Here is a 237,179-nt window from a genome sequence, read left to right as displayed (position 1 = left end):
AGTCAGTCAGCATTAAAAAGTCAACATGACCCTCAGCAATTATACATTATTATCATTCCCCATGAATAACTTGTATGAACCTGCACCAGTCTCACCTTTTAGCACTGCAGCATGAACTGTATCTCTGTGTTTATGAAGAGGAGCACTGGCTGTTGCCATGGAGACAGTGGGCCAGTACGACGTGACGGGCTGACGTGCTGACTGGCATCCCGTAGAGGATGGCTGTGAGGTCATGTGTTCCATGGAGAGAGAGACAGAGATGGAGGACCAATAGACGGCTGGACTGCTGACTGCTCTCTGCTTTGGCCAGCACCAGTGACTAGCACACACGTACACAAAGACACACGCACACACACACATACACACACTCCAGACTGGGTGAGGTTTGAAGGAAGTAAATGACTCTTGGTTTTAGATGTTTGTCTAAGATTGGATTCCCAGTAATGAGTAATGATGTCACAGTGCTCAGAGACAGCTGGGACATGGCCCAGGGCTTGGTCCTCAGGACGGGACACTTCAGGTTGGCCGTGTGCACAAGGATGATGCACACACATGCACGCATACACACACACACACACACACACTCAAACACACACAGAAAGAAGATGGGTGGAGACAGAGAGATATGCACAGCCCACAAATACAGGAATACAAACATACCGTACATAGTATGGGATCAAATCAGCCCAACAAGGTTTTTTAGTAGCAGATTGAACAAATATTTGACAGACAATACATTGAAGAAGAGATCCATAGCACTCAGATTGATATACTCATTCACACCCAAATGTCAGCGTCCACCACAGAGCTGAACAAAGCTGCGAATACATTTCATTAGCAATACACAGCCCTGGGGTTTCCATGGATACTGGCAGCACGCTGCTGTTCCAAGTGGGCAGAAATCTGCAGAGGAGGGGAATAAAAGAGCAACATCTGTGTGCCTGTGTGTGTGTGTGTTTATGTATGTGTGTGCGCGCGTGTGTGTGTGCGAGCCAGTGGCCCAAACAACAGTGGTCAGAGGGCGGAGAGGCGGAACAATATGGAAGAAATGATGTAGTTACTTGACTTCCTGCCCACGTATCCTGTTTCCTGCTTCCTTCCTTTGTTTTCCCCACTGTCTGTCCATCTGTTTGTCTGTCCATCTGTTTGTCTGTCTGTCTGTGTGCGTGTGTGTGTGTCTATCAACCTAACGTCTGTCTGTCTATTTACTGCCAGTCAGTTGGCATGTCAGTTGGTCAGTCAAGCAGTCAGGCAGTCAAACACTCAGTTAGTCAACGTGAACAATGTTTGTCCTGGAACCTCTCTCAACCACTGGCTGGGATCCAGACTCCTCAGGCTGTGACTGTACCCTGCCACGCCCCTCCACACGCACTGCACTGACCAGCCACATCACGTCTAGATCTGCCTCTGCTTCCTGCCTGTCATCAGTCCGTACCTGTCTGCTTCTGGCTCTCTCTTTACTCATCTCTGCCTAGGTCTGTCTGCCCCTGAGTCTGTGTCTATGTGTCTATAAAGCAATGAGCCACCACTCAGCCCAGCATGCTGTCGGTCATGAGTCATCATGACTAATAAGGAGAGATGTGGGGGGGGCATCCAAGTAGATACGGACTGAATCCTTTAGCCACTAAACAGCAGAGTACACACATCTAATGGGGTTGGGGTAGATTTTTTCTATGCACTGGACGGAAGCCACAACAGAACACCACACGGGGGTGAGTCAAAACTAGCGCCCTGGGTGTCATACTGGCTAATTACCAAGCTAGCACTACCGCTGCACTCCTGTTCAGGGCTGTGAGAGGCACGATGAATCCTGCTTTCTCTCCTGACTGGGCCTGTGGAGATGGGGATCAGATCAATACTCTCCCTCCTCTCCAAATATGAAAGAAATAGGATGCAGGGAGGGAAAGAGGGCTGATGTCTGATGGGAGAAGCCCAGTCCGAATCAACAGCACATTAGCATTGAGCAGGAAGACACTACGCAACAGGGGTAATCAAAAGGGTAAAATATTCATGAGTGTGTGTGTGTGTGTTTGTGTGTGTGTGTGCCCTCTGATTTCCCCTACCCCTCTTCTCCGCTCTCTCAGTGAAATGAAGGGCAATGAGGAAGCCGTCGACCAGACAAGAGCCTTGCTTTAAACAGTGTGTCTTTCATGAAGACCGACGCATCAGTTGCACCCTGTTACGTATTTCCATACACAAGTGGCCTTAACAGGAGAACTTTGCATACAAATACAAGGGTCAGACCAGGGTTAGTATACATAACACGTTTCGTGTTCTTGTGTTTGTGTGTTTCCGCATGTGTGTCAGTGGGTACGTGTATGTGGGCATGCATGCATGCATGGCTGCTATGCTGTGCTGCTTTACCAATAGGTCATCATCTCACCAATATACTTAAAATGATAAAACATTTACTAACAGTTCTGAAAGAATACACTGCTTAAGTGAATTTGGTTTAGACTGTGTGTGGTGCAGACCCGCAGTGACAGATAAAATGATTCTGTACTGCTCTCTGCTGGTCATAGTAGTGGATTGATATTTGAATTGGGTTGCATCCCATACTCCCATAATATTGATTATGCCAGAAAAGACAGATGTCCAGTACACCAAAAATACCAGGATGTCCTACCACATCCAATAGTATTTTGCAGTATATGAGCCAGCATACTATACTATTCAGACCCACAACCCTTTGTTTAGTTAAAGTATAAAAAGCATTTTAGTCTGGTCGCAGAACTTTGTGTGTTTTAGGCTTATAAGGTGGATCTCTGCTCCCATGAGTGTAACCATGTCAGGGCTCTTGAACGAGGCCCAGATGAGTTACTAGAGTAGAGAGAGGCAGAGAAAGATATTTACCCCTTATCTTTTAAAGAATTGACTCATCTTTTATTATTTTTGTGTCCTCTCTCTCTTCACCTGCCTCATTTGAAGAACTTGAGTGTCACTTGCACAACACATCTTTCCCTCCCTCAAAATAAAAGTTTAGTTTCGGCCTCGAGAGGGGTTTTGCTCACTTTTTTGAGCTTGCATTCCAAGTCTGCTGTGTTCAGATGAGTTATATCTGTTGAGAACCCTATTGAGATCTGGGTTAGTAATTTACCTATCATAAGCTTTGAATATTGACCTGTCTGAGCATTCCACCCAGCTGCTGGTCCAAGCACTGGTCCTCTCCAAGTTGGACTACTGCAACTCGCTGCTCGCTGGTCTCCCAGCATGTGCAACCCGCCCTCTTCAGAGGATTCAGAACGCGGCGGCCCGCCTGGTCTACAATCTACCCAGACGCTCCCATGTTACCCCGCTCCTCATCTCTCTCCACTGGCCACCCATCAACGCCCGTATCAGATTCAAGACCCTGGTACTGACCTTCCAAGCGGTGAACGGGACTGCACCCGACTACATCAAGTCTCTCCTGCAGCCTTACACCCCCACCCGTCACCTGCAGTCTTCTTCAGACAACCGCCTGGTGGTCCCACCGCTCAAGACCGCCCGGTCCCAACACAAGCTCTTCTCCTGTCTGGCCCCCCAATGGTGGAACCAGCTCCCCACCTCCATCAGGGACACTGACTGTCTCCCCACCTTCAAGAAAAGGCTCAAGACGCACTTGTGCCGGGAGTGCAACGGCACTTAGGAATGCTTGCTTGATTGGACATAATGTTAGTTTCCTCTAGGATCACTATGACTCTTATTGAGAGACTTGTTGCTCTTTTAGGTTAGTTATCTCTTGTTAACTCTTGAATTCTTGTACTCGCTGTGAAATATTTTACTGTTGATTGTTCTTCTACAGGTACAGTCTTGCACTTTTTGGGGTTCATGTGGTTTTAATTTGTAACTTGCATAACTGCATGCTCTTATGGGTCTTCCCTTTTTGGCACTTGTTTAGTTTTTCACAATGTATGCTTCATGTTTTGGCTGCTTGCAGTGTTTGGGACTACCTCGTTGTTATGATCAGTGACCTATGCTCTTTTGTAAAGCTCTCTCTTAGAAGTCGCTTTGGATAAAAGCGTCAGCATAAATGTAAATTGAAATCTTGTGTTCCTCTGCAAAGTCTCCCCAATTCAGGGGACAGAAGTCTAATGTGTCTTTCAGTGTCCTCAACTTAAACAAAAACACTGACTATGGCCAATTGGGCATACTTTGTACTCTCCTCAGCGTGGAACAAGATGACAGTTGGATTGATCCTGTGGCCTTGTGGGAAGCAGTGATGTCCGTCAGCTCCACCCAGGCCAGGGCAGTAGAAGATCTGGTATCTCTGGGCTTAGCAAGGGCTGATTTGATTGGTGGAGCTCTGAGAACAAAAGACTCTCAACCAAGAAGTAATTCCTCTGACTTGAGTTGAGTCACAGCAACAGACTTCAGTGTGAGGTGCGTGGATGCCATGGTTGAGGAGAGTGTAACGTAAACAACCAGAAATCAGGTCCAAGCTGTTTTAGCTGCAGAGCGTTCTGCATAAAAGCTACAGTGACAGGAAGAACAGGAGGAAACTGGTTTTGTACCCAGTTTCCAGCATGCCACCAGATGAATTGGAAAACTGAAATCTGTGATTCAATGTCCTAGGCTGTTAGTGTTTGATCCTCATGCACAATCTTTATTGTGAAGAACGAAGCAAGGAAAATTCACCAAGCTGCCTGGAGCATCCAGTGCATAATGGCAGTCATGCCCCTCAGGGCTAAGGCCTTGGCTCAGGTTCAAGTGAAACTCCTCAGGTTCTCTCTGCTTATTAACGTCCCCGGTAGACCTTTGGTTGCCGTGATATCTTCCAGTAAATCTGAGATGAGATGAACTGTAAAGCAGTTGTGCTGGTTGATGTTAAGTTTTCATGGACCACATGACCTGTTAGACCAGAAGACCTACTACTTAGATATGGGCTTAGACCAGAGGACCCACTGGTTAGACATGAGATTAGGCCAGATTGCCAATTGGTTAAGAGAGTGAAAAAGTGTTGAAGTAGAGTGTTGAATGATGGAAAAGAGGAATGATGTTTTCAAGGTTGTTAAAAAGCCGATATTTGAGTAAAATAATGCTCTCATACATTTATTTGACTGGCCTTTCAAGCAAGGAGCATTCTACATCCTATAAACCAGATGTAGAATGGAACTGTAGACTGACATCTATATATATATATATATATATATATATGCACCGTTGCCTGCTTCCTGAAGGGCTTTCACTGATCATGGCAAAACCCAAATGTCCCAGTGTGCTGACACAAGCCAAGGCATGTTGACTAATGTACAGTATATATACAATGCACTGACAGTGCTGTATACACCTGCACTATCCACCTGACAGGACTCAATTTTTCTCCTATGAATCAGGTGACACCTTGACCGCCCTCTGTCTAAGCCTCGCCTTTACGATAGTGGATGAGCGGTTGACTGCTCTTCATAAAAGCTCTTTATGAAATGTGATTTAGCTCTGGGCCTTTCTGACAGTTTCTTTCTTTCCAAGACAACACACCCACTTTCATGGCAAAGTCAGAATGAGAAGGGAAGGAGGAATGATTCCGCAATGGTGACTGTGGTTTTTGTCTATGTTCAGATGACATTCATCTGCCTCCAACAGTCAATTTGGCTGATGTACAACAGAAACTCCAGCTTGTTCCTACTTGCCCAGGGATCTGACTGGCGGGATCAGGGCGAACATAGGCACACACATATAAACACACACAAAACCTTAGTGCGCACGCACGCATACACACAAATGCATGCACACTTGAGCACAGAGCGTCTGTGGTTAATGGGATAACGGGAGATATCGTGGGACAGGGACAGCTAAAATGTCACCCTCCTCTTTCACACCCTCTCAGTGAAATGAATCTAGGGACTGCTGGCAAAACCGAGAGATGTTTTTCCAAAGTCCCTGACAGCTTCTTCCGTTGCTGCCTTTACTTAACCTCAGGCTCAGACTAACATTAGGTGAAGGAACTGCTCAGCACTTTCTCAGTTTAGAGCGACAAGTAAGAATCCAGGAATTACATTGTGGGATGCACACAATGAGGTGTTGACATACAGTAAATCTGCTTTCAGATAGAAGTCCAGATTACAGTTAATGTTAACAAGGGTGGATAGATCTCCCTGAATCAGGGGCGGTTTTAGACACAGGCAGACCGGGCGGCTGCCCGGTGATAAACTCGCCCTGGGCGCACAATGTGCTCGGTCCGCCACTGCTCTGAATGTTCAAAATTCATGTGGTTTCTCCGTTTTCATTCATCCATAGCCAAACACAAACGGAGATCTTCAAATTAGTGTTCTCTACCTTTTTCTTGTATTTATTATGTTCAAATGGTTTCAATGATTCTAAATGTGGTTGCAGAATCTCCCTATCACCTCTCTGAACACAGGGACGTATCTGCTTCTGCAGGTGGCACTGACGCCAACATCACCACCAACAGTACGAAAGAAGAACTGCAGGGCTTCAAATAGCCATGCACTGCTCTAAACAGCAAATAGGCAAACTTCTGACAACAACACGTCACTTGCCAAACAACATCTTTGTCCCCCCAATTAAAGCTTTACTTTACTGTTTAATAAGAGTACATTCACTTTCAGTTACATGTCTCTACTCGCAACTTCCAAGTATTTCAGTTCTGATGACAAATCTGTTCAAAAAGCACTGCTACTTTACTTGTGTGACTTGCGTGTGTGTGAGTGTGTGTGTGTGTGCGGGTGTGTGTGTGTGTGTGAACGTCTGTGTGTGCTGTTAACAATGTACAATGTACAATGAGTGCCATTAATCTGTGCCATGAACAGAACCAGATTGGGCTGAAAGAGAAGCCTAGCCTGATGAGAACAGAACAAGTGTGGTTAGTGTTTGGCGTTGTGTGAACGCCCACGCTTCAACGCTTTCACTTGGTCACCCAGGCTGTCCTCCTCATTATCTATCACCAACCTATCTCTGAACTCCCTCAACCTACATGACAACTCCCTGCTAATTATTGTCATCTGTGAGCAAGGTGTCAATGGCCCCTTTTGTGTCAGCATGCAAGACCGCAAGAGAGTGACTGTTCTTTTTCTCACTATGACAATCCTTACGGTCCAGACCAAAAATCCCCCAAACTAATTAGAGTCAGATTGAGAATGGATATGATTACTGTAGCAAACTGCCTCTCTGTTAGTCAATTTAACTGGTATTGCAAAACCAGAGCAAAACCAGAGCATCTCACAAAAACGGGGTTAACAAAAGACCTGTGTACACGGAGGTCTGAGAAGGGGGCTTTGAGTGTCCCCTCAGCAGAAACTTTAGACCAAGGTGTAAGCCACTGGACTGGCGTCTCACAAACCATGGCCCTTTTTCCGGAGGCCTGGTGTGGAGATCGGAGCTCTCTAAAAGATGAGATCTCATCTCACGTTGCATGTGGTTGGTCCTTTGCTGTGGAGTCTAGGCTATGAAGCCTGTCCCTCACTCAACAGTCTGAGACACTCCCCTGGGTACGCCATTTGAAGGTAGGGAGCACTTGTTTCGTAACACCATGATTCATACTGTACGTACGACAGCCATCAGGGAACAGTGTTGAGTTCGCTGTCAGTGGTCCATAACTGACATTGTAAAGATCGTAAGGATTTTGTTCAGATCATATTCTGATGAATTAGTTAATGCATAATGATCTCTAAATGTTGATTAAATTTAGCAGGCTCTAGTCTGTCATGTCATTCATTTCTAGATTCCCTTTATTCAGATGGATGTGTATTCACACAGTTCCACATAATTAAACGTTTTTGGCAAAGGTACAAAATATTGGAAGATGCACCTGTTACCTAAATTAAAGAGCATGATCATTACTTTAACAACACATCACTGTGCATTTATGTGGGTATTGGTTTTTCAGAAAACATGTTCACACACTCGGAGATGGAACTGGAATGCTGTTTGTTCTGTTTGCCTGCATTCCGAAGGAAGGCATATCCCTGAACATCAAACCTCTTTTAACTCTCAACTCTATTCCTTACTTACCATTGGTGGTAACATTAACTAGTGCTAATATATGAATATAATATACTTAACCATTGTGAATCTTTTCATAAAGTTAACCAGTTAAATTTGAGTGAAAGAACAAGGGAAAAAAAAATGAAAGGAAGGAAAAACCAAAAAAGAACATGCAGCATGTTTTCGGTGCAAACATTTATAAGAAGGCAGCCCATTGTTGTGTTGGTATTCTCCTGGTAATGAGCAGAGCGGAGAGGTGGATTAGGAATGATTGATGAGAGGGAGACTTGGATGTGTTGGGGACACCTCATTTGCTCATGGAAATGTCTGGGCCTGTAGCAGTTTAGCCTACAGGTTACTTAACTGCTGTAAGTTTTTCTGTATCTCACCCAACAGTTCAGATGCCATGCTCTCCTTTCATTGTGAATAAAAATGAAATGAAAACGGTCTCAGCAACAGCAGTGTTAGGGTAGAGAGAGATAAATATGTTTTCCAAGAATAATAAACCCAATATGCATAGCCTGACAGCAAATGTGGACTATATTTTACAGAATAAAAGTTTTCATGTTAGTTCAATACTCAAGTTTTGAGACACAGAGAGAGAGAGAGAGAGAGAGAGAGAGAGAGAGAGAGAGAGAGAGAGAGAGAGAGAGAGAGAGAGAGAGAGAGAGAGAGAGAGAGAGAGAGAGAGAGAGAGAGAGAGAGAGAGAGAGAGAGAGAGAGAGAGAGCGAAGTGGAAGCAGGGGCGCCATATAAGTTAGGACAATTCCAAGGGCCCCTGACTGACAGGCACCCCAAAAAATTGAAAAACGAATAGATATGATCAACTTGTTTTCATTTTTTTTTTTTTTTTTTTATGGGGCCCAAAATTTCTGCCGGCACCCCAGACTGGAAGACAAAGACAGACAGAGAGGCAGAAGACATAGAGAGACTAAGGGGAGCACCATACGGGCCTAACAGCCTTGCCATCGCTGTATCAGGGTGTTTGTAGTGTAAGCATTAAGAGAGCAGCGTGATAACATCTACACCAAGCCTCAGCAAAACACCATCATATCTCTCACCTCTGGTCATCCTGTTGGCGTGTTCCATGACTGCACACATTTCCCCACATGTACAGCTAAGTCTGTGGCCTCGACACAAAAAAAAGCAAAGTCACAGAGCACTTATAATTACATTGTTCACTTCAAATTCAAATCAAGACTTGAAGGGTTTTTCGTACAGATATTTTACATGACTGTTATCTTCATACAACTACCATACGGCTGAAAGCCTTGTTTACCTAACTTCCAGAGGCTCACTGCCAACACTCTGGTATATTTACATAGATCTTCCACTAACAGCAGTCAGGCAACACAAGGCTTGAGACATGACACCATCCTGATCCCAACCTGATGTACACACTCCAACATGAATCACTCATCAACACTATTAGACAAGTGCTCACAAGCCTGGAGAGGAGGGCTGGATTTGCATCTCATTTCCATGGTATCCTGGTTAGACAGACAATACCTGGAGTGAGGTGGAGAGGAACAGGACGACAGCCCCAACTGTCAGTAACTCCAGGATGAGCGGGCTTGGAAAGTGGGAATGGGGATGGGTAAGGGGGGGGGGGGTATTTTTCCCACCTCAGAAAGTAACCGTACACTACTAATCCATGAGAACACAACACACATCCTGGAGGAGCCGTGAACTGTTGGAGTAGCCCAGATAGACAGCTGGAGATTAGAACAGGGTTGCTTACTCATAAATCTTGGAAGACTGGAAGATATCTGTTCTGGTTGAGTTCTGTCCACCAATGTAACTACTAAGGAACTTGACCTGCATCTGAAGTTTGATAAAACATCCCCATTCTCTCACCGCTCCCGGCATCACTGTCTCTTCTCAAAACAAAATGACATCATCTTGACTTTTTGTCTAATGGTATAGAGCAGCAGATATCTTGTTTCATCATGCTGGTGGAACTCTGGTTGTGAGAGTTCTGTTCTGTTGCTGAGAATAGACATCTGTATCACAGTTATACCACTGCCTGGAGCACTTTCTAGCAATTTTCGAGATTCAAGTCTGTTCGTTTTAGCCTACGTGTGAATCGGAAAAATAATGAATATGTTATCATGTCCACTGGATTGGCACTGGACTTAAAAATTGCAAATTTCTCAAGGTCATAATGTCAAATGGATCTGTGTTCAAATACTGTAGTTTGTGTTGACCCCTTGAGTAATCTATGTTAAAATGTGTCTCTCTTCCTCTGTATCTCTGTCTGTCTTGCTCTCTCCCCTCCCTCTTTCTCCGACTGGCCTCTCTCTCTCTCTTTCCTTCAGACTTCCCTCCTCTCTCTTTCTCCTTTATCCCAGATCCATGACTGTATTCCCAGCCCCAGGCTTCATCCCAGTTCCTGCCTGTATCCCTACCTGGTTCTGTCTCATGTCCTTAGTGCAAACACAAACAAGCTCCTAGCAGTCCAGGAGAAGCAGGTGCCCCTTCAGTAGGATAAATAAACAGTTAACTAGGATGCCTGATGAGGGTCGTTTGTTTGCTTCTCCATTGGCCCTGCTGCCGAGTGTTGGGATAAACATGAAATATTGCTGATAGCATCGTCAAAGCCCCCTATCAAGCTCCTGGGGTGACCTGGAGAAGCAGAAACCCCTCCAGTGGGATAAATAAACACTTAGTCAGCACCCGGGATCACTGGCGTTTGTTTGCTGCACAGTACCTCTGTTGTGGCATGTAGGGATACAGTTTGACTTTGAATATCACTGATAGCATCTCTAAAGCTCCCTAACTAAGGAGAACTGCTGTTTGTTTTACCTCAGAGTGTTTCTTTTCAGCCTCTGATCGGCCTACAGCTGTTTGCCGTGGATTTAAGGCTGAGCTTAGAGGGAGATGTGATCACTGTGTGCTACAACAAACTGATGAAATCCTTCTGCTCCTCACCTATTGCTTTTTTTCAAGTCACTACACTCTGTTTTTATTCAATCTATTTTTGTCCAAATTTTTTTCTTATCTTATCTTATACGATCTTTTTCAATTGTTGTCGTTGCAATTCTTTGTAATTCCTCTACTTTCTATTGTACTTCTGTAACTGTGAAAACAAAGTTTGCCTGAACATGTATAGGCCTACACTAGATAGTCTGATACTAAAGCCTATTGCCTATTGTTACCAACTGATAAAGATCCTTAATTGCAGTGGCTTTAAAAAATGATGTCCTTGACTTGATTGTAAACTCTTGTAAAGTACATACTTTACATATCGTACACGTGTATGGGTATGAGTTTGGCTAGAAAAGGTTTGTATCACGGATGACAATTTATTTTAAAATATTGGACTCCAATAACATTGGCGGATCAATTTATTTGCATATTCCAATCAGTTCATTGACTCCTAACCGAGCCTACTGGTGGACCAATGAAAAGTACAAACAAATGTTATTGACTATTAGGCCCCTCCCTTCAGAGCTTTGTAATCCAATCCGATGCCCTGTCACAGGTAAAACCGGCCTCAGATTGTCGGTATATCCCAAAAAGCGAGAAAAGCCGACAAAACCCGTTCTTTCACAGACACTTTTGCCGTAGCCCTCATCCTGCGTCGTGATTGAGTTTTTCAGGGCAAAGAAGACGGATCGGATTTACAGTACCAACTAGAAAGTCCAGTTCGACCAACCGAGATGTCACAGGAGCATGACAAGTAAGTGTTTTCATTCACCTCTGGAAGTCCAGAAGAATCAACGTGTAGCCTATCATAACCAGGTCTGGTGCAAAATGCCCGACTGATTTCTTTTTTTACGGTTTTGAGGGATTTGTCCACGTTCAGGTGGCTTGTTGTCTCACAACCGTGGCAGAGTTTACTTTTACCAGCCTTCCAAAAGGAGTAGGCTTTTGTCTCTCAACATCTTCACACGGTGTTGGGATCTGTTCGTGGGAGAACCGTTTGAGGCTTATCGCAGTTTCACCTGTCATGTTCATGCCTGCATGGCGCACAGGTGTATCCACCTGTCGTGCGAGCCGGAGCGCTAGTTCCAAGTAGCCTAGTCTAACGATTCACCGTCCCGTGAAATTGCTGGGTGGATCATTATTTGATTTCGCTTACAGTTATGTGGTTAGCCTTACTTTTGTTTGTTCAGGAACTGTTAATCGTCACTGCAAGCGTTTGAAAAAAAATGTGGGTTTAAGGTTTTTCTTGTCAGATTAATAAATGCTGGTTTACGTTGGTCTACTTGTTTTTGGATTAATGTTTTTTTTTTTTTGGTTATAGCCTATATAGCCTATCGAATTTTATTATAATAAATGTATCACTGAAACAAATAAAATATTCCAGTATTTATTTAATATTCTTTTAAAGAATGATTATACGTATTTTGTAAATTTGAGGGCATTTGCAAGGAGACTGTTGACACCAGTGAAATCGTACACCTGTTAGGCGTTGGCCCCTATAGTAAGAAAGACAATGTAAGCAAGCTTTCTCTTGTCTGACGAACAAGGATGAAATTTTAACTTCTAATTTCTAAATGTATACTTAAAAAAAATATGTTTAATTGACCTAATTCATTGAGATTGATCTAATTAAAACGTAACAGTAAAAAAATAATAAAAAATAAATAAAGTTTAGTTTAGTTAGATCAGAAAAGAAAAAAATACAAATAGGGGGTAAATGGTTTTGAATAAATACGTGTTGTACTTGGGCAGGCCGATTTTTCCTCAACAATAGGACTATTACATTTATGTGAGGGACATGTATTCTCTTAACCGAGTTTGCATGTCATCAAATTGTTATTGCCAATGAATAACGGATCTATCGGGTTGCAAATCCCTAACACCTCCACACTCGACATTTTGTCAAAGAAACAATTAGATATAGGATTACTAATTGCTAGTTTACATTGACCATTCAGAGAACAAGTATTTGCTTCCTTAGAGACCACAATCTTTGATCGTTTTCTAGTGGCAATCGTAAACTCGATTTGTGTCTTATGGATGGATTAAATGTTTTGGTTGATTGAACATTTTAATTGTTGTAATTTATGTAGAGTAATTCCCAAAACGTTGTCTTAATATGAAAGTAGAAACTTGAAACGTATATATTTTTTACATAGTTGTGTTGTATATCTTACTCTACCCGCTTTTAAAAATCCCTAAATCCTGCTGGCTTTCTCTACGTTATCACTTCAAAAGTACGTTCTGTAAAAAAAAAAAAAAGACAAATAAAGACAGTTCCTCCTGCTCGTCCACCTGACTTTTTGATTTATCTAGAGACATTGGAAAGTTGACCTTAGGAATATTTACAGTTGCGTGTGTTAGGGCTATGCGGAGGTGGAGGAAGAGGAGGATGAAAAGGTAAATAGCACCAGGAAGAGAAAGAGGAGGAAGATGAGCCTTGAGTTAGTTCTTCTACAACAGGTTTCCTTGTGAACAACAATGGTCACACTGACAGGAATGTTCCAGGTAAGATCTCTCTGTGTAGATATGTCAGGTTAACTGATTAAAGCAGTCACACTGGAAGAGCCAGTAGAGCATCTCTCTGAATGCTGTCATTTGTCAGGTGTTGAGATTTCTAGCACAATCACAGTGTCACTACTAGTTAAGCAGGTTCAGAACAGAGAGAACACTGCCTTGTTGATCTCTACAACCCGTTGATCACTTAGAAACAAGGCTTGATTGATTGTACAGGCCTTTGCTCTGTGGATTTTAGATTGAAGTCCTTGCTCAATATTCAGATCGCTTTTTAGACTGAAAAGGTACTGTAGCAAACCAGGGCCATATCCGCCGATACATGTATGATGTCACCCCCCCTACGTTTTGCATTACGATACATAATTCCATTGGTGCTAAAAGTCTATATCGATACCAGGAACACTTCGTTGACCTACCCGACCCCCTTTCTCCTTATCTGCCTCAGTAAGCGTGCAGTCCTGGTACTGCAGAATGAGCCGGGCTATGGTCAGCGCCGGAACTTCACCACCGAGGACGAGGCCTGGAAGTCCTTTCTGGAGAACCCGCTGACCGCCGCCACGAAGGCCATGATGAGCATCAATGGAGATGAGGACAGCGCTGCTGCTCTGGGCCTGCTCTACGACTACTATAAGGTAACGGGACCACCAGAACCCAGAAGGTTGGAATGTAGTTCTAACAAGTTCAAACTTTCGAGTCTTAATGTCCTGGATCTGGCTTTACGTTGGCTTTGGAATTTTGGACTAGAATCTGGAAAGTTAGGACCTGTATTGAGAATGTGTAGGCCATAGGACTACTAACTATGAGAGTATGAAAGAACAGGGCATCAAAATAAGAGCTGAGGGTTCCCCGAGGCCCAATACTTGCATGTGACCCTTCCCCTCCCCTCCCTTTCCTGTTTCTGTCAAAATAAATGAAGCAGAAAAATCCCCCTTTTCAAAATAAGAGATCATAGATTGCATGGTTGAAATACAACAAAATTACGTGTAGTCTGTGCCAGGGCTGCCCAGCTTCAACGCTGAACTGCCCAATTAGACAGCAGGCTTTTGCCACTGCTGCTGTGCTGTGGTCAGACTGACAGTGAACGGCTGTGTTTACCTTCCCCAGGTGCCCCGGGAGAAGAGAACAATATCCCAGACCAAGACCGATGTGATGGGCTCTGATGTGGATCCTAACAAAAGGTAGCATCCCTTTTCAACAACAACCACCATGGTCATAGCAAGGGAGAGGTCTTTCGGGGGCTAGTGTGTGTGTGTGTGTGTGTGTGTGTGTCTGTGTGTGTGTGTGGGGGGGGGGGTTGTAGTGTGTATGTGTTGAGTTTGACAACATCTGAATAAAAAGATTTTTGGTCTGATGTTCAGCTTTCATCTCACCCCCAAACCGTGTGGCCTGAGTTCTCCTGTTGTGGTTGTTTATATTGCCACTGTGTTCCAGACACATGATGCTTCCTCTCCAGGAGTCCCCCATGGCCTCAGACAACAGGATCCAGGTCTTGAAGGGCCCCTTCAACATCCTCCTCCCCAACCAGCTGGCCCAGGACAAGAGGTTATCCTTTGCCCCTCCCGACACCACAGTGACCGTCTCCATAGCAGCCATGCCAAACTACCCAGTGAAGACCGAGGTGCCCTCGAGCGGCTTCTCCGTGACGGTGCCCAACCACTGCGGAGGCGAGCAGGACGGCCATGCTTCCATGTTCGAGCGGCAGCTGGCCCAGAGCGGATCTCACCCCCACAGCCACAGCCAGTTCAGCCCCAACACCCAGCCACGCACGCCCGACTCCACCTTCACCGAGGGCTTCAAGGACGGTTCCCAGGAGGTTGGTTGTACATGGGGGATCTAATACCCCTAACTCCAACCCCCACCAACCCTTCACCCTGCATTACCCCCCCTCAACCCCCACCTCCACCCCCACCACCCCTCTTTCAGATCTCTCCCCCCAAGACAATGGCTCTTTCACCTGATCCCATGGAGCCAGAGGTGGGCTCAGGCTTCCCTGGTTTTATTTGAACATGCCAAAATAGCGGCCAGCATGTTATTATGCCATTGTCTGGCCAACACAATAAAGTGCTGTACTTTTCTCCTACAATAGCCAAAGCCCTTTCTCTCTCCCCTTTCTCTATCTAACCTGGAGGGGGATTACCTTAGAAAGGGATAACCCAACAAAACCCCCTTACACTGGGAGAGGAGGAGGGAGGGACAGAAAGTAGGGATGGTGGGAGGGGAGCGAAGGGAAGTGGTTTGTTTCCTTGTTTCCCCTTCAGTGAGCGAGAGAGAGCCAGTGAGAACTAGAGAAGAGGAAGAAGAGCAGAGAGTGAAGACCATGAAGCACTTCATACCTGTCATCCCATCAATGCTCTGCAATAAGAACATATACTAAAGCTACTGCACAGTACCCGTGTCATTATGTGTAAGAAAGAATCAGAAAGTAAAGGAATTGGCAGGGTTTCCAGACAGACCAAGAGACAGACAGACAGACAGACAGACCCTTAGTCAGTGATAACTCAGGGTGTAGTATGCAGTAGCAGCCATCTGACATTGGTTTCTCTTTCTCTCTCTCTTCCTCTCTTCCCCTCTCTCTCTCTCTCTCTCTCTCTCTCTCTCTCTCTCTCTTTGTGTGTCACAGGTGTTCCCGTTCCCAGGGGATCTCCAGTTACGCATGGCCTCCATGACGCCTGAGGACTACAGTGCGTTTGACACCGTGCAGGGGTAAGCCCACCACCCGCCCGCCGCCTTCTCCCTCGGCCATTCAGACCCTGATACGAGACTCCCGAGAATGGCCTCATTCAGCAGCGCCACTGGGGAGACACCAGATCAGCCCTAGTGTGAAAGTCACAATGCTACCACAATAGCACAACAATGTTATCGTAGCCAATTTGACACTAGTCCGATTTTGGGTCATGATTTAGCGCTATTCAAATGTGTAGCCCCACAAGCAGTGCAATGGCGATTCCTGGTTCAAAGTGGGTGATGCGTGGAAAAAAAAGTGAGGTGTTGAAGGGACAAAGACTTAAAAGGGAACTGTTTTTGGACCAGGGATAACTTTGAGTACACTCTGGAGGCGTCCAAGTCTCTGCGTCAGAAGACGGGTGACGGAACTATGACCTACCTCAACAAGGGACAGTTCTACCCTATCACACTCAGGGAGATTCCAAACAGCAAAGGCCTGCACCACCCCATCACCAAAGTCAGGGTAAGAGAGATGTGCGAGCGTGTCTACCCAACTGTTTCTTTGCATTGCTTGTGTGTGTACTCAAATCAAATCCAATTGTATTCCTATAGCCCTTTTTCCAAGCAACGTCACAGAGGGCTTCACATACGCCCTTAGAACTGCCCCTCAACCAACCTAAACCCTCAAGGGTTAATGTTATTGTATATATTTGAGATTCCTTGTGTGTCTTGGTTTTTCCAGAGTGTGGTGATGGTTGTGTTTGGGGAGGAGAAGTGCAGAGACGACCAGCTCAAACACTGGAAGTACTGGCACTCCCGACAGCACACGGCCAAACAAAGGTGTCTGGACATCGGTAAGAAGCCTTGACAAAGCCGTCATGGACCAACTGAGAATTGGCTCTTTATCGGCTCTGTCGTCTGCCGGCTGCACCTCGCACTCCTCCCTTGTCCCTCATTTGGTTTCGTCCTGGCGTGATTCACTGTTGATTGCTGGCTTGTTGTGCAACCGTCATCCTCCATTTCCTTCTGCCGTGTCACACGCTCCCTCTGTCCCAGCTGAAGCTGCATGCCCCAGCTAGCTACACACCAGGAAAACAGCCAGCAAAAGAGGCTTGCTCGCACATACACACACACACACACACACACACACACACACTCACACATTGCCACATGCATACCTTTTTAGTTAAAGTACATCCACAATTGGTCATACTCTAATAAACTCATGTAGACCCATGTACCTGATTGGATGGTTGAGAGAAGGGTTGAGATAATGACCTTGTTTGTTGACCCTGTGTAAACCAGGCCGGGTGCTGTCTAGAGCCAAGACAATAGAGCAGCTTAAAGCCATGTATGTGGACTGATCAATCTCTCTCTGTGTGCGCTCTAGCTGGAGTGAAAGAAGAGCTTAGTTCTGCTTGGGAGATAAAAGTATATTGTCTGATAGGTATGGTGGACCTGTAGGTGAGAGGGCACTGGTGGTGTGTCTACCTGTTGCTCTGGGAGGAACATCACCCCCTAAGGAGCCCCAGTCGAAATCAATTCTGTCCATAAACCCACTTGTCATTCCTCACGCCACCCAAGCTTTCTTCTGACTGTTTAGACATCTTCGACTCCCTCAGCTAAGGCCGCAGACAGTTCTTGAATTCTTTTTTGGTCTTTGTCATTCTCAGCAGACTACAAGGAGAGCTTCAACACCATCAGCAACATTGAGGAGATCTCCTACAATGCCATCTCCTTCACTTGGGACATGAATGAGGAGGCCAAGGTGAGACTGCAGAACACACACTGCCACTCCCAGACCTGGTCAGATCCCACTGGATGGACATCTAGACAACTAGGACTTCGAAAGAACTTCAAAACCCACAAAACCTTTTGTTAAAGGTTGAGATTTTTGCAATGGATTACCTGGCAGTGAATACTATGAGCAGAAGAGGAGGTTTGGGTTTTCAGTCTAATTATCTTTATTCCAAGAATTTATAGATGGTGAGAATCTCCATATAGTGTTACACATACTGTTAGTCTGGTAACTCCACAACCCAACACAGCTGACGACATTCCAAAAGATAACATTTGTTGTGCAGTAGAAACGGTGTCAGGTGATGTTCCAACCAATTTGTCAGAGATCGCCTGCTCCCTTTCTATTGCTTTGTTTGGAAAGTGGTTTGGAAGGTCGCGAAGGAGTCGTACTAGTCTTTTCTGGGGCTGACCCGTTGCATAGAGACGCGCAGACGTAGGTTTCCAGGCGTACGTGTGTTTGTATACTATCGAGGGACGACGTTCTTAACCCGATACCTGTCACCCCTTTTGTGGCTTAAAGTGATGCGAGTGTGGGGCGTGTTGCAGGCAAGCCGTGTTCAACAATACGAGCTGGAATGAGGAAACCCAGCAGGGGGTAGAGGGCTGGAAGTAACTGCCAGGGATGAAAGCCTGTCCGATAAGAAGAGAGACAAAAAGAAAGACATCATTAATAGTTCATTCAAGAGGAAAAAAAACAGATGAGAAGAGACGTCGTCACTCCAGACCAGTTGGTTGGGTTTTGTTAGTCAGAACCTCGACGGTGCTACTTTCCATGTTTCTCAGCTGTGCTTGGGCTGTTGACGGGTTTATTGTTAAATGTGAACCGTGATGGCTAAGACAAGCAGGCTAGGATAGGCTAACAAAGAGTGGAGCAGACAAGTCGGTGCCACAGGGTGAGCTTGTGTGTGTCCCTAAAAAACACACACACACACACACACACAAGCTCATGTGAAGGACTGTACACGCACACGTACACACACACTACCAGGATGTGGATCTGCTTTACTTGGTGTCTCGTGGCCTGGAGCCTGTGTCTATAGGATGTTCATCCTTGTATTTTTTCATCTGGTGTATGTACACACAGAAACACACACACACATAGGCAGCACCTGTCTATTTGAGCCCCAGTCCCGCCAGGTGTAGGATGACACTGAGAGGGATGTGGGAGACTGATGGGACTACTTTGTCATAGAGCGCGTGCTGCTGAGTGTAAATAGATGCTCTCTCTGCTGTCGTTGGGCCCTCTGGCGATTTGAAACCTAAATGCAGAAGCCGTTTGTTTAACGGACATTCAAAGAGGGAGCAGCCTTTACTAAATGTTTACACTCTTCAGGCCTCTACCTGACTGTAAACACACTTGCAGTTACACAGAAATTTTGTGTGCTTGAGGTGTGTGACCATATGGTTTATATCCAGCTAGTCATATTATTTAATAACAATGTCAAATATCCAAGAAGGCAAAGGGATATGACCTCACTATGTATGAGATGTGTAGATATTTTGGGCTTGTTTGGCCTTCCCTCAATGGGTGAGTCAACATGTGATGACCAGCGTCACCCACAAGAGGGAGACAAACACTGAGGTCTGGGGAGCAAGCTTGACAGGTGCCACAATTGCGCAACACTCAGCCTATTGTAGTGTTGAGTCTTACCAGGGACAGTATTCCCATTGTTCAGTAAAGGATGTCAAAGCCAGCATCAAGTAAACACATATTGATCGAATCAGAATGGTAAAATGTACGTTTTTTTCTACTCTATTGATGAAGCTTGTTATCCCAATGGTATTAAACTCTCTCCTCTCTTCTCTTCCTCAGATCTTCATCTCAGTGAACTGCCTGAGCACAGACTTCTCGTCCCAGAAAGGGGTGAAGGGTTTGCCTCTGAATCTGCAGATTGACACCTACAGCTACAACACCCGCAGTAACAAGCCCATCCACCGGGCCTACTGCCAGATCAAGGTGTTCTGTGACAAGGGAGCCGAGAGGAAGATCAGGGACGAGGAGCGCAAGCAGTCTCGCCGGAAGAGCAAGGTCACGGACCTCAACGCCACCCTCGGCAACTGTGAGTGACCACGGAGTCCTCCGGAAGCACACCCAAGCATACACACACAGACACACACACAGACTTATCGGTTTCTCTTTGGTTCTGATAGTTGTGGACGTCAAAGTGCCCCTCCTTCAGAAGCGCAATGATGTCACCGTCTTCAAGATGATGACGGACTTTGAGACCCAGCCAGTTCTGTTCATCCCAGACATGCACTTCTCCAACTTCCAGCGCCATGTGAGTAGCCCCCAAAACAGGCAGAACCTTCCAGAAGGCACATAGACTTCTCCAACGCCACCCTCATCAGTGTCACAGATGCCACTGTGTCAATATCGGTTCCTCTTTCACTTGCCCTAAGCAAAGGTTGGGTGTTGGTTCCTCTGACACACACACCCAACTGACCTCCCCTCATAAACACCACTTGAGCCAGCTAATGCTAGCCAGGAAATGCTAGCAGTTTGATGGCGCAGGTGGGTGGTGTTTACACCGTGGAACAACTTTAAACTATCAAACTCATTTCACACAAGCCCCTTTCAGCAAATACAAACCCAAGCTATTTGACACATCTTTCCTAGACTCTATTAATTTATATTTGATTGACTCTAACCCTAACCCCAACCCTAACTCTACAGCGAGAGGTGGACTAGCTAGATTGTCAGCTGCAATTGGAGTTCACTGGGATGAGTGATGCTGGACATTGATCACCTGTCTCTTGTGCGAGCGTCTCTGGCGTGTGACCAAGCAGTCAGAACCAGCTGGCAGGGGTCAGGGTGTCAGCCCGAGACCCTGTCCACGGAGAGAGGGAAAGATACTTCAGATAGATTCCCTCTGAATATAGACAGTTTAGCACACAGCTGCTGCCGCTCCTCTCGCCAGTCCCCCTGCCTGGTGTCTGTCGACGATCCACGGATCCCATTCGTTTGATATACATATAGATAGTTACCAATAGGTCCAGTTCGTAGTTTGTTTGGTTTGGTTCGTTATGCTTGTGGGCAACGTCACGTGTAGCTCTGGACTGCAGTTGCACAACCACCTGAGCGAGGAGGAGGAGGAGGGGCGGGCGGGGGGGAGCAAGGAGCAGGTCAAGGCGACCAAACAGTCTCCTCTGCCAGATGGCTGGAACAGTGTGATCCAGAGAAGTGCTCCAGTCCCTGCCTTTATGGCCAGGGTGGGTCCACAAGCTTCCGATAGGAGAGACAGAGATGGCCTTGGCAAGTGTTCCCTGAAGGAAGGATACGACAAGAGGCTGCTGGACTGATTCAATGTAGATTGAATCAAAACTAATGCGGGGATTTGTACCGGCTGCAATTCGTTTTTTTCAAAATCTCAGGGCAGAAGGACTGAGTCGAGTTGGGAGGGAGGGTGGTGGGAGAGAGAAGATAGAGGGGATGAGGGAGAAGGGTGAGGAGGTTGCGGGGGAGCGGGGGGTCAGGGGTGTAGACACCTGCATCTGAGGCATGCTGTGCCTGCATGTCTTGTCAGGTGTCATCATCTCTATGATGACATCATCCCTCCCCCAGGTGCCAACCGCACCTCCACCTCTGGACTCTGAGTCCTTACACTGACCTCTTCCTGGAAAGTTGTGCATACACATTTCTGATATACAAGATGTTTCAGGGTCACCAGGTAGACTGGTTGAGTAAGGCTGTGCAGCACGTCTGTTTGGAAAGCAGTCTGGGGTTGCCCCCTGTTGGTTGAGAGCGGCGCTACGGTTTTGCCCTGGCTCAATGAGTTCACTGACTCCACAGAGCCACAAGGCGTTTGACCTGCAGAAAACAGACTGAGCTCAGCTGAAAATAACCCTATCGACTGTTTACCTTTCTCTGCTTTTTTTCACTGGGTTGAGGCAAAATTGAGGTTGAGGGGGAAATACTGTGTTTTGGTGCATGGTGACAGAAGGCTGAACCCAGAATGACAACCCAGTGAACTCCAGGTTGGCCAACAGCCAGTCAGTTATTATTAGGAGGGTGAACGGGTTTCCTGTGGGAGAGAGCTGTATTGATTCTAGACTGGTTCCTGCATTATAGAAGTAATTTACAGATAAGGGCTGTTACATACCTGCAAAAGTGGCACGTATTGACCAGGACTTGGGGATAAAGGTTGGGAGGTGGATCAGACTGAGAAATCTATGAGATTGACCCTGAAAACTGGGTTCATTGATCTGGGAGAAACCTTTCTCTCTTTTGCACTGCTACAATAAACGTGTAGAGGAAGGGAACGAACAGTGCTAAACATGTCACACAAAACAAACTGACCCATACTGCAGTGTATTTGTGTGTCGTCTGTGGCTACAAGCCTGGATATTTCAGACTCTCCAAAATCTCACTTTTGTTCATAAGATTATAGTGTATTTTTATGAAAATATTAGCGTCTGTTGTGTTTGATGTATTATTTTAATGAGGTGATCATGATGCATAAAGTAGGAAATCATTCATTCATAAGATTGCATGTACCCATCTGTGGGTTTTCCTGCAGCTTAACTTGATCAATAACTTAATAACATAATAACATATGTCATTGTGCCCTTTGTCCCTGCAGCCTTTCTCTTCAGAAGATGGAGAGGACAGGTGAGTTCCTAAAAAACACTGATTCCATGTTCATTTAGCATGTAATGAGATTGTATTGGTACTAGAGAAGCAGGGACTGGGGGAAGTGCATGGGCAATTAAAGAGAGACCAAATCCAGCCCCTCTAGGGAGACCTCCATTCTGCAGGAAGCTTTGAGGAAAGTGCGTGTGTGTGTCACATGGCCTTTTAGCTGGTTGTTTTGGTCTTGGCTACTAGAAATGCTTGGAAAATCATAGCTAACACTGAAAACGGAGAATGAGGGTGCATTCATGTGTATGTGTCTCCATCAAGCTCTGGAATGAAGAGGCCATACACTGAGGAGGAGTTTGGGTCTACTCCTAACAAGCTAGCCAGACTAGATGAGCCAAAGAAAGGTAAGTGTGTGTGTGTGTGTGTGTGTATTGCATCATTCTATATATGTTACTGTTACACGTGCCGATCAGGGGTTTACCCTTCTTGTAGGAGAGGTGTCTTTGTGTGTGTGTGTGTGTGTGTTGGTGATTGACACTAAAAAACATGTCTCACTGCCCCTGGAGGGAAGGCAAGCAACCTGGCCTTCAGGGAGAAAGCCATAACAACCGCCCTAGACAAGCACACACACATACACACACACACACACACACACACACACACACACACAGAGGCATGGTGCCCCCCTCCAATAGCTTCCCTGACACAACTAAATACACATCCACACACACCCTCCTCCTATCTTTCCCTTACACACACACACAAGCCACACACAAGGACATGCTCTTTAGCCTACATCCAAATATGAACACACATTCTATTCTTTGGGACACACAGAATAACACACACGTTATACTTAGTATAGTTTCCTGTGTCACTAATGCAAAAAAACATGAAGTCAGCAATAACACAAAGGCATACTTTTTATGCATTCGTACCTCACTGAAAGGTCACTTTTGCCTCTGCCAAAAATAACTGCAAAGGTCTTGAAAAACATTCTTACAAAACAATGAATGTACTTCTTTTTCAGTCAGTTTTGAGGTTATTTTTCCTTGAAAAATTATCTTTTTCGGGAGTGGTAGATTTGTGTGTGAGTGTAGCTGGCCGTCTCTGTGTTATACAGAGCCTGGCCCTTGTCCCCACATTGGGCCTGTGCTGGACCAGGCCTGCCGCCAGAGACAACACAGTCTGGGTTCAGGTCAGGTGAGGTCCATAAACCCAACCTAGACCTGGACATGTGTATGTTTGTATGCCTGTATATGTGTGTGTGTATGTATATGTGTGTGTATACCGCCCCTCACAGTGTTTCTGCTCTCCCCGTAGTCCTGTTGTACGTGCGTAAGGAGACAGAGGAAGTGTTTGACGCTGTCATGTTGAAGAACCCAACCCTGAAAGGCTTGGTGGAAGCTGTAAGTTCCAGTAGCATCAAACTCCCAACTTGCCTCAGCCACACCAAACCTTGAATACCTCAAGGTTTGGTGGTTGCTTCTTCATGCAGGGTTAGATCTGTGCTCAAGGCTTGCAGGGTTAGATTCAATGGGTGTGGTGTTACTTGAGGACATGGGTGGGAGTCTGACCACATCCTCCAGTGTCTCCACACCAGGGTGGGAGGGCCTGTTTGTGGCAAAACCTTCCTTCGCAAATCCCCCTGCCTGTTGCTTTCTATCTCTGTCTTACTCCCTCCCTCCCCTTGCTTCTCTTCTTCCTCCCTCCCTCCCCTTACACCTCTCCATCTATCCCTTTTCCTACCTCTCTCCCTCAGCCCCTGTACCCCTCGTTTGCTCACAGTCTACGCTCCCTTCTAACCAGGGGGGTCTGTCTGTGTGTCCGGGGAGGGCCTCTTAGACAAAGCGGGGTGCCCTCTGCTCTGGGGGAACTCTCCAGGGTCCCCAACCGCCTTCACCACAAGCCAAATGAGTTGTGACAGGATGAGGCCTGGCCTCTGGGTGTTCTGGGGCGGGAGGAGGGGGTGGCCAGGGGGCTCTGCAGGGTGGACCGGAGAGAGGGGTCAGGAAGGTCACATACAGTAGGACCCTCAGACAGGATGTCCAGCGGAGTCGTCCGGAGCAGAGTAGTGGGGGCCGGGGTGTTGGGCTGGAGGAGACCAGGCTGGATGTGTCCCTCCTCTCGACAGTGATGTAACCGTCAGAGCAACAAGATGTCAACAGCAATTTGCATCATGTCCACTACTCATTACACAACTAAAACAATTTTAAATGGTGTGTCCGAAGAGTGAGAGGGGATGAATGCTTCAATCATTGCACGTCTACTATTTGTTGATAGTGTCCCACTGGTATTGATGGCACTGATCTGCTATAACCTCTTTTTTGTTGAATCTTGCTAAAAGGATTTTGTGTCCTCTAGATTTCAGAAAAATATGAATTGCCATTGGATAAAGTGGGGAAGGTCTACAAGAAATGCAAGAAAGGGTAAATGCGCACACACAGATAAATGTGATTATGAAGAAGATTTATCCAAACAAACAAACACTTAATAACACATGTTACTGAAAGCTCTATCTGTCTCTGTGCCAGGATTCTGGTCAACATGGATGACAACATTATCAGGCACTACTCCAATGAAGACACCTTTCAGATCTCCATGGAGGAACTGGGGGGAATGTTCAAGTTCACCCTCACAGAGATCTAATTGGCCCAGAGGTGAAGACATGTGACTCTCCTTAGTCCAATTAGATGAAGGTATTGGAGAAGTGGGCATCCAATCAGTGAAGACTTGTGGTTTACATACCTAGCTACTATGCCATAAGCCCACACAACACAAATTGACAGGACTTTGTCTAGACAGTTTATAGTCATTAATACAATGTGATTAGTGAATGCTATTCAATAACATAACTCACACCAAGAGCATTTGCTGTGGATACACTATGTACAGGATTGACATTGATTCCTTTTTTTTGTTGTTGGTACTTTTGTAAAGATGTTGTGATAGTTTTGTTTTATAAGTGTAACACATGTTAGTTCTTTTGTTCTGTACAGAATGTTGTGTGGCTATACCTCATGCTATGCAAACACTTTTTCATTGTCTTTGTATTGTAATGGAATATGTCTGATAGAGAGACTGGTGGCACTGGCACTGTTCTGATAGGTGATGCTGCATGTACATATAGCATGCTATCCCCTCTGCTCACCTGCTCTCTCCCCTTCTGAAGCCATAGCACTGACAATCTCATTCTTGTAATTAATGGGATACTTAGCACACAAATTGACACACTACACACAGGTATTGTATTGAACCTTAAGCAGCCTGTGTGAACTCTCTAAGTTCAGTGTATTGATTCTACTATAAACATGAGTGTTTAGTGTGTAAACTGACTGGCTGTTGGGACCATGTACTACATGTTCCATGTTTTTGTTGTGTTAAAACCAAGATTATACTATAGGTGGATTTGGGATTGATGTGGGAGCAGTCATTTTGCTAAGAACTATTTAGAACCATGGCCTTGATGTAAGTATTAAGAGAAAGTTTGTATCTACCACTAACTCACATACTGATAATGTTCTAGAGATCTACTCCTCTTGGTCTGCGATGTAAGTGCAATATGATATTTAAGCTCAGACAATTAGATTGACAGGTTTCTTTTTCATGTTTGAGCCTTTTAAATACATATCAAATGACAAAACATGATACTGACTTTTAGACATCTTGAAAAACATGTTTTTTCACAGGTTTCATTTTGTATTAAAGTACTTAATGTGTTTATATTTATTAAGCCATGGGGGTGGGTTCTTTTTTTATTTTATTTTTTTACAGTATATACAAATATATATTACTATTATTCTTAATATAATGTTTTTATATTACATTTTCCTACAATTCAAGCATAGTATTTACAGGAAGTGCTGAAAGAAAAATGTTACTTGTATGCGTGCATTACTGAACACGTGTTTTTAGTGGAGAAGATGAAAGAGGTGTCTCCTGTATGTAATCTAAAGTGTCCAATAAAAGCTGCAATAGCTTGTCTGGTTGGAAGTGCGTGGCCTTAGCATAGTCTTCAGCTCCAGAGCACACAACGGTAGATGCAGCCTTGCATGATAAACACAACCCCAGATGTCTGGGCAGCAAACACAACCAATCAGGTATGACATCACATCCTGGCCACACACTCGCTAGCTAAAAACCCTCAGACGTGTCCTCACCCCCAGAGTTTTCATCCCAACACGACCAGATATGGTAGCCCTGGACATTTTGGGGGCACGTCCACACCTCTCGTTTTTAAGGAAGAGTACAGATCCACTGAAGAGGCATTTCAAATCGAATTCCACCACAAAGCCACTGCTTTTTCTGTCTCACATTTAACTCGCCCCTTACATAAAGATTATTTTCGTTTGGGAAACTAACCTCCAACCAGGCTTCAAGCTACAGTTGACTGGATGCGCATCAGACTTAAAGTGATACGAGTCAACAACAATCTGAGTACAGCAGATTGTTGCTGTAGTTATCTGCACCACATAGACAGCCCTGAGGAATGCCAGAGTGTCAATGACGCCTGTGGTCATTTTTGGGTTATAGCCCAAGCACATGGATAAATTCCACGAAAGCAATCTAGGTGTGGTGGGTGGGTGGATCGAGGTGTAAAACCATGATTGTCAGAAAGGGTTTCTGGGTAGGGAGATAGACAGAGGTAAAAAAGCCATGCAACTGGCACAGCATTCAAGCACGCAACCATCTGGTGCTTTGGGCCTATCTCTCCTTCTCCCTCATGGCGTGGCCCTCTGTCCTGGCTCGAATGCCGGTTAGGCAAACCAAAGGAGCCAAGATTTCGATAATGTTGTCCCTCTTTTTCCTCAGTATTCTGTCTCTATTCTATCTGTCCTCTTTAGCCCTCTGTATTTCCTCTCAAGGAATCTAAGTAATATAATAGCTTATATAATAGCTTATATAAACAATATGCTATTGTATAATAAGATACGTATATATGTATTTTTTTTTCTTTCTCTCTCACCCTTCTTTTGTTTATCCTTTGTTTGGCTGGATGATGATTAGCTGGATCCAAATGATGTTCCCCATCATAGCTCCAGTTGGCTGCTGTCTAGGTAAGTTGTCTCTGTCAGGTGTCCAAGTGAGCTCTGCTCCAGACCGCTCCGCTCGCCCACTGAGGGGGTTGGGAAGGGGTGTGAGATGGTTGCATGGCAACCCTAATGGCATTTTTTTAATCACCCTCCCTCCACCCCTTCCTATGGCTATATGTCCCTTCAGAAGCCACCGCCCTTCACCTGTGACCAAAGGTTTGCTCACAGCTGTATCTGTTGTGTCTGACGTGAGACCCAGGATAGCTGTGTCATCAGTACAGGTAATCAATTCATTGTTAGGAGTGGTGCATGCACATTTGTTGGTGAACAGGGTGAACAGGACTGTGGAACTAACGCACCCCTGGGGGGCGCCAGTGCTGAGGGTCAAGGGTTCAAACAGGGTGGTGTTTAACCTGGCCTGCTGGGTGCGGTTGGCCCTAGGATTTTCAAGGTGTTAAGTCACTTTTGGCACTGTACTGTTGGTTGCATCATCAGTCCCTCTCTGGTGTTTGTGTGCGAACTGCCTGGAATCAAGATGTGGGCCTACATACAGCTGTAGATTGCTCACCATTGTTGGTTAGTTGTCAGTATGTGAGCTTGTCGAACAAAGGCTTGACAGGATTAACAGCCTGTTACAGTATATTAGCCAATGGTCAGTCCCTCAGAAAACACCTGGTCTTGATCTGGCTGTGGATGGTGTGCAAACCCAGTTCATGTTGCTGGTTGTAATAATATGACCACGTCATAGTATAACTTTGGTCAGTGATACATTATAGTCAATACAGTCATTTTTATCACTTGACACAAACTAATTTTAATGACCCACTTCTAGGACATGCCTTTCATGGGGAATGATAGTAGTTTCCCCTGTGCAGATCCATTACCGGTGCTCAGGCATTGAAAACTGGATGCAGATATATTTATCGTGCGCACGCACACACACACACACACACACACACACACACTCACACACACACACACATACACCCATACACACGCACACACACACAGCTTGATCCATATTTGTGGCCAAAACTAAACTGTAAAAAAGTCACTGCCTGTCAAGTTAAATATATATATGTATATATAGCATACACAGAATATTCTATAGGAGATGTGGATGAATTCCCAGTAGACTAAACGGTCCCTGGGCCCATATCATATCACTTACAGTATGAACACTGCAGACGGCAACCACGAACAAGCTTATACCTACTGAGTAAGCTTGGAATGGGACTGTTGAAATGATCTGCTTATGGGCATGAATTACACACAGACAACAATCACTGCACAAGCAACATAGTGAAATCAGTCTCTCCTCCACAAAAACTGTGATGAATAATATGTTTTGTTTTGGTTCTTCATGAAGCAATAAAACCCTACCCTTAATTTACAGACCAGATAAAACACAAAGGAAGATCCATTAAAAAACAATAACATTCTAGAGATCATCAGCCAGCCTATTGCACATGCTCAGACCGGCTCAACAGTTCTATCAGGAAACCGTTACGAATAGCTCTCAGAAACCTGCCTCCCTTTTCTCCGTTGCCAGGACAACAGACGGCAAATCAGCAGCTTCTCTCACATGCTTGTGTGTCATAGTAACAGATTGGCTTTGGCAAACCAATATCCACCAATCCCCAGGCCTGTAGGGAGGCAACTACTGTTGCCATTGTGATTCATCGCTGTGCTTTAAGGGGGTGTTCTTGTGCTAACATGTCAGGCTACTCAAACAATAGGCAAACAGTTGACTTAAAGACACATATGGGTTTGATTGGGGGCAGAGGGAATGTGAATGGAGGATTGTTTTATTACACATCTACCGGATAAAGCTGCATGCAGCTAATCAACCACACTAAACAAAACCAGATCAGCAGAATGAACACAAGAAATTAAACAAAGTTGTTCAAGAGAAATTCCGGAAATCCAATCTACAAAATGCCTTAACTGTAAACCATACCAATCCTTCAGTAAACTGCTGACATGATTTTGATTGTGGTCCAGATAGAGTAAAGGCTAACCACCTGCTAGAAAGAGACCTGAGAAAAGAGGGAGGCTAATCCTCTATCTATTCCAGTAATGCCAACCTGTCAGAAGTGGGCACAGGCTGCCATGCTGCTGTTTATCAAAGTGTCACTGGAATACGTCAGGGGACATGTGTCACTGTGGGTAAAATGACTACTGTCAGCAGGCACCCAGTATGTATTATGTTGTGTATCCTTTCACCTAAATACCAAACTCCCTGTCATTAGATAGCAACTGCAAGAGTATTTCAGTCTCTTTGAAGTCCTTGCATAACATCTCAGAGTAGTGCCTTCTAAAGGAGAGAGAAAGGCTTTGTCCAATATTCCTAATAACACCCCCAAAAAGCTGGAAGGAAGGAAGGAAGGAAGGAAGGAAGGAAGGAAGGAAGGAAAGGAAGGGACCATGAACATCTCTTTAATGTTGTCTCCTTTCACCCATATGGATCTCATGGATGTTTCCACTGTGGAAACGGTCTAAGACTGTTGTCACCTGACTGAGTAAAAATATGACAATGCAGTGCAGGTAAATGTTCAAACTCAGGCACACATAGAAACAATGCATATCTTAGAATATACTTATATATACTTACTGTAATTTGTTCTGGATAAGAGCGCCTGCTAAATGACTAAATATACTTCAGCAGATATACGAATATCTGCTGTTTTACAAGAACTGCACGTGAGAAACAAGAAAAACTTTCTGGTTCAGTAAGATGTAACATTTAAATAGCATTTTAACAAAATGTTAACAACACTGAAACAGACACAAACCTCAATGGCCACATACGTTTGTTAGTTGTGATTATTATCAAGACTAGAGGAGGCTTCTTTGAACAATGCTTCATGTGACTTTCTCTGCATGTAGGTGAAAGTTCATGTCTCTTTGTGTGCACCTAAAATGTAAAACCTGTTGACAAACGAATGAAACGGTGAGTCATTTGTGATATTTTGATGTTGCAATACAAACAAAATACCAGACAATTGTGCCAAACCAGCTGATTATACTGTTGAACACTGACTTGGGTAGGCCTGGCTTGTGAGGCCTCTAGAAAACCTTTTTTTTTGAGTAAATCTCCAGTCTTATACTTATAGACAGAGACAGAAAGATAGATAAATAGAGAGAGAGAGGGAGAGATTAATATATCACACATACTTTATCAAGACACTCCTCTTGTGGGAGTAACTACTTGACACCCTTTCCTGAAGCCATGTGAGATGTCAGACTGTGGACCCGACAGTGAAATATAGGCTCCGGGGTGGTATATTTAACCCCGCCTGGGCAACTCCCCCTTTCCTGTGTCCTCTCCAGGAGTTTCTGAGGGGGTGGAGTGCGGGGGAGGGTGCAGGATCCGGGAGAGGTGGTTAGAGTGGAGGTCTGGTTAGGACAAGCGTAACCTTTACTCCAGTTCCTCTGGTAGGGTTCATTCTGTCTGCCCCACTTATAACACAAACAGGCTGCTCCAGCTCCTCTTGTCCTGTCCTCCCTCTCTCCTATCCTTCCAAACGCTCTCATTTCTCCCCAGTTGCTGGTTCTGCGCTGCATTGCACAACCCTCCTGTTTTGCTTGGCCTGCTGCTACAGCACCCTGAGGTCATAGTGAGTCACAAAGAAGCAGGGCACTCCCTTACCAGCCCTGCCATGCCATGCCAGGGCATACCTGCCACCCTTCCAACAGCTCCCACCTGCTCACCAAACAACGTGGCCCACTTCAGTCTGGGGACAAACATACCAAGAAGGGGTGGGTGGGGAGTGGCGACAGTGGGTTGGTTGAACAGATTTGACTTAGGTTTACTTAATTAGTTTCAGCTGCATTTTACTTTGCTTCATGTTTGATTTTGTTATTTGAGTTGCACTTTTACAAAGTAGGTCATGTTGACAAGGGACTTTTATTTTATTGGAATAAGTATGGTGATGTAACAGTAAAAATGCTGTCAAAGTAGCCTGGAATAGAACTAATTTGAATTCCCTGATATGCACTGAGAGACACTTGATGTCTTTATTCAATTTGAATTCTTTGACATAGTGTGAATGTGGTACATATATTGTGGTATTGTGGTAAAACATTTACAACACGATGTGTTTTGCCTGTCTTGGGCAAGTCATGTGTGTTTCTATATTTGAACAGATAGCTCTGAAAGAACAAAGAATGGCTGACAGTCTAAGACATCTAAAATTCAGTAGGTGAGGTTATCCAGAAGCTCCACCCTGAAGTTTCTTGAAGGAATTGTTTACAACTTCAGCCCAAAATTCTGGCCCTCCAAGTGGTGATGCAAAATGAGCTACACAAGACAGCTCTACACCCTGACCTGTGCCTAGAAGCACTCAAATGTCATTACAATCCAACAATGTGAATACAAATTATATATGCAATTATAACAACATTTTAGTCATTGTTATATGAGCCAAATAATATACAATAGATGATCGATCTAGCTGTTCAAGATAGAGGCTATGTTTACCTGTTTAACAGGCTCCCAAACGTTTGAGTGTTTAGTGTCACTAATGTAAACATTTTTATACATTTTTTATAACTATGAATATATTATGGTTACAATGTTGAATTTGTTAGACAATTTGCCAATCTGCATGGATACTATCTGCTATCTAATGACTGGTGTAAACGTTTTAGATGTGCAACACATTTTATATCAACAGCATAGTGTTTGATTATTGGAAAACAGATGAACACAAATCAGTAAAATGTCATCAACTAGGTTTAACTTTGCAGTGAAGCAATCACGGGCCAGGCACACGAGGGGAACTCACGGTTCCCCTTATTCTGCACTGGGGCGACCTTTTGCCTAGTTTTCAGACTAGCAGTTCATCGGGTTTACCCTGACACTGCTGACTCCCCCTGCGCGCCCACCAACAGCCACGCACCCTATTTCCTCCAATCGCATGGCTACCATGCACTGTTCACGCGTCGTCTCATTTGCCATTGGATAAGGTCTCACACACATTTGTTTTTCATTGGTGGCATGTTGCCACCCGCTTGTGTGTTGTGAATTTTGTTTTTCTTTTTTTTCCTCATGTTCTACGCTCAGCTGAGAAAGGACCCAGTGAGAAACGACTTCGAGCGCACCCAGGCTACATTGTGAAGGCGGAGCGGAACCGCTTCTTTGTTTCATATTGGCTTGACAATATTGAGTGAACGATTTATTTAGTGATGCCATCACGTACATTTGCAGAGATGGAAGAATCATGTGGGGTAAGTAACATGATAATTACATTCGTTTCATGGTATTTAGAAACATCTCATTTATTGACAATTACGTTTTGTGTCAAGTAGTCTAACATAATGCCTAGCTTTATTTACGCCATGTCTTCTGATGTATTAACATCTTTTTAAATTAAACATTCAACTGACAATGCGGAGGGCTTTTGTCAGCTAATACTTAGGATAAACGTGTATTTCGCCGGCTCATTTGGAATGGACTCACTTTAGTTGAGAAGTTCCGAAAAAAAACAAAACACGTAAACTCAAAGAGTGTGCCTCTGAAGTACTCCATGTAATTTATTTACCTCCAGAAATACTCTAAATTTACCCGGGCCCCAGGTGGTCTACTATGTTTGTGTGTGTAACCAAACATTTACATGCATTAAATATTATACATATTCCGTTGTCTTTGTCTGAACAGTTCACATGTTTTTTTAGGGAGTGGACATAGGGTCACCACTTTCACCTCACCATTAGATAAGGAAAAGGGAGCATTTCCTGATGCAGCCCACTGACTAACCTCTCCTGTGCATGGGGGTTTCACATGGCTAGTCATGGGAGCACGTCACTCTGTGCTCTATATTTGGCAGTGGGAGGTGCCTTGGCTGCTTGCCTGGGGCAAGTCTAGATGGGGTGTTGTCCCTTATATCCCTGCCCCTCAGCCCTGGCCTGGTCACTGTGATGAGCCTTAGCAAGAGACATTGAAACTCAGAGAAAACGACTGGTGAGGAAAGGCACTGTTTAGGGTTCACTCATATCTCATCTTAATGCATCTATAAGTCAGGTCTGGGTGTATTCTCGAGGTTCAGTCCTCCACAACACATTTTCTCAGTTTGAGTGATATGGGCTGGGCTGGTAGTGCTACAGGGTTGTTACCTGTTGTCATCAGTAGCGCCAACTACGTCTGTATGACATAGTCATATGACACGAATCGGTCTAACGTTCCACCTTCCTTTGTCTCTCTCGTCCCCCAGGCAGAACGTATGGACCAGAGTGTCTCCTTCCAGAAGAGGAGGAGGTACGACAGTGAGCTGTGTGGTGCTGCAGCCTCGGCCAGTCTGGAGTACACAGACCTGGAAGCTGCTGAGGCTCTGGTCTGTATGAGCTCTTGGGGCCAGACCTTCAACAGCAGTAAATCCAGCTCCTGCAAGCCCAGGCCCCTCACCCCTGCATCGGACTCCTGCGACTCCCTTCTCCCCCCAGAACCTCCGGAGACTCCCAAGGACTTTGTCTCCCTTTCCTCCCTGGTAAGAGAGTAAACAATGTAATGCCACAGATGGTGTTTTTATGTCTTTATTAGAGGGTGAAATGGCAGTAAATACAGGGAGGCATAACAAGTTACATAAGCAGTGCTTAATGCTGCCAACACGTTCATCTTCATTCAACAACACATTGAACACATTTGTTTTCTGCATGTGAGCCACTGAGATTTGGGGGGGTAGGTTGTGTGGAGGCTGAGCCAGCCTTAGTGATAGGCGAGCGAAACAGTGGGGCAGTGTAAACAAATACGAAGATAAGGATCTGTGTTTGGTTGGTAAACAGATACTTGGGGCCTTGGTTTAGCTGTGTAAACCTCTGGGTCTCGGGCCTCTCGACAGCTGATAACCCCATCCCAAGTCTCCAGGTTATGCATATACTGAAACCTTAGAGATGGGTGGGGGGGGGGTGCCTCCCAGGTGGCACGTAGGTGGGTCAGAGATAAGCACCAGGTGGGTGTTGAACTTCACCCACTTGCTCATCCTCTTGACTGCATGCTGGTCGTAAAAGTCAGTTTACAGCTCTAAATGGTCATTAGACCTTCTGTGTCATGCTTCTTGGGACACGTATCTCTCCTAACAACAGCGGTCCACATCCTACTTGAAAAAGGGGACACCCAGTTCAGTTTCTGCGTCCAGTATTGTTATACTGCCAGCACTTTGCTGCTCCTGTTGTTTTTCTTTACAGCTGTGCTAATATGTTTCTTTTGCCTCTTCCTCTTCTCTCTCTAGTGTATGACTCCCCCTCACAGTCCCAGCTTCACTGAGACCTCCAGTAGCAGCACTGCAATCCACACCAGTACCTCTTCTCTGTCCCGGCCAGGCCCCAGCACCTGTGGGACCAGGCTCCAGGGTCAGGTCAAGGTCCAGGTCCAGGGCATGGCCTCCTTGGCTGTAACTCCCCCAGCACCTGCGCCTTGCAAAGCCATGGCAACCAGCGTGATCCGCCATACGGCAGACAGCTCCCCCTGCCAGCACATTCCATTTCCCTCCTTCTCTGCCACACGTAGACCCTCACAGACACCTGGATGCGTGCAGCTCGCTGTCAAGACTGAGGAGAATAACTCCCCACTTCCACCCCACTCTCCATCTGCCCCCTTCACACCCACACCCTCCCACTGTAAGACAGAGCCACAGGCCATTCACAGAGGACTCTGTAAGGACAACCACACCCCCATGCCAGCAATCTGCCAACCACATGTCAGCCCTCCCACTACTATGCCCCTCTCCCCTCTCCCTGTGACTAGCTCTCCAATCATCTGCCAGATGTTCCCAGTGAGCAACCAACAAGGCATGATCTCTGCTTTTATCAATAGTACGGTCCAGACTTCTAGTTGCGGGATGAGAACCACCACCTCCATCCTCCCTAGCCCCTCTGCTGGCACCCCGTCCCTGCAGCAGCCCCTCCTCATGGGCTCACCCATGCCCCAGGGCACAGTGATGCTGGTCCTGCCCCAGTCCTCCATCTCTCAGGCCCCCAACTGCCCCCAGACTGTCATGACACTGGGCAACACCAAGCTGCTACCTCTGGCCCCGGCCCCCGTCTATGTTCCCGCTGGACCCTGCAGCGCCGCCAAGATGGACTTCTCCCGCCGCCGGAACTACGTCTGCACCTTCCCGGGCTGCAGGAAGACCTACTTCAAGAGCTCCCACCTCAAGGCTCACCTCAGAACACACACAGGTGAGACTGAACACACACACACACACAGAGCCTTTTTCAAGTGAATGAGTCATTAGTGATGCAGTTGAATCGTAGTCATTGTCTATCGGAGATATACCGTCTCTTCCTCTGTCTCCTCTAGCACCCGAAGAGAATGAACTCATTGTATGGACTCAACTTGACTAAATGTGCAAATTAGCTTGTGACTACGTTCTAGCAATGACTCATTCACTTACTCACACCCTAAAACATTTTCTCACATTGTTTTTGTCTGTGCTAGGTGAGAAGCCTTTCAGCTGCAGCTGGGAAGGTTGTGAGAAGAAGTTTGCTCGCTCCGACGAGCTGTCACGTCACCGGCGGACACACACAGGAGAGAAGAAGTTTGTCTGCCCTGTGTGTGACCGGCGCTTCATGCGCAGCGACCACCTGACCAAACATGCCCGCCGTCACATGACCACCAAGAAGATTCCTTCCTGGCAGGCAGAGGTCCGCACCCTCAACAAGATGGCCACATCCAAGACCGCTCCCTCCCTCTCTCCCACCCCCATCGCTACACTTGGTATGCTGGTCCCTTCCTCTAACTAGACTGGTGACCCCTCCCCCCCACCAAAACCCTCCAGCATGACCTATGACCTATAACCCCGTCCCCACCACAGGCATAGGGGGCAGCCAAGAACTCAGGACTGCCAAATATCTCATGGAAAAACTCTCTCAAACATGCACTGGACTTTCTCTCTCTACTGCTCATTTGTACGTTTTCTTTTGCGAAAGGAATTATATTTGTTTACTTTCATATATTCTATAAAACATGTATGCACTCTTTTGCCAAAGCCTATGAAGTTTGTCTTACACATTTCACTCGATTTTTGTATATTTGTAAATGTCTATATCTTTGTATTTGTGTTTGTGTATTAAGAACTACATTTATGTGTCAAATTTGGGAAAATGTTGTTGTAATGTAAAAACAATCTAAGTGGACAGTAATTATCAATACTGGGATTGTTCCTTACTCTGTTAACTTTTTCATATTATTTAATACGCATTTGTAATAAAGGGATAAAAAAGAACAGTCATGTTGCCTCCATCATTTACTCTACTTTCCTCAATCTACTTTCCTATCAGTTATCCTCAATCCTCCTAGCTCATACGAATGTATCAGTCATCTGATTGAGAAAAACATGATTCATCAGCTATTTCCAGGATGCTGATTCAGCCAGCACTCATGTCCAGTCATTCCAGATGGGAAGGAGTATCTATTGCCGCTTCCTGTGTGTGTCATGGTGTGAGACCGCTTGCCCCGCCCTTTCTTCCTTCAACAACCAAATGGAACACACGTCCTGCTGAATGTGCAGACCACCACTCTGGGCCTCTTCCTGTGGGCTTAGCTTAACCACAAGGGACTTTCTGTCCTGTTCTTCTGGTGTAATCCACACTGGCATAATGTGTGGGTGTGGGAGTAACTCAATTAAATCAATCAGTATAATCTTGATTCCAGACATTGTGGTTTGATGTTAAATTCAATATTTATTTTTAATGCGGGTGATTTAAGATTGCATGCTATACTGTTGGGCAACATCCTCACTCCACTGTGAATTTATGATGGGGAAGTACTCTACAAATGTTAAATAACACCATTTTAATTGTCGCATATACTATTTGTTTATGTCTTTTTTTTGTATTTATTAGATGTACACACAATCACAGACACCAACTTAAAGTGTTAAACACTTCATATTTACAGTTGTACCACACCTGGTAACAACTGTCCAATCAGAGTGTAAGAACTGTGAAGGGGTTAGTGGGTGCGACCAATCAACAAGCTTGTTGGACACCCTCCCCTCTGCCTTCCTGACCGACTCACACAAGTTCAACACATCTAACTGTCTGTGTTGAACAGGGACATCTGGTGGACAGCTTGAATGAGTGCAAACATGATAAATAACTAGGTTTAAACAAGAATAACATTTATTATTTGTGTACAATAAAAAAGTACAAAACATTGCTGCACACATTTGCGCTGTACATCTGACCACCTTTAAGTGAACAAATGGAATAGAATACTTGGGACTAGCCAATGGCATAATGGAGTTTGTGTGACAGAATAGATGATTGTCTATGTTACTTGCCTGAACTGGCTAGCGTGATGAGCTTGTAAGTTAATGCGTGTGTGTGTGTGTGTGTGTGTGCTGTTGTGCTTGCATCCATGGGTGGGGTCCACTTTACACCACAGCTGTTCTTTTATTATTTTATTTTTTACAATTACAATATCTCACCTCTAGATGGCAGTCTATGCACATCCTATGCACAGAAACATCTAGAATCAGCAGAATACAAGCGGCCACAGAAGGGGCCACTCTGAGCCCCTTCTAAACCCTCTCCACCAACATACACCAACATCCTTCAATGGAAGGGTGGGGAGACCACAGGGACTGTGGTCAGGAAATGAACCTTAAACACAATCCCTGCACATACCTCTCCAGAGCAGTTGAAGAGAGGGGCGGACTTACAACTTGCTGAAAAACTGATGACCAGTAAAATAAGTGTAGCTCATATATTTATGGTCAGACCATACCAGTTCAACCATCCTACATTTTTAAACGCAAGGAATACTTGATGCTGAAATCATAAACGTATATAAAACATGTAACGGCACACCAAAAGGCTCTGTCTATTATCCATTAACAGATATCCCCCCCTGCTGAGGTGTTAAATAGTCATCACTGTGTTAACCATTAATTATTCCTCGGGGGTAGTGACTTGATTCAGAGGGTGACACCTTATCGTTGTAGGAGGTCTAAGAGCAGAGGCTCATGTAATAAACATCCCTGGGTCTGCTTGAGGAGTGCAGGTTACCCTGCTGCCCCACTTCTTAGCCAACATAGTAATTAAGCCACAGTAACTGCAGGATGTTGGGCCGCAGGATGTTAGGCTGCAGGATGTTGAGCTGCAGGATGTTGAGCTGCAGGATGTTGGGCTGAAGCATCCTGGGTGCCAGCAGGATGTTAGGCTGCAGGATGTTGGGCCGCAGGATGCTGGGCCGCAGGATGTTAGGCTGCAGGATGCTGGGCCGCAGGATGTTGGGCTGCAGGATGCTGGGCTGCAGGATGCTGGGCTAGCAGAAGACTAGCTAAATTCCCTCTCTATAGTGTCCATCAGCTCCTCCTCTGTTCCATCGTACAGCATGACAGGCATCGTCACCGATGGGTTGTGGCAACCTTCAGGGATGCTGAAGGGAAATAGAGATAGGCTATGTGTCAACTTCAACCTGCTAATATGAAACAATAACTGATGGTTCTGTCAACATGCCAAATTGTGTTTTTTTTGTATCAATGTATGTCATGCATTAGGGACCATACAACTACATGAAAAATATTGACCATGATTAGGCCTACCTAATGTCTAAGTAATTTCTCAGTCTCACTGTCAGAAATTCTTCTCCTTTTCATTGGACGTTATACTAATCTGATCTGCCATTACCACAATAGTTTGGTATTTCGATATGCTGAAGGTAAATTCGATCTTGCGCAACAGGCATTTAGGCTACAAACATCGTGTGTGTGCCACATTGAGCAAATCAATTAATTATTTATCAGAGTTGGTTACTTACGAGGCTGTATCTGCGACAGTACCCGACTCAACACAGACAACAGTCAACAAAGCCTGTTGGAAGGTTTGATCATTAAGACAACAATGGCATCATTAAGACTTTCCATACCCTGTTCATCTATATTTTTATCTTATACCCTGTTCATCTATATTTTAATCTTAAAGAAAAGAAATACATTTATAGTTACGTTATTTTAGAAATGTCTTTAACAGGAACAAATCAATCATATGCAATCGGTATGCCGTCTATTTCAGTCGTAACCCTACCATAAACACAATTCGTTATCCGATGTAGGCCTAACACTAGTGTTAACTGTTGTGTTGTGTAAAAATGCTCTTACACTTCTCAAAGCGCTGTCAGGGCAAGGGACTGTCTGGTGTAGTGAGTTTTTCTTGTCGACTCTTTCTGCTCTGATGCTCGGCAGACTTTCCTTCTCAAACTGTTCGGGTCTTGGCAAGTGAGGACTCGAATTAAACTCTCTTTCATGGTTTATCCGTCTACAGAAGCCATATGTTTTAGACCCGATGAATGACTTTTTCGGTGAATTTGTTCTTTTAGAAAATGTTCCTCTTGGACGTTCATATTCAGACAAAACTCGGTCCAGCTCCTCAGCTATGTCATCCTCGTCTGCTGAGAATTCGGAGTGGTGTCCTTCGCTGTGACAGTCGTGCTTTGCCATGTTTTGTGACAGGGTAAAGTTTGAAAACGTTGGTATTTTTACGGGTTGAAGAGGGAGTTTGTCGTCATTCAGGGAATGTACTATATTATCATCTCGGTTTAAGACGGTTATTTCTCTGACATTTGCAGGTGCAACTTTCTTCCCTCTGCTTGTGCCGCTACCCATATTGTTGTCCTCGGAAGTGGCACTAGTCTGTTAAACGTTACAAGGCAAAGTTGAGACACGCTCCCATTTCGAGATTCTCTTGACCCCTACAAAGTTACCCAGAAACTGAAGTTAAAAATTAACTTGTCTCCATACCGTGGTCCATGCATGAACAACGTTGTGACATGCACCTTGAGAATTTGCATTAGGTTGATATTAAACTATTCCCTAAAACAAAAAAGAATTTCGCCCTCTCTTGGGTTATTGACAATCCATTAATAAGCAAGACCGATACCAAAACGTTGCGCTCTTCAGATCCCCATCCCATCTAAGAACACTGTCTAGGAAAAGTAAGCACTGTTTACAATCCAACGTCTCCTAAAGTAGCCGCGACAAGGCCAAAGGTCAGACCTATCACGAATCTAGTCTTCCTCGGAACAAACTTTCAGACAGTTCCCGGGACTCTGCGAGAACAGCTGGAGAGAGGCGCTCAATGTAACCGTTACATAAGGACCACTCAGAACCGCGGTGGGGCGAAGTCTCCGCCTTCTCCATCATGTTTTATTGGGAATTTTAAGAGGCCAGTCCCTTTAAAGTATTCGTTGTTTATCTCCTCCACACACCATCGCGTTTTTTCATATAAGAAAGTCTTGCTCAAGTGAGAAACTGAACAGTTCCACTTCATTGACTTTCAAAAGAGCAAAGAAAGAAATTCGTAAACATTAAATCTGTTTCAGGGGAAATAATGATGATTGAATAGCCAAGCTGAAACCCACATCAACAGGAATTAAACTTCCAGGGGGCCTAGAAAGGGGAAAACAATGCCTAGTTGTAAAGAAAGAAAAGACACAGTAATTACTGTGATATATGTCTGCCAGATCTTGTCAGCAACAATAAGCGGCCCATTGCCTCCCTGTGTTTAGATAATAGCTTTTATTGCCGTGCGTGAGCCAAGAAGGATGTGGGGTCCTGTCAGAGACGAAACCCCAGCCTCACAACCCAGTGTTGAGAGATTAGAACTCAGAGACACACAAGAGAGAGGGGCATTCCAATCCAACAGCATGGGCTTCCTGGAGATCCCTCAGTAGGTCTTTGTTTAGTCCACTTGCGTTAACAAAAGGACCAGCAGGGCATTTCTCTCTGTCAGGTCCTTCTGCTGTCCAGCAGGAGCTGTCCAAAGTTAACCGGCTGGACTTGTTTGCAAACAGTCATTTTCAATCTCTCACTTTCTCTCACTTTCTATCTCTGATGAACACACACAAACACACAGCTAAACAGTACGTGTCCTAGAGCCACAAAGTCAAAGACACCATACTGGCCTTTACTGGCCTGTGTCTATGTATTTCTGACCAGACCGTCTTTGTTATTCACTGTTACATTCTTCAGTCCCAAAGGAGGATTGGAACATCTGGATAAGAACTCAACAGCTCCCAGAGCAGAGGGAGGCTCCACAGCTGGAGAGGGGGAGGGAGGAGGATAGAGGGAGGGAGGGGTGGACAGTGTAGACAGACAAGGGAGAAACAATGAGAAAGAAAGAGAGAGAGAAAGAGAGAGAGAGAGGAACATGAAGGAGAAGTAGAAGACAAATAAAATAGAGAAATGAGATAAAAAGAGGAGAGAGCAGAGAGAAGAGGGAGGATTGAAAGAGCGAGTGAAAGAGAAAGGGAGGAGGGAGGCCACAGCCCAGCTAGTTGGAGGCATTTCTGTGGTTTTCAGTCTTCTTATAGCTTAGAAGAAACCCCTCCATAGAGACTCCAGAGAACAGGATTGTGCTCCCTTGAAAGGAAGCCCTACTTTATTCAACACTTTCAGAAGAACTCTCCAGATATCCCATTTCTCTTTGATGAATGGTGAATGGCTGCTTAGAGGTTACACTCCCTTGTACGTAACCAAAAAATACAAATATTCTCAAGAAGGCTCAATAAGTCAAGTAGGCTTCTTTACCATGGGGACTAGATTTCCAGGGAATGTTTTCACAAGCAAACTGCCCACTGATAGGTATTCCAGTTAAACAGAGCTGCCGGGGACCTCTTCCTCTCTCAGGTATACAAACACCACATGTCAGAAAGTCTAGACAGCCACGGATCTGCTTACATCCCATCATGCTCTCTGGTCTCCATGTGTAGACCTTCTATAGCTTGTCTATGTGCATGGACTTGTATGCACTCTTTTTAGTTATACAACAAGGACTAAACAGAACATTGGAAGTAGTGCTGATAATCATAATATTATGATAGTCGGTGGGTAAAGGTGCTATAAAGCTGCAAGCTAGTCAAATACTATGACATTGTGTTGACTTGTGCTTCATGTGCCACAGGTTGAACATACTGCAGGTGAACAGTGTATCTGGAAAGTCTTTTATTTGGTTCCCAGATAATGGGATTCTTCTGAGAGCTGAGAAGCAGAAGACATGAGCAGAGCCCAGACGGATTTCCACTGCAAACCCCTGACACGGTGACATCATGTTGCCAGGGTAACCACCATTGCACGCATGAGCCGTGCAGCTGTAGTGTAAAAAGGGCTGTCCCATATATCTCCCAACTCCTCTCTCTGTCTGCTAGATTGCTGGAGTGTGAAAAACACGCTTTGATGTCATTGAAAATCAGTTGAAAGTACGTCACTCTGACGCAATTTGACTTTCAGGTCACCTTTAGGAGGATAATATATGTTTCTCATACTGATGAATTTACGTAAAAGAGGACAGAGAAATGATGTTAGGTTTTAGTTGTCATTATGTTCATGAATGGATATTGTTTACATTCTGTGACTAAGCTGTATGATTGTAATGTCCACCCATTAATTAAAACTTACATTTAAATATTTAACTTGTTTTACACTTGATACATTTGTAGGTGCTATTTCCATGGCACTTGAATTGTTAGATTTCTCGCCAGCAGATGGTGCTAGAATGAAAGAAATCCCATACTAGCGACACCTCTTCTTCCTCAGAGGAACAGAGGGCTGTCTGACAAGTAATGAAAATTAATTCAGCAAGAAAAAAGTTAATGTCTCCATCTCCACATTCCATTCCTGCACCAATTGTCCTTATATTTCTGAGATATTTAAAGACCAAAGAACCAGTAAGATCTCTGTTAGAGAGACCTCTCAGAAAAGGTGTTGTCTCCAGTTCTCACATATAAAAACATATCAGAGTAGTCACATCTGTTCAAATATTCAATGTTTATGTTTGTTTATGTTCGCTCTCTTTTTTTTTTACTTTGTTCAATACAAAGGCAATTCCCTTCTCACTTTGTGGTCATTATTGCAGTTCCAGAGACCAAGTTGAAGCTTTCCTGCCAAAGGTCATGCAATCAACCAATAACCATTACTGTGCCCCTGTTTTAAATAAAACAATCAATACTAGCCTGTTCTCTTGCTAATTACCTTCCAGAGAAGAGGAGTTTGTTGAGTACCTGGGAAACACCAGATAATCAATATCAGCCTCTGTACCATTAAATGACTCCCATATTTCTAATTATGTTGAGGTTTGTTTATTTCTATTCCATTCTGTAGTTAAATTATTAGTCATTCTATCGACATGTAGGATGTTTGTTTTTGTTCTGGTGTAGCGTGATTTGAGCTGCCTCATTAGTCATGTTTTGTTTAACCTGTGTGGACCCTTCTGGTATTTAAGGCTGACAGACTGGACTGTTGGGAGAAATATTGCAGCAAGTACAGCTGTAAGAACATCCTCACTTTGCTCTTCCAAGCTTGGCTTTTTATTTCCCCCTGATTGCTTATTAAAGATGTTACTCTAGCCCTAGATTGTCCTTGGATTTATTTAAATTGGATCTTATAATGGAAATGCAATAAAAAAATGCAATTTCTGTATTGTCTGTAAACCTTTTTTGAGTGACCGCCTTCCTTTTTATGGAAATCAACATTATTTAATTTTTGTCCTCAGTGCGTGGCTTGGGAGTGAGGCTCAGATATCAGTTCCCCTCTGTAAACTCATTTCCCAGGCTGCATCCCTAGGCCTCTGTTAACCTATGTTTCAACCTCCAAGAGACACCGTTTTAAATGTTTTTCCTTTATTCTGTGTTGTGTTTACGTTTCCCTAGCTCGCTCTGAATCTTCCCTTGGCAGACAGTGCGTCACGCTGATTAAAGGAAGTTCCAGTGAAACATTGCATCAGTCAAATCCTGGCTCCAACTCTGATGTGGAACTAATATTGACTTTTTCAGCCAGTACCTCGAAGTGAAAAATGAATACACTCTGTGCAGCCCCCAGGTTCTTTTGATTAGCTACTGTCTATGCATATTACCACATGTAACATTTGGGTCAGGATGTTTTCATTTGTTGCACTTACTGAAGTTTAACATATTTTAGAATTTCAACTTATTTTGCTAAGAGTATAAGAGACAGACTTAAGTCTCATTCCTGTTTGAAATGTACTTCTGATTGAACTTTATCATTTTTCTGCTCTTACAAAGTCTGAGCCAGATTGGTCTCTAGGTGGCGCTCCACATTTGCCGCTTAAGGATATAAAAATGAGGTTTTGAAATGATACACTGGGAATTTTGCATGCTGAGTGCTTACGGATCAGCAACTACTGAACACAATGTTACATGTATCAGCACATCAGTCCAATTATCCACTCCATTATTAGATCTTCATGTTTTGTGTTTGTTGTGAGAGGTCAACGTTTTGTAAAACTTTACATTTGCCCATCTCTTCAGAATATTACAAGACAAATGTCAACAAGCATGAACATACAGTGTAACCACGAGAGATCAGAATGCTGTCCACCCTGTAAGCTCAGGAGACAGAGACAGTAATGAGACACAATAACAAATATCATCTCGCAGTAAAAGGCCAAAAACTCTATTGGTCATGCAATTCCATTCTTCCACTTGATGTAATTATCTGGAATGAAAACCTTAGTGTTCTCAGCGGGCCTCCATGAAGCCAGCCGAGAAAGGAAGCCAGGTTAACAGTATAGTGTTCCCTCGGTGCCTCTAATCCGATGTGGCACTTGTGTGTCTCTGTTTAGTATAAAAGCCAGTCTCACTACACACCATTCGTTGTCTCAGAGAGAGGGTGTAGAAAGCAGATCTTAGGGCTGCTACTTCTTAGGAGGCTTCGACAGCCAGCCTCCTGTTTAAGAAGAGAGATGGAGGGTGTGTGTGTGTGTGGGGGGGGGGAAGGGGGGTCCCATATGTGTACCAAACTCCATTGTTATGTAAAGGAACTCTAGTTGACTGGCATCATTATATGTCCTGCCTGTATAAAAATAAGGTGGAGGACTGAAACAGTGTGTGGCATTTATGTAACTGAGGCGAGGAGACGGGTTTCAGGATCCCAAGCTGTTTCCCTGACAGGCAGGAGCAAATGTGACAGGAGAGGGTGGCGAGAATGAGGGCAAGCAGAGATACAGAGACACAGAGATAGTGTGCTATAGGAAAGATAGATATAGAAAGAGAGAGAGAGACATAGAGAAAGAGAGAGAGAGAGAGCAAGATGAAAGGGAGGGTGAAAGAACCAGACCAGATGTTAAAAAAAAAACCATCTTACTCTTTGCTGACCATAACATGTTTATATTAAAATGACTGTATTTATTTCGATTTTTGTCAGCCTCCATAAAAAATCCCAGCTATGCCTCAGTAGAAGCTTGTCTCTCGTCCTACAAGTGCACTGCATTTCCAGTACCCTACAAGTACAAGTGCTCTACACTACAAGTACAGTACACTGTATTTGAAAACTTACAATGGGGAAGTTCACAACAAAAAGTGTTCCACAAGTTCAAGTGCTCTACAACAAATGGCTACAAATTACACAAATGCAGGCTGTTTTGCACAGTCTACATTCTCAACAGAGTAGCCTACAATATGTGTGCATCTATTTATTTCCAAACAAGATTTAATCTCAGAAAATACATTTAATAAAGATGCTTGTACATCTCACTTCCACTCCCCACATTGTATGAAAGCTCCCTCAACAACAACATCTTAAACCACAGTCTTCGGTTTCATCTAATGACCCTCAGGTAATTGCATGGTGCTGTGCTGAGGTAATTACTGAGCCTTCAATGTGCTTGCCTCCATCTCTCCACTCTAGGGATGGAATCAGCTTGAGTGTAATTACAGCAACATTATTGACTAAATGTTTTCCTTTATTAACATGCAGTTAAAGTCCACTGCAAGACCTCGTTTTAATTTGTCGCTTCCATCTGGTTGTCCCTGGTCCAAGTTTCTGTCACAGTTTCAGCATCCTAACGAGGACTCTGTGCCCAGCTGTGTGTGTGTGTTTTTGTGTGTGTGTGTGTGTGTGTCTGCGAGTGTGTGTGTGAGAAAGAGAGGGTGAGAGAGAGAGGGTGAGAAAGAAAATAGAGAGTGTATATGTCTGTGTGTATGTTTCTATACTGTCTGAGAGTATAGGTATGTGCGTCTGGCTTTTTCACCTTCAATAAAACACTGTGCAGCACGAGGAAGTAACAAACCCTAGCCTGAACCAAAGTCATCTGGGGCAAATTATTTATGTGCTTCTCGCTAACTGTAGTACATTAGGCTAATCGCTCAGGTGAATAGGGATGTGTCAGATAAGTGCCTCGTTTAATTGCTTCACCATGATTGAAGCGTGATAGAGTAGGGGGCCATGCTGTTAATGTGTTAACAAGGTGATTACAGCTAGTCTTAGAGTGACCCTTTGAATTAACAGCACGTGAAGCTAATCCTTAGGCCATCTATGAACCAAGACAAGCCTGGACTGGTGGTTCATCATCACCGAGACCCAAGCGGCCACTATGCTGCCAAGCCCTAACCTCATCACACACTGTGCTAGCTGTGTTAATGGCTACAGCTTTAGCACATGATGGACAGAGAGATGTGCTATAAAGCAATACAGCTGACTTGATAAGTACATGCGGTGATTAACCACAAAAACAGATTGGTGAGGCGTTAGAGAGATTTATGCTTGTCTGCACCAATTTTCAATTTGCTTCAATCTGGCATGATAGAAAGGTGTAGGAAAGGTGTGTATTTTATATTTTTTGCTGCACTTATCTTCTTCTGTCAATGGGAGGTGATCATTAAAGTTAACAACCCATGCATGTGACCAGGCAGCCAGCATACTCCAACATATGGCACTTCATGCCAATCTAAGTTTGCCCTCTCAGCATTTTCTGAAATACATTATGTGAAAGTAAGCTATCAAGTCTGAGAATAACGGTTTGGAAAAGAGCAAGTAAACAATCGCTTTAAAGAAGTGGTTTCTAGTGGAACGATAACATTTTTGTTGATTTCTGTTGTTTGATGCTGAGTAGAAAGATGCCCCTATATAGTCTAACTTCTGAGGTTCAATCAGCTGCAAATTTAGTTGCCGATCTCTAAGGAAATACACACTCACCACAAGTGAAATGTGTTCATGTCCCAGATCTCCTAACCCTCTCACCGTCAAAATGATTTTTTCCTACCTTTTAACATTTGTGCAAATTGTATTACCACCCAGATCATTTGTTTCTTGCCTCATGCTGCTTTCTGTCCATGTGAAGTGTCCACTGTCTTCCAGCATGTTCTCAGTCCCATGTTGTTCTCCCTTTCAGCCTGAAGTCAGCCAAGTGACTGAATTATTCAGGCTCACAGCAGCACCTTTCCTTTATCCAGCCCCAAACCTGGCAGGGGATCCAGGAGAGGCAGGGGAGTCGGGAGGCAGGGCAGGCAGGGGAGACATTGGAGGTAGGGCTGGGTGGATGTCTGCCTGGCTTCAGACACACAACCCTGGCACCACTTTCCCAGCAGTGGGAAACACCAAGACACCTAGACATCGCACCAGATAGAATTTGAGTGAATTACAGTATCGGTATCAGTGTAGATGTATTTGATACATTTTGTCAACGGTCCAGGTGTTTTCCTAGACTCCATTCTCCGGCCTCTCAGTCACCATAAGTGTGGCAGGGTTCCAGAACTCAAACTGGGCACAGCACAAAGTTTTTGCCCCTCCCTCCTGCGAGGAGACAAGCTTGTTTAAACGCTCGCCGCTGAGAGAAGGGAACCGTTCCGCCTGTCAAACAGAAGACCAACCTCCCTAGGCTCCTCTGTAGGGCCCTACCATGCTCGGCTCTGCCCTCAACCCACACCTCTCAGACTGCCTGAATTGATCCACAGCTGCCCAGTCTTTATGGATGCTACAGTACATAACTGTAAAAACACCTAGGTGTTTCTGAGAGATACTTGAAGGGCCTCAGTTCTCAAATGTGTCAACATGAGAAAGCTATTTGTGTATTGTATCTCATATGTCTAGCACTGCTTAGTGGTTTCTCCTTTGTCCCAAAACACTTTGATTTGAAATGCCGCATTTGAGCTTCACGTGATTAATTTCAGAGGCCATATGGTAGAAAAATGAGCTAATGAAATCTGTCCCTGATTCCAAGACTAGAAATCCAACCCGGCGAAAACTGAAAATGGCAGTCCGTGGAAACTGGGAGTCAAGGTTAAGGAAATGCAACAAAGCAGCACAGCGCTTTCATAGGAAATCAATAAGACATTCCTCGTTAATGTACTTGTACTGCTGTGTGGATGACAGTCCAGTCACTGGAGAGACAAGGAAACAGCTTTCTCAACATGATATGAAGGGCTGGGGGTGAGGGTGGTGGTGGTGGTGAAGTGGCTAGGGGGGTGGTGAGGGAGCAGAACCTAGAAAATGCTTCCGTTGTCTCTTTCACAATTTGTTTTATGTCAGAATGACTTTCGTTTTTTGAAATCCACCACATCTGTGACTTAACAAAGCAATGGAATCTGCGTTCCTAAGGAAGGTCCTTCCTCCCAGCAGTGGTCTGGTCTGACATGCCGAGGCCACAGCTCTGAGTCTCTCTTCCTGTGACCTCATTATTCTCAATGCTCATGTTCCCAGAAAACCTATCAGACTCTTTGACCTTTGCATGACCCCTAACTAACAGCGTGTACTGAAGGTTGGCGGTGTTGTGTCTCTCAACATTTTTGGTCAGTATTCAAATCATGTCTTAGCCGTGCAAATCATGCCTGGGAAAGGTGTTGGATGCAAAACCGAAAAGGATAAGTAAGACTGAGATATCTGCCAAAAGTTAATTCCTATAATACCTGTAACTGTTGTATTAGTCTGGCTAGTTATAAAGGATATTTTTCTTTATTTAAGAAATACTAGGTTTAGCTGGAGATTCCTGTCTCAAGTTGGAAATATTAACTTATAGTGATCTCCAGAAGGATGTTGCTTATCTACCTAATGTACTTAGTTTTTCAGATGATTTTCTTGTTTGATGTTATGATGTAGATTGTTTAATTTGATGATGACAATAGACTCCAACTAGAAGTTTTTTTTAATGAAAGACAAACCAAAAAATGAAGATTGTAGAGGTTATCGGAAGTGGACTACTTCAAATGCATTTGTGCAGTTAAACAACATTTTATCTCATCAAGATTACCTACGTTTAAAGTGTATCCCTCAAACTCAGAGTCGTCCCTAAGATGACGAGTTTGTAAATTATCTTCCCCCTGTAAACTGCAGAATGACTGGACCTTGATGGTGAATGCCTGCCAAGATACCACCTTTCCCCATTGTCCAGAGCTGTCAGGCAGCCGAATGAACAAGCCTTGGATATGAAAGGCCAGCCTTGCTTAGCTTGCTATCTGTACCATTTGCGCTAATATGAGTGGCTTTATTACCATATAAATGAGATAAGGTCTTCAGTAATTGCGGGATGAACCCTCACCCTGCAGGAATTAAGACCAAGTAGCGTGCATTGCAAAGAGTTGTGATTCAGGAAGGAGCAACAAGCTCCAGAAAAAAATGACAAAGTTTAATGGGTATGTTGTCTGTACATAACCTTGGAGATCTCTCTAGTCAATACTATTGACAAGGATCTTCTAATGAAATAATTAATGTTGTAAACCAAACCAAATGCTGGATTGATTGTCTTTACTCTCCAAATATGTTTTCACAGATTTTCAAAAACGTTTGAATCATATTTTCTTTTTTTTTTACAATTCGGTGACTGCCTCCCCAGTTCCAGGTATCTGATACAACTGCAGGAAATGCCATTTATACTACGACTGAACTGCTACATTACTGTTAGGCTAATTAGATATTGGATAAGTAAGCTAATGACATTTTCTATGATTTGTTTCATTGGGCATTTCTTTTATGAGTGGCATTGTAAAACTTAATGGTGTTTGGGCCATGTAGAAAAAAAAAAAAAACAACGGAGAGAGATAGAAAAGGGAGAGAGAGAGAGGGAAAGAGAGAGGGGCAGAGAGAGATGGGGGAGAATGGCATTTATTAGTTGATGGAATGACCCACCTGGGATAAAAGGAGCGGTGACATTTTAGCTATGGAGCAGTGCAATTACCCCTCGTGTCAGCTGCCACGGAGAACACGTCTGTCACTCTCCCCTCAGCGCGACTCATCCACATCCACAGGAAAACAAGCTCTGATCGGTACATGCTAAAGTCTGGTTGGACTCTTAATGTGAACACGGAGAAAGAAAGATATGGGTGTCCTCTCGTGTGCAGGAGGGGATAACTCGCACATCCTCCGTCAGCCGCACGACGAGCATGTCCGCGTATGCAAGACACTCTTGATTGCGGTGAAGAATCAGATGAAAGCAATCGTGTGCACCACGGACGGGTTCATACGTGCCGGGGTCATTTCAACGATTGCTCTGAAAGAAGGGGTTTTAATCCAACGGATGTGTCAGTCATCTGCCACCCTTCGACATGCCATGAAGATGAGGACTACATGATGGTTTATAGTAGCTACAGAAAGATAGAAGCAAGTGGAAACATCAGCATCCATGTGCTCTCATCTAAAAGGGTCTAGTTGCTTCTTAGCTACATTACATGATGACGATGCCTCAATGAGGCAGATTCATTCATGCCATTACACTGTCAGGACACAGGATAATGATTGAAGCAGGCCATCACCTGACCTTTCCTTGTCATGAAGTAATGACTAAACCCCATCCAAATCACAACACTGGGTGTTTCCATTAACTTTTATATCATAATCTCACAGAACACCACACGCCTGAAGGTCATGGTAGCCTTTAGTAGCATGCTGTCAAGACCTATCGTGTTTGACCTTTCCCCCAAAACTGCCCCTCCATGAGCCGACTTTATAGAGAGATTTGATTGCACGTTAGGTTTCATCATCGGAGTGTGGACGAATATTGCATTATTGATTGAAATAACAACTTCTGAGAAGACATGTTTGGCTCCTGGGGTGTGGGTGTGATAGAACAAATGGTATGGAATAGAAAGGTGGGGGAGGGTGGAGTGAGGAGTGGGGTTGACTGAGTGAGACAGAGGTAGCGTGATGAAAAGAAAAGAAAAAAAGAGAAGAGGAGAGGGATCTTCTCACAATAGCCTGTCTGTCTCTGACGTGACTACGTGACCTGACTTGATTCAGCCTCCATGTAGCCTCTGCGTTAATCTTTCATATCTTGCCTGTAGTTATCATGACTAAGAAAACAGGCAGCTTCTCTTCCTAGTGTCTGACACAAAGCCATGCACTTTCATCTCCAGTGATGAGAAGGAGAAGTTTGATTTGCTTTTGTTTATCGAGTTTTCTCACCTTCCTCTGAAGTCTTCCAATATTTAGCAAGCTCCAGTATTCAGACCTAGACAAGAGGTGGTGGTGATGAAAGGCACTGGCTTTGGCTGGTCTTTGATCAATTACAGTAACTCTGTCATGTGAGTCACTGGTTCTATCAAGAAGCTTTGATTCTGAACTTAACACAAGTCATTAAAACATGTGGAAAAGAGATACAAATAGTTCTTTTTGAGATTTGAAATCTTCTGTCCAACTGTTCTCCTGAGGATTCTTTTTCAGATCAACTTGTCTACACCTGTCAAAGACCAATGTAGTACACATTCGGACTGGCACAACCATTGGACAAAACAGTTACAGCCACACAAGCTGTTTTGAAATCAGTTGTTCTTTTCATGCAATAAGGTTTACTACTGTAACGATGTATGAAGGGATGAATGTACCTAATAAACGGTCCTGAAATGTACAGCATTGAAAGAATGTGTGCTCATCACAATTTAGCTGAGTGGCACATTTGAACAGAAAGGACTAATGGCATTTAGAGCACTTGAGAGAGCGACATCAGATATGCTCTCCATGAACTGATTCTCATACTCTAGACTTCAGCAGCCATTAGCACTTACAGACTGAGAAAAGGGGCTTTTGGGTTACGCTAATGTTTTCTTGCATGAAGGGAATCTGATGTCCCTACAGGGGCATGTTGTAGCCAGGCTTGGGCCAGCTGAGCTTGTCACTGCTTCCAGAGAGTGGTCCAGATGAGGTCAATGGTGGTTACTTTCTTCATCTCCCCTGGGCTGAGTTGGCGCTGGACTGGCTGAACTGGATCTAACCCCAGTGACTATCATGAGGAGTTCAACAGGGAGATATGGGTTGTATTTGAGGGCACATGTATGTTACTAAACTCTCGTCAACAAGCTCAGATGATTTAGGCACCTGATAATTGTACTACTTCAGCATCAGGGCTAGCGACAGCAGCCTTGCTTTATACAGTATCAAGCTGCAGTACCATTTAGACGCTACACTTTCCCACCTGCCAGTGCAACACATCCTCCTTACAGACCTTTTGTCAGTACAGACCACTTATTAGAATAAAACGATTCAACCAACTCACTGCTCATTCACAGACACTGTTACCTCCATTCCCCCACGCCTCCACTATGAAGTAATCAGACGATAAGTCAGTAACAAACAGCTTCATACTAGTAGATGAGCTTCTTGCAGCCCTGTTTGCGTGTGGATTTCCTGGAGTCAGAGAGCGGCAATATTAAATATTAAAACTCTCTTGCTGCCACGGGGCACGGCTACGTTCACAGAACAACATGAATCTTGTTTACATATCCTCATTTGGTAGTCTTACACAAAAGTTTAATTTCTCCATCATTATTTTGTACTCCTGGAGGTCTGGAATAAGTGGGCCACAGAGGATTTGTTTCTCTAATTGAAAATGTGGATAATATCCCTTTCCTCTCTGCGATGACCGCGGGGATTCGGAGCTTTCATCTTCCATCTTAAGCCACTCCACACAGCTGACCCAGGACATACTCTGCTTTAACTCAATATAAAAACAACGTCTGATTATACCTAAAAATACGTTTTGTTTTTCATGGCCAAGTACTCAAGCTACATGATCCAGGTCAGTTAGTTGGAGTCCTTCAATGCCACCAGGGGGAGATGCGTGACGCTTTGATTCCAAAACACCCTCAGCATTAATTAGAAAGACTGAGTAATGACTCCCATGTATTAAATATATCCTTGGTGCTGTTGTGATATCAGGCCTTAATCCTCAGCAGTTTGGCTGTGGAGGAAGCGCCATGCCCCTCAGTGTGAGATGAAGAGAGCTTAGATGCCTAAGACTCACGACACAGATGTTGGAAATAGAGTGGGGCGCTGGTGGCTCAGGGAAGGTCTTAATCAACACTGTTAACACTGAAGGCGCAGCATGAGTTGTTGGTGTTACCATACAACCAAAAAAACAAAGCGGTTTGATAACTTACTTCAGAATGGAACGGCTGACTTTATTTATACGCCTGTCTCTTTACCTCCTCCCCCTTTGTTAAACTTCCAAGCTGCTTCCCTTTCACGTCGTTCTCTTCAGAGATACGTGTGTTCCACCCAGTCTTTTTATAAAGCAATTTTCAATAAAGTCAGCTTTGTTCTGAAGCAGGGCACACCATCTGCTGGGTGTCTAAATAAATGCAAGGGGATATTTAACTGCACCTTGCTCTGCATTTAATGACACTAGGAAAAATGGCGAGCGAGACAAAAAAAACTGACAGTTGTAATTTTGCAGGAACAGGACGTGTATGAGGACACTCACAATCCCTGAGACAATAACATTTGCTTTTATGGAAGAGGCAAAAAAGAAAGGCTAATTAAATTGATTTACGACCTTTCTTCTTTTTTTTACATTTTGGAGAGGGGAAATGGCTGACACATTTTGGCTGTAATGGTTTACATTTTACAGTTAAAAAAATGTATTAATCAAGGGCACTTTTGCCTTTTCCTTTGATATAAAAAATTATAATCTCTCAGCACAATGTCTGTCCGAGGGTAAATTTCCATTGAAACAGCTGAGTTTGAAGGATAAAGAAACTATAGTTCTCAACTCACAGAGATGCCCAGAAGTACCAATGAGGTGAATAGTTATGGCTTTGCCCTATGAGGTATTTGGCTCTCCCTGAGTTCAATGTGTTGGTATTTTTATAGCTCAACGCCACCCTCAATTAGTATCATGTCACTAAGTGCCCTTGACTCCAGTCAAGCAGAGCTGCGTCTGCTGGTGTGCTGTGGGTAGCAGTTGCATGCTGTGCTTCAAAACGGAGTGCAGGCACAGGGGTTTGAACAGGAGAGCAAACTCCTGCTTACTGACTGACCTTCACATTAGTTATTTAGGCTGTCTAGGGAAGACAAAAGGAAGAGATCCTTGAAACAAGTCTGGAAAGAGTCCAATGTATGATTTATGCATCTTGTTTTAGATACAAATAGAACACAGCCCAACAGTTACTTTGTCTGATGTTTAAAATGTATGTATAGAATTTGTGTTGTTTAAGTTCACGATTTTTATCAGAAGTTTGACAGTAAAAAGCCAAAACTTACCAATCCTGCCTTTTATGTAACTACTGACATGTAAGTTATCTGAAACGAGTCATCGGTCAGACCAACATCTAGCAGAAGGAAATCGCTGTGATGTCCAGACACACAACACAGTGTTGTGGTGTCTTCAAGTCTGAGTGGAAACGTCCAATTGTCTGGTCAGCGATCCCCCCCCACCCATCCACCCCCCAAAAAAGAAAGTAAGAAACTGCAGCCAGCAACTCCAGCAAGATTAATGACCATTGATCCCCAACACAAACCACCAGGGCAGCAGACCTTGGCTTTGATACCTCGCTCTCATCAGGTCCAGATGACCAGTACAAACCTCATTACAGACACTCCAAACCCCTGGCACATCCCTCTGGTCTCTGTCTCCACCTCAGCCAAGGACAGGTGTGTGTGTCTGAGCTTCCTTGCTTGTTTCGGTTCATTGAGGTGTGTTAGAAAAGGCAAAGCCTTACTGCTCGATTTAGTTTGTCTGTTAAAATATAAAAAGATCAACAAATACATTTGTGATTGTTTCTAATATGATACATTGATCTGAAATAAACAGAAAGGAGGATTTGATGTCTTCCAGTTTTCAGCAACATATATCCATATATTGTACATGCTTATTCTGTCTGTCCATCTCAACTTCTCTCTTTATTTGATCAAACCACCAGCCCTGTATGATAATCTGAGGGTTTTGAAAACTTTTCACCATCTTCTGGGCAAACACTGTGTATTGTACCATCTTCCTGATCAGAAGAAAACTTCAAAACTGAAGGGGCACAGGGTCACTGCAGATCCGAGGTTGAAATATAGAATTACCATTCTGTAGAAATATCCCTTTTGCAAATCAGCTCTCCCACTTTCATGAAGGCAAGTATTTGATTCCTGCCCCTAACACAGTCTTTGATATTGGAAAAAGGCCTGTCCAAGTGATGATTAGCATTAATAGTATATATCCTCATTATTTCTTGGAAAAAGGCTATTTTCACTTTTCACTGAAATGGGAACAAAAATGCAATAATATGCTCATTATAAATTCAGTAGATTACTGAATGTTTGCATAGCACATCAATGCCTAGACAAATGGGTGACTTACAGTAATATGACATGATGGCAAGGCAAAAAACCTTCACTGATTAAGATATCTTAAATATTCTTGGATCAAAAGCAGACGAGACTTTGATGTTACCAGACTAACTGGGGAATCTGAAATTGATAATAATGGAAGCTTGTTAACTTTAGATTCATACTTTAACAACAGTCTCATACTAAGGAAAAAATCACTAAAATCTAATTAAAGAGGAGCTGATTAAAAATATTTACAAGTTATGTAAAAAAAAAATACAAGACAAGCTGCTCTTTAGCATGTCATTTCAGATAGGAGCATGGGGTAATTATTTCAAGGAATGTTTGAAGTAACACACTGTAAGATAGTAGTAAAAACACTGTACAAGGGGCTATTTTAAATGCTGAAATTATGATGACTATGACTTCACTTGTGGATGATCTGTGTGGTAACAACATGATCATAATAGTTGTGTTAGCAATATCATCCTGACTTGATAATATGATTCCACCCAACCTGAAAGAAGACTTCTCTGTAACCAGTAAAACTGCATTGAACCCAGAGGTCTTCAGGTCCACAGCACAGACACCCATGCTGGGGCACCATTCCTCTCATTAAGATTAAAACAACATGATGGCTCACCGAACATCCTACTCCCTCAAGATCCAAAACATTTCAATCATCCAAAGAGAACCTGGTCACGACTAGATGCATCTGGAGGCCCAGGAACTTGGATTACCAGATGGCATCTGCACACATGAACTTGCTGATGAAGCAAATGAAGACTTCAGTGAATACATTGGAGCCAATGTGTATCCATTAGCATGGATATCACACCCCTGTTAAGATACTTTCATACAACATTGCCCATCAGGGGTGGTGGAGTCATTGCACCATCTCCTTTTGAAAACATCTGGCTAACATGAACTAATCATGGCTGTCAAATCAACAGCAATATTGGGCTTTTACCGTCTGCTTCAACACAAGGATTCCTGATGTCCTACTGAAGAGTTCACCTTGCACATATGGGATGAAGTACCAGAAAAGCTAGAATGAGGACAGTTAGCTTGACTGAACAAACATCCCTTAGATTTTTCAACAGTGCATTTTTTTTCCCAAATGTACAAAGAAACAAATCTAAATCCATGAATTGCAATCATTGTATTTTCTGTCCTTCAGAAAAAGAACGAGAGGATTGGTTCATTTTCAGTTTTATAAGGGTGTGTGTGTGTGTGTGTGTTTAGGTTGGAGGAGGTGGAGGGGGCACAGGGAGTCAGCACATCTAGTATTTTGTGTAACCAAAATAAGCAGGGATCCTGCAAGAAGGACCCTAAGAGGGTTTTCCTCCATAGCTGGACAATTTCATGCCCCTCAGGGATCTTATACATCAATTCAATTTATTTCAGTAAATTGACCAATTCATCAGGGAAATTTAGAATGTGGCCTGTGTTTTCCATCAAGCCGTACCTTGCTCTGCTTTATCAGCTCCACCAATGGATTAAACATGTTTGCAGAAGTTAGAAGAAAAAAGTGTGACAGTCGCCAAGGTGATGTGTTATTAAGATTTTCTTCTACATGTGTAATAAAGCAGGAATATAATGTAAGAAACATGACATCTTACACAGCAACAACCACAGTTCAATGTGTGTTAGCAGAGTTAAAGCAATCGCATCAAACGGACTACATCCGTGTAGTCTGCGAGGGACGACGTTAGGTTTCTGAACGTCGGTCACATCTCTTGACTTCATGTCAAGAACCATCAATTCTATGTTGACATGTTCTTCATGAAAAAACAAGTGTTGTGGTGGAGCCACAACAGCACGGTAACAGAAGCGATAACTCCGCGATAACTCAACGCCTGGGAGATGAGGGAGGCAGTGAGCGTCTGCCAGGCGGGATCCTTCCAGATGTCTGAGTGCGATACGCCCCTCCTCCCGCCCGCCACCCTGTGCTGACGAGCCTGTGTCATCCCCGTGACATTTTCAGAGACATCACATTCCATCAGGACAGTAATTAATCAGAGCCATAACAATGTGATGGTGGCCTAGAACAGTCGCGTTGCCACGGCACCAGGAGGAGAGGGAGAGAGAACACTGCCAGGGACCTCCATGGTGCCCACCAGGGTGCGACAGGAAGTACTTCCATGGCAAGTCCTCAATGACATCATGCCTGTCCCCATAGTGACATGTGTCCTTGCTAGTCCACACAAATCCAGACTGTGCCTTTACAGCAAGGCCATAGCCATGGAGCCAACATTGGGGGGGACTAATTAAAAAGGTTATGATCATTTCGGACAGCGTGCGTGGTTGCCTGTCATAGCGTAGCACTTTAAAATTTTTATATCAATATATTGGGGGGGGGGCATTTTTACCAGATTTGAATATTGGGGGGCATGTGTCAAGAGAAAACACAATCTCATTAACATAATAAAACTTGAGTGGGCCATATCCTCCAAATGGACATGCTGTAAGGCAAAAAAGAAAATGCACCACTTTTATAATCCACTGTCAATTTTGAATCCCATATTTCAACCATTTACATCAAGATCTGGTTTAGCCCATCTCTCATACTGACGAGGTAAGGGTTTAACCCCATACTGTGAGCCATGGGTTGTAGTCCTCACTGCTAACGTGATTGTGTAATCCCATTCACAGTTTTGTTAATCCTGTCACCTACTGGCTAGCCAGGAGGGGTATGTAAACTTGAATCATCAGGGTTAGGGTTAGATGACTAAGTGACACAAGCTGCGGGCAACAATTGAGTTGAATGAGGACCAGATGAGCCCAGGAGTTTCAGGCTATGTAGAATGTACAATATTAGACAACACACATTAGACAGCTGTGGTGATTCTTTGAAAAATCTACAACAATTCAAAATCAACTATTTTACATAATTGCTTTATTCATACCTGAATTTAAGATTGTTGTATTTGAATATCTGAATAAGTGTTCTGGTGACTGTGGATCGTCATACCAATAACAAATACAGTCACTTACCTGTACTTTCATACTTTGTTAGCATTTACAACTAGCCTTGTTTGTTTGGTGTTTTCATAGCACACTGTGACAGGCATTTCCTGGTTTGCTTGTCACCTTGTCACTGTGACCTTTTCATGTGACATAGCAATGATTGTAGTAGTGCTCTTCAGCCAAGTGGATTCTAAATGAAAGGTGCCATTGCATGTCAAACAATTTAGTCATTACTGTCAACACTTCACGTTAGCCTGTAGCTATCTGTGGGATGGAATGGCTTCAATCCAGTAGGAATCTGCTAATCTAGAGGACACAGGGTGACAACAGAACACATGCAACGGGATCATCTCACAAAAGCAATAGTCTTTAAGGGATTGTATGCAGTTTTCTTTATGTGTTTTATTCCACCACTCATTAATCTTCCATAAACAGATGGATCAATGTTAAAAGATTAGAACACTCGATTCCTTGTATCACCTGTTAGCTTGTGTTAATCCTGTGGTTTACCTCACTAGGGTTTAAGGTAATACAGAGTTGCAGAGAAAAAAAAAGAAAAAGGAAAAATGAAAATGAAATAAAAGCTTTACCTTTCAGTACACCAAACCAGGTGAGTTGAAATTATTATGAAAGCTGCTGAAGCAAGAAGGTAAAGGTGCTGTGCTCGGGGGAGGGGGATGGGGGATGGGGGGCCCACGGACAGTCCAAGGCCTTAGAGAGCACGGATGCTGGTGGAAATGCCTCTGTAAGCACTAGAATTATTAACATTTAGGTATGCTTACAAGACAGTATTAAATCAAAGTAAGCAAAAATATCAAAAAAGGCTGCAGTGCTGTAGGAGCGCACATACACACTTTTATTCACTCATTTACATTTCATGTCAAAGTTACCCTCCTCGACACTCCCATCTTTCATTGAGAAAGGAACCGAGCTCAGAAGAAGCCTTGAGGCTGGAGAGCGTATCTTATCACTGACCCCTTTTTGTGTCAGTCTTTGAAAGCTCGATATTTCTTGACTGTTGTATTATTTTTGCAGCCAAGTAAGGGTTTTACTCTGCACTTGTCAGGACTTTTCCCCTTTTTCCCCCAAGTCTGTTGCCAAACAATACTGTAATGAGACCCAAAAATGTCCTTGTCAAAAATTGTAAGTGGGGGAAAATGCGAATGACTAAGGTACATGCATGCAGATTCATTGCTCCAAAATACAGTTGAAGCAGATACTGCTTTAGGTGGAGCTTTGTAATAAACATGTTTGGGGTGTTGTATTCATTACAGTGACGTGTAGATCATTATTGGCAAATTGTTTTGTGTAGCCATTGGCCACATTTAGAATTCACACGTCTTCGCATGCACCCAAAATGTTTTTTTTTAAATTGTATTCATGGATTTCAATATGCTTACCAAAGAAACGCTTACCAAACACACGAAACGTCTCAGAGGCTGCTGATTAGTGGATGTCAGTTTGTTTTAGCAGCCAGAACACTGCCTCAGCTCTGTCTAACCCTCCTACCCTACAAGACAGTCTACTTGTGTGATGGATGAGAATTGATGGGCAAATCAATCGAGATCACAGCTTAAATAAAGAGTGATTTCAATTGACTTAGTGTTATTGACTTGTGATTCCCTCTGGCACTTCCTGACTACACTTGCAACAGAGAGTGAAAATAGGGGATGGAAATGCTAACAGTCAGTTGTTAATCATGTGGAACGGAGTTAAAGGAGGAGTGACAAAAGCAGTTCAGATAAATGTCTACTTGGAAGAACCTGATTCCATGCCTGCAGTCTAGTCTTTAGTGTGTTTTCAAACATCCAAGAACTCACATGTATTCATACAAAATCATTCTGAAGTTTATATGGGTTCGTATGACTCAGCACCAATGATTTAGACTGAAGTATAACAGTCTGAACAGCTGGCTGGCTGGCTGACTGACAAATATGACATACAAAGACATTGAAAAGTTTGGGACAAAACCTTCAGAATATCACCTCAGATTATTCCATTCAGAACGGGAAGCACTTTGGATAACGTGCAATATTAATTAAGCAAGAAGACAGTGGTTGAAAATAGATAAACATTCTAATGGGATTCTTAAGAAACCTAACTGAAGACTATGACAGTAAATGTGACCCAAAGACCTTAATGAATTCAAAAATTCTGCTGATGGAAATGTTTTAGCATACAGAGCAGGAAGCTTCCAAACCTTAAAAACGTAATATGATAGGAGAGACGTGAGGAGAATTTTAAATTTCCATCAGCAAACATTTTGAGATATATTTTAGAAAATCTTGTAGAAGCTAAATGAATGAGTATGTTGACGTGTTTATGCAATGACATCCCACCTGCCAGAATTATGGCACTGTGGTAAATAAACTCTGAAAAATCTGCCAATGTATCATCATTTTCAAATGATTATAAGTGAACAGATTTCCCATTTACAACAAATGTGTTAAGATACACATCTAGATTAACTGCAGTGGGGTCATATAATTTATCAGCATATTATTAATTAAATAACACTACCAATTTAAATTAATGTCTGAACCCCTAAAGCATTGGATCTATCTTTTTTGGAGTTTGGTCAGTAGAGACTCTAATTTCTAGAGAACTATGGCCATTCCATTACAGACGAGGCAGGATGGGAAATGATCAATGTTTTTTCTCACTGAATGAGACAGACAGATACAATATCTGCTGGTATCAGAGCTGAGGTTGGAGAAGCAGGAATCCCTCTCTCTCTGCCTATGAAATATGCAAAGTCTGCATATGATTATGAATCGAAACCTGAAACATAGCCCCTAACCTTTGATACACGCACAGTCAGCACAAGGGAATGCCTGTAAGATTAGCACGATGGAGGGGGGGGGACTTGCTCAATGCTAGGGTTTTTGGTCAAGGACTAGTCAATGGTGATCTCTCATTTTAGACCATTGCGGTTGTGTGAATGTGAGGTAGATTGAAGATGTTAATCAGTGATCAGGGAAAATTATTAGAGCATGCTGAGCCATAGCAAGTCCGTATAAGGCTGAACAATTGTAGTTTGTAGGCTTAAGTGTACTTTGGCGTGGATTCAAAATAATCACTTCTTTGTGAGAAAGTATCTTTTAGCTTTCAATCCCTTAGAATAATAAAAATAAAAATAAAAGAAAATACATCTTAGATATTGCACAAACCAAACACAACTAAAGGAACTAGCGAAAACAATCATAATCAGCACAGCTAAAGATAACAGTAAAAAACTTTTTTACGTAACTCTCCCTCCAGAAAGGCTTCTGGTCTACTCGTACAATCCTCCAACTCTCCCATTTACCTCCAGGCCAGGTACCTACACACAAACAGGCTTCCAGCTGACACTGTTGATACTCCTCCTACTGAGTTATTGATGGATGGATGGAGACCTGGAAGACAATGGGCTGGAGCTCATTTCAACCTCATGCCTAATCCCAAATCTATGTCTTTTTAAGTGAGACCATGAAATAAAAAGAGAGGCAGAAAGGTAGAGACAGACAGAGAGAGAGAGAGAGAGAGAGAGAGAGAGAGAGAGAGAGAGAGAGAGAGAGAGAGAGAGAGAGAGAGAGAGATACAGACCTGAAGACAGAGAAAGGAGTTTTCTTCATTGAGTGAGTAACTGTACAAAGTACAGTTCCAGGTGCTAAACCTTCTAAATCACCTGGAATGAGCACACCACAACAGTCCGGGCAGTACAGACTCAGACATCTCTTCCAATTTCATTTTTAATATTCCTGCATCTCCTGAACCATCCAGGATCTTCCTGCCTTAATCCCTCTGCTACATATTCCCCATGCTCAATATGTTAATATCTCCCACCACATGCATCATTCGTCAGGGACATGGCTGGTGACTCTGCATCTGTTTCCAACGAGACAGATGTGCTAACACGCTCTTCTAAAGCCCTGTGTGCCTTTCTATGGTTGATTCGCCATGTGCGTTACATGATAATAAGATCAGTTCATTTTTCATGTTAAACACACATTGTAAACCCTAGGACAACAGACATATCAGGGTAGTTAGTGCTGTTTTAACAGACCTTATTGTTTACAGCAGTTAAAAGAGGTGTTCCATGGCAGATGGCGATAAGTGCATTGGTGTTACCCAGTAGACCAGATACAGCAAAGAGATTGTGTTCCATTTCGGCTCTGCGCCCAAATCCTTACATTTTCCAGCTTCCCTAAAGCTGCATTTTTATTGCATTTATTCATATAGAAATAACAATTTTCTCAGCTTATAAAGCCCTGACCCTCCACACACAAAATTGCATATTCAAATATTTCTGTAAGTGGGAACAAAACTCTTTGAAGTTGTTTTTTTGATAATTACAAAGCAATTTTAACAGACAGTGCTGTTGTTAGTCTAACGACAAATATTGGTCTTGAAGGACGTCTTTTGCATAAATATGTAGGCAACAGCATTATTGGCTTTGATGAAACTTGCCTTCACAATCGTGAAATGACCCTTGTTCCCACATGAAGGTGTCAAGGGTAAAGGATAATGCAATAATGCTGAAATGCACCTGATTACATGTCTAGGACTCCGTTCAATTAGTGGGATGGAATTACAGTAAGTAAAGTAGTTAGGTAAAAAAAAGAAAAGTGGGCTGTTTCCTGTATCCTTCACTTTTTTGTTGCCTTCAGCGAAGTAACCAAAAGGGGTGACTTTGGAATTCTTAGTCATAGTACCACACAACTTAAAATACACATTTTATACAACCATCCATCTCATACAGACAATTTGTAATTCAGATTTGGACTTACATTTGTACATAAATCTGAGGGGGTTCGCATTTGCGTGTCTGTTTATGAAAAATTATTCACTTATTGTATCTTCCTCACAATTGTACCTTTACCTTGTGTGCATTCAAAGATAACTCTGAAACCCATAAAAGATCAAAATGATAAGAGATGTATTTTGGGGTTGTTTATAACAATTATTTTCCATACCACAAAGGTGTTTTAAGTATTCCAAAGGCTTTTAAGTATTCAACAGCCTTTGAAAGTAGACTCCCACTTGAAGCAACTGACCGTCAAAAGCATCATTGTCTAATTAGTTTAATCAAAGTCACCTCTTCTTGATGCTTGAGTATTGTTTAACGCACAAAAGTCTGTCATTATGGAATGTAATATGTGCTGCTTACAGTACCAAGCAGTACTGAGGGGAATACATTTGAATGCATTTCCATGAGATGAAAACATCTTAAGTGTATATGCGCTGACCCCGGGGACATTTCCGGATGGGCTCCATCCTGTCTCGCGTTTGAAGGCATGTTTGGAGGATAAATATGAAAGCTGCAGCGAGTGTTGCAGTCAGCCAGCGTGCATGCGTGTTTGGATGAGAGAAAGAGACAGAGAGAGAGAGAGAGAGAGAGAGAGAGAGAGAGAGAGAGAGAGAGAGAGAGAGAGAGAGAGAGAGAGAGAGAGAGAAAACGAGACAGAGGGGGAGAGAGAGGCTCTTTGCAAACAGGCTTTCATGTTCTTAGGCTGACAGGCATTTGAAGTAAGTGGTCGAGTCTGAGATTAGGCTTGAGTGTGAGAGGACGGCCTTTCGAGAGAGAGAGAGAGAGAGAGAGAGAGAGAGAGAGAGAGAGAGAGAGAGAGAGAGAGAGAGAGAGAGAGAGAGAGAGAGAGAGAGAGAGAGAGAGAAAGAGAAATACAACCTGATGTATATCCTCCAAGTTTGTGACAACACTTCCACAGCAAATATCCTCGCATAGATCAGTCTAATCTAAGCGCCACAACACTACACAACACTACACTTTTAATTGGTGTACTTTCCAATGCTACTTTTTAATTTGAATTGAATTCCCTCTTGTTTTGACATGAATCTGTTTCCTTTTTCTCCACTAACGCAAGTTTGATGTTTGGCAGTTGGAGAACCAGAGAGCCATAGCTCAGGCACCTGAAATGCTGCCCTCCAGGGACAGAGAACTCCTGGGTGGGACACACTCACTAAGCCTGCCTCTCCCTCTCTTAGTTCATCCAACCAAGGGCCACATTAATGTGTCACTACAGATACGCATCAATTTTTCCAGCTGAGGGATTTTCATATTCACCCACAGACTGACAAACTCTATAGACTCTAACTAGATATACAGTATGTTTGAAGGTTGAAGTGCTTTACATGACAGAAATAGTTTCCTCACAGGTGGAGGCCATAGGTTGAGCTTCCCGTTATCAAAGCTCTGAGGCCTAGTATCACAAAGTAGTCATCTGGGTACCAACACAGAAACCTGGGTTTGATCCCCGGTGCATACAGTACATCAATGAGTTGCACTTCAGTTTGAAATTGCTCTTTAGATGCTCACAACTTTGTGAAACTATTAACTATTTGAACAATATATATATATTTTTTTTAAAGTTAATTGGAGTATATTGAACATTTATAGATAATCTACAAATTAACTCTTCAAAATAGTGTTACCCATGTGTACTACAGTATATTTGCTCAGTACTATTATAGCTCTCTGATATGACACTGATATTTTTTGTTTTAATAACCCAATTCTAAGCCATCAACATAACGATTATTTTAAATATTGATTTTTTTATTGATCCATACAAAGGATTGACTATACAAAGTATAGTATTATTGTAATATTTCAGATATGAACCACATTACAATGAACATTATACAGTAACTAACCTGATCAAAGCTGTAATGGAATTATTGAATAACCATGTGTCTGAGTTATTACATGCCAATAGTCTTAGCCAATAAAGTGGATCCTGGATACCAATGTAAAAGAAGTGCACATAAGAGAATAAGCAAAACTCTTAACCCAAACTAACCCAGACTCCAGACCCATGCTTTGACAGTGCCTTCCCAATCTTCCGACCACATCCATCTTCCAAGATGAATGGAATATAATTTTACAACCCTCATCATCTTTCCCCCAGAATGTGTACTAATGACATGGCACCCTGGGATAGCGCAGAGAGGAGAGAGCTGCTGGCATCTCTCACTCTGCTGGTCTCTCTCTGCATGTCTTCTCTAAGGCGGAGGGATAGTCCATGTTCCTGTCTTGTTCTCCCCTAATGAGGATAAATGGCGGCCATGACAGTGTCTCTCCTGTGGACAGACGACCACACTTAAAGCCCACTCAAATCTGAACCGCCAAACTACCAAAGCAGCTCATGGCCGAGATTTGAGGTTGTTGAGATGTTGGAAGTGCCCAGGTGCAGTATCCCCTCTCCTTGATTGTCAGGTTGCCCTGTTTTTGAGGCAGTTCATGCGGGCTGATTGACACCAGCAGGAAAGTTTCTTCGCCCTGTTTGGGGTTGACTTGTTTGTGTAGGGAAAAACTTTCGCTGTCTCAATAATGGATGAGACTGAGCTGCTGAGCTGTGGCGTCTGAAGGAGGCAGGAGAAGGCCAACGTTAGGAGCGAAAACAAGCGCAAGGAGGTGTAGTCAAAGGAACAAAAAACACAGACTACTTCTGTCATTGTTTTAGGAATAAAAGGATTTCACGTCAACACCATGAGTCATAAAACAGAACACCTGAGCTTTTTAGCAAGACCAAGACCAGGTTCCATCCTTCCTTCTGAATGTAGAGAATCAAAATGCTTTGCCTGCAGCTCAACTAACTTGTAGGTTTTAAAGTCTCAGACTCTGGCAACCAGGATTCAAGACATTGGTGCTGCCCTTTACAACACACTGAGTGAAGGGGATATTCCCCAACACTGCAGGTAATCCCAAGGTCCTGTCGTCTCTGTTTTGCAAACACGTGCAAACCGCTTTGTGCAGAGCGGTTCAGCAAAGGGACAAGCAAGTGAGTCCTGTGGTGAGCGGTAGTTTAGCAGCTCAAACTACGGGGGGAGAGTCAAGAAGTTTAACTGTGTGGTCAACACACATCCTGACTGCGCAGTAAGACTGAGTAAGGGCAAGATTCAGAAGATCACTATTCTGTATTTTAAGGTACCAATATTTATGACTGGTCTGTCGTGAATTAATGATAGGAGAGTGTATTTACCACTGAATTAAAACATTTTAACTTGGGGAAAAAATGTGATTTGGTTATCAGATGACAGAAATGAATTAGATGGCCTGTCTGATTAATCATTATGAATGTACCTGTGGGTGGTGGTATTCTACGTAAATTATTCTGAGACAGGAAAGGACTGAAAGTAAGCAATACAAATATGCACACCAATGATTTCAGCCTGCAGCAATGTTTCCTTAACATTTCCATTTTTATTGCTGTCCATTCCAGGCCATTTCATTTGCAAAGCAACGTCAAGACTAAACCAATTTGTTTAGGCTGTTTCCCATTCTAAACATTTCCATTACGTAACTTGCCCTCCCATTTTAATGAAATATTATCTATGTAAAACGGTTGGACATCAACTTTGGGAAACAGTATAAATCTAATCGCTGCAGGGATCACTAAACATGGACTGCAAAGTTATCTCATTTGAATCAACTTTATGGAGCAGAAGGCAGAGTTTGATCAGAACAACCAAGCCAATATTAATCAAAGATGTCCACTTCGGCTGACTGGGGATACAGTAGTGGTATTCTGCCATCGAAACAGTCCAAGTCAACTGGACAAAAGGTCTACTCAGATGAAGCAGCACTACTCTATATACAGTACAAACTTTGTATTCAGCTGAAGCACTGTAACATCTGTAATGCTTTTCTAACATTTAAGTGTACTTCTCGTAAATATCAATTTAGACAGTAGTTTTCACTGAGAACTGGCACTTCAATATGAATGTTTTAATTGATAATCACTCTAGCAAATGAAGCAAACCAAGTGTCTGAAAAAAGGTGGTTGTCAGTGATAAAACATATTTGACATCTGCTGATCAAATTCAGTTAGAGATTAGCCCTGAAAGTAAAATGCTGTAAACATACCAGTTTACTCTTACCTTTCAAAGTCAACAAGAACTACATTTTCACTGAAAGGCCTGAAATAAAAAGAAGAAAATGAATGGCATGAATAAATCTGCCTTTTCTTCTGGGAGGTAAAGAGAGATCCAGCCAAGGTGATTCACGCTTCAGTGTCACTGTCAGTGAGCCATAGAGACAGGCGTCTCCTCAGCACAGCACTCTAACCATGAGCTCATGTTTCTCTCTAACAGAGGAAATGCAGGAAGAAGGGAGCAGAACGAGAGGAGAGGATGCCTGGATTCTGGAAGGGTGGTCTCGCCTATACGCAAACACTCACATTGGACCAGTGGGTCCATTCATGTTCATGGTTACTGGTTCTGGAACCATAGACAGCAGATGGGGAGGTGTGTAACATGACGCCTCACAGGCCTTAAAGAAAAAATACGCTGTCTGTTGGAGGGAATTGTCCAAGAAGTAGCGTGCAGACACACACGCATGAGCACACAAACATGCAGACACACATTGCACACACACACGCACAAACATACACACACAAACGCGCAGACGCACACTCACAAACTCACTAAGAAGTGAGGAGCCCCTCGCCCCTCAGCCCGGCCTCTGTCATAAGCACTTCATGTCGTCAGGCGTTGTGTGACTCCCCTAAGCTGGTTGCCAGGCAACCACAGTTGCATTGATATGCACAAGAGAGAGAGAGAGAGAGAGAGAGAGAGAGAGAGAGAGAGAGAGAGAGAGAGCAGGGGATACCTCTCTTGCCTCTGTGGCGTGGCATCAGCGACGGCGTCAGCACGGGGTGCGAGTCTGGCTCAGCGGCTGCCGTCTCTTATAGCAGCCGAGCGCTCGTGCTGCGCTCAGTCACACGGGGAGACACAGCCAGTGAAGCGCAGGAGGACACTTGTCAGACAACTCATCGCTAGGGCAACAGGAGCACACCAACATTTATAAGTCAGTCAACGTTTCTGCTTTTCTTTTCTCCTGGACGGGGGAAAACCTTCGGAAACTCTTGGTGGCGTACAGAAGAAAGTTTGACGGAGAGTTGATCGGACGAGTGTTTGTTAGACGAGGTCTCTGCCAACTTAGAGGTAGGTGGATGTCCAGCCTGTAGGACAAGGACAGGGCAGGGGTACTTGAAGGGTTTGAGGTTGGGCTTAGCGGGGGTGTACTGTTCAGAAGAACATGGATCTGCACATATGAAACTGCCTCCTTCCTCCCCTCTCTCTCTGATCTGCCTCTTGACCGGCTCCACACTTCAACCTGACACAAACTCCCCCAGCAAAGAGGAGGTGAGAAGAAGAGAAGAGCAGGTGGAAAAGGAGAGGACAGGAGAAGCCAGGAGAGCAGGAACGAGGGAAGAGAAGGGAGGAGAGCGCCGGCTCCTCCGGCTCGTCGAGGCGGAGGACTCTGGGAGGCGGCGGCAGAGAGAACTTGGCCACGAGTGAGATGAAACTCGGGGAGCAGACGTTCCACCGCCGCAGGGTACGACAGCCAACCGCAGCCCTCCAATCGGACAGCCCGGAAGACAAGCCAGCCCTCTCTGGATCCAGTGTCAAACCTCCAACGCTGAAGGATGAGAGGACACGACTTTCCCCTTAGTTGCCAGGGATGTCGGCACGTCACAGAAAGACCCCCCCCTCCAGCATGTCCAATGCTATGTTTCTCCTGATGCTCTGCAAGGTAAGCCCCCCCACAGCCTTGCTGTATTTTACAGAGTTGATGAAATAGTTTGCGAGTCATGTAAGAGCTGAATCCAAGACTTGAAACATGCTCTACGAATGATCTACGAAAAGGATTTCGAACTTGGACAAGTTTTTGAGTGTGTTGCTTGAAGCACTTTATAAAGGACTTTTACATAACCTTGGTATGAACTGCTACAGCACAGTCCTGTTTCCCTTGGTGCTGTGTGAGGCTCAGTCAGATGGGAGTGCCATATGTTCAGGTGACACATTCATATGCACTGCTGGGAATCCTATGCAGTGCGTTGTCAGAAAACAATTGAGACATTTTATAGTTGATATCACGCATTTGATACGTTGAGTCATTAGACATTTTTAGCAATATTTTTGGGTAGGAGCGATAAGAAAAGTATGATCTTAATTTTTTTCATTATATATATTTCATTAATAATAATAATTAATTTATAATTGTAAATGTGTCTATAACGAAGGGGAAATATTACACTGGATTTACTTTTGAACCAATGTTGGATGTAGTCCAGAACCATAGGTCAAGCACTGTACAATGTGCTTCTATAATATGCACAGACTGTGTGTGTGTGTGTGTGTGTGGGGGGGGGCGGGGGGCGGGGACACACACACTTGGGTGCATAGTTCTGTACGTTCCAATTTTTCTGTGTGTGTTTGCATGCGTGCACTTTCATGCATGGCATTGCATGTGCACAGGCTTGTGTGTGTACATATGTCTGCCTTTACTTAGGAAGGAGGGGGGTTGTTTGTTTTAATTCCATTTTCAAACAATGCCAACAGCAACTCTGCCCGTCAGAGTCAGTTAGCATCTGGAAACATTTGACATGCTCAGAATTATCCAAGTGGCAAAAAGCCTTTACTCTCCACTGATCTGGAGAAGCCTGTCCCCACAAGGTGTGGACAGAGGGCCTGGGTGTGGAGTTCCAGGTATGACAGCGCTCCTCTTCCCTCCTCATGCTCTTTTTATCTGATATGTGCTTGCGGCGTTGGCGTGGAAACTTTGGAGTCAGGTGTGCGGCATTGTTGTTGCCTTCAAACAGCAACTTGGAACACACTAGGCAACGCTTGCTGCAACCACAGGCTCTGCTTTAAAGGTCTGATGTGTGAGGCTGAACGATACTGTGTGATAAGAGATGTTAGAGACACATTAGGGATCTCTGTCCCTCTCACACACACACACTCAAACACACACACTCACTATTTATCTGTCGCTCTCAAACGCACATCCAGACACAAACACACTTTCTCTTTCTTTCTCTTTCTTTCTCTAGTCGCCCGGCCCAGACATCAAAACGTCTTTGTACTCAGACCTATAAAGCGCACAAACAATACCGTTTTATTGACACCACAATGAAGGTAAATCCCATGTAGGCTTGCAGTGTAAAACAAAGAGACAAATCAATGCTACGTGTTAACTGACATTGTAGCGCCGCTGTACACTGCCAGCGATGCCAATTTCATCTTCAACACACCTTCGCCGTCTCTGAAGCGCAAGTGTCGAGGCGCCCAGACAGAGAAGAGCGATTTGGACCATCTCCAGAGCGTCTGTTTGGGAAGAGCAGCTGCACTCCATAGTGATGTGTTTTCCTCTTTGCTGTCAGTTTTGGCAAGCTCTCTCCCTCTTTCTCCCCCTCTCCCTCTGTACTGCCTCCTCCCCCCAACCCCCCTCTATCTCTCTCTATCCCTGTCTCTCGCCACCGCTGTTTCTATCAGCAGAGAGCAGCCGTGTTCACACATGAGGGCGCAGTCAGGGTGCGACACAAAGACTCATTCAGGTTGAGGGAAACCCTGTTTATTGGCCTTCCCGAGAGGGGTAATCAGATGCCATTGTTGGAGATCTGAGGCTGGGCAAACAGAGAGCACTCCAGACAGCGTTGGATCTAGCTCCTCTCTCCAGGAATATGCAGTGAAGCACATAATGGCACAACTTGAAGATGCTGGTGACGAGACCATATCTTGCATATTAGGATTCATCTCCTTCCCATATTGACAACTGTAATATGCAGTTATCCAGCTTCCTGGTGTTCACGAGTCATCTACACCTTGTTCTGAATCAACCCATTAAAACAACGGCATGGTGATCGATGTTGGTCTCAGTGACACGTTGATCCCAAACAGTACATCATCATCACACTTCCTCTCCTGCCTGTTTGTCTCAGCCACATGGGACTTCACATTGTTTCATGTGTTCCGCCTTGAGGGTGCTTTAGGTCTGTCTCTGACATAATGCCAGTTTAAAGGGTCCATTGACCAGAATGACCCGTCTCGGGGACTGGGGACCAACTGCAACTCAGACATGTCCTCATCGTCCGTCCGGAGGCTGCGTCTCGCTGCTTCACTACTGTCAGCGTTACTGTCCTCGGACTCCCGGGAGCTAGACTTGAGTCTGCTGAAATATACTGTATGTCCTGGGTGTGACAGGAACTTTTACCTCAACCAAACAGTTTGAAAAGGAGTCAAGACTGGGGTACAGGAGAACTAGGACAGGGGCGAGAGAACACAAAGGGCTGGTACTCTACCCGAAAGGATACGTACATTTCAAATTACTCTCCAAACGAGCTTCCATGGAATTGTGTTCATAATCTGTCTGTTCCAGATGTTAATTACAGCAAACAATTGAGTGAGATAGGATCGACCCTCATCAGCCAAAGAGCAGGGCAAGTGTTCGCAGTGTAGACACTGTGATGGGTGGAGAGAAGACAGACTGAATGTTAAACTTGTACTGACGCGGTTCTTTCCTGTGGCTGATTCAACACTCGGGCCTGGGTGTGTTTGCATAGAGACACGCTGGAAAATTGGCTGGTGAAGAAATGAATGTGGAAAGTGTTTGTCCTGTCATTAACCTATCCTGAACTACAGAACAAGTCAACTTTTTGAATAGCTGATATAGTGAGTCTAATGAATGAGCAATTGGCCTCTTCAGACCTTAACAATTTCTCAACTTTTTTGGTTTCTCTCTAAATCCCCAATAAGACCCACAAACTACAACATTTTCACGTGGATGCATTCATTACAAAGATGAGGAAAAAACGATGCTCAAATTCCAAGTATTTAGACTGGCTTCATGGACTGGAGACAAGACTGCTGGCCCTGCCAGAGAAGGCTCACTCCACACCACTGGTTGGGTCGACTCCTCAGCGGGCATGATGAGTGCTCCTGCTCTTCCTGTAGAAGCATGAAAACTCGTTGACCCGTTGAATGAGCTCCGGTCCTGTGGGACGTGGTCGGATGCCAACCTGCTCCTTTGGGCTGCAAACACCGCCTGCTCCTTCACCACGCACGGAGCCTGGCCGAATCACACTCACCTCATGCACCCCCTTCTCTGACACACACACACACACACACATAGGTATACTGTATTGTAGACTGCTGCAAAAGCCACAAGACATACATATCCATTCAACTACACAGACACTTTTTCTTCAGACACGTATATGTACGTATATATGGTATATGTCGCTGCTGGGTCATACACATATCTCCAACCACACACACACTGACTTGTCTTCAAACCACACAGGCTCCATCACTACCAACTACACACACACTAATTCATCGCTGAAAAGAAAGACACTGCCTTATGTATCAACATCGTTCTCCCAGAAACCCTACCCTACCCACGACACAGATACACTGTATAAATGCTTGATCGTAAACCAAAAGTTTGAAAGCAACAGCGCTGACTTGAGCGTTTGACTACAGCTTTTCTTATTAACAGAGATATGTATTAAAACACACTTAAAGTGGATGGCTATATTTTATTTAGAAAATTAATATATTTTTGATGAAAAACGTCTCCCTTCTCTCATCTCCATTCACTGAATAAAAGATTGCCAAGTAAAAGCATGAGAAAAAAGGAATGCAACATCCAGGAAGTCCCTGTCCAACCAGGAGCCAATCGTGTGTGTTGTGTCTGTGTGCCGTGTTTGAGAATTATTATTGTTGTTGCTATTATTGCCCTGTTTCTGTGTCAACGCTTGCCTTGCACGATGCCGTGGCGAACACGACACCAGCATATAAAATTATTTACAAGATATTTTACGTTGACATTAGCCATATTGAGTCATAAAGTTGACAGAATCTCACATCGTCGAGTAATTCAGTCCCAGACTTCTTCAGACATCCTGATAATCTGTTCCTAGCACATCAGCTTCATGCAATCACCTTATTAGTTCTCAAATCCACTGACTCAAAGCTTTTGGTGAAGGGCTGTGATTTTTGATTGATCAGCAAATCCAAATCTTGCCTTTCACAGATTTATCCATTTCTTAATTACACTGCTCTCGAACTTGCTTGAAAATGTGTTTTTGAGATCCTCTAACTCTCTTAAGTCTTTTGTAGAAAGATCAATCATCTAAATTAAACATAGCAATACAGTACACTGATTGATTGTACTTTTTCTTATCTGCTCGTTCCAGACTGGTCTGAAAGGAAAACTGAAGACTTTTCCAGGGAAAATGGTAAACACTGCCATCAGTGATGAGGAAAAAGGAATCCAAGACAAGGAGGGTAAGGAGGAATCCATCTTGGCCATGCTGGGAATAATTGGAACTATTCTCAACCTGGTAGTCATCATCTTTGTCTACATCTACACTACCCTGTAGGCCCAACCCACGGTCCTACAGAAGCTGAACTACTACTAAGACTTCCTGCTTCTCCACTGGCCCTAGCAATGCTGATTGGCCGGAAGTGGAGACCAGAAGGAGGAGCAGAATTAAAAAATGTCCATCATGTTAAAAAGGATGTGAAACTGTGCAGTCATGGCACCATGTGCAAGCAACGACAACGTCACAAAGTGGTGCTAAGACTGTGGGAGACTGGGCTGTTGCTCTGGGAACCATCTCTGAGGCTGTCAAAGCCATCCTCAACAAAAGCCACTTTACAGTAATAACCTGTACATATGCATGAGGATACATACAGTATGTGTGTGGTATCTTTGGTCAGACATTGTCTAAGATGTAACTCCCACATGCCACTTCCACCGGAGGGAAAGAGCCGGAACTGAGTGTGGCAGCAGCTGCTTTTCTGAAAAGTTGGAAGAAGTGACATTTGTACGAATGAAAATCATCAAATTGTATCGATTTTTCGGCGGTACATACGTAGGTTGAAGGATGACCTACAGTCCAGTTTGCTGTGGAGGGAAGCTGACCATGAGCCTCTGCATTTTCATTCTTAAGTAGGGTGACTTAAAAACTCTCTGGAAAGACATTCATTACATGTAAAAAACATGAATCAAATGTTGACATGACTGTGTTTAGTGGATAGGTTGTAGTAACATGTGAATCAACCTGGTTTTATGATTGTTCATATTGTGTCTTTTAACTATTTTAACTAATATTTGTCACATTACGTTGATAATTTAATATCAAACTAAAACAGATAGTTTCTTGTGTGTTTATTTATAGATGGAGCGGGCTTCAGTAGGATATTTGTTTCCATACAAACCTTTTTGGGGGTCTAGTTCAGGTACACGTGATTTGTGAGGTAGGAACATAAACACATCCCTTACACATGTGATCTGCATGAGAAATATAAATGGACATTTAGTGTAAAAGGTGGTTTAGGGTTATTATATAATATAATGTCATCACACTACGTGTAAATAGCATTTTGGGGGTTTAGATATTTGTCATTTTGTGCTGCCCACTCCCTCAGTATGCCAAGTATTTCAGCTTAACTTTATCAATGATTGAAATGCCTTAAAACACAGGGGAATTGGTATTGGTATTCCAATCATGAATTTACAATATCAGACTAATGGTACTTTTATGAAAGGTTTATACCCTTGTTCTCATTTTGTCTTTTGATTAGAAAATGATTACATATACGTATTATTATATTATTATACATATATAAATTACCATTGTGTATAATCATATGCTATGTTGAAACCACTGTGCAGCACTGTTATGTTGGTTGGTTGGTCATACATTGGTAATGTATGACCCGTAAATGAAATACCTTAAAAAGCACAATAGAGGAATGCTCATCTATAGTCTGTGCTAGTGTCAGCATACAATAGATGCTATAGTAGGTGTAATATCATGTTTGTGTATGCCTCAGTCTACAACCGCTTGTGATTTCAGAAAGTGCCTGAGTTCAGAAGGAACATATTAAGAGATTTACTAATCTGACATAGACCCCTTTGTGAAGCAGCTCCAACAGTTTATGCAAAGTTAATTGCAGGCAGGTGTTCACATCAACAGGATATTATGATAAGAACTGATATCCTTCATCACATGTATGCCAGTGTTGCAGAAACCTCCCACTCTGGATCAATAGAGTTGATCGTTTTCAAATGTACAGTAAGTCTCTTTCCATCAGCTAGGAGAGAAGGAACTTGTACAAGTAGAGTCTGTGGACCGTGTTTCGCGAATGTATCTCAGATTTGTTAGTTGAATTTATTGGCTCATTTCTTTTTCTTTCTGTTGTTCTATTATTGAAAAGCCTCTGCCAGAGAATCCTGAGACAAAGCACAGCATGGGTCTTAATAACCATCCACATATTGTTTATCTGTTTTCCCACAGCTATTTCTACATATTATGTAAGCTTTTGCTTATTTTCAAATTCTCTAAGATCGTGATTCAAAGTTTCTACTTACCCATAGGGGAAAGTTTAGGGACTTTTAGGTATTCTACAGTTTTATCTATTCCCTTTTCTTTAGATATTCATTATTTCAGCCTGCTGTTTTGTTACGATAAAACAATAAAACAATTTAAATATTCAGTTGACGTGAGTGTATGTAATTTGTATTATTTATCTTCAAATGTGGCTCAATACAGTATGCTCACTCTTATAGACGTCCATGGATGGAAAAGGATCAAATAGACTCAAAGAGAATCAATTATTTAAACTACCAAATCAAGTGTTGGTTACACTTGTCACTTTTGAAAGACTTATCTTAGCAAAGTACCCTTTGGGTGTTGACATTGTTTCAAGTGGAAGGTACATTAAGCAGATTTTAGAGAAGATTTACACCTGAATATGGAAGGCCCTCGACAGTGCTCTCAACGAAGGCTTTGAAGATCGTGTCGTCCTCTGACACTTCAGTGAGGAAGTACGGTGCCTTCGAATAGACAAGGAAAAAATAACAGACTTTGGAGGCTGCAGCGTTTCATTCTATGAGACACATATCTTTGTTGAATCCCAAATCGATCTGAAAGACGGAAAGAAGGAAAAGGAACACAAAGCTAGCACGACAAAGGGAGCAAAACCAAGTCATCCTAAACAAGTTTATTTTTGTTCCATCTCCTTTTTGTTTGTATCATTTGGTCATATATGTGTCAAAATAATTTCTTCCCTCCATTAAGAATCCTCTGGGATTGGAAACAGACTGGAATAATCCTGTTTGAGAAGAAAAAATGGGAATAAAAGCTTAACTCCACATTTTGAATCTATTGGATTAGGCAATGAACCAAGTAAACAGTGTTGTTTGAAGAACCACAGCTGCTTAAATTCACACAAGCCTAGGAGCCTTCTTTAAGCTATTGTTTCACCTGGATACAGAAGCCAACATAGCCCGGAACATTCCCCTTTGAAGCTGAAAGAAGCTTTACTGAACAATGACTGGAAGATTTGAATGTATTACACATGGATGATTCAATCAACCTGATTGTCCAAGCTGAGGTTCAGTCTCTATAGAGCACATTTAACATTCTTTATGCGTCTCAGTAAAATGTTGCAATCGATTCATGTAACAGGATGAAGATGCACATGAAATAAAAAGACACTGTATAATGGTTGTCAACCAGAAATCAACTATCAGTCATGACTGACTGAATGTTTCAGTCTAGATGCAAAATTACAAAATACAGACGTTCAACTTAGACTCTTTATTGCAATGTTCTCAAGACATATTGTACAATGCCTGAGGCATACTCTGGTACAGGATCTTTGGAAAACATTTTCAAGCATGCAGTGATACAATGATTCAGTGTGCATAATAAACAACTCTAACAACATCACCCCCTGAATCCACCACAGAGATCATGGTCTCTAAAATGATTATTTTCAATACAAGACAGGGCCAGATATGTCATCATCCTGCACACCCCAGTAAAACATTTTAAGATGAACATTAAACACCACTAGATGTTAAACACACATTTCATATTGAATGTAGATGGCTCGCATAAACATACATTCACTCTCAACTCCCCATCTGCCGTCAACCTGCCGTCGCATCCGAGGTCAAACCAGGTCAAAGTTCACCTAGGAGTTACCAAGTTTAAAAGCTCCCTTAAAGCCTCACAAGCTACAGTCCACAAGGAGGGATCTGAGAGGATTTCCCCAATAGATGTGTCCTACATAGTTTTCCTGTCACAGAGGATGCCCATATCCAGCTGCCTTCTCCTGCTTCTCGCACGTTTATTCATGCAACAAAATAAATCCTATGATCAAAATAGGAGTGGGGTTGAAAGCCATGACAAATCCTGATATAAATGTAAAACTGGAGTCAAAGTGTCAAAGTGTCACATTAAGTCAGGAAGTCAGATTACATATCTTTCTAGTGAGGATGTTCTCTGGCTTTAACATTCTCTGGTTTTCTCTGGTCAACACTGATTCCTTGCCAGGAATAGTAAACAATGAATACAACAAATTTGACCCTTGTGATGAAGATAAAATGAAAGCGAAGATGTAGGACTACCCCTTCATCACAACAGTTACAAACCACCTCAACTACATAAACAAGAGCTGCAATCCAGATGAGCAACATGGACTATGTCTTCTCTACTTCTGGGCTTGAAGGATTCTTGAAGGAGTAATGAGAACTTTCTATTCAGGGCTTCATGCCAAGAGAGGACCAAACTATTCAAATCTGCCCCATGAGATCCACTCTGCACTACTGTATATCCTCTATTAACATAAGACAAGACCAGAAGAAGGGTCATTAAAAAAGGCAAGGATGCTTCAAAGTCTTTTGTCTTGCGGTTTGGGTACAAGCCAAGGATGTTTGCTTGAAGGGGCAAACAAGCTTTGCGCTTGTCTGTATTCAGAGAAGTAGGTCATAATTACACCCTGCTATTAACCAGAGTAGACTGCTACATAATCTCTAGTTAAGCATTTCCATCTAATGCAATAGATAGTTCAGCATCTGTAGCCATCATTTTACACTGTCACATAAAAAGCCCCCTAATAGGTTGTTTTAGAAACTGTTATTACTGTAATATACAGTATATATTTAAATGATGACATGAAAGGTAGATTAGCTTCAGTGACAGGGCACATCAAACGATGTGTCAACTTTTTGACTACAGGTAAAGATTGGTAGTAAAGAGGACACTGACCTTGGTAAAACAACTCTCTGGTCCTGCAAGGCAGGGAGGATGTTGAAATCAGCATATCAAATGTACACATGTATTTATTTGTTTAGCAGCACGCTTTCATCCCAGGAGACTTACATGGTATTGGGTAAACGACACATAGTATGCACGGTGCAAAAAAGCCGGATGGAATTCAGCTTCCAAGGGCTGAGTGGGATTCCGACCCACAGTGGTGTCAAAAGGCACATTGCAGGAATAACACCTTATCACAGTGAGCCACAGTGAGGCTTTGATTCAGAGGGCTTTTTAAACATAAATGATGTCCCGACTATGATTAATTATGCTAATATGCTGAAGAGAACTATGTTACAGAGTGGGATGATTAAATAGCCTTCTTGTCATCCGTCAGCCTACTTTCTACTTTAATCCGACCAGATCTTCCTAAATGCTAAATATGTTGGCCAACTGGAACGCCTTAGGTCGGAAGGTTTTCACTTTTTAACTGTTTGTAGGCAGGATATCAAGACAAAGTTCCTCTGCCGTCAAGTCTGAGTCTGCCTGCTTGCGTTGACTGCCACCGGACCCTCTGAAAACGTCCAACGAATATCCTCTATCCAATGAACACATTACAGGTGACATGACGTCCAACTCTCCTGATATGTGAACAATAAGCAAAATTGAGGAATTGAAGTGTTTTAGCAGTAAACGTTGTGAAGAGGTGGCCTCGTTTCCCTGGTGTGGACATACTGATGACAAACCACAGATTACAGGGTAAACACAGATCCGATTGGTCCATATCGGAGAACTGGAGTTGAAAAGGATAGATCGCAGCAAGTTGGTTTTTAATGAGGAGAAGCAGGGGGAGAGGAAGGGACAGCTGTGATGTCTCAGACTGAAACTTAGCTACTCAGCTAGCAGTAACTGTCACTGTGCCTTCCTAAACACCAAACAAACACTGTTCACCATCAGTATAACACACTTATTTCTACATTCCTTACTTACAGACCTATTGTTGTACCTATTGTTGATTTTTTTTCATACAACTATAGTTACATAATAAGACCTACAGTTACTTCAGAGGAGTCATGGGGTTTTGTTTTCCACTGTGCAATAAGTAAGCTGTGGTACATGATGGAGTTTGTTTACAAAGGAAATCAATGGTAGTTAACTGCATGTTTGGCGGTTTGCAGGTTTTAAGCTTACCCTTCAATTGGTGACTGACAGTAGAAGACTTTCTGACCAAACAATTAGGAGCCAAAGACCTGAGGTAAAGAAAAAAGCTGCAGACACTGAACTTCAGAAGCTGCTGATACGGCCCAGTTAACTTAAATCCCTCCTGGTGCTGTGAATGTGTTGTGGCTGCGTTGTCTAGTTGCTCAGGTAGTCTACTTATTTTGCACAGAAACATAGGGGGTTCTTCCAGTTTCATAAAGTTGCTGGGGGATTCCTGTCTCTGCAATGACATATTGGATGTTTCACTAAACAAAATAGTATGGTATTTTCATGTTTGAAAACAAAATTACTAAATGAAGCATTTGACAATTTGGGCTAGTAAATAATCTCCTGGGTATGGGCAAGATCCTAAGGGATTTGTGTAAGGGGTTGGAGGTCACTGACTTCACCCACAATGAACACTGGTCATTAGCGATGTAAGTCTCGCTTGACAGGACACACACGCTTCATCTGCAGTAGAAAGTGACTTCACCTGCGACCAAAGACCCTACAGTCTCTCAGGGTTCAATACCTCACAGGCTTTGGTTCAGTGGGCTAACAAGCACAGTACGAGCACAAATGGCAATCAGTCATTAACCATTCCTCCATAAGGGCTGGATGATCAGCCAAAGCCCACCACGGAGCATGGCCTCTCCATTGCTTCCATGAAAATGTTGCCAAGGCGATGGTGCACTCGGCAAAATCTCCTGCTGTTATGTTGTGGACACTGTCGACAAAAGTGTCTGAGTTAGTCCCGGCCTCCACCTGTGCCTCTGCTCCACACCCTGGAGCTCCCACTCAGCCCTTGTTTTGAGGGGATTTGTTTCCAGTGACCCATTTTTCGTGAGGGACGGACATGGGAAACGGAGGGAGGAGGCGTGGGGAGGATGTCTTCTTTAGAGCCGCCAAAGTGATTTCACAGCCCCGGAGAGAAGTCTATGTTCAAAGAGAGGAGAGAGAAACCGAGCGAGGGGGCTTTGGAGAGTGACGCGCCTCAAGGAGAAGAGCTGCCCACACTGCCCTCTGCAGATGGCTGCTGTCAGCTAGCGCTGGTGAGGATGGGGCTCGAAACAGTCTAGGAGAGCCTTAAGACATACTTTAACACTCTGCTGTATGTGCCTTGATTGTCTTCTGAGAGTTCAGACCTCAGAGGGTGTTGTGAAACGTTCCTTCAGAGCATTCAATGTGTCTTTAATGTTCCATTTCTGTTCAATGTTTCTGTAAAGCCCTTCCTTGATCATGAGGCTTTCCGTTCAAAGGTAAGGTATTTACACGTATTCCTTTAGAAGAAAATCTTCAATGTGACATACTAAATACTGAATACTTGTGCATCAGATAATCAAGGACTGAAGTGCTAACAGTATCACAGGGTTTATTGCTAAATAACTGTAAAGTCTGTATTTACAAGATCATTGTGCAACAACATCACATCTCATATCATATATATATATATATATATATATATATATATATATATATACACACACATATATATATACACACACATATATATATATATATATACACACACATATATATATACACACACATATATATATATATATTTATTTTGCACATTATCATTAAGTCATGGGTTTAACCATGTGAGCTTTCAGTGGGAAATGATGCATTAAGTTATTAAAAAGTGTGGGTGGCAAGAGTTTAAGTTTCTGGTTTCAAAGTCAGCAAACATTTCACATTTCATTTGAGAACTCAAGCATATTCTACTCGTGCCACATACAATTAGATTAGAGAGAGGGCAGAAAGTAATCAATAAATAATCTTCCACTTCCCTAAACTGAAATCCAGCCACAAGCCTGTCTCACAAAATACAACATTTGTCAGCTACTGACCTCTAGTGAGACAGAAAGCAATAGCAGATTGTTCTGAAAACAGGGAAATCTTGAACCGGTTTCATTTTTAAGTTCAGTACATTTTATTTGCTGTTGCTTCTTGCTTGGAAAATGTGGACAAATCTGGATGGACTTAAAATTAGGCAGAAAGACTGAACAGCTCATGAAGTAAGATGTTTCACAGTAATACATTGTAGTTTATGCAGCATTAACGAAAGGTGAAAGACCCCTGAACGATTTCTGAAACTCTATTTACTTCTATAGTAAAGTTCTGTTTGGCACTTTAAGTTCAATGCACAACCTTCATGATGGCATTTCCCAGCCTGTGTAGGCTAACAAAATGCTGCTCCTGAGTGCTATGGAGGGGGGGAAAGGAACAAACCAACACTGATTATTCATGAGCTCCTGTGTTATAGATCGAACGATTCAAGGTCTTGTATTTCTGCAAACAATAACCGCGCCACCAATATTTTCTATATGCTTAACCAATCTGGTAATGAGGGTGTGACAGTGCGTGACTCGTATAATAGCCCGGTATTCAGGTCTGCTAAATGCCGTACTCAAGCCCCATAAAATAAGCCCTCCACGTTATTCATTTTAATGTGCCTGTTGACTCCTCTGACTAAATCAGAGCAGATCATGTATCCCATTAGCTGAGGTCTGGACTGTGTCACCTGGCTGAGGGGAACACTAATGTATGGCATCTCCAGGCTGACATGGGTAATTCATTCTACTTCATCATACTCATTGCATCACCTTAATATCATGTCTTTTGTAATGCTTCTCTTACTCTCTGACTATAACTTAAAGGCATGATTAGGAGAGGAAGCACACATGCAGTAACGTACAACTCCATGTTCATGAGAAAGTACCATCACTGTCATAAACAGTATCATAGGACAGAAAAGGAAAGCACCACATATTAACAGTTGAAAGATCAACAAAATTGCCCAGGATTAACCTTTTCACATCTAGTCCAATCATCTAGTCCATAGCTGTCCACTTCGATCCCCTTTATAATTTCGGATGAAAATACCCTTTATATCCTGCCCATTGTACCATGCAGTTGTCACCAGCATATCTACTGCCATTCAGCAGGCCCTCCACAGTAGTAAGTGTTGGTAAGGGCAGTTTCCATATAACACAACAACATTACATTATTTGAAATGTCACAAGTGTGATAGCCCGGTTGAGTAACTGCTGTGGTTGGGAATGGCCCCCTGTGTTTTTGCTGTCTGTCACCGAGGCTCAGTCCTTGTGTGTTGCCGGTGGCCCCGAGGCAAACAAGAGCGGAGGTGGAGGGGTTGAGGGAAGGAGAGAGAGGGGGCAGGAGGGAAGGAGAGAGGGGGGAAGGAGGGAGAGAGAGGGGGCAGGAGGGGAGGAGAGAGGGGGAAGGAGGGAGAGAGAGGAGGCAGGAGGGGAGGAGAGAGGGGGGAGAGAGGGAAGAAGGAGGGAGAGAGAGCGGGGGAAAGGAGAGAGAGGGGGCAGGAGGGAAGGAGAGAGGGGGGAGGGAGAGAGGGGGAAGGAGGGAAGGAGAGAGGGGGAAGGAGTGAGAGAGAGGGGGCAGGAGGGAAGGAGAGAGGGGGGAAGGAGGGAGAGAGAGGGGGCAGGAGGGAAGGAGAGAGGGGGAAGGAGGGAGAGAGAGGGGGCAGGAGGGGAGGAGAGAGGGGGGAGAGAGAGAGGGGGAAGGAGGGAAGGAGAGAGGGGGAAGGAGGGAGAGAGAGGGGCAGGAGGGAAGGAGAGAGGGGGAGGGAGAGAGGGGGAAGGAGGGAAGGAGAGAGGGGGGAAGGAGGGAGAGAGAGGGGGCAGGAGGGAAGGAGAGAGGGGGGGAAGGAGGGAGAGAGAGGGGGCAGGAGGGAAGGAGAGAGGGGGAAGGAGGGAGAGAGAGGGGGCAGGAGGGGAGGAGAGAGGGGGGAGAGAGGGAGGAAGGAGGGAGAGAGAGCGGGGGAAAGGAGAGAGAGGGGGAGGAGGGAGAGAGGGGGAAGGAGGGAGAGAGGGGGGGGAGTGAAGGAGAACACAGACGGAGGTTGGTGACCTTTTCAGAACGTCATCTTTTAATAAACAGTGACAGCCTTTTAGAGACCACTTACCATTCATCTGGACAACAGAATTAGGCCAACCAACAAAACTACCTACTGATCAAATCACTGTCTCAATTCAGCATAGCAGCATAAAAAAATCTAAAACAAAACAAAATCAATATTCCAGTGAAGGACATTCATATTTCTGGCAACTACATACACAGCCCAATGTCTTAAAAATAACTTCAAAACTGAGACCTAAGTAGTAAGAGATGATTCTTTTTTAATGCATAAACCAATATTCTGACTTGAAAAAGACGACAGTACATTTGGTTGGTGGATCATGTCAGATATGGACTTACATGAGCCAGCCAACCTCCCCTTCACAAGTCCTTGGCCACCACCAAATGTGACATGGATTGTTTCCAAGGTGCCGTATTAGTGCATGTACGCTTGCGGAGAGAGTGCTTGGCCACACTCATTTGGTGACATGTTTTTATGCACCAGTGCAGCAAACACGAGAAGTGCATACAGGAAACAGCCTATCGGAGATAAAAGCAGGAACGGCGGCAGAGGGGGCACGCAATCGCTGCCTCCGCCTGTGACGGCCTCCAACCCTCCCAGCCTCATGTTCATTGTATTAAACATGAAGCAATTACACAGCCCTACCCAGGCTGCAATGAGTCTCCATTCTCATGTTTTAGCTGCAATAGAAATGCCCCTTATCCTTGTTTCTGTCCTGTGGGAGGAAATCTCAACTTGTGGGGAGTGGGACATTCCCGTGTGTTCTTTTTGTAGTTTTTTACACTGATAGAAAGATGATGCGATTAATTGACGATACGGAATTCGGATGAATAAATTAGTAGGCAAACTGGAATGCATTTGCATCCAGATGAGATTAACATCCTGACTATTGGCTTTTGCTTCTTCCTCTCAACATCGTCTCCGGATTTCCCCACAATTCATTCATGGGGGCGGACTCAACACTAAGATCAAAGCTGGCAGGCTGCTATGATAAATCCCATTGACACTTGGTAGGGGTTGGGGGAAATATAAAAAGAGAGGATTGGACACCACTCATACCTGCTAAAGGTGCCTGGTTTGTTGCAGTGTGATGAAGATGCTGCTGGACTCTGAAGCAGCAGTCTTATTTACAGGCTACCCACTGCTCTCTGGACTCTCTTGAGACGCCACTTGGGAACCAGGCCACCGTATACACATTCATCCTAAACTGCCCACAGATTGGCGTGGAGATCTCTATAGAGCCATAACATGCCACGTTTATCAGCTTGCATAAACAGATGTGAAAGGTGAGTACTTGCTGGTACTTTTGAATGTACTTTTAAAAGGTACCGTACGTGCGTAGAGTTTTTCAGAGTTCTTCGTTAAGAGCCATACCGTGCTGGGTCCTTGTTTGGCTGAGCAGGTGCCTAACTTTTTAAGTGCCTCGATTCTAGGCACGTGCGTGTTCATTAAGGGGAGTGTTTGGTGTCGCACAATTTCAAAGAGTCCCCACTGATTAAATTAATTAAGCCCTCTTCAAGTCACTCCTCGTGCGGGGAAATGTAAATGAAGCCAAAGTGCATTATGAGGGTTTAAACGATCAAATCATGTTCAGCTTTACTGATGCACTTCCATTTTACAACTCCTTCTGTGAAAAGCAGGCATGCAAGTGTGCTTCCTGTCTCTAGGGAGGAATGACCGGTCCCAAACACTGATTGAATACGAGGAACAGGAGGTGGATTGAGTGTGCGTGCACGTGTGCTTTTGTGTGTGTGTGTGTGTGTGTGTGGATGCTCCATGGGGAAATCTACTGAGAAATAAAGAGCCTCATGCCATCAGTAACCTGCAGTTCTTTCACCTCAATACACACACACATACACACACACACAGCAACCCCAAATTCACTTCTGTAATCACCTGTGTTTCAGCCCGAGGCGGCGTCGTTTAAAAGCTGATGCAATACTGTCCTCCTGAGGTTCTCAATTGACAGATGTGGAAAAACGCATTTGTCTTATTGCTAGCAGTGGTAAACAGTAAATAGTGTTATCAAACAGGGTTATACAACACTATATGTTAGAATGTCATCCCTGTCACCTCCACAGCTTGATGATAATGATAATCAAACTTGTTGCTCTTCTAACCTCTAGTAATCACATCGTTTGTGGTAAGATTTAGAGTCTGATTTAGATTTTAAATTTCCAGAGTTCGAGTCCGTAGGGTGCAGTCTGCATTGTAATCATCTGCGACAAACACACAGAGAAAATAAGCATCCATTGATTTCATTTATCCAGTCTTGTTCATGAAACGTTTTGATTTTGACCACATTTTTAATTGGTCCTACCAGAGAAGCAGTAATGGCCATATCCTATCCTGTAGGTTCTCCTCTGCCTGTCATCATGTCCCCTCAACATTTCCATATATGTCCCGTGACATTCTGCACAGACCATCCATCTCCGTTCCTCGCTCCTCAGCCTGGCTCGGGGATGTGCCACACACACAGACCCGGGGTTTTAAGGGCCGTCAGCAGTCTGATCAACCCATCTGAGGAGGAGGACCGAGGGCGGAGGATGAGGAGTGAAGGGAAAGGTCGTGGGCGGCTGGTGGGCGGCAGGAAGAGGGCTGCGGAGGCATGTTGGCAGGTGCAAGGAGAAGATGCAGACAGACGGTCAAGTTGATGTTTTATGGCAGCTCTGTAGGCGGACGAGGTTTCTAGAATCTACCGTCTCAAGTGACTAACATGATAGGCTGACGGACAGGCAAGGATGTCCACTTTAAATCACAGAGGAGTATCAGTGACTCCGGGAATGAGCACTTGATCTCTAGAGTGACCACTAAGGAGAGGCTGACCTCTGCTTTGGTCAGTTCATATTCAAGGAGGACAAAAACAATGGCACTGGCCAACACTCAATACCTTACTGTATAGTAGGCTCTTATCTTCCCCAACTTTACAACCTGCAGATGAAAATGTGAAAACAACATTTTATAATTTGACACGAAGCAACACCAAAGTGTGATTTTATAACATACTATTGCTGAAAGATTAACATAATGTAAGCAGACACAAACATCTTTAGGCAATGCCATAACCTTACACATATCCGACATGAAGTTTTTCCAAGTTTTACAATTTCAACAACTGAATTCTACTGTACATAATGTACTTTATATAGGAAAAGCGGCTAATATAATGCAATATTTATGCCAAAAGGCAAGGCTAGTGCGCTGAGACAGGAAGAGATAACTCCATACTGTAAGTGTCAGAAATATCCCATAACTGCCTTCTTCTCCAGAGTGCAAAAACAGGTTTACATGGGGAAAAAAACATCACACACTTTATACAGTTTTGGAGCATTCTTTGTCGAAGCTTATTGTCCATCTGATTTAGAAAATGGAACTGATCCTTTTAAAGTAATTTAAGATAAGAGAGAAGATAGCTCTGGCCAGAGGCAAGTCATAATGCAGCAGTATAATTTAAGAATGTGAAGCACTTAATGTCAGAAGGTGGAGGTCAAGTAAATGTGTCACGGCATTTTTCTTGTCAAAGTATTATGATATCTAGGACAACATAGTAAGGCAACTTGCTGTTAATAACCAATAATGCACATCTTTTGTAAGCACTGTATTGAGGTTTTAGGTTGTTTTTTAGTTGTTTGTTTTTTCAAAATGGCTTTCCCATTAGTGATTCTGGAAAAAAAACTTATTGTTCTACAACACTGCTTCAAATCCTATTCACATGCTCACCTCTCCAATGGCAAATCAAATTTGCATATCTAACAAGCATTCATATTTTAAATGTAAAATTATTTTATATTCTTATGCAGGGATGTTTTAAAGGTTACACATGCAATACTCCTAGCAATATGCATGGACTTGTCACTTTACACCATGAAACCTCTCACAATAGACTGGGCCGAAGCATAATGTTCTGAAGAATCACACGAAAGTACATGTACAAAACACCCTGAGGCATATTTTGCATAAAACCCATATTGTGCATGTTAAATATTCATATTATTTTCATGTTTTAAATCTTCATGAACGAGAACATGCTGATATGTGCTCATGGCTAGACCTATATATTTTCTTGCGCTGTATTGGAGGTGTTTGGCTCAAATAAATAATTCATACAAAGATCCAAAGGGAGTTGAGGAGTTTGCCTGAATGGGATTCTTCAAAAAAAACAGAAGACATGATCAAAATGGCCTTCTTAATAATGAATGGTGTCATTCTCTTCTCCCTGTCCTGTCCCCATTTTGAAATGATTAGTGGTTAGTGCCAGGAGATTTTACTGACACACACATTGTTGGGCTCAACTTATTGAACCACACTCTACTGTGGGTTTGCCACACAAAATGTTTAGGGCCTGTAGGTAAATGACTGTAGGAACATGTTCTGACCTATTCTCCCCATTTCTTTAAAAGGAGTCTAAAATGACAGACCTACTGTGATGCTATCTCACAGCTCTAGAATAGAAATGGAATGTGTGAAGGAAACTGCTTTTGAATCTAAATATAAAGCTTTCTGTATCGCATTGCAGTAAAACAATTGTTTGTAATCTAGATCTGTGCTCGTTCTTTGCTAATGGAACACATGTAAATCCCAGAATACTTGTTCGAAACAGAACCAAACACAAGGGCAACAGAAATCTTGGCACAAGGGCATGTTCATAACCAACCCAATGGAGTGTGAAATCAGAAACATGCATGAGCATCACAATCTGGACTGAGTAGTGATGTCAGCAGTCTGGTGACACGCCCCCTTTGTCAATCAGCTTCACCACCGGAGGAACGCAGACCTGCGTGGTCTTTCTTGGAGGGTATGATTCGAAGTCTGTTGGAATGCAAACTGACGTACAAACATATTCAGCGCATAGCATATCGCTATAGTAAGCACTTAAAGGGTCGCATGTCAAGTGTGTTCTGTAGGACAGCGGATTAATGAAGGAGAGGAGGGATGCCAGGGCGGATGGGGGAGTGGGGCGGTAAAGGTCATCTGAGACATAGTCCTCAACATGTTGTCAACAAACATCACACAGGACATGATGTGTCCATGTCCTGTGACTTCCTGGCATAACATGAGAGATTCCGCCTTCGGCAATGAGAGCACTGTGTTAGGCATTCTGCTACTAGTTGGAGAAGTTGTTTGTTGGCACAGCAGGGCCAGCTTCTCTAGCAGGCAGGAAATGATGCAATGTGATGCCACCCACTGGCTGACTGAAACTGGACAATGAAAAGTGAAGGGTGGATGGTAGGGGGGCATCCTGGTGGATCCGACCACTCAGGCACCTACTCCAAGCCAACCTGGACTCCAACAGAACTTGGCCTCACACACACACACACATATACAGGTGCACACAAACACACACACAGCCCACTAACCCATGAGTACTGATCTCAGCCCTTGACTGAGATTCCTGTTACAGAATCCGTCTCTACGACGGGTGGCGCTACCATGCCCTTTGCCACCTGGCTAGGCAATAACAGCTGCTTCACTCACTCTGTGAGAGAGCATCGTAGCAGCAGCAGCCACAACAATTGTGTGTGTAAGAAGAGAGGAGAGCTGTCATTTAGCCTGGTCAGATGTGGGGTGCAGGTGCTGCAGGGAGCCCATGACACACAGACCCCTACACTTCCATCCACCATCACCAAAGCTGGATGGCTTAGAGCTGCCAGACTAGACAGAAATGAAAACAGACAGTGAGATTATGGACTAAAGGTTACAGGTTCGGGGGCAGAAAGTAGCTAAAGTATAGAAAAAGATTTGTGTTTTTCGAGTACTTCTTTTACGGGAGAGGAAGAAACAAGGACCCTGCATGTGCGTAGCTGATGAAGAAAAGTTCGGTCTGTTTCTTCAGGACAGTGTGACTATTCAGTTTGGTTCTGGGTCTACTGGGGTGAATCAATCGTAGATTGGAGAGAGAATCTCAAAATTGAAATATCTTGACAGGAATAACGACCATATAATACAAAAAGTAACAAAGTCTCTCTGAGGCTTGAAGGTTAGATGAAAGTAGAATGGGTAAAACAATGATCACATACAGCCAACAGGTGTTCTTTATTCAATCGGGCAAATACTGCAGTACATCATAAACCTGTGACAGTCATCAAAACATAACAAAGTTTACAGTTGGAAAGCATATGAATTTAGTATTATAGTACATAATACACGAACATATGGTAATACTGGTTGTGATTAACATAAGCACATAAGGAATCCCAGATTTCTTCCACACAGCACATCATCAACACACAACATCAGGTACTATGCAAGAATGTGACAAGTTACAGCAACAGGCTACTCAGTATCCACTGTCTGTCTATTGTGTCTTTTGTAAAATGGCATTGGAAGTGTGGGGGTGCAACAGACCCTATGGGGTTCAGAAGAGGTGATCCAGGATGGGAGATGCTATGTACAGAAGCACTGTACTGGAACACTATAAACCCTCTGGTGCTGCGCATGGTCAAACACACACAGGGTGAAATTCAACATGTTCAGCGAAGCATTAATAATGAATTACAGTGTCTAACTCGTTGTGTATGCATCGACTGATGTGATGTACACAAAGATGAAGTCGAGCGAGTAGACAGGGAGGACAATAAGCAGAGGATGTACAGAACAGGTGAGTGTGTCGGGGGAAGGGTGTGTGTGTGTGTGTGTGTTTGTGTGTGTGTGGCTTGAGTGACATCATTTTACTTCCCTTTGCTTTGACAAGTACTAAGCCTGTGAGATCTAATAAAGAAAACTTTCGCCCTCATGGTTTCAGTCCAAAATCTATCTGGATTCTGCTGCTTCTCAATGCATTTGATTGATTAGTCTTTTGTTTTGTTTGCGGTAATGGTATTCATTGGTTCCAAACCGCCACAGCTGCATTAACATTTGCATAAACCAAATATAGGAACAACTAAAGTCCGTCAATATTAAGGATGTTTAAGACTGCTCAGTGAGCATGACCGCCCCCATAGAGAAACATGCTGGTCTTCACTGGGCCACATTGTCTTACCCTCACACATGCACGTAGACTGAACTGCAACTTTCTGCAATGGCAATGTTGTTATCGAGCAAAAGCCCAGTTTGATCATGTTTATATGAGACATCGATGGTAAACCGTCAAGTCTGACATTTAGGTCGCTTGCAACAACAAACGTCCTATGATTAAACAGACAAGATACTAAAAAAATATCGACATTGGCAAGCAACACGACAGCTGTCAAAAACCTGCTCTGACGTTCATGCATATCCAGTTGGCATACTTGTGTCTTGACAACGTATTGTCAGAATCTGTTCGTCGCACCAAAAACATCTGTAAAATACATGCATGCTAATGTAAATCAATTTTCAAAGCTAATATCAAGCTTAGTGTATTTTATAATGTCAATAAACTTTAGCAATAGCAACATGTTGGAGAGTGAGAAAAATAATAAAATGAATAGAAAGAGAGCGAGAGATAGAGAAATGAAGAAAGATTCAAAAAGGAGCGATGGGGGCGTGTGTACCTTCCACCATACCAAGGCATCTTTTGATGGCTCTTCTGTACAGCTGTCTCGAGCTGACATCTATTCTCCTTCTCTTCCCAATCCCTTCGTTTGTAAAAGAGAAGACCGTCACCAACCGCTCATGAAATTGGCGTCCGCTCGACATGCCTTTCATATGAAGTCGGTCTGCATCTGAGGAGCTCTGGACGACGGACACTTATGCTGTATTTTGGAATTAGATAAACAGACAACCATATTTTCCATCTCTTCTTGAGTGCCTTGGCTTGAACAGAGCAACAGCATGGATCTGTCATTCATGGCTGCGCAGGTAAGAAAAGCGCGCTTTGTCCATGTTTCAAATCACCGTTTAAAGTATTTGAATTTGCATTACCAGAATATCAACTTCTGTTGTGTCAATTTGTGAGGGCGTGGCACTTAAAAGTTCTTTCAATGTTTAACTGTTTTGTTAAACCATCCCGATTGGGTGCCATGCGCGCAACTACGAGCGGAACCATTTTTGGATAGACTAACGCAGCATGAATTGATAACGTAGGATATAGCGTTTCCAAACGTTCAGCTCAGAGTGTTCTGTGTTATCATTATGTATCTTTTTAACCAATTAGTCATTTGGAAACTGATCCACTTCATTTTGACATATATGACGGCACATCGATAGCCTACGCAGAAGGATCTTGTCGGATTTTGAGAACTAGAAAATCGGTATGGCAATTTGTTATTGTTTGCATTTAAAACCACGTTATAACTTAAGGCATAATTATGTTTTATCACCAGTTTTATGCCACAGCAAACCAACCTAACCAACGAATCAATGAATTCATGCACACACTGGAGCTTGCATTCAAATACATTTCTCCTGGCTATTTACACCAGCAATTCAATATCCACTTGGTGTGATCAAGTAGTGGCTATAACAGTAAAGTGCAAAGCTCATATTAATATACATCATACCCGTAATAAAATAACTCCTGCTCCAAACTCTTAGTTATTCTACAGTATATTACACATTATCATATACCCACATGTATCCCTACAGTGTGCCATGTATTAACTGTAAAATATCTATTGTTGTTATGAATGATCATTGGTTCAATTTACACCTCAGACAACTATGTGAACAAACCCAACCAGTCACAGGCTCAATACCTATAATATTTGTAATGTTCCCCCGAAAAGTATTTTCCATTTCTATTTTAGCAGTCTCAGCAAGCTCCTCATCATAACCCTACTTTCCCTAGAATGGACAGGGGAATTGAATCAAGGTAAAGATAACGCTAGGGCTCTCTAGCCTAGTCTGGAATAACGATTCAGAACAATTGCACTTCCGCTGTCATTGCTAGTCTAGAAGTTTGACTTGATGCACTGAGAAAACATATTTTAGACTTTTTAGTCCATCCATCATGGTGTGCAGCTGCTAAATGGATGAGAAAAAAACTCTGAAAGGCTTCTCCAACCTCTCATTCCTAAAAGATGACTTCCACCATAACATTTTCTTCTTAAAGATACTGAAAGTTCCTGAGAAAAAGGCAAACTTTGTATATGGTGCAGGCAGTAGGGTTGGAGATTGTTTTTGCAGTGGTAGTTTCAAGCAGTAGTTGTGTGGTGGAGATGAAGTGAATGCGTGGGGGTGGTTTGGGTGGGTGGGACTGAATAGTCCAACCAGGATTGTGGAGACCGAAGAAATAGACCGACAGAAGCTATCTACAACTCATGCTGAAATATTACAGTATCTCCTGGTGGGGTATGCTGTACTTTATCTATACTTTACTTTATCAACCTCCAACAACAAGACTAACTGCCAGAGTTCATCGTTTTACAAGTGTGCGTGTGTTTTCTACTGAGGCATATCCAAGTCAAGAAGATGCATTTGAACAGCTGTCTGTGCTCTCTATTCTGACTTCAACAGATCATTACATGTAGAGTAAGTTAGAGCATGCCCTCTCATGTCTTAAGACCTGGTAACATGGTCACAGTTCAAAGGTCATGTTGATGGTGTTTATACAGTGTGTGATTCAGTACATTAAACCTCAAACAGACATTTTGCCTTTTGTCTGAATTGTGTGTTCGAATGCTAATGGCCACAAGCTGGATGACTCTCAGGAGAAGTGCTCAGACAATGCATGCTATTGTGTCTGATGAACGATTTGCATGGCAGAGCTGCCTCAGGGGTTTGAATTGAAAAGGGCATACTTCATTAAGTCCAGAGTCGAGGCATCCTCAAGCTTAGCAAAACATGGATTAATAGGTGGCAATCAAAACGTAGCTCTTGAATACTAAGTTGAGAGGGATGAGGCACTCTCTGGCTGCTGTTTTAGACAACAGGTCCGATGACGAATTGAAACACTTGACTGGTGTGTAGGGTCCTCTACATGCCAACTGTGGCAATGCATAAGTGGATGCTTATACTAAGTGTTACCATGAACGGCAACATTAAAACTGGACAAATTGAAAGCCTGCAAGACAAATCTACAAACATGCTTAAGCCATTCACTGGAAACTTTTCTTTACCGTTTAACATTGAATCTTACAGGTAGCATGCACTGTAATGCCCTGTGCCCTGTGTTGATGTACAAACCCAAAGCCGTTCTCCCGTCAGTCACTTAGTGAACCATGTTAAATGGTTGTGAACCCCCAGAGTGTTTGGATGTGTTGGTGCTGTAGACCGCAGTATAAGGCGAATGTTTTTGAGACAGATCTGTCAAGGAGCGCCAGATCGAGACACCCCCCATACCCTTCCTTCCTCGCCTTGGGCTCCCTCTGCCAGACCCCCTGGGTGCCCCTCACACTCGTCTGACAAACTGGAGGGAGGTGTTCTCGCTCTCTTATTTTTTCCATCTCTTTCTTGCTCTCTCTCTCTCTCTCTCTCTCCTGCTCTTTCTCTCTACCTCTCTCCTGCTCTTTCTCTCTATCGGTCTTTTTTACTCTTTGTCTATTTCTCTCACGCTCTCTCTCTCTCTTCCACTCATTTCTCCCACACATGCATACACACACACACACACATCTGCACAGTGACTGTAGTCAGCATACGTCAGTATTGCCAGGAGATCCGGAAGTATTGTCCTCTTTCATCCAGATACAGTATTTTGACTTAAATGTGAAATAGCTTATAGGTACAATACTGCACCTGCTGTATAGTGCATTTTCCATCTCTCCAAAACACTATCATGATTAGACTTGCTCTGTTCCTTGTACAAGGCTGACATTAGCCGCACACATATAACATTTGGACATTTTCCATGCCCTTGTCCTCCTCCTTCTCCGTGTATAGCAGGTCCCTGATAAATGGATGTGGCAGAAAAGTGACATACAGTATGAACCTAGATAGAGCTCTCTAATGGAAAACATCAGTGGGAGATAAAGAGAGGAGAGAGCAGAGTTCTGCTGTATCATCCCCAGATAAGCGGGTTCAACAGTTCACAGACTAGACTACTTTTGTTTTACCCGTCCCCTCAGAAATGACGGCGGTCCGCATATGAGGCCAGTTATTTTGGGATGTTGCACAACATACAGCTGCACAGCCAATATTCACATTCCCTTTATGTAATCATGTTGCCAACGCAACGTGAAGTCTTGACGCCCAGACAGTCTGGGCGTTTCAGCCCTTGAGCTTTTTGTTGCTCCATCTATGGTGATTCGAAGGGTGTAATAGTGATACCCCAGCCTTTCAGGGGCATGAGAGTGTTGGCTTCACTGTGCCCTCCAGTACTCAACTATCCCTTTGAGAAGTGGCTTTCATATGAGACCTCTGTTAACTTCATTAAGAACAACCATTGGCAATTTTTTTGCTGTATGCTCAACTCCCCCCCTCGATTTATGTGATGGATTTTACTGCTGTTCAAATTGCTATCCAATTCTTGTGTTAATACCCCATGCTGTGTTTCTTGGTACACTAACCTTTTTGACATGTGCTAGGCAAATGTATAGCAAAACCTTTATTAAACTCCCTTTCGTAGGCCCATTGCTTGCTGGTCCGATTGGCAACTCCATTCAGTCTCAGCACAATGAGCATCTATTTAACTATTTCATGAAGACATCTTCACAGCAGCAGCTCGCTAAGACTTTAATGAGACGAAGGGGAGGTAAGTGGCAGCTGATGCTCAGGATGTTGTTAATGAGGAAGTCAGAGAGACAGAGAGCTTTATAAGTGATGAGGAGGTAACATTATTTGACACGTCCTCCAGAAATAGATGCCTGTCACTGCAGGGGCTGAGGGCAGGTCAGGCACTTCACAACATGGCTTCCTCAAGGCTTACTGCCGGTGTTTGATGGACGCACCTTATCGGTGGAGAAAACATGGAACCTGATGTATGTGAAGGAATATAACTGATTGTTTCAAAGAATAGAAACCATGTGGGTGCATTCAATTGACGCACGGCACCAACGGGAATTCTCGTTAAAGTGCTAAATATTCATGCAAGCTGAACACAGCACACGCTGCGTTACCCTGCGTATTTAAAATGACGCTTATTTGGCCCAAGGGTGTACAGAACATTTTCAAGTGGACGTAAAAACATAGCTACACTCTCAGGGGTGTAGAGCTGCGTGTGAGCTGATTGCAGAAAGACATTGGCAACCAGGATAGAAACCATTGCTTCCAACCAAGATGATGATGATTTTTTTCGGCCTGGATAGCTGCTGGATATTGGATATTGTGGACTGAGGGTATACTGTATATCCAGCATGGGCCACTCTCCAGAGGCTCACTACTAAATGACCAGCTTAACTAGAACTAAGTGGTGGTTTTCTACAGCGAACATCATGATTGATCAATAAAGTATGTACTCTGCCATGAGGAATCCCACATTTCGAATCACAGCTGTTTTTTACCTGTCACTTGAACCGGAGTAGATATTTGCATTGCTTGTCAACCGCAATGATGAAGCTATTTTGGTCCTCACTGAATGAATGATTGCATATTGAATCAATGTCCTAAAGAGACAGAGTGAGGCTTAATCATATATGACATGGGAGGTAGGAGGCAACACAGCTTGGTTGACTCCCAAGCCTTACAGTGCCTGACGGATCACACGGTAACCTGCAGCATTATCCAGCTGATTAGCATGTGAGCTACATTCATGTACAATCAGGCTTTTGGTGATCTTGTTTGATCATCTATGGGTCAGGCTAGGTATGCAGTACTCACTAGCAAATACTGCACCTCAGGGATTATTTCCTAAATGCACAAGCAGGAATGAGTGAGCTTACACTGTCTTCATGAGTACAGTTCCATGAATCCCACTTCAGTTATTTTCCCTACCCAGGGCTACCCAGCCCTTCAGCAGCTCAAAAGTAAAGCCATGGGAGGTATTTCCAGAACCCTAATTTCTCTCTCCACACAGTCCTCTGTACTGAGAGGATTACGTCTACGGTCATTGAGTCTACGGCAGCATTACTGTCTCTTGGCTTAGGCCAAGTGGCTTCCCCTGGTCTTCTCTGGGTAAACTATTAGTGTCCAGTATCAGCACACGGGTCACCCCCAGGGGTTAGCCTCAGGGCTGGGCTGCACATGCTCACCCAAAAAGTCAACTTTATGTTTGCCTTAATGCCATCTCTGACTGACAATAGATTTATAGGCCAAACACGGCTCGTGAATAAATAATAAATAGTACGTTCCATCTGGTGCCATTTCTTATGCAAATCACTCCAAATGTCAAATATATACAGTGTGTGCTTATGTCAGTTGACATTGACAGATGAATATATATTTAGTTCCATCAACAATGCCTTGTGACCATTTACAAGGGTTGATGACACTTTCAATATAGCTTCTAGACCACTGAAGCTTGCTAATGCTTATCTTTGCAGACACCCTCCTCTTCTAAACCCCCGGTGTTGGGATTCCCAGACTCTCCAGTCAGACTGTGTCTTCCCTGAGCCTGCCAGTGCTGCCATGGGCAGAACTCCCTCAGCTTATCTCTCTGGGTTGGATTTGATTACAAATCATATCTCTCTCATATATTGTATTGCGTCCCTCAGTTCCATTCCTCTGCACTTCAGCTATTTATAGAGGCGCTGCAAACAACACATGTGGTCTTGATTTTCTTTTCCTCCCTCCTGGTTGTAAGCCTGTACCACACAGGGTTAAAGTGGAGTGTGGATATTGTTTGCATTGTGGGTGATGCAATAAGAAAAATACATGTTTAAACAGGATTTGGAGGCAATATGGATATTTTGCTCTTTGATATGAAAGCTTTCTCTTAAACGTCTCAAATGTGTCACTGGAGGCACACAGCCTAGCCTATATTGGATGGATGGAGGTTTTTCTGCTTGGTTTGAAATGTAATCTATGCCCCCAGAGACTAACGGAAACACCTGTGCTTGTGGTGTGATCACAGCTATAACCATACAAAAGACTTATGTATCTCCTTCTGAAAGACTGCTGTTTGCGATGACACCATAATTGATTTGATTTCACACCAAATGATTGCGTGCTGTCATTCCCCCCACGCCCCCCCCCCCCTCTGAACCGAGAGTTAGGCCCTCCACAGTACATCATTACACTTATGTATGTGTGCCATGGTGCTGGATGTCAATGATGCCCTGTCATTGTCATGCTGGAAAAGCTGTGCATGAACATGGGATGGATGGGTAGCTAGAAGAGAATCGACTTAGAGGAGGAATACAAAGTCATCAGGTGATCTAAAGGACAGAGATAGAGAGTGAAGAACAAGATAGAGTGCATTGGGGGGTGGATGAGGAATGGACAGTATACGGGAATGTTGGTGTCGTGTGTCAGGACGAGAATTGTATTTCCTCTGATTATAGTGATTCATGACATATTTGGACACACTCTCACACACAAACACACTACTAATGGGAGGGAGATGAGGTGATTGTGCCGCCTTGTCATGAGTTCCACACCAGTGGTAGGCCTCACAACAAATCCCTGTGCAGTCCCTAAATAAAGGGGACAGTATAGCACATTCATAAGCACTTCATAACACCCCCAGGGCCACTGAATACACTTGTGTACATACACACTTTCTGATATGCACATGCATCCAATTGTACTGTACTGGATGTGCTACTTTCAAGTGTCCCAAACAGATAAAGTTACACTTAAGAAAACATATTACGGACATGTAAGCCGCCTATAAAAACCAATATTTCTGGGACTATGGCTCTTGTCATCCTGCCTTTACAAATTTTGTTACTGCAGTTTCAGCCTAAGGCCCAACCTGTGAGTGTACAGAACGCTGGCCCCCTGACCTCCAGTCCGGCATGTCAAATCACTGACTAGTCCAGCTCAGCAGACAGCAAGTATGCCTGTCCAATTTGATAAACCAAGTACTGCCATCTCACTCACAAATCACAAGACAATGAAAAAATGAATTTTCAGATCCCCTGGGTACGTGCCCAGATTGCCCGTATGGTAGATCTGTTCTTGCACTGGACACAGAGCAGATCCAGAAGCAGATCCTCTCCCTGGCACTGTGGAGACCGTGATCTGGGGTCCTGGGCCAGCTCGTCCTGCATGCTACTTTAAGTTACTGCAGCTGGGATGAAAGGGACCAACCATAGGCATCAGTTGGTCTAGTTTTGGTTGTCATTGGCCTCATGTCTAAGCTCCTACAGGTTCTACATGGATGAATAAAGTCACAAAAGCGAGAGAGAGAAAGAAAGAGGGAGAGACAAAATGTAATGGGAGGGAGAGAAATATCTAGGGAGAGAAAAGGTGTGTGAGAGAGAGAGGTGTCACAAATACCCAACTTAATAGTAGGTGACAGTTCGCTTGGTGTTTCAGTAAGCTAGTACTCCCCCACGATTGGACAATTCAAAATGTTTTTTTTGTTCATGAAGGGGCACTTGACGTTGCATCATAATCTGTCCTGATGATAACCACATGAAAATGACTACTTATTAATTACATAAAAAAGAGAGTGCGCACACACACACACACACACAAGGAGAGAGGGGGAATAACGCCATGAATCATGGAGCTGGGGCCTCCAGGAAAAGCGATTTGTCATCCCCGTCTCACTGACAGTTGGGAAGACGGGGCTGGTTCTTATTACCTCCTGCCATGCAGTTTACTGAGTCAAAGTGTTATGGTGGTTTTTTTGTTGCTTGCTCTTCATGTCCCCACTCTGCAGGATTGTCCCCCTCCACCCACTCTCTTGCTTCACACACACACACACACACACACACACACACTTGGACACACAAAAACACACACCACAAACCTATCCAGAGCAAAGTCTTACTCGAGCGGAGATTCAATTAGGGGCTACCACCTCCATACTGAGGTTTCTCTATATTACACACTGTAGGAGGGGCAGGTCTGGCAGCAGCCGGAGGGTTGGCTGACACCAGCGCTGGAGAAAATGAGAGCCTTGAGAACTCTTCACACCCATTCGACCCCCACACGTTCATCTCTCTCTCTCTCTCTTTTATAATCTCCCCCCAGGATTCCTCTCACAAACACACACTCACATATCTCATAGATGATGTGATTTATCATTTCACTGCCGGAGTTGCATTTTCTCTGATGCAAAATCCTTTGAAGAAGAGAGTGAGGTCAGAGGAAGAGAGGGGGCGGGGGCGCTAGGTGTCGTCCTAGGCATGAGACGGTTAACCGGGTGAGGGGGGAGGGAATCATCTCATCCCCCGCAGCATCCAGGCAGAGAGGAGCCACATCTGGGCTTCAGAGTGGGGTGCGCCTCTCTGTCTGCTGGCCCTAGTTGTCAAGAAAAGCCATTATTCGTTGCTAAGCTCATCCCCACGGCAACCGGCGGTGAGCCCGCAGAGAGGAGTGAGGGCGCTTTTACAAGCCTGGATGAATTCTGAGTAGTAGACAGTAGACATAGAAAACACATCCACGCGCATGCATTCTAAAATCCCTGACATGGCACGCTAAGTTGGTTTGCACTCAAACTGTTTACTTAAATAGTGATTAATGCCACAAAGGAAAAATCCACAGGTACTCATAACTCATTCTGGGGAAGGTGTACCTGTGGAGGTACAAAGTGCAAGCCCAAGTCTTTACCTGTCATTTTCAGAACGGTTAATATTTAATATGATTCATTTATGATTTATTTATGTTTAATAGGTTAAATATTATTTACCCTTCTTTCCTCTGATTAAAAAAAATAAATTGTGAGAGGAAGATAAGATGAACCGTATATCTGTAGCCAAGCCGACCGCTTCATTATTTAGCTTTGTCTTTAGAATCAGATTGAATTCCTGTTGCTGGGAATGAGATGCTGGAGGTCCACCGGACCATGAAGGATATCACCTGGAGCTTCGGACCTGGGGAAGATTCTGAGGCTGTAGACGAGATGTGCTGTGCTGGTCTTAACACCACAGCAGTGTGTGATTGAAGCAAGTGTATTTTAGTTCATACGTTTGGACATAAAATACATGATATCCACATAAAGACATGTAGCATAGTGGGCTTCAGTACATTGCCAAGAATGCCCAAGTTGGGCTCAGTAAGGCTAAGATGTGTTCTTGGGTGTAAACACATGAACACATGCTGCACATTTAATCAGTTTTATACATAATTTAAATGTGTGATCCTATAAATTATGAATGGGTTTCTTTTGGAGAGAAAAAGCTTTTTTCATGTTATTTTAGAAAGCTACAGTATCTTATTATGATAAACAGAAAAGATCATTAATTCTCAAACTCTTAAATATTGTTTAGTTTTTTTTTTTCCCCAAGAACGGAATTGCAAAGATTAAAGAGAAACCATGCTTAGTTTCATTAGCAAATGTTTAATGATCCATTGGTAACATCAACATTGTGGACATCAGCATGAAAGCATTTAGAGATATCCCCTACAGCATTATATTTATACCAGCAGGAACATTAGAAGGATACAGAACCAAATCCCCTGCTTTTACATGTCTGTCAAAACCAGAGTGTGGAGATCAACTTGAAACGTTTGTCAGCATAGGAACACATCTCTGAGAGGACCAGAGACGGAGGCAGAGTCAAAGACAAAGCAGAGGCAGACGAGAGGCCGTCCCTCTGGAACAGCTTGGAGAGAGGCACGATACTCAGCATGATCTTGTAGAATTTATGAGGTTATCGGAGACAGAGCATTTTCAGAAGCATCTGTGGGCTTTTTTGGTGGTAGACAGACTTGAAATAAAGCGGGTATAAACTCATCCAATTCTCACACAGAGTCAGCGTCTCCCTAAATCCTAGTTTTGAAGAGAAGTGCACATTTTCGGGGAGATTAAGGATGACATTCTGAGTCATTGTGAAAGTGTAAGCCCTGAAAAGCTTTAATTTTCTGGTACCTGCAGCTCAGCTCTGTCTTTTCAGCATCCATTTCTGTACTGTTGCTTTTTCCTGTTGACTGATGTGGGTCGTCATGGACAGGAGCACTTCAAACAAACACACACACTCGTCAGGAGTTAGACACTGGAACAAATGTGTGCACAGATGTCACACACACACACTTGCATGGACACACAAACACACAGTTCACACATTCAGTAGACTATTACATACTTGATACTGTATACATTCTGGATGCCAATAAAAGACATACAGACAGGCCGTGAATGAGCATTGCATTTTGCAACCCCAAAGAATACTTAAACTATGAGTGCTTGTATCAGTGTCAGGTATCTTCACTTACCAGTTACTCAATCAGTAAAAACAGAATTTCAACACTGCCCATTTTTCTGTGCATGGTTAAGTTACCGGTAGCAGTTTCAGACATTGCTGTGTGAAAAATAGTCAAATACCAAAATTGTGTTCTAGTGGAATCAGAGTGATTTAGATGGCTTGTCAGAATCACTGTGCTACACTCCTTCTATTGACTTATAAGATTTACTTTGAAACTCTCCTGGCAGCAGTGAGAGGGAAAACCAATGAGGCTGGCGCCTGTAAATCAGGATGTCAGATCCGCGTTACGACTCCACCTGTATCCCGCAAGGATGAACCAGTCTCATAACCCCCCCATCACTCCATCAGATTTACAGAGGGGTTAAAGGTCAACCCACTGAGTAAAAAGCCTAATTTGTTGGTCTGACATCATCATGTTGTGTTTTCCCACTCTCTCGTCTGAAATGATTTACACCACGCTCTGTCTACAGCACATTTGAACCGACCTGTCTGCACAGGATGGGCATGCTCACATGGCCGCGGGAACTACAGCATGAGGATTCAAAATGATATGACTTAAAAATCCACCACTGTGGCACAGCTCCGCAGTAGCGGACTGGCAATCGGGAGCACCGGGAGAAGAATAACAATGGAAAACCAGGCTAAGAAACTTAGGGTGGGGCTGACAAATTAGGAGACAAACAAATCACCTTCACTAGACAAGGTTTTACCAATTGAAAAACGGCTATGTTTATTTTACATAAAGCTCAACTATTTTACTCCCAGTCCGTCCCTGCCGCCCCGCAACATTAAGCCCCCCCCCCCCCCCCCCCAGCACCCCCCTGATAAAATATGTTCCCGCGGCTATGCATGCTCATATCTTTTGTGCCACATTTCATGTCATATGTAGGCCTACTATGCGGGAGTTTTGAGACATACTCTGATTGGTCTTATGCGTGTGTATGGACCCAAAAGTTTAACTTTACTCAACTTTTGAGCCACAGTCCGTAAAAATATAGAGTGTATGGACACAGCATAAGCGTCATGGGAGTGTTGTGGTCTTCAGTGGCTAAATATCTTTAGGTTGGTTTGTTTGTTTGGTGGAAAGGCTGTATTAACAAGCACTTATTGCATGGTGGCGCCAGCCCCAGGGGAGGTCATTACAGTCTGTTTTTACCCAGCACTTACTGTAATCAGCCTGTCTGGCAGGATGCCAGCTACAGCTGTATGCGTTAATCAAGATATCTGAAGGCAGGTGTGATGTAGAGCGATGACGGTCCCCTTGTGTTCTGGTTCTATATAGCTGCCTCTCCACCAAATGTGTGCTGCTGTATCATTTATGTAATGCTCATATGTTATAAACTCTTTGTCCCTATTCAATTCAAATGAGTTGATCTAGATACAGTAGGTTTATTTTTTTCCCGTCTGACCTTAGATCCAGGTAGGGACATTCAGAGAATAGATGCAAGGCTCAAAGCTATGCCTCACTGCTATTCACCGCCCAACAAACACGGCTCTGCATGTCTCTTTCCGTCTGAGGCAGTCTGAACCGACTGGCTGGTGTCAGCACCTGCTGTATCAACATCTGCCCGACCATCTTCCCTGCGGCTGCCGCCATCGAGCCGGTATTAAGAGGGGAGTCAGTGGAAGTCAGATGACTGAGCGGTTAGGAAGTCAGGCTAGTAATCTGAAGGTTGCCGGATCGATTTCCTGCCATGCCAAAAATGATGTTGTGTCCTTGGGCAAGGCACTTCACCCTAGTTGCCTCGAGGGGAATGTCCCTGTACTTTGGAGTCGCTCTGGATAAGAGCGTCTGCTAAATGACTAAATGTAAATATAAATGTAAGAGCCTCAGGGAAGGTCAGGGAAGTTCATGCTTCCGTCTTCAGTGCGTCCTCTTCCTGGTGGTACGGTCAGAAGAAGCTCGATTACCCGGGCCACTCACCCATCGATGCACTGCGCGTGTCCAGGCGTCGCTTCCCTGATGACACTAATGCACCGGAGATGGCCCTCTCATTGCCTGGTTAAGTGCCCGGCCGCCTGGGGATCCTCCTGCGTCAGGGTGCCTCTCTCGAGCTCCATTAATGCTTAGCCCGTCTGGGGGTCGACCTCATGCATCTCAGTGAGCTGAGTTTAGGTGAATGGACAAGGAGCGTCCCAGGCGCAAACATGGACGACTCTCTCTGTGACGATAGCAGCGGCTCTTAAAGGAATTGATCCGTTCGAGTTGGGTGTCAGCGCGTAGAACACTTTATTCCTAGCATTCATCAGTATTTATGTTTCTATTATGGCATGAAAAGGACCGTTCGATTGGGTGAGAATCCTCACGTAGCAAAGCCTGGCCATTAAAGAGGACTGAGCCAATACGCTGCTGACACAGTGAGGGGAACGGACACCGAGACTAGTGCCAGGGTACATGCGTGTCCTCCCCAATCACTATCGTGACACTGCCGGATGTGTCATATCATTATCCCCAACCAGGGGTCAAAGGCTGCAGGGCACCGCAAGGCTTCTCCTGTGCGAGGGCAAGACCTTGATTGAGTGTGTCATTGTGTGTGTGTGTGATAGAGGCAGGGAGAGGGGGTTCTGAGTGGGAGTAAACAACAGATCCAAAGTTCATGTGCATGTGTGAGCGCTCGACATCCCTCCGAGGTATTTTTAGCATTGTTTTCTGACATCCTCAGCAGAAGAACAGAGTCTGTTTCCTAATCTGAGCGTGGGGAGGTTTCTTCTCAGGCACTCCTCCACATCACAGATGCACAAACACACAATGCTACATTACAAGAAATCTGCACCTACGAGGAGAGGCAAAAAGGAAACAGGAAGGATGATGATGCTTCTGCTCTGATGACCAGCGTTAGCAGGGCTCTAATTTTCTGACTCCGTTGAAATATTCATTTCCACGTTGATGAAGCCCTAGTTGCCACAGTTGGGCCCAGGGAGGAGAGGTGAGCAAAGGAAAGGAGACAGTCGACGAGAGGAGGAAAGAGAAGGGAGGGAAAAAGGATGAGAGTGAGAGGAGAGGAGATGGGAGAAGCAATGAATGGTAGAGAAGAGAGGACATTTCAAAAGAAGACAGAAAGCAGATCAGAAGAGACATCTCTGGGGGAAGGTACTGTAGGCATACTGAAGTGCTCTCCATGGTTTACAGTTCATATATTCTTTCTCTTCTCCCAATCCTTCTCTCTCTGCTCACCCCGCCCCCCTCCCCCGCCCCCCCCCCCCTTCTCTTTCAGATACCCGTCATGACGGGGGCCTTCATGGACTCCTCGCCCAATGACGACTACAGCGGCGAACACTCGCTCTTCAACTCCTCGGCCAGCGTCCACGCCGCCAACTCCACAGCCTCGGCGCAAGCCCAACAGGAAGACCAGCAGGCCATGTCCAGTGATGCCGTCTGGCTTTGGATCGCCATTGTGGCCACCATCGGCAACATTGTGGTCGTGGGAGTGGTGTACGCCTTCACCTTCTGATCCCCTCAATATCCCCCCAAAGCCTCCAAACTCACCCCAACAACTCAAAACTTCCTGTTGGGAATGTGATAAGGGGACGAGAACAGAAGGATTCTCCCTGTGACTCCCTAAAGCAAGTCCCGTAATGCAAACACTAATTATGGGATTATGGATTAAGCAGTCAGTTGGCAGTTGGCAGTACTAATCATACCAACGTCTGCATATTAGGGAGGGTAATAACAGGCTGTGTTCGCAACAGGTTTATACAATCCAACCCAGTCTATCAGTGTTGTTTCATTGAAATGCAGAGCAGTGAGAAAAGAGAGATTAGAAGGGGATTGAGATGAAGGACGAACTGGACCATCTTAAATCCCCCCTACACCAGGCAATTTAGGAGAGCGCTGCTTGATCATTCGGCTGAACAGAGGTGGTGAATCATTGTCAACATCAGAAAGTGGTATCAAAGAGGGATTACTCCAGCAGCAAACTGGGTAAACACAGTTTCGTCTGGAGTATTGTTGTATTCCGGACCATCGAGGTGTGGTGAGGGCCCTTCTCTTGGCAGATCATCGGTAATGTTCATTAATGTTAAATATTCACTGCTGCCACATGCTTGTGTGACAGCTCGTAGTTGCGCTGCGCAACTATACTTGAGGAGTGAGTATAACCAATTCACATCAGTTACAATTGTGGCACCTGATTTGTTCAGAATGAAAATCTCTTCACTTTTCCGGCAGACCAAATTCAAGACGTTTACAAGAGCCTACTGTCATATCTACTGTTGATGTATTACTGATGTGGCGTGAAAGGGTGTGACAGAAAGAACCAAAGCACACTGTAGGCCTAGATCATGTAAAAGGAATACTGCTCTGTACTGCTCAAGTATTCATACCCAGATAACTATTCACCCCTTCACTTACATGGAAGGAGGAACATTTTTGACCGAGAAGTTGTGTGTGTCTATCAATCTGCAATTTAAAATAGAAATGTAGTGACGGAATTAGCTTTGTGCTGCCAGGAAGTCCAGAGGCAGACGTTTCCATGGAGATTAATCCTCCACCTAATTGACAATGTTAAATTTGTTCTCCTCAAGAAACACGCGAGAGCCTGTCACGTGGGTGTTCATGAAAGTTAAATTACCTCGCAGTTGAATAAATAAACACATACAGACAAGCCCAGGAAGAAGGTAACCTTTAAAAGCTAGCAAAGTCACATCATATTCTGATACTAATCACCGATTTCCATCTGCTTCCTGTTTAAAATCAGACAACACACACTTAAAACTGCATTAATAGAGCAGTCCCAAGCACTGTCTATGAGTCTGAATTAATCATAATGTTATTAGATATTAGATTTAGTAAACATCTCATGATCCACTTGCAAAATATACAACTCCGTTAATGACTTTATCAGTCTAGCATAATTATGTATAATATTTCCCTCCAAGAGATGAGGTGTTAATATCAACAATATCTACCACATAAAAAGAAAGACTTGGAATAGTTTGTTTTTATTCAGTAATGTTTCTTATGTGATATGGAAAAAGAAAACTTTGTAGTTATTTCTAGGAATGTTGTAGAGGGTTTCCCATGTATTGGTGTAAACACTGTCCATAACTGTTGTTGATGCAGTGTAAGGATACATCTCATTCACCGACTTTACATTCCCTAGCTATGAAAGAACTGCAAGAACATTTTTTTATTTAGATCCCTAAATAATATTGGTAATATTGTGGAGAGAAAGTCTTTTTTTAAGACTGTAGTTTTATTTTTATTAAGAATTTGCTGTGTAAGTGTTCAGAAATGTTGTAATTCACCGACACAATACTCTTTTTTGTAAGAACATGTATTGCTAATAAAGTTTCAGGGTGACTGTACTGTACTGTAAAGAAGTTTCTTCAAATTATAATTGTATGGGGGAAGGTGCGTGTAGAGGGAAACAATGTGAGATCTATGGACATCTATGCCTCTAAGGCTCAGGAGCACCCCTAGAGGCAAGTTGAGACCCTCTCATGGCCAGCAGCTTCAAGTCACTGCAAAACAGCACTTTGACAGTTTCATGCGTTTTTCAAGACAAGTTTCAGGCTGGTGCGCCACATAGGCAGACATCACTTGTGAATGCTGAGCCTCCAGGTAAGATTGATGCGAGGGAGAAATGGCATCATAAGTCATGCTGACACCTACACGCCTGCCTGGCTGTGGTTCGCTGTCACTCTCTCACTGATACAGGGAAAATAGGCCTTGCTGTGATTTGTCCCAGATAGGCTTCATCTCCCAACCACATTGATTAGGTCACATTCTCGCCTTTCTTCTCTCCTGTCCTCTCTCCTCTTCTCCCCTACTCTCTTCTCTCTCTCTCTCTCTCTCTCTCTCTCTCTCTCTCTCTCTCTCTCTCTCTCTCTCTCTCTCTCTCTCTCTCTCTCTCTCTCTCTCTCTCTCTCTCTCTCTCTCTCTCTCTCTCTCTCTCTCTCTCTCTCGTTTAGTAACCTACTTTCTATCGGGTGGCTCCACATCGCCACAGGCAAAAAGAGATGATCTTCACTCACCCTTGATGATAAGGCCCTGCTTGCCTCTCCTTCCTAGCTGACTTCAGAAAACTGGGATGTGAGAACTCTGAACGGCTCACCGCCATCTTAGAGAGAAACAGCTCCTGAGCAGGCGCCTCTCTCCTGATCCTGTATGTTGGAAGCAGGTAACCGTTGACCCAACACATGCTAATTCATGCTGATCGATGCTAATAAATGTGGTACAAGGTGCAGGTGTGTGAGGTACCATTCGAGCTAGTGGGTTCTGAATCCAGGATTGGTTCCAGATGAGGCAACCTGTTAAATAATAGATCAGGCGGGTTAATTGGAGCCCGGGGTCAGATGCATCAGTCAGGTTTCTAGAGAAGGCCTGCTGCAACCCACTCCACCCACCTCCCCCCCCATACACAACCCCGGAGTCCCCCAGGATGCAACACTCCAGCTCTCTCCTGTCCAATCAAGGCTGACATCTCGGTAGAGAGGTGCTGAATATGCTAATGTGTGCCAAGCACCATGGACATGTCTTGTCAAACTGTCGGTTCAGAGGCACTGCAGATTCACTCAGGGGCATTCCCTCAACCCAACACCTCATTGGAGGAGCTGAGTGACACAGACCCTCCATTAGCATGTGTATAGAACACATTTATACAATACATTACATAAACATCCCAATATTAGATTCACATTACAGAAACGCCCAACAAAATAATTCAACACACATATAGGGTGAGAGAATACATGAATGTATTTATTTCCACATCCCCAACAGCAGAACAGAGTTATTCCATGATAATACATGTGTGCGTGTCTGTGTTTGTGTGTGTGTGTGTGTGTGTGTGTGCGTGTTGTGTGGAGGCAGAGTGGGCTGGGACAGCGATGGCTGTAGGAGTGAGGGGGCAGAGTGACAGGCTATATAAACTAGAAGCCACAATTATTAAAAGCCCTTTACTAACTCTTGTTGTCTTGGGATCCCATTGTAACCCACTCTGATAGCATAAAGACCCAAACTCAGGCAGGCATACCAAATCAATCTCTCTGCAAATCTTTTCCACTGAAGCACCAGGTACTGTAGTCAGCACTTTACAGTTTTTATGTAGGTTGCACATTTGTTGTAGAGTGGGTCCGGTTTTGAGCTCTCTAACACGGGGCTTGATGCATACCTCTTACTGGATCTCCAGCTCATTTGCGGCCGAGCCCTGGTCTGAGCTGTCAGACATCCAACAAGCCATTACTGAGAGACATGAGGGATCTCCAGACTCATTAAACGTAGCAGGGCGTCCAATCAGAGGGAGCAGCATTGACCGGCCTCGGTCTCAGGTGACGGAAAAAGGGCAGCAGATGAATTCAGACCACTTTCTCTTGGCTCACCTGCGGAGACTGCGGATGAAAGACACAAAGCGAGCAGTGTACAGTAGAGGTGGAGGAAGCAGGAATAGATGAATGACCCCCGCTGAGACCCTCTCTCGTGCCCACCCCCCCCCCCCTCCCCCAGGGTCAGGGGGAGGAGGGCACATCTAAATCTCATTGCCAATCTCAAATCAAAGTGTTTCCCTGTGGAGCTGTCAACATCCTATTCGACAGCCTATTCACCTATCAGCCTCTGCCAGCACCATGACGACACCTTGACGACAACGGCGACAGGGGCTCACCTCACTCTGCTCACAGAGGAGATACCGGGGGATGAACGAGGGGCTGGAAAGTTAGGACAATGTTGTCACTGTGTGTCAGCAGGCGAGAGATTCGTGCAGCGTCTACAGTATATCATCTGTAATCCCCGCTGACGTCTGAATGATGAATGTTATTGGAGCTAACTGCTCCGGCGCAACTGTAATAAAGGCTTACTGTCCGGGTAGCTGCCTTTGTGACTGACTGACAACTGTCAGAGACTAGAGGATAGGAGATGTCAAGGGAGAGGAAGGGAAAGAGGGGAGTGAGGGGAGGAACAGAGAGGAAGGGAGATAGGGGAGTGAGGAGAAGGATGGAGCGGCTCTTGATCAGGGGAGGGAGGAGATATAATCTTACGTTTTGATTTGAAAACAGTGCACTATGATTGGGTCCAGCACCTTTGGCCTGTGTGGCTTCCTTCACTAGAATGTTCCATCAAAGAATGTTAATCTCACTTACAGCAACAATCTATGCAAGCCTTGTTTGCTAATTAATTAATACCAATATAATATGCAGTATTCATTGCATGCAGCAATGAGTCCCATTTAGTGCTTGGGTCCTTACATAAGTGTTGGGACTCTTATCTCTTATGGACGGGGCTGAGGCAAAGTTCACTCTGAAATTAAATGGATTAGAACCCCACAATATTTTTATCATACCCAAAACTGAACGTTTTGGACAACCGACTTTGTTTAATTCAATGAATTAATTGATGAAATTAAGGGATTCAAATTATAGATTTGGTAGTTCAAACCCAAATTAAGGTCTAAATTGAATCGTATCGTATACAAATTCAATGATGGTTGGTGGAGGGATTTTCTGAGGAGGTTGAGGTATAAATTGAAATGGATCATTAGCTATGGCAAAACGTTATTAAACTATTACATTTTTGTGATTATTAGGCTCATATATGCAGATAATATAGCCTATAAAGACTGACAACACCTTAGATCATTCCCATCACCATTAAGTGTCAATGTGGGCATGTGATATTGCCTGCCTGTCTTGGATAATGTACGATAATTAGAAAATCTATGTATGTATTTTGGTCATCATTGTCAAGGTTTCCTTAACAAATTCAATTAAGTGGTTTGAATCAAGTGTCTCAAACCACTTGATGATTCCATCCACTTTAAGTGTTAAGAATGGTTGTGTGATTACACTCAACCACGCATAATGGACTCCCTGCCAGCAGCACCCACAGACAGACAAGCACACAGTCAGACAAGCACAGTCACACAGTCACACAGTCAGACAAGCACAGTCACACAGTCACACAGTCAGACAAGCATGGCCCCCTTCTCTGACTGACATTCACACAAATATAGTAATCAACACAGTTATTCATAAAATATGCTTCATATAAGAATCCTTTCAAATTTGGACAATCTACTCCACTGATAATGCGTGTTGTCGATGAGATTCCATTTGGCTATTCATTCTGGAGTGTGATTAGTAATTGAGAGATACTAAAAATACTGTCCTATCACAACAAAAACACACAAGAGGGGGGAGGAAAAAGGCAAATGTCAAGGAAGTCAGATCAAATCAATTGCTACATTAAGCTCTCATTTGTTCCCACAAACTCACAATATGATAGTGTGCCACTGCTTGCAAACTAAAGAAAAAGAGAAAGGAAGATTGTATAAAAAAGAGAGATTTTCATGTTGCCCAAGGGCACTGTTGTTCCCATCCTTGATGTAAGGCACTCGTTGGCAAGGCACCATTACAATCAGTCATTAATAAGAACTCAACCATTGCCTGTCCCTGGAATAGCATGCCTGTACTCTTCCACTACAGATCCCGGAAGCTGGTACAGCACATTACTAAAGTGATGTCTGTCTCTGACAGCAAGTAAGCAGGGGGAGCTGTTGCAGTCGCTGTCGCTGTCACTGTCGCTGTCACTGTCTGGCAGTCCCAGTGGTGTTTCAGTCGTGATGGGACTTTATGAAAGAGAGCTGATTTAACCCCACAACTTGTCATCCAACAGAACATGTTGTGACCCCTCCACATGAGCCCAGTGGAGCCTGGCCGAGGTACCCAAGGGCCTGGAGTGGCTCTGCAGTCCTGCAATCTTTGTCAAGATCCAGTGTCTTCAGAATAGATAAAGGCCCAGACCACTGACGAGAGGCTGCCACTCCCTACTGGCATGAGAGGGCTGTGGCCCTGTCACAATGTAGATTGACATTCATCAATCTCGGCAGCCCCAGCGTTCACTGTCAGGCTCCATAGTGGACCTCTTACTAAGCTGCTGGTCAAGGGGGGTGGAAGCCATCGTATGTTTTATACATGAGAGACAGAAACTGAGGGAAGCAAGGATTAAATACTAGAAGGTATGCTGCTGTGTTCTGACTTTGTTGATTCATATCTGCAGCATGCACTCACAGGGAGAAGCAGGGAGATTGATAGTCTAAAATATTGACCATTTTGGCCCCACCGTGAAACATCATGAAGTTTGCCAACGAAGCCTGTGTTTTTGTGTTTCAGGCATTTTCTGTTCCAATCTTGCACTTTTGATTCATGACAGGGTATGTTAATCCTTTTGCGATACTGTAAAAGGCCAAGCCAGGTGCTGTACATGTAATCCCATTTCAGAAGGCACCATTAGGCTGTGCTGCACACTGTTGGCTCACCTCAGCATTTAGTCCAAATTTAATCTTAGATACCTCATACTCTGTCAAAACAAACCATACATTAGTGAACCCAGACTAAATTGAATCTGCACTGACAGTTAACCTGATAAGGTGTGTTTGTGTGCAAGAGAGAGGGCAAAAGAGAGAGAAAACTGAATGACAGGCACAAGCTTGCTTATATTTATGACACCTCTATTTTGTCCAGGAGAGGGCACTGTAATTATTAACAAAAATGGAATTAAGGAAGCCAAGCAGTACTGTGAACAGCAGTGCCACTAATGATTATTTTGGTTTTCAATATTGTATGTGACAGTAGGTCCTTTCACCAGAACATTCTGTCAGAACAGATTTGTGTGAGAAGTGGTCATCTTCCCAACACTCTGTCATCTAGTCGTTTAGTCTGAATCAGAAATCCAGAGACCTGCTCCTCAAACCAATTCCAGATGGACATTTGGGTTAGATACCCACCCTTACTGATCTATCAAGACCAATGCCCAGACTCACCCGCAGGTCACCAGTACCAGGGAAGTACTCTCCATAATTGTGGAAGGACACTGTCATCACCCTGTCTGTGGTGTAGACGGCCTCCTCAACCCCGTCACCGTGGTGGTTGTTTCGACAAGCATCTCTGTTTACTGATGTGGTTAAAGGTTTCAGTGGGGAAAACACTTGGAAACATCTCTTTCGATTGCAGTTTACATTCTCCGTATGTTAATTGATTCCCAGAATTCGAGTAGGCCTGACAGGATGCAAGTGAAATGTAAATAACACTTATGATGATGATTTGCCACAGTACGTTCATGTTTTGCCAAGGTGACTAAGTGGTGCACCAGGGAGAACAGTCGCCTTCCCAGTTTACCCTGCACCCAAAGGCACAGCTCTTATAAACCCTCCCACACACACAAAAACAGAGCACAAGATATGGCCATAAACATAAACACACAGTTTTACACCCCAGGGAAAGATTTAAAAGCTGCTCTGGGTGAATATTTGAGGAAATACTCATTTTATAGCTACATTTAACTGGACTCACGCAGGTAGGAGTCATAACTCGTTGCAAGTAGATGACAGCATGAATTTGGGGGCCGGAGTAGTTTCTTTTAAAATCAGTTCATGATTGTGTTGCTTTGTGTGTGATAAGAAAGAGGACTGCTAAGTGTTTTCATCATCTCATGGTGTTTCAGTGAACATTTTCAAAAGAAACCAAGTTTGTTATGACTCCTCAAACAGACTCAATCTGCTCATGTTATTCTCCCAGCCCTCATCATTTTCTGCCTGTCTTGCTTTGCCTTCTCTCTTTATTTTATTCTTTTCACCCTATCCCTTGATGTTTGTATTTGTAGTGGTGGTCGGCAGTTGTGAGCCAGGGATGGAAGCCCAGATAAACATCTTTAACAGATGAAAGTAATCTAGTTATGGCATTGGTGTGGGTTCTGTTCCACATCTATTAGTGGCCACAGTCTCTCAGATGGGAGGCCCCATAGTTCCCCTTAGTTTCAGATGATGGGCCTGGGAGGGGGAACCATGGAGGTTATGTAAAACAGAATGGAACATGTAGGAGACAGGAAGAGGCTGAAATCAGTGTGTTGGAAGAATGGGCTCAGGGATGTTACCATGGCGCCCAGGCGGAATGTTGTGTTGCACGACCACACCCTGAACTCTGAACCACAGTCTGACAGAAGAGGCTCTGAATGAAAGTCCCAGATTCTTCTCTGATACTTATGTTCTTCTTTGAGAGGTTCAGGACCTTACTGTTGGTTTAGGTCATGGCATAGTAGTGTAATACTACTTATTTGATAGGTATTTGGGTCTTGTTTACTCAAGTTGATTTGTAAAGGTTAATTTATGTTTATGAGACCTCATGGCTTTAATTACTGTAAATTCTGACGACAACACACTTGTATTTATCATGAACACTACAACACAGCATAAACAACTGCAAGCTTGATCTTCCCCAAAGCTCAAGGGCATTTCCTAGCATTGTTATGAGTAAGCTAAGGGAGTTGACTAGATTAATTGAGTTGTGAAAGCAGGAAAGCTACATAGGTTTCTTTCAAAGCCTGTGGGATTCCTGACTTCAGAGAGAAACCTTTGGCAATGCCATTTTTTGTCTTAAAAGAGCTTCAAATAGATCCCCTGTCCCTGCCATATTCTACAATGTCTGTTTTTGGCGCACTCTAGTGCAATGTCCATTGGCTGTGTCCGTTGGCAGCGAATGCTAGAAGTAGTGCCCGTTGGTGATGAATGTGTGTATATGTATTACTTGCGAGATCCATGGCTCCATTAACATATCAGCAGTTCAACATGGTAGCGAACCCTTTAATAAATGTACATTTATTTCTTGGGAACCCCTCATCTAAACATATTGTCCAATGTCCTATGGTCCTGAGTAATACACCTGGTGAATTTCAACATCATACAATGCCAGGTTCTCGAGATGATCACAGACATATATAATACATAGACACAAACACAAAGATCCCTGCCTATGAAGTTAAATGTACCATTAGATTCCTCTGTTGTTCCCATAAACAGATGGTCATCAACAGGAAAAGAAAAGAAAATTACTAATATCTATTCGGCCTTTTCCAATACCCTGCGGCTTTTGGAGAGCTACTTTTCCTGCCACAAAATAATCAAGTTTTTGAAGAATTGACTGACGCAAAGTTGCCTGAGGTTCTCACACACAGAACCAGTGCAATCTCCGGCTTCTGAAAAGACTGACCCAAGAAAACAGAGAAGTAATGGAGATCTTGTTTGTCTTGGCAGGTAGCAAGACTGGGTATATTTGATATCCTAGACATGTGTGCATGGGTTTGTTCTAATATGATGAATTAGTTAAGCATTGTTGTGAGGTGTTAGGTAATCACAGATCAAACGTATTCTCCTCCAATGTGATCTAATGTGTCAGACACTCAGGTGTTGTGTGTAAAGTCTTTGGATACATTCTCTGTTATCATTCATGAATAGCAACACCTGATGGGCAGCATAGTCTTGATTAGTTTATTCCCCCCATTAACACATCTGACAATTGCAATGCTATTTAGTTGTAAAAAATTGCAATCAAAATCTTAACGTCTCTTAATGGTAACCCTTTCCTTTATTCTTGTGCCAACCCCAACACTAATCACAACTCACTATCACAAAATATGTGAGAATTGGATTTCCATGTGGACATATTAAGGATGGAACAAAACCCTATTGGAGACTGCTTCTGGTTTATCTCAGTCACTCAGCAGGAAAGGATTCCAAGGATTCCAATGAATCGCACTCGTTACCATTGCTTCCTGGCTGAATGACTGGCAGGACCCAAGGTTTCAGCAGAACATTTCCAAGCATCACACTGCCTCTGCTGGCTTGACCTTTTTCCCATTGTAAGCATCCTGGTGCCATGTGTTCCCCAGGTAAGCAACGCACACACACCCGGCCATCCACGCGGTGCAAAATAAAAGTCATCAGACCAGTCCAGTTCTGATGCTCACATCAGAACTGGACCCAAAAGTCCCTGTTGTATGGACTTTCAGCAGTGGGCAGGTGTCAGCATGGGCACCCTGTCTGGTCTGCGGCTACGCAGCCCCATACGCAAGAAACTGCGATGCACTGTGTTCTGAAACCTTTCTATCAGAACCAGCATGAACTTTTTCATCAATTTGAGCTACAGTAGCTCATCAGTTGGATTGGACCACACGGGCCAGGGAACACAGGAACACAGGAACACAGGAACACTCCCTAAGAGCCAGTGTTGGAGATGCTCTGACCCAGTCGCTCAAATCTGTCCAAACTTTTGACTGGAACTGTATATAAGTACTTCTGTTATATTCTTTTCAGAAACCACAATGTTGGTTACACATTTAGCTAAGATAATTGTCATACAGATACAAATGACACAAACTGTGTAAAAACCTGCTAATATAAAGATATAATTTCACAGAAATATTTGCATTTCATTACAGCTACCAAGAGGCAAAGCTATGAGTTATTGGTAGAAAGAATAACAAAAGAAAAATACTGATGATTGCTTAGCATGTGTAGTGCTGGGCAAAGCAATAATAGTTTTCATCTTGCCTATGGAGTAACCCCATTACCCTCTAGGAATTGCATAATGTTAACTGAGTTGCTAATGTAAACATTTACAAAGAGCTACCTGTCCTAGAGAGTATGTTGTTGATCATTCTGACTCCTGATGGTTTGATGTGGCCCAGAGGAGAGACAAAAGGTCAGCTCTGGACACCAGATGGGACCATCGTTGGAGGGTAACTGGGCCATCACTTCTACCTTCACACCCTGCCACACCACCTGGTGAACCATCTATCTCAGGGGACATCTGAGCATGCAGTGTCCCCATTTGTTGCAATGAACTCATTTTCAGAGGAAGAAGAATGGTTAAATGGGGAAAACTGTTGCCCTTTCCAGACCAGGTAGTCTGGAGGGACATAGATGTTCTATTAGATCATAAGGTGAAAGCCCAGCTTCCGTGTTAAGCATATGATTGTGCTGTGTGTGTGTCCTGTCACAAAATGGCAAAAAAAGAATAAGGTGGCGCCATGATCCATAGTGCTTTAGGAGTCAATGTTGTTAGCACCATTCAGCAGCTAAATGGCGCTCTCCTTAAAGTATCAACAAGAGGTCAATGACCACTTTTCCTATGTGGCTGATCTTCCTTTGCATTTAAGAACTGTACCAGCAGTACTGGCTAATTGCCGGGTGCATTTGCACTAAGTGCAGTAGGATTATTGACCCCCCAAAAATCCTAATGCTCTTCCAGTAACTCCAATTTTAAACTAACTCATGGTCATCTTATATGTAGCATAGCAACAATGCAAAAATAAAACCACGTCCACATCAAAAATCTCTTACTGCTGACCAATACTAAAGATTATGACAATTATATTAAAGGTCTATACAAAACCTTTGAGTGATTCTAACCAAATTAAGGCCATACAGTTACCAATTACTGTTTCAAATTGATGCAAACTGTATTTTTTTTTTCTATAACCAGTTGATGATTACCCTGTCTTTCTCTGGCGGCACTTTAGCTGTGTTGGACCCCTAAAAGGCCTTACTGTAGACACACATTCTGTGTGTGTAATAGAGACCTCGGGGACTCCCCTGACATTAATTAGAACCATATATTAAACAACACGTCAGGATACAATTCTGAGGGTCAAACACAAGTTGTGGTCACCCTCAATATGTAATCAGTTCATAAAGTAAGGGAATATGAAGTATTGGCTTTGACATTGCCAAATTACTATACATTATATCGCTGCGTATGAAACATCTGCTGATGTAGTCGTACAAGCAGTTTGAGGAGAGCAATGATATGTTGAATAAAACTAAATGAACAACTCTTCCATTTCCATGAACTCCACCCTTTATATCCATGTTTGAGTATTTTTGAGAAGATTTACAGAAAAGTTTGTTAAAACCAGTAATTCCCCTTTTAGTATTTAAAGACTATTTACTGTAATGAACTCAAAACTGAAATCCTGTCTGAAATCCACAGGGCAGAAAGGAAGCCACACAGGAAGGGTCACTTTTACTTAGCATCCTGTCCAGGAAATCAAATCATTTGCTAAACAGGTGATGGGTGAAAGAGTCAGGGTCATTGCCTGAGACTGCGACGTTTAATTCTGTACAGGCACTGTCTTCAACAACAGCCTGTCTTTGGTGGCATCAAATGCAGGGTGGAAAGTGACAGAGACTGACAGCATAGAAAAGTCAGGGGCAAGATAATTCAATTTTTTATAAAATATTTTGAGCCAGAAACACAAAATGTCTGACTTTTTCATTTTTCATTCTGAAATGCTCAAACGGAGTTTAGGAGATTACACAAGTTAGAAGAGAGGATGAAATAAATAAAGAAGGTGCAGGACTGTGTGAGTGACATCACATCGATCTCAGGTTCCTTCTCCTTTAAGAGAGCGAGTCTGTGCCGGGCTCAGAGTTGAAAACACAGCAGCAAAAGAAGTCTCTGGATTAGGCTGTCTGCACATCTGGATTTCTACTCAACAGTGACACTGTTCAGCACCTCAAGGTTTGTAGCTACTATTTTATTTTTTCACAAAAGTACATTGGTCACAATAAGTGGTAGTTTTTTTGTTGTGGACAAAATTGTTAAATTGGAGGTTACCCATTTTTTTTATTGTTTATTTTTATCTTGTTAAATTTATGTCAAACATTTATAAGGTATATTACAACTTGATGGTTTTTATCAAGTTTTCTGATGGTGAGTCAGGAAGGCTGACAGATAGGATACTCTACCAAAAGACATAGACCTACAACTATTAGCACATGCTTGACAGCACGTCAACAGACACTCAATTAAACCACTTTCTGCAATGTCCTTCTGAATGCGTTTTGTTGTGTATTACAATGCATAAATTAAGCATTATATATTTTGGGTATATTAAGAACATTCCAGGTGCAGATGCAACAGCAATTCTGAATGTTTTCATCATGGCAAAAATAATGTTGTATTAGTTAAGTGGTCTTCAACCCTGGACTGTCCTGTAAAATGATGAATGGATTGATATCAAGCTCTGAAGCCCGATCCATTCATTTGAATCAGGTGTGAAGCATGGAAACATCGGAAACATACAGGAAAGTGGGCTCGGAGGACCAGGATTGAATACTACTGCCTTAGTTCAAAATGTTTCTAATAGTACTATCTGATGGGATAACTGTTGATGAGAGGGGTCACAGTTGTCTACAGTTGTAGAGTCCATGCAAGAGAAAATGAAAAGGGATGGTGCAATTTAAAAAGTATGCAAAATGTTTACACTGAAATAGATCCTTTTACTCACTGAGCCACTCCATGAGAACTCCATGAGCCAACACAAATATTTCTCATCAAATTATTTTGTTCCAAGCCAGCAGATTAACAGTCCCAAAATGTGTGTTCCTACAGCCTGCCAATGGACTTTAACACTACGGACTTTACTCCTGTCAACCACACCAACACTAGTGACTGCCCCTACACTGAAGGTTGGGAATGGATCCGGACCATGCAGCCCGCTTACATCCTGTCAATCAGTGTGCTAGGAATCCTGGGAAATGTATTTGTCTTGCTTGTGTTCTGCCTACACAAGAAGGCCTGCACGGTGGCTGAGATCTACCTGAGCAATCTTGCAGCTGCTGACCTCCTGCTGGTCTCCTGTCTGCCCTTCTGGGCTGTCAATGTGGCCAACAACTTCAACTGGCCCTTTGGAAAACTGCTCTGTCGCCTGGTAAACCTGGGCATCAAGATCAACACCTACTGCAGTATCTATTTCTTGGTTCTGGTTAGCGCTGACCGCTACGTGGCATTGGTCCACACTATGTCCCATGGCAGAATGCGTCGGCCCTTTTATGCTAAGCTGGGCTGTTTTTTGGTCTGGGGTTTGGGCCTGTTTCTGGCGTCCCCGACATTCATCTTCAGGGCTGTCAAGTACTTCCCAGAGTGGGGGGTGAATGCATGTTACCTTGAGTACCCCAAGCATACAGAGCTAGCGTTTGAATTGCTGCTTGTAGTCTTTGGGTTTATAGTCCCTGTGTCAATCATCTCCTACTGCACGATTCAGATCATCCAGGCTTTGAAAAGCCAGGCCATGCAGAGGTTCAACGCCGAGAACACTGAGAGGAAGGCGACTCTACTGGTTCTGACAGTGCTGCTGGCCTTCCTGTTCTGCTGGGTGCCCTTCCACGTGGTCACCGCCCTGGACCTGCTCGTCCGGAACCACCTGCTGGAGGGCTGTGAGCTCAGCTCCATCCTGGAAATCTGTAACCAGATCTTCACTTACCTGGCCTTCTTCAACAGTGTGCTGAACCCCATCCTCTACGTAATTGTGGGGAAGAACTTCAGGAAGAAAGTCAAGGAGCTGTTTGAGCAGATGTCTTTGAAGAGGAAGATGGTTACTGGGTCCACACGGTCACAGCTTTCAGCCACTCTGAAAACCCTGACATGAGCCTGAGAGTGTGCCATAGACAAACATAGACAAAAACATACGTGAACCAGCTTTATAAATACTTTAGTTTTTTTACTAGTTTGAAAAGTGAGAATACATTCGTTTCCTTTTTAAAGTATTTAGTAAGCCAGGAATTATTAGATGAGATAGTGTATAGATTCTACAATCTTAAAATGCTGTCAGATAATAACAAATCTGTAGAGCATCTGTTCCAAAGATTACAGCTAACCCACCTGTCTCTTATTATTTATGTCAGTTGCAAGCCTAAATGAGACACAAACTGTTACCTTCAGAATACATACTTTTGTAAGATTTGATCATTTGCAACATCCTTTCGATCACATGACTCTCTCACTCATACTATTTTCTAATTATATACAATTTGCATAAACCATAAAATCTTTGTACATATAGTATATCACAGCTGTGCATTGCTGCATGCGACTCAGAATTGTCTTTTTAGAGACATTCTAAAGTGAGACAGACTTGTTTCCAGTGTGTGTGACGTTTCTATGGCTAGATTAGATAATGTGTCACCGTATTTTTGTGGTTCTTTGTCTGGCCTGTGTGTAACACTTTCCAATCCCAGTTTTACAGGCTAGACATGTAGTCAGAGCTGACTGTGGTCTGAGTATCCCTTCCTTGTCCCCAAAACTACAGCTCGTCCTGCCAAACAGGAAATCAACTTGAGCTGTTTTTACATTCTGAGGGGGCAGACATTTGAGTAAATACGAAGGGAGAGCAAGGGGGGAGTAAGAAAGACAACAAGAGCCACACCCAGAGTGAAGACCTTGTCGAAAAGAAATGTTACTTCACCACAGTGGAGACTTGGTCATGGCAGACGAGAGACTTTATGAGGGAGTTACAAAGGTCATGTGTTATAGTAAGCATACAGTTAATGCAGAGATTGGCCATCTGTTACTAAGTATAGTAGTTTATGAAATGAGCTGAGGGGCTCTCCAGTGGCGACAGCACGTACATGGTCTGTGTGCTATGATAAAAGCATCAGTCCTCTCGTGCCATCCATTAAAATCCATTATTCTGTTTTTCTTTGAATTTCCATCCACACACAAACGTTGCTGCACACTATTCTCACTCTGTTGACTTACTTAAGAGGTTTTTTCATCCATTACACATCTGTGACAATTAGTGACGCTAGCGGGTGTTCATTTAGAAAAACACGTGGGCACCCACACACACACTCAGAGTCAACCGTCTCTCAGTCTCATCAAATCTCAGGGTGACCGCAGGTTGAACAGGCAGGCATCTCATGGAGGTCTTCGATGTTCCAGAAGAGGAGTGCAACCACACAGACTCCTGGGAGTGGGTCTACACCATGCAGCCGGCCTACATGTCGTTAATCTGTGTTCTCGGTGTGAGCGGCAACATCTTGGTCCTGCTGGTCTTCTGTCTCCAGCGGAGGTCCGGCACTGTGGCTGACATATACCTGGGAAACCTGGCTGCCGCAGATCTCTTCATGGTGGCTTGCCTCCCTTTCTGGGTGGCCACTGTTGTCAGGCACTTCAACTGGGCCTTTGGGGAGCCACTCTGCCAGCTGGTCAACCTGATCATCGGGATGAACTACTACTGCAGTGTGCTGTTCCTCACCCTGGTCAGTGTGGACCGGTACTTGGCGCTGGCCCGACCGTTGGGACAGTGTTGTCTCAGAGGTCCGGGCTGGGCCAGGGCTGTGTGCCTGGGAGTGTGGGTGGTCGGAGCTCTGCTGAGCCTCCCAGCCCTGCTCTTTCGCTCAGTCCGATTCTTCCCTGACCTGGGCGTGGAGGGGTGTTACATGGCGTACCCCCACATCGGCTGGAGGCTGCGCTACAACTTGACGGTCAACCTGCTGGGGTTCCTCCTCCCCGTTCCTGTGGTGTCCTTTTGCAGCTTCCACATCCTGAAGGTCCTTCAGAACAGCCAGGAGATGAGGAGAGCCAGCAGGCCCAGGGGGCAGGAAAAGAGGTGGGCGGAGAGGAAGGCGGCCCACCTGGTTCTCATTGTGCTTGGGGTCTTTGTCCTCTGCTGGCTGCCTTACCAGGTGGTCATCTTGTTGGACACCCTGCACTATTACAAGTTCATCTCTGGCTGTGGGTGGACCCATGTGCTAGACATCAGCACCCAGCTGTCTACTTACCTCGGATACAGCAACAGCTCTCTGAACCCTTTCCTCTATGTGATCGTTGGGAAACACTTCAGGCAGAATGCGAAGACAGTGTTTAAACAGATGCTGTGCGGTGGGACATGGAGGAGGTCCAGCCACAAGGCAAATGTCAACTCAACCACTAGATACACAGATTCCACCAAGGTATGATATCAGAAATGGCTGTGTGGTTCGGTATTCTGGGGAACCCATACTACTGCGACAGCTCTATTATTTGAGTAAGGATATTTGTACGTGGTTTTTGCTTAATAAAACCATGTGAATGATTGTTTTGCTTTGAAATCTATGTGCATCATCATTGAATGATATTAATTTTTTGTTTGATTCAACCTCAATAAATCATAACTCGCTTCTGACCATTAAAGCATGCTTGTATGTGGGCATTTACCTTTACCATTATGATGTACTGTTATTTGTGTGCAGATATTCTCTCTTTGGCCCAACCTATGACATCGGAAAATAACTTATCTTGTATATTCAAGAATAAACAATGACAGTGACGAAATAAATGTTTTTCTTTTACTCGAGTATTCCACTGGAACATCAGCGACAGGGAGCTGTGAGTTGGGGGTTGTTCTTTAACATGTTTAGACACATAAACGTCATGGAAGGCAAGGCGTGGAGGAATGCTCTTCTGTATACATTTCTTCGCCGTGGTGGTGGAGATGTCCCCACTCCCTAGACCGAAGCCTCCAGAACAACAACGCTGCAGGCTCTGTGGTGTTGTGGGACGCCAGGCTGCATCTTCTGCTCCATACAAACAGATTTTGTTGCACCAGCTTGAGGTAAGATATGTGTGGACTGAAGTTGTGATGATAAATAAGGATGGGATGTGACAGGGATCCAAAAAAGGAAAAGAAGAGGTGTAGAAAGGAATAGGATAGAGAAGTACTGCTGGTCCCAGAGGGGACGTGGTGATATGGAGTACACAATTCTTGAGAAATAATCTTGCCTTGTATTATTGTTAGGCATGCCTGTGTCTTTGTTTGGTAGCTTGTGCTATGACGCAGAAACTACCCTATGGAAGAAAAATATAATTCCTTCTTCAGTGGAAACAATTATCTCTGCCTTTGTCTATCTTTGCCAACTGCCTGTTTCTGATTTCTCAGTGAATCATTGCTATAAATGTAAATGATGTATTTGTATATGTTTTATTACTATTATTATTATTATATTATATAACATAATATTTTAAATATGATGTATTTTTTTGCCATGCTTGTTATTACTACTTACAGCTTTTCAAATGGCACCTCATAGATCATGGAGCCTTTGGGGTTTGTACACACAGCCAAGACCCTGTTTGAGAACTCCAGCGCTCTTCCTCCTCCCACCACCACTGAGACCTTCTTGACTCCAGAATGGGTCCTGATCTATGCCATCATTCCCCCCTACCTTTTTATTTTGAGTGTGATGGGATTCCTGGGTAACTCCTTTGTGTTGTTGATCTTCCTGCTCCATAGAGGGCGCTGGACTGTCCCTGAGATCTATCTGGGGAACCTAGCCCTGGCTGACCTCCTCCTCTTGGCCAGCCTGCCCTTCTGGGGTGTGACTATGCTCTTCCAGCACAACTGGCCTTTCGGCTCCTTTCTCTGCAAGGCCGTCAACCTCTCTGTTGTTGTCAACTTCTACACCAGTATGTACATGCTGGCCATGGTGAGTGTGGATCGCTATCTGGCCCTGGTGAAGACCATGCAGGCCAGGTGGCTAAGGAGGACACGCTACGCCAAGGCGGTCTGCCTGGGGCTCTGGGTGTTTGGAGTTCTGATGGGCGTGCCCACCATAGTTCACAGGAAGGTTGTACTGTGGAGTCAGACTGAGGACTTCAAGGCTTGCCAACTGGACTACCCTGCCCATTCCTGGAAACTGGCCCAACAGTTCCTATTGAACGTGGTGGGCTTTGTTCTACCTGTTCTGGTGATTGTATTTTGCAACTTGAACATAGTCAGGACCTTGAATAAGAGGAGGGAGTGTGTTTACACACCGGACGCCACTGACAGGAAGGCCACGGTTCTGGTGCATGCCGTGACGATCCTCTTCCTCCTCTGCTGGGCGCCCTTCCAGTTCTTCACGTTCCTGGATTCACTTTGCGACATGGGGCTCCTGGATGAAGAGGCGTGGGACCTCACTCTGGACATTGGCAACCAGTTCTCCACATACCTTGCGTTCCTCAACAGCGGCCTGAACCCAGTGCTGTATGTCTTTTCCGGGCAGTACTTTAGGAGGAAAGTTAGCGCCATCTACAGGACCAGACACCAACACAGGGGATCTGACATGACTGCGCAGCAACGCTCAGTCATTTCTACCTTTCTTCACAAAACAGAGCAAATCACACCTGTGGTGATGTAGACACCATCCCCTGACCTCTTCACTCGGGGTCTATGGAACAGCACAGACGAAAGAATGTAAGAGAAAACATAATGTCAGCAAAACAATAGATATTAAAGGACTGTTTTATGGCAGATTGTTGAAAATAATGTAATTGTTCAACCTTGTCTGATCCAGATCATGAGTCTTGTGTGTTGATCTCAGATGTATTTGAAGAACTCTTTGCTGAAATGATTTGAAGTTACTTCTGGTAAACTTCTCTCGTTGAAGGAATCAAGGGGACAACATAGCCAGTATTATTAGTGTAGGTGACTGTGTGTGTGCATGTGATTTGTAACCGTTTTTCTTATTGTAGGGTGTCCAAGTGATTTCACACGACCACCCACATATATTATTTGCATGTGTAAGCCATCTACTTTTGTATATCTACTTTCTAATCTTGCCGGTGTAGTAAGTCATAATTCTCAAGCAAAAGACAGAGCACACAGGGAAGTGAGTTGTGGTAAATATGATTCCATTTATAGTAGCACGTGATCGACCGTTGCAAAACATCCCATCTTTTTCACATTAGAGTAAGCTCACCCTTGTTCCACAGTTATGTAAGAATATGTTTTTCAAAATGATGAGCTTTCCTAGAACCCTCCCTTCAACCCTTCACAATACAGACTCCTAGACTGCCAGCACAGTTCTCCAGTACAGATGAGAAAGAATCCAGGGCAGTCTAGGCTAGTGTGTTTATCACACGCATCAAGGTGCTTTGCTCAACTGTTCCATCCCTGACTCCTGAGCATGTCCAGAATCTGAAAACAGAGCAAAACATTCCAGCCACTCACAGTTTGGGTTATTTGGGTTAGGAACACCATATAGGGTGTCTTTCTGTGTGATGAGATGATTGGTAAAAGTGTTTACACTGTAAATAAACAATTTACTTATGGACCTGTACTTTCAAACCATTCTGACCTTTCAAAACACACAAGTGGGATTTTGATCCTTACAAGTTTGCAGGTGTGGACTCAGTAGGGTGATACAGTGGAGTATATGTCCTGTGTTGAGAGCAGTCACACAATTAGGCTTGTGCATGACCTGAGTTGATTTCCAATTCCTATTTCCAGCTGTCCAAATCTAATAATGTGGTCTATTCATTATCATTAGCGAGACTGGACCAACCTCACCAACTCTGTTTTGGACTGCTCTAATCTTGTTTACAGTGTATGAAGCCATCGCTTCTTGAGGTTTGTTATGTCTATTGCACGCAGATTAAACACAATTAACAGGCTTTACAAAACTCTAAAAGGAGGGATGCAATTTAAGTCATATCAGGGCAGTAGGTTGCAGTGAAAAAACATTTGAAAATCAAGAGTTCACAGGTTCAAATCCCCCTTTGTCGGACATTTGCACAAAATCATCTGCTAAATAAACGCATCATTACAGTAACTCTTCTTAATCTGAATCTAAATTATGCCAGAATCCTTTCTCCATCAACAACAAAGCCCCAAAGCGATGGCCAGATAAATCGAATCCCTCTGTTGTTTAGAAACGTCCAGACTTTTCAGAAAGAAAGAAAAAAGAAACGCTGTGATATTTGGAAGGTTATCATGTTTATCTTTCACGACTTTTGACCCAGCCTGTCTGAGAAGTATGCGTCTGGCCGTCTGCTGCTGTGAAAACAGCCGTCGGAGACGGCCTTCCTAACCCCGTCTGTTTCTCTCACACCCATCGAGCTGTGGTAAAGGTCTCCGTGTTGCAATTTGTCTGATCAAATGTTGACAGAGGAGAGAAGCTGGGGGGGTGCTGGGTGATGCAGTGGGTCTGCTTGGTGTTTGTCTTCCATCCCCTGCACATTGTTCTCCATTACACCTCTATCCTTGATCTCACAACCATCAGTTTATTTTATTTTTTTACTGGCATCATCTGTCTAAAAACACTGTGAACCACCAGAATCAGAAATATATGTGATTAGTGAAGACCGTGAACCACATCCTAATCTGTTTGGTATTGCATGTTATGAATAAACGTAATAAGAAATGTTATCAATACATGTTCCAACCCATAGGGGCGCTGTAAGCCTTCTCCTCCAGCGCTCCTGCCTATCCTTCTCACCTACCTGGTGTCGTTCCCCTCCGGCAAGGTCCTGATGCTGCTGGGAGCCCTGCTGGAGGCTGGTGACTGTGCCATGGCCTGCAGGCTAAGGGACCCCTGCATGGTTCTAGTGGCCCCCACAACAACAGCACCTTGCACACAGTCATACATTTCCTGATTAGCTAGAGTGCCAAAACAGAGATGAGGAGAGTGATGGAAGGGTGCCATAAAGGCTTCAGACAAATATGACCGTCAAAATAACCAGGAGTTTCCACAGTAGCATAGGTGGACCTCACTACTGGTAGGTGACGTCCTTTACGGGACTTCATTGCACTCCTGAGGTAAATTGTCAGAGGTAATACATAAGATTGATCCTAAACTTTAAACTACTTGTTTTATACATAATTCACCAATTTTGCAGTGACTCACAATATAGTAAAAAAGAACGTCATACAAAAACGTCCTAATAAAAGGAAATAGCCCTTTTAAATGGCAAATCTTAGATACCCCTCTTTGCCATGAGAATAGGGTCTAGATAGTCACAAGCTGACTTCATCTTTATGTGCTCTTTTATCAGCAGGAACACAGTATGTCAACATTGGCCAGTGATTACGTATTGACAGTACAATATTAAGTATATTCACCTCTCATGTAAGCTTGGTAATTAAATCTATATTGCAGGGTCCACCAGCCTTCTGTGTTTGTCTCTTGAATCTTGTGACACACTAGGTGACTTATGGCAGGGTGGTTGTTAAGGAAACAGTGGCAGCCCCTTCCTGTTACTTTATGTTGAGCAAGTCACTGTGTGACGGATTTATCAGGTTCACGTAGGAAACTCGCTTGTACTAGACAAGAATTCTACCAGACAGAAAAATTGATCCGCTTTTATATGGACGTCTTTTGTACAAACCGTGAGTATGAGTTTCATGTGTCCATACTTCATTCAATAATTATTCTGTAAGACCTAGCTCACATACTTAATATAAATTACTTACTCAGCTAATATGGACGCTGTGTCAACTGGTGACTCTGTGAAGAAGAAAAAAACATTGTAGAAGCTGTTTATATGTTATACAATAGCTGAAACTGGAAATGAAAAATCCTATACAAGACAAGACAGTTTATTCATGTGAGAAGGCTATAATCATAGTTTTTTGAAAGGGCATTCATTTAGTGGACCCTTCAATACTAAAACTAACATGACTTGTGCATTTCACCTTGCTTTATGTGGTCATAAACATTGTATTGCCTTGCTGTTTTTGAAGGTGAGACCACAACATGAACTCCACCTCTGGCATGGATAGTTTCAGCCTATTGGCCAATCTGAGCGACTCTGAATGTATCCCCGTAGAAGACCCAGACAAGCAGAGGCCTTTTCTGGTGTTCTACCTGACCCTCATCATCATCTCTATCCCCTCCAACACCTTCTCTCTCTATGTCTCCTGGCAGCACATCCGTCAGAGCAACGAGCTAGGAGTCTACCTGTTCAACCTGGCCCTGTCCGACCTCACCATAACCATCGGCCTGGGCCTGTGGACGGACTTCATCTGGCGCGGCGCCTGGGTCCACGGCGGCTACGTGTGCGTCCTCTGCGTCTTCCTCCTCTTCACCAACTTCTACACCACGGACGCCTTCCTCTGCTGCATCGCCCTCGACCGCTACCTCGCCGTGGTCCACCCGCTGAAGTACCCGGGGCTGAGGCGGGTCGGCACGGCGACGGCGGTCAGCGGCGGCATCTGGGCGCTGGTGATCTGCTTTAACGCCGCCACCATCGGCTGGGCGGACGCGTACAGCGACGCCGGGCACGCGGCGGTGTGCTTCAGCGTGTTCCCGCTGTCGCTGAAGCAGGCGCGGGTCAACGTGGCGCGCCTCGTCTTTGGTTTCGTGCTGCCCGTCCTGCTGGTGGCGTTCTGCAGCTGGGGCACCTGCATGGCGGTGCGCTCCAACCGGGCCACGGAGGAGCAGGAACGCCGGCGGGTGTCCCGGCTGCTGGGGGTGGTGCTGTTCACCCTGGGGCTCTGCTTCGGACCCGTCCACGTCATGATGGTCCTGCGCGCGCTCCTGGAGGACTGCAGGGACCCCACCTGGCTCGTCTACCCTTACAAGATTAGCATCGCCGTCTCGTCGCTCAACTGCCTGGCTGACCCTCTGCTCTACTGCTTCTTCACCAAGACGGGCAAGGCCAGTGTCACCCAGGTGGTCCTTTTCCTCCAGGGGAGAAGAACGATCCCAGAGCAGATGGTGGTTTAGGGGAACATGGGACATCTGGCAAATGTTACCACTCAAACTGACACTTGACTGTGTCTACTTAGGTCTGCCAAATGACGTTGGATTAGGGAATCCGAATGCTCCTATTAGTTATTGACTGCATGTTCAATATGGATAGGTCAGCATGGAATTAAACCTTTCACCTTGATTCATCATACCAACCAAATGTGTTTTTTTACCGTACCTTACTAATGCGCCACACATCAGCGGGACATCTCCGACTGAAAGCAAGTGTATACGTCAGAAGAAACTGAGCCTACCGCATTAGGACCACGCCACAGTACTGTATATAGAATACAGCAGATTTACAACTTGGAACACGAGTGAGTTTGTTCAAGAGTTAATATTTGGGTTAGCCCAGTTAGCCGAGTCTCATCCTTGCTTGTACAATAGTCTTTTGACAAAGCAGAGGAATGTGTTGAGTTTGCATTTTCACTTCAGTTTTACTGTCCTCTCGTTTCTTTGTGCACATGCCACTGTCTCAGAGGTGACAGACTTTCCATCTTCTCCATTCTGGTAAAAATATCTTCTCTCCTGGTGACTCGGTCTTATCTCAACACTCCTTTGCAATAACTGCCGGGAGTTTGTAAATGATTTGAGTATGATTGAAAATTCTGTTCAATACAAACCATGGGCGTCTTTAGACGCTTTTTACTAGTGCACGTGCCCCAGTATAAATCTTGTGTGCTAAGTGTCGGACTCGGCACACAAGTCAGAATTGAGGTAGGCTAAGAAAACAAAATAAAGTTTCTGAATGATAGGCCTCCCGATCATCTTATTTTGACTAAAACATAAAATCAATATTACATGAAGCTCAAAAAAACTGTTTTTGCGTTCAAATGAATGCGAAAAAATATTGTGCGCCCGTATTAACTATTGATATCCCTGCCAAAGCTGGTATCAAACTTGTATCACCACCTACAATTGTAAATCGGTATCTGTTGCCTACTTGTGGGTACACAAGAGAACTGCATGCTTAATGTTCCCTTCTGTTGATGTTATGTAAAGTAGCAAAAACTGAGTTTAAAACCAATCATTAAGTCATATACATTGTGCTTGAACTATGAAAAACATAATTATGTGTTGTAGGAGGAAGAGATTAGTATAATTTTGGGGGGGAAACTAGGATTTAAAACAATTAAACACAATTAACAGCCCATGTAACCTCACCGGACTGAATCCAAGCTTGGGCAGCTGAGCTCAGCTCTAGCACTTGCTGAGCCTGGGGAATATTCAGGCAAAACACGTACACGCGCCACTGAGAAACACTCAATCAAAAATGGCAACAAAACGACCAAAATAGAATCCCAGTGAGTGGTTGAGTAGTGCCATTACACATGCTCTCTGTGCGGCAAGCTAAGAATAGTCTATGTATCATTGAAAGTAAAAGACCAAGCGCTTGGCATTGTTCATATCTAATGTATGTGAGGAAATGGCATGCGTGCAAGCTTTCGGGTGTATTTGAAGCAGGCAAGTGCATCAAGATCAAGGCTCCTCCATGCCAGAAGGGATTTGAGCAACTCCTGACTCAGTGATTTCAGCAGCTGTCTTTGTCGTTGAAGAGGAAACTCCTTGTACTGTTGCTACTGTATGAGTCACTCATATTTGGCCCTAGTGCTAGACACACTGTAACACCAGTGACACCAAACCTTTTTCTTGTGTTACTGCATAGTCACCAACAGTAAAAACATTGTCCCTGCGTAGGTTCGAACGTGCTCGGCTACGCAACTTGAGTTACGTAATGTAACATGCAGTGGTGACAACTAAATATGACTTGATGTCTTGTTTTCATGCTTGAGATGTCTTCAGCTCTTTTACCTTCTCGTGACAACCTAGTCTAACCACCTCTTCACTGGGTCCCTTTGGGGGTTGGGAATCTGACAGAGCACATGTCACAGTGATATGTTGCTATCCAGGTCGTAGTTTATTAGAGTTGATGTCAGAGGGTCCCAGACCTTCTGTGCTGCATGACAGCCTGACTGCAGCCACGTCTCGCAGCTCTCTGAGCGTGTTCGACCCCCAGACCCTCTGAGGAGCTGCGTGTGTCTGGAACATTCCTGTTCACCTCTCCTCCTCAGCCTCTCTGTCCCCTCAAGCTCCCTCCTCCTTCCATTCTCTCTTTGCCACCCTGTCAGTGTGTGTATGTGTGTGTGTGGGTGTATGTGTGTGAGCTAAGAACACTTTAGATGTCTCACCAAATACCTTTGTCTTTCTTTTTCTTTTTCTTTTTTGTGATGTTGTCATTACACACAACACGAAAGACACAGTGAATCAAGCTGTTGACAAATTGCAACCAAATCAATGAGTAATAATAAACTAAATCACCCTCCCCTTGCCATCTTCTCCTCCCTTGACACAGAAAACCTGACACATGCTGGACAAGCGTGGGTGAATTGTATGTCACAACGAGCTTCTGAGTAAATGTTCCCATGGGAACAGTATTGCACAGTGCCACGCATCAGTAGTTGGTAGGTTGTCAGGTAGTACTTCATGCAGAATCCAGAGGACGCTATGGTTCTGATTCTCTCCCTCTCTCTCTCTCTCTCTCTCTCTCTCTCTCTCTCTCTCTCTCTCTCTCTCTCTCTCTCTCTCTCTCTCTCTCTCTCTCTCTCTCTCTCTCTCTCTGTCTCTCTCTCTCTCCCTCTCTCTTCCTCCCGACCCTGGTGTGACATAAATCCTCTAATGGAAGAAGAGGAGGCGTGAAGCAAAGGCGCTCCACACACCTAGCATGGCGAGGATCGATCCACTCCTGTTTGACATTAATCAAGGTCTTTCTAACAATGAGAACTTAGTACAAGTGTAATCCCAGCGAGGCTGCTCTACGACTGATGTTCAGCAGCTAGAGTAGTCACTGTACGCACACTGTACATTCCAACATGTGCAGCACCACAACGGAACGGCAGCCATTGTCGGAATCTCCTGCATGATACATGACTTTGATTGCAAAGTGGCAGCCTGTGCCTCCTCCACAGTTGATTAGAGGGCTGCCAGCCAGCCAGGCAAGCAGGTGAAGGCCACATGCTCCCCCACGGCCTTCGCTGTGGCTGTGTCACGTGAGGGCCAGAGGTCTGGATGGACCGTAGGGACAAGGGAGATTCGTAAGGGGGGTGGGGGGGAGTGGGAGCAGCTGGGGGCGCAGCTGGGGAGTGCAAGTGTGTGTGTGTGTGTGTGTGTGTGTGTGTGTGTGTGGAATGGGCAAGGGTTGCTATCAGGTGAGAGCATGCAAGGGCAGAAAGAGGCAGCGAGGGGTGGTCCCTTTCGCATGAGACAAGGTGAGCGGAGGGGCTGGCAGAGTCACTATGCATGTGGGTGGACAGACAGGCAGAGAGACTGATGCACAGGCACATGCATACATTCAGACAGAGAGAGACTTATTGAACAAACACAAGCAGATTGATCCCTCTCTTGTCCAACCTTCAACCTCGACCGGTGTCCATGAACTACCATCTACGAGAGACTTACAGAACACACCAAACTCATAGATCATCTGACAAAGAGGAATCCTGATTGGTGGAGAGATTGTCCTCTCTTGGCCCTCAGTCCCTGTTTACTGTCATTTCTATTGACAACATTTCCAGTCTGAAGACACACAACACTGTAATGCAAACACACCTGGGATCTTCACCCAGCATGATTGACTGTTCTTTTGTACTTGTACAAAAGAGGAGGGGGGGTGGAGGAACAGAGACCAACAGGGACAGAGAAAAAAATACAAATCTAATAACAAAGAGAGAGAGATACTAGAGAGAGAGAGAGAGAGAGGGAGAGAGAGAGAGAGATACTAGAGAGAGAGAGAGAGAGAGAGAGAGAGAGGGAGAGGGAGAGAGAGAGAGAGAAGAAGAGAAGGGAGCAGATTGAAGAGAGGTGAAGGTAATCTCAACCTTGAGGTCTCATCCACACCTCATCCACCCAGCCTTCATCTGCACTGTGAAGAATGGCGTCGTCCCCATGCTGTATGGCCCTCCTTGATGGATGTAATTTGCGCTGTCATCCGCAGGTTCCACTAGCTGGCACACGAGGACCCACACGTGACCAGGGCCTTACACGAGCCCCAGGGAGGGAAGGAAAGGCATGGAGCGTGTTGCATAGTGACATGCCATTATGTTGTCATTCATGTGTGGAGTAATGGGCATTTCCTAGAGCTTGAGTTTTAGAGTATGGAGTTTATTGATGGTGAAAAGGTATGTAGTGTATGAAAAACCTTTAATCCAATCCAAATTGATATTTTGGATTATTTTTTCATTCTATTCTTTATTTGACGGTCCAATTCTGCTGAAATGGAAACCCTGCTGAGATCATTTATTTTTGCGTCGGGATGATCTAATGGGATGGTGGTGGTGTCTCCACTGCTCATCTTGATGTTAGGGATGCATCACAGTACTTCTGGATCATTTGTGTTTATTCTCTTGGACAATACCTCTTCACCTGTTCATTCCACACACACAAATATCCAGATGAGATTAATCTCTACATCCAGATGCCAGAGTGTTTTAGAGAGTGTAGTAGTAGTTGTAAGTAGTAGTAGTAGATTATTTGTTGTTCAACCATGCAAAGTTAATGGTTATACCTTCTCGGATGGCAAAGCCCTGCAGAGGATAGTGAGGACAGCTCACACAGCAGAGAAGATCATTGGGGTCTCTCTTCCCTTCATCATAAACATCTATACCAGACGATGCATCCGCAAGGCAACCAGCATTGTGAATGACCCCAAACACCCCCTCACATGGACTGTTCACCCTGCTGCCGTCTGGCAAGAGGTCCAGAAGCATTCGGGTCCTCACGGCCAGACTGTGGAACAGTTTCTTTCCCCAAGACATCAGACCACTCAATACTCAGGGACTGGTCTGATACACACAGACCTGGACACCTAGGGACAGAGTTGGACAAATTGACTCAATTCTTGGTCACTTTATACTTGCTAGCTCAATAGTCCTGTCTTCTGTACAAATATACTTGTACTTTATACAGGAATGTGTGCACTTTATATAGGAATGTATGCACTTTATATAGGAATGTAGGCATGTGTAGGTCTTAGTCAGTCTGTGTTTGTTCTAAGTTGTCTTTGCACCATGGTCCTGGAAGAACGTTGTCTCCTTGCTGTGTACTGTACTAACTTTGCATGAAATAAACTAAACTACTACTATTTGACAGTTGCAATGCTGTTTGACACAAGCATAATCTATGGTCCTGACATCACCTCGCTCGGGTAGTCTGAGGTGTGTCTGATTTGACAGTGTGTGTCTGAAAGCACAAGTTGGTTTCATGTGGTCTGGAAGTCAGCCTTGACCATTTCCTTTGGCAGTAAATCCAATTACCGGTAGGGTAGCTTTAATTCTCTCAATGACACATTAACGACTGGTGTAGAAGTACAATGACTGCTATGGGAGTATGCAACAGACAGTACTGCTATGGGAGTATGCAACAGACAGTACTGCTATGGGAGTATGCAACAGACAGTACTGCTATGGGAGTATGCAACAGACAGTACTGCTATGGGAGTATGCAACAGACAGTACTGCTATGGGAGTATGCAACAGACAGTACTGCTATGGGAGTATGCAACAGACAGTACTGCTATGGGAGTATGCAACAGACAGTACTGCTATGGGAGTATGCAACAGACAGTACTGCTATGGGAGTATGCAACAGACAGTACTGCTATGGGAGTATGCAACAGACAGTACAAATTGCATCAAGCCACAAATTGCTTCTACAGGTTGGTATTATTTATTTTCAGAAAAGGCACTCACCACATTTGATGTAATGTTTGCACAACGTTTTTTGGGGGAATAGCAGATCAACTGAGCGAGAGCAACCCACAAGTCATGGTAACGCTGCTATGAAGCACAGTCAGGGTTTACACCAGTATCTACAGTAACAATATTCACCATTGGGAACACATGCTTTGCAGTCAGATGATACCGTACAGGAGTTTTCTCCCTTACAACAACTACAATGATGATGTAACTGTGTTGGCTGACAGCACCTGTTCACCCTATGTATAATCATACATAATAAATGAGTAGAAAAAACGGTAGAAAATTGGCAAACATTTTGGAGTGTAAAGCTTCAGGAAGCAAAGCAACAACACAGGCGTTTGTGAGGACCAACGTGATTGGTCATTGGGAAAGTGAAGGGAAAAACTGATGTGTGTGTGGGTCCAAAAGATAGCAAGGATCAATCACAATATGGGTCAAACGACAACCATGCAAACATAACCCAACAATGAGATATAAAACAGATACTCAACTCAATAACATTCAGAATCAGACAATCAATCAAACAGTCTTTGTTGTGAGAACCAACACAAACATTTCAGCAAAAATAAATATTTATAAAAAAACATGGTGATATGGACCTTTCAACATCTCTTCTCCAAGAATGGTAGACATGTTGTATGTCCACCAGATCAATATGACACCTGGCCTTAAAAGGATGTGACTACTTTAGATAATGACTTTCCTAGTTCTAGGGAAACTACTAGTAATTACTTTATTAGATACAGCTCAGCAGTAAGATTTCCTCCTGGATTTCATATACAGTACGATGTATTATCGCTTTCGTTCAGTTGAACCAACAACCACTAGCACAGATAGCCTTAGGCTTTCACTTCACATTCAAGTCATCTTACTCCAACCTGAGAGCGTCAGAAAACCAAGTGTTGTTTTAAAATACCATGCACACAGAGTAATATTCTTGTTTGGCGTGAGCTCATAGCACAGTTATTATTCATAATCCTATCGTGTAAGAATATTAGTACTTAAATAAATGAACACTATATTGTCTATTGATCCAGCGCCCCCCCCCCCCCCACATGTCTTTCTTATTACTCAGGTTAACCCAGCAGCTCCATCGCCTGATGCTAAAAATAGCTCCTGCGGTATTAGATGGCAACGTGTAGATCGATATGTTTCTGAGGAATTCAGCCGGAGGGTGAGACGGAGGGTCTCTGGGTCACTGGCTCACATCAGCCCCCGAGTCGAAGAGAATGTTCCCACGTTGTCTTTTTTTTGTCATTTTTGTCAAGTACGCAGAGGGGGAAAGCGTCTTGGCAACTGAGTTTGGGGGAATGGAGAGTATATGTAGAGGTGCTGTTTTATTCATGAAACGTACGGCGTATGACCATAGCCTCGTACTCTGTCGCTTCCATCATGTCTATTTTTGGCAACAAATTCTGACGTTTCTCCGTCACTAGGACACAGTGACTGTTAACTTAGCCTAGAGAGACTTCAAAGCATGCCCAGATCTACACAGAGAAAACAGAAAAGGCACATTTCAAGACGATGGAAAAAAACTGCCCCACAAAGTCCTGTTATTGTTGCATCTTTCTCGCATCCTCTCTCTCTTTTTCTCTCTTTCTCTTTCTGAATTTGCATCTGATAATGTTTATGGGCTTGTCTGAGGCTGAAGGTTTCTTCCTTCCAGTATTTTCTCATTCTCTCTCTCTTTGGCCTGAGCTGGCACAAAGCCGTTCAGGTTAACGCGATCTGCCATACATGTTGGCAGATTGGTCAAACTGATGTTGGCTTCCTTCCTCTCCTCCTCCTCCTCTTCCAGCTCTCCCTCTCTCTGTCCTTCATCCTTCTGTTCTCCCAGGGCTGTGCCAGCGCCACCTCCTCCCCCACCCATGGCCTCGCACGCCAACCGCACGTCTTCCGGGACGTTCTGCCGCAGGTCCCGGTTGCGTTGGCGCTTGGACAGCTTGGTGAGCGAGCCGAAGCGCAGGTTGAAGAGGTTGTCGTCGGAGGACGAGGGCGAGGCCCGCTGGGGCTGCTCGCTGCTCCGCCGGCGCTCCTCGTAGGGCTCCACGGCCCCCCGCACGCGCAGGTTGTTCAGCTTGGTGTCGATGCTCTCCTGAGAGGACGTCTTGAAGCGGCCCGCGTCCAGGCTGGCGAACACGGCTCTCTTCTCGGGCGAGAGCATGTCCAGGGAGTGGGCCCGCTGCTCCAGCCCCAGCTGACGGCGCTCCATGCTGCGGATGGTGACCGCCCGCTGCAGCTTGTCGTGGAGCTCCACGCTCATGCGCCGGCGCGTCTCTCGGAACTCCGCCCGCACGTTGGCCTTCCACTCGGCCGCGTGGGCCTTGAACTCCCCCACCTGTTGTCAACGACACAGCAGTGAGGATGAATAACACTGGCTCCTGAAATAGAGGGCAGCAGTCCATCATGGTGTATGAGTCATCGTTTCCTGCTAACATTTAAATGCAGAGAGATTAATACAATTTCAGTCTTGCTAAGAGGACCGCTCTCCATACAGTCCTACCGACCGATCAATAGCCTCCCGCTGCCCTAATGGCTCTGTTTCCTATCATTCGAGGCACCAGACTAGAAATGAACCAGGAAGCAGAACAGCATGCATGGTGGGCAGAGGAGGGAGGGAGGGAGGGAGGGAGGAGGGGGGTGCATAGGGGAAGAAAGAGGAACAGAAACAGACATGGAGAAAGGGAACACATGGGGTTGGAGCAGAGGTTCGCTGTTTCTCAACTGCTCTAAGCTGTAAGTGAAGAAACCCACCTCCTCCTTGGTCTTTTTGGACAGAACCCTGAGCCAGTCCCCAATCATGCTCAACACTGCCGCAAAGTACGCCAGGCCCACCAGGATCCAGAACCACACCACTGGCTTGTACCACTTCATGTAGTCGATTCTTCGGTCACCACCTGGAGAGGACAGGTCAGACAAGCGGTCATGAGTCTGTGTTGCCAGGGTACAATGGGAGATTTGGTAGGTTAGATCCATGGAGCCGCCATTACGTCGCTATGAAAGTTAAGGGAGACGAGACATGGCAAGGTCACGTTGACACCTGAAGAGTAAATGCATGTTGTGACCTGTAAAATGTGCTAGTGCAAAAGAACTAGTTGTCATACCGGCTACATAGTCTCCTATGCCGACAGTGGTGAGAGTGATGACCACAAAGTAGATGGCTTCCAGAGTGCTCCATCCCTCGATGTGTTTAAATATGACGGCCGGGATGGTGACGAAGACTATGCAGCCAGCCAGGATGAAGAGGATGGTGGATGTCACTCGGATCTTCGTCTGGCTGATCTGTTTGTGTTTTTGCTGCAGAACACACAAAGACAAATGGAGGCTGTGATGCGAGCAGTTTATAAACACACTCCTGGCTCTGCTTTTGGAACTTGGTCATAACCGTTGTTTGCAACAGCGTCAATACTCATTAACTTCCAATCTCCCATACACCAGAGGACGGAAAGCATCGACCAACTTCAATAGACCCCAGAGCTCCATGAGTCACTTCCTTTGTAGTTGGATCTCAAGCCTCATGGCTCTCCAACCGTCTTAATAAGGTCTCCATCTCAAACCATTCTACTGCATGCACTCCTTCGCACATGCAAAGAGAATCCCAATTAGACCCTGCCCTGTTCCCTGCCCTTCTCCTCTCTAATTCAAAGACTCTGTAGACTTAGAGCTACAAAGCACCTCTAATCTGGACAAGCCTGATTTGGACCTCAGAGTTCAAATACACCCTCCTGAGCCAGGATAATACCTGGATAACAGCAACAAAGTCTGCATGAAGAGGAAGGCATGATAGGCACCTGACTGTTCAGCATGAATGGACTGGTAAGGGGTTTGAGATAACAGCATGTTTGTTTACGCTATGATAGACAGTCGTGGTGACATCACAACAGGAGAAGGACAATCTTTCCTAAGTGTCTCCTTTCATTATGTCCATAAGTAAACACTGTGGTTGTCTAACTACGCTGTTGCATGACACCATATGTCTCAGTATTTGAAATTGATAAGATAAACAATTGAGTCTTATCAGCATTAACAACGAATGATGACACAGCAGTAGAACTCACCTTAAAAATCCTCTCCACCTTCAGAATGCTCTTCACAAAGATGGTGCCCAACTGGTCACCAATCCCTGCCAGCAGGAAACCGAATAGCGGGATGCCAAATATGGCATACAGGATACAGAATATCTTACCTCCCTCGGTACTTGGGGCTATGTTACCATAACCTGTGACGGAGAGAGGAAACAGGAGGAGGGGAAAAAGGAAAGGAGAAGGGATGGTCAAGCCTTTATTAGGATCTAAGCCAGTACGCAGCTTTGTATTCCTGGAGCGGGAGGTCGGAGCTAAATTATCTTTTAGAGTAAGTAATTAAGTTGTTCTGAGAAAACATGGCATTAATTGAGGCCCTGCAGGGAGTGTCTCTCTCTCTCCGTCATCAAGTGAAGCGTAGGCAAATGAAATGATGTTCAAGGGGTTCCGCTCAAAAGATTCCATCCTCACTTGCACAGTAATTTGTAGCCGGAAATTACATGCTGGTTGGACTTGTTGACGTACGAAAATAAACACATTCGCAACAAGTGCGTCTTTAGAGTGACGCCTTAATGTTTCTTTCATTCAAGTGTTTGTCTATTAACGGTGCATTACAATTACAAAATGAAGACATGGCCTTGCTCGCACTGGATCGAGAACTTTCTAGAAACTTCACACAGACTCATCCTTCTTAAGTTCAAATCTTCATAGAGAAAATGAGTCACTTGTTAGCTTAAGTGGAGTAAGTAAGCTGGGCCTGTCAAGCCTTTGCATTTATGTATGATAGAATTGCACCAATGCACTGATTGAGGTGTACTACATTTCACATGACATTTAATTCATGCTTTTATCCAAAGTAACAAAAGAATTGTGCATGAAGAAAGCACAGCAGAAAATAAAGGATCTGAAGGGCAAATGGTCGTAACAGTATGTGGGTGGCCAGAGTCAAGGACCGTAAGGATCAGTATTTACTCAGGCACAGAGCAAAATAACTACATCTCAGCTAGCAGTCACGGCGCAACCCTAACAACATCTCAATGGCAGTGCAACAGTGTGTAATTTTGGGAGCTTTTGGGAGCAGGTGCAGCTTACCGATGGTGGTGATGACTGTGCCAGCGAAGAAGAACGAGCTGCCCAGGTCCCAGTGGGAGGAGTTGTAGGAGGTGTCTCCTATGGGACTCACCCCGGCACTCACAGCGTCTATGGCATGCTAGGAACAACAAAACACAGAGCATGAGGTTAAAGCATTGACATGAACACAGCTTGATCGGGTTGAAATCAGATCTTTCCTGACACTGTTCCATCCTTTAGCATAGACAGAGCATTTCATGAACTCGCATACCAAAGCAATGGAAGGAAGAGCTGCAACCACCAACTACTAAATAGCGCTGGTGTGTGTTCCCTTTGTTCTAATGCCACAGCAGGCTACAGTTCACAGCACAGAGCCATGCCACCCCATGCCTGGCCAGCTAAAACACGTGCCCGGCCCTGATTTCACACCATAAAGCCATCAAGCCGTGAACGCAGACAGCAGATTCAGCCGCACCGCTAACTCCCGCGTGCGCTGGTGACATGCTGTAATTACGTAACACACGTGAGAAGAGTGATGATGGCTCTGACCACGATGATATCTCCACAGATGAACTGAGAAAGGTCACCAGTGGACCGGGGGGATGGCAGGAGGGTAGGAGAGGGGGGTGGAGGGGGGAGGAGAGGGGGGTGGAGGGGGGAAGGGGGTATATTGGGAGGCTTGTCAAGGCAGATTGAGAGAATATGAGACGGAGAAGGAGGAAGACAAAGGGAGAGGTTGTGGTAGAGGAGGGCAGGGTGAGGGTGGGTATATGGGGGAGGAGGAGGGGTAAGCGAGGTTGTTGGTTGTTGTTGGTTGTTGTTGTTGGTTGTTGTTGTTGGTTGTTGTTGTTGGTTGTTGTTGTTGGTTGTTGTTGTTGGTTGTTGTTCAGACGGTTTGCTGCGTGAGTGTATGGGCACATGTGTGTGTCCATGTGTGTGTGTGTGTGAGCAGGCAGGACAGAGTGCAGGTGTGAGGGTCAGCAGAATGACCGGGCTGGGTCCGCCACAGTCAGGTGCTGCACCCCTGCACATCCCCTAGGAAACAGCAGGGAGGGACACACTTCCTGTGAAATGACCCTTTCCAGGATGTTGAATAACCAGAGATTAAGGTTCACACTGTTCCCTCTCATCTGGACTGCCGGCACTGTGTTGTGTACCATTGCAAACATCAACTAAGATGAATGAAACCACCACATGACAAAACCAATTCAAACCAGATGGTATTATCTGAGCTTCTAATGCATGCTCATCTTCATCTGTGTCTTTGTGGTGCTTAAGTCATGCGTTTCTCTGTTTAGCGTTTTGCTCTGCTTCAGTCCCCAGGAGTATTCTCCTTCAGTGCTGGGCAGAGTTCGCTTAGACAATCACCTACCGGAACACGTTTATCTCACATTTCCGATCTCCGGTTTTATGTAGGCTGTTATTCTGTTTTATCTCCTGATTCTGCAGCATCGCAAACATTGACCAGTTTCCTCCCAGGTCCCTCAACCCATATTTCATTTTCTCTATAACATACAGTGCATAGTAAAAAATGAATGGTAACTTCTATCAGTTCCAATTTACCCCAGCCTTAATACAGTGGTGATTCAGATTAGCCCGTGTCCTGTACACCAGTGGTTCTCAAAGTGGGGTCCGCAAACCATGACTAGGGGGTCCGCGAAATAATTTGCCATAAAGTATAATATGGTAAAATTGTGCTGTATCATTGAAAAGTGAAAACATATATTATAATCTACATATGGGGAACATTTGCATCAGTAAAACAAGCATATTGTGTCCATTTAAGAGCACAAAGAGCATGCCGAATGGGTGTTACGATTATGGGGGTGTCCTTGGAAAATGTTCACCCCTGTTAGGGGTCCCTGCCCCCAAAACGTTTGAGAAGCCCTGCTGTACACTATTCTTAGTTGTACAGGCTGTCAGGCCAAGGACATCTGGATACATCCCCATGAAACATCCACACAGAGGAAGACAAAGACCCCTACACACACTCTCTCAAACATTCCAATGTAGACAAACTGGATGTCTTATATTTTATTATAGTAGCGTTGCTATTGATTTATTTCTACAAAGGAAGGTTGGGTAATTGTTCTAATAGTGCAACCTATTTGATTGAGAAAACCAAACATCAGATGAAGGTATAAATAGCACATTGGTAATGGAGCGAAGCACTGTTGAAAACTAAAGTCAAATTACAGTATCAATGGAATGATCTTCACCAGCAATGCACAGCACAGAAAGTCAACAAGTACAGTCTAACAGCAAATTATGTATTTTTTGGTTTTTAATGATAACGAATCAAGGCCAAATGTTTGCCTTTTAGCTGAAAGGTCTTTTTTGCACTACCTGCCACACTCTCACATGACATACTCTGGACTCTTTTTCTCACTCTTCCTAACTGATTCCCCCCCCCCTCTCTCTCTCTCTCTCTCTCTCTCTGTCTCTTTCTGTCTCTCTCTATCTGGCAGATGGTTGAGAACATCAGGACTATATCCAATCATCATACAAATTCCTCAACTTCCCTCTTCTTCATCTTAGACTTCCAAAACACCACCTGGTGATGTACTGTACCTCCAGTAGAGACCAGGAACACGGGAGATATTAAATAAGGAAAGTCGCAAAAACTAAGTTAGCATGGAGGCTTTGATGATATTGACAGCATAATAGGGCCTCAAAGGTTTTGTGAATGAGGTGAGTGAGAACTAAGATAAACCAATTACTGCAGCTGTGTGCACTTCTGAGAGGTCATGTGATTATCCCAGCACAGGTATGAAGGATAATAGTAAGTGTCTCTGTCAGACAATTATTTGACCTGGATTTAACCCACATCAGACACTTAATCAATTACATGTTTTGCAGATCAAAAGAACCATCGACCACAACCACCAAGGTCCATGTACTATAGACAGTTTCTCATGTCAAAGTAACCGCAGATTGTGTGTGTGTGTGTGGGGGGGGGGGGGGCATATGTGTGTATACGACAGAGAAAATCACACATTTCAATACTTTAGTTTGGCCCTTTAGCTGAACATAGCCATGTTCAAGTCATAAGCTCATTTTCAAATCTAAGTGTCACAACAACAAAAAAGAGCTCTTGTGCCACAGTCTGAGTCATACCATTGCTGCCAAGGCTAAGCCAATTAGGTACTGCATCCTAGTGGGCAAGCAGTAGGTGGGCAGCAAGTACACTTTAGTCTCATACCGAGACTGTGCACAAACTCTCTCTCTGTCTCTATCTCTCTGTCTCTCTGTCCTCTTTCTCAACACAAACACACAGCAGATGCAAACAAAAACAACTCTCTCTCTCTTTCTCTCTCTCTTATTCTTTTCAGATCTACCATCTTGAAGCATTCTTCTCTGCCAGTATTACAACATTGAGTCACTAGCTGGCCTGATTGGCAGGCACTCCCGTTGTGTGAGAGAGAGAGGGTGGGATTGAGAGAGAGAGTGAGAGAGAGAGAGAGAGAGAGAGAGAGAGAGAGAGAGAGAGAGAGAGAGAGAGAGAGAGAGAGAGAGAGAGAGAGAGAGAGAGAGAGAGAGAGAGAGAGAGAGAGAGAAGAAGAAGTGAGGGTGAGATGGCAGAGTGACAGCCTTGACACAGCACTAACGGCTGGCCTATAGAACCTGTTAAAACAAACACATAAATCTCGGACAGCCTGATGAAGTGCTTGTTTTATACCCATGCTACCCCCTGGACCGTCCTTCTCTAAGCAATGGCAGCAAGCCTTGTCAAGCCAGCCAACTCCTCAGGTGAGAGTTCCAAAAACAATATTTTGTGATTGTGGGAGTTGATAAAAGATGGTGCTACACAATGGTAGAAATCAAGTTTGTACACTCAGGGGGGGTGGTGTCGTGAAGAAGCCAATAAATAATGTCATGGTCTTTGCAGTCCAATAATTGCTTTGTACCAAATCGGTACCACATGTATGTACCTGTCCTATTACAGTGAACTATTAGTATCCCCAGGACTCAAACTACAAAAATATCTAGCTTTTCTAATCAGTCAATAATTAGAGAATCCATAGAGGGATTCTTGAGGCAGGTTTTTCTCTGGCGAAGCTGGTGAAGCACTTTAAGGGGGAGGTGTGGCTAAACTGGCCAATGCCATGAATAATTGATTCTCTTTGGGGCCCCAGGCACACCATGGTAGAGGTTTAAATCTCCATGCCTTCCTTCAGGAAACACTGCCCTTGATTTCTTCCTACACTGCATCAAATTGTGCTTGTGTTTCCGCCTCCGAAATGGCCCCCTACGCAAGAATGGTAAAGTGTCAAGAAGCGTCCACAGAACAGAGGGACTAGATGTGGGGGTAGGGGGAGCAAGATGTACATGATGAGAGGTAAGCTAAGCAGCACGCAGACATACACTGAAAGCAGCGGTGTCAATTGCAGTCAGTCTGCTGGAAAGTGTAGCAATCTCATGTGGGTGCTTCTCTCTTTGGGGTCAGCTAATGCTTTAAAGCTTAGGCATACAAAAACCTCATTGGGATATTGAAGGGAGGTCTGCCTCTACGATTAGTTTCACACTTTATGATGTAAGAAAGCTGTACACAGTAAATTGACCTGCTCTATTCATTGCTACATGATATGTTGAGGTTTGCCTGCCTCTGTTTTTTCCCTCGGATTCATGACCATCTGTTTCCTGGATTGAGCAGACCCCTGGACCTCTCTGGGATCCCTAGGAGTAAAATCCACTGGACATCTGCATTTTAATGGTTTTGTAACACGACAAAGCTCTCTAAGAACAAAAAATCGCATTTGGCATGGGATGTCCTGTCATCATCATCCCATGGAATGGCATGGAATGGTCCGTCTGAATAAACAACCACCCTGTCCCTGTTGGGATTGAGTTCCACTGATGTCTGGCCAGTGCTTTCTACCATCTGACTCCCTCACACCTCGCTGTGTTGCTCTGCCCACTACAGCAGCAGCTGCACATCTCCAATCCTTTTCCAATCACAGTCACGAAAGGATATGTATGACACATGGGCTTGGTTTCTCCTCGACGTGATATTACACCGCAGGCTGTGAGCGTTGTCACGCTAAGGTCAGATGAGATGGTAAAAATGGACACTAAAAACCATGATGCGACCTGTCTCTTCTGGTTGTAATCTGGAGTGATTCACACAGGTCCCCTGGCCTGAGAGGTTCATGAGCCTAGCTCCGGCTCCTATAAAACAGGCGGGTTCCAGTGGAGATGGTGTTGACTAGACCGACGCAATCAAGTTTCATTGTAGGTCAGAATTTACAAGTGGCCATGATGGGTGTGAGGAGCCAAGTTCATCTTGAGACTGAGATGTGTCGTCTCTGGGGTGCAATCTGTTCTCAGCAGATCCTAGGAGATACATCTATTGATTGTCAGTGGAGAACTATCTGTATAGCTGTGCAGCTCATTCCATTATATCAATGTACATCAGTGCTCATCAGAACTCAATCCCTCTTGAGAGGTTTCAAGCTATACCCAATAATAGATCTCCTAATCACAAAGGTATAATCCTAATAACACAAAATAATTGGATGTATAGAATATGCTATAGAATAGAATAGTATATAGAATGGTGCTTCAGCTTAGCTTGCAGAGACAGGCATGTTTGTTCAGTAATGTTCCAAAACTGGTGTCTGGATACATAACCCCTGTATTTCCTCAGCGTGTTACATAAAGGAGTGACAGTGTTTGCCATGGCGATCTCCATTTAGCTATGTGTGGGTGTTTCAAAAGAGCAGCTCAATCAATACCAAACCTTAATTATTCTCAGTTTTCAACTCAAGGAAGTTTTCTAAAACAGGAAAAGGTCACTGCAGCTCACCACATCAAGCAAGGTCAAGTCTTTCCAAGAAAACTAAGCTAACGAGTGATTTTGTGTGGTTTCTCGGATTTCTTATGGAACAAAATCCTGATGGTCGATCGAGGCACATAACCATGGCTTGAATATGTTTATATATCTCAAGTCTCAAAGTGCATTATGCGTATAGAAGCTAGCCAGAACAATGCAGGTGTAGTTGTGGTTCATTGATGAAGGATGGACAGGCCTTCCATTACATGGCATTAACTTATCACTTAAGAAACCGCAGTCCACTAGGGGGTCGGCAGAAAGTGCTGTTTTTGTCATGGTGTGCTTACAGCAGCACGAGACAAACTCATATATTCTATGCAGATCATGGATGAAAATGTGCTTATGGATTTGTTACTTTGTGGAATAAATCTCCTGTCTTGGTCTCATAAGCTGCATCTGGAAATGACTTGTGTAGTATGGTGTTGATCACGTGTTTAATCATTACGTTCTAGCCCTTAAGAATAAATAAGCAGATCATGGTCCATCCTCTGACACTAAATGATTATATATTTTATAGTATAGTGTACACAATGCATACATTATGGTTTTAATAACCTGCCAAGCAAGCTTTTCTAAATGACTAATTCAATCTTGAGTTATTCCACTCCATAAGTGTCACAATCCATCCCATTGACCCCTGCGACTGCATTAATGTCACTCCACCTCCTCCTTCCACTCCTCCTTCCCCTCCTAATCTTCTTCTACTGCTCTCCTCCTCCTCCCCCGCCTGAGCCCACTCACCTTTATTAGAGACTCCAGTTCAGCGGGGGTGACGCAGTGGTGCCTCAGCAGGAACGAGGCCTTCTCCAGGGTGATGCTGTCCTTCTGGTTGCTCTCAAAGGGCTTCTCCAGTGCCTGGAAGGCCAACCCGCCAGCCACCAGGTAGAACACCACCACCACGAACACCGCCACCACCGTCTTCCACTTCATCACGGAGTGGAGAGCCGCCAGGCCGTCCGTGCTGGCGTCCATGCTGGCCACTACGCTGGCCGAGCGGGAAGAGATGGAGAGGCGTGGCAGAGGGCAGTGCCCGTTGGCCTTGAAATCACAGCCCATGGGATTCTGCATGGCTGCCACGCTGGCCTGGACTAAGCTGGATTGGATCATCTCTGATTGGACCTTATTTGGTGGATCCGAGTTGGTTTGGACCGCCACTGAAAAGGGAGACATAAATATGTCAAATAAGGAGCATGTGTCTTTTGTGTTTTTGTGAGCTGAGATGTGTTTGGGTTTAGAGACTCATTTACTGGCATCGATCAATCATGTTATACCGTAGAAGTTATACTCTTCTTACAAGCAATGTCACAGAGGGCTTCACATATACCCATAGGACTGCACCAACCGAAACCTTCAAGGAAGACAAGGAAAAACTGCCAGGAATTCTTTTTTTTTTTTACTTTGGTAGGAACAATTCAGTGAGGGATTCCCTCTTCAAGAGACAGTCGGTAACACAGAGAGGTGCAACACATGCACCACAGGGCTTGTCCATGAACATTCATCTGAGGATTTAGATCTAGACTGGATTAGACCTGTGTCTGGGAACCTTGGCCATAGTGTGTCTGGCTGTCAGATCTCACCTACCCTGAGGATACTATGTTACGTAGGGCTGGAGTGGTGCAGTATCCTCCCTCTGCAGCCTCAGTAACAAATAACAAAGTTCATCACAGAGTTAACTGCAGCCCAGCGGTTAATGATAAAAGCCATTAGTCCTGTGCACTGCAGTCTGAGGCGGTTCCCCAGTTCTTCCCCTGCAGGGTGGAGTTTTATCTCCCTGTCTGACCAAACCATAAATACCCACGGAGACAGTTTGGATATGGATATTCTGCCAGACAATAGTACTGCTAAAAGGGAATCTTTTTTATGTCTTCTTCCCCTTAACTGTTAACATTGTCCTTAAAGACACTAAGTGCCTGCCTTTGTTTTGATGTCAACACGAGGGGAACATGGAACACTTAGAACATTGCCAAAATGTGCAGAAAAAACGTTTGACTACCCTCTTTCCTGAGAAGCAGGATTCAATCTCTCTAATAGACAGGCACATACTATGAGAGAGATGGATAATTGCCTCAGCGGGTCATAGGTTTCCCAATGACCTGTGTCATTTATAAATGCATGCTAGGAGAGGTCAGTGGAGGTAGGGGACATTTCCAAGGAGGCAGCTATTTTTAGATCACGGTATGTTTACAATAACAACACTGTTTTGGCAATTCTGAACCTTATCTTGTACACATAGTCCCAACAGACACACACACCCATACACACACCTCTCCAATGGGAGATTATTTGGCACCTTAGGGAAGGGCAATGGTTGTTGAACAACGATGCCAACCCCACCACTATTTATTAAAAGACGGCATATTTATCTGAGGTTACTACTGTGACCCACAATCTATTTCTATACGGTTAAAATATATGGATCTCATCCATACTATCCATGCGTTTGTTGACAAAAGCTACAAAAGTACAAATCAGCCTGGCATTTCCTGTAACTACCGACTATGCTGCATGAACTTGGATGGCACTACCAACCACTCCCCCCAACGTGTTTGATGAGTCAAGGACATCCAGGAAGTCCCTCATGCTCCTGCAGGATGGATAAATCTTGTTAGTCTATTATTTGACTGGAACCGAGGCTAAATCGATTCCGACAAACTGCTGTCACATAGTTATGGAAACACAGTGAGAGATTCATCACAGCACTTTTGAATGATTACATTAAATGTTTCAGGGAGAGAGCTATTTTGGGGAACATTTTGTATGAGAAATTAAATATAAACAAAGAAACATTCCTATGGTAAATTCAGAGAACAGGGTGTGTTTTATCAATATCCACCCAAAACTACTAGAATTTGACAGACAATCTAGAACATCAGGAAGTACAACCCATTACTAAGCAACATTCAAACTGGGTCAGGTCCCTGACTGGTCTGACATCACCATAAATTGCTTTTCATCACATCAAATAAATGAGTGGAATGGAACAAATGAGCAGTACATTAGTATTACATTTTACATTGAGTAGCCGTCACTGCTCCTGTTTGACTGTAACACCCACTCCACCAGGACGCCAAATATAGCCAAGCTCATATGGGATAACAAATGGTTCAACCATTAAAAAAAATGGAAAGCATCCAGATTATAACAGGGATCTATTATTATAAACAATATTTCACTTGAGCAGAAAATTGAAAATGTTGTGAGCATAAATCACATAATTGTAACCAATTGAATACACTGGCAACCCCTACTTATGATTTTCATACTTAGCCAGATTGGATTATGGACTATAGCAATGCTGTTATGCTACACTATCCTCTACCCCTTAAACACTTTCTATAGGGCCTATCTCTCTTCAAATCCTGACATCACAGACAGACTGACGGACGCTGACTAAACTTTTACTGCATCAAACCAAGCTGCCGCATTAACTCATAAGAAATAAGATGTTGTAAATGATTAATATGATGATTATGAAGGTGTTGGTCCTAGTAAAATTTGGATAGCAGCGTATGTTAACATTGTAACCAATTGATTCGTGTAAATGTGAACGAGGTGAACAAAAAATCCGAAAAAATAAACTGAATAAACTGTGAAATATTCAATTCCGTCCAGTTGCTTAGTATGGCTCTTTGCCCGGTTTTCCCCACGGTCCTGGCTGGGCGGCGGGCATCTCCCCAGCTGTCTCCGTATCTCCCCTCTGTCTATCCATGAAGGGCGCCCTCCACTCTGCACAGCTGAGCCCACAACAGAAAGAAGAGATCCACTCCCAACCTGCTTGCTTCATATTGAACCATATTTTCTGACAGAATCACTAAAGGCAGGCTATACATTTTAGTGTAAATAAAATACATTGGAGATACATGTAAAGAATAAAAAGTAAAGCCCCGTTTCTGTACATTTTTGAATGATTCGGTCTACTATTGTCTTCAAGATGATCAGGGTCTGAAAAACCCAATATCTCACCAAAATCAAATAAAGTAGATCATCATTATTTACCAACCTTGTTCTGGGTCCCAATTTACTTGTTTCCGGGGGTTTTCTAATGGAAATTTCATCGTTCTATTGTTCTTCTCAAAACACACATTCCAAGTGTTCAAAAACGTTAAATAGCTGAAAATATCCTAATTCAACTATAGTACAGTAGCTTACACACTATCATATAAATACATTCACTCATGTCTGGTTATTTAGTGAATTGGAAAATAAAAAATAACGTAACAAGAAAGCGTTTTGTCCAGAGTCATGTATCCTTTTCAGAGTGCTTGACAAGGGCGCGTGGTGCAGGCTTGGACAAATTGTGCGCCTTTCACTGTGCCGTAGCACAATGTGGGACCACCCCTACACCCAACATCTCACACGTCAGTCCAGTCCACTTGGTGAGAGGTATCGAAATAGCGCCTAAGTGGTTCAGCAATGAACTTTACACAAGAATGGCACAAACAAAGGGAACCTCCTTTCTCTTGCCCAGATTTATGGGCAACCAACAGAACCGAAAGGGGGGGGAATATCTCAATTGAGGCTTCTGGCGGTATGTGCCATTAAGTCATTATTTAAACGAGTTTGTATGTTTGGTTATGTAAATAGAATACTTACTAATTTCAAATGGTTTCGGTCCTCCTAATATTCACGAATCGGGAACCAGCATGTGCAGGCACATGGTGTGGTAGTGGGCGTCGTTAATAGCCTTCAGCGGTCGACGATTTAAACCATTACATCATCCGTCATCATATATAATGTAGTAACTTGAATACTATAGAGACAAGTCATCTCATCCCTCCGTTGTTGTCAAGTGAGCCTCAATCTGGTGAAGTCTGTTCTTTATTTAGATCTTCTATTGCGTTGTTTTGGAAGCAGATATGCAAGCAGTAATGATTTAGGATTCTTGGTTTACGCCTAATTTGTATGCAGCTTTTGATAACCCCGTCTGCTACATGAATACCATGTAAGACACCTCGACCTCAGTAGAACTGCAATGATGATGATACAACTGTTCGTGCTAGATATAGGCCTATTCAGAGTATGCAAGAACTTGAGATAGATTGATTGTGATCATATTCTAGCCTACTTAGCCTACTCATTGTAGGCCTAGCTATACAATTCAGCTCAAAAAGTGGTTTCATAAGCATATTGCTCAAGGTAAATTAAGGTTTTATAAATAATACATCTGAGGAATGCCTCAGTCCATATCCCTACTGTAGCCTACCAATAAAATCACTGTAATTCTCTATAATTTCTCATTGCGTGAAAAAAGTTACGATTGCTTGATTGCAAACTGCTCTGAAAAGAAGAATATATGTATTTTTAAATATTTGATCGATCGATGTCTATCTGAGAGCCAGGTCATGATTATGTTTTTTTGATTGGCCACATTTGCCACAATTCCAACAGTTAGTGGACGCATGCGTTAATTCTTTTGGATTCTATTTTTTTGGGCAACTACACATTGATGTGAATTTAATGAGGCAAATCCTTCATGTAAACTAACATTTGCCCACGATAAGAGTTTGTATTTAATGCTTTGCGGGATGTTTCCTTCAGTACCATGGACAGATACTTCAGATGGCACCTTTTGTAATATTGCAAAACTGTGCGTAGAGCGTAATGACGCTGACATAGCAACCAAGCATGGCGACGGACAGGCGTCCTGATCTTGCTGCTGGAGACAGTATTATTAGCAAGCTTGCTGGTTAACTAAATCCAGACAGTGATATAACATTTGAACCAACATTAGCAAGCTACCTAGCATTTTTTCAAACACCGATGTGTTTGACGACGGAGCATGGGATACGTTGCCTGTATTATGGATTCAAAAAGAGGTGTGTAGCTAGCAGCCATAGCTTGACTTCTGTAGCAAGATGGCTAGCTACTGTCTCTAGCTAAACCACTTAGCGTTAGCTAGCCAGTTAGCTAGCCAAACTAGAGCTAGTTTTTTTCTGCGTTATTCAACTGGTCATTTGCATTTAATTCGTGTTTAGCTGTTCTTATATACGCAATTAACAGTAACTTTTAAAGCTAGCTAGTGACCTATCTGTACACGCACGTTTGGTTTAAGTTACTTGTTATCCTAGGCAGCTACTGCAGCTTGTTAATTCTGTTAATGAATTGTTCTAATGACAGTAAATGCATGGCCTGTTCCAGTAAACCAAAGTGCACCACGAAGGGAGATGATTTTGAAAAGCAGTCGTGAGTAGTTGGACAGTTTACAGTTTTATCCGATTTGAAATGTCAATTAGTAGCCAAGTTAGCTAGTACTTGTTGTTACTGGATGTGAAGTACTGCTAAACTCAACAATATCCATGTTTGTGTTGTGTCTAGCTTTCTGTCCTCGGTCGTCGAGCAGACTCACTAAGTATATTATTCAAGACCACATGGTTTCTCATTATAAAAAGGTTTACTCAGCTAAAGGTACGTGATGAGTTTGAATGTTGTGTTATAGATGCATAAACATGGCATTGGACTATATTTATTCTGTGGCAACTTGTTATTTAGAAATTGTCGTATTTCCCCGGTCTCCTACAGCTGCTATTGATGCCTCTGTTCCTAAAAGCATGTTACACAGTGTTAAATGTAAGTAGCAAATATCACAAATGTTAAACTTTATACTTAAAACAACACTCCTCCCAGTATGTTTAACACACAGAGATACTACATACTCACCAATAGGCTAATCATCTCAGTGCTCATTGTATGATTTCCTAGACCATGACCAGTTGCGGCGAGACCAGTTGATGAGAGAAGGTTCCAGGTGTGAGCGGCGTCCCCAGTCAGCTCATTCTCTGTCCCAGAGGAGCAGCAGGACTGGCACCAGAGCTTCCTGTGTGTCCCAAAACGCCCAGGTATGACATCATTGCACCATCACCTATTATAACATTTTCATGGATTGCGTAGATACTGTGATATCAAATGTGGATTCATCTCTTTTAATCAAACTGTCACTTTAACTACGGAGTAAAAACACTAAACAGTAAAAAGAAATCCTTGAAATCATGATATTGATTTATATCATCATTGTTTTCAGGGCAGAAGGTCTGTTCAAGGACAAGAGAGTGCCTACTTTTGTCTTGAAAGCTCCATGATCTCCAGCCCAAGGCTCAACACCTCCTTCCATGCCAAGCAGATAGTCTATCCATCCTACTCATCCTTTGGGCCCGGTAGCCCCTCACAGCCTGTGTACTCTGCATCTGAGATCAGCTACAGGGGCCCCAATTCTCCGAGGCAGCACTCTGCTCACTCTGGCACCTCAACTGGCACACAGAGTGGCTACAAGGCTTTCCAGGACCCTGCGCAGAAAACCTACAGCGGTGACTTGCTTCAAAAGCATGCCCATCATTTTACCCAGGACAAGCCTTTTACTCCCAGGACCTTGAAGTCAGACAGCAGGTCCCATCTGTCACAGTATCGCTACTACACCCCCCCTCGGAGGAAAACCAGCCAGAACAGCACTGGACCCCGAATGACACGGCAGGAGACATATCACGGAAGGTAGAAAGAAACGTTCAGATTCAATATGAGTTTCTGTCTGCATGTTTGAAAAGGTCAATATGTGTATAGATGAGTGAGATGGGTGTGTGTGTGTGTGTGTGGGGGGTCATATTTGAAGAGAAGTTAATTAGAGGAACATGGCATTCAAGTGCACAACAGGTGTGCCCTGACTGAGTCCAGTTTGTTCTTCCTGCAGCACACAAGCACACAAAGACTTCTTATCAACTGACTTGGATGATCCACCTCAGGTAAGTTCTGCAGTGCCCACAATTGAAGTCAACAGTTTATATGGCACACATAGTCATGTAGCCTATACATGAAGGAGTCTTGCACCGAGAGATAGGCAAACAGTATGTACACTAATATAATACACTTTCCAGTATCCAGTGTTGGCTGGATTGGAGAGATGAACCAGATCATTAATTAAAAGGACATTCAAGGACTTACACAAATGACACACAATGCAAGATCAGCAAAAGTTTTGAGTTTATTTTAAGCGGTGTTCTGCTTCAGAGATTATAGACACACTGTAGTAGTTGGTTAGCCAAAGGATACAGCAAGTGTGATTGATTGCCTGGCAATATCCAGGTCTTGCCATGGGGTAATGATATAAGAAGATGTCTACGGCTGCAGTATCAATCATACTGGCAGACTAGTTTGGCTGGTTTGAGAGAGGAACAGCATCCAATAAAATACTCTCTCAGATTGGAAAAGTCTGCGCTTCAAGGTCAAAGATTTCAAAGTGATTAATATTGCAGGACAAAGTAAACAACTCTGTTGTAATAAGAGTCGTAAAACATGGACATGCTGATACAGAGTGAAACATGATGTATTGAATATTCAGTACATCTTTATTCCATTTCTTGTTTACTGTTTTGACAGGGATTTTGTGCTGAACGTGAGTGGTCAGATGACGACTCCCACACATTCGATCCCTCAGCATTTGGACACCAAAACAAAGAGTTCAAAAGCCGAAACAGTGATCTTCATCTTTCTTCCTACAGGTAATATTTATCCTATAGCCTCAAACTTCATCACAAAATTGTGGCAATAGCTTTTAAATGTTGCATTTTCTTTTTGTCGCTTCTAGAGTTTCACCAGAAGGAATGAAGTCTCCAATCCTGAAGAGAGTGTCTGCCGAGTATGTTTTTCTGTCAGGTTCACATGATCTGACTCTTTCAAAGCTTTTATGAATAAACATGCTGATGCTAACACGTTCGATTCACACACATAAATGCTACATGAAGGATCACTATTAACTGCAACTCTTGTGGGGCTCATTTAGATTCTCTGCAAAGTCACTTCCTCTCTCAACAGGGAGGAGGAATTGATGTACCTTGAATTTATCGCCGATGTAACAAACGAGATCTTGTCTCGGGGACTCTACTCTGACAGGTATGTCACTTTTATATGAACTGTTTTCTCTGGACATCCAAGACCTTGCAGGGCCATCTGCAGTCAACACTGCATCCCCTGTTCATGTCAGGCCATAAATCCAGAAGATGGCCTTGATGAAAGTCCTAAGAATACTGCCTCATCATCGCATAATAGATATTTAAACACCAGCCAGGGGTATGACAATGTTACTTAATGGTGATTTTTATGTCCCTGTTCCCTCAACAAGGGTCCTAGAGCGAGTGTTTGAACGCCACGTTGAAATAAATAAACTGCGACTCGACGAGGTGAGTGTGTATTAGTTCAGGTTTCAAGTTTATTTTTATTTGCCTTTTGCAACCAGGACATGGCCCATTGGAATTAATGGTTCTGTTCCTCTTGAAAAACCCCATCAGTTTAACCAAAGTCTTATTTTGTGGTTCTCAAGACATCTTTGAGTCCCTTTTTATATATTTTGTGTAGATGCTTCCTTTACTATAAAAAGAATGGTCGAGCGTTATTGCTTGTCTAGCAAGTCTAAGCATTTAGTGAGCACCTGATCATATTGTCACTGCATTTCTTTTTAAAGGATAAAATGCGCCACCTACTGGAAGTCTTGCGGAACGACCTGCAGAGTCCAGCCAACACTCCCACCTGTAGCACAGAGCCTACGAGTAGCGAGCACAACCTGTTGCATCACTGGCACCGGAAGAGCCCGGACACAGAAGTGACCTTTGACACCAAAGAAGACACTGATACTTTACCCTATGCATCATTTAATGAGGGACACCACGAGAAGCTGGAGAGATCCCTTCCCCTATCTATGTCAACACCCTTCCATAAAATCTCTCCAGAGAGGACTGGAGTTTGCTCTTCAGAGGAAGCTGTACAGGAGCCGGATGAGCAGCACAATTACAAACAAAAACATGAATCATCCCTGACTGAAGAAGCCAGTCAGTCTGTAACTAATGATGAGGACCATATCTCCCAAAATCCAGCCGTTCATGATGATGGAATTTCTAGAGAGCTGGAGGAACTGGGCAGAAACATTGCAGAGTCACTGTGTGTGACCAGTAATTCAAATAATGACTCACAGGGCGTCACAGAACCTGTTAACAAAGTACCCTCTCTCAGTGATGATGACTTTTGAAGATATTTTTGATAGTTGATGTTGCTTAAGGAGACTTGTTACAACTTAGATATTCAAAAATTAAAACTTACAGTGTACTTACTGTTCATATTGTGGAATGCCCCGCCCCCTGCCAAGGTGGAGTTAGTTCTAGGTACTGCATTGCCATGGAGATTAATACAGTATTAGCTATTTACCAATAAGTATACCAATAGTCAGAACCAGAAATAGATTTTTGTACTGTGCCGATCAATGTGTTGCTCACGTGTGTAGTGGCCTATTTTTTTTTTTTTTAAGTAGCATCAGTGATCGCATGTTAGTTTTACACTCTCAGGACACTTACAGAATGTAATGCATTTTTTGAGTTAACAGGCTTTTTGTTCTCATTCAGTGCACTGTAGTCTTTAACCTGTATCTTACCATGACTGTGACTGATAAATATATTTTCAATTTTTACAATAAAATGTTTGTTATCCGCTGATTTCTTGAATACATTTGTAAATAAATTGTATGCATGTGCATGACCTAGTTCTGCCACAATTGCACATAACACAAAATGAAAATACATTTTTGTGGAGCGCAACTTTATTTGGAGCTTCTGGGACTCGTGTTAGCCCTTAGCCGTATTCATTTTGGGCTAGACATAATTTAGTGAAAATGCATTGCTAATTTTGGAGGCTACCCCTGCCCTGGAGGCTGCGTCGGAGCCCTTCACCGGTGGGCTCCGACCCAATGTAATCCCTAGTTGGTAAGAACAGGGACTCTTCCGTTGAAGTAAAGTAACTGGATTTCGCTGGGACGTCCTGTAATGAACACCTTCAAGTGAGAATTAAATATTTGTAAAATAAATGTAACACGCAAAGGACTGCAGTAGATCAGCATAACACAGCTGTCCTCTTTCTGATATTTTCCCTGCCTGACATTCCAGCTGTCTGATGTCATAGCCTCAAAAAAATCCGCTATGTATCACGCCGCTGTTAAAGAACTACAAACATTACAAAATAATCAAACCAAAGACTTGCGCATTGATCGTTGAAATAAATATTGTATCTATACGTTATTGAAAAAAATGATTTCCTGATTATGGTCTATGTCGATCTCTAAACGTTTTGGGAAAAGTGGTAGAATGTAGACCCGCGGATGTAGGGATCCACTTGTTGCTGTAGTCTCGGCAGGAAGTGAAGCACGTTGGTTGTGTTGGTTAGATTTCGGATCGGATTTAGGCATGGAGTCGTACTTTCCAAGTTTGAAACTCAACATGTAGCGTTAGACCTTTCAGAGGAAACTAGTATTGATGGTCGCAAGGGATTACACAAATATCAAACTGATGTATTTCCCTTTGACAGGTATGATCATGTAGAGGAAAACTTTCCCAGCGATATTGATGATGCTTGCTTTCTGATTCTGGGTAAACGCCGAGCTTGCACTTGGCTTGCAGCTAGCTACTAAGCTAGCGTAGCTAGTTTACTAGCCGACGCAGTTCAGCAGTTGATATCTAGGCTCCGAGCAATGGAATTTTTCTCTCTCCAAAAAAGCTCTTATTAGAGTGTTGCTGTACTGGACATGTTCTGAAATCGTGTGTTTTACATGCTGTATATGTTAGTGGTGAACATGTAACTGTAAGTTATAAAATTAGCATAAAGCGCCAAATAGTTGAAAACGTTGGCTAGAACGTTACAGTAATTTACGACTTGTTGCACCAAGCATGTGTTAAAGAACTGTGGAAGTACATGAGTCTGTTGAATCCATACCAACTGGCTGAAGAACTATACTTACATCTTGTACTTATTGCTGATCCCAATCTGTTACTCCTTCTATTGCATGTCTATGGGACAGGCGTTAAAGATAAACACGAGCTCAGCAGGAGACTGTTTTTTCATTGTAAAACCATTTAGCAATGCCTTATTTTAGTAATATAACAGTATAAAATGTCCATGTATTGAGTGCAGTGAGGCAGTTTCCGTACATCGTATTTGTAAAGTTAATGGTTAGCTACTAATCTGCACAACTATTTACACATTGACAACTAAATGAAGACATTGAGTTAGGTAGCAAGCTAGATGTTTCTATAGTACGGAGGAGCTCATAACGTCTCTGACATTAGTGACTTCTGTTAGAAAGAAGATGCTCCACATTTTAAGAGGCTTACCGTAACTAATAAGTTCAAGGGTTTCCTAGACGCACATCTAAGCAGGATGCAACAACATTGTAGCTACTAGTATTTAGGCCAGTGTGGTTTTGTACAGTTGTGATGACTGTGCTGTGGTCGTGATTAGACAATAGATTGCCTGAACACAGCACAGAATTGTCTGCAGGCCCCTGCCATCAATAAATAGGCATTTGTCATCTCTGTAAGATGAACTGGGCTATCAAGTATTCGCATTTGGTTTAGTCTGCCGTAACATTATTTCTGTCTTCTCCAACAGGTATGTATGTGCCTGAATTGTGGATGGCCTCATATCCAGTCACTCTGTGAAGAGGCAGCTGGACAAGTAGCCTATTTCTGGACTCTTAAAGGAAGGGCCTGCCTGCACAAGGATCTTAAACATGCCCTTGCCATTTGGACTAAAACTCAAAAGAACTCGAAGGTACACAGTCTCCAGCAAGAGCTGTCTGGTCACCCGCATTCAGCTGCTCAATGGCGAGTTTGTTGAGTTTACTCTTTCTGTGGAAAGCACCGGTCAGGAATGTCTGGAGGCAGTTGCCCAGAGACTTGAGTTACGGGAGGTATGTATGAGCATGCCGAAACACACATGCCGTAATTGTTGTCACATGTGTTTGTGATGGACCACTTGTTACTGTGACGCTGTCTATGCTTGTCAAGACTCAAGTAGCCAAAATTGTCATATCAAAGTAGCCTATGGGTTCATATATGTGGCTATGGATCACAAGACGTTTGTCATTGTCAAAGACGTTCCACGGGCCCTTAGTCATATCCTGTCACATAATTGTGACAAGGACTAATGGGAATATAATAATACACCCACCTGTGTTCCTCAGTAAAACTCTCTTTATAGGTAATGTTGGTTTCTGATTTGATCAAAAGATGAAACTAGACCACAGCTTGACATTGTGTAAGACGTGGCTACATGCTAGTCATATCATGTTTTAGAACGTAGTCTAAATTATGGATGCAGCGTTTGAGGTTGTCAGCCATGTGGAGGGCAACACGCTATACCGTAGATAGACAAATAGCTGTTTGTGCCTGCATTGGCTTAGCTGTGTTTGCCCTATGTTCCTCTCTGGAATGGATGCGGTTTTTATTGAAAGGTCACGTAGCCTCTCTACCAATAGAGAGAGATGGTGGTGTGAACAGAGTTTGAACTCTTGCAATGGGGGGACAGTTTGAATTCCAATGGTTTTGGATGCGCAACACGCCTAACTGTCAACAGAGCCAAGATGAGCTTGCGCTCCTCAGTAGAGTTGTGTTCCACGGGGTCACATGATGTCGGCGAGAAGTCTTGTGACAGCACACTGGAATGAACAGAGCACGGTTGATTTACAGTTGTAAGTTTAATTCCAGCGGTAAAAAGAACAGGTCTTAATTTATGTAGGTTCTGTTATGTGCCTAGTTATTTACTTAAGCTCTTTAGTCATCACACTTGTCAAGCACATTACTTTGGATGACTTCATGTTTGCACGAAAACAGGGCGTCTTCCAGAGTTAGCCGGAATGACCTAACTGTGGTTGGTAACCATCAGGTAATGAGTCTTGTGGGAGATCCTCCCTTCCAACAAAAACAATAGGCTCCAGGTCACCTCAAGCCAACCTGGTATTCAGTGCCTGTTATGATGCATACTTCTCGGCTCTGGCCAGACAGTCACAAGACTGGGCGGGGAGTGGCAGCCTGTAGCCTGCTGGAGCTTCCCATGCTCCATGGTGCAGCTCTGCAGATGGGTGTAGATGAATGCGTGTATTCTTCTTACAATGCTGAAAGGCGTTGCCCCTCCATAGACAGTAATGAAGCCTTTCATTGGTTAGATGAACCCCCACATACATCGATCCCATCAGCCTCCGTGTTGTTTCGTCATGTCTTTTAAGAGGCATGCTGCTATGCAGCCTCGCTCTCAGTCGCTCTGGGTCCCATGATTCTTGTCCCTTGTGTGACAGTGTCCTCCCCCTTCTCTCTTTCCTTCTCTCGTTTGCCCACACCCTTTCTCTCCTGTTCTCTCTCTTGCTCGGCCTCCTTCCCCCCCCCCCCCCCCCCCCCAGATAACATTCTTCAGCCTCTGGTACTTCAACAAGCAGAACCAGCAGCGATGGATCGACCTGGAGAAGCCCCTGAAGAAGCAGCTGGACAAGTACGGCCTGGAGCCCACCGTGTACCTGGGGGTGGTGTTCTATGTGCCCAGCGTGTCCCAGCTGCAGCAGGAGATCACCAGGTGAGGAGGGTCACGCAGCTCAGCCGGACGGAGAGCCCCTCCCCACGGCAGGAGAGCCGATCCACGCCTCGTCCTCTCCCCTTCCTCCTTTTGGTTCCGTCTTCAGTCACTGACTCCCCCACTCTCTCACCCCCACGCCACCCTTCTCTCGTGTTTGTTCGCTTTTCTTTTTTTTTTGTTTTCGAACTCGCCCGCTTATACAAGAACACACTCATTTACTCCACACTCTCTCACTTCTACTCGTACAGTAAACTTCTGTCTCTTTACCTGCTTGTACGGTTAGTTACTTTCTCTCTCTCTCTCTCCGTACTCGTACAGTAGAAATCTACTCTCTACTACAACAGTAAACTACTATATACATACTCGTACAAAAGTGACCTGCGCTCTATCTCTACTTACATGTACAATAGTAACCTACTCTCTCTCTCCCTCTACTCATACAATAACATACTCTCTCTCTCTCTCTCTCTCTCTCTCTCTCTCTCTCCTTCTATAGATATCAGTATTACCTACAGTTAAAGAAAGATGTTTTGGAAGGCAGAATCCCATGCTCTATAGAACAGGCTATCCGATTGGCTGGCCTGGCAGTGCAAGGTAATGAAACATGCCCCTTTACTCACATGTTGACCAAACTTGCACAAAACTTCATAGACCTTTTGCAACATACTGCACAATTCCGCAGACCACAACTAAGTGAATGTTTTTGCCACTACACAGCCCCTGCTGCTCACTGGTGTGAATTCCAGACCGTAGAAACCGTATTGATTCTGAGAAAGAATGTGAACTTTGGCCTGAAATATTTAGAATTTTAGAGAACCCTCAGCATGCAGTTCTGCAATGAGTTCTGGAGTTGGGCTGTAGTCTGAGAGTTAGTCAGTAGTCAAGTCATGTCCACTGTTCTATTTTCTGTTTTATAATGTCTTTCATGGGACTGTTAATGTAGAGCACTTAACAAGCACCATCAAAACTCAGACCAAACAATGAAACAGTTCTGGGGGTTGTGGGTTTCAGCCAGTGTTAAACCCCCTTGACATGAGTCTCCAGTCTGCCTGAAAGGTACTCCTCCAGCTTCTGTCTGTCCAGAAGAATCTCAGACACTGCTGGCAAAGTTATATCAGGCAGTGCCAGTTACTGGCCTGGGTGTTAACATAGCCCAGCCGCTGAGATCACTTACTCCACCACCAACACCAGGTCCAAAGGACAGGACAGTGTGCAGAACAGAGAGGAGGAGGCCTAGGCAGAAGACCAAGATTGTCTTCAAGGCTTGGAGAATCGTGCAAAGTGTTAAGGCACCGTACAATTGTTTTTTCTCTCTTTCTTTTTCTCCCGGTACGTTTCTTTAGTGGTCCTATATGTGTAATGTCGGGCAGCTTCTATTTTTGCCCGGCGCAGCACGTTAGCATGGCTGAGGCCAAGGATGGCAGGCATTGCTGAGGCAAGGCTGAGGTGGCTGAGAGCGTTTGGATCACTCCATGCCGCAGCGATCCCCTGCCCTAACAAACGGATCCCCTGCTCCCTAAAAGTAGCTTGTCTGCTCATCAAACACCATCCACGGCCCTCCCCCCCCAAAAAAAACATCACGCCATTCTGACGCTAACTCTGTCTGCCTTCTGAAGTCGGAAATAGACGCATAATGAAATTCAACCTACTTTTAGATACGAACCACCCCGGTACATTCAGTGTGAATTCAATCTGCATTTCTTCATTGTCTCTGTTTGATAGAACACACATTTGTCTGTTTCAGCTGACTTTGGAGACTTTAATCGATACGAGTCTCAGGACTTCCTCCAGAAGTTTGTTCTGTTCCCCATTGTAAGTATGATTCGGTCTCATCCTAAACCAGCGGCTAACTTTGGCTGCGTATTCCCAGGAGATGTACCGTAGATGTCCCGAGCTCTGTGTGTCTTGTCTGCGCAGGGTTGGATCCAGGATGAGAGAGTCCTGGAGGAGGCCACTCAGAAGGTGGCTCTGCTCTACCAGAACTACAGGTTAGAGAAGACACAAAGTCCCAGCATCCCCGGCAACCTGTCCTCCATCTGTGGCAAACCTACACACACACACACACATGCCTCTCATTCTCCTGAGAAAAACAGCCTCACATCTCTCCCATGCTGACGCAGGCAGGCCGGGTTTTTAATTCTCTCCAGGTCCGCATGTAGCCGGCCTCGTCCCTCCTTCTCATCTGCTCTCACTTAGCAGTCCCCATATAAGCCTGCCTGACCACGGGCCCGCGCCTATGATTTACTCGCAGGCGAGATGAAAGGGCCAGAGCTGGAGTCAGAGCTGGCACCAAGACCCGTTTGCTTCTCTCTTCTCCTAATCCAAAGACATCTGTTTCTCGTCTTCCCTCCTTCCAACATGCATGTTTTTCATCCTCCCCTCAGATGGACCGACTCTCTCTCTATCTATCTCTATCTATCTATCTGGAGAGAGATGGATGGATGGAATGGGCTGTAAAAAGCAGAGAACATCCTTAGGAATAGCTCTCATACTTGGCCCTAGTTGAAGGCGGGTGGGTGGAGGGGGGGGGGGGCAAGCAGGCAGGCATGGAGGTGTCAGGTTGGGGTGGGAGGTTGAAGAGTTCAGAAATGTGTGCGTGTCTCCGTGTGTGTGTGTGTGTGTGTGCCCACATGTACTTGTTTGAGATGGTTTTGCGTATGTGTCTATTGAGCGCGTTGAAACAGATGCAAGATACAATCAAGCTGACGTCGGTGGAGTTGGAGCATGGCTGGGGGAAGGAGACAAAAACTTGTTCTGCCTCCCTGTCTATCTTCTGTCTGCTTGTCTGTCTGTCAGACACAGACAGACAGACAGACAAGCAGACAGACAGTCTGTCTGTGAATGTTGTCTTCCGTATTCAGCTCCACCAGACTGACAAACATACACACATTCCGTTGTTGTCGGGGTGTAGTGAACAGTGTGGCGTTCTCTCTCTCTCTCTCTCTCCATGCTAGGGGACTGCCCGCTCCAGAGGCTGAGATGCTGTACATGTTGGAGGTGGAGAAGATGGAGGGCTATGGGCAGGAGAGCTACCAAGCCAAGGTTAGCCCCCCCCCCCCCTCCAGACCACACAGACAGCATACCTTACCCTTTGAAAACCGCTTACCCAATGCTTGAGAGACTGGGATGAGGATTGACTTTTCCAGCATCTCTCGAATAGTTTCAGTAACTCTTGTGAGTCAAGCAAGCAGTGGGCGTGTTTGATTCTGTTCTGGGGGTTGAGTTCTCTATTAGCGTCCCCCATGCTGCCCCTCTCCACGTCACCGCGGAGACAAGCCAGGCTGAGCCGGGGCTGACCTGCTTCTGCATCCACCACCCTGTCAAATGTTCCCCTTCATTAAGGATTACCCTTTGACGCTTCCTATCTCTCTCTCTCTCTCTCTCCCTCCCCCCTGTGGCCTTCCACAGGACAGCCAAGGCACCGACATCCTCCTGGGAGCATGTCTGGACGGCATCTTCGTCAAGCACAAGAACGGCCGCCCCCCCCTCGTCTTCAGGTACGACAAACCGCCTCCCGAGGCACGGCTGGGCCCTTCTGTCCCACAGAGGCTGTGGCTTTCTACAGTGTCGTTGGCACTGCCGTCACCTCATGCGTTTTGCCTGTGTGTGTGTGTGTGTGTGTGTGTCTTTTTAATTGGTCGTGTAGGTGGAATGAGATTAACAACATGACTCACAACAAGTCCTTCTTTGCCCTGGAGCTGGCGAACAAAGAGGAGAGCGTTCAGTTCCAGACGGCAAGTATTCAACCCACAGCCCTGCGCCACAGCCCTGCGCCACAGCCCTGCGCCACAGCCCTGCGCCACAGCCGGACCACTCCTGTCCCTCTGCGCTCTGTCTCTTCCCCTCACCGCTCTCTCTCTCTCTCTCTTTCGCCCTCTCTCACTCTGTGCCCCCCCCCTCCTTCTCTCCAGGAGTGTCTGCTCTCTAAATAGACTGTTCCAGAGATTGAGTTAGCCGTCAGTCCCTCCCAGTGATGTACCTGTGTGTATTTTGGTGTGTGTGTAAGCGTTTATATGTCATCTTGACCAGTACGCTATGCTATGAATGTTTGGCCACGTAGCACTGGATAGAGGTCTTTAAACATGCGGTGGATTAGTGAATCAGCAAGCGGCCTCCTTGTGCAGAATGGCTCACTGTTTGCCTGCTTTCTCTATACTCTCTGCAGGAAGACATGGAAACCTCCAAATATGTGTGCCGGATGTGTCTGGCCCGGCACAAGTTTTATAAGATTAACAAGAGCAGCCTGTAAGTGTCCCTCTTAATGTGTCTGGTCCTGTTCCTGTGTCTTTATATGTGGGTGTGTGGTCTGACTTGTCTGTGTGTGTGTCTGTGGTGTGCGAGTGTCTGTGTCTGTGTGCGTGTCTGTGGTGTGTGTGTGTGTGTGTGCGTAACCTCTTGGGCGCGGCCTCACTTCTGTCCCTCTCCTCTCCAGAGAGGAGTGTGACCCCCCGCCTTCTGAGGGCTCCCAGAAGTCCATTCTCACTCTTTACTTTCCTCGCTTTCCAATGCTCTCTCGTCCCTCTCTGCCTTCTAACAAGGGGTGAGCAACGCTGATCTCCGGCCCCCCCACCTACAGCACCCCCCCCCCCCCCCCCCCCCAAACTGAACCACTCCCAACCCCCCCCCCCCCTTAACCCCAAGCCACAGGCCTGCCCATAGCTAGATGAAGCTTGACTTTAGAGAGAGGGAGAGACAGGCGGAGAGAGAGACAAGCTCAGAGAGAGAGAGAGAGAGAGAGAGAGACACCAGACCCAGAGGCACACACAGACAGGGAGAGAGGCTCAGCTCAGAGAGAGAGAGAGTGAGAGACCAGCGTGGCTTTTCACCACGAAAGCACATTGACCCAAAGGTTTAGGAACTTTAGTTCTCCACTGGATGTTTCCTCCTTCCCAGCAATCTGAGTTCTGGCCGGAACATGTCCGTCCTTCATCTGATCTGGCCTGCAGCATGTGGAAGCTCCACAGGCACCATTCGGACGTGACAAACACAATACTCATGACACTAGCTCGATTTTCTGTTCACGCCACTATCGCATCCCAGTTGACTGGAGTCCTGATTGGAATATAGATCTTTTCATTTTGAACTGACCTGTGCTCCGTTTCGTCTAAACCCGTTTCTTTTAAAAAGGGAATACAATGTGTTTTCAGTTTCAAAGTGATTAACTTTCGTTTTGAACGTTTCAGCCAAACCCAAGCCACAGCCGTGAACCCAGTCAGACGAAGATCCTCCACCCGGCTGTCTCTGGTATGCCACACATCCACACACGGAAGGTCACCTTCTCTCTATTACACAAACACACCCTCGCATTCTATCTCTCTCTCACACACACACACACATTCTTCCTCGGCCTGCAAAGCTATGGCATGCGCACGGCAGCACACGACAGAAGCCTTCGTCATCCTCATCCCATAGCAGTACTGTCATAGCAGTACTCCTGCAGCACTATCAGAGAGCAGTTCTGCTCTCCCTGGCTGCATCAGGATCATGTGTGCTCCCTAACTCAGTCCTCCTCTTGTCTCATGTCCACTCCCAGCCAAAGCCCCAGGCCTACATGATGCCCCCGCCCCAGATGCACTACAACGGCCACTTCACCGAGCCCTACACGTCCTCGCAAGGTACCCCCGCCATGCCACAACTAAGATTCCAACACGTCACCACTAGCTAGTTAGGGTTGGAAATCAAAACCTGTTGTGTTCCTGAGAGTGAACCTCGTTTAATTGTGTGTGTGTGTGTGTGTCTGTTTGTGTCTGTTCATCTGCTCGTTTAATTATGTGTGTCCGTGTGTGTTCTCCCGCCGCGGCTGTAGACAACCTGTACATCAACAACCAGAACGGCTACTACTACCACTCCCAGACGAGCCTGGACCGCTCCCCGCTGGAGTACGGCGGCGGCGGGGGGGGCGGGCGCCTGCGCAACGGCAGCGTGTACAGCGCCCATAGCACCAGCTCGCTCACCAACCCCCAGCACTACCTGCAGCCCTCGCCCATGTCCTCCAACCCCTCCATCACGGGCAGCGACGTCACGCGGCCCGACTACGTCCCCACCCACCGCCACAGCGCCCTCATCCCGCCGTCCTACCGGGCCACGCCCGACTACGAGACGGTGATGAGGCAGAAGACCCGCGGAGGAGGAGGAGGAGGGGGGATGGTTCTGACCCAGGAGCACCGGCAGAGCCACTCCATGCGGAACCTGAACATCGGGAACTCGTACGCCTACAGCCGGCCCGACCCCCTGGTGTACAGCCAGCCGGAGATCCGCGGGGAGCACGGGGGCGGCGCCCACCACCACTACCCCTTCCACCTGAACTCCAGCTTCCACAGCCCCTCGCCGTACCCCCACCCCAGCGAGAGGAGGCCCGTGGTGGGCGCCGTCAGCGTGCCCGAGCTCACCAACGTCCAGCTGCAGCAGGCCCAGGACTACCCGGCGCCCAACATCATGAGGACCCAGGTGTACCGCCCGCCGCCGCCCTACCCGTATGGCGCCCACCCGCGGCCCGCCAACAGCACGCCCGACCTGTCCCGCCACCTGTACGTGAGCAGCAGCAACCCGGACCTGATCATCACCCGCCGGGTCCACCACTCGGTCCAGACCTTCCAGGAGGACAGCCTCCCCGTGGCCCACTCCCTCCAGGAGGTTTCCGAGCCCCTGTTCCTGGCCGCACCCCCCCACCGACACCCCCACCTGTCCCAGAAGCGCAACTCCATCGAGATCGCCGGCCTGGCCTACAGCCTGGAGGGCATGAGGGTGAAGGAGAGGACTGTCTCGGCCTCGGCGGCCGAATCGGCCTCCACGCCCCCCCCCGCCCAGCGTGGACCCTCCCAGGGCTCGCAGCTCGACGTGTTCCTGGAGCGTACCAAGTCGGAGGACGGCGGGGAAGGGAAGGAGGACGTGCGCTACGGCCACAAAAAGTCTCTGTCGGACGCCACCATGCTGGTGCACAGCAGCGGCGAGGAGGAGGAGTTTGAGGACGACGGCGGGCGCCACACGCCCCGGTCCCAGGACGCCCTGGGCGGGGGCGCGCCTCATCCAGACCCCCAGCAACACCACCTGGTCTCCCTGGCTCAGATCCCCTTGGAGCCGCCACCCGCCTACCCCACGGGCTCCTCCCTCGACCCCGCCCTGACCGGGCCGCTGGCCTATCAGACGCACCCGCTGATCCCCGAGGCGGAGGCGGTGTACCTGGCCCGTCAGCAGCAGCCCAGGATGATGCCCTCGGTGTCGGAGGGAGACCTGAGCAGCCAGGCCAAATACAACAAGACCAAGAAGAGGCCCGTGTCGGACGTGCCGGCCGCCAAGAAGACTGTGGAAGGCCTGCCTCCTCCAGTAAGACACACACACTCACACACTCACTCGAGTCATTAACACCAGTACTGTACTATGACCTACTGATTTGTTTTGGGTGAAGTTATCAATGTCCATGGCAGGGGCAGACGGCAGGAAGATAAGCAAAGAATCCTTTGATCCTTTCAATACGTGTAATGTGGGTCGTTATCATCATGTGACATGACGCTGTCGACTGAACGAGCCTGTTAGGCACAATTTTTTTCCCCTGTGACCTCAATCCCGATGTGCGTTGTGGTTAGTATCAGAGCACCGAGGCAGTCACATAAACAAGACACTGACAGCATGTGGCTTGGCTGAAAGAAATGCTGCTGGGTCACCTGTAAAACCAGACGGACAACATTCCCCAGGAGAACACCCTGTGTGACTGCTGACAACCTCTCCCACGCCTTCCTCTCTCTCTGTCTCTCTCTCTTTTTTTCTCTCTCTCGACTGTCCCAGTCGTATCCACTATCCCTCTTGTCAACATCTCCCTCCTTCTTTCCCATTTGTCATTCGTCTCCACGTGCCCACCCTCAACCGGACTGTTCCTCTCCCTCTCTCCGTCGTCTGACCAGGGTATGAAGAAGGGGTCGCGGGCGGAGGTGAAGAAGATGGGCCCCCTGAAGGTGGCGGCCCTCAACGGCCTGACCCTGTCCAGGCTGCCGCTGCACGACCAGGGCAAGGACGAGCCCGAGCTGGCCTCCAACGACGAGAGGGTAAGGCCCAGACCACAGCCTCTGGATCTCTCCGGCTCAGCGGTGGTGGAGGCGGGACACCAGGGATAGGGAATGTTGATAGACTGTCAGACCGATTTACGGTTGGAATTTCACAGCTCGCTCTAGTAGAAGGGACATTTGGACGGCCCTCCTGTACTTGTAATGTTTGGTGCGTTTACCTCAATCAGTACCTGTGGATGTAGGATTTGATGTTCTACTCTCAGGCTAGGTATAATGTACCTAACACTTTAGTTACAGTAAGTGCTGCCATAGATGTAGTATTTACCTCGTCTGTTAAGTCTCATTATGTGTGTGTGTGTGTGTGTGGGGGGTGTGTGTCTCTCAGTGTAAGGTTCTAGAACAGCGTCTGGAGCAGGGCATGGTGTTTACAGAGTACGAGCAGATTCCGAAGCGGCGGCCCAACGGGGACTGCAACATCGCCCTGCTGCCCGAGAGCGGCGAGCGCAACCGCTTCCAGGACGTGCTGCCCTACGACGACACGCGCGTGGAGCTGGTACCCACCAAGGAGAACAACACGGGCTACATCAACGCCTCGCACGTCCGGGTACGCCTGGAGCACGCACACACACACACACACACACACATACACACACCTTACCAGGCCTCCTTGAGATCATCTTCATTCCAGATCAGTGATGAGGGCTGTCAGTCACTGTCAGTGTCTTGTTAATCAAGTGTGTGTGCTTGCTGGGACAGCAGATAGAGGTCAGAGAAGGCTGTTGGTTCACCCACAGGGGGCACCTGGCTCCCTGGCTGAGGCCTGACCCACTCCTCATATCCCCTCACCTGTGCGCCCGTAGATAACGGTGGGCGGAGACGAGTGGAGCTACATCGCCTCGCAGGGCCCGCTCTCCAACACCTGCCAGGACTTCTGGCAAATGGTGTGGGAGCAGGGCGTCGCCATCATAGCCATGGTCACCGCCGAAGAGGTAGGCACTCGCGCTTACGCACGTCTCCCATCGGGTGTCCCCTTCACGCACACACAAAAAGAGAACGAAAAAATCAAATCAACATCGCCTGACCCCCTTGGCCTCGCTCGTGTTCCAGGAGGGTGGCCGGGAGAAGAGCTTCCGCTACTGGCCGCGCCTGGGCTCGCGCCACAACACGGTGACGTACGGCCGCTTCAAGATCACCACGCGCTTCCGCACGGACTCGGGCTGCTACGCCACCACGGGCCTTAAGATCAAGCACCTGCTGACGGGCCAGGAGAGAACGGTGTGGCACCTGCAGTACACGGACTGGCCCGACCACGGCTGCCCCGAGGACTTCAAGGGCTTCCTCAGTGAGTAGCGGCGCCGCTAGCCTGTTAGCGAACACAGGGGTTGTGTTGTGAACACAGGGGTCCGCTGTCATTAGGGAGGGAAGGTTCTGAAGTAGGTAGGCTAGGTGAGTTGTGTGAAGGGGAGGGGGGGGGGGTTGTCTCCTGCAGCCAGTGTCCCATACTGGAACCAGTCACCCCATACTGTGTTAACTGTGGCGTGCACTGTGTGTTTACACTGTAGGGGGTTAAATATTGGCCAAAACAACCCAAACAAATTCCCCTATGGTTTAAAGGAAGATGGGGAAACTGAACAGTGTATTAGCATGAACCAAATAATGCCAATACCAATAGAATTCCAGGTATTTGACTCTATGGGTTAAATCAGAGCAAGAATGGTCAAAGTAAGGTTAAAATTAAATACCCATTTAATAAAATTGCAAATGAATGAAATCAATTACAAGGCAAACAAGTTACAAAATGAAGGCTTTAAATCTTACCTACTCTACCGTGATCATTGTAAATCAGAGAGAAAGCAAGAGGTGGGCAAGGAGTAGGACAGTAGGACAAGGGAGAACTGAGGAGAAGGTCTCAGGAGATTAAGAATCCACAGAACAATGCATTACAATTCCCTTTATACACAAGAACAACCACTCCGACCACATCTTGAATGGGGTGTGAGAGCCATCAAGTTGAGACCACCCAGAAACTCCAGACTTTAGCATGTGAGAGGTGGGGGGCAGGTTTGACACCCAGCCTTACAACACTGCGTGTGGTTACTCAGTGGATACTTGACCGTGTCACGTCCCCCTTCCTCAACCCCAGCGTACCTGGAGGAGATCCAGTCGGTGAGGAGACACACCAACAGCACCAGCGAGGCCAAGAACACCACCCTGCCTGTGCTGGTCCACTGCAGCGCCGGGGTGGGCCGCACCGGGGTCGTCATCCTGTCTGAGATCATGATCGCCTGCCTGGAACACAACGAGGTAAAACGCACGGGGTCACAGTGACGACCACGCCGGTCACGCGACATCAGAGGGCCTGGGGAAGATCGGCAGTGCTTGTGTTTTCCCGTTCCATGCTTCTTCGTTCAAACGCCGTTTGGAATCGGATGTGCACTGATAATGCTGTGCGGCTGCCTTGTTGTGGATTGAAACGTTTACGTGATTCATCTTGGAAATAGTAAGGAACTGTATGTAACCTTGAAGGTGCTGTTTTTCTCTCTCCCTCCATCTGTCTCGCTCCATCTCTCTTTCTTTCCCTTTCGATCACTGTCTCTCCCCCTCGTCCACCCCCCAGATGCTTGACGTCCCGACTGCTCTCAACATGCTCCGGCAGCAGAGGATGATGATGGTGCAAACCATTTCTCAATACACCTTCATCTACAAAGTACTCATCCAGTTCCTACGCAACTCCCGGCTCATCTGAGCCTCAATCCTTTGCCATCACCACAGCCATTTAGAGGACTACTGGCTGGTTTCTTCCAGCCTCCTGCCAAACTGCAGAGCAATGGAGAAACTGCAACTGGTGGATCCAACATGGCTGCTGCTGCTGGCTGGGTTCTGGACGAGCCTTTCTTTCAGTATTAACCAAGGCACACTGACAGAGCCTGGATGGAGAGAGGAGAAGCAGCATTGTTACCTGAGGAAAGGAGAAAATGGCGGTGCCTCTCAATAACAGTATTATTATAACAGAGATTTCGCTGTGGGTTATTACACTACACAATGACTACATATAAAACTCAGCACTTTTACAGTACTTTACTGTATATAGCGAAACCATGTTAAATCTGCAGTTAATTCTATATTATGATTATTGTGTATCATAAGCAATTTTTAAGATCTATTTTTACCATTTGAGTATATGGTTTCTTTTTAGACGAATGTGTTAATTTGATGTTGAGGGTTTTGATTATGAAGGACATTGTTTGATTTCTGAAGAGTTACTGCTATTATTGGACTACCGATGTTTTATGACCTGACTGGAATATGGGAACGTGACAAAAAACTTCTCGGTTTGTGATGAATCGCTTGTGTTTCTCACACAGTGGAAGAAGTGTTGAAACATTGCCAAGCTTTCTTGAGAGCTCTTGAGCCTATTTTGTTTGCTCTTACATATGTGAATTTTACACCAATTTTTTACACAACAAAATTGTATCTAAAACACTTAAGACATACATATTTGACATGCATAAAGGAGATTTGAAGTTTGACCAACTTGAGCCCTCACTCTGATTAGCATCATAACCCCAAAAGAATATGAGTATGGATGGTGTGATACAGATGTGTTCCATTTAATCATATCATTGAAGGGCTCCATGTTTTGACAAGGTGATGGTGGAGATAGTGTGGTGCCAGAAACCTAGCTGTACTTAATCACCAAAGAGTCTACTTCCCCTTCAGACTAGGAGCAAGACCCAAAACTCTTGCAAAACCCATGTGGACATCCATTGTTACAAATGAAAAAGCTAAATAAATAACTTATTATTTTAATTTTCATGAAGGTTTGTATGTTTCCTGCAAAGGTGACATTTGGGCTTATTTTATGTTTTAGCGTGCGTGCGTCTGAACAGAAATTAAACACAAAGTACAGTGTGGCAGACTACTGCCTTTAATAGCCTATTGCTACGTGCAATGCTTGGTATGTAATGTGCCCCAAGTCTCAAACCCATTCTTCATGTGATCGACTGGCAGTACGGTGAACATTGCAATGTGTGTCAGACACCGTCGGCCCAGTTCTCTCAAATGGCAACACTTTCCCAGCGCCTTCTTACGGAGAGGCCAAACTAAAATAAACACCTGTGCAGCACTGCATACCAGTCAGCAGCCAAGATTAAATCGAGACAAGGCCAGTGAAAGATACTGGAAACAATTTAGGAGCTACATACGAAACATCTGAAACTCGTCAATGCTGTGCATGTTTACCGTCATCGTGTTTGTGGCGTATTTAACTGACCAGCACGCTCATTACTAGTGTTAAGTGGTATGTTTCAGGGCTTTACCACAATACAATTTATAGTCTATGATAGGGTCGTGGCAGATGTGGCAGCACTGTTCGTGGCTACAGTGCATGCCTGCCTCGTTCTCACCAAGGTGAGAGATTCAGCCACGTCGTGCGATAGAGAGGGACACATCCTGTTGTTAAACGACCTTGTTCCCTCTTCTTAAGCACTGAGGATGTTAGTTGTTGAATGGTGTGTGAGGGTTGTAACTATACATATTGAATACTGATTCACAATAAAATAAAAGAACAAAAAAAGAAAACAAGCAGCGCCCTGCTCTTGGAGATGTTTTCTTATAGGTCCCCACTCAAACCCAGAAAGACCCTGATTCAGGTTATCCACCAGCTAATTATTTGAATCAGCGCGCCTAATGCTGGATTGGGTGGGGTGAAAACTTACAGTAGCTCTCGGGGGCATCCCTGGCCTAAATGATTCTATAGGGCCCATAAGTACAATGTTAGATGTGTTATATAATTCTTACTAATAGCCTAACATTGCATGTCTGACCTGACCGAGTAGTCTTTTTTTTGTTTCACTTAAATGTGTTGGACCTGACTATTTTTAATTGATGTAATTGATCACAATCCTGGAATTGTGTGGACGTCTCTGTCCCAGGGGTTCGAAGGCCCATTTTTTTGAACGTAAAGGCCTATACAATTTCGAGTCCGGTACCCTTTTAATTCTTTTTTTAATTATGCTTTTAATCAGATAATGCGAGTCATAAAGTGAAATGATTAAGCTACATAATAGTATTTTGGTGAGTGACCCATTTGGCAAAATCTGTCACGGTGTAGCCTATTTAAAATGATCAGCTTTAAACTCTTTTGCAATGGTAAAATGAAATCTGACGAGCAAAGGTGGTGTTCAATTGCTCCGGTAGGCTACGTATCTGCTGATAACATCGTTGAAGGTTTCGCTTCAGGAAAACATGCAAGGGAACTTAGCCCTCTAGAATGAGATATCTATGCTTAGTGTGTTTATACTGCCACCCATTGGGCAATTGGGAAATAACATGGCACGTACACATTCCAACACCGAGACCGCAACATATGTAATAACTGCATTTTAGCAATGTTTAATAACCACACTAAATGTCTCTCAAGTCACTGGCTTGGAAGTATGAATCAAGAGCTACTGTTTGCATGGTTAAATACGGAAACACTCAGAAGGACTAGTCAACGGGGCAATTAGTTCAGTGGAGAGTGGCAGCCAAATAATTAATTGAGCAATATGGCTCAATAAGTTGTTTTACTGCCCTCTGGATTAACTCTGAGCATTGAGGCCCGTGAACACCAGGGCAGGTGCCGGGAAAACAGACAACCATCAGGCAGAAAGCCATCATGACGCCCAGGGCCAACTTCCCTGCGTGGTTGACGAGCCCCGGTAACCCGATTAGATCTCTCAACGTCCTCAGCCAGGAATGAAGGCAATCACGAGAAGAGCCTTGTGTCACCTCAGTTGTTCTCTTTTCTCCGATGAGGGCGCTCGTTCCCACCAGTTCCTCGGCTAGAGAAGGGGCCTTTCTGCACTCGAAGAAACCGCCCAATGCATCTCCCACCCCAATTCCTTTTACGTTTTTGACGATGGCAATCTGACCAATCAGATCTTCCAATTTCCCTTTACATGCCTGTTCGCAGGATGAACACTCCGCGATGAATAACTGCAGCTCTTCGATTGCTAACTCTTTGTTTCTCATCTGTCGGTTTTCCTGACTGAAAGCATGTTTGGCCAGCTCAACCTGGTATTGTAGCGTGCTGACGCTACAGTTCATTTTCCGTATTTGGCATTCGTCTTGTTTAATTTGTGTTTTGTCGAGAGATAGATCGGCCTTTAGGTTTTTAATCTCGACCCTGAGGATCTCCCTCCGCTCTCCTAGTTGTGCCAGTTGCACGTCCTGCCGCGCGACTGTCCTGCTCTGCTCCTCAAATCCCGCACGCACGCACTTGATCTTCTCTTTCAGGTGTTCCAAGGGTTCCGGGTCCTCCCTTGAGTTCTTCAGGCGTCTGATTTGCCTCCTAAATTCCATGTTCTCTTTACGCAGAGCTTCCGTCTTCTCCTCGACCAACTCCTCAGCCATTTGTAGCTCAGCATTATCTTCTCTGTACAAGTTGTTTATGTAGATGAGTTCTGCTTTCTCTCTTGTGTCATTCTTCATGTTATGTTTAATATACCGGCGAGAATTAGCGACGTCATCCACGGTGCCATATTTAACATTATTTGTCACGCTGGCGTCTCCCTGGTCCTGCTGATGGTGAGAGCCCTGACTGTCCTCTCGTCTTTGCGCGATGGTATTCTCCCCTGAAACGACAGCGGATTTAGGATGTTGAGGGCGTCGGAAGCTGGTTGGAGCAGTGAAAAGCTCTTGACCGTTGTCCTCCCACACGTCTCCCATTGTGTCCTTGGTAAAATCTCCCGTTAGTGGTGAAGGAGCTGCTGGCCGTGGATGTTTAAGTCCTTTCTGGGCACGGACGTGAAACATTTCTGTGCCGCATTTTTCACTCATTGTAAAACGGTTCACCAACTGTTAAACCTAGGAGGCAAGTGTGGGGTCAGGTTAAACTATTCTTATTCCATCTGTAACCGCAGTTGACAGATTGTGGGCCTATTCAGCTGGGTGGTCTTCAGCTATAAACGTTTCATGTGACTTGTTGTGATTACAGCCTCGGCCATTGTTGCGTAATAATAACTTGGGAGCAATAATAATGTACATGTGGAACCATCATGCTACCCAATACAGCCTATCATTAGGTGTGTTCGACTTCATGCAGCACCGGCGTCGTCTGCAGCCGCCTGCAGCCCGGCTGACTAGAGCAGGCAATGTCATTCTCAGCTTCAAGGCAGCCGGCTGCAGCCCACTGTCGGCGCCGCCGCCGTGCATGAAGCCGAACACCTTTTGATTCACAGGGAAATCGTTTTAATTAATCACACTTCCCCTTGCCTCCGGAAGAACATTCCACTGGGTGGCTGCATTCCTGGAGACTAGTTTGAGGAGCCTGTGGACGGTCTGACAGCTTTGGTTCAAACCTTTGCCATCTGCGTTTTCATGATCTATGATCAATCTTTTTTAGGTTGCAATAACATATTGGTGTTATACCAAGATGTGTGGTACAACCCGTGCCCAGCCAATAAATAAGGTATTCCTACCGTCTGAGTACACAATGGAAACAAATTCAGACATCCCAAGTCTTCCGGAAGGTCCGGGAGTCTCCTGCATTTCATTTGTTAGAGATATGTGCATATCGTGCGTCATGAGAGCGTTTCGGGGGATGTCTGCAAATTCATAACATTTAATTTTAAGATGGTGCCAACTTTTATAAAAAACTAATTTAATTAGAAACAATTGAATTAGAAAATGATTGATTCACAGCAAAGTGGCTATTGTAAATATTAATATAATTTCATGTCATGCTGTAAGCCTATATTTCAATCACAACAGCAAAATAATAAAACATGTCTGAAAGACATTTACCAATTCAGTTCAGTTCATGATTTGTCTGGCCATTCAAAACAAAAAGTCAAAATCAAAGAGCAACAAAAGAGCACCAACAAATCTGAGTTAGTATTTGTAACGTCCACGCTTTCCTCCTTGTCCACCCTGGTTTCCTCCCTGCCCCCACCCTCCCTTGCTCCCTCCCCAGCTTCCTCCACCTCGACCACCCCGACCGCCCCAGCCCCCTCCACCATCCTGCCTCTTCTGCCACGGAGGCATTTCGGGATGAGGGGCATTCATCTCAGAGGGCCGGCCTCCTCGGTCTGGAACTCTCCCCATCAGGATCTGTGGATGAGGGCGGAGAAACATGGAACAGCAGGACAAAATATAGACATCCTTATAGGACCTAGCCTTCTACTCTCTAAATACAGGATGAGTCAGACCAACCACAGTGATACCCAAGCCAAATATTTGTACATATTATAATAAGCCATCACTGTTATGAAATGGAGGGCTGAGTTACAAAAAAACAAGATAACTTGAAATGAATACGATTGAAGCAGAAACACAATGCCAAGATCAACAATTACATTTAACCAGACCACATCTCCCATCTCCACGCCAGAAAGGCTGTCCCCAGGATGAGAAGTCCCAACGAGGTGTTCAGAGAGCAGCTCTACCTTGTTGACAGCGCAGGTTGTTCCCTCCCTGCTGGAGCCACTGCTGGTCTTCACCAAGTTACAGATGTCCTCCCGGGCAGCCAGCAGGTCCGCCATGCCCACCGACGGCAGCAATGCCAGGCTGTGTCTCTTAGGCTGGTACGCTCGGGCCATGCTGTCCACCCGCTCCTGACAGAGCAGGCAGGGACACAGATACACACCTTTAACATCTGACATGCTCTGTTTCGAACCATGTCTGAACGGAAGGCTGAAGCAGGCATGGTCTGATGGCCCGCTCCTGGAGGGTCTACAGGGTTCCTGTAGATTTGCACTCCAACCCCAGTTGTAAAAGACACAAATCAGCGTGTCAGACAGCTAAGTAGGAGAATCAGGTATGCTGGAATAAGGATTTGGGACACAACAATAGCAGAGGGGAGTCAAAGTATCTGGATTGGCTTTCCTAAGAGGTTACAGGACTCCACCTGCCTTGGCTCTCTCAGACCATCCAAAGGATTGCACAGTCACATCCAGACGCTTGATCAGCATCCTCCGGCGACACTCGTACGCCGAGGACAGGGCCTTGTTGATGTCCTCCAGCCTCTCCTGTGGAGTCAGAGTAGAACACGTCTTCAAGTCGACTTGTAAACACACACCTTATCTGTGAAACAGACTGGAACAGAATGTAATGGTGCCCTTGAATATTGTGTACTTATTGCTCTACAATGTAATTATTGCTCTAGTATGAAAATGATTATGCACTTCAATGTCATTCTGCAACGTTTTTACAGACAGGTATGCTCCTCTAATACTACATAGTAAAGTAACGTGTTTTCCCTGCTGGACAGGAAAAGACACCCAATTGCTGGAACTCTATCAAGCAGGCGTGAATGGGTCAGCGGACAGCAGGAGTGGATACACATTGGAGCGGAAGGTAATGGTCAGAAATTCATCATTGTTTCTGGAAACCCAAGCAGGGCTCTACATCTCAATCTCATGACATCCCTATTTCAATGGTGTAGGGCAGTCAGCTCACCCACTGTTCACTGCTGAGGGAAGCCTTCATAGCCGGCTCTCCTACATGCTCCTTGGGAAGCTTTTGCAATACTGTGTTTATCTGCAGGCACAGACACAGATTAAAGTTTAGCCCAAGGTCAATCTGCAGTGTCTAAAGCCAGCAATACATGTCACAGTGTTAGTTGTGGTGTTATTTGAGTTCAAGTCCAGTTTTTTTGTAATAAACACGAGGTTCATTGGAGTTCTTGCTTATGCATTACATTACATTTACATTACATTTAGTCATTTAGCAGACGCTCTTATCCAGAGCGACTTACAGTAACTACAGGGACATTCTCCCCGAGGCAAGTAGGGTGAAGTGCCTTGCCCAAGGACACAACGTCATTTTGCACGGCTGGGAATCAAACTGGCAACTTTCTGATTACTAGCCCGATTCCCTAACCACTCAGCCATCTGACTCCCCCTTCTGCGCCTCTCGACAGTTTTCCCATAATTCCCCTAATTCCTATAATGTTTAGTTGCAATAATGACATGTCATAAAAACTTCAGATTCAGTCTTTAAAATGGTCTGTGTACTATTCCTACTCACCTTGTTCTTAATTTCGGAGAATAGCACTGCTGTGTCTGGTTCTCTTGGCTCTGGGATGTTTAGAGTTTCACAGATGGCCTGAAGGTGTTTTAGTTGTGGACTCCCTTCCTCATCATTCTCTTCATCTCTGGTGAGTCTGCTACTCACCATCTGTGCAGCCTGCAGCTCGGAGCTCAGAAACACTGCATGACACACCCAAACAATATACACAAAGGCACAGCTGAGTTAAATAGTTGTAGACATACTTGCCGTTTGACTGCATAACTCTGATCAAATGTTATAACTTACATAAAAGCTTCAGAGAGTCCTTCTTATTATGGAGACCACTTTGGAGGATCCCTGAGACCAGACTTTGATAGGGACAGTTCAACTCTTTCAGCAAACCACTGATTTCAAACTGCAGGCTATCCGAATCCTCTAATTGAAAACGGAAGTTACACATTTGTTTTATGTCCAAAAGTTGTCGTGTAAATGGGGAGAGAATTGCCTTTTCTTGCTTACCTGGCGAAGACGAAATGACTTCTTCGAGGTTGCATAACGGTTTCAGTTGGAAAACTAGCCATCTACACAAGTTCACATACTTAGCAGACGCCAGTCCAGCTTCCGCTGCTTTAACCAGAGCCTCCTCCTCCAGCAGTGGTCCGTCATAGCTGTGACATTCAGTATTATGAATGAATGGGCACGACTCTGTATTGCTAGTTCTTGTGGTATTAGTAGTCATCAGTATATATTCATACATCTGTACACCTCGTAGTTTGACTAAATACCTAGCTAGCTGGCTTCCAATACCAATGCTTCTCCGTAAAGAATACATCGCTAAAAGCAATGTCCATGGCATGGGCTGGCCAGATCGGCGTAGTTGCCATGTACGCTCGTCTACTTACCCAATTTGATCCAACACATCCAAAATATCACATTCCATTGGAGGAGGTGGCAAAGATCAGAACGGTGTTAAAATTAACGATGGGCTGCTCGGTACTAAGGTGTCGATACTGTCCCGACACATTCAACACTCACTGCATCGGAACAACGTTTCGAGACGGGTTTTAAAAATACTTCCGGTCACATGTCAAAGTGTTTGGAAACGTGATATTTAACGAAACCTGTCTTGTACTTGCCAAAATACTCTGACGTGTCGGGGTATAAAATGAGGCGGCAAAGCCACAAAGGTTTTGAATGCGCGAGACTATGGTATGGCGTGAATTTAGTGCCAGGAGATGGAGCTATGTAAAAAAATATTTATGAATTTGTAGAAAAGATTTGTAACTTGTAAAACATGTTTTGTGTCTCTGTAGAAGGAGGCGGGATCACCGCCTCCCAAAACCATCTCTAAGCCAATCAAATATAGAAAAGTGAGATTTGTGACTTTAAGATAGTTTGAGACGGTTTAAGTTAATTAGGGACAGTTAGAGAACGTTATATATGAGTATGTAACAACAACTGTACACTGAGTTTATCGTCTCAAACTGTTCAAAAATCATTTTTTGACTTATTTGTATTGTTACATGAAAGCCATCGCTCCCGTATTCGATACCAAGCTATCTACATTGCAGGACGGCAACCACAAGGATCCTTTAGGTCGTGATGTGGTATAACACTGTTAGTTATGCCATGTTCGTAGTTGCCAGCAGATGTCGCTGTTGAGTAAAGGTTTCGAGCGTTTCAAAGGCCCCGGCTCCAATGTTTAAATTGTCTCGGTGTTTCGAAAAGCCTCGATTTGCCCATCACTAGTTAAAATGCTGGTCAATACGATCGTAAAACTTATCATTTTAACGAGTTACAGCAATACTGAACTGTGCATTGTGTGATGCTTTCTGCAACAGTTAGAATGCAACGGCAATGGCTTCCGTACAGAAACGTGGTTTATTTCTGTTCCACCTCGTGTGTTACAACCAATATGTTCCGTCACAGTGGAGCCCAAACAACCACAAGATGTCGTCGTTTCATTTCCTCATTTGGATGTGAGATAAGTAGGCTATTGAAACACAGTTGTCTCTATTATTCAGTATGGTATTGGTGTACCAATTAGAAATGTACCTGACAAAAGTCCGTTATATGAAATATATAAACAAAATACATGACTGATGATAATCTTGATATCCAGCGCACACACAAACACCCCTGTAGTAACACAAATAATTACACATAACACCACAGTAATAAAACTCACCATTTTATTATGATAATGTTATTTGATATGTCAAATTACAAGTGTATGATGTAACATAAAAACAGTTACAAACATATGTATGCATATTTACATTATATATTTATGAAAAGTAACAAGCTACATCTGTATAAAGAAAATACAACTATGACATGAGTTATTGAACTATAAATTTTACATCATATACTTGGTATTCTCAAACCATGATAGAAATACCTAGACGTATATAAACCAACACAACCAGAACAAGAGCTGTTAAGTCTTCAATGGAAACGATGAGGGGCATGAGGCACTTTTTCGAGGTTGTCAGGATGTGTGAAGTTGATGGCACTAAGAAACTGAAAGAAAAGATGCATGAAAGGGAACGGGCAGTGTTTACAGAAGAATTAGAGTACCATTTATACTGCAATTTTCAAAAAACACAAATGTTTTCCACTATTTATAACTAATCACAAATGTTACATCATCAAGCGCTTTAAGATGAAAATAAGCCTACGTACATCATCAGTGCACCAAAAGCATCGGAGAAAAGTAACCACTTAACTGCTGTGAAAAGGAGTCATCTTTTTTTTCTTTTAAACAATACACTGAAAAACAGTTTTTATAGAGGCATTTCTTTTCACCAAGACAAGTCAAGAATGTACATTTTATGCATTCCAAAGGTATGCACCATCTCCAAGATCAAAAGAGGATAAAAGACTAGCAGCAAAGTGGTTAAAAACTGAAGTCTTATGTATCCAAGTTAACTGGCGGGTAAAAAATAAAATAAAATTTAGCAGACAGACAGGTTGCATATATAATACAGTACACAACAGCAAGTTGCACTGTGCTGGTTAATGCAGAATGAAATGTGTTATTTCAGTATCTCTCTAAACTTGTATAAATGTATACATTTTGCTTCTCAGCCAGCAAGTTTTAATCAAGTTCATCAAACCTAGGTTCCGCTTGCCTTGCACAGGGCAATCCAATTACAACAGGAGAAGATTACATAGAGATGGACCAACACGCATGCACACATACGCACGCACCAGCAAGCGCACACACACATACACACTGTTCTATGCTGTCTGAGAACTAAGTATTGTTTTAACAGTCTTTCATAGATTCTCTCTCTCTCATACTTTCTCAACACAATAAAATTAGTGATTGTATCTAGCAGCTTTATATATCAAACTTTATTTTAAAATAAGTGGACTGTCACTACTGTACCGTTAGCCCTATCCTCCCTCCGTACAAAACTAGAAAGAAACTCTATTAAAAGCTCAATAGTCATTTCCATCACAAACGTCCTCTACTTTTCAATGTGAAATAATACTAAAAGGTGACCTATGTACATAATGCTGTCAATTGAAGCTACAGTATATACTGACAGCAGGGATAAATACAGCTGTATCTATTAATGTTCAAATGGGATTATGATCAGTATTTAAATATAGTGTTACTTATTTACACGCGTTTGGAATTTGCTGCTGTACCTGGGCTCATGTTACTGTACATCAGGGCTCTCAAGTTTCACGCATTCGCCGTGAGACTCACGCATTTCAACCATTTCTCACGCAACACCTTGTATTTCTCACACTGAGAAGAAAAAATGTGTCCCGCTATATACAATTAATGGACGAGGCACTGGCATAGTGAGGGAAGTTTTCCGCCAAGTTGATAGTTATCTCAATTTATACAGAGTCAAATGCCACCTACCAGCCAATCAGAAACATCCCCCCTCCCCCCCGGTCTCCTGGATTTTTGTACCCAAATGTTGACAGGTATGGTAATCTCACACCAAACTTTTGAAAAGAATTGAGAGCCCTGCTGTACATTGTCTGCCTACCTACCTACCTTCCTGCCTACCTAGCAAGCTAGCTAGCATCAAAGTGTCCCAGTCACTGTCCATAGGGACTCTGGAAAGAGGTCTATGTGTTCCCTATGGTAAACATAGTTTGCATAGAAAGTAATGAGGGTTGGTGCCACAGACCCGGCATAGTTGAGCTGGAATTGGGAAGAAGTGGTTTCCCCCTTCCCTCTCATCCAGCCAGGAGAACAGGCTGCATGTCACTTCCTGTTTTCCAGGTGTGTATGGAGGGGGGAGGGGATGCATATCTATGGGTACATTACATGGCTTTAATTTGATAGAGCCCATAATTAGAAATGGTGATCGTTACTTGTAATTACTTTGAACAGGAATTGAATACCAATTCCGAAAAACACAGTCTTTGTGTTCGCACTTAAGTCATGAACAATTAATTTTGTTGTTCCGGGAATATTAAACTCGGGTCCGACCAGGGCTAGCTATCTACCTATTATACATCTGGAGAATATCTTGTCAGAATTGTTATGAGTCAATAAAAGATAGTCCAGTTAGAACACCATGTATATCTCCTTGCATATCCATACAGAAACAGCCACCCACAAGAGTACAAGTCTACATCCTGAAGAGACAGGGAAGACGATGGGCCCACTGACGCTCCACTGGGCTTGTGTGGCTCACCGTCAGACGGTGGACCCGGGGTGACCTTCTAAAATGACAGCAGGTTTTCATCTTCCATACCAATGCATAACACAGGACAGACAGACAGGACTTTTGGAATTTAGAGAGGGAGCTGGAACCAAAGCTTGGAGACCAGACCAGTGCTTTCAAAGTGGGCTTTTCTTATATCACAATTTGTGTTTATTTGGTGATTTCGGATTGCAGACTGATTCTAAGACAGAGAATTATTTCCCCTTGAGAACTAGTCAAATTTAAGTGCCTCATTATTCTACAAAAGGGTTATATTGTACAAATCCCCGTATTCACCTATGTTGAACTAAAAACTTGCTGGTTGAGCAAAACTTCAGCTTTACGTTCATAATGACAAGAAAATGAGCAGGAGCAAAAAAGGAAGAAAAAAGTGAAACAAAACAAAAACACCAGTTTTACCATGAAGCAAATGTGAAAAGTCAAACTAATTGAATTCTGGTAAAGTACACGGACATATTGGTCTCAGGTACAGTAATCTAAGAGGCGTTCATGTTATTTGTTTTTAACGTGTTTTAGGGGATGGAGGATAGCAAATCTATCCCTGTCATTCCCTTCTGCTCATGGAATCGATCCCTTTATCACAGAATGCAATTTAACAGTCTAAATGGTGGTGCCAATACAAGAAACCATTCTAACATCTAAGTGAATGTCAAAAAATATGTCAGAGTGTACCATCGCAAAATATAAGGTGTTATATACTTCTTTTTTTCTTTCCTCATTTGATAAACAGCGAAAACAACACAGCGACATCTCTGAACTGTAAAAGTAGCTTATGGACGCTCAAGGAGTTAATTTACCAATAGAATAGAAGGTTACATTTGAAGAAGGGCTGGGTGGGGGGGTACCATGTCTAGTGCACTTTCTTTGTCTAATCATTAACTGTCAGCAAATGCTTGAGTTGAGACGGAAAGGCCACTGTTACCCAACTTCAAATTCACAAAAAGCAAGAACATATCCCTTTTAGCATACTCAAACAGCAAGTACGTTTTTTTTTTTCTTTACGGACAATAGTTTTGTATTCTTTTTTAAATTTTAATTAATCGTGTCGTTTTCACTCCCTGTACAAAAGACGATACTCCTTCATAAAGTTACACATTTACCTATAGCAGAGTCTGACTTGGTGGCCTGGTTTCTGTATATGTACGAGTGTGAGCGCGTGTGTGTTTTGTACATGTGTCTGTGTGAGTGTGTTTAGTAATATCTCCAAGTCTGTTAATCGTGTCGCCTCTTCCTCCTCACGTTAAGCTCCTGAACTTAACACCTCCTGTGAGCCTAGCGAAGGCTGAGGGTTTGTCCTCTGTTGCTCGTGGCTACGGACGCAAACGCAAATCTCCCGACGCCCCTCAGAGCTGGGATCAACAACATGTCACCCCCGTCTGGAGAGGTGAATGACAAAAAAAGGATTGGCGGCATCTTTTCTCTTCCGCTTTCATCCGCTTCCTGTGTTTAGCTAGCTGTGCCGGGGCTTCACCTGGGAGGGTGCTGGTGTGGGCCCGGGTGCGGAGCTCACCCGGCGGCCTTGTGCTTGCCCCCGCAGCATCGGCATGCCTCCCCGCAGTGGTGGCAGGCGCGCAGCGGCAGGTAGCAGCACATGCAGGGAGCCATGAAGGACAACGCCACCAGGGCCAGCCAGCGCAGGCAGAACTGCTCGTCGGCCGTGTCGCACGAGCACGGGTCCGAGAAGTCGCCCTCCGAGTCGGACATGCAGTGGTAGAGCATGCTCTCGGCGCACAGCATGCAGCTGACTTTGTAGATGCACTGCTTGATGGGGTCGGGCGCGTCCTGGCACTGGCCCCGGCGGTTGTCCTCGTGGTTGAACATTTCCCGGCAGTAGATGCAGCGTGAGCGCTCGCCGTCCTCCCGCCGCCGCCGTCCCTTCTTGGACTTGAGCAGCGGCGAGGGCTGGGTTTTGATGGAGGACGACGAGTCTTTGCCCAGCCCCAGCCCCAGGGTCGGGCCCATGCCCATGCCCGGGCCAGAGTGGGGCTCTCCACCAGGGCCCTCTGGGAAGAGGTACTCGCATTTCTTGCCGTCTAGTTTGTGGAAGGCTGTGGGGAAGTCTGGATCGTCTCTCTCCACATCCTGCTTCCACATGACCGGGTGACGGTAGTCCTCGTAGCCCCGGATGTGGACGTCCTTTCGGGGGTTGATCCGTACGATCTCCTCCTCGTCCATGTGGAAACTCACGTGGCGCGTCGACTTGAAGGACACCTGAAGGGAGACAGAGAGAGAACGGATTTCAAATGAGACAGACAAACGGAGAGACGCAAACATCAGTCAAACCAATCAAAAGACAGTTCTGGAATGTTCTGTACCAGAGGGCAGAAGAATGTGCGGTATTCAAATCGCAGGGAATGTTTTTCTATTCCGGTAGCCGCGGGGGATGCTCTACACTGACCTGTGGGGGCAGGTAGCGTCGGTTGCTGGATGGGAAGTCATCGAAAGGCTGGGCGCGGACATAGCAGCCTCGGAAGGGCTCGGTGGAGACTACCCCTCCGAGGGGCGAGAAGGGCTCCTTCAGGGGGGTGCGGACTGAGGGGGGCTCCTCACACACCTGGAACACAAACACCCACGGTTAGACACGTGACTGTCTGAGGGATTCATATCCATGTACTTTGACACATGACACCACCCAGCTTGGTTCCCAGTGATTTTAAACCAATCGAATTAAATTCATTTTGTTAATGACGTCCTAAAGTAATTAGAAAAGTATATTATGGCTCTTGTTAAGTCTCTGCCTATCCTGAGTCACTGGGTTGCATTTGCCAAGGCTGATAACACACAGCTTCCTGATGTCGATGCGTGTAGCTTTCTATCTGACCACCAGGTGGAGGCCTCAGCTCATCTCTGGTGGACCCAGGCTGTGAAGCTGATGACTCAAACCCCCCCTTCTGTTCAGAACTCTGAGTTCCTATCAGCTCCCTCCCTCCCTCCCTCCCTCCCTCCCTCCCTCCCTCCCTCCCTCCCTCCCTCCCTCCCTCCCTCCCTCCCTCCCTCCCTCCCTCCCTCCCTCCCTCCCTCCCTCCCTCCCTCCCTCCCTCCCTCCCTCCCCCTCTCCCCCTCTCTCTCTCTCTCTCTCTCTCTCTCTCTCTCTCTCTCTCTCTCTCTCTCGCATGTGTTCCCACAGGGATTTTTATTGGTGCATACATCTACAAACATGGGCCTGCCAGACAAACACTGAACCGCTTCTAACTCGACGTTGAGTGCCGAATCAAGGAATTCGGGTCCTCAGAGAGTAGAACATTCCCTCCTCTTTGGCTAAACAGCGTCTCACAAGAGGAGATTCTGTCATTGACAAACAGGGCGACTGTCCATAAAGGCTCCAGCTCAAATGCATCCCTTCTGGAACATTCCAGCATAGGCTAGACTCTAATCAGTGAGGAGAATGAAGACTGAGGAGACAGCTGGGTTAAGATGCCAGGGCTTGGTGTAGTGCACATCAACACCACAGATCACCTTGTGTGCACTTGACAGAAATATGACAAGCGTCGACCGAGCCCCAGGGTCCAGGCCAGAAGGAAAAAGAGAAAGAGAGGGGAGTAGGGAGTGGGGGAGAAGAGAGTGGGATGCTATGAGGGAGGGGCTGAGGGGAGGGTCGGGGAGTCCAGGATCACAGAGCCTTATGTTGAGGTTTTGATGATGGCAAGCACATTTCAGCACTCACACGAGCGAGGGGCTCCCATCTGCACAAATGCCAGCATGCAGGCAAGGCAGGCAGGCACACACGTGCACACACACACACAAGTACACACACACACACACACACACTAGTACACACACACACGTACTACACTTTTTCTCACACACATCCTGCTCTCATCAAGGCAAGAACTAGTCCTTCTTTAATCCTCCTTCTCCCCTTCCATCTCTCTTTCTTCCTCTCCCTGTGTGGAGGAGGCTGCTGGTGCTGGTTAGTCAGTGCTGTGTGTAAAGTAGCCCACGCCAGTGTTTTAACGCACAGCGGAAATCTGTTTTGCTCCCAGCTGCTGCTTCAGTAATTACTGTCCTGTGGTTGCTAAGAGATGCTTCCCTTTACTTCTTTTTTTCCCCTCTATTTCTCTCCTTTCCTTTTTTCTCCTCCGCTTTCTCCCCCACAGACTGCTAACACACAGGGTGTGTGTGTGAGGGAGAGAGATAAAGAGAGAGAGGAACGGTATTTTTTCGCGTGTACTTTCCGGAGAGCTAACATACTGAGTATGTGTATTATATCGAGCGTGTTTTCAATTTGAGGGTAAATGCAGACGGCACAGGCCCGGGGTATAAGCATGACTGCGTGCATACATGCGTGTGCAAGTGCATATGTGTGTGTGAGAATCAGAACGGCACACAGTCTGCAAGGGGAAAGTCCTAAACCAGCTCCAGCTGGAGATATGCAGTCCAGAACTTAAAAAGCCAGATGACAGCTGTGTGTGTGTGTGTGGGAAAGAGTTGGGGGGAGAGAGAGATACAGAAAGAGAGATTTAGAGAGAGAAAGAAAGAAAGAGAGTGGGAGCACAGAGATACAGAGTAACTGTGTGTGTGTGTGTGTGGGGGGGGGGGGGGGGTCAGAGGATGAAATGGGAACCAGACTTGAGCTTCCTTTTTAAGCGCTTGCCTGAGCCCCACCATTCAAAGGCATGCGTGGGGGCCAATCTGGTTCGGATCTGACCCCAGAGATATGGAGGGAGGGAGGGGTGGGGTGGGGGGGGGTGCTGGCTCTGCACCAGCACTAGAGCTCCACGCGCTTCTGCCCTGACAGCCACACATACTGCAAATCCACAGGGCACAGGGGTGTGTGTGTGTGTGTGTGTTAGCAAGAAGGAAAATGAACATGTCTGTATGTGAGTGATGACGCGTACAGTGGCCTACTGCTGTGCTGAGTGTTGAGTGTGAATGTGTGTGGTGTGTGTGTGAGAGGTGTCAGGGAGAGACGGAGGGGGGGGGGGGGGAGGATGAGGGTGGCCTGCTGCTTGAGTGTGTTCTTGTGGGCAGAGGGTGCTGAACAGGATGTGGGCTGAGAACAAGGCCCCTAAATAATCAAACGCACACACATAATAGACACACACAAACACACATCTTGCACCAACAGTACATCAAGGTTCTCCAGAGATACAAACAGTTAAAACGAAAGAGTGATTGAAGAAACCTTGTCATGTTAAACTGCTTTTCTCTCCACCAACGACGACTAGGATAGCAGCTAGGCTAGAACCTCGGCTAGCAGCTAGGCTAGCAGCTGGTCTCACCAGCCTCATCCAGGCAGTGAACAGAAGCAGACATTCCAGGCCTGAGGGAACTGTGACAGAGCATTGGGCCAGCATTGGACCAGGTAAATGGTGTCACTGCTAAAGGCACTGGTTGTGTGGAGGCATTTAAGAAGTGTGCTGTGTGTGTATGTGTGTGTGTGAGAGATTAGAGGGTCCCCTCCCATCCTTTTGCTCCTCTTCCTCTCTCTCTCTCTCTCTCTCTCTCTCTCTCTCTCTCTCTCTCTCTCTCTCTCTCTCTCTCTCTCTCTCTCTCTCTCTCTCTCTCTCTCTCTCTCTCTCTCTCTCTCTCTCTCTCTCTCTCTCTCTCTCTCTCTCTCTCTCTCTCTCTCTCTCTCTCTCTCTCTCTCTCTCTCTCTCTCTCCTCTTTTCTCTCTCCTTCCTATCCCCGAACCCAGGTCTCCGACCGCAACACTCGGATGCCAAATCACCATGGCGACACCCTCTGTGGCTCACTTACGGAACCCCCCCCCCCCCCCCCCCCATCTCCTCCGCCCCCTGCCTCCCTCCCTACCCGCCAGCGCCTCTGCTGCCTAGCAACAGTGGTGCTATTGGACTTCCTGTACGAGTCCCCTTAAAGACGCACTTCTCCACAGGAACATGCAACCCTTGACACCCTCTGACCTCTCCTCCAATCAGAAGGGAGGGGTGGGGGGGTCAGAGGTGAACACGCGTGTCCAGTCACTGGGATGGTACCGCACACACAGACTTCTGGACATTGAAGAGCAGAAACAACCGTTTCAGAGAGGCTTCGTTCCCCGCCTGTCATTGTGAGCCTCCGTTACATGGGCGGCCATTCATGTGTCACATGTTTATATAACCAGCCCAGAAGTGGCATTTCCACAACCAGCATGGTATCTACCACAAATCTGCGTGGGTGGAAACCTATGTACCTGGCTTGCTCTAACTTAACCCTCCCACACACTCACACACACACACACCCAGCAACCACAGAGTTTCTGCAAGCTCAGAGGGAGCACAATGAGACAAATTCCCTTTTATCAGCTCACCGCTATACTCCTGAGCAGAGCACCTTAGCTTGTCTATGGCCATCAACAAAGATGGAGGATGAGGAAATGGCCAGGTAAGGCAGGTAAAGATGACAAGAGTTCTCTTTCCACAGCTGGGCTTTCAGGTACAGTGTCAGACCTGGCCCAGATGACGGACAAGGAGGGCTAAGCCTGTCTGGCACACCTGGCCACCTGTACCCTGCCACAGGTACTGGCTGTCCTGGGTCACTCACTGGACTGTAAATCCTACTGAACAGAGCAGGAAGACAAAGGCCAGAGCCCAGCCAGGGAGAGGGGGAGTTGAGAGAGATAGAGAGAGAAAAGGAGAGAAAGAGAAAGAGAGAGGAGGGAGAGACACAGGGGGTAGAGAGATAGAGAGGGGGGGGAGAGGGAGAGAGAGAGAGAGAGAGAGAGAGAGAGAGAGAGAGAGAGAGAGAGAGAGAGAGAGAGAGAGAGAGAGAGAGAGAGGCGTTGGAGACGAACACACCACTCAGGTTTCCCTCTGGTCCGGCTGCCTGGGACTCCCAGACAGATGGTGTCACCCGGGGCGAGTACAAGGTTCACATGCACTTCAAGTGGAACCTGAACATAGTGTTTCTGAAATGTTCTCGTGCCGGTTCTAGAACATGACCCACGCGCTACGCTGCCGAAACGACCCGGGGGGGAGGCCTCACCTGAACACCTTCTTCCGGAACGTCTGCTTCCCCAAACGACGGACAACCTGGAGAGACAAAGACAACAAGCGGATTAGAATCACTGAACAGCAGGCAGGCAGGCTTGGGCTACGTCAGGCCTCGGAGCAACATGGCGTCTGTGTCTGAGGAGGACACACTCTCCTTGCACCCCCACCCCCCCTCCCCGTTTGTACTCAAACATCTGTGAATGTCACAACAGCACATGAGGAAGGCCATTGAAAGAGCCCAGACTGACAAAAAAAGTATCCTTTCCTGTGTGTGTGTGTACACACGTGCACGTTTGTTGCGCGGGTGCATATCCCACAGCCTAATGGAGAAGTGAAAGTCCCCCGTGTGTCCGTAGGGGCATGTACAGTGTGATGAAATATCTATGCTGGACATAGTGCTACCATTGGCTAGCGAGGCTAAAAACACGAGATCCCTTGGCCGCTTCCTCATCCTGAACACATCGAAATCACTCAGGAACTGAAAGACAAGCGTCCATTTAGCCTGCCGACAAAACCGTCCAGTGTGCGCGGCGGCGGCTACGTCGAGGCGTCCAGACAGTTGGACGAGGCTCCAGGGCAGAGAGCAGTTCGCCCTGGTCATCCTGGCCAGAGTTCTGGCAGGGCCGCAGCAAACAGGGGATTAAGTCATTTCCACAGGGAAGAGCAGGAAACAGTTTGTACCTGAGGCATCAAAAGGCTCTTTTCAAACTCCCGAGCTCCCCCAATTAGGATCACTGAGGCCTCCTTCAAAACGAGCCAATACAGTGAAACCATGCCTACAGCGTGTCTTGGGTGACTGACGGGACTTTCAACCACAGGGACGTACCGCCCTCTATGGTTACCTGTGTTTCTGTCTTTCCTCTGTTTTCCTCTACATCCATGATCATGTGTGTCTGTGGTCTGACTGTGTGTGTCTCTCTCTCTCTCTGTGCGTGTGTGCGTGTGTGCGTGTGTGTGTGCCTGTCCTTCAGTCACTAATCGAGACGACACATTGGCTTGTGTATGCAAATCCTTCAATAACAGTAAGAAATAGAGGCATCTGTGTGTGTGTGTGTGTGTTCCTCCACCACAGTGAGACAGAGGCTTCCTGCAGCACGACTCTGCCAGCACTTGGCCACGGAGCTGCCTGAGCCATGTGCCCGGCGTTGCCATGGCAACAGAGGACTGCAAGGCTGAGGCTGACACACACGCACGCGCGCACACACACACACACAAGCAAACGTGCCCTTGCGCGCATAACACACTGTCTCATAAACCCTTGCTCGCAAAAACACAAGCTGACACACACATGGACACGCACACACACACACACACACACACCGCAGTCCGGCAGCAGAGCGATGCAACAGGAATACAGAGAGACCTGCCTGTTGCCTGCACTGGGGAGAGGCATTATACAACACTGGCAGAATACAGAGGACGCCAGAACAGAGGAGAACAGAGAATAGACTGGAGGGAGAGAGGGAGGAGAGGGAGGAGAGGGAGGAGAGGGAGGAGAGGGAGGAGAGGGAGGAGAGAGGGAGGAGAGGGAGGAGAGGGAGGAGAGGGAGGAGAGGGAGGAGAGGGAGGAGAGAGGGAGGAGAGGGAGGAGAGGGAGGAGAGAGGGAGGAGAGGGAGGAGAGACGCAGGAGAGACGCAGGAGAGCAGGGCCTAGCCCTCTCTATAGCCCTGGTAGACATACTTCCAGGAGCTAAGGTTTCTAAGGTTTCTACCCGTGCAGCCTGTGAGGATACACAGACAACGCCAGTCATTGTGATCACATGGTATTCCATACACCGGGCTGCTCTGGCCACACGACCTGATTGGCTGAGAAGGGGCATTCTGCTAATGCTCGGTATAGCAAGTCTCTTTACTGTAACTGCCTCTCTCCAGAGTCCAGCTGCCCCCTCCACAAATATTCAGCCATAGAGCCCGTATAGGATTCTCCCCTCCAGTCCTCAGTGTGTGTGTGTGTGTGTGTGTGTATATGTGTATATGTGTGTGTGTTGGGGGTATGGACCTACTGGCAGCAGGACCAACGGGCAAAGAGTTGTGTAACACAGGAGCTGGTTGGCAGATTGCTGAGCTGGCAGCTCTCCTGTTAATTAGATGCCTTGGCTACCTCTGGCACACTGCTGGAAAAATGTTTATCAGGGGCTCAAACCTGCTGTGTCAACCCGGACCAACTCCACCCAACCTAGCCTAGCATTATCTGTTTTTCAAACTTCCACCTAGCCTTAAGATTACCCTAGCATTTGCTTGTCATTAGCTTAGCACAAACACCACCCATGCCTAGGCTAGCATTTGCTCAACACAAACTCTACCAAGCATAGCATAGCATTAGCTTTGCGCCAACACAATCTAGCCCAGTTGAGCATTACCTCAGCATAATCTTTATTTGCAGACATTTGTAAGCTGACTGTAGGTGCCATTTAGCTAAGAATCCAAATCAGAAGATTGGGCTTCAGGCGCACTTCACGTCAAACCTATCCTACCTTACCCAAGATCAATCTAGCTATGACTCTGGGCTCTCTCTCTAACCTTTTTCCAGAAGGTTGTGCTGCATATCACAGCTCGTCTTGGCCCATTTCTTCTCTTTATTCACAACCAGCCAACCCAAAACTAACCCCTATGTGTCCCTCATCCCTACCCTCACTCTTCAACCCCCCTCTCGCATGCAATGCTTCCCAGCCTGCACAGGAAGTGTGCGTGTTTTTATCTCCTCCACAGCTGGCACAGATAAGATATGCCGGGGGGGGGGGAGGGGGGGGGAGGGTCATGCACAGGTGAGCGAGCAGGTAGCCTGGGGGTGGGCGGCCGGGGGATGTCATCCAGCCTAATCGACGCTGCACATCACACGGAGAGCAGCCACCAGGTCAAGCGTGACACGCTAACACTGATGTACACCAGGCACGTCATCGCACGCCGAGGAGGAACACACACGTGCGCAGACACACGCCAGTCAACTATCTCTTCCAGAGACCAAGAACTATAGGCATACTGTGGAGACTATGGGCCGACCTATCCCAGAAGGCTCCTCACCTTGGCTGATGTCCTCGATGGCCCTGCGGATGCCCCGGTCGAAGGCGCGGGCGTCGGCAGGACTCTGGAAGGTCAGGCCAAACTTCTTGTCGTTGACCCTCCAGTGGTGGAAGATGGGGTTGACCTTGTTATAGACCAGGTTCTTCTGCACGACGCACTCCAGCACAACCTAGACCACACACACACACAGAGGAGGAGAAGGGACTGTTAGTCAGCATGAAACATAATAGAAAATAGAGAGAGAGAGGGAGAGACAGGGAGATTTCAATATGCAAATGGCTTCAGTGCTGAATACCATAAACAACCACAAACTTCCCATTCCCCTCTCTCTCGACCCACATAGACACTAAAATCCCATTCAAACTCTTATAGGAAATCCACCCTGATATGATGGTACTGGTGGTGGTGGTGGTGGTGGTGGGGTGGAGGGATTAGAAGTTCCTTGAAAGGAAACAATGTCTGTGAGGTTGGATTGAGAGACAACCAGATACACAGCCCTCCCCTCATCTCCTTCCTCCGTCTAAGCTGGTAAACGTGTCACGTTCAATTGTAGGGCCCAACCGGAGGGGGGGGTGGGGGGTGGGGGAGACACAGAGAGACGAGAGAGCACTGAGGCGTCCAAGGTTCCATACCAAAACCCTTGCGTTCTTCTGGGCTCATTTGTAAAACACATTCTAAATGGAGGGGTTTTCATTACACATGATGAGGAAGAGTGAGCGGCGATGGAGCCAGAAGTGTGGCTGAGAGGGGGGGCGGGGAGGGGTAGAGAGAGAGAGAGAGAGAGAGAGAGACAGAGAGAGAGAGAGAGAGAGAGAGAGAGAGAGAGAGAGAGAGAGAGAGAGAGAAGAACAGAAAGAAGAGAGACAGGGATAGAGAGAGAAAGAAAGAGAGTGAGAACTGACAGAAAGAGAGAGAGAGACCAAGGGAAAGAGAGAGAGAGACTGGTGTTTCTAAAGCCTATTATTAATCATGGCTCCTGGGCGTGCTCCAGGTCTTCCTCTAGGCAGATTAAATGAAATGGGAGACGGCCATTACAGCCTTTGAGGGTTTCTGCGAGGACCGAGAGAGAGGGAACGTGCACAGGCCAAATCCGAGCGGAGGGGGAGGACGCGCTGTGCAGGAGGGCTGCTGGGAGCCGGAGCGAGCGGGCACCGCAGTGTACAGCTGAGGAGGACCCTACCGGACTCACTTCACATCCCAGAGCAGAACTCTGCTATATGACGACACACTGGGCTTATGTTGTCGTTTAGCAGGGTGGAGGGTCTAGAGCCAGCCGTGAAGAGGCTTTCCCAGGGCTGGCCCTGGCCCTGCCCCTGGCCCTGCCCCTGGCCCAGCCCCTGACGGACCTGGACCTCTGTCAACATGGGCACCTCCGTTCGGCTCTGATATAGACAGCATACGTGGCACTGCCGTGTGTGTGTGTGTGCCTGTGGATACGTGATATACGTGCATATATGTGTGTGTGCGCGCTCATGAGCAAATATAGTTAGGTTAGGCCAGTGAGAGTTTGTGTGTGCCTGTGTGTGTGCATGTTACACCAGTGTGTCTCCGAGTGTATGTCACCCAGAAAGAGAGGGGTTAGGGTTATAAACTTGTGTTTACACAGGGCCTTGAGAGGGAGGAAGAGGAGGAGGGAGGGAGGGAGGGGGGGCTGCCCGTGCCTGTGGGGCTGATTGTGGAGGCGAGACTGAACGGAGCCGGAGTACGTAAGGTGAGTGGCGGGCGGGGCCGTCAGAGGAGGAAGTATCGCTGTTACGAGGAAGAACGACACTCAACACCACATTCCACACTGTGCTCCCTCTGTCTCACACACACACACACCATGCCAAGACACATACACACTAGTAACACACGCACACCGTGCTAGCAGACACACAGTAGCAGGGAGGAGGAGCTGGGAGGAGGAGGGGGTGCGGGGGGCGAGATACAGACAGACATAAAGAGAGAAGGGGGTGGACGTGAAGCGAGAGAGGATTAGTAAAGAGATAATAAGAGATGGGGAGGGAAAGAGAGAAGATGAAAGACAGAGAGATAGAGACTGAACAGATAGAAGAGGTGCACTCTGGAGGGGAGATATTAAGACCACATGCCTGTTTCTGTGGGTGGAAGAGAAGCAGGCACACACACACACACACACACACACAGACTCATACAGACACATGCATTACACCCCTTAAAAGAGCAATAGGTAACCGGGCTGATGGATGTGCCATGTAGCCTATCAAACTCCAGTGTTATCTATTTCTAACGACTTCCGACACCCATTGTAACCGGAGCAAAGTCCCCCTTGCACTAATCATTTTTAATCTTTACATCTTTATGGGTTACAAACTGATCAAATCGTCAAGGCCGGCTGTTAATTCAGAGCTACCCACAAAATAAGACACTTTGGATGACAAGTCAAATCAAGTAGGGAGACAGCAGTGTGAAGACAGAGAGAGAGATACAGGCCAGAGTGACGATATATGTTAAAGAGACAGAAGACAGAAGACAGACAGAGAGAGAGAGAGAGAGAGAGAGAGAGAGAGAGAGATAAAGAGAGAGAGAGAGAGAGAGAGAGAGAGAGAGAGAGAGAGAGAGAGAGAGAGAGAGAGAGTAAGGAGTACTGGTGGCTATATGAAGGGCCAGCTGACTCATCGGCACCAGTACACTCTGTGCCGCATCACTGCGCTTATAGGCAGATCCCCCTCACCTCTCTCCTTCTCTCTCTCTGTCTCTCTCTCTCTCTCCCTGTCTCTCTCTATCTCTCTCTGTCTCTGTCTCTGTCTCTCTCTTTCTCTCTCTCTGTCTCTTTCTCTCTTTCTGTCTCTCTGTCTCTCTCTGTGTCTCTCTCTCTCTGTGTGTCTCTATCTCTCTGTCTCTCTCTCTCCTCTCCCCTGCACTCGTCCCTACTCTCAAGACATTCTAAGAATACGCAATTCCAGTCTTTTCACTCGTCTTCCGATCGCAGCGTCTCTCTCGCTGTGTGATCCCCCCTCCGTCCCCCCCCCCCCCCCCCCGTCCCCCGTTCATCTCCCTCTCCTTTGTCGCTTCGTTCCGTCTCTCTCGTGCTCTTTTTTTCCCATCTCTTCCTCTCACTCTCAAGTCTGTTGGTGGCACTGTGGTGGATGCCAACACCCTGGCACTGGGTGGCATCCCAAAAGGCCCTACGTATGGCTGACTGTTTGTTGTGGTGCCCGGGGATAGGATCTGGTGGGCCGTTTAGCTACATCCCAGCCTATTACCACGACTACTACTGCACCCTCAGTCACGCACGGAGGAATGGCCTCTGTGGGGAGACAGCGGTTTAGACCTCCCGTTTTTAAAGAGCCACCGGGGGTGCGTGACATCATCGGTGCGGAGCTGTGACGGGGACAGCTCATGGTGGCCTGGTCGTCGTAGAGACGGGCTCTGTCTGTGGAGTCGGATACAGAGCCAAACAAGCTTGTGTCACACGGAGTGTCCCTGTCGAGGACGGGTGTGTGTGTGTGGGGGGGGGGGTCACTATCAGACAGACTGCTAGAACCGAAAAAGGATGTGGTGCAGGTTTCATCGTCATTAACGGACCCCATGTCCCAGGTTCTGTGTGTATGTGTGTGTGTGTGTTATTCACATGCTTTACCCTCCATTCTGAGCAGTCTGCCCTCCCCATCCTCTCCTCCTCTCCTGCCCTCCATCTCTGGTGATGTCACTATGAATCACAGCAGCATCATGCTGCTCCTCTCATCCAGCTCCTATTTTCAGATACCTGCGTTGTGGAGCCAAGCCAAGCAACCACTTCTTGTGTGTGTGCGTGTGAATGAGGGGCTCTGACGAAGATGTCAACCCACAGCATGCTTCCTCTCAATCGAGTGTCACGTGTCAAAGGGGTGCGTGTTTGACTACATGTGTATGTATATATAATATGGACGTACGTACGTACAACGCGTGTGCATACGAGTGCGTGCTGTTCCGATCGACGGTAGAGGTTAAGGCGACCAAAGCAGGGGGGTTCTTACCGATTTGTCTTTGAGGCGCTCCCCCTTGATGAGGAAGTCGGTGTTGCTGGGGCTGAGGCTGGGGCTGAGGCTGGGGCTGAGGCTGGGGCTGTGGCTGCCCGTGCTGCTGCTGTCCTCGCCCCCCCGGCTCACCTTGTAGACGGTCACGCAGCTGAGGCCTCCGCCCCCCAGGGGGAGCCACCCCGAGTCGTCCCGAGTCATGACCACTGCTCTCACACGCGCATAACTGTTACTGAGGAGAGGAGGAGGAAGAGGAGAGGAGCAGGAGGTGAAGGAGAGGAAGAGGAGAGTTGTTAGCAACTGGGAACCACGCCTACTGAGGAGATGTCCTCTGTTTGGTTGCCAACAAAAGGATCCGGCGAGAGTGGTGGGTGTCGCGTTGATGATGACGTCATGGCAGCGTCATGTGGTGTTGCTATGACAACCAGTCACATTGAGGGGGTACTATTCAGCTGTGGAAAAACAAAGGTACCTGGTACCAGAAGTGAGGCAAGTTTTAGCCGGCACCATGCAGTGGGAAAGCGCAATTAGGAGACCATAACATTGCAATGTTTTAAAATATGTCTAACTATCACAGAGTCATAAGTAAGGCTTTGCGACCTGTTTTGACTGCTTTCACGTGTGTATTGCCACCAGCAATGAGATATGCTTGTGGTGGGGGCCAAATGTTCACAACCAAATATAGCCTGACAACATAAACAGTGGATGTGTGTGTGTTCAGCGCTGTTTAGCCATGACAGCAGTGAAGGGTGAGTGGCCACGGGGTCAAACCCAGGCCCAGGCTGTCTGGACCTCTGGACCTGTCTGGACCAGGCCAAGGCTGTCTGGACCAGGCCTCACCTTTCACCCACAACAGGCATAGGTGGCATAGGTAGACCTATTCTCTATATCCTTCTCTCTACGTATACACCCCCCCTCCCCCCACCACTCTTCTTTATACGACTCTCCTTAAGCCTGTATCTCTGCCCCCCCCCACACACACACACACACACACACACACCTCCCGCCCTCCCTGACCCTTCCAGCAGTCCGCCATTTCCTGATTAGATAATAACATTCCACTGAGCCACCGGAAGTCCCAAAGGTCAAAGTGTGCTGAGAGCAGCACTTTACTGCTCCCCAGGTTACACATTAAAGACAGGCGGAAGAGAGGGAGGGAGGGAGGGAGGGAGGGAGGGAGGGAGGGAGGGAGGGAGGGAGGGAGGGAGGGAGGGAGGGAGGGAGGGAGGGAGGGAGGGAGGGAGGGAGGGAGGGAGGGAGGGAGGGAGGGAGGGAGGGAGGGAGGGAGGGAGGGAGGGAGGGAGGCGTCTTGTACTCGGTGACACAACGCACTCTGGCCAGGTCAAAGTTTTATGCCCATGATGTCACATGACCACCCCCCCCCCCACACACACACACACACACCAAAACACTGACTTGACAGCAGGTTTCAACAGACGTCTAAAATAAATAAATAGGTAAATAAAACAGTATCCGTACGCGAGCCTGACATTAGACAGTTCAGAATCACCGGCCTCCTTTTGTTCCTCAGCAGCTTCCACAGAGTGCTCGTTTCTCTCCTCACCTACAAATCTGCACTTTGCTCTCCTAGCCCTCACGCCCTTGGCAAACCCTAATGCCCTGCTTATTAGTTATCAATTAATCCCACCTGAGCCATCGAGCATTAAACTTATTTGTATTCACATCCAGGCCACATAGAAAAACACGGCTTCCTGGCAATAGTTGACCAATGTTTCCTGCAGGATTGATGACCTCGGTTAATAACTCCTGAATAAATCACCCAGCAGGCAGCTCTGAAACCCAGGCAGCCACCTCCGGCCCTGCGGGATGGGAGGGAGGCCTGGGCCAGGCTACACTACACTAGGCTAAGCAAGACCAGCTACCTCCTCATCACAACAACTCCAGAGGCTCCTGGCTATGCTAATCCCTGTTAGCCTTAGTTCCTGTGTGGTGGCATCATGCAATCGTAGCTTACATAGCAGATGTGAACTGGTTAAACTCAATCCTCAAGTATGCAGTACACCTGCGCCAGGGAAAAGCTTGTTTTTACATTGGATTAGCTGGTTAGCAGACCCCGAGTTTGAGTACCAGTGTGAGATTGGGATGAAGGGAACATTACATGTATTCATTTCCATTTATCAGATGCTTTTATCCAAAGCAACTTCCAAGAGAGAGCTTTACAAAAAACAAGACTAAAGTTGTTACACTTTGATGCAGGAGCTAACATTGGGACATTGTGAGAGAGCCACCTGTTCTGGGAGAGAAAGGGCAACCAAGGCAGGGTAAGACAGGCAGGCTAGAGGAAGGCTAAAACAGCCAGTCTAGAGGCAGGCTAAGACAGGCAAGTTTGACGTAAGACATTTATGAGGCCTGTGTCTTTGGCAACTCTACAGGAGAGGATATATCTCTCTCTCATTCTCCCTCTCTTTCTGATATCCTGTCCCCCAGACAAGGCCAGCTGGTCCTGCAGTACAACCCCCACAACAACGTCTGACTTCCTCCCAGCAAACCCAGCAGCCCCTTCCTGCTGCGCCCGCCTCAACACCACAGAAGAAGAAGCAGGACTTTTTCTTTTCCGCACAGACGCCGGTTCATTTGACAGTTTGGGGCATGGTGAGGGCAGTAAAGGGACTGTAAATGGGAGGTAATATCTCCCCTGTTGTATCTTGTACCCTCTACGGCCCCCAATAAAGGAAGTTGGGAGAGGGGGGGGGGGCTGTCAGTCATGGTGGGGGTTTGGGGTGGGAACGGGGGGGGTGGCGGGACAATAACAGAAGGCAGGCGGTGATGTCGCTCAGCCGTGACAAGGGCACAATGACCAGGACCTGACCCCTCCGCCTCGACACACAGGGGAAGCGCAACACAACAGGCCCAGTCTACCAGCCATAACACAACACTATAGCTCACAGGGACAGAACGTGTGTGTGTGTGTGTGTGTGTGTGTACTAACGATGTTCCCGATGCTGTTCTATTACCTAGTAGGAAACATTGTGCATTGTGAAAGAGTAAGCAGAACCAGGAGTATTGTAGTGGAGGATCTCCACTCACAACCTGCCAACACAAGCTTCCAAGAAAAACCCTTTCAAACACAACAACAGGACAATAACCTCCATAAACTGAAGATACTTCAATTCCACCAGCTCCTCTCCTACACGTTTTCACCTTCACAGGTTCTGCTTCGTTCAGGGAAAAAAAAAAAGTTCTTAAAACATGCTGAAAAGACTTAGTCTGCCCCCTACACACGCACACACACACACACACACACCATCCACCCTCTGTCCGGAGAGGGATGGTTGGGAGAGACAAAGGTTGGTGTGGGCGCCCCTCACTGGGAGTACACAGTCCAGAGGACACAATGAGAGAGAGGAAGCAGATCAGCTGGCCTGGCCACACAGAGGGGGGGAGGGAGAACCCCCCCCCTCCCCCCATTCCAAATTATTCCAAGTTATTCTGCTGGATGACTGACTTCATTTCCTACCGAAAAGGAGAAGAAAACAGACAGAGTGAGTGAGTGAGCGAGTGAGGGAGGGGTGCGGGGGTGGGTGGGAGGGGTTGCAGTTGACAGCTCTCATCCGGACTTAAAACCCTCAAGTTCATCACCAAACTAGGACATGTCTCTCCAGTAATACAGCCTGTTTAGGATTGACGCTGCTGTTTGTGAGTAAAGATTTGAATCGAGCCTTGCAATAACACTCGATAATCCAATGTAAGCCTAAATGTCAATGGACAACATAAGAATGTCTTGCATTTAATTAAATAAGAATACATTATGTATGTAAATAATGCATACGTTGAAATGTAATCATGTCAGAAACCAAACGTTTTCGACTGTGACGTTCTCGCATGACTAGTTAGGAGATATAACATTCACATCTAACACACACACACACACACATAAGGGCTCTGGGCCTGTTCTTGAGAAAGCACGTGCTGGCCAGGCAGGCTAGCAGGCAGGCAGGCCTGGGCCCAGGGCCGGGGGCCGGGGGGCAGGCAGGCAGGCTGCGCCAGTGTGTGGTGGAGAAGGGGGATCCTGGGACAACCATTTCCTGAGCTGACAAAGTGGCCGTTTGTCTAAGGCTCCGGCCCACAGGGCTCCAGCATGCCATCATGCTCTGCCTCTGCCTCCCTGCCTCGGCCCTGGGCTTCCCAGCCCTGGAGAGGAGGGCAGAGGAGGGGGGGGGGGGCAAAAGAAAGGAGGGCGGGGGTGGGGATAAGGAGGAGGAGGAGTGGAGGGCGAGAGAGGAGAGGAGAGGGAGGATGTGGCCTGAGCCCTGGGAGCTCGCCAAGTCACCCTCCTTCCCGCCCCCTCCCCTCCGTCCTCCCTGGCTGCCTCTCTCCACACAATGGCCGCTTCTCTGCTGAAATTTCACGTTATTGGATCCCGGGCCTGCAGTTTTGTGTTCTCACAATGTCCAGGCAGTGGAGCATGCTGCAGGAGACACACTCTGCAAGCTAAAGGCTGGAAAACCATTCCTCTTTTCATTAGCATCAGAAAAGGGGAGAAAGGTCTCTCACCCCCCCCCCCCCCACACACACACACATCCCCCCCTCACCCCCCACACCCCCTCTCCCTCGCTAGCTTGTACCCTGACAAGAAGGAGGCTGTCAGGCTCAACTGGAGCCCCTTCAGGTTTAGGACTTTCTCAAAAGGAAAATATTAATAAAATGATCTTTAAAAAATCATTGGGGGCTAAATAAACCCAATCTGCTTATCCCAATCGGATTCTATAGATTAGCCGTGGAGAGAAAAGGAGCCGCTTGGAAATGAAGAGACGGGGTGGGGGGGAGAGAAAAAAACGGAGAACTAGAAAAAGCTGCTTTTCTCAGGCGGTGACTCATTCTCTTTGGTGGCTGAAACGTCTGGTTACCTTCCACGCTGGCTAAGCAACCGTTATCATAGGATACACGTTATATTGTATCTCCATCTCCCTCTAAAAGACTAAAGACCAAATGTACATGCTGTGCTGACATAATTCAGATTGGCCCAAGCTATACAGGACATCCTGCAGGGCATGGCTGGTTTGTGGATTATGTTCTGTCTGTTGGCATCTTAGAAGTTGCCGATCATCTTCGTTGACTATCAATTGTTTCAAAATGATCCTGATGATGACGGTGGGCAAAGCTATGGCTCCTGAAAGACATTGTGTGATGTTGTGTGTTCTCTTAAATCCTCCCATATATCTACTTATCTTTTACAGTCACAAATACACATAACAAGCACCCCCCCCCCCTCTCTCTCTCTCTCTCTCTCTCTCACACACACACACAAACACACACACCCCAACCAACCCCTTCCTGTTTTCAAAGAGTTTGGAAACTCAATCAAAGACACAAGGTTTAGTATTTACATCTGTGGCCTTTTATGTCTGTGGCCTAGCAGGAAAGAACCCTCTTCTCCCAGCTGCTTCCAACAAGGCCCAGCTTTCATGTCCTTAACCTAGCCCGGCTTTAATCTTCTTAGCCTAGACCAGCTTTAATCTTCTTGCTCTAGCCCGACTTTAATCTTCTTAACCTAGCCCGGCTTTAATCGTTTTACCCTAGTCCGGCTCAAATCTTCTTACCCTAGCCCGGATTAAATCTTCTTACCCTAGCCCGGCTCAAATCTTCTTACCCTAGCCTGGCTTTAATCTTTTTACCCTAGCCCGGCTTTAAACTTCTTACCATAGCCTGGCTTTAATCTTCTTACCCTAGCCCGGCTTTAATCTTTTTACCCTAGCCCGGTTTAAATCTTCTTACCCTAGCACGGCTTTAATCTTCCTACCCTATCCTGGATTTAATCTTTTTACCCTAGCCTGGCTTTAATCTTCTTACCCTAGCCCGGCTTTAATCTTCTTACCATAGCCCGGCTTTAATCTTCTTATCCTAGCCCGGCTTTAATCTTCTTACCCTAGCCCAGTTTAAATCTTCTTACCCTAGCCCGGCTTAAATCTTCCTACCCTAGCCCCGACTTAAATCTTATTACCCTAACCCGTCTTAAATCTTTTTACCCTAGCCTGGCTTTAATCTTCTTACCCTAGCCCAGATTAAATCTTCTTACCCTAGCCCGTCTTAAATATTTTTACCCTAGCCTGGCTTTAATCTTTTTACCCTAGCCTGGCTTTAATCTTCTTACCCTAGCCCAGCTTTCATGTTCCTAGTCTACCCCAGATTTTCTTCTTCCTAGCAAAGTCCAGCTTTCCGGTTCTTAGCCTAGCCCACCCTTCATCTTTCTAGCCCAGCCTTCATGTTCCCAAACATGTTCCCTGAGGATGAACCAAGTACTCCATCTGACGAGAGAGGTGAAGCCTGCAGACAAGTCACATGGGACACATCACAGAAAAGGCTAAAGAACCGAAATACACTGGTGACATTTACGCCAGTTTGTGTCTGCTCCTAAAATACTCAAAAGAGGAAACGAAAAATAGAAAAGGGAAGTGGCTCGTATACATATACAGAATTTTGGCCCCGGTGGCTTCAGTCATGGGAAGAGGATAAGCTGCTGACCACATTTGTACAGTGCAGTCTGTTCACCGTACAGTACAGTGATGCCTGTTCACCGTTCAGCTGTACGGTAACAAAGCATCAGTCTCCAGCTTTATGACTAAGGATTATTGTCATTAATCATGCAAACAATCCAGCAGCCCCTGATGGAACAAACACACAGGACCATAAATAGCTTGTACACAAGGTAATTTTAAAGATTATGCAGCCAATCATCCCCCATATCTAATTATCATATTCTAAGAATCTGTAAAAAGAGGAGGCAAATTATCTCGGTACTACCTCTCAGAGAGAAACAGAAAGAGAGATAGAAAGAGAGAGAGAGACTGGTGAACAAAAGACAACTAAACATTCAGATCACAGCAAAAATTTATTGTAGTTTATATGTCACACATGTGTAGTTACATAGGAGCAGTACGGCCCAGAATCAAACATCAGGTTAGGTTTTTATGCAAGATGTCCACTTCCTGCTTCCACATTTTGTTTGAGAAAGTTCACAAAAATTCCAACACGATCAGAACAGCCAAAGGTGGTCAGAAGGCTTACTTCCCAAAAAGATTACAGAAGCAAAACCAGGGACTGTTTTGCAAAACCAGAGAATGATCAAGTCTCATGGGTGCGACCATGCCTGTGAGTTGCTGACGTAGTCGGTGGGTCCCATCAACGCTTGTTGCTTATCCTACTATGACACAAGATCCCAAGCTAAACCTACTCATGGACCTCTGCATTTACGAGACACCTAAAGCCAGTGCTGCTAGCTTAACATCGGGTTGTATCTAGGCAATAACCTTAGGTACAAAAGTGACAAAGAGTAAAAATAAAATGATTACCTTAAGAGCTACTTACCCCCCACCACCCCATCACCACCACCCCCCACCCCACCCCCTCACCCCCGAATACCGTGAACCTTAGAGGAACAGCTGAAGCAGCTGTCCATCTGTCTCTCTGTTGTCCCAGGGCAAGGCGGGTGGGGGGGCTGTTAGGGGTGTGGAATGTGTTTGGGGAAACTCAACAGAGGAGCAGGAGGAGAGAGCAAGACAGCACTCAGGTGATAAGATCAGAACGGCAGCATCGGCATACCCGAAACGCTGCGCTGTCCAATCAATCAGGCTGATAGGAGCAGGATCACCTGACCGGCCAACGAGGAAGCCGGAGAGAGACACAATCTCCCACCATTAGGTCAGATCGATGAGAGTCACAGGACGAGGAGGAGAACCACCGTCCACAATGCAAGTTAGGTGACTCTGGGCAGTTGGGCCCATCGGAGGTGGGGAAACTGGGCGTGATGTTGAGAGGTTAGTTAGTGTCCGTGCCCCTGACTCTCCCATAGGCCTGCTGGTTCACAGACACATCGTCATCCGGCTCCTCTCCCCCGTCATGATACTTGCATGAAGAACTCGACTTCACACCACACAATCATAAACACCCACATCTCCACACAAACATTATTGAATAAGTACAACTACTTCCTCCTCTCGGTGCAATATGGTGATAAATGTAAGCGTCTCCGAGTCCTTCTGTGCACGTATTGCACTCTACAAACCACACCAAGCTTCCAGCTACATGTATTGGAGGCCACACTGCAGACACAGAAATACATTTAGTGACTAGAATGATCAATTGTATCCACAGATAAATTCCATAAGAGTACCTCAAATCAAATGAGTAGCCTTACAATAGTATTCTGACTATGAGAGGCCTGTAGCTACACTGTGCATCCTCCACTAAACCTACTGCTTAAGGGATGTTAGCCTCCGTGAATTAAGATGGCATCTTCAAGCACAATCAACGCAATCTCCCTTCAGTGTGTGTGGCTTTGTCGTCAGAGCAGGGGAGAACTGCACACCGTATAAAGGTAAAAACGGCTAATTTGAACAACCACAGCAGCCTGCAAACGGAAACTATGCCTCTCAGGCTATCACCGTTCCCACCATCTTAAACTTCTATGAATCATGCAGTTACCATGAGATACGTAGTAGGACAAATCATATGATGGCCGTCTTATGTTCTGCTGTCACCGTGCAGAACAACTATAGAGTAGCCAACATCATAGGTATTCTGGCTTACGTAAGATATTGAACATGAGATGATAGACGCCTAGTTCAAGGACAAAGCGTCCCTGCATTAAATCAATCAGCGTGATGTGCGCGGCAGGCAAATGGAATGAAAGAACATCCGCGTCTATATCAGGCGCAAAAGACGTTGAGCGGATGAGCACTCCGTGAAATGGGCAATATACCCTATTGGTATTAAGGAATATTAAAAAATTGCATTTAAACTGAGTGATAAATTCATTTTAAATGAAACGCCTGACAGATGCATATTGTGCTTATATATGCTTATTTTCGATTATTGTTATGTTTGCCAGTACTGTGACAGTGTACTGTACAGCTTACTGTGAATGGGCAGCCAGGTACTTTATGAATGGAAGGAATCACGTGACCGCAGCACCTCCCGAGCAGATATTTCTCACTGACTGTCAACAAGCGCACGCAAGGGATCAGCCCATTAAAACAATACGGATTTACCATGAAAAAAGGCGGAAAATGTTAGAGCAGCGACAATTCTATATAAGAGCAACATAGGTATAGCTTTTTGGTCCTCGTTTTGACAAATTTGCACCGCAACGCGTCCTTTTTAACATTTTTTTATGAATGGAGATTGTGATATGCAAATGAGTGTGATTGAGAAAAAATATGGCGTCTTCAGCTCTCTGTCTGTCATTGCAGCAACCAGCTATAATACACATTTTCATTTACTTGAAAGGTTACAATTGAAGACAATATTGATTAGGTGTAGGCCTATATATATAGGCTATAAATATATATAGGCTAGGCTATACTGTACATATTTTCAAACCTTAATGCAAATCTACACGCACAGACACATCTATTAGGGTACTGTAAAGGCTCGGAACTGGCTTAAGAGCACAATTCTAATACAGACTTGAATTAACTGTATAGAGGTAGGCTATATCATTGGGCTCGATATGAAACACATTTTCATTGTTTGTCCTAGGCTTGGGTAGGCTTTATTAAAATATCATCGATTTTTTAAAATATAGGCTAATCTAAATTTCCTTAGCCTACCTATTTCAAATCGGTTAAAGTTAGACATTGATGACAGTGTACATTTTCAGGATTTAATCTGCCGACTACAATGTATTTCCATCATAGGATGCTATTGCTAGCTATATTCAGATGATCAGTGTCATTGACAGACCTTTTAACACACGAGATGTATTTTTTCTCTTAATTTTGTTTAACATTCAAGGTTTCAAACCATACAATGATTATAAACAAAAAAGATAAATGCCTATAGTCTACTATTAGGCTACTTTTGAGGAATAGACCAAAATACAAGCTGGACATAAAACACATTAAGGGACGGTCCTTGTTAAAAAGGAGCACGTTTTGCATGCACGTCGTGGATGGTAGGCTACATTCACATAAATTCAAGAAGGACAATATCGTTGCATTAAATGTGTAGAAAGATAGCCTACTCACTCGTTGTTAGGATTTGACGAATCTTCGCTCATTTTTTCTCACGGGAATCCAAATCCTGGCAATAGCATCGACGACGCAGTGACAGCGGGGAAATATACCGCAAATATCACCATTTTCTTTAACATAAAATATTACTATAGGCTACTGGATAAAAGTAAATGGTCTATAATGGTGCATGCATCGCAAAGCTCCCTTCTGGAAACCAAGTAGATCGCTGGCTGGTAACTAAATTGCGAGGAGGAATGACAGCCGATGATTCATTTTATCTTCCCTGTAAGTAAAATCCGACCACCAAAAATTGTACATCTTCTTCATCCGCTTCAGCAACATCAATTCCAATGCGACCAGATGCTAAAGAATGAAGAAATTACACACAACATTCGGCCCGTTATTCATGGCTATCGCTCATTCCCCTCGCCAACTTCAGGTCCAGGACAACACTTGAAAAGCGCTGCAGTGTTGCTTCGTCAACGTGTCTCTGTATATGTAAGTAAAGCCTCCAAATGTGGAAAAAGGTTCCGATAAACCTCAGTTAGGTGACTGAATAATAAAAATGAAAAAACGTAAACTCGATTCTCCTCGAGAAGTTGCTGGACATCTGCTTTATTCGAACTCCATTTTCAACTCAAGCAGTGAATATCGTGATGTGCAGTCCGCGAATGACTCTGAAGAATGAACTGAGTGTAGCCCACTGAATCAGTTATGTTTAATTCATACATTTGAATCTTTATACCCTTGAAACATCCAACATTTAAGTAGCCTATTAGGGCCTAAGACAGTAGGCCTGCACTGCCTCTCAGTGAACTTCATGATGAGACATTTTGGGCAAAAGTAGGCTACACAACATTTTAATGTGAATTTTTTTAAGTAAAATGTTTACAATTTGCTGCATATGGGCATACAGGGCTATAAGCTGATAATAACATGTATTAACATCTCCTATAGAGGCTATCACTTTTTTATGTATATCCCTTTGTTTCCCTTTTTGTTTAGGCGTATGGAAATCTGCAATGGTACCTTAAACAGCGGCAGAGGCGATTCTGTGAGCCAAAGATCCGACTCATTTTTATGAACTGAACTAAACGAGTCAGTTCACTTTCATGAATCCAAATGCCCATAACTACTGAACATCGGAAAACTGGGCGGAAGCGTCGATCCTTGCTCCAGAAATCCTTCCGCGTTGTCGCAAAAACACAAAGCAATGTGTCAAATAATGTCAACCGTTACATATTTCCCTACATTACTTCGAGTTGTGTTTTATTTGGTATCATTTAAAACGATGCCTATAGTAGATGGTGTAAATGCAAAGCCTGTCCCTTACAAAGTTTAATTAAAGTAGGCTAGCCTAGTCCCCGCACTTCCCAAAAGAAGTTTCCTTTCAATCACGCATTGATACATGGCAAAGGAAAGCGTCTGTGTGATAGCACGCAAAGTAGAAAATAATCTGGAGGAATCATTGTAGGCTGTCATTGTATGCTACCGTCAATAATTGTGTTGGTAGCAATACGAGTCTTTGCTTTCAAATGATCCCTGGGACTTACAATGGCTCTGTTTGTTAAATGGGGGTTACTTGTATGGGCACACAAGCCGAATTCACGGCGCAGCACGTGGAATTACATCAGACTCCCCTTGATGGTTTAATGTAGAAGGGGCCAAGGGATAGGCATCGTAGACTCCAGTCGGCTTTTTATTCGTTGGCTTCAATTCACAGGCAATGCAATGCAAATGCGGGAACATCGAAAAATAGATTCACAGAGGACAAAATGCTTAATTCTTTTTTTTTCCGTTTTTGAAATGAAAATTTATAAAAAAAATAATAATGCGGATATTTAAATTCATTATGGTCAACCCCTCCCTTTTCATTCCAAGTAGAGACATTTAGCCGATGTATTGGATATAAAGAACATAATATAAAAATAATAAATGTAGATAAACAATATCGTTTTGTATGTCCTCATGTTATACTGTAGGCCTATATTATAGTATAACACACCAATAACAGTCAATGATATTCTATGCTTTTTTTTTCAAGATAAAAGGTGGGTTATGGAGAACTGAACAACCTATTGACAAATAGGCCTACTGTACACAGGAAATCCATATAATCTCCATGAATCCCATTCACTTTCAGAGGATGTGTTGTATGCCTTGGAGAGCAAAACAATGGGGTGGTTATATAAGACGTTAATGCTATTGGATTTCTATGTCGTGTGGAATGGCGATAGATCAGACTAAATGATTCTGCCTGGTTGTCATAGTGATAGAATGTTGTGTGAGAAGTTTCTTTGTATCTCACTGGCTCCCTTAAAGCCTTTGCCACAGCCTTATGTTGCAGCAGAACCCAGGCACCAGTGTGCATCCATTTGCCTTCTGATCATGTGCACTGTTAAAACATATTGTAATGCTGGCAAAGCTTTTCATTGGATTTGTATCTTGACATATATGGGAATGGGCTGAGTAGGCCTACATCAGTGTGACAAAAGATAGATAGGATTGGGCCCATAGGCCTTATCTAACCAACACCTTACATTCCTTGTCATTTCCATGCCTTACTTTGTACAGCCTATTTGAGTAGGTCACCAAACAACAAGTAAATCATGGCAACAATTGACATCCTAATGATTTGACTCCCTTTCCTAATTTTGTATGCTTCCAAAGAAAGTACGGTAACCTTGATTAAAACTTATAAAAACGTATCCCATGTTTAACAAAAAACAAGCTAAAAAACAATGACCATCATAGATTTTTCCCTCCCGCCCCCCCTTGCATGCCTCTATCCTTTGGAGAATTCAGAGTTCATGGAGTCAGTTTGGTTTCTCATCTCACACATATAGACAGCCAGTGCATTTCCTGTGTTTTTTCACACAGTGTAGCGAGGACAAGGGCAACAGGATGTTTATCTCACACAATCCTCGGTGACTTCCTCCGTTAAGAGCAATCATGGCCATCTGCTGAAGCACAATTCAAAGGAATGAAACAAATACACATTCACCTCCTTGCTAGATAGTTAGAATTCAGTTCACTTTATGAATCCCTTAGGAAATTATTATGTGCAACTCATAATGACATTGAAAATCAAAAAATCAAATCAAGAATGTGAATGTTGGCATCTCAGTTTACAGGATCATGGTCTTGTTAGCTTTGTCTTCAAATCAAGGTATTATGTTGTACATGGTTTTATGCTCTTTTGAAATCATTGTCATAGTAAAACAATTTAAGGAGGGGAGACAGAGACTCGAGGAAAAGCCAAGTCAACTGAAGGTCAAGCCAGATCAAAGATGCATTGTAGTCTACAGTGCTTAAATCAGTTTCCGTCCCCTCAATGACACATGATCAGTCAGGTGACTTCCTCAAACTCAGGTGATTGCCAGCTTCAAACAGACTGACACAGACAGACAAGCTGCAGTCACAAGTTGAGGGAAGTTGAGGCAACTCTTTGTACAGGCCATTACAGACAGGACACTATGTGTGAGCGATCTTCCTGTCTCAGAACCCTTCGAATTAGAACCCTTTGAACCTCTTGGAGCTCTACAAGAACTCTATTTTTTCAAGACCAGAGTGTCTGGTGAAGATCACAGATGACAGTTCTACGGTTCTGAGAACTCTAATCTGCAGATCTTCATCTTTTTTTTCTCCTCTATCCCGGTTAGTAGCTCTTCAGCCACATCCAGACTATGTTCCTTTATGTGCTGTTGAAATAACACACCCCTGTTTTATCTGTCCGCATACCTGGGCAACAAAACATCCTATTTGGCATGGTTCTATCACCCGATTGGCCTCCTACCCGAGGAGAGGAGGAAAGGTTCCTCGCTCTCCAGTTTGCTGTGGAACCCGTCAGACGATCCAGTCAGCAGGCGGGGCGGGGCGGGGCAGAGCAGAGCCCCCTCTCAGCACGAGGTAGGGGTGGGGTGAGGGCGAGACTTGCTGTTTAAACATCCTGCCAGCTGAACACAACAATGCATACCTGTGATTAGAGTGGCCTGGCCCTGGAAGTCACTGGCTGTCAGGCATGCTAATTGTGGGGTGGCGGGCGGAAAAAGGTGTAGTGGCCTGAGGGTTAGGAAGTGGCTGGGGCCTTCAGGCATGTTGGACTGTGTGTTTGTGTATAGGCAAAATATACAACTGTTTGCTCTACTCTATTTTGCTCTTGTGCTCTATAGTTTTCGAAATCATCATTCACAGTACAGCATGGAGTATATCCTGCAGCAGGAGAACTACCTTGGCTAGCACAGTGGGATGCTAAGAGTGCCTGTCTTGTGACTACGAGGATGTCGGTTCAGACAAGAGGTCATGAATGTGTAGCCCCTGAGAAAAACATCTCTTCTCAATGTTCTCGGCCGTTTTAATAGATAGAATGTCAACTATGTGAGCCTCCATACAGACCATAATAAGTAGAGATGAGTCATGTACTGTGCTCTCTAGGACGGGCTGGTTTAGATCCCATTTGAAAGACGTGAATGAATAATAGGCCTGTCTGTACTGTTGGCTGCAAGTGTCTGAAAAAAGGGTTCAGCTGTAGTCCAAGACTTAATTTATAACAGGTTGGATGTTGTAATCTACATTTAACACTATACACGTCTCAGAATATGAGCTAGCAGGTCAGGATCTTTCAGAGGGGCTCCCATGACAAAAATCCAGTGAGCCTGGTTGTAAGAAAATCCAGAAATGTTTGATTTCGTTTTGGCCACAATGATTGTATAGTTTCCTAGCGGCCCTTTCCTGTGTGTGTGTGCACCATAGACCTGGCTTGTCTGAAACCTGATCTGCGTGCAGGGGGAGCCTGGCTGTGTTTGGTGGTGTTTAGCTGTGTTTAGGCTGAGGTGGACAGGCCTTTGTAGCTGCCTGGGGCTGTTTATCTGGGCGTATTCGGTGGACTCCTCGTCCCTGTAATCATCCTGCCGCCACGGAGCACCACAGGACCGACACGGGGACTAATGACACGCTGGAGAGGAAGTTGCAGATGACTGTTTACCCACAGGGAGGAGAGGGGATGGGGGGGGCACTGGGAGGAAAGGGGATGGGGGGGGGACACAGGGAGGAGAGGGGATGGGTGGGGGGACACAGGGAGGAGAGGGGATGGGGGGGGGCACTGGGAGGAGAGGGGATGGGGGGGCGACACAGGGAGGAGAGGGGATGGGGGGGGCCACTGGGAGGAGAGGGGATGGGGGGGTCACAGGGGGGAGAGGGGATGGGGGGGCACAGGGAGGAGAGGGGATGGGGGGGGCACAGGGAGGAGAGGGGATGGGGGGCACAGGGAGGAGAGGGGATGGGGGGCACAGGGAGGAGAGGGGATGGGAGGGGGGCACAGGGAGGAGAGGGGATGGGGGGGGCACTGGAAGGAGAGGGGATGGGGGGGCACAGGGAGGAGAGGGGATGGGGGGGGCACAGGGAGGAGAGGGGATGGGAGGGGGGCACAGGGAGGAGAGGGGATGGGGGGGGCACTGGAAGGAGAGGGGATGGGGGGGGGCACAGGGAGGAGAGGGGATGGGAGGGGGGCACAGGGAGGAGAGGGGATGGGGGGGGCACTGGAAGGAGAGGGGATGGGGGGGGCACAGGGAGGAGAGGGGATGGGGGGGGCACAGGGAGGAGAGGGGATGGGAGGGGGGCACAGGGAGGAGAGGGGATGGGGGGGGCACAGGGAGGTGAGGGGATGGGGGGGGGCACTGGAAGGAGAGGGGATGGGGGGCACAGGGAGGAGAGGGGATGGGAGGGGGGCACAGGGAGGAGAGGGGATGGGGGGGGGCACTGGAAGGAGAGGGGATGGGGGGGGCACAGGGAGGAGAGGGGATGGGGGGGGCACTGGAAGGAGAGGGGATGGGGGGGGCACTGGAAGGAGAGGGGATGGGGGGCACAGGGAGGAGAGGGGATGGGAGGGGGGCACAGGGAGGAGAGGGGATGGGGGGGGCACTGGAAGGAGAGGGGATGGGGGGGGCACAGGGAGGAGAGGGGATGGGGGGGGCACAGGGAGGAGAGGGGATGGGAGGGGGGCACAGGGAGGAGAGGGGATGGGGGGGGGCCCACAGGGAAGAGAGGGGATGTATATTATAGTATAACATACCGATACATTTGTTATAAACGTACCCGTATCGATAATCCACTGAAATATCAAGACCACTAAGTCATCTGGTATTCCTATGTCTCATATCCGTTACGTGTGTCATTGTTTACATGGTTGCTGTACTGCTGTGAGAGGGCCTTATGACCAATACATATACACATTTCTTAAAAATCAGTGTGAAGTGAGTAGGTCCTGAACGCTATGATTACTCAAGAGTAACAGGCTCCCCCACAGCCCTCTCCCCCACACCCCTCTCATCGTTTCTCAGCAGGCACGGCTTCATTTTCAAGACGTGGCCCGGAGACGTTTCCATTCTCCTTCCACCCGACAGAGGAATCACTGACCAACACCACTGACTCAGACGTGACTCGTTGGTTCACTCCGGAGGAGAGGGCTCCACATGTTTTTCCCGTTCCTGTTTCCCAAGCATCGCATCCCCACCCACTCACGCCTGCTCAGCCATTAAAACCAGTGACAATATGACCCCACTCTAAAACTTCAGTTGTGATCCCCCCATCCATCCTCCTCCTCCATCCTTCTCCGCCCCCCATCCTTTTAATCCCCCCCCATTCCCAGTCTCATCTGGGAACCACCAGCACCCCTCCATGAAGAGGCGCATTGTGCCCAGATTATTTGATTGTTTTCAGATGTCGGAGCTTTTCCCTACACAAAAGAGGAAGAACAGGGCCTGTCTAAAAGCTGCAGGCTGGGGAGGGGTGGGGGTTGGGGGGGGGAAGGAAGAGAGAAGGGGGGGGTGGGGGTGAGGGGGGGGGGAGGACAGAGGAGAGGCGAGGGGCTCGGGGAGCGGACACACGAGTCAGGATGTGACCCCTGCGATGCGAGATTACAAACAATGTGCTCTCACAAGTTCTGCAGTCCGCTCCGTCTCGGACCGTACCACTCCTGTGGCAGCTGAAGGGGTGGCCCTCTCGGAGGAACCCAGGAGAAAAGAGGACCAGTCCAACTCTCGTTCGCTCTTTCGGCAACATCCATTCATTCAGAGAGAGGGTGGGAGAGGTGTGTGTGTGTTGGGGAGGGGTGGGGGGCGCCACATCAGTGATGAAAAGTGGCCGTATGGAAAGTGCACGAGTAGTGGGTGGGGGAGACGGGGGACGGCTGTATGCGTGTGTGTGTGGAGAGGGGTGTTGCGCGTGTGTGTGGGGTGAGAGGTGGGAGGGGGGGAGCGTGGGGAGGAATCAGCCCGCTTCCCCGGCAGACACGAGGAGGATTGGAGGAGGTGGAGGAGCCGGAGGACAGAGCGGGAGGGATGAGGAAGAGAAGGGAGGGACGGTGGGGAGGAGGAGGAAGAGGAGGAGGAATGCTGGACCAGGGGAAGTGGAGCCGGAGCGTGAACACCAAGGTATAGTCCTCCATGCCACAGAAGAATGGGTCTGATTCAAGGCTTTTCAAGCATGGAGTCCCGTGCCTGTCAACTAGCATGTAACCAGCAGCCCTTTTCTCTGTGTGTGATGGTCGAGTAGTGTGAAGGGGAAGCTGTGCGCTTGTGCTGAATGGAGCTTTTGTTCCGGGCCCCGTTGCGGCTTTTTACATTGGACCAAGCCTGCAGATACAACTGCCTTTTGCATGAAAGGAGCATTAAAATGAGCTCCCTCCCTCACTCACAACCTCGCCTCCTGTTCCCCCCCCCCCACCCCCCTCACCTCTTATGCTTGTCCCTTTCACCCTTGAGAGAAGGCAAGTGTCGTCAAGCCCTTCAGACCACAGTGTGTTTGTCCACCGAGGACAGGGTTGGATCAGAGATGGCGCGGAGGAGAGGAATGGAGAGGACAGGACGGGAGGGACAGAGGAGCAGAGATGGGAAGAAAGGAGGAAAGAGGAGAGGAAGAGCATCCGGATGTTTCCCTTGTGACTCCTTACGGAGCTCAGAGATGGAGCGAAAACGGCGACGAGAGCCCCGAAGAAAGACCCGGATGTGGCTGTGCACACACACACACACACACACTCTCCACCCCCGTCCGCACTGTCATGTGTGAGTCACAGCTCATTGGCAGTAGCAGCGTGAGAACTTCAAAAAGAGGCTGGCTGTACATTCACCATGTATTCAACCCCTGATCTTTAAATAGCTCAGCCTCATCCTCCAAACAGAAAAATCCATGCATTAGAAATGACTGAATCATACATGAATTAAAGAGACAGCAGACTTGCATTCACTCCTGAAAGGAGCACACTGCACAGATAATGGCAGTTTGTTTCTCGTGTGTGTGTGTGTTTTTAGTCATGTGAGTGGGTTACAGCTCGCGTATGTACTCCTAACTGTGTGTGCAGTGTGTCGAGGTATTTGAATGTGGGTATGTGCGATTGAGGTTTTGAATCAGACTATCTGTGTTGTGTACACAATACATTTAATAGGAGACTGCAGACTTGTGTATGCACCACTGGTTGAGATGTATGTACACGCCTATGCAAGTTCTTTTTTGAGGGGGGGGGGGATTAAGCGTGTATGTGCATGTTTGTGTGCATGCCTTGGTGTGTCTGTGCCTATCTCTGTGTGTGTGTGGGCCTATCTGTGTGTGTGTGCATATCTGTGTGTGTGTGTGTGTGGCCCCTCCTCACAGCAAGGAATGCACCTGGCCTGACAAGGAGGTAGTGGAATGCTGAATGCAGTTTCTCGCCCAGGGAGGTAGGCCTGGAATGTGGCCCAAGCCACACAAGAGCTGCAGGTTTAGGTACACACACATACACACACACACACAAACACACATGGTTGCGCTTCCACAAGGCTGCCTTGGGCAGGGTTCAGCTAACAGCCAAGGGTTCCACACACACCTGTGTTTGTGTGTGTGTGCAAACGTGGGTGAATATCTGTGTTCGGGCTCCCTGTCTGCGTGTGCACGTGTGCGTTCGAATGAACACATTTTTCCCGAGTGCAACCTGAGAGCAATTAATTTTTCCTTTGGAGCAGGAGCTGTGTCATTTTCATTGCTTCACGCATTGTTATTAAGTTGTTCCGTGGTGCTGCAAATTCCGACCAACAAAGTGAGCTTACAGACCCTTTTAGAAACTGCCAGATCTACCCCCCCCCCCCCCACTCTCCCCCCCACTCCCCCCTGCCCCCTTCCTCCCACCTCCAACCCCATCTCCACCCCCACCACTGCCTCGCCACCCATCCTCAACTCCCAGCCCAGCCTGCATGTGCTGAACAGCCTGGCTATCTTGAAGGTATCCTGGGCCCCTGATGGAGGAACGTATCTGACTTCGACACGACGGTAAACACATCAATGTCACATTCAAAGGGACAAAGTGAAGCTGTTTGTACTCGCGCTGTACAGGGCGCCAGTGTTGCGGTCCACAGCTCTCTCCTCGACGATCCTCAAACTGCTTTCTTAGCAGCCCCTCGCCGACCAACACATGTGGCACACATGCGCCTAATAGAGCCTGAATTCATGAGGACTTTGAAAGCCTCTGATAGAACTCAACTCCCATTATCAGTCAGTATCACATCCTTCAGGAGCTTACCTCAGGGTCGACCCAACGCTACATACACCTACCCACCCATAGCCCTACCATACCCTCCCCACCAGCCTACACAACGCTGTAAACCCTGCATTGCTCTACATCATAAACAGCCCTATGTGGACATCTGCACAACCCTACTTGCATTATAGACTTGCTCTATAAACACCTACATAGCTACTTACAAACTGTACATAGCCCTATGCACACCCTACACAACTGTATTTGCACCCCACACAGCTGTATCCACACCCTGCTTTGTCCAATATAAAGCCCGCCCAGTACAGCCATTCACAGCACCCAGATCAAAGAGCTAATTCCAGAGCCATGGATGTGTGCGTGTGTGTGTGTGGTGGAGAGGGGGGTCGCCTGTGTAGTTTACATGCCTGTCACCCTCCAGCACGCAGACAGACTGAGCATTGCGGGCCTCTTAATTGATTAGAAGTAATTAGTCTGTTTCCTATGGCCGGGAGGGGGTTCAGGGTTCTGACAAATTTGATTACCTCAACAAAGTTCAGCTCTGCTGGGGCTAGACTGGTGGTGTCCTGACCCAGAAACGATGTTTGGTTACACAATCAGTTAAGCGAGTGTACTGTAAATCTTTTTGACCAAAAACACGTTTCTCTTCTATAGTGGGGGTGATGGAAGTCTACTGTAGGAGAGTGGGGGAAGAAGTCTAGCCAACTCTGCTGTCCTTGGACAGGATTCCTGTGAATCTGAGGATTTCAGCAAGACAACCTTGTGCACTCTCCTCTCTCCCAAAGATTACTTTTATTTCTTAAAGGAGCTATAAAAAGAAAGGTTCCACATAGTGCTGTCTTTCAGGGCCAATTTGCATGGCAGTCTTGAGACCTGCAGAGCCAATTGATTTATTTGGGGTTGCTTTTTTTTGATCTCTCGTACAGCAGCAGAATCTCAAGATTAGTTTTCACAAAGGGGACAAATAGGCAGAGTCTGTGTGTGTTTATCTGGGACAGGGAGGGTGGTGGTGGTGGATGTGTGTGTGTGTGTGTGTGGGGGGAGGGGGTGATGGTTGGGGAGAGATGGTGGGGGCAGATAGGAAGAGGGAGAGTGGGGGAGACAGGATAAGGATGAGGGGCGGAGTGGGTTTGAAGTGAGCGGAATGGGGGGGGGGGGGGGGAGGGAGAGACAGAGGGACAAGGAACGAAGGAGAGGGCACCGTGAGTGGTAGAGGGAAGGAAGCCTGGGCGAAGGTGAGGGGGGAGGGACTTCAGAGGGGTGTGTGTGTGTGGGGGGGGGGAGTCTACTTTGGGGCCTGTTGCATTGACTCTGACCGTGGCCTGAAAGCCTGAAAGCAACTCCATTCACATTGAAAGTGGCTTTATGTGCATTGACAGCAAGACTGGGGCTGCCTGGCAGACAGGGACCAGGGTGTCACACCGACACAGTGTTCCCAACGCACAGGCCTGCTCTCGCTCCCATAACCTCGTTTTCACACCAGCAAATGTCATCGTTTGGATTTAGTTCCTTACAAGTGTGTTTATTTAAATGTCCGCTCGAGTGCGTGTGCGTGTGGGCATGTTTGTGCAACATGTGAAGAGGGATTCATGTGTGTGCCCACCCACTATCTCACATTCATGCTGGCGCTTGGGTCCGGACGTTGTTTGTATGTTCCTGTGATGAATTGTTTGTGCATATGAAAGTGGAAGGGTGGTCACGTGGGAGGTAGGTGTGTGTGGATGAACACGCAGCAGCCCTGTTGCTAGGGGAAATTTGAATTGTGCTGTTGTGAAGGCCGTTCTGTGGTCTACACTGCCCCCCGGTGGAGAGGAGAATATCTGTCCATTTGTGTGGTTCACCTTCAGATGATAATGATGAGCATGATGGCCATGATAATATTATGAACCAGGCACAGTTCTTTTTACCTTGCGTTCAGTAATTGTTACCGTCCTGTCCATCTTGTGGTCCTAGACATCCTATACCGTTTTGTGAATAGCTGACATCAACACAGATTTTTGTCTCTGTTTCTCTCTGATGGAGCACACAGAGTGCCTGGTTCCCACCTGAAGGTCCTGAGGTGTTATTCTGCTCCTGTACTTCCCAGCCTTGTAGCTGACCACTGCCCAAACTGCAAATGCAATACAGAACCCTCAAACGCTCCACTAATTCAAAACTCAGAATGTCTGTGTTTCAACGAAACTGAAATACACAAACTCAATTTGTTCACACATAAATGTGGTCATAACATATGTATATGTTTAGACGGCAAAACAAAACTAACTTTGCTAAAGCACCCTGGAAGTCCAATAACTTAACACAGCCTACTTGTCTGCATGAATGATTGAGAGATCCCGTCACAATCTCTGCAATTACACGCAGTACCAGTAGAGGGAGCAAACACCACAAGATGTCATGGGGGAAATTACTGCTGTAAGAATTTATCTAATTACTACATGGGTCTGGATAAGTGTCCAAAATCATTTGAAGCTTAGCCTGGAGGTACAGTGGACAAACATACTCAGTTCAGAATCTAGGAATCAAACTTCAAAAATTCAAATTCTGACATATATGTGTGCATACATTTCCACTGTAGAATTCTTCTCTTAGCAGTGGTTACAGTTAATCAAGCATCCTGACAGTCAGTGAGTGGACACTAAAACACCTGCTGTCTGGGTTTCCTGTGTTGTGGTTCTATCACTTAGACTTCCTTCCCTTTTACCACAAAGGGTATGGGGTGTTGACTTCTAGACAATTCACAACAAACCTGCAAGCTACAGGACTCTAACTACACACACACACACACACACACACACACACCCACACACACACACACACACACACACACTTCACCTCATAGCAGACCTTGTGAGGATGACAAACATCGGTTTGTTTCATGAGCTGAAGTTTCTTTCGGTGGAACGGTTTGACATGTTATCTTGCCAGCTTTTGTAGGGTTTAGATTCTCTTTTTTTCTGTATTTAGTGTATCGTTTTTTTTTACAGGTAGTTTCAAACATTTGTCCAAACTGAATTCACATTTTCAAATTGAAATACATTTGACAGTTTGTGTTTAAACAACATTTGTTCAAGTACATTTTTTCATATCTACCACCTCTGACCCAGGTGTTGTTTCCATCTCATACAAGAAAACGGACGTGTACTTTATATGTGTGCAGCCAGACATGGAGAAGAAGCTGACAGAGGAAGTGAATCAGTCAGGGATGGATCAGACATGCAAAGACATCATTTCCCAGGTGTACATAAAGAGAGGGTATGGTGTAATGCAGATGTGAACGTGTGGCCAAATCCAGAAGATAAGGTTGAATAAAATAACTACATGTCTGTGCTGATGAAATGATATCATGTGTATAGAAAATGCCTATTGCAATTAATTTGTTAGATTGACTCTACTTTAATTGTGTGTGTGCAGAAATACTTTGGCAGTGTTTCCTTTACTGTTTTTGAATTATTTGTAACATTTTTGGCCAGTATTAAATTTTGTATTTGCTTTTTGGTATTTTTATGCCTTGTACATGACTGTTGCCTTGCCTTGTCATAAGAATTTCAGAATGGGTTTTAGAATCAGAATGGGTTTTAACCGCCATGAAAGTTTGCACAGACAAGGACAAGGAATTTACTTTGGCAGGTAGGTGCATACATTAAACATTTGGGAATCTTAAAAATGTAAATATGAGGTCTAACTATACTAAGGGTACGTAAACTAGCAATACTAAGTGGATTTAGAATTTAAATAAAATATTCAATAAAATATAAAATAAAATATAAAGTTACCGTAATTTTAATTGCCCAGAATGACCTGTGTTATACTGTGCAAATGATAAATACTTTAAATCACTTTGACTATTCTCCTCAAATATGTTGCAAAAATTATGAATATTACAAAATGTCTGATTAATTGTTGTAGCACATCATATTCACATATAGAATGCAGTATATTACTGTAAATACAATGAAGTGGTACCACTCAGGACAGGTATATGTAAAATATCCTAAATACTAGACCAAAAAATCTAGTTTGTTACTGGTTGTTGTGTTTCTTAGACCAGTGTCTTATATGTGACAGTGTTCTTGATCGAGGCCCGTGTTTGTCAGAATGTGGTAGAAGGGGTTCATTTGATACAATTAAGTGGTGTTCTGAGCTGCATGTTGGTAAAGAAAGATGTTTAGTAAAGTATGTAACTGTGTAACTTTTTTTTCTGTGTAACGGATTTGAAAAAGTGAACTCTGGATTGAAAAATGAATGTAATCAATTGTTAAAAAAAGAAAAATAATAATAAAGTGTTGTCATAAAGTTGAATTAGATCACTGTTCTGACCAGAACATTTCAGTTTCCTTGTGATTCATTTAGCCTGTATTGTAACAGATGGAGTTGTGCCTTGTGCCCGTTGAGAGGACTGATGCAGAACCCTCAGAAAGACACGTAGCAGACAGTGTTGGACTGTGTGCCTCCTTAACTGCAAAGATGGAACCTCCTCACCTCTATTGTCCCTCCCCCCACCCTTTCTCAGCCTAATTTCCACCTCCTCAGTCTTCTACCTCCGCCTCCCTCCTCTCTCCATGTCCTGTGTCTTTGATGCCCCCAATCCCGATCTCGGGATTTGTCCCCCGAAACCAAAACCCACCCCCACCCCCCCACCCCCCAAGTTTCAGCTCTGAGGTATGTGTTGAGATAGAGGGGCTAGCCCCAGGCTACAGCTGCTGCTAGGACGGTTTGGGAGAAAGAGAGGCGCGCAGGAGAGGCAGCGAGCTTCCCTTTCCCCCTCTCAAGCGTTGCGTTCAAGCAGGTAAACAAGCCGGCAGCGGCACCAGAAAACACTCAACCTCCTTCCACAGCCTCTTCACAAGTCAAACGACATCATGTCACTTCCATTCATCGGATTTGCAGCGTGAAACGACTCCTCCAGCACTCCTGCTTTCCCCTTTGCTCACCCAGATGTTTGTCATCCGGGAAGAAAAGAGACACGATTCCTCCCTCCCAAGGTGCGACCCCATCTCTTGAGCGTACACTGTGCGGAACACGGCCTAACGCCCAGCCTCTCGATGTGGACATTATCTGACACTAACACATGTTTGGCTGTACCGACGTGAACTTCACAGCAGCCATAAGCTGTTCCCTCACGTCACGAGTGTCTCCTCTAGGTTGGCTGTTCCTAAGTCCTGTCTTCCCTTTGATCATCGTGATCTGCTCATCCGGTTAGCGAGCAGGGAATGAGTGTCATCGCCATTTAACGCACCACCTCTTACGATAGGGGGACAGGGAACTCGATGTTCCCACATGCAGATATCAGGAGAACTTTGCGATCACGTACTCGGTGAAACACACGCAGGCATGCACATACACATTCTCACCAACAGATACAAACAGAAACACACATGTACACACATACACACATTTTTTTCTGTCACATCAAAACATCAGACTGCAGGCATAAAAACAAGCATTTGACACTTGGCACACCGCTTAAACCTGATGATCTGAACCTGGGTGCCTCTTTGTTTAGGAGGGCCAGTTACAACATGCAGGAAGCAGACAATCCTATCCATTCAGTGGGATAGTAAACACCAGCTCTCCTTAGCAGAGGGACTGTTTTACTAAGACAGGGTGCAGCTGGATGTGTGAAGTGCCAACCGGTTTCTGTGATTGAATTTGATGGTTTGATGAGTCACCATACTCCTTTTCTGATCTGTTTCCACCGTCAGGTCCTTATTGTAGTCGGCTGGGGACACAGAGACCTGACCTCTGCTGTTTCTCTGGTTTTCTCAGGGAGGATGAGTTAGCCTATCCTAGCCTTACCTGCTTACTTCTCAGTCTGGACCACTACTGCATGTTCTGTTCTGCTGGCTGGCTCGGTTTCCTCTTCATTGTTACAAACGATCATTCTACTCACATTGCATTCAGAAGTCCACAGAACACTGTATTTAGCGTTTATGTTGATGGGGTTTGTAGTGAAGATCTTCGTTACTGCCTGAATGTGCTAAACATCCACCAGAGGGTGCTGTTGTATTTGACTTAGACACAGGGGAGCACTTGACATGGACAGTTAACTTTACAAGACAATGGTGTTCAGTATGTCACAATATTATCATTGTAAAATGTGAATGTAGATATATGACAGACTCAGTTTGTCTACTCCTCAATCTGACAAATTGACCAAATAAAAGTTTGGCAATGTATTTCGAGTGTTCATTTACAGAGAATGATGTAGGTGAATTCCCTGATATACCATGAAGTTTTTGCAGATGGAGGATATAGGGCAGGAACTGACAGAAGCACACTGACACTAACTGCACACAGACCTTCTGAGGCATAACTGTGTCACAACTACACAAGCACAGAAGCCCCTACCTTCCTGAGGAGTAGAGAACTACCCTGGCTGCTAGGAGAGCAGAGAAGCGCTCATTCTCTGTTTCAAAAACGTGCTTCCTTCTGTGTGCGTGTGCGTGTGTGTCTGCCATTCTCTGAACTCTAGGGCACTCCTTCAGCAGCAGCCACCAAGGATAGGAGGGAACAGAGGAAGAGAGGGAGAGCGTGAAGGAGAGAGAGCGAGTGAGAGAGTGAGAGAGCGAGCGAGGGGGGGAGGGAAGGGGGGGGGGAAGAACGTGCCACATAAAAAGAAGAAGTTCATCCTGTGATAAACACATAGCAACACATCCCACCGGACCCCACGTCGGAGACGAGGGCCCCTGCTAAACGCGAGCTTGTCTGCGCCTCGCACTACAAGGGGAGACGCCGCGCGGAATTCGTGTTTTGTCCCTGGGTTGTGCGTTTGAGAACATTAGAGGGTTTGTAGCGCGCCTCTCTGTACCCTACTGCTTCCATGAAAGGGCCTCTGCAGACACAAGGCAGGGCCTCACAGAACACATGCAGAACAACGGAAGGAGTGGAGCAAGGGGAGAGAGAATCATAAAGAGAGAGACAGAGAGACAGAGAGAGAGACAGAGAGACAGAGAGAGAGAAAGAGACAGAGAGAGAGAGAGAGAGAGAGAGAGAGAGAGAGAGAGAGAGAGAGAGAGAGCAAGAGAGAGAGAGAGAAAGAGAGAGAGAGAGAGAGAGAGAGAGAGAGAGAGAGAGAGAGAGAGAGAGAGAGAGAGAGAGAGAGAGAGAGAAGAGAGAGAGAGAGAGAGAGAGAGAGAGAGAGAGAGAGAGAGAGAGAGAGAGAGGAGTAAAGGAACATATACATATGGCACTTGATATTGTTCTCTTTCAGGTATTCTTTTGGGTGTTTTTTCTTTTCCTCCCGTCGTTACTCACAAAGGAAGCAACAGCGACTCAGAACTTCAAAGATGCCCGTGAAGTAATCCCACATCGACAGAGTGCTGTGCAGAGCCGCTCCGCCCTAACACCACCATGCTGTGTAGTCGAGTAGGGCGCAGGCCGCGTTTGCTAATGAAGACAAGGGGGTTTCTTCATCTCATCATGCTCAATTACCAAACCCTCCAAACTCACATCTAACGGACAGCTTCACTCTCACAGATTCAAAGTACAACATCCTGTACATTTTCCGTAGGTATCACAATGTCACGAAGAACTACGTTAAAACGACAGACTCCTTTTTTCGGTGCACATTGTTGCTTATAGTGGCGAGGGCCTGCTCTGTCGTCAGTCGTGGTGTAGCTGTGAAGGCAGCGAGGACATCTCGTCGTTGCTACATGAGCAAGTCAAGGTCTCCCAGACGGCTGCGTCTGTCTTCCTCACACCAGGCCTTCCTGACAGATCTGAAGGGGTTAAAAGGCTAGCCAAGTCCACAGCCTTGTATAGACACCACATACGTATCAGAGGCACATAGCTGGCATCCCAGAGCGGGGTGACAAAGGGATGCCATGGTGACGGTTGTCGTGCACACACCGACCGATGAAGCGGTCAGAGGCCTCGTCCTGTTGTCCGTGAGTGTCTCAAGGGCCCAGCAGACACACCCAAACGGGGGACGGACATTTCCTACACGCGTGTATCAGGCGGTGTACACTTGAATCTGTCGGAACTGGGCGCGTCGCTGAAGGCCACGAAGAACGGTATGGATGACCCCTAACCCTGGCCTATCAGTGGACTGCGCGGTTACCCCCCTTGTCCACCTCCCTCATCCCTTCCCTGTTTATCCCTGTTTTCCTCCCCTCGAGTCAGAGCTCCTTCAGCCTATGGGCCTCTCTGTACTCAGGTAGTGTCTTCTTTACATTCCGTAGAAAGACTTCATTAAACCCCAGTTCCTTCATCAACAGCAGCATTGCTGGGAATGTAATCTTGAAGATATTGTCAACTCACCCTACCTCAGGTGAATGCTGCTGACAGAGAGGAGACGAGCCCTTTGGTGTGGCGTATGGGTCCTTTGAAACTTCCCCATTTCTTCTCATCTGGCAAACTCTGTATTTTTGGGGGGGAACGTATCCTGAAATAGAATTCATTAGAGGTGGAATAGGAGAGTGGCAGAGGAGCTGTGCTGGCGGGGGAGCGCGGTGTTTGGGGCAGCGAGGCGCTCTTTGGGCAGCTGAGAAGCTTCATTAGAGAAGCCAAGGGTGGCCGACTTTCATTTCCTGGTTTTAATAGAGAGGGGGGATCAGGGGTCCTCCTGCGTCCGAGATCAACACTCATGTCAGAAGACCTTGGACAGAGGATGCATAGAAAAGCTGAAAAATGACCCTCCAGAGTAACTCCTGAAATTCATGTCTAAACTGAAGAATAGTCTTCCAGTTCGCCGTCCACAGGTCTGAACACGCCAGTGATCTCACTGTCTCTCCCTGCTCCCAGCATAAGTGAGCAGGCGAGGGTCGGCTCCTGTGACTCAGGATGAGCCCTGTGCTCGAATAAAGCTCAGTGGCCCTGCGTACTGTAGCGTGGCGTTATCTGGGTCAGCTCCGCTCTCCTACCAATGTCCTGTCCCCGTCGCCGCGGCGCCCGTGACTCCCTGTCACAAATCGACCTGATTTGGGGGACGTGTGTGACAGGCGCACAGTCACTCCCCCCCCAACATACACACACACATTCACGTACCAGACTGGTGGCTTTAGTAAACATGGGCAGTTTCTTGCGTACGTCTGTGTCATTGATCTTATGCAGGAAAAGATACCCGTATGAATAATGAGAGTTCATTTCAAAGATATGTCATAACAAGTCTGCTGGGATGCGTGGCGATGGGACACAATCCCACGTTTACGTGCATGTTTAAAATACAGACTAAGTTCGATTTTTCTTGTCTTTGTTTTCCCAGTTGTAACTATTAGTATGCTCTCTTCCATTGAATTCAAACTTAGATCTGAAAAATATGTGCAGCATGTTGGATTAATTCTAAAATATAATATGTTTGTCCATATTATGTATGCATCATTTTTTTATGAATACAAAATGTATCACTTGCACAATACCACACAACATCCATAATTGAGGCATAATAATTTTTCTGTGCAATGCGTGCAATTTTATGTTGTGCGTTTTGATATCTGGTGTCCACCATCAAAGATGCAAAAATTCTCAACAGTTCATTTGTGCCAAGTGCCGTTTCCGTTCAGCTCATCCTGTCGCACAGTTCCGGAGGAGGCCACTGGATGGCAGTGTCAGGCTGCTGCATCCCTCCAAAGCCTTCACGCTCTCATTAGTGAGGTCTGCGAGGCCCCCTCAGACACCATCTCATAAATGTCAACACCAATACAGCAGGGGACAGTGGGGCTGGACCTAACAAACACAGACGCCATGAAAGTCCACTATGTCTGTCAAATCAATCACCCAGCCTGAGTCTGGGCCACTCATACCACAGACCACAACGACTAGCAAGTTGGATGCTTCATCTTCACTCACACCTATAAACATTCTGACGGGAATTCTACCTTTTATGAAAGGGAGGCAATTAAATTGACTGTATTTATGCAGATACAGCATTTTTGTTTAATAGTGAGAGTAATCTCGGGTTTATGTGTGTGTACCCTGTGCGTAGTGTACCACTATGGTGTAGTGTAGACCATACTACTTTGTGTGGAATTGTTCTTCCTCAGTTTCTAGTGCTTCGCTCCCATGTCAATTTTTCCTTCTCTCTTTCCCCTTCTCTCTTTTTTTTCCCCGACCTCTTTCTCATTTTCTCTTTCCCTGTCTCCTCGCCTCGCCTGTCCTATCCTCTCTTCTCTCTCTCTCATTCTCTCTCTCTCTCTCTCTCTCTCTCTCTCTCTATCTCACTCTCTCTCTCACTCTCTTTCCTTCCTCCACTCTCCATTTCCCTCACTTCTCTTATATCTCCCCCTCTCTCCTCTTCGCTTTCCTCGCTCCCCTGTTCCATTATCTGGCTGTGTACTGCTTGCGCCCTTTCCCATTCTCTCCTCCAATCGGGCAGCAGGAGCAGGTGGAGAGGAGATAACTTGCGCTGCGCTTTGTTTTCGCCCTGACACTGTCATTAATCATTGGCCGAGCCGCACTTCAACGTATAATAATAAGGACTGGCTGCTGTGTGGGGGCTGCTGCACAATTGCCTTTCATTGCCCGGATGCCAAATTGGAGGTGAGCGGCCATAGCCAGACACAGCTCCCTCGTCCCCAGACTGTCTCATCATTTAGGTATTTATCCATCTCAGCCTTGTCCGAGGAGCTTCTCCGGGCCTTCCCAGGAGACCTGAGACTGTTAGGGGGAAGATCAGATTTGTTGCTGGGGCTTTTTGGCTTTGATTGTGTGCCTATAAGTTAGGGATTAGAAGCAAATTTCCCACAGGGCAGTGCTGGATTTGCTGGCGTTTAACTGTTTAACCTGTCTTAGTCTTGTGTGGCGTGGGCGGGGCAGAGAGGGGGAGGGTGGAGGAGGGGTGGGGGAGAGAGACAGAGAGATACTGGTCAATGGGCCCGTAGAGACCCATGCAAGCTGAGCTGAAACCAGAACAGCATTGATAAGGCGAGCTGTACTATCCATTACGTCTCTCTCTCTCTCTCTCTCTCTCTCTCTCTCTCCCAGTTCTTCGAGTACAGCGCCAATGTATGTTTTGTGTGAGACCAACTTCCCATGTATCATACATCCATATAATACGTGTGTGCTCACATATAGTTCAAGTATAATGTTTTATCTGCTATTGCGTATGGAAAAAATGGAAACAGTTTTTCAGTGAGGTTTGCACCTAAACATTCATAATTCTTATTCTTGAAATAAAACGGAAACTATAATATTGAGCAATATTCAGCGCTCTGGCCTGGAACCAACCAACAACTGTGTCATCCCTCTGAGTCTCTAAGAATGGGATTGGCAGCAGACTGCAGATCTAGGTGGTGTAGAGGCTCACTGGAGATAATTAGCAGCGGTGATTAACCAAGTTCAAGGTGCTTGGCCAGACCAATCCTCCATATTCCAAAACTGCTTAGCGTGAAGTAGGACTGAATGTGTCTAGGCTAGGCTATGCTAGATTAGGCTAGGTTAGACTAGATTTGGCCTGGCCATGCTAGACTAGGATTGAGGGATAGCCACCCTTTGTCGGCTCCGTTCCGGAACAGGAACAAGCTGGGGGCTGGGAACAGCGGGAGGATCTCTGTCCTGTCAAACAAAATCCGGGCGGATTACAAAGATCTGAGGGGAATTTAGCAGCCCTGAGACTGAAGGTGTGTTTTTGGGTCCGCCACCTCCAGCACTACAAACAAGGACTAAAGCCTAAGGTGTAACTAACTGACTGGTTGGTTGGATGGCTGAGTAGCTGGCTGAGTGGTTGGCTGTGTGCCTGACTAGCGGAGAGTGGCCTGACTTTGATCTCAGCTCAGGCCTCCCCTCGCCTCCCTTGCCCCCCCTCCCCACCTTCCCCCCCATTGAAGTACAACACTGTTTGGTGTAAGATGAGGGAGAAGGCAGGTCCACTAGACAGAAGAAACGAACATCAGCAATGGCCAGGATCTTTCCAAATACTCCCTCTTGATAAACCTGGCTGGCAGGCAACAGCCAACACTGAGGACAATTCTTTTTGATAACCAGCACATCTGGTGTGCAGCACACTACAATATACTTTCCAGTATTTCCCAAATATGCCCTGAGATTTGTCTTAGTTAGGCATTCTCCTCCTTCCCCTCCACACTTACCTGTCTGCGGTCAACTACTGGTGTATTTCACCCTGGCATACCATGGATGGTAAAACCCCTCTGTCTGAACAGAGGAAATATACTGCAAAATGGTATTGATCTTTAATTAAAGTAGCTCTTAACCTTGGCTGTGCGGCACACCCCAGGCCAGAGAGTTAATTAATGTACTAATAGTCATAATATTTGTGCTGTGCATGGGGAGGTACATAAAATATTATCTATTGTGCGGGCAGTATATCAGAGCAACGATGGCCGCGCTGTAGCCGGCCATGCTAGCTTGCGGTGCTGTGCGTATATCAATATTATTGAGATCCACACTCCAGACAGGAGAGTGAGTCTGTTAATATCTGCCCTGGTCTACCCAGCAGCACAGTAACACCAGGGATTCCCTGGGATCGCAGCTGGTACGCTGTGATGGGTCCTATGAGACGATAAGGTCTGGGCAGCGCCACATTACGGCACAGCTGTAAGCCCTGGATGAGAGCCCCCAGATGAGGTCCAGGGCTCAGGTAACTTCCCTCACATTCCCTCTCACGCCGGGGGCAGGAGGCCGGAGGAGTAGGCGGGGGAGGGTGGGGAGGGGATCGAAACGTCATTCTGATGACCTTTCAGCAGCTCCACGCCATCAGTCTAACAGCCAGGTAACTACCACTAGGCCTAAATCGAGTCATAAATAGGTCCCTTGGAGGGGAGAGAGGGGAGAAGGGACAGTCAAGAGCAGAGCAGAGGAATTCAAAGTGTAGATGTAATGCATGCTGCCAAGCCTCCAGCTCCTCCAGTAGGTGGCCAGCTTTCGGGACGTTTGCGGCCGTGCCTCCAGCTGCTTCTCATAAGACAATCAATGCCAATTAAGGACACACCCCTTAAAAGGGGCATGTTGGCAGAGCAGAGGGTGGACATTGGTGGTATCGCGAAGCTGTGCTAACAATGTGATATTAGGGTAATACAAACTGGTTATACTGCAAGCCGTGTTTTTATTGTATCTTTTTAGCTTAATTGTGGTGTGCAGGTGTGCGGTGAGGGCCTTGACTGGATAGGTTGTATGTATGCACAGCCATGTTTAGGATATAAGGAGGAGTTGCTGTGAAACCTCACTGCGGTGTTTTGGTGCGTGTGCTCACTCATTGCATCGTGTTGACGGTGTGTATATCTGCAGTGCCTATTTTAGTGTTGTAGCTGGGTTATCTAGGCATCCTATAGTGGCACTAGCCTTGAATACCTGCCGTATGTTTCTGTAATAAATGGACCACTCTTTTTGATACCTTGTGAAGTCTACCGGTTGTTCATTGAAGCCCCATTCCAGATCCTTAGTTTAGTATAACTCTTAAAGCGAACCATTACAGCAGAGGAGAGGAGAGGAAAGAAGAGGAGATGCGAGGAGAGAGAGGTAGAAGGTAGGCGGAGGGGCTGGGCACACCGTGATATCAGCCTTTATATCTTTATTGATTTCCTCTCAGGATGCAACTATTAACATTGAGCTGTGCTTGCTGTGGATCTCCCTGCAGGTATGGGGGCTCTGGCTCGTGCTCCAGCCCTGCGCAGGGAGGCAGAGGGAGGGGGAGAGAGGGAGGCGCAAGGGAGGTGTAGGCGGCATGCTTTTATAATTAAGGTCAGCTGGGATGCATTACAGCATTTGGAGGTGTTAAAACGGACCCTCCTCAGAGAGTATGTTGGCATTGCCCATGCTCGTAAATTAACCACGCTCCCCTGCTGATGCCTGGAACAGAGGCTGGTAAGAGGAAGGGAGGAGGGAGGAGGGGTGGAAGGGGAGGGAATGTAAAGATGAAGCGAGGTTTGATGGTGCTGTTTCTCTCAGAATCATTGATTTTGGCTGTGCGGGAAGAGAATTGCATGGAAAGACATCTTGTACTCTGTGCTGCAGTATTAAGGCACCACAGTCACCACAGAGAGAGAGGGAATCTAGAGGAACAGAATGAAGACAAAGAAAATGTAAACACTGGACAGGTAAGTCAACAGATGCAAACACACACAGAGGACAGAGGCATGTGTGTGTGTGTGTAAGCTCACTTTGGGTTGACACCGGCTCCAATGAGGACGACCAAACAAAGCAGAGCCATCACACCCACAAAGGAGCTGTTGGAGAGGTGGAGGGAGGGGGGGTGGGGGGGGGGGGAGAGTGCGGACAAACAGAACACAAGGGTTTCACAAACACCCTGTCATAAGGCATTCAGCAGGACAGGTCTGACCGGACCACTCTGCCCTGAGCCTGCACCAGAGGTTAGAGCAGGGACAACACCGTACTCATAGCTGGGGCCTCCTATGTGAAACAGGGAGGGGGAGATGGAAGGAAAATGAGGGATGGATGATACAACTGAGTAAACAAAGTATGTCCTAGGACTAGGCATAGAGCTGGACTACAGCGGCATAGTCTTAATGTTTGGGGCTGGGGCTGGAGGCTGAGGTTAGGCTATGCGATGTCGGGGCTGGGGCTGCACTGCTAATTTACCGTGCTTGATCCCGCAGCTGTGATTTTACGGCTGCCACTTAGCACCCTGGGCCTTGGGGCCTGAATAAAGGTGGTCTGAAGAGGGCCTGGCCCCCCTCCCCCTAAGGCTGCCCCCCCGAGCCTCCCGCCAGTCCCCCCAGCCCCCCCAACACTCTCTCACTGTGACTGTATGCTGAGACCCCATGCAGGCCACCTCTGGATTACAGAGAGAGGATCAGGCCGCGTAAGGCCCCACTATAATACTTGCTGCTGGGTGGAAAGCAAGTCTGTCTGTGAATGTGCTGCCGTCTTGATCTTTCTTGCCTCAAGCAGTCTGTTGGGTTTGTGGACTCACGCTCTCAGTATGAACAAGTTAACAATCAGATCAGGATATGACACATCACCTGTGTGACTTCCTGTTGGAATAGCATGTGACCCGTATCCTGTCTCTTTTCCAATATAGAACCAAAAGCTTGATATAGGCCATTGCCACTACTTCATTCTGTCATACGGCCTATCTATTGTATAGCCAGAGCACATAAGCACATCACTATATCAAATGTAAACACTCACTAAAGCACCACCAACAGGATGTGTTTAAACACACAAAATGTCAGGGCAGCATCTACATCACAGCAGCAGCCATGGAGGGGCAGAGCATGACCAAATGAGACTTATTTATACAAAGTGCGTCGGCCATATTGGCTCCATGGAACACAGTCGCCCCCAATGGTACACTTAAACGGCTCACAGAGAGATTCAGGGGATGGGGCTGCCAAGTGGCGCTTTATGGGGACTATTTAACATAATGGTCAAATAAATACTGGTGTAAAAAAACACCTGTGAATAGTGCCAGCAGCTTGCAGCCCATTACGATATTTTGTGTGTGACAGTTCGGCAATGTTCAACAGATTTCATTCCGTTTCACTGAAATGGAGATTCACATTTGGCGTTTTGTGTGTCGACTCTGAGTTGCGTGGTAAAAACCGATGGCTCAACATAGGAATGGAAAAATGTAACAAGATAGACAATTAAATAATTTATGTGAGAGCTGATCATATTATAATGGTCAGGATTGTTTCAATATATTCAAGTATTTTTTATTTGTATTTGTTTGAAACAATTTAAAACTTTAAACTTAATGTATTTACTGCAATGTAGAAAAATGTATCAAGCCTGTGTTTTTGACCATTCGTTTAATTAAGCAAAGAAATGCCTCTGAGTTTAAACTTTGGTGGTGATCAGAAACACACACACACACATGCCTACACATATACACACACACACACACCTTTTAGCCTTGTCAAGTTGATGACTTGGTATCTTCAAACTTTTTTCTCCTGTGTGCATAATCATGAACCAGTGTCACTCAAACAGAAGCAAAAATCAATACCACAAAATCACAATTAATAAGGCAGTGCCTCTGAAATGGGCTCGTCCATTTCTAACACGGAATTGTCTAGTGTAGTATATTAACAATACCTTGTTTTGTGGTTCAACATTTGTGTCTGAGTTTGTAGACAAGCTTTCTAAAAGCCTTTAATCCAAATCAGATTCCTGTAGGCTACTCATGTTTTCCTCTGTCCTTTGCCTAAACTCCTAAAACCTTTTAACTAATTGGTCCCATAATGATGAACTGTATCAGTTGCCCAAGCAGTAGCGCTATCACTATCGGACCCATGTGTGACAGTGGCTTGAACCTGACCCCAGCTGACATCTTCTGAAGCTACTAACAATAGTCCAGAATGAGTTTCCCAACTTGACTGTCTGGAGCAGTGGATGGGCTGTGGTACCAAAGGTTATGTCATGAGGTTATGCATGGCTACATTAGAAATGCAAAAAAAGTTTGAGCCAGAAAACTTTGCTGCAAATGTACATGACATTTCATGCTTTTCTAAGAATGATACAGAACGTATTTTTTCATCCCAGGAACCAGCACACTCTGCATTTTTCCAAGACCGTAGGTTACTCAGACAGTCCATTTCTACCACAATTTACACTCCCACAATTACACTGTTCTGCAGCAGACATGGTGTCAGCCCCGCCTACCTGACCCTTGACCCCGCAGACGCAGGGGAGAGTATGTTTCCTGATTAATGGCAAGGAGAGGTGCGCCATTGCCGCCTGTCCTCCTCAAGAGAGGTGACAGCCTCCCAAGACTCTTTATGGAAATTAACTGCAAAACAGGGGCCAATTAGACCTGTGTTATTTAGAACTACTCGCCATCTCTTCACCCTGAATAATAACAGGCAGAGATATAAGTCTGCTCTCAGACTCTACAGCAAATTAATGTAAAGTTGGTGGCCTGCCAATACACTAGCTCATCTAAGATAGGGACGTGTGGGGAAGAAATAAGATTTATTTCCTGATAGCTTCACACACCTCAGGAATAAAACAAAGTCAAGGATGAGATTTAAGAATAAGTTAATAGATAAATTGCTCCAATGATAATAAACATGAAGACAGGAGATTAATATTACACCTGTGTGACCTGCATGTTTGATTGTAATGGACAGAGTCTGCTGTGTTTAATAATGACACCATTAATGATAACATTTTATATAATGTACATATTTGTGTGAAATATTGTTCTGAACGTAAACGTTCCCAAATCCCATAACCTTTTTTTTTATTTTTATTTTTATACGTGAAACAACTGGGACTTAAGCATCTGTATAACATCTTTTCATTTGACTAGCAAAAGATAGGGGTCTTAGCGTGATACGCTGTCTTAATTTCCCCCTTTCTCCAGTCAGAGCAGGGGCCTCTGGCATCAGAGCAAGGAGGAGGGACCCTGCTCTGTGTGCTAGAATACACTGTGGAAGTTGCAAAGGGCAGAGTCTCTAGGAAATCTACTCTTTCTTTGAAAAAATGTCACGGGAGAGATAGGAGATTGGCACCACAAAGAGCCTAAAATAGCACAGGCTGCTACGCGTTGTCAGACGCGATTTGGGCCAAGACGCTGACTTTTGTTCTGCAATGTGTCGGCCACTGAAAGGGAGATGGGAGGTGTAAAATTGGGATTTTTTTTCTCTTCCCTTGGTTATGCATGGGCGCTGGCTGGCCTTTTGCGCCCGGTAAAAGAGGATGCGAGGACTACGGTGGCTTGTAATGTCCCAATTATTCCTTGTCTGCAGGAAAAGGAACTCACCGTCATCACGTTTGAGTGTTATTCTTCTCCGGTCGAACAGAGGGAGTGAGTGGCATCGCTGGCCACAGAGCCGCCCTATTCATCAAAGGTACAGGGCCTGGCCAGGAGATTAGGAGCGGTCTCCAGGGCCCTCTCTCCATTCCCAGAGCTTCCAACACACTCACATTCAGCATTCCTCCATTCTCTCCTCTCTCCACCCACGCAACAAAGGCCTCATATATTTTGCGTCAGGTTTGCCCCTCGGCCACATAATAGGATTAGGAATAATTTCTACAAATTTACAAAAACAAATCACATGGCAAGGCTTAAGAGTTTGCTAATAATTTCTCCATAGCTGATAGATCAAAGGGAGGCTCTGCAAGCTCCTGAGCCTGGCAGTAGGTTGACCTCGGTCAGGCATTTTTAATGAAAGGGTTAATCTTCTCAAAGGTGACTATTCAGGAGCAAGCGGTGTGACCAAATGAAGAATTCAGCTCTTGGAGAAGAGGGAGAAGACTATCTTTTGAGAGTACTGGGAGGACAGTGAGGAAGGTGCTAGAACTGTGTGATGCTGTTGCTTCCTCCCTTGGCAGAGCTGACCAGGCCTCTGGACTCTGCTCTCTCTCTCTCCAGGCTCCACGGCAGGGAGAGGGACCAAAGTGACGTGCCCATCTGACCCACATGCCCCAGTAAACACACAGTCGCGCACCGCCAACACACACATACAGAACCTGTATTTTTTTCTCTCCATAGTGAACTAAAAGTCCTCCAAGGCCTGGCTGTTGTGCAGAGCCTGAGCTGAGCACCTCTTGTGCTACTGCAAGCACACATGCCCTCTTGTGAGTAATTAGTGTTGAATGCCTTCCAAAAGCAGAGAGTGCACTGCTGAAAAAACATGCCTTTATAAATGTATTAGCCTTGACTGGTTAAGTAGGTTTGGAAATCTCATCTTGACAGCGGGAAAATGGGCCTTTTGGTAATTAGGAACAAATGAAATTGCGCCCGCCTTTTGGCTGTGTTCAGATGGATTAATCAGAGAGCTATTGACATTACATTGTTCCACAATTATCATTCATACGTTTTATGGTAATTGGGCATATTTCACTCAGAAATTAAGGTGTCTGAGGAAGCACAGCCTTTAGAAACTCTACAAATTCAAACATTAATCGAATTCCTGAAATATTTCACAATCAATTGCGGGTTATCTCTAGAACACGGTCGTGAAAAGAACCATTGAAAAATTAGGATATCCATCTTTTAGCTACAACGAAGCTGTTGATTATTCATCGCTGGAAGACCGATTTGTTAAATTAATCACCAGGAGGAGTAAAGCACCAACAAAAAGAGCGAGAGAATGGTGTTGTAAAAATGATTGAATAGCTTTGCTTTGTATTGCTCAGTACAAAAACAGGAAGAATGCTAACTGCCCATGTCATGTAGAATTTGCTCTCTCATTGGCGTGACCACAGGCTACTAAGTAACTAAGTGCTCATAATCTCCATTGAGATACAGTCTTAACATGACCCATGCACCTGGTCTTCACCTTTTTGTACCACACTAATACCGTCGCAACAGCACCCTCCTGTGCCAATTACCTCAGAGCACCCTTACCCAAGAAGCCTGAGGGGCAATAAGCCAGGACTTTGCTTAACACCTCTATAAACGTGTTAGGCAAAGTCCAGCAGGATTTAACTGCATCTAATATGTTTACCCAGGATTGATCTGCCCACAACAAGGAGCTGTAGGTCCCACATAGGTCACAGTGGGTGCTGTTCCCACTCTCTCTCTCTCTCTCTCTCTCTCTGTCTCTCTCTTTCTCTCTCTCTCTCTCTCTCTCTCTCTCTCTCTCTCTCTCTCTCTCTCTCTCTCTCTCTCTCTCTCTCTCTCTCTCTCTCTCTCTCTCTCTCTCTCTCTCTCTCTCTCTCTCTCTCTCTCTCTCTCTCTCTCTCTCTCTCTCTCTCTCTCTCTCTCTCTCTCTCTCTCTCTCTCTCTGTCAGTCATTCTTACCCTCTCCCTCTCACTCTCTAGCTGTCTCCCTCCTCTCTTCACTGAGGAACAAGCCCGGTCACCCAACCTTGGCCTGGAAAGTATTGGAGCGCAACTTAATGAGGTAATTAGTCAAAGGCCAGGCTGACCCTGGGAGGCTAATACCTGTGACCTCCTGACCCTGGATTCCTGACACATGTCTCTTGAGATGGCAAAGGAAGGCAAGCATCAGAGGCCAGGCATCAGCCCCCCCCCCGCCCACCACCACCACCATGCCTACACCGCCCCTCCAACCCCCCCTCTGACCCAACACCCCGAGGCCAGCCAATTTTCGCCCGCTCTTCCAGAGCGTGTGATGTCACGCGGCGAGACAGCCTCTGATTTCAATCATTTCCTAATGCAGTGCCGATCCCGAGCAGGAAGGCTCCGGCTAACCCTATAAGCGCCCCACCTGTTTACTTACTAAAAGAAAGAGTGAGTTTCCAAAGATCCAGGAACGGCAGTGAAAAAGCGCAAGGAGAAGGAGGAGGGATGGAGCACACAAAGCAGGTTGATATCCTCCCCCCTCCAGACCCCCACCCCGCCTCTCCTTCTTCTCCTTTTATCAGGTTACCGTGACTGGAGGCTTCATTAATCACAGCCTCGACAGCCTCTGCTGGGGGGGGGAGAAATCTAACTGCATTTGGCCCAATTAGGCGCTGCAGAGACAATAGGAACAGCACAAGTTGTGCCTTCATGGCAGGAGCCCTGCCATTACCCACAGAAAGGAAAGAATTAACCCTCGCAGCTCCCAGCCTCTCCTCCATTGATCCCGGGCTTTTGTGGCGTCCCCGGAGCGTGGCAGACAATTACAGATATTATTACATCTGCATTGATTTTTAGAAGGAGCCGAGTGTCTCTGAGCAATTAAAAAAATTACAGTTCGGAAGTGGGCCAATTAAAATGCCCCTGGGCCTTTGGGGTGGTAGTTGGAGGGATGTAGGGAAGGGAGGAGGAGTGTGTGTGTGTGTGTATGTGTATAAGTGTGTGTGTGCTAGGGGTAGGGGGGGTTGACTGTCAGAATGTCACACTGTTCTCTCTTGGCAGTTTTTAGACAATCTGCGCTGGAAAGCTTGCGAAGGCACGTGAGCGCACACAGACACACACACACACACACACTCAAACACAAACACACACACACAAATACATATGCACAGCCCAAAGCTGTGACTTCTTAGGTCTATGGTCAACACAGTTGTTAGTCATAATTTTATACCTGGGTCTCAAATTATGTAAATGTATTAAAAGCTAAATCCATGATCTGAACAGTTTTTGATGGAAATGAAATATGTGTAATGCATGTATAGTAAATAATTCCCAGAATGCTTGGCCAAACCCTTCTTTCCTAATACCAGCACAATGTGAGGTACACTGTATTTCTGTCATCCTTTAATTGGGTGCATCATTGGCTCTATACTGTAAACATCTGTCTCTTAGGCTGGTACGCATTCAAACACATTCTGTCTTGAAACAATATAACTTGTATTTTCAGCGGGTTGGTCTGACCCAAGCACTCTATAAAAACGTGTTATTTCTCTTTCCCCTACACACACACACACAACACACATGTGCCTTGGTCCTTCTACTGGAAGTCTTCTTCCCTAGTCCTCCAGCCCGCGGATGTACATAAAGTACACATAGGTGACTGAACACTGTGAAACGGCCACAGAGACTTGGTACTTGATGTTTGTAAGG

At 45.4% G+C, this 237,179-nt stretch overlaps 13 protein-coding genes and 1 pseudogene across 18 annotated transcripts; 10 read left to right on the top strand and 4 right to left on the bottom strand.

The window, feature by feature from the left end:
- The first annotated feature begins 11,455 nt into the window (after nucleotides 1-11,455).
- Nucleotides 11,456-26,388, top strand: grhl1 (grainyhead-like transcription factor 1). Its single transcript, XM_084675376.1, has 15 exons — nucleotides 11,456-11,602; nucleotides 13,811-13,997; nucleotides 14,470-14,543; nucleotides 14,797-15,178; nucleotides 15,986-16,068; nucleotides 16,396-16,552; nucleotides 16,772-16,883; nucleotides 17,703-17,797; nucleotides 19,643-19,889; nucleotides 19,981-20,108; nucleotides 22,410-22,438; nucleotides 22,730-22,812; nucleotides 23,732-23,817; nucleotides 24,773-24,837; nucleotides 24,943-26,388. Exons 1-15 carry the CDS (start codon nucleotides 11,583-11,585, stop codon nucleotides 25,055-25,057), a joined length of 1,863 nt encoding a protein of 620 aa, XP_084531502.1. The 5' UTR covers nucleotides 11,456-11,582; the 3' UTR covers nucleotides 25,058-26,388.
- Nucleotides 26,389-32,498: 6,110 nt separating this feature from the next.
- klf11b (Kruppel like factor 11b) lies at nucleotides 32,499-36,665 on the top strand. 2 transcript variants are annotated; one of them, XM_084675374.1, is made up of 4 exons: nucleotides 32,499-32,673; nucleotides 33,657-33,929; nucleotides 34,671-35,619; nucleotides 35,879-36,665. In XM_084675374.1, the coding sequence occupies exons 1-4, from the start codon at nucleotides 32,632-32,634 to the stop codon at nucleotides 36,181-36,183; spliced, it is 1,569 nt and encodes a 522-aa protein (XP_084531500.1). In that variant the 5' UTR covers nucleotides 32,499-32,631; the 3' UTR covers nucleotides 36,184-36,665. The 2 variants fall into 2 exon arrangements, with proteins under 2 accessions (XP_084531500.1, XP_084531501.1); XM_084675375.1 differs by lacking the exon at nucleotides 32,499-32,673 and adding an exon at nucleotides 32,721-33,406.
- An 876-nt stretch (nucleotides 36,666-37,541) lies between these two features.
- LOC146299709 (uncharacterized) lies at nucleotides 37,542-40,547 on the bottom strand. The gene is made up of 3 exons (XM_084683277.1): nucleotides 39,546-40,547; nucleotides 39,206-39,258; nucleotides 37,542-38,824 (listed from the first exon to the last, which is right to left on the bottom strand). The coding sequence occupies exons 1-3, from the start codon at nucleotides 40,047-40,049 to the stop codon at nucleotides 38,722-38,724; spliced, it is 660 nt and encodes a 219-aa protein (XP_084539403.1). The 5' UTR covers nucleotides 40,050-40,547; the 3' UTR covers nucleotides 37,542-38,721.
- A 28,582-nt stretch (nucleotides 40,548-69,129) lies between these two features.
- tunar (TCL1 upstream neural differentiation-associated RNA) lies at nucleotides 69,130-73,834 on the top strand. Its single transcript, XM_084676080.1, has 2 exons — nucleotides 69,130-69,201; nucleotides 73,649-73,834. The coding sequence occupies exons 1-2, from the start codon at nucleotides 69,130-69,132 to the stop codon at nucleotides 73,832-73,834; spliced, it is 258 nt and encodes an 85-aa protein (XP_084532206.1).
- Nucleotides 73,835-104,675: 30,841 nt separating this feature from the next.
- Nucleotides 104,676-106,896, top strand: LOC146299707 (uncharacterized protein C14orf132). The gene is made up of 2 exons (XM_084683174.1): nucleotides 104,676-104,744; nucleotides 104,869-106,896. The coding sequence occupies exons 1-2, from the start codon at nucleotides 104,676-104,678 to the stop codon at nucleotides 105,103-105,105; spliced, it is 306 nt and encodes a 101-aa protein (XP_084539300.1). The 3' UTR covers nucleotides 105,106-106,896.
- Nucleotides 106,897-117,861: 10,965 nt separating this feature from the next.
- bdkrb2 (bradykinin receptor B2) lies at nucleotides 117,862-119,857 on the top strand. The gene is made up of 2 exons (XM_084675372.1): nucleotides 117,862-117,943; nucleotides 118,817-119,857. Exon 2 carries the CDS (start codon nucleotides 118,824-118,826, stop codon nucleotides 119,850-119,852), a length of 1,029 nt encoding a protein of 342 aa, XP_084531498.1. The 5' UTR covers nucleotides 117,862-117,943; nucleotides 118,817-118,823; the 3' UTR covers nucleotides 119,853-119,857.
- A 26-nt stretch (nucleotides 119,858-119,883) lies between these two features.
- LOC146299705 (B2 bradykinin receptor pseudogene) lies at nucleotides 119,884-122,506 on the top strand (annotated as a pseudogene).
- Nucleotides 122,507-122,617: 111 nt separating this feature from the next.
- On the top strand, nucleotides 122,618-126,325 carry bdkrb1 (bradykinin receptor B1). Its single transcript, XM_084675371.1, has 2 exons — nucleotides 122,618-122,798; nucleotides 123,274-126,325. The coding sequence occupies exons 1-2, from the start codon at nucleotides 122,640-122,642 to the stop codon at nucleotides 124,360-124,362; spliced, it is 1,248 nt and encodes a 415-aa protein (XP_084531497.1). The 5' UTR covers nucleotides 122,618-122,639; the 3' UTR covers nucleotides 124,363-126,325.
- Nucleotides 126,326-127,440: 1,115 nt separating this feature from the next.
- gpr65 (G protein-coupled receptor 65) lies at nucleotides 127,441-129,818 on the top strand. Its single transcript, XM_084683364.1, has one exon. The coding sequence runs from the start codon at nucleotides 127,699-127,701 to the stop codon at nucleotides 128,668-128,670; it is 972 nt and encodes a 323-aa protein (XP_084539490.1). The 5' UTR covers nucleotides 127,441-127,698; the 3' UTR covers nucleotides 128,671-129,818.
- Nucleotides 129,819-135,523: 5,705 nt separating this feature from the next.
- Nucleotides 135,524-146,318, bottom strand: kcnk10b (potassium channel, subfamily K, member 10b). Its single transcript, XM_084683225.1, has 6 exons — nucleotides 146,115-146,318; nucleotides 139,562-139,679; nucleotides 138,506-138,666; nucleotides 137,552-137,744; nucleotides 137,202-137,344; nucleotides 135,524-136,785 (listed from the first exon to the last, which is right to left on the bottom strand). The coding sequence occupies exons 1-6, from the start codon at nucleotides 146,301-146,303 to the stop codon at nucleotides 136,075-136,077; spliced, it is 1,515 nt and encodes a 504-aa protein (XP_084539351.1). The 5' UTR covers nucleotides 146,304-146,318; the 3' UTR covers nucleotides 135,524-136,074.
- Nucleotides 146,319-150,930: 4,612 nt separating this feature from the next.
- spata7 (spermatogenesis associated 7) lies at nucleotides 150,931-155,833 on the top strand. Of its 3 annotated transcripts, none has more exons than XM_084675370.1 (12): nucleotides 150,931-151,189; nucleotides 151,512-151,556; nucleotides 151,689-151,778; nucleotides 151,893-151,940; nucleotides 152,073-152,209; nucleotides 152,392-152,855; nucleotides 153,052-153,103; nucleotides 153,738-153,859; nucleotides 153,946-153,996; nucleotides 154,173-154,250; nucleotides 154,480-154,537; nucleotides 154,819-155,833. In XM_084675370.1, exons 1-12 carry the CDS (start codon nucleotides 151,153-151,155, stop codon nucleotides 155,377-155,379), a joined length of 1,743 nt encoding a protein of 580 aa, XP_084531496.1. In that variant the 5' UTR covers nucleotides 150,931-151,152; the 3' UTR covers nucleotides 155,380-155,833. The 3 variants fall into 3 exon arrangements, with proteins under 3 accessions (XP_084531496.1, XP_084531495.1, XP_084531494.1); XM_084675369.1 differs by having other exon boundaries at nucleotides 150,934-151,189; nucleotides 151,491-151,556; nucleotides 152,392-152,834; XM_084675368.1 differs by having other exon boundaries at nucleotides 150,934-151,189; nucleotides 151,491-151,556.
- Nucleotides 155,834-156,538: 705 nt separating this feature from the next.
- On the top strand, nucleotides 156,539-171,550 carry ptpn21 (protein tyrosine phosphatase non-receptor type 21). 2 transcript variants are annotated; one of them, XM_084675364.1, is made up of 20 exons: nucleotides 156,539-156,704; nucleotides 157,785-158,085; nucleotides 159,571-159,740; nucleotides 160,237-160,334; nucleotides 161,485-161,552; nucleotides 161,658-161,728; nucleotides 162,695-162,782; nucleotides 163,149-163,237; nucleotides 163,387-163,474; nucleotides 163,906-163,985; nucleotides 164,173-164,280; nucleotides 164,924-164,984; nucleotides 165,274-165,355; nucleotides 165,547-167,063; nucleotides 167,639-167,779; nucleotides 168,126-168,344; nucleotides 168,601-168,729; nucleotides 168,848-169,082; nucleotides 169,884-170,044; nucleotides 170,358-171,550. In XM_084675364.1, exons 2-20 carry the CDS (start codon nucleotides 157,906-157,908, stop codon nucleotides 170,484-170,486), a joined length of 3,714 nt encoding a protein of 1,237 aa, XP_084531490.1. In that variant the 5' UTR covers nucleotides 156,539-156,704; nucleotides 157,785-157,905; the 3' UTR covers nucleotides 170,487-171,550. The 2 variants fall into 2 exon arrangements, with proteins under 2 accessions (XP_084531490.1, XP_084531491.1); XM_084675365.1 differs by lacking the exon at nucleotides 164,173-164,280.
- A 3,885-nt stretch (nucleotides 171,551-175,435) lies between these two features.
- On the bottom strand, nucleotides 175,436-178,845 carry fam98b (family with sequence similarity 98 member B). Of its 2 annotated transcripts, XM_084675366.1 has the most exons (8): nucleotides 178,636-178,842; nucleotides 178,253-178,401; nucleotides 178,040-178,168; nucleotides 177,752-177,933; nucleotides 177,182-177,262; nucleotides 176,635-176,751; nucleotides 176,170-176,337; nucleotides 175,436-175,834 (listed from the first exon to the last, which is right to left on the bottom strand). In XM_084675366.1, the coding sequence occupies exons 1-8, from the start codon at nucleotides 178,671-178,673 to the stop codon at nucleotides 175,616-175,618; spliced, it is 1,083 nt and encodes a 360-aa protein (XP_084531492.1). In that variant the 5' UTR covers nucleotides 178,674-178,842; the 3' UTR covers nucleotides 175,436-175,615. The 2 variants fall into 2 exon arrangements, with proteins under 2 accessions (XP_084531492.1, XP_084531493.1); XM_084675367.1 differs by lacking the exon at nucleotides 177,182-177,262 and having other exon boundaries at nucleotides 178,636-178,845.
- Nucleotides 178,846-179,908: 1,063 nt separating this feature from the next.
- Nucleotides 179,909-207,072, bottom strand: spred1 (sprouty related EVH1 domain containing 1). The gene is made up of 6 exons (XM_084675363.1): nucleotides 206,350-207,072; nucleotides 196,364-196,595; nucleotides 192,387-192,555; nucleotides 189,358-189,404; nucleotides 184,832-184,987; nucleotides 179,909-184,644 (listed from the first exon to the last, which is right to left on the bottom strand). The coding sequence occupies exons 1-6, from the start codon at nucleotides 206,379-206,381 to the stop codon at nucleotides 183,940-183,942; spliced, it is 1,341 nt and encodes a 446-aa protein (XP_084531489.1). The 5' UTR covers nucleotides 206,382-207,072; the 3' UTR covers nucleotides 179,909-183,939.
- Between the last annotated feature and the right edge of the window lie 30,107 nt (nucleotides 207,073-237,179).

Source organism: Hypomesus nipponensis, chromosome 3 (genome assembly GCF_054491055.1).
Source record: "Hypomesus nipponensis isolate SF chromosome 3, ASM5449105v1, whole genome shotgun sequence".
Classification (NCBI taxonomy): domain Eukaryota; kingdom Metazoa; phylum Chordata; class Actinopteri; order Osmeriformes; family Osmeridae; genus Hypomesus; species Hypomesus nipponensis.
The sequence above is the reverse complement of the archived record's forward strand: the minus strand, read 5'-3'. Positions and strand labels throughout refer to the sequence as shown.

Coding starts and splice junctions, on each gene's coding strand:
- klf11b (XM_084675374.1), top strand. CDS start 32,632: ATGCCATCACGTACATTTGCAGAGATGGAAGAATCATGTGGG. Junction 32,674..33,656: donor AGATGGAAGAATCATGTGGG/GTAAGTAACATG, acceptor CTCGTCCCCCAG/GCAGAACGTATGGACCAGAG. Junction 35,620..35,878: donor TCACCTCAGAACACACACAG/GTGAGACTGAAC, acceptor TGTCTGTGCTAG/GTGAGAAGCCTTTCAGCTGC.
- tunar (XM_084676080.1), top strand. CDS start 69,130: ATGTCGGCACGTCACAGAAAGACCCCCCCCTCCAGCATGTCCAATGCT. Junction 69,202..73,648: donor TTCTCCTGATGCTCTGCAAG/GTAAGCCCCCCC, acceptor TGCTCGTTCCAG/ACTGGTCTGAAAGGAAAACT.
- gpr65 (XM_084683364.1), top strand. CDS start 127,699: ATGAACTCCACCTCTGGCATGGATAGTTTCAGCCTATTGGCCAATCTG.
- LOC146299707 (XM_084683174.1), top strand. CDS start 104,676: ATGGTAGAGAAGAGAGGACATTTCAAAAGAAGACAGAAAGCAGATCAG. Junction 104,745..104,868: donor AGAGACATCTCTGGGGGAAG/GTACTGTAGGCA, acceptor CTTCTCTTTCAG/ATACCCGTCATGACGGGGGC.
- spata7 (XM_084675368.1), top strand. CDS start 151,153: ATGGGATACGTTGCCTGTATTATGGATTCAAAAAGAG. Junction 153,860..153,945: donor CTTCATCTTTCTTCCTACAG/GTAATATTTATC, acceptor TGTCGCTTCTAG/AGTTTCACCAGAAGGAATGA. Junction 153,997..154,172: donor CTGAAGAGAGTGTCTGCCGA/GTATGTTTTTCT, acceptor CTCTCTCAACAG/GGAGGAGGAATTGATGTACC.
- LOC146299709 (XM_084683277.1), bottom strand. CDS start 40,049: ATGGGTAGCGGCACAAGCAGAGGGAAGAAAGTTGCACCTGCAAATGTC. Junction 39,259..39,545: donor CTGACAGCGCTTTGAGAAGT/GTAAGAGCATTT, acceptor ACCTTCCAACAG/GCTTTGTTGACTGTTGTCTG. Junction 38,825..39,205: donor ACTGTCGCAGATACAGCCTC/GTAAGTAACCAA, acceptor ATTTCCCTTCAG/CATCCCTGAAGGTTGCCACA.
- ptpn21 (XM_084675364.1), top strand. CDS start 157,906: ATGCCCTTGCCATTTGGACTAAAACTCAAAAGAACTCGAAGGTACACA. Junction 160,335..161,484: donor GGCTGGCCTGGCAGTGCAAG/GTAATGAAACAT, acceptor TGTCTGTTTCAG/CTGACTTTGGAGACTTTAAT. Junction 163,986..164,172: donor AAGATTAACAAGAGCAGCCT/GTAAGTGTCCCT, acceptor TCTCCTCTCCAG/AGAGGAGTGTGACCCCCCGC.
- grhl1 (XM_084675376.1), top strand. CDS start 11,583: ATGTCACAGGAGCATGACAA. Junction 11,603..13,810: donor ATGTCACAGGAGCATGACAA/GTAAGTGTTTTC, acceptor TATCTGCCTCAG/TAAGCGTGCAGTCCTGGTAC. Junction 23,818..24,772: donor TGAAAGGCTTGGTGGAAGCT/GTAAGTTCCAGT, acceptor TGTGTCCTCTAG/ATTTCAGAAAAATATGAATT.
- kcnk10b (XM_084683225.1), bottom strand. CDS start 146,303: ATGAAGTGGAAGACGGTGGTGGCGGTGTTCGTGGTGGTGGTGTTCTAC. Junction 137,345..137,551: donor CATAGGAGACTATGTAGCCG/GTATGACAACTA, acceptor TGTCCTCTCCAG/GTGGTGACCGAAGAATCGAC. Junction 136,786..137,201: donor CCAAAAAGACCAAGGAGGAG/GTGGGTTTCTTC, acceptor CGTTGACAACAG/GTGGGGGAGTTCAAGGCCCA.
- spred1 (XM_084675363.1), bottom strand. CDS start 206,381: ATGAGCGAAGATTCGTCAAATCCTAACAACGA. Junction 196,596..206,349: donor TCGTCAAATCCTAACAACGA/GTGAGTAGGCTA, acceptor TCCTCTCCTCAG/TAACAGTTATGCGCGTGTGA. Junction 184,988..189,357: donor TTCCGGAAGAAGGTGTTCAG/GTGAGGCCTCCC, acceptor TTTGTGTTCCAG/GTGTGTGAGGAGCCCCCCTC.
- bdkrb1 (XM_084675371.1), top strand. CDS start 122,640: ATGCTCTTCTGTATACATTTCTTCGCCGTGGTGGTGGAGATGTCCCCA. Junction 122,799..123,273: donor TTTTGTTGCACCAGCTTGAG/GTAAGATATGTG, acceptor GGCACCTCATAG/ATCATGGAGCCTTTGGGGTT.
- bdkrb2 (XM_084675372.1), top strand. CDS start 118,824: ATGGACTTTAACACTACGGACTTTACTCCTGTCAACCACACCAACACT.
- fam98b (XM_084675366.1), bottom strand. CDS start 178,673: ATGGAATGTGATATTTTGGATGTGTTGGATCAAATTGG. Junction 178,402..178,635: donor GATGTGTTGGATCAAATTGG/GTAAGTAGACGA, acceptor TGAATGTCACAG/CTATGACGGACCACTGCTGG. Junction 176,338..176,634: donor GATGGTCTGAGAGAGCCAAG/GCAGGTGGAGTC, acceptor CTGCTCTGTCAG/GAGCGGGTGGACAGCATGGC.